Source organism: Triturus cristatus, chromosome 2_2 (genome assembly GCF_964204655.1).
Source record: "Triturus cristatus chromosome 2_2, aTriCri1.1, whole genome shotgun sequence".
Taxonomy (NCBI): domain Eukaryota; kingdom Metazoa; phylum Chordata; class Amphibia; order Caudata; family Salamandridae; genus Triturus; species Triturus cristatus.
This window is the reverse complement of record NC_140582.1, coordinates 394,211,072-394,499,429: the sequence shown is the minus strand read 5'-3', so window position 1 is coordinate 394,499,429 and position 288,358 is coordinate 394,211,072. Positions and strand designations below refer to the sequence as shown.

At 45.2% G+C, this 288,358-nt stretch overlaps 1 long non-coding RNA gene across 1 annotated transcript; it reads left to right on the top strand.

Annotated features, from left to right (window-relative positions):
* Positions 1-86,338: 86,338 nt before the first annotated feature.
* On the top strand, positions 86,339-204,013 carry LOC146862293 (uncharacterized). Its single transcript, XR_014978413.1, has 3 exons — positions 86,339-86,439; positions 104,693-104,813; positions 203,926-204,013. It is a non-coding gene; the product is annotated as an uncharacterized LOC146862293 (long non-coding RNA).
* The last annotated feature ends 84,345 nt before the right edge of the window (positions 204,014-288,358 follow it).

The window sequence follows — 288,358 nt, the reverse complement described above, 5'->3', positions numbered from 1 at the left end:
CTATCCACGATTCACTTCTTGGTTTACACAGATATAGCCTGGATGTTGGTGTTCACTTCCTTGTCAACCGCCATAATTACAGATGGTGAACTCTGAAGCTAATGCTGTAAGGGGAGTTTACGCTCCTCACTATTACTGCTACGTTCATTTTTATATTACCTCAGGTGTTTTCGTTTTTATTAGGTCTCGCCTGAGCCAGCGCAGACATTTAGAAGTGGGCTTTGAAAAGTCCTACCACATGCTTTTTGCTGGCATGGAGCAGCGGTTACACACACATGCACGAGTGGAGGCGCTGTCGTGCGCGCACCACTCGTGTCCTTTTTTTTCTTTTAGCGTGCGCGCGCACACTACTCCCGCTTCTCCCCCTCCCCTACCACATATCGCATTGCGCTGCCGCTCGCATGCACGGCCTATGCTTGATTAATCATTAGTAGGAGCTGGAATTCGAATTCAGACTTAATGCTTTCCACTGGACTTATAAACCGCGAGACCATAATTAAAACCTTGCACTGTGATAGTACGCTTCATGAAATAGTGGCAAGGTTTAAAAGCTATTTGGTAACACTGATGGACATCCCCATCATGGCTTCCTATTTAATCCATAAGAGGAGCACTGCAGCCGTGTGCTTCTATTCAGGCAGCCGCCTCTGATAGCAGACAGCTGGGAGCAAGGGGTGTGTCATTCGCTGACTTCCACACCTCCCCTCTCTCCGCACTAGCAGCAGATGCTGCCTCACAGATCCGATCCACCCGACTACCGATCTACGGCTCTTCCGATCAGTAGGCAGTCATGGTAAGCGTGTGTGTTTTTACCTGGGATATGGAGCAGGTTTTGTTTTTTGATCTGAAATCCGGGTTTGGGAGAATTTTGTAACCGATTCGCCATACCACAGCTTTCAAGTACACACTGAAAAAAGAATGGGTTGAACAGGTAGCCATTCTGGTTGTTGTAGTTAATGAATAGCTAGGCTGTTATCTTTAGAAGGGTTTGGAGGCACTCGGCTTCCAAACTGTTTTGCAGGAAAATAGTATTTTCAGTTAATTGGGAACTGAGCAAATGCATGAACCATTTCTAAATGTGAGCAAAACACCACTGGGCTTAAAGTTGATAACCGCACGGTTTTATAAGATTCACCATGGAAGGGCAGCGCTCTTCTTGCAACAGGTTGGTGTTGACGATCAGTGTCGACCTGCGTTTCTCTGGTTATTTTTATTTACCAATGTTACAAAAGTGTGCCTTTGTGTTTTTAAATTGTTCCGTAGAACTGTAAGCAGTTATTGCCCTTTTACTATAACATTATAAGTAAAAAACATACCATTTACGCATTTAGTCATACCTCAAAATTACATCCCTGTTATGCGCGACAGCTACAGTCCTTCTTGTAGGTAATCTTGTTTGCGTTCTGAAACGTGTTCTCACTCAGATAGCAACTTTTACCTCTTCCGTAAGTGAAATTATTTTGTACCCTTGTATAAAATTGACTTTACTAAAAAAACATATTTGCCTTAAAATGGCAGTTTTCCAAAGTGGGCATATTAAGTCACCCATATCCCCAAAATAGAAGCTTGCCATTTTCATCAAGTGTTGTCATGTACAATTCGCCCATATGTCCAGAATCCCGCTTAACATGCCTATGGAAGCCCTGGGTATTCTTTTTGTGATAGAGGTGACATCTTTCTGGCAAACATTATGCAAGGGGTGGCCACAGAAAAGTAAAAGTTGCTGATGATATGCCAAACTTGGATACATTTTCCAAGGAGACATATAGAGAGAACACATTGAATAGGCATCATATGCCAATGAAGGTTACTTTTTGCCAGGACCACTGTAATTCTCACATCATGTCAAGAAGTGCCCCAATAATGTATAGAATGCCTCGATATATAATGGTGGGCTACCTTATTCCAGGACCACAATGATGTTAGTTTGCACATCATGGTCCTCATTATGCCAGGGACTTCACTCCCCAAGGAAATGCATAATCCTTATGTTCGAACAGAGACTGACGGACGTGCTCACCCATGTTTACACACACACTTGCATACACAACAAGCATTGGCATAGCCAATAGGTCTTGCTTTTGGGACCCACTAAGTATTTAATGATGCAGCACAATATCCTTGGTGCAACAACATCAACTGTTGCATGGCTAAACACTTATAAGGTCCCAAAAGCGAGACCTATTGGCTATGCCGATGCTTGTTATATTTCATTCTCTATGCCTATTTGTTGGCATGCTTGCTGCCATGAATACTTTCTGAAGCTGTGGACTGTCCAGACGCTCAATCTTACATAAATCGCATTTTCTCTCATAGGGGAATTTCCATGATAAGTCAGAAACACTTGAATAGTCCCACCCACGTGCGGGGACCCGGGAGTACTTCTGTGAGCTAGATCTTCTTAAGTGGATATTTTTCACCTTTCTTCAGGAAGGCCTGCAAAGACATTTAAGAGATAGAGAGACAATAATGCATCCTAAATACATAGGCTACACTGGCTGCATCTTCATCTTGAAGTAAAAAAAGCGTGCCAGTATACTATATTTTGTGCAATTTTGTAGTGTTTAACACACAGAGAATACCCTTCACAAAACTCCTTTTTTCATGATAGAGATGAAAGGCAGAGGACAGAATAGCCTCATAGGCTGCCATTAAATGTCTTGAAAATAGAAGCTGTGCCTTTAAGAATCCAGAGACCACCAATATCCCATCATGCAGAGCTGGTGGCAGTTACTTCCATTCTTTTTTCGGGCTCCTGCTATCAGGTCCATGGAGCATTGAGTTCAACTAATATTGGGTTTTTTCTTCAAAATTCACTTCTGAATATACCTAAAAACTGCTTCACTTTGGCCTTTCCTACCTTTCTCTGCCTTTTTCTAACACAAATTTCTACAGTTTTTCACTCAAAAATACCATCTCTTTTTGATAAGTGTCCAGACTGTGGTATTAAGAAGGCCAAGACTGATCCTCACAGAGTGTGTATAATATGCTTACCAGCAAGTCATGTTCCTGACTCTTTTCTTATCTGTAAAACCTTCCCAAAGCACACTCTGCATGACAGAGACAAGAATCGTCTCCAAGGTGCAGAGGAGAGGCAAAAACAGCATGCCCAGTCTTCCGTTGGGACTTCTGAGCAAGGAGAGGGTCAGTCCTCCACCCGGGCTTGGTCTTCAGCCTCTGGGGGGGCTCCCCAGCTGAAGGGCTGAAAAATGGCTCTGGTCCCGTCTACCCGAGAACAAAGATGAGAGGAGGTAGAGCGCTGACCTGTTCGCCGTCGATCCAGGTCTCAGGGTCGAAAAGATATCGACGTTTCCCGTCGAGAGGAAATATCCCCATGCCGATTAACAGCCGACGATGAGGACATCCTGATTGGCGTCAGGAAGCCCATGGCAGATGATGGCACCGTGCAGGTAACCGTCAAGATCCTTATCAGTGTCTAAGCAACACCGCCGAGCAGCATCAACACACGGTCACAGTCGCTCAACGTCGAGACACTGCCATCGATCTCCGTCAATCTCTCACCGTCAGTCGACACCAAGGCATCGTCGTCTATCGCCATCAAGAAACCACCATTTGACGTTGAGACGAGACCCACCGTCAAGGCAACATCGACGGTCGACGGCGACAAGTAGATCAACGTCGAGGGGGACGAAGGGATCGCCTTCAAGGTGGTCAGCCTCTTCAAGGCCTCAGGAGTGGTGCAAAAAGCGAAAGCTAATATATACATTGGATTCAGAGTATTCCCAAACCAATTCTCCATCTAGGGAACTTCTTTCTCCAATGTCAGCGCTTCCTCCTCAGCAGCCTCCTCCTCAGCTACCTGATTTGGAAGCAAGATCTCGAACACCTCCTCCTCCTCTACCTCCTCCACCTCCTTCACCTCCTCAGCCACGACCTCCACCACCACCATCTTCAAGACCAAGATCTAAGTCTCACACTAGATATCGGTCCCACAGACAAAGACGCTCCTCTACTCATTCACATCGTCGACGTCATGAAGGAAGGTCTCATTCAAGACATACTAGGGGCACCTCTTCTTCAAGCACAGGGAGATACAATACAACACTTTCGGACTCTCGTCCCCACGTATTTCACAAGTAGATGACATATCAACATTTCAAGAGGTTCTGGTGCCAGGTGCTTCCAAACTAAATATTCCAGTGTCCACTCCTACTCCGACAACTTCAATAATATTTGTGACTCTACAGCAAAAACAAGCTTCACGCCACTTATTACCTCTTTCTGACACCATCAGTTAAATTAGCTCCATTCAGGCTGCAAAAGAAATACTGTCCTCCAGAGCAAGACCCTTCTTTCCTGCTGACAGATTTACCTCCGGATTCTGTAATTGTGGTGGCGGTGAAAAAGCAACATGCCACGATTCCGGCCTCTACAGTGCCACTAGACAAAGAGAGTTGAAAAATAGAAAGGTAGAAAGGTGTGCAACACAGCAGCGACTACCATGAAAGCAGCTAGTGTCACAGCCTTACTAGGTAGATATGACCAGGCATTGTGAGAATTGCTCCAACAATTTGTGGACTGCCTCCCTCGAGACAAACAAGAGGACTTTAATGAGATCTTAACAGAAGGTCTGATGGTCTCAAATCAGGTCATAAGCGCAGCAGCGGACACATCTGTTTGTGATGCACATGAACATTACCATGGCGTGGCCCTTCGAGGGCACTCATAGCTGCGCCTGACGTCTCTTAAACTGGAATCTCAGCAGCACATCCTGATTCTCCCTTTCTCTGGTACAACACTGTTCAGCATATACGCCGACTAAGAAATGGCCAGGATGAAGGCAGAAATGGAGACGCTGAAAGCTGTTGGCTTAGAAAGACCAAAGGAACAGATTAAATCTTTCAGACCTTTTCAATGCTGTTATCTTATGCAGAGGGTTCAAACCCCACGGTGGTATGAGGTCCCAGCAGTCCCAACGCTCCTATCAGCCTTATCAGAAATGCCAGGCTAGAGGAAGATCAGGACAGCAACCTGCTCAAGGAGGAAAGATGCCAGCAGGGTCAAAACCCTGAGACCTTTCTTTCCCCTCTTCCATTACCCACTCCGGTAGGGGGAAGCATCCAACATTACCTGGCAGAGTGGCAAAAAATCATGCAAGACAATTGGAGGGTGAATATTGTTTGCAATGGACATTCTCTCAGATTCATCAGTCCTCCAAATACCAGCTGCACCATTTACAATCGGAGGCCCAAATCCTCTTACAGAAACAGGCAGTCAAACCTGTACCTCATCTACAATGGGGTGTGGGCTATACTCAATATTCTTCCTTGTCTAGAACAAAGGCAAGAACAAGTTCATAACAATTCTCGACATACGGACGTTCAACAAGTGGATTTGAAGAGAAAGGTTCTGGATGTTGGCATTGCACCAAATCTACCCTCAGGTATACCAAGGGGATTGGCCGTGCGCCATCGAACTTCAAGACGCATACTTTTACATACCCATCACCAGAAAGCATCACAAGTTCTTGAGGTTTACAGTAGGGCACAACCACTATCAGTACCGTGTACTTCCATTTGACCTGAAGTCAGCTCCCAGGACTTTCTCAATGTGCATGGAGGTAGTTAAAGCCCATCAAAGGAAACAAAAAGTGTTTGTATACCCCTATCTAGATGATTGGCTAATCAAAGCATCCACATTTCAGGTGGCTCAACTTCACTTCCATTGGACCTCCGATCTTCTCCTACGGTTGGGCCTTCATGTCAACCATGCAAAGTCAACCTTGATCCCAGTACAGTGCTTGCAGTATTTGGGACCCTCCATCAATACTCTCAAGGCAAATGTGTAGCCTTTGGAAGAGAGACGCTTATCGATCCTTCGTAAGGCTCAGGCTCTCATTGCAATATCTCAGTCAACAGTGAGGAAAGTCTCCTCACTCCTGGGCTCGATGCCCTCCAGCATATTCCTCACACTGAATGCACGCCTTCACATGAGGCCTCTTCAAGAATGTCTGGAAGACCAATGGGACCAGTGAACAGAAGATTAGGAAGACAAGATTCGATTGTCCCAACATGCTCTCCAGTCCATCAAATGGTAGTGCTATCCCGAAAATCTCCTATGAGGGATACCTGGTCAGACCATAGTCAGGGATGCATCTCTCCAAGGATGGGGAGCCCACACAGCCACCTTCATATTCAAGGCAAATGGTCACGCAGAGAATCCACGTACCATTTCAATTTATGGGCAGTTCATCAGGCGCTGAAAGCTTTCCAGCCATCACTTCGCTCTGACTCCCTGCTTGTTCAGATGGGCAACCAAACAACAATGTACTACCTCAACAAGCAGGGAGGCTCGAGATCCAGACTATTATCTCGGGAAGCTCAGGCGAACTGGAAGTGGCTTCTGTCCAGAAACCTTACAATTACAGCAGCTCACCTCTTAGGTGTTCAGAATGCTCAGGTCTATTCTCTCAGCAAGCTCCTCCAGGAAAACCATGAGTGGGTCTTAAATGACAACATGGTCCATGATATCTTCGGAAGATGGGGTACTCCGGAGGTTGAATTATTTGCCATTGCAGAAAACAGCAAATGCCAAAGCTTTGTATTGAGGTATTACCAACCATGAACTCCGGGGAATGCTCTATGGATCAACTGGAATGATAAACAAGGGTCCTAAACCTCACTTGAAACAATATAAATCAAACCAACAATTATCTTTTAAGCAATTTTAGAGCATGCGCAAAGTCAGCTCACAGTAATTAAAACAATCAGTATAATGATGTGCAACAACCAAAATTTGTCAAAATTAACAAAAGTTGTATTCAATCATAATTAAACCAACAGTAGATATCTGACTGCAATGGAGAAAGGAAACAAAAAAGAGGTTGCTCCAGGGGAACGTGCAAAGGGGGAGGGTGCTCTAGTGTATATGAATACAGAGATATATCATCATGTGGCACGTTAGAGTTGGGAGCTTGTGATCCAGGCTAAGTAGATATGGGCGTCGACATTTCGACCCTTCTTGGGGCTCAGAGGGTTATTTGGGGCCTCGGCCTGCGGGTCTTCCTCAGGACAGGGTAGGGCAACCTGGGTGAGGGTGTGGTGTCCATTGATTGTTAATTTTGTCAAATTTTGGTTGTTGCACATCATTATACTGATTGTTTTGATTACTGTGAGCTGACTTTGCGCATGCTCTAAAATTGCTTAAAAGATCATTGTAGGTTTGATTGATATAATTCCAAGTGAGGTTTAGGACCATTGTTTTTAATACCAATTTGAACCGAGGTCCAAGACTATTATTGGGTCACTTCATTGTTCATAATGGCTATGGATCAACTGGCCAGGCAGATTTCTCTACACCTCTCTGCCAGTTCCCCTGAGCCAGGCAGTCCTCCTCAAGCTGTCACAATCACGGGCCAAGATAATACTCACAGCCCCAGAGTCGCCACGCCAATAGAGGTTCACGGACCTCCTTCACCGGTCTATCCATCCACATCCCAGGCTTCCATGCAAGACGGATCTGCTAACGAAGTTCAGAGAACAAATGTTGCACCCCAACCTCCCCTCTTTGAATTTGGCAGCATGGCTCCTGAGCTATTACATTGTGGACACTTGAACTTACCTCAGGACTGCATGGACATCCTCAAGGAAGCAAAGCGTACTTTCACACATTCCGTAATGCTCATAAATGGAAGAGATGCTGTATTTGGTGATCATCATAGAATGGGAATCCTACCTCTTGCCAGGAAGATGTCATCCTTCCATATTTGCTCCATTTAGCTCAATCTGGCCTTCAAGTTTCTTCCATTAGGATTTACTTGGCAGCTTTTACTGCCTACAGAAAATGCCCTTCACAAACTTCCTTTTTCATCATTCATGTCATCAGAGAATTCTTGGAGGGTCTGAAGAAGGTTTTTACTCCCATTAGACATCTTTCTCCTCCTTGGGAGCTTAATGTGGTTCTCTCTCATCTGATGCAACAACCTATTGAAACCATTCATAGGGCATCGCTTTACAATATGTCTTGGAAGACAGCTTTCTTTGTGGCTATAACATCTGCACGCAAGGTTAGTGAAATCCAGACACTTTGCTATAAAGAAACATACAGTGTTTCATGCATCCAAAGTTGTCATAAGTACTCATTTGAAATTCCTCCCTAAGGTGGTTTTGGATTTCCACGTAAACCAGACGATATCTTTACCTACTTTTTTCGAAAATCCATCTACTCCAGCGGAGAGATCCCTTCATTCCCTGGATGTTAGACGGGTTCTGAAATTCCATTTGGATAAAACTAAGAATCTATGGAGATCTGACCAGTTATTCATAAATTATAGCTCCCTCCGTACAGGTCTAGCGACTTTGAAGCAGTCCATCTCCAGATGGATCGTTTCCTGCATCTTACTTTGCTACCAAAAAACTAATAAGTCTATGGCTGCTAAGCCTACGGCTCATTCTAACAGAAGAAAGATAGCTTCCATGGCTTTGCTCCGGTACATACCTATTCCAGAGATATTCAAAGCAGAAATCTGTATATCAGTTCATACATTTATTAAACACTACTGCCTGGACTCGGATGCCACGGCGGATGTTCAAGTAGGGCAGGCTTCCCTTAGGAACCTCTTTGCTTATATTTGCCTACCTCTATTCTCTGTCTCTTCCACCGCATTTTATTGGGATGAGCTTGCTAATCTATTCAAGAGCTTATGACTATACATGGAAATCCCATACGATAGAAGGAACAGTTTCTTGGCTGTAACTCCAGTTCTCTCATAGGGGTAGTTTCATGATAAGTCATAAGCAACCCCCAACCTCCCCAGTAAAATAGACAGAGGGATTTGAACACAAAACATGCTTTCACTTCATATTGCTCTCAAAAAGAACTGAAGTAACTGCCACTAACTGTGCATGATAGGATACTTGTGGTCTCTGGATTCTTAAAGGCACAGCTTCTATTTTCAAGACAGATCATGGTAGCCTATGAGGCTATTCTGTCCTCTGCCTTTCATCTCGCTCATGAAAAAAGGAGTTTTGTGATGGGGATTCTTCTGTGTGTTAAACACTACAAAATCGCACAAAATATAGTATAGTGGCACCCTTTTTTTACTTCAAGATGAAGATGTGGCCAGTGTAGCCTATGTATTAAAGCTGGATTATGGTCTCTCTATCTCTTAAGTGTCTTTGAAGGCCTTACAGTAGTTTACATTGTAAGCTAGAAAATGCTTCAGTTAACTTTTTAGGAATGGAAATGTTCATTCAATTTTCTTGGCTGTCTGAGTCACTCCATGCTTACAATTTTAGAGTAAAACCATTCTCTTACAAAAAATAAAACAAACATTGGTAACCCCAATACATCAGGCTTTAAAAAGCATGCAATTTTTCCAATTTGTTTTACAAACATATGCATCCATCATTCCGGGCCAAATTAAGGGTTTGATGGATGGTACTCTATCATTCAAGGTGGTAGAAGACATTACCTATGTCACCCTGATTGCCTATCATGGGTCAAGATTTAGAGATACCCACCAGCCCAGCAGTTATGTCTGCTCCATGATAGGAGCCATCATCATAATCGGTGTGGGTGTCATAAATTGTAATTTGATGTCTCTCACCATCAGGTAAAACCTGGCAGTGACAGACAGGAAAAAAAATGACCTTACACTGTCCACCCTAAATAGGTGGTTGTGTAATGCCCTTTCTTCAAAAACAACCTTCACCATCAGGCATTCGGAGAACATTTTCCATCAACGGAACCACCGGGTGCTACATCAACAGAAAGCACACAGTTTACACAGCTCTACATGAGGTAGGCAGACTGAGAGGTTGGCTTACAGGGTACTTCTTCGATTTTGCCTCTGAGTACCCTCTCCACCCAAATCTAATCCATGCCCAAACTGTAAAAGTATTGCAAAGTAAGAATGCTGTTGTCTTAAGTTGTTGAGCCTATGTTGGCAAAAAAGGGGTAAACAATTACTCAATGCAAAAATAAATTAAAAAAAATGTGATGAAATCATAGATAAAAATAGAGATAGCCCTACCAGCTCTGATAGAATATTGACATTTTAGTAGGATGTGTAGATGTTTACATGAAAATTACTGTCACTAACAATGAATAGAGCCAAAGGCTGAGCAAAGAATCAATTAAAAAAGGATTATCAAAGTTAGTTTTATTATATAGGGCAGCATAGTAATTTAGAAATTTATTAACAATGTCATTCTGCGATAATTCAATTTTTCCACTGGGGCCATGAATTTAATTTAATTGTGTTTTATCTTTTTTGATACGTAAATAGTTGGCTAAAAACCATCCAGATCTGTTAGCATTAAAACAAAATTTGGATTAAGAGTTAGAGAGATGAACACCAGCTCTTTTACTTAGGATTGAATTAAACTCATATCAAAGTTTTTGTAATTTCATCCTCTATTGAGGGTCACCGGGGGTGATAAAAAGTCTCTCAAATTTTGCAATTTTTTGTCCAGGTCCTTAATTCTTTCATTGAAAGTTTTGTTCTCATGTGCCATGAGAGAAATGGAAGCTACCCTGACATAGACTTTGAAAGCGTCCCATCTATTCACCATAGATGTAGAGCCTTCTGGATTAAGTTGAAAGTATTCTTGAAGTGCATTTAAAATGTTCAGTTTATTTTGTTCATTGAGGATGATACTAGTATTCATGCGCCATCTGGATTGAGTTTTAAAATTTGAGTTAAATTGTAGAACTACAGAGATCAAGGACAATAGTAGGAGTAAAAACTGAATTAATTAGTTGTCTAGAAATGAATAAATAATCAAGTCTTGGTTGAGAGTTATGTGGGTTAGAGAAAAAGGTAAACATTTTTTCCGTAGGAAAATGCAGTTACCAGATATCCACCAATTTTGTAGTTTTAAAAAAGATTTAAAAGTAAAAAATGCTTTAGGAGGTCAAACTTTTGTGAGAGAAGATTATCTAATAAACGATCAAATATGAGATTGATATCCCCTCCAACTATAAGTGGAACGTTACACAACTTGAGCATTTCAGTAGTTAAAATAGACCAGAAATTAGAAGCATCAGCAGTTGGACCATACACATTAAGTAAATACAAAACTGTATCATGAATTTTAATTTTTGATATTACATATCTACCTTATGAATCCGATGATTTACTTAATATTTGACAATGTAGCCTTTTTGCAAAAAGAATAGCCGCACAATTTTTTTTACCCACCGCAGGAGAAGATATAATAGAATTAACCCACTTTTTTTTTATAAAATCTAAAACTTTGTCTTCAATATGTGTTTCCTGTTTGAAGCAAATATCTGCCTTAAAGCCTACTAAATAATCTAACATTTTTGTACGTTTTACAGGATGTCGTAAACCCTTGACATTTAAGGAGACTATTTTAACATTATGAACATTAGCCATAGTAAAGTAGAAAAGAAGAAACAACTAAGAAGAGGAGAAAAAGTTGAAGAAGAAAAAGAAGAAAAATAGTAGCTCTAAAAAAGGGTAGAAGGAAAAAGAAGAGAAGAAGAGGAGACACACAAACATTAAAAAAACAACAACAATTAAACTTTAATAACAAGCTTGAAACGCACACACACTTTGCAAGCATGACTGAACCATTGGAGCCCTTGTAGAAATAAACAGTAAATTAGTCAGAAACCCATATTATAATACTGTTCAAGTAGCAGAATCGTGCATATCCATAGAATGCTGTGAATGTTGATCCAGGAAATTTTTTAAGTCTTCAAAATTTATCTTTCCAAATTTGCATTGTTGAGGGATCAAAAAGACCATACTTGAAACCAAGACTTCTTAACCATGGACGAATGTCCGTGAATTCCTTGCGAGTCTTAAGGGTATCCTTAGTCCTGGTGACTATTAAGGAAGGAATTTCACGTGCTGCTTTCCTTATCAAGATCATATGGTGATGACGTAAAACCTTGAAAATCATTTGTCTCGGCTTTGTGTGGTGAAGATTACGATGAGACGGAATCCTATGTGCAATATCTATTTCAAATTTCTCTGGAAATTTGATGTTCAAAAGTCCAGGGGGCATATTAACAAGAGGGAGATATAAAATTATCGCCGCTTTAGCGTCCGTTTTCGGCCAAAAAGCGGCGATAATTTTATTGCAATATTAGCAAGGACACGCTAGCGCGTGTTTCCGTGATTTAGCACCCGCTTTGCATCGCATCGTTAATGAGATGCAAAGTAGGCATGCCTCAATAGACTACATGGGAAAATATCGCAAAGGCAGCTTCGCGATATTTACAACAATGACCCGGCCAGAGTAGTGATAAACAAAATCGCGCTAACCAGCCATTAACACTGGATTTTAACGTCTGCTAAAATCCAGTGTTAGGCATACTTTGCATGGGAGGTGGAATGTGGGGTTACAACCACAGGGTCGTAACAGCAAGATCATCGCTGTTTTGCAGGGAACATCGCTGGTTTTCCAGCGATGTTGGGACATTTCCCTGCTATCGCTGGAATTTTCATCGCCAATGGGCTAAGCGTTGTAAATACAGCACTAGCTTGGCGATGAATTCCAGTGATAGCCGGCGATAGGGAAACTCACGCTAGGCGCCGCCAGCGATAATTATCGCTGCCGCTTGTTAATATGCCCCCTGGTTTCAAATTCTCCACATATAGTCTGCAATTAGAACCTTCTACATCCTCTGGTAAATTAAAAATATGTAAGTGTATTGCCTGTTACGATTTTCCAAATCCAGAAGGAGAGCAAATATAAGAGAAATTTTTGCCACAAGCAGTGAAAAGGCATCAGTTTTAACTTTATAGTCTTGGTTTTTGATTGCATTATCTGAAACTTTCATTGACATGCTAGCCATGTCTTTGCACAGATTTTTAATCTCTGACGCTATTTTATCAGTGCTAGAACGAAGTGCCTGAATCTCCTCAAGAAATAATGTTAAGGAAGGTTCACTAGATTCCACTACTTTAGACTTTATCGGCGGAGGAGAAATATGTTGTTTCCTCTTATTATGGGGTGTGTGCGCATTTTTATTCTTCATTTTCCTATTATAAAAATTAAGGACATAAATATATTCAATATGGAGGAAGAGGAGACAATTGAAGAACAAATGCTTCAAAAACGGCTGGCGCAGCTGCTAAACCAGACTGTGGGAGTGGTTAGGCCAAAGCCAGGCCCTTTCCTGAACAATACTCCGGACAGGAAAGCTGGGCAGTACCTTGAAGGAGAGATCGAAGTTGAAGCAGGAGGGAAGAAGAAACAGCCTTCGATGCTTTGCAGACCAGGAAAACCACCACAGCAACAGGCAAGACCTTCAGAGCACTGTTGCTACCATTTTAAATATGTTTCTGCTGAAATTGGCAATTATGGGCAGTTCGGACAAGGAGCTCACCAGGGGGGCTCGCGCGTCTGTGAATATCTTAAAATTTTCATTATGAAAATAATTAACACTGTCATCTTGGAAAGAGGTTCAAGTTAACAACCTAGTTTCAGAATAGGCCTAGTGTTCTGCAGCTTGAAGTGATTTGTTAAAACACTGCTATGCAAGAGACATGTCTAGCAAGGCTTCAGATGTTTTGCATGTTTTCCTGAGGCTGTGCTAGACTACAGCTCTGAAAACCATGTTTTGTTGTGCATCTGTGGGTTTTACAAATTTGCTTGCATTTACAAATATGGACCTGGGTCATGCTACACAAAAACTAATGCATAGATCAGTTTACATGTTAACAAAAATCCCAGTAATCCAACAACATGCTATTATACCAGAAATGTAAAACAAATGAACAATCAGGGTCAATTAGTGGATAGCACTGTGTCTTTACGACAAGCTTGGGCAAATAAAGAGCACATACTTCCTAAACAAGAAAGCCATACATCTGAAATTAAGATATCATTGTGCCAGGAAAGTTAAATGCATTAAAGAGCACAGGGTCAGAGGAAGCACCACAGAGGGCGTGGGGGGACACAGAGTTCATGTTTATGGAGTTCCCGCTCTGCCAATGTATAATCAGGCTCTTAGTCCTTTAAGTCCCAATCCAGAAACGGAGTACACTTCTAAAACATCCCTGGACCTCATTGGAGGCACTTAGAGATTCATAGTGTTTCAGGGCAAGGCCAGCAGCAGGATCTAGTCCAGGTCAGTTTGTACTGGTCTGCTGGAGGCTGTAGGAAAAGTAATCTTGTAACTTGTCTTATCCCTATAGCTTGCACAGGTTAGTCTTGTAGCCCTTGGAATCCACTTCTTCTTGGAGTCCACTTCTCTGTGCTGGGTACAAGAGGGGGAAGATCCAGTTTTTAGGGCAACTCTCAGATCACAAAGAATATATCCAGTACTTCAAGTAGGTGGTAAGGCAATCGCAAATGGGAAGGGGTCCCCTTTGCAATTGCATGCAATATTATTCTTTAAGTGCAGGCAGTGGTTCCACGGACCACTTCCTGCCCTTAAAACATTAAACAAAAAGTTTCCTTTTTTTTTTTTAAATACATCCCGTTTTCCTTTAAGGAAAGCGGGCTGCATTTAAAAAAAAAGCTGCTTTGGTGGTCTGTTGAGCCCAGCAGACGACCATCCCAGGTAGGGCCTGTCATTCCCAATGGGCTCGCAAATTGCGAGAGGCTCATTAATATTCATGAGCATCGCAATTTGCGACGTCATTGGGAATCGCAAATAGTGTTAAACACAATGTTGTACATGCCAAATAGTGCCTCGCAAATTGCAAGTCGTTAATGCGCCATTTGGCAGGTAGTACATCTGTCTCATAATTCTGTATCATTTTCAGTATTAGACCTTCTGGCAGACTTTCATTTATTTGGCAAATGATGAAAACCACAAACCTCATTGAAAACATAGCAAGCTTTCTTTTTCAGACTGACCAGATAGAGAATCCAGTCATGAATCTCTTCTATTGGACATTATTAATCTATTCTTATACATATCATTAACAGACCATGTTTACTTGATTTGTTTTGTTGCCTTCCTTATGTCTTTTCAACACTAAGGATATGAAAATTGTGTGTCCTATAGTTTTAGGAAATGTGTGGTTCTTTTGTTACCTGTGTGGAATTTACAACCAGTACCAAACTAAGATTAGTTTTGGATAATGATGATGAGTTGAGGTTGATGGGTAGAAATGCAGTTCTCTAATATTCAGTGCTCCCAAATTGTTCCTCGCCCTATGAGCCACCACAGTGTTTCAAGAAGAGCTATTATAGATGCAAAGTAGGTAGTTGTGACCAGGAATGAGAGTGAGAGGACAATCTGTGACCGGTCATAGGGAGGAGCCCAAACATAACCAAGGTTATCGTCCATTTTCAGCAGGAGATTATTGGGCCTGGCTACCTGCAGTGCAGACCAAGTCATTTGGAATCAAAATTCCACCTAGAAAAACCAATAAGGAGGTTCAGCGATATGCAGTCTCCTAAAATGAATCAGATTAGGAGTAGCAAAGTAGAAGATATTAATGTAGGCTATGAGATAAACTCCCTGGAAGCAGTCAATTGGAATATATTTGGCTGTAAGACTAAAATAGAAGATCTGGGGGCAGAAGTACAACCGTTTTTTGCCATCGCAAAGGGGAATTTGGCCCCTTTGCGACTGCAAAAAACGGTCCGCCCAATGTACTAACCCTATTTTGCGAGTCACTAACCAATTAGCGACTCGCAAAATATGATCAGCAACTCGCTATTAGGAAGGGGCATGACAAAGGCGTCCCTTGCTAATAGCGAGTCCATGACCTATGTATGATTATTTTGCGACCGCAATTGCAGTCGCAAAACACTTGCAGTTTACCACCCTTCTCATAAGGGTGGTAAGCCACTCACGGACAGGAAGGGGTCCCCAGGGGACCCCTTCCCCTTTGTAAATGGGTGCGCAAATATTTTTTAGGAGCAGGCAGTGGTCCCAGGGACCACTGCCTGCCCTTAAAAAATGAAACTTCAAAGTTTCATTTTTCTTTTTTAAATGCATCCGGTTTTCCTTTAAGGAAAACGGACTGCATTGAAAAAAAAAACTGCTTTGTTTAAAAAGCAGTCACAGACATGGTGGTCTGCTGACCCCAGCAGGCCACCATCCCTGTAAGTGTGAGTCATTCCAAATGGGGTCGCAAATTACGACAGCCTCATTAATATAAATGAGGCATGGAAATTGCGACCCCGTTGGGAATCGCAAACAGTGTCTGAGACAATGTTGTATATTGAATTTTGAGACTCGCAAATTGCGACTCACAATTTGTCGCAATTTGTGACTCGCAAAATACAATGGTCGGTCATCTGGCCCCTGGAGTGGAAAAAAAAACATTAGGCAGCATGATATTTGCTGACTACAAGAGAAGTAAACAATTACTGAAGCTAACATGGAACAGTACATTATGTATCACCAGTCCCTAAACAAAAATGTCATTGCCGATTAATCACCTGGATCTGATAAACATCAAGTAATTGTAGAGCCTTTAATGGTTCAAAACATGGCCAACAACATAACCCTTGCCTGATTTATTATGGGAATCCTGACCAATTAAGAGTCAAGCTTCCACAGACTGCACTCCTGATCTAATTACATCAGACAATAGAAGAGAAGTTAAGTGTAAATTAGAAAATGATGATGCTCTTGCACCAAGCCTGATGAAGTAAAATTATGCCGAATTAATGGATCCCAAAGTGGACAAAGAGTGGTGGCTGGTACACCTGCATGAATAAATCATGAACAAGGTATCCATCTTTTTATCAACTTAAAAAATGTCACTACATCTTAGTGGAGTAAGGCAATATGACAACTGGTTTGACCAGGAGCCCTGGACTAGGAGGGAGCTGTCACATACATTTATTTTATGATGTTGGATGGTTTCTGCTGGATTTTGTGTTTTTTTGAGGATCTTGACAAAGCATGTGGGTAGGTCTTTGCTGTTTGAAAGCAGCGTGATGACTGTTACTTATGGACATTGGTGACAGTTGATCAAGGCACTTCACCTTTGTAATCTATGCAGTGTACTCTGTTATAGTGCAGTTTCCATCTTGGGAAAAAGAATTTGTTCAGCTCAATGTGTTTTCATTACATGTGGCTATCTACAGGTGATGTTAACAAGTGTCAAGCCTTATTTCGGCCCTATAAGTTGCTACCTTTTAAGTTGAGTTTGGGATTGTGGACCTGTATCTACATCGGTGGCTAGGCTCGGAATTGGTATATGCACCTGTTTTGGTGAAACTGCACCATTTGCAGCACATACTAGGAAACTACTAACTCTACTTTCTACAACCTATACACTAATTCATGAACCTTCCACGTTAATCTAGGTACTAAAAGCAGTGCAGTTTCACCAGAGGCGCATGGACCTCTTTGAGTGGCTCATGGGCCCTGAAAATGTTCACCACTTGGCCCCTACCTCTTACAGGAATGTATTTTAGACCATAACAATGTAAACCTAAGAACAGGAGTAATGGGTGTTGTGTTTAATGGGAGGATATTGATTCTCGAGTCAAACAGTAATCTTTGTTGCCACAGTCTAATATATCAGCTTTCACAAAATAAAACTCTCTCCCGCTCTAAGTGAAAAAGGATGACATCTTGGAGATTTCCCTTGTCCTGGATTGTGCTTTGCTCGAAGTTCCTATGCAAGCTTGCGGGATATTACTTAGCAACATGCTTTGATCAGTGAGTTGAAGCCATATGATGTGAGCCATGCTCCCAAAACACAAGTGTAAGTATGTCCTACGGGTTTAATGACTTTGCAGATGTTGACAAGGACATATTAAGTGGCATAGCATGGCCCAAGTCGGTCATAGCAGGAGCATCCATTACAGAAAAATGCTTAGAAATAGAAGCTGCATTTATGCTGTTTGACACCGGAGGGCCCAAAGCAGTAAAAGTGCAGCAAAATCAGTTTTTTCAATGGTTTGTACAAAAAACAAGTATTACCTTTGGTTTTTATCGGTTATAATCGGTTGACCCAAAAAAAACTGAAACCCTAGATATATAGAGTTAAGTGAACAAAGGATAAACCTTGTGATGACTGATGTGATTGTGGTTAGTTAAACTATTTTGCATTTTATGCTTTTTGCTCTAGAACAATAACTGTCCTTCTGAAATGGCTTGTACGTTTGTTCAAATTAAACAAAAAATTGGCCTGCACTGATGTCTTGAGATTGTGCTGTCTGACCAAGCTGCCAGAGATCTATCATGCAGGTGCCTCTTACATTTTAGTAACTTGGTTTATGTGTGATAAAGTCAATACCAACTAAAAGCCCCATTTATTTTAATTAATGTTTGACTGGGTCTATAAGGCATTTTTAATCTTTTTAGCTTCTTCCTCCATTGGATAGTATACTAAATACATCAGGCATGTACAGAATGTTTTGAATTTACTATGTCCAAGGTTGAGCCTAGACTGTACCAACCTGTAATTTATTAAATATCTTTTTTTTATAGGTTTAGAGTTTTTATTGGATGGTATGTACATCTCAAGCTGATGATTTATGTTCAGTTTAGCAAAATAATTTTTTGGGTTGTATCTGTTTTAATGAATTATTATTAATTATACTAATTAATATATGTAATTTGGAATTTGTTTATATGATAAGAAGGTATTTGTAATGTTTGTATTATATAAATGGTTAAAGTTTGTGCTGAGAACAAGAAAATGTGTATTTGATATAAATAATTAACTCTCCTGTGCTGGAGTAGAGCCTTCAGTTAGCATATGCTTAACCCCTTCAGTGCCCGCCCCTTTCCCCGCCCTGTGCCGGCCGTTGTATTAGCGGGCGGGGTCTATGACGAGCTGGACTCGTCATGGGCACAGCGCCACCGCGGCCCATGACGAGTCCAGCTCGTCATGGGCACTGAAGGGGTTAATAGCCCTGTTGTGAACTGAATTCTACAAAAGAATAAGGATGTGATGAACTATTAGAGATTACGGTGTCTCTGATAAGAAACTGTTCTGTTGTATCTTTTGTTTGTGTGTATGTGGCCTCTAATGGCCCTTAGCAAACTTCTTACATGTGTTACATATTCTGGTGGGTGTGACTGGGTGTGGTTAATAAAATTTGTGATGCCGTGCTATCAGTTAACAATTGAATGCTGAAGAATAATGATGTGCAAACCAGAGCTCCTTGTGTGGCCTCGTCTGTTACATGCTCCCAGGCTGGGGAAGATGCTACAACTGGCTACGAGATAGGGGATACTTGCCCCAAAGGGTTCAAGACTGCTCTCCCTGAAATGTTGCTATGGTCCAGCAAACTGCTCATGTGTGCCATGTGTGCCTCAAGAAGCGGTCTATAGTTGGCGTATGTGGAGTCAAAGCGCAAATCCTGCTTTGGAAAGGCACTCTAAGAAAGTGAAGGCCCTACGGAGGAGCACAGTCAGAGAGCCTGCCATAAAAAATCTACTGGTAAGGCAAGCAGAGTACTGCATCCCAGCACAGAGCCAGCATCGATTAAAAAGCAGAAATGCTAACAATAGTGACAACCAGGTATGAAGAAGTGTTAAAGGCAGTGACAGCCAGGTGAAAGAAAACACTGAAGGCAAAGACAACCAGGCTAAAGGCACTGACAGCCAGGTTTAATGCAGAGAGTCAAGAGCAGGGAAGAGCACATGCAAGAAGCAAAACCATTACTCACCATGAAGAAAAATGGCACCCGCTGACCTCAGCTTGGGCGCTACCATGACCAGGGTACCATTGAGAAGGCTGGAGCTTGCAGAGGTGCCACCGGGCCAAGAGACGCTGAAGATCAAAGACTGCCTAAACACCATATACTCTCTACGATAGTAGGAAACAGCACAAAATACGATGCTGCTGCCACATGGACTGCCTGGATTTAGATGTTCGATGATTTCATAGATGCTATAGAAGAAGCAGAAGACAAAAAAATCATCAAATACTTAAAGAACCTTGCAGGTGACGGAGTAAAGGAAGTGATAAAGAAGATATCACAAGCTTTTGAAGTGTCATACTGTGAAATCAAGAAAATGTTGGAGGCCAAATTCAGTCCAATCCCAGATGTCACCTATGAAAGGTACACTTTCAACCAAGCAAGACAGCAGCCTGGTGAGTTGATTGATGAGTTTATTGAGAGACTTAATAAACTTATAAAGCACTGCAAGATCAACATATTCAATAATGAAGATGCCATGAGTCTTAGAGTTATCGATGGTTGCCTCTCGGATACTTTCCAATGATGCATGCTGTGAGAAATGCTCACGCTCAGAGACACTCATGATTGCAAGAGTGGAGAAACGTGCTGATCAACAGACTGCTGATATGGAAGCTGGAATAACCCCAAATGAATCAGAATTGAGCATGAACAGTAAGCAGAAACACAAGGGGGAGGTCCACAGAATGATGTCTCAGAAGAAAAAGAATTTGAGCTTCCGTTGTCGATTCTCTTTTCCACATGAAAGTAAATGATCCACCATTGGACAAATATGCAAGGGCAGTGGAGAGAAAACCATTTCAAAATGGTTTGCAGAGGGAATAGAAACTAAGTGTTTCATGGAGGGATAAGAAGATGGAAGATGGACGTCAGAAAGTTCCACAAGGACTCGAGCCACTCCCACAAGGCCAAACGGCAACATCGACTAAAACAAGTAGAAGGAAATGAAGTCAGTAGCTATCAAATTTATCTTCAGAAGGTTTGTTAATGTCATCATCATGTGACAGTAAGGAAGATGGATGTGCGATGGTGATATCAGTCACAGACCGACATACGAATGTCAGATTGGCTGCTTGTAATGAAAAACACAAATCTAAAGAGAAGAGCCACATGAAGCAACAACGTTTTGTCCTAAAATCACTCTCAAGGTGAATAGTTGCCCTACAACTTTTATTATAAATAGTGGTGCATCGATAAACATCATGCCGGCTCCATGTACATTCCTGATTTTGCCACTGGGATTGCTCCTTTAAGAGAACTTACAAAGCAAGACGTTCCATTTGAATGGTCATCTGACTTAGACCGAAGTTCTAGAAAATAATGCACACAATTGAAAATACAACTGAAATGGCTTACTTTGATCTGAAATTACACAATGAGATTGTGGTAGATGCAAGCCCAGTGGGTTGAGCGTGATTCTTGCTCAACACAATGGACAGCCCGATGCTCAGAGATACGTTGTGGCCTAACCTAGCCGGAGTCTATCTCAGACCAAACGTACTCAGTCTCAACCTGAGAAAGAAAGCTTAGCTGTAGTGAACACTTCCGTGTGTTTCTGTGCAGAAAGCATTTCACCCTTGTCACAGGTCATCAGGCGTTGTTCACCATTTTCGGAAATCAGATAGCCAAGATGCCCCCTCACATCGAGAGGGGGGATTATGTCTGCATGAGTATGATTACATTATTGTGAACAAACCAAGGATAAAAGAAACCAGATTACTTTTTACGAGTGCCACTAAAGAGTCATAGCTCAACATCTAAAGTGAATGAGGACTACATCAATTTCATACTAAAGTCAAGTGTGCCTGTAGCTCTTTCTATTGAACAGATTTTGACAGTTACTAGTACTAACAAAGATGCTTAATCTTAAAGAAAACACTGCAATGCAATCATGGAAGAAACATTCTCGATCTCGTACAGATAAGGTTCTGTACCAGAAATTCAAGAATGTTCGGGAAGAGCTTTCTTTTACACATAAGGGTATCATACTAAAAGGGGCAAGAATAGTTATCCCTGAAAGCCTGAGTCAACAAGTCATTGAACTGGCACAAGAAGGGCATTGTGTCATTGCAGCAACTTAAAGAGCCCTCAGGGATCGAGTGTGGTCCCCGCGCCTTTATGAATGAGTCAAAGAGGAGCTGAAAGCTTGTCATTTGTGCAGCTCTCTGTCTCCTAAACTGACTCAGCACCTGCTGCACATGTCTGATCTTCCAAAGCAAGCCTGTGAGAGGTTTGTGGTTGACTCCTATGGACCCCTCAGTAATGGGCACCATCTCTAGTTGTCGATGAGTACTCACGTTTTCCTCTTGTAGAAGACTTATCAATCATCCACACATGAGAGTCATCGAGAGGCTGGATGACATTTTCGCAACACGCGGTGTTCCTTCCATTCTCAGATTTGGCAACGTTCCACCCTTCAATCGCCGAGAGTTGAAAGACTTTCTTAATCGCTTGAACATAAAGCATCAGAAAAGTGTACCTCTGTTATGACAGGCAAAGGCATTGTTGAACGATTTATGAGTACTTTGAAAAGGGTGGTTCAGCATGCTGCGCTGGAAGGAATTTATCTCAAGTCAGCTTTACTCCCAGCCCTCTGTGCCTACCATTTCACTCCTCATTCTACGACAGGAGAAAGTCCTGCCATCTTGCTGTTCGGGAGGGCTCTCTGAAAAAAGATACCACAATGGACCACCAGGTGGTCAATAGACCCTGACAAGATTTATGTCACTGACACCTCTCTCAAATGGAAAATGAAGGCTTAGCCCGATAAGCGCCAATGCGTTCGAGACACTGTTTTAGAGAAAGGAGACTGAGTTCTTGTCAAGCAAAAGTGGATATGCAAGACTGAAGCTCCATTTAATGGTGAACCGCTGAGAGTTGTGGCAAGCAAAGGACATATAGTAACTGCCCAATGACCTGGAAAATCCATAACCGGAGACTCATCACACTTTAAGCCTTTGCCTCGATGTTCATCTGCTCCAGACCTCATGAGTGAGGCAAGTCCACCTGAGTGCCCAAGTCAAGAATTTGTTTAATCTCCAGAGATGCCTAAGAAGGCACCCCTCCTCTATGTCGTAGAACTAGATCTGTAAGGCTGGTGCAACCACCTTCACAACTCATCAAGGAGCTATAATGTGTACATATTTGTTTTTACTATTTATTTAACCCCTTCAGTGCCCATGACGAGCTGGACTCGTCATGGGCCGCGGTGGCGCTGTGCCCATGATGAGTCCAGCTCGTCATAGACCCCGCCCGCTAATACAACGGCCGGCACAGGGCGGGGAAAGGGGCGGGCACTGAAGGGGTTAATAAAGGGGTAGATGTATCTTTTGTTTGCATGCATGAGTCCTCTTGTGGGCCTCGGCAGACTCCTTACACATATTATGTAATCTGGTGGGTGTCACTGGGTTTGGTTAATAATGTTTGAGATGCAGTGTGTTCAGTTAACGGTTGCATGCTGAAGAATAAAGAGGAGCAAATCAAAGGTCCTTGTGTGCATGGTTTGTTACATGCTCACGGACTGGGGATGACACTATGTGTTCAACGAAAGCTTGTTCAAAATCCTTCTACTGAAGAGGTCTTCAGCGATATTCTACCAAGCTAGTCCTACAGGGTGACTATTGCTGTTCTCATAAGGCTACTAGGAATGCTTTTTTACTTTGGTGGTACATTTCTTGGGGAAGGTTTGATTATGGGGTGGGGTTCTTTGGTCATGGAATATGCTCTTCTCATTTGTTTACATTGTTCCCAGATTTTTCTTTAGAATTTGTAATTTGACAATAGAGTTAACTGGACTTTGCACATGATTTTGTATTAAAGGGAAGGAGTATCCATGTGAGGATCATCTTGGGAGATGCTAAAAATACTCTCCAGTGGCGGAGAATGATATTCTGTTTACTGTTCACTGTTCCTGTTCAAACACTTTCCAGAAGTACGAAATTGAAGAGGAGACACAGAGTTAAATAATGCTCCTTTGTGTACAAATTTGAAACAAGGACAATAATTTTAAACCTGAATATGGCTCGACATGAAGGCCATCCAGCCTGCTTCAAGCAATGTCTACTTAAATTGACCTTTTTCTGTCAGATGTTCATGGTTGACCAAGGTGACCTGTGGGATGCATCACACCATGAGCAGCCTAATTTGGATACAACCTCCAGTTTGGTTCTACAATAGACTTTCAAGCACCATCATTTATTTTAAGTCTCAACATGTAGGAGGAACTACCACGTCATGCTGACTGCATGCACTCTTAACACACCATATTTGGATTGAGTCTCATTCGGAGCTTTATGACTTGGAAATTTGCTGTAACTTTATTTTTTAATTCAGGCCTCACATTAGATCTGTCTAACTAGAACTCAAATTGGATAAAGCGTACAGATTAATTACGATAGACATTTATATTTCCGTATTTCAGTGTGATGGAGCCCTTTACTGGGAACAGTACCCACTTTGTTTAACGCAAGAACATTTAAGAGTCATCCACTGAGGAGCACCTATTTTTTTTATAGCGGTCAAATATAATATTCTCATCATATTATTGTTGGCTGTTTATAGATTTTATAAGTATTATTAGTTCTAGCTATTGATCTTTATACAGTAGGATTTTTCCTTTTCGTATATCAATAGAGCCCTTTTGAAAGATTTGTTATTTATACTTATCTATTCCGTTAAATGTCTGTTCTTATACTTTAATTGGGTGTGCACACTGAAATTCTTGATTTCTTAGCTTCTCAGAGAAGAGTTATAGAAGAAATATGGGAGAAGGTGCACCATCCATCCAACCATACACATACATTCTCTTTGCCATTTAGTTCTAAAGAATCGCAGTCTATAGAACTCACTTGTTCTTGTTTTACTAGCAGTGTAAATGTACGTGTATATTGGTGCTTCCCAGATGTTTTGCAGATGTATGGGTGACTCTATTGAAGACAGTTTCAACACACATAAAATGTCCGCAATCATTAACATGTAGGTGGTCATGAAACTTGGTAACCATACATAATTTCAAGCATGAGCTTCTACTATAATAAACAAAAGCAATACATCAATTGGCTAACTTATTGTTGATGAGATTTTGTAGGATGTTCTCTTAAATACTTAAGTTTGCTCTGTTACCTAGCCCTCGTGATATTATTGTAAATGTATATAAGAAGCAACATATGGATGCAGTTTTGCATTTAATGCAGAAATTCTAACACCAGCTTTTGCTGCTGCTAGCAATTATGGTTTCATCCAAGCAGCCTGGTGGCATTAGCACATTTGTAATTCAGTAATGTGACTTGAGTTGTAATAGCAAAACCATGTTAAAGATGCATAAAACGTCTTACCTTGCATTTTACTAAGTTACAAATATATGTAACAGCAGTTCAGGACACACCCATCAATACAGCACTTTGAATAGATCCTATTCAGCGGAAATCTATTTGAAGAATCATAGACAGATGTTGAGACAAGCCTCATTACATTCACAGCTAAAATATCACTATGCCTTTGTTCTGTTACACCTGTTTATCAAGCTCACATAGGTCCAATAAAGCATTAGGCTATGTCTATAATAGGAGCTGCCATGGTTCAATTTAATTTTATGTCTTTAATATGGGAGGTTCACATTAAAGAGACGGAATAAGTCCTAGGAAGTTGCTACAGACATTTTTTGTGACACACGCAGAGGCTACGTACAGATAGGCAAGGGAGCAATACAAGTATATTTCTTAAGCACACATTCACCCAATTGATATTTTGCTACCGAAAACAAAGTGCCAGATGCATAAAGTGTTTGCGATTCAGTAATCAGCCACAGACTAGTTACCAATGGTAAACATTGCTGCTTGCATGTACGAAAGGCCTGCACTTCACTGCTTTTGTGAATCGACTAATTAGCGAGTCACTATTTAAACAAATTCAATACTTAATCGCAGTGTGTGATTTCATAATATTGATTCACTATTTTACTGCACAAATCATTTGCAAATAGCGACCAGTCATAGAATGGTTGCTTTGCACATTCAGTTTACCACCAATTGGAAGTAGGTGGTATCAAGGTGCAGCCTATATAAACAGCCCCAGAAAGCATCAGCATTTTCCCCAATCGCTGCATTGAACGTGATGGTGAGGAGGATGCAAATAATGGCTGGTCTGCAGAGGAGGAGGAGACAGGAAAGGATTTTCAGGCTCAGAATAATACTTTGTCAACAAACTGAGGATGCAATTTTTGAAAAGTACATGCTCAGTGGTGCAGTTATTTTAGATCTCATCGTTGAATTTATACCACAGCTAGAAAGAACACATTCAGAAGCAATTCTATTTCTGCCCATGTATAAGTATTATGCTTAATGCACCTCTTAAACTCTGGTAGTTACCAAGGTGTGATTGCTGCAGCAGGTAAAGTTTCCCAAAGTGCACTATCCAGATGTTTCAGAGCTTTTATGGATGCCATGATGATGCTAATTAATGCTCATGTTGCATTTCATAGCACTGCAGAGTAGTTACAATTGACAACAATGAAATTGCATAGAATTGCTCAATTTCCACATGTAGCTGGATGTATTGATGGAACTCGTGTTCCTATATGCCATCCATCTGACAATGAGTATGTTTTTTTAAATAAAAGAATACTCATTCCCTAAACATACAAATTGTTTGTGATGCATCAAATATAATCACAGATATTGCTGCAAGATTCCCAGACAGCATACACAACTCCTTTGTGTTTAGTTATGCTTAATGGAATTTACACACATCTTTGAGATTTTGGAGAAGGATATCTACTTGGTAAGTGTTATCATATTTACAAAATTATATGACCCATATAGTCATTCCGTTCAAATTGTAATTATTGCATTATTTTACATAGACGGTGACAGTGCATATGATCTGTGCTCATTGATTTTAACACCTTACCTACATCTTTCAACACAACATGGGCACTGTTACAATACTGCGTACCAAGTGGATTGATTGTGACGCGAATGGCAATTGGACCTCTCAAAAGTAGTTTTTGATGTCTGAATAAGAGTGGTGGTACCCTACAGTATATACCAGAGACCGGTTGCAAGATAATAACAGCATATGCTAAGTTGTATAAGATAGCAATTCATAGAAGCTTACCAGAAGTCATGTCTGAGGTAGAGTCAGATGAGGAGTATCAAAATCACTCACTATATCAAGCACAGGGTGCATCAATGGCAGCAGGGAGTGCACATTACTAATAATTTTTAAGGCAAGTGTGAAGGTAAAATGTGACATATCGGAACAGACAAAACAAATATTTGGCTTGCAAAAAAAAACGAGCCTTCATACTCATGTATGCGTATGTATGCTCAAACATTGAGCCTATAGAATGTGTAAAGTATTTCTGCTGTCCAATGTTTTTGTGTATGTTAAATCAACTTTTCATAAAAAATAAACAGATATTACTACAGACATTTATAATGTTTTAATGTTAGCGTTTACCCCGACCAGTAGAGGATCTCTAAGATGTTTTCGACCTACGCTTCTTGACATATCCCCAGCGCCACAACAACTAGTAATGCGGCGCATGCTCATAGATTCATTAACAGAAATACTGCTTACATTGGAGCGCTCTTCGCTTTCAGCAGCCCATACGTGACCCCCACAACCACATTTGTTACTTTTTAAATGACACGTGTAACGTATCTTCTATAGTAGCCCATTTCTATTTGCAGGTTGAGAGCATGCCGAGATAAGGGTGCTGTCTCATGTACAAGGCAATGTATAGAGCGACTTAATGCATCAATTTGTGCAACATAATTATGTTACCTATGCCTTTGTGCCAAATTTTCCTGCTGCAAGTGGCCACATAAAATATTCAGAGACTCTTTAACCCCTTCGCTGCCAGGTCTCCCACCTCGTGCCATGCCTTTTTTGTCTATTTGGGGTAGTTTAGGCTTAGGCCCCCATAGCATTTTCTCCCCATCAGGTATCCATGCCAAATTAGCGTCCTTTTCTTCCAACACCCTGAGGATTCTGAAGGTACCCAGAGTTAGTAGATTCCCCTGGAGCGGACTGAGAAAGGAGGCAAAATACAGCAGCATTTTGTGTTTTTTGGGAATCATGGGAAAAACGTGCTGCAGAAGACAGCGACAGCGTCTGTTTCATTCCTTGCAAATGGTATCAACAAAGGGTTTGTGGTGCTTAAATCACCATCTTCCCAGTGTTCAGGAACAGGCAGACATTTGTTACAAAATCAACATTTTCTACACAGTTTTGGCATTTTACTGGGACATAGCCTATTTTTCCTATTTTTTGTGCTTTCAACCTCCTTCCAGTTAGTGGTAGAAATGGGTGTAAAACCAAAAATGGATCCTGGAAAGCTATACATTACTGAAAAGAAGACAAAATTATGAATTCAGCAAGCATATGTGGAGAGCTTTCAAGGTTTTCCTATAGAAAGTAACAGTTGAAATAAAAAAATATTGAAATTGAGTTAAAAGAAAACCAGCCATGTGTGCCTACATTTTTATCTGTAACTTCTTCTAACTATGGTAGATTTTTTAAAGCAATATACCCTTACAACCACAGAACCCTTTTAGTTGTAGAGATATATCAGGCTTGTAGGTTCACAAAGAGCCCGCAGTACCCAGAGCCAATAACTGAGCTGCACCTTGCAATGGTTTTTCATTGTATACCGGGTATACAGAAATTCATTTGGTAAAATATAAAGAGTGAAAAATAGGTATCAAGAAAAGCTGTGTATTTTCAAAATGGGAACAAGATATGGAGTTTAGAAGTAGTGGTTATTTACACATCTCTGAATATTTAGGTAGACATACTAACAGGTGAATTTGAGGGCATTTTTCATAATGTCTTCTTTTTTACACACTGATTACATTTAGAATGCAGGAATGCATAGACAGACAACTGGTAATAACACTTGTACTACTGTCCTGTATTCCCCTAAGTGTCCTGATAAAAACAGTACCGCACTTGTAGAGGTAGGCCTAGTGCCCACAACAGGAAATTGGTCAAAACACAAAACAGACACATCACATTTTTCTACAGAACACTGACCCTGTTTTTGCAGTGTGCCTATATCTCAATTTTGGGCCCTATCTCAGCCGGCACCTAGGGAAACCTAGCAAACCTGTACATTTTTGAAAACTAGACACCCGGGGAATCCAGGATGGGGTGACTTGTGTGGCTTTCACCAGGTTCTGTTACTCAGAATCCCTTGCATACCTCAAACTTTGTGAAAAAAAAACTATTTCATCATATTTCTGTGATGGAAAATTCTGGAACCTGTGGGAAGCCACAAACTACCACACACTCAGCATTCCCTCAAGGCTCCCGATAAAAATGGTACCTCACTTGTGTGGGTAGGTGTTGTGCCCACGACAGAAAATGGCCCAAAACGCAACTTGGACACATCAGATTTTTCCACAGAAAACTGACCCTTTTTTGCAATGGTCCTAGATGTGGATTTTGGGCCCTAGGTCAGCCTGCAACTAGGGAAACCTGTACATTTTTTAAATCTAGTCACCCAGAGGAATACAGGATGGGGTGAGTTGTGTGTCTCTCACCAGAATCTGTTACCCAACTTTGTCCAAAAAACACATTTTCCTCACATTTCTGTGATGGGAAGTTCTGGAATCTGAGGGGAGCCACAAACGTCCACCCAACCTGCATTTCCCCAAATCTCCCAATAAAAATGGTACCTCACTTGTGTAGGTAGGCCTAGTGTTCGCGACAGGAAATGGGCGAAAACTTACCGTGGAGACTTGAAAATTATCGATCACAAAAAAGACTTGGTCTTGCGAGGGAGTCATCTGCTTTTTTGGTCCCGTGCTCGGTGCTAATGTAGGGAAACCTACCAAACCCAGATAGTTCTGAAAATTAGACACCTAGTGGGAGTCCAAGAATGTGTGGTTTACAGTGGATTCTGGGCTGGAAAATGTTGGGTGATCCATGCAAAGAACACATTCTTGGACTCCCTCCAGGTGTCTAGTGTAGCTCCCACCAGGTTCAGTTACTCACAATCCCTTGCACACCTCAACCTTTGTCCAAAAACAACAATTTCCCTCAAATTTTTGTGATAGAAAGTCAACTAGGGGGTCAATACTGGAATCCCTAGCAGTGTGGACTCTGAAATTATAGACATATCCACTACTACTCTCAGGCAGCAAATAAATCTTAATTCCATAACGTGCCATGTACTGCCTAAAAACCCTAGAACCGGACCAAAGACTCATCCACAGCTATTACATTCCCTGGCACACAGATCTCTGAAAAGCGATCTACAAAGTGATCAAGGACAGGCTGAGCCTTAAAAAAACTGTCACAATAAGGGGGATCTTGTGGCAAAGCTAAAGCATTATCAATAAAATTGCAACATCCGCAAAAGAAGCAAATACGGATTATGACTCACGGTTGCAGGAAATATAGCCATCAAGGGATTAGTAGACCAATATGAAAACAGCGATGGCTTCCTTATCAGGCCCATCAAAACAGTTAAACCCAAGATCTTCTTCACCTCATCCATATTTGTAGGAGTCCACTGGGTAGCTTTAGAGTTGGGCTTAAGTCTGGGACTGTTGTCCCTCAAATACTGTTAAGCATACAAATTAGTCTGCTCAACAATCTCAGCCAAAAAATACATCGTCCATAAACAACTTTATAGGCAAAAAAAATTCACAATTCAGTCTACACTCAGCAACACCACAAAAGACAGGCAACACCGGATGCAGCATGTTTGGGTCAACCCAGAGCCTAGCACATCCAATGGTAAGCATTGCAGCCCCAGGCTGCAATCCAGATGCCTCTTGCTGCACTATCGGCAGATTAGTGTCCTCCTCTAAAGTATTCTCTTCATCCGCACTGAAAGGAGCTTCACCCGCACTGAGAGCAACTTCTTCATCAGATGATTCCTCTCTGACAGAAAATTCACTGCCAGAATCCTGGCCTTACTTCTCTGCCTCAGATGGTCAGAAGAAGACTCAAAAAGCATATGAACAACCTGCTGAGCAGTCATGCTGTGGCTAGCCATAATCCTTTCTAAGAAAACTAACTTGACAAATAAGTCAACAATACCCAACACTGTGTAAAATAAGTAACAAACAAAGTGTGGATTTATAAAACAAAAAGTAAAACTGCTAGCATATAGCAATTGCACGGTAATGCCAATCAATACAAAGCACACAAACACCTATATACTACAACACAATACCAGTCACTTGCTAAAGACATCTAGACTCACAAGGAAACACAATACACATTGTGCACAAATACAAGGAAAATCTTACACACATTCAAACAGAAGCTAAACAGGCTGCTATTATTACAGCATTTCCAAAACACATTCATGCAGGTCATTGATAGTAATTTTGAGTAAACAGTATAAAAAACGTTTTCTTATCAGACACTTGTAACTACACAAACTACAGATCTACCAGTGCAGAAACCATAACCACGAGGAAAACAAAAGCTTTCCATTAGAATAAAAGGGAGAAAAAAACCATTATAATCACCAGTAATGACAAAAAATAACAGTTAACATTAGTAAACACTGTGAAGTCTGCCCATCCCCATCTAAATGCCAGCCATACAAACCGCTAACCAAGTGCCAGTCTACCCACAAACTAGTCAAACGCCAAAACAATCAGCAGCTAAACAGCATTTCACACACAAACTTTCCTTGGTTGTTTAGTTGCCTCTGCCCCACTTGGCAGCAAATGGGCCTACAAATATGGCTGATCTGCCATGTGGGGGGACGGAAAACAGCCAAAACATTCAGCCTAAAAAGAGGAGGAACCCTAGACCAAGGGGCCGCTCCCCAAAACATTATGTGTCACATATAACAAAATCCCTAGTGATCTAGTAGCTTAATGGGTCTACAAATACATGGATGATCTGCCCCAGACGGGGGCAGAAATGGCTAAAATATTCACTCCAAAAAGGGGTGCGACCCTTGGCCAAGGGGCCGCAATACATTACGCGCCCTATATAATAAAATCCCTGGTGATCTAGTGCCATCTGTCACCCTTGGGGGCAGATGGGCCTACAAATGTAAGGCCAATCTGCCCCCAAGGGGCAGAAACTACCAAGTTATCATGCCCCTAGAGGGGAGCAACCTCCCTCGACATGCTGGAAGCAAATGGGTTCCAGCGCGTCCCCGGCTGCAGTTGATGGCGGTGCGCCGTGAGCGCAACAACCTCATCGGATCACCAAGGGGGTGACCAGGGGTGGCAGCAGAAGCGATTCACTGCCATCCCCAGTGGAGTCATGTGGGTGGGTGTCCCACTGAGGGAGCGCCAGCGCTTCTCCTGTGGGCCAGTGCCAGGGCATAATAGTTACGATTTTGGCACAGCACCACTGCTGCAGAAGACGTAACCATTACGTCCTTGGCACCAAAGAGTTTAAAGTTTTGCTCTTTCTTACCCAAGGACCTTTTCCCTTGCTCTATTGTGTTTGCTAAATAATGAAAGTCATTTTTCATGCTTCTTTCTAGGCCTGCCAATGTATGTTGTAGGTGCTGGATGCTCAACATTGCCGCTTCTAATCCTCCAAAAAGCAGTGCATTATCACCACTATTTCCAGTGGAAACAGACAGTGATGACGGTGATCTCAAAACACTGTAATTTGGCACACTACTGTGTCTGTGCAGTTGCCTAGGCCTCACTGTGCATTCCTCAATTTCAATCAATCAATTCTTTATTCGAATTTAAAAAAAAATCATGAAAAAACAATTTCCAACATTTCATACATATCAATCACATACCATCCATTGCGTAATATAATATGATAATCCAGACCCGCACATAATGGTTGCAATTATTTTTTGCCCAGCATCTGTTGTTGAATTAATAAAATCAATCCAGACATGGTTATCATTGTTTGAAAGACAGTATAAGGTTGTTGTAAAACACAGTTAGTTTATAAAAAGCCCTACAACTTGAGTAAGGGAGTACCGCTAAAATGTGTTAAGTGCAAATGCGTTAATCGCTTCCTTCATTTCCTGTGAGGCATTATTTGTGGCGCTATGAGCCATGTGCCTATTCTTAGTTGAAGACACTAAACTGCAAAATGAATCATGTAGATAATAAGGTGGTAATGCATCAATTACAATATCAATTTCGAGCACATGATATACATTGTAAAGAGATTATATATAAAATATATTATGCTAAAAACGATTGCTAAAATAGTCAAGTAAATAATAAAGTGCTAATGCATCGGTCGTAATATCAGTTTCAAGGACATACTATACATAAACAGTGGATAATATACATAGTGTGCAATGCTAAATTCAGTAATTAAAATAGTCATTAATAAGTAAAAATTTCAGTCCATTTCTCTTTCGTACTAAATTGATAGCGAATAGATATCTACTAAGGCTAAAAACAATGTGCTGCGATGTATCTGATTTTAAAATACGTAATGCTCCTAAATGTAATCTGAGTACCAAGTTATTACAAATAGGTTTGATCCATTTTTTTCGAGGGATTGGGTATGCTGGGCAAAAAAAATTATGTGCGGGTCGTTTTACACAGCATTTTGTGTGCATAAAGTGCAGATGACCTTCTTATCATTAGAGTTTTTATACAACTACTTGGATGTGTTAAATGTGGTCTGTAACACATCGAAGTGAAACTTCCTATATAAGGACTTTGCTAATTGGGGTTGTAATTCCTCCATGTAGTCCTCAAACAAAGGAACCCGTTTTATAGTTAAAAACTGTGTGGTTAACCTTCCCACTTTTGAGCTAAGATGCATGGGATCCTGGGTATACATCCAATAAAAAAAATTTGAGTCGGTTGTCAAAGATTGGGGGTCATACCAATAGCTATTTAAACTTAACTTATAAAACCAGCTATGCACATGACAGAGCCACAGAAGAATTACATTGTGGTTGAGTCCCAGTATCTCAATTAGCTCTTCTTCATAATGTTTGAGCTCTTGTATAGTCCACAGACGAACCCAGAGTAACAAGGGTCTTAATACGGCTTGGGACTCAATTCGACAAAATGTTATGTCTTGGATTATGGGAATCATAGGTGTACATAGAGGAAGCTGCAATACCAACCTCATAAATGTATTTCCTTCCACAGTGAGCTTATCTTGGTTGTTGATGCCCCAGAGTTTTGCACCATAAACGGTTGCTGTTTGTGCCTGACACCTATAAACTTCTAGGTTCGGCGACACTGCCTTCGATGTACTTTTTTGATGCTTTTTCACAATTTCCATGGAATTTTGAACCAATGTTGACTTGCATTTGAGCATTTGAGGCTTCCATGACAATTTGGTGTCAAGAGTAATACCCAAATAATTGAAGCTCGGCACATATTCCAATTCTTGATTTCCGACTATAATGTGCGGATTTAGAGCAGTATATTTGGTTTTATTTGTATTAGTTTCAAAGCCTTTCTTCATAAAAAAAATCACCCAAAAAAAGATTTTGAAAACCCTTAGGCATTTGAGATAGTAATATTGTGTAATCTGCGAAGAGTAAAGCAGGTACTGGCACCCCACCTAACTTTGGTGAGTCGTGCTCACATCCATGGAGATGCTGCATAACATCATTAACATATAGTGAGAAAAGGGTGGGTGCCAATATGCATCCCTGTCTTACTCCTCTTTTTATTGGGATCGCCTCAGTAAGTTCACCACTAGTTCCCCGTCTAACTTTTGCGTAATTGTCTGTATGAAGATGTATTATTTGTGAAAGAAGGGCATCAGGGTTTTTAGTGAATTCCACAGGCAGCCCCTAGGAATGAGGTTGAACGCAGCCTTTAAATCTATGAAGGCTATATACATATGGCCTCCCTTCAGTTTAGTGTACTTCTTATATTATGCATAATCGTCTAAAGGCGTGGTCTATTGTGCTTATTCTCGCTCTAAACCCTGCTTCCTATTGAGACATGATATTGTTTTCTTCTAGCCACTATTTGTGGTTTTGCTCCACAAAATCCTCAACAGACTGTGTACAAGAGGTGACCCATGGAGTCGAACATTGAGCATGGGATGATGAATTCCTTTAGTACGTTTCATTTCCTTCATCAGTGGCCACTTCTGTGTCTTCCTGCCCCTAACCTTCTATTTCATGACGTCTCTTCGATGGGATAGCTGCGTACAAATGTGGCGACAATTACTTTTCTGATATATAGACGTATATCATGGTGTTTGATTTTGATATAACAAAAAAGTATAATTTCGAACATCACCTTTGCTATGTTGAACTACAATGGCCTTTACCACGCAATCTGAACCATGGGTAAGTATGAACAACGCATGCCTTAACCACGGATGCCTTTCCAACGCAATTGCCTGAAGCATGCATGCCTGAATCACGCATTTTGGTAAGTATATATATTTTTTATTAATGTAAATCTATTTGCTGTCATTTTTAAAAAGGTTTATTGTTATAAGGTGGAAAATGATCAGCTCTCATAACGGTTGTATCGGAAAATTATTTCTGCTCGAGCAGTGAGAACATCGCAAGGCCCCCTGCCATTTGCGGACAAACTTCGGTGTATTGCTGAAGGAAACAAAAAACATATTTAACTTCTTCTTACAGATAGGAAATGGCCTGTAAAGCCCATTGATGCCAGCCGACTGGATATGACATTTAAAAGTAAGGGCTAAAGCTGTGGAGTGTATAAGAGTGTCATATCACTTTGTCTATTCAATTAAAAGTCATCACTCTTAGAGGGCAAGCCACCTGCTGCCTCTCTTCAGACCTTCCTTTGTGAAATCAAAAGTCTCGCGCACACCAAGAGCATTTCACTGATGCATGTGGGTGTCCTGGTGGGAGAGGCTATAGAAATGTGCAAATCAGAACATTTCCTATGAAAGCCAGCGACCATGACCAATTGCAGCTTTGTATTCAGCTCTCGCTAAAGGCTTCCGAGTAGAAGGTCTCTCAGGTATGCAGTCTGTATTAATATGTGAAATTCTTCAGGCATATTTTTTACTTCATATAATGCAGAAAGCGGCATATGAGTGCTTCAAACACTTGAAGCACCACCATATTCAAGTGCTGACGTTTTCAAGGAAGCCATTGATGGATCGTCTCAATGTTGTCCTGTTGTTTTGCTACATCGTTAGTTAAGTCGTTTATTTTCTAAGATAAATCGCGAGATTTATGTAAATATGTGCATGCAGAAAGTCCAAGAAAATTATAAATACCAAGTTCTCCAGTGTTTAATGCTGTTTCGAGGAATGCCTTGGCCCTTTGTCACAGTGACGCGCTGACTGTACCCTCTCATTGTGGCTGTAGTATAAAAGCATTACTATTAATGCTACTATTTTGTGGATTTTTCAGGCCCTGTGTTTGTCTTTGGAATATTTGTTTTTTCTTTGTTTTATCTCTTCCCTTGTCTGACATCTAAGTGGCTTAATTATGAGAGTCCTGCACCAGTTTTGCACAACGTAAAGTGGTACATGCATGATGCAGGGATCTCAATTCGATGTATGAAGCCACGCAAAGCCACCCTAAATCAGTAATCATGAGTAAATCACCGCAGCACAAATTGCTGCATCGCCTTACTCTGCACCTGGGAGGTATTCCATGGGCACTGCAGTGGGTTTTCCAATGCAACACCCATGGAATTTAATACTGCCCCAGATTTACAAAGTCATGTAAAGTTGGGTAAGCACCAAATCCGTATGCCTTCCGAGGTAAGGCATAATGAGGAGAAATATGTTTATTTCTCCTTGTTTTTCCTCTTTCTATGTGATGTTGCATTCTACAGCACACATAGACACAGGAAAACGCCTCAATTGTTTGTTTTTGAGCAGGAAGGTGTCCCTTCCTGTGCAAAAACAATCCTGCATGCAACTGAGGCACCCTTGCACCGTAGTGCTAGGGTGCTGATGTTGGAGCTAGGCTGCTGAAATGGCGCAAGAGCAGTGAGAAACAACAGGAATTAACTGTTTTGCATAAATATGGTGCATTCCTGCCCTTACACTTTGCCATAGGGCAGAGTAGAAAGGTGCCTTGCTGCATTACCCTTGTGATATCCTATGTGTCTTTTGACTAAAATAGGCTTTCACCCTACTTGTGTATCGTACCACAATTTAGAATGAGGACACAGAACGTAAGGAGTTCAACGAGCGAGTCTTCCTCATTAATGCTATGGTGTTTTCAGAACTGCAGCCATATTGTCTTGGTGCTATTAACATGCATTTCAATGACACATCTCCTCACAGTGCTTGTTTTGAAAAGCTGTGAGAAAGAGAAATCTCAAAGGAAATTGACGGAACATGAAGCTGTCATCACGCATGCTAGCTCAACGTGTGTTCCAGTGACGTGCCGGCTACCACATCTTGAGTGCGACAGTGTCAGAACACTTCAGCAAAAAGGAACATTCTTGATTTATTCAGAAATAAAACAGTAAAAGGTTAGATAGGTATCATTCCTATTGAGGTGCGCTTGCTTTCCTTTTTGAATTTAAGTTTTTAACAATATTGTTTTAGAAGAGTATTGGGGGTCATAGTTATCAAAGGCTTTGCATCACCCTTGTGCTCTGCAGAGGACACATGGTGATGTTTAACCTAGAATGAGATTTACCAATCCACTTCAGACCACCTTGCATGACCTCACATGGCTTGGTAAATCTGGAGTAATGCAAGGCAAGTTGCTACCTTTCATTAATTACTCTGCCTAAGGGAGGTGTTCCATGGGTGGAGCATGGATGTTCTCATGCATCCACTCATGGATTTTGGCACACTCCCAGATTTACCATGAGTGGTAGACGTATGAATGCGTCTAAATGCTACGCCTTCCCATAAACATATTTCTCCTCATTGTTCCCTCTTTCAACATGTGCTGCATTCTACAGCATGCTTAGAAAGAGGAAAAAGCCTGCAATGTAGGCACCCTTGCACCATGTTTCAAGCGTGGCTGCATTGGCGCTGGGCAGCATGTAGTGCACAGTACAAGGACAAGGAGAGGAAAGGAATGCACCATATAATGTTAAATATGACATATTCCTGCCTTCTCCCTGTCATGCAACACAGTGCAGAAAGGTGTCTTGTTGCTCTGTGTCGCATGACATTTTGATACACTTGCCCCTAACTTAATATTGTCAGCCATGGTTGTACTTTAAGGCATACATCCAATTTAAGTACATGATCTCACATTCCAACAAACAATACTGTTTTTTTCTTCCATAAATTGTTTTAAAATACATGATTTGCAGTGTTACTGGGAAATTGACCATTTTGTTTTTGAGCATTTCGTAATGGTATCTGCCCAGCATGTTGTACATCCTAATCCTTTTCTATGGAGTCCTGGAAAACCAATAACTGAATGCAAATATTGGTTTAGATTGTTCACAAATTACATTATAGCTATTGATGCTAAAAGCTTTTACTCTGAAAGAAAAAAGCTTTGCTATTCAATTGTTTAGGAGCTGTGGGACAGCGCATTTTTGACTACTTACCTGAGTTGAAACGTACTCATGGTATCTTTGGAAAAAGGGATGCTTACACAGAAGCTGTTGCAAGGATGAATGAACAATATTCAGAGGAGTGAAATATTCTACCAGAGAGATACCACTTTGTTAAAAATAAAACAGAGCTGGGATGAAGGCATGGAGTTATAGGTAGTAGCACCATGGTTTGTGGCTGAGAACTGAATATGGAGACCAGCGTGACGTGTTTGAAACATCAATTCATATGTTAATTTGAAAAATATGCAAGAGAGCTTATTAGTTTGTCATAATCCCACTCTAACATAGGTCATAGACATTTGTAAAGAGATTGAGATGCACTCTGCTTCTGCTGAAGTTTTATCATCTGATGATAAATGAGGTGTTTTGTGTTCTAAGGATTGTGATACTGTTGGTGCTATTAATTTCAAAGAAAATATTTCAAGAACTCTGAAAATGAATTCAGTGTTTCAGGTGTGATTCGAGAAAACTTTAGCAGTAGCAGCAATTACCATGCCATTGGACAAAAATGCGAAAAGTGCAAAAAATTGGGGCATTTGTTCAAAGTGTGTAAACATTGAACTAATGGGAGAGTGGTGAGAGCATGAAGTCTTACAGATGGAGACAAGTAGGTCACAACTAGAATGAATAATTTAGTGTTAAAATTGGTTGTGTGGGATGCTTGTCAGGATCCTTCGATCCTGCCATTCAGTGTCACTACTTGAAGACCTTCTGTGAGCCTGCTCTGTCACAAACACTTGTTTGAAACCTGTGAGGCACTTCACTGTTCATTAACAGACTTTACAAATCATCTTGGAACTCATTTCCAACCCACATTCCATAACAGTGTTTACTTACATACTCCTAATGCATTATGATACTTGTATGCCTTACTCGAATCTGAGAGCTGCAGAGAAGTTATTTGGTGACTCTTATTATACTTTGAACTCTGTGTTACCACTTCTACCATGTCCATGTGCTCCTTTGCATGAGTTCCTGCCATGTTCAAACCATGTTCAAAAACCAGATTCCATCCTTGTTACACTCCAGAGTTTTGTTCTGCCCATTGTTTCTAGGGGTGGGTGGAACTTGTGGGGTTTCATTCTATGGAATTCCGCGGAGTTACCTAAAAACTCTGTGAGATTCCGCAGAGTTCTGTGAGCCACGGAGATCAGGTACGTCAGAATGTTCATGCTGATTTTTAGTGCCAGGAACCTGTCCCACACTGTAAAATCAGAGCGAACAGCACCACGCGGAACAGCAGATTGCGCTGCTTCTTTCTGCCACTTGAGTAGATTTTCTACTCGAGCGGCAGCTTTCTCAACGCGAGTAGCAGCTTTCTAAATGAGAGTGGTAGTGACCTGCTGCGACCTCGCACGTTGAGGTGGTCTAACGCTTGAATTTCTTGCTTGCCAACTTAACATTTGCGAGCTGCATGTTAGAATAAACACTACCATGCAGTGGTTGGGGGGCTTTTTCCAAAAGTCCATGCTCCAATTGGAAAGGACACAACTCTGCAAACTCTGCCAGAGGTGTGGAGTTTACCACCCACCCCAAGTTGTTTCCTGGAACTTCAGTGCACTTCGTTAGACTTAGTGATGGAAGAGAGCCTTTAACTGTTCTCACCTGCACTATGTTTCAGCTAGCTCACACATGTTCTGACTTCCAGTCACCCTATGAGCTGGAAGGAAGGATTTAAGACTGGCTTCTGAAATCAGAATTCAGCCTTCAACTGCTTGTAGTTGGAGCTCCTTCTTTCTCCTCCAGTTGTCTGCACTGCTGAATCTTTGAAATACTGTTTTCTGCTATACTTTTTACAGACAGTATCAGACCACAGGAGGTAGACCATAAACCACAGTGAGAATGGGGCGGTACATTATATCTAACAACAATGTCTCAATGTGGAATTCATTGAAAGGGCAAGTAATATCAAAACGAGCCGTGCTTATTGGAGGAATGAATCTGTGGAAATTTAGCTTGCAAACTGAACATTATCTGCGCCATCTTGCCTCTCCCCAGCGCCACGCACAGCGAATGCACGGCCGCCATTTTAGGCACCCCACTCTCTCCCCGCTCATTCTCGATCGCCAGCGCTTCCCCCTGGCGCTGCGAGCATCCCCCGCGCGCCGGCCACCCCCGCTCTCTCATACAGGCCGTAAACCCTCTCCTTCAGCGCGACCCTGCTACGGAACCACATCCGACCGACATCCCATACATGGTCATGCCTCTCCTTTGATAACCCCCTTCCTCTGCGCCCCATTGTCCGAACTGGTCCCAGGCCATCACCTAGCCCTGCGGATGCAGTTTATTACCCCTACTGTAAGGGAAACACCCCACATCAAAGGGATTACAGTAGATCAAAGCCCCTACCCCCTGAGACCCGACCGGTCACACACACCCCCGGGAATTGGCGGAATACCCTGCTGCGCGATAGCCATCTCCTACTGCGGGTAAGGTGGGAACTTCTACTGTAGCTATGTGTGGGATCGGATCTGAGCCGGGGCTTCAGGGGATGTTCTCTCATGCATCAAGGGAATCTCAAGAATGTACTATGTGTAATAAAGCAATAAACCTGTGTATAAGAGACCAGGTCTCAGAGATGCAGTTAGAGCACCTCGTGACGATACCTTGCTGTCTGATCTGATGTGTTCTGCTCCGACGGAATAAAACTTTGTTTCCTGCCTTCCAGTCTCCGGCGCCTGCCTCTTTCATTGGTAAATTATCGAGTGGTATGAGAGGCGATTACCGCCGGGCAAATACTTGAAAGGTTATCGATTGAAACTGCCTCTACCATTTAACAATTGGCGTCCCAAACGTGGGGCCCATCAGCGACACGTGGATCCAGTGGGAGAGGTCCCGACGACAGAGTGAACGACTGCAACGATCGGGAGAGCTCCTGCCCAATAGACCCTCGTCTGGCAGCCGATCATCCGAACTTCACTGGTTCCGAGCAGACCTCTCTCGAGTGATCTACGGTCCTGACTGGGAACCATCAGGAGTGCCGCGGCAAATACGGAGAGTAGAGGACGATCGGGCGCTGGAGGCGGAAGACGAGAAACTGTCCACGCGGTCCGGGTAAGGTCGTGATACACGACAAATTGCGAAATAATTGATTGATTGTTTGAAGCTTTGGAATACTAGTATTGCTCATTGATTGTGCTCATTGATTGTTCTCTTTGAGATATTCGCTGTCTACAAACGGGGAGGAGTAGAAATACTCTCTCTCTCTCCCTTTGCAGATAGTGAAGGGTAGGTAACGCAGACTTTTGTCCCCGTTGAAACCCGTCGTGCCTATTTTTATCTCCCCACTGATTGATTGTCCGAACATTGATTGTTTTGAAGAATAGTGCTCTTTGAGATATTCTCTGTTTGCAAATAACGTAGAATAGAAATATTCTGTCTAGTCTTTGCAAATAGTGAAGGGTAGGTAACGCAGACTTTTGTCCCCGTTGAAACCCGTCGTGCCTATCTTTATCTCCCCATTGATTGATTGATTGATTGATTGATTGTCCGAACACTAGTTGTTCGATATTGGTTCTTTGGAGGTATTCTCTGCTTACAAATAACGAGGAATAGAGATATTCTGTCTAGTCTTTGCAAGCAGTGAAAAGATAGGTAGTGCTGACTTTTGTCCCCGTTGAAACCCGTCATGCCTATCTTCTCCCCACTGATTGGGAGTTGGTTCTGCCCGGACCGCTTATTAGAGGTGAACCATCCGGCTCCACTGGAGGGCACCCCTAATAAGGACATGTTCACTAAATATGGACTAGTCGCCGTAGCTTATAGCAAGCTGTGGCATAAATATACCAAGAAGGACCCCGAGAGTCAGTGGCCACTGATGGGATCCTTCGACGACCATAAGATAGAAGTGCTAGAAATAGCTCTGCGTAGCAATAAGACGACGCCTACTATGCTTGACAGTATTGGCATGTGGCACAAAGAAGCAACGTAACGGAAAAAGAGGGAAGAAGTAAAAGCAGAAAAGGAATTACGAAAGGCAGCCCACCTTGCCGCTAGAAGGTTAGAAGAAGAAATAAAGGAGAGAAGGGAAACTAAACTAAGGCAGGAGCCCGAAACATCAGGCCAGTACGCTGTTAGGACCCCTTCTTTGCTCTACCCTGAGTTATCCTCTAAACAGCGAACGAATGATGAATTACTATTAGGTCCCCCGATCATTTACATGCCCCCTCCATACGCACCCTCCCAATCAATAGTGCAACACCCACAACCCCCAAACACGAACGAAAGCAGTACAGGGGCCTCGGTCCTCACGGTCTCCGCGCCGGCCGAGCCTCCTGTACTGAACACAACGTCGGCAATAACGTTGGATGACCCTGAGATGAGAACGAAAGATTCCACCAGAATCAATCGACTAACGAAGGATGAACGAACAGGAATCGACAAAATAGTACAGGCACTGGTGGGATCCTTTTTGACCTTACAAAAACTAAAGTAACGCTAGGAGTTAGCCCTTTGTGGGACATATGAAACCAAGGGAAGGAGTCAAGCTCACGGTCGAGACGGCCACGAGGTAGCCCGACTCCATTACTCTCGCTACCTAAACATGTCTGCCCTACTGCCCACCCCGCCCAATAAGCATGACAAAATCCTGCACAAACGGAAGCCTGCTGACACCCACCATCGACGTCACCAAACTAGGGCTAGATCGCGCACAATTGGGCTATGTTATTTTTCCGATTGCACAGTAACCTCCTTGTGCTCGTCATCAGATTGCAAATATGTACAAACACTCCAACGAAGTAGTATAGTTATAACATTTTAATAACTTATAAGATATAACAAACACACCAACAGGGTAAACAGGTTAAAACATGTTTTAAAACAACTATTTACATGACAGTCTGCTGCAACCTCCATCCCAAAGCCTTAACGTCCACGTGACACCGTCCTCGCCTCTTCTTCCTCGAAGTTGCAACATTGGCCTGTTTTGGGCGGTCCTTTTTAGTTGACTTTGGGCTATAAAAGCCATGCAAAAATCCATTGACATCAGTGGCGGACGACTGTGCGAATAGGCCGGAGGCTATACGAAGCGCCGAAGTTCTGGCAACACCAAGGCGGAGTCCGCCACGCTGTGCGGGCCTTCCCGTTTTCTTTCTTCTTTCTTCAATAACGGCTGATGCCCTGACGGGGGGAGGCGACGCGGACGGGCCTCCCCCGCCTCCCCAGGTGGAGGCTCACCAGCAGATGAGGACGCCCCAGCCGTCTTTTTCATCGGTCTGCTGAGTCGCACCCTGCCACGTCGTGTGGATCCTCCCATTCTCTTCTTCCTTCAATAACGGCTAGGGTGCCCTGACAGGGGGGAGGCGACGCGGACGGGCCTCCCCCGCCTCCCCAGGTGGAGGCTCGCCAGCAGATGAGGGCACCCCAACCGTCTTTGACTCGCCGGCCAGCTAAGCTGCACCCCAACCGTCTTTGACTCACCGGCCAGCTGAGCTGCACCCTGCCGCTGCACGCGACCACCGGACGACCGCCCAAGCACGGGTTCACCAGGATCGCCACTAGCGCCCGACGCGAGGAGTGGGCCCCCGCAGCCAAGTAATCGGGGACCCACCCCGGTGGCGATACCATCCAAACTGCTGTCGTCGCTGCTACTGGAATCACCCCGGTGGCAGTACCATCCGAACTGCCGTTGTTACTGCTGTTGGCTCCTCTCCGGTGGCTGTACCGAAGAGCTGCTGCTACTGCTGCCCTTGAACTCCGGCGGTCGGCTCCTCCGGATCCAGGCCTAAAGCCCACCGTGAGACAATTCTGGACTCGAAAGCTTGTCTGCTTGGGCGTGGGCCCCACCCTTGACAAAATGCTCCCCTCAGCCTTGCAGAATCGGCTGGAGTCATTTGACACTCGACTCCCGCGGACTTCCGGTAAGGACAAACCGCTGCCACTGCTCTTTGCCCCGGACGGCAGCCACCTTGCCTCCGCTTGGTGCAGTGAGAAAGACTGGTTCGAAGCGTCGGCGGAAGAACCCGCCTGCTGCCCCGCCCCAAGAACGAACCATGGCATTGCTACGAGGTCGCAGTGACGCCATGCTGACGCAAAGTTGACGCTAACGAACTACTGAAAGGAATTCTGGTCCAACAGCTAATTCATGGAAAGACTTAGACTGTACTCTGGCCCGACCTCGCCCCAAGATGGCGCCGATGTAGGAGAGGCCTACAAACCCTTGTGGCGTCCCAGTCACGTGACATTTGTGTTAAAAAGAGATATATATATATATATATGCGATGCTTCCACACATGATGGTCGGGGAGGGGCGGGAAGGGAACCGATTTTATGCCGTAGTAGCGTTGCTCATGACACTCGACGCCTCCCACCCCGTGGCCGGCCTGAACGGTTGTAGGCCCGTATCTTGTATACTGACATTGTTTTAAATAAAGGGCCTCTTGAAAGAATTACGGAATCAGTGTCATGACTAATCACATAGGTTGATAAAGATTTCTTCTTTTGAATAAATGATTGTCACTCCCAAGCAATAGAAAACAGATAATGCAGTCCCCATTTGCCTGAATCTTTTTTGATTAACGGAATTTGTACCCATCACACCTATCTTTTTTCCAGGAGTTGTTAAACAATGGTCAACCATAGCTCAGGGTATATGCCGAACGCAAGGTATGGTATCTTGCACCTTAATACACGACCGATTGAGAAATGCATGTATGACAAGGGAACCCGAATTTAGGAAATGAAATAAATTAGAGCATCTTTGTCTCGGACAAAAAGAATAATAGGTCTGTGGTATCACCCATTCCTGCGACTAGCCTGGTACGTGGTAAGTAGAACTTTTTCGTGTCTGCGCGCGCTAGGGTACTTTGAATACTGCACATCCCCTCCCCTCTTTTTCCCCTCTATAGGTCACGACGAAGCTCCGACTGAAGAATGAAGTGGACATGGACCGCACCGAGTTCAATATCAGGGAAAATTTAGACAAACGTTGTGAGATAGTGCGTGAAGTGCAGACCACCATTGAGAACATGAGAAACTGTATGGCATGATTGTGCGTGTGTGCTATGATTACACGGTATGAATGTGTGTGCATCTCATGCTTAGGTCACTTGAAGAGAGCGTCACTGTATGATTGAAGTGCTCGCCCATCGGTCAAAGGGAGGAGAATAAAGGGTCCGACACCCCCTAGGATAAACTACAAAATACTGAAAGTACGCAGCATGCATAGGAAAGGAGGACAGGAAAGGAGAGGTCCCGATACTCAACGTAGCCCTGAGTCTCCGTCTTAAGTTTCTGCGCTTGATGCATGTACTGTCACACCCTATCCGGCATTTGCGTGTACGTGATCACCGAATTTATGTCTTTTCCCCGCTTGTGTTTTCTTACATGGAACAGACCCATGCTACTCCATGTTGTGTGTGCACCAAGTGGCCTATTATCTTACCCATGTCTCTCTCGTTTTGTGTCGTATGTATGCCAAATAGCCTACTTGATGCACATCTCTCTCTCTCTCTCTCTCTCTCTCTCTCTCTCCCTCTCTCTCTCTCTCTCTTTTTCTCTCTCTCTCTCTCTCTCTCTCTCTCTCTCTCTCTCTCTCACTCCCTCCCTCACTAAAAAGCCTTCTTACCCTCTTTTCTTTTTGAATAAATTAACGACACATACCTCCTCGGTAAGTGTATAATTGGCCTGGAGCACGGTGGTGTTCGAACAAATTGACTGAAACAAAACGACCGTACTCTGCCACGTTACTACCTCTCCTTTCTACAAATATTGAGCTTAATTGGCTGAGAAAACAAAGGACAGGTAAGACGACTGATGTCTCCCAATTTGGCCCTCATCACGGGGACTATATGTCAGTGGTTTCCGTTTTTTCAGAGCTTTAACAACACCGCCCAGAATTACCCCCGCCCAATTACCCCGAAATAGAATGTCTAATGCACCCCGTTCTCCCAAGATAACCCCAGCCCTATACTAGCCGCCTCAGAGTATTTCGAACGAAACAGCTGATGACCTTATTTACTAATAATACATCGCCTAAACTGATAAAGGGTTACCTATTGTCGCCAGCAAAAATAATGCTTAGCTTATGTTCCTCCCCGAAATGGATACTCATGAACCCGTGACAGTAGCACCTCGCACTTTCTTTTCATAAACTTAGCAGTCCTCGGAAGGAAATATGTTTTAACAAAACTTGTGTTGAGACGAACGAGCCTCTGCCGGAGAAGCCGGTTCGAATTTTTAATAGACTAGAAGGTTGACAGATGTCAGGCTTCCTGCAACCAGTATCGGGCGCAGGAATCGGCACCTAGAGGGCCAGACGATGGGCAGGGACACCCACAGAAACTTGCACCACAGCAATGATTAATAGATTAGTAACGCACACACTAACATCAGAGTTAATAGACACCAATCATACAGCAACCGATAAAAGCATGTCCGCAACCACTCGGTGGTTGGGAGAGAGGATGAAGTATGTAAATGTCTTCCCTGCCAACTCTCTAAGATTTTTGTTTCTTGTACCCATTTAAAGATAACGTGCTGCCATCGGAAGGGAGGGGTCGGACGTGACGCACAGCCTGGCTGCAGACCATGGAACATCTATGACATCGACCAAGGGGGAAGCTACGAAGCAAAAAGTGCGTGAGACGAGACACCATTTTCAGAATGATAAGCGCGAAGGGCTACATCGAGGCCCCCCTGCTCACTGACCAGCGTGCCTGAAGTCTCAACCCGTCGGGCCCGATTGATGGGCCCAGTGCTGGAAGATTCTGCTCCCCTTGGTCCACATTTTTGATCCGATCCCACTCCACCCCCTCTTCCCTCGGCATCCCGAAGCACGTCACACCCTTCTCTCTCTCACCCTCTTTTATATGGATTATGAATCTGACTTACCTACAGAAGAACAAAAAGCAGGTACCCTGTCTCAAAGTACCTATGGTGAACTGTGTTAAGGAACAGGGCTGTGATCGGAGAACAGTGAATGGTCACACCCTGCAACGTGAGAAATTGGATTTGAGCTGGACCTTAGCTCCACCGCCGGTGCTCAACAGTGCCAACGAAAGAAGAACAACAATAAGAGCTTACCAGTGATGGCTCTTTATAAAAAAGGACACTGGAAAGAAGAACCCATGTCAAAGTTGAAAATCCTCTCCCAACCACCTTTTTATATTAACTATCTTCCTATCAAGTTTTCATGATGTTGCATCAATCACTTCCGACTGTACACTGAGAAGTTAAGAAAATGTAACTTTGTATAGTGACATTCATACAACACCAGCCATGTACACGACTATACTGACTATTTTCGATCCACACAAAGTCTAGGCCTTAAGTAATGTATGAAATATCCCTTGTTTTGCCAGAAACATCCTGTTTGCTTTACAGTATCCTATTTGTGCTCAAACAAACTCCCCTCCTCCTGTCCCTGGGCCTGACATGCGGCACAGCTGATGTAACTCTGTATGTACTACCTCCTCGCCTACTTTATCACCTGTATGTAACTATAAGCAAATGTGTCAGATTACTCCTGCCTGCCCTAAAAACTCTGTATCTTTAAGGAATGTACGAAAGACATTAACGATATTATAGCTGAAGGTTAACGAAGATAAATGACGGCCAGGCAAGCTGGCGAGATATGTTAAAAGGGAGGACTGTGGAAATTTAGCTTGCAAACTGAACATTATCTGCGCCATCTTGCCTCTCCCCAGCGCCACGCACAGCGAATGCACGGCCGCCATTTTAGGCACCCCACTCTCTCCCCGCTCATTCTCGATCGCCAGCGCTTCCCCCTGGCGCTGCGAGCATCCCCCGCGCGCCGGCCACCCCGCTCTCTCATACAGGCCGTAAACCCTCTCCTTCTGCGCGACCCTGCTACGGAACCACATCCGACCGACATCCCATACATGGTCATGCCTCTCCTTTGATAACCCCCTTCCTCTGCGCCCCATTGTCCGAACTGGTCCCAGGCCATCACCTAGCCCTGCGGATGCAGTTTATTGCCCCTACTGTAAGGGAAACACCCCACATCAAAGGGATTACAGTAGATCAAAGCCCCTACCCCCTGAGACCCGACCGGTCACACACACCCCCGGGAATTGGCGGAATACCCTGCTGCGCGATAGCCATCTCCTACTGCGGGTAAGGTGGGAACTTCTACTGTAGCTATGTGTGGGATCGGATCTGAGCCGGGGCTTCAGGGGATGTTCTCTCATGCATCAAGGGAATCTCAAGAATGTACTATGTGTAATAAAGCAATAAACCTGTGTATAAGAGACCAGGTCTCAGAGATGCAGTTAGAGCACCTCGTGACGATACCTTGCTGTCTGATCTGATGTGTTCTGCTCCGACGGAATAAAACTTTGTTTCCTGCCTTCCAGTCTCCGGCGCCTGCCTCTTTCATTGGTAAATTATCGAGTGGTATGAGAGGCGATTACCGCCGGGCAAATACTTGAAAGGTTATCGATTGAAACTGCCTCTACCATTTAACAAATCCACATAGGGAAGACACAGGGAGACCAAGAATGTAGACAAATGTATATTTTAAGGATGTTCAACACATGATGGACATATTACGTCATACGTACATATCATATGGAAGGGAAGCACTGCGTGACAATTAGTGGCAATGTAACCAACAAAATACTGTGCACAAGTGCTCGTGGAGTTTGTGACGGCGCAAGTGACACATAAAGTGGTATATACAGCGGTGAAGATGGCGCAACAGAAACAATAATGGTACATAAATCTGGCAAAGTTAGGGCATTTGTACAATTAATGTAAGAGTTTTTCAAGTAGCAGTACAGCAAATGCCCATGGACAAAAAGGCGCCAAAAATAACGCTGTTGAAGTCGACGGCGTTTCGGCCTGTAATACTCTAGGCCATCATCAGGACAGGTTACACATACTTGGGGCAGTGAGGCAACCGGGAGAAGGTTCACCAGGCGGGACACGGCCTTGCGGATAAGTAGAAGGTCCAAGTGCTCCCTGAGTAGGTGTGAAGAGGCCTCAGGCTAAAATAATACATCCATTCGGTGGGAGGGGATTTGCTTTCTGGAGAAGCCAGGGACAGGAAGGATAAGCTGGACTTCAAAGGCAGGAGTACAGATGTCACAGAACCCAGTCAATCCCCTACTTCCTTGATGCCCAGCTAGATGGGTGTCCCCAAAAGTAGATTAGGAGAGGGGCTGAAAAGGGAGTGTAGTGAATTGTTATCCATGCATATGGGTATGTTTAGCTGGACACACAATCCAAGGAGAGAATTTCTCAATTTTAATTTTTGGAGAACAGTGCATTCTGGGTCCAAAATATTCCACCCTTTGAAGAAGGTGAACATTGCAGAGGGTGTCAACAAGAACCCTGTTGGTTAAGGGTGTCCACCCTTTTTGCCAGCCCAGAATGGACAATAAATATGGGAGATCTGCAGGAGTCGGTGAGATCCCTGTCCTCGAACATTTGGAGAGGAAAGACTGCCCTGCTGGACCCTTGAACTGCACCACAGAAGGCATGCACTCAGAAGGACAGCACACACTGTGCTCACAAGGCTCCACAAGAAAAGGACTGAGCCTAATTCAAGGAAAAGGAGTGTACTCCCTGAGCAGCAACATGTTGGAAAGTGCTGGAAGAAGCCACCTGCAACATCCCAAGAGAGGACTACAAGAGCTGACAAGTGCAACTGGATTTTCCTGGACTGATCATGTGCATTGTGGGAGATTGTGGCGCAGAACCCAAGAGGCAATCCAGAGCGTCTAAAGCCTTTGCTGGAACTGCTGGACACTTTTCAACACAAAGGAACTCACTCAGAAGAAGTCCTGAAAGTTTGGGAACTTTTTGCAAAGTTTTGGTAAAAAGCTCCAGAAGAAGACCAGCTTGGCATCGAGAGTCAAGCTGCTGTCGTGGACTTGAGAACTGGGCTCACCATGCTAGTTTACCCTGCTGAAAGCTATGGAGCTCCTCACAATTGATGCAGAGGACAAAGATTTAAAAGGGCTCTCTGAGGCATTGGTGTGCAGCAGGCACCACCGTCAAAGCCAACTCCGTATCCAAGGAACCCGAGTGCTTGTCATCGAGAGAAAAGCTCCAAAAAAGTGACTACGTGCCAAGGTTAAATCTTGACCGGGACCTAGTGCTCAATCTATCTGACCCGTGCCCCATTACGGTCAGCCTAAAACTTTGACTTTGTCCCGGTTTAGCATGACCGGATAGCTGCAAGTGGCACTTTATGATTTTTGGCGATGGAATGCACATTTTTTTATTTAACCTTTAATCATTCATATCTCTGGTTCCCTAAGTTGGATTTTTGTAGTTGTGATGTCATTTTAAAGACAAAAATGTTCTCTATTTTTACAAATTTGGCGTGAATTTTTTTTGTGTTGTGTCTTGAACTTATTCACTGTTTTGATGATATTAATTGCTTTACAAAGCATTCTCCTAAGTTGAGCATGACTGCTTGCCTTCCAAGCTACCAAGTGTTGTGCAAAGATACATTTATTGAGACTTGACTGTACCGTATTAGTGTTTGTGGTGTTATTACTAGCTGAAGGTACCTACCTCCACCTACTGATGACTCATCTTCCCACAATCAGGTAAAATTATCTGATGATTCTCAAGCCCTCACTGCATTTATCATACCTCTTGGTCTATTCACAAACTTGCAGCTTTCTTTTTTCAAAGATTACAGGCATTTCAAAACGAAACTCTTGTTTCAACACTTACAGTTGAGAAGCAAAATTCCATCTTAGGTAGAGTGTCACAGGTACTGAAGAACAAAGGCATGATTGTTAAGAACAAGAAATCCATGTTTCTGATACCCAGTGTTGAATACTTGGGACATGCAATTTTTACAGAAGGCATGTTTACAAAATCAGAATACTTGATACCATCAGGATGGTGCCTATACCTAAGAACAATGACTCACTTAGATCTTTTTTGGCTATGAGAGAGTACTATGACAGATTTCTCTGTGGATACGTGATCATTGTTGAGCTACTCAGAATGTTACTTAAGAAAGGCAGAAAATGTGCATGAAAAAAGAGCAAGAGGAGGTGTTTAGTCACCAAGGAGTTCATTTTGTTGGCGCCTGCATTGAAGCCTTTTGCAAGTGGAGCCAGATGTGTGCAAACCCACAATGCCAGAGCAATTAGTATTGGATGGAGCAGTACTTTGTGAGAAGTTCAATGGTGAGGAAAATGCATTTGAATTTGTTTCCTGAGCTTTGTATGGTGTTGCACTACATTATAGTACTGTTGAAACAAAAGCACTAGTCTGCATTTGGGCAGTGTAAAGGTTTGAAAAGTATTTATGGGGCTCTAGATTTGACCTACCCATGGATCATAAACCCCTATTCAATCTAATGAGCAGTAGTGGTGTTGACAAGGCTTCTGTTCGATTGCTTTGTCTTATATCCAGATTTCAGGAATATGATTTTCACATTAAATATGTTTCAGGTGGCAATAATATCAGACCTGATTGCCTTTCCAGACTACCCATTGTAGATAAAGAACAGGTAGATGAGACTAAGGATTTGCATGAGTGTTTTGTGGCACCAATGGATACTGTTGCAATCTTCGGTGGGGCACTATCAAGTGAAAAATGCATTGAAGTTGATATTAATGATTTGCTTCTGCAACAGGTTAAAAGAGTTTAGTTTTGAGTTGGCCATGAGATAGAAACTTTAATAGTTTGTTACATAATATTGCACAAATTGCATCTGAACTTTCCCTTAAAGGTGAGATAGTTTTGTGTTAAGGTTTGTTTGTGCTTCCAAACTCTCTGCGTAAAAAGATAATAGCATTTGCTATTTTTGGACATTTATTTTTGCATCCACACACAAAGTTTTGTGAAGCCCAGGTATGGTTGCACAAGTTGAGCACTATGCCAAATTTTGCCAGGTGTTTGATAAACACTCTGGAAATGTTATCAGAAGCCGTTATCTAATGTAGATCTTCCAATAACATCAATGGGAGAAAGTTTCTGTGAACTTTATGGGTCTTTTTGTTAAGTTTGCCCTCTAGCATGAGGTATTGCTTGTTCTCTCCGATTATTTTTCCTGATGTATTTTTTTTAATTTGTCCCTGCTACTACCACAGATGATGTTATGATTTATTTTTATATTTTTGTTCTTGAGGGAGTTCCAAATGTTCTTGTACCTAATAATAAAAAACCCTTTGTGTCAGATAAGATACAGAATTGTTTGAAATATTATGGTATTATTTTGTTGGAAAAAGATCTTGACAGTCCCTCTGCCAATGGGTTAGTGGAAAGAGTGAGCAAGTTTCTAAAAGAGGGAGTACAGCCTGCTTTTGCTAGTAGTCTTGATGTTAAGGTTCATCTGAGGGAGAAAGGTATGGATTATGTTAATTTATCACATTCAACTTTTGATCTACCACTATTATTTTGTTGAGAGGCCGAAACGTCAGAATCAAGTTGACTCCTTTTAGCTTCACTAATCAGGATTTCCCCATCTCTCTACAGAAGGTAAAAGAGGCATGAGGCAGAGCTGTATAGAAATGTTCCAGTTCTAAAGAATATTGTTACAGGATTAAACATATTCAAAGTGTGTTTTTCGATGTAGTTGATCTTGTCATCATTAAAAATCCAAGGTTGTCAGAGGTGACACCAAGTACTCTGCACCCGTGAAAATTATCAAAGAGTTGACTTGTTGGGTGCAGAGCTAAGGGTGGTGGAGCAAACAAAATGTTGGACTGGGTACTTTCATCATCTGATTCAATGTTTGTGCATAATGAAAATGATAAAAGGAGAGGGAGAGTGTTATGCAATATGATTTGTATGTATTATACTTAATATACTTCTTTAATATACTTCTTATTACACTTCTTTTTCGTCTATGAAAATTAGATGTGTTAATTGTAAGTTAGTGTTAGACCTGTCAGACTTAGGGTGGTCTTCCCCCAAAGGTTTTGCCTTTACACTCCTATTTTTTTCTGATTTCGTTTGTGTTGGCCTTAGAACTCTGTACACTTTACCATTGTTAAACAGTGGCAAAAGCCATGTGCTCTCTCCTCTAAACATGGTACAATTGGTTTACACAATATTGAAACATTTAAGTTACTGTTAAGTCCCTAATAAAGTGGCCCCTTATGTAGCCAGGGCCTGTAAAGTAAATGCTACTAGTGGTCCTGCTGCACTGGTTGTGTCACCCATATAAGTAGCCCTGTAAAACAAGTCTCAGGCCTGCCATTGGAGTCTGTGTGTGCAGTTTTAAACTTTTTGCCAGGCACAAACCTTTTATTTAATACATATAAGTAATCGCAGGTTAGGCCCTGATCAACCCAAGGAGGAAGGGGCAATGTATTTAAAAGGTTAAAGATATACTTTTAAGTTTTACATGTCCTGGTAGTGGAAAACTCTTACATTCTTTTTCACTACTGCATGGCCTACTCCTCTCATAGAATAATATTGGGTTTCCTTATTACATTTCATAAGTGATAACTTTTAATTGGGAGCAGGTAAACTAGTTGAGTTTGGTGTCTAAAGAATTGTAATTAAAAGCCCTCTGTAATGGTAACGTCGGGTTTTCACACAACTCTAAAAATGCCACTTTTAGAAAACTGGCATTTTTATGACCTAACCATATGGTGCCTGTCCCTTGGTAACATGACTAGGTGTAGCTGACAGTTGGTCCTTGTGCATTGCTCCCAGACAGTAGGTCAAAGGGATAGGGCTTGGCAGGATGGGCCACTCTGACTAAACGAGGGGGGCGGAACTTTCATCTTCCACACGTGCCCATCACAAAGGCAGTGCCTGAATACATTCACAAAGGATTTGTCACTAGTCGTTTGTGTCCCTAGTCTAGCTTGGGCCAGAGCAGGGAGGAAGGGGATGACTTACACCTCAGGGGGTGTGGAAACCTACAGAAGCTTCTCCTACTTCAAAGTGGGCACCTGATATAAATCATGGACCCTCAGACCTAACTCTTCAGTACACATATGGAGCTGTGGAAGACTCAGAAGAAGTACTGCTGTGTTGCTTTGATGCAAGAATTACTGCCACTCTGCTTACCTGCTGTGCTGCCATGCTGCCTCGTCGTCCTCTCTGAGTGGGACGGACTGGACCGACATCTTGAACCCAGGGCCACCAGAGTGACTACAAGGGCTTGTTGGCTGGCCTCCTGATCAGAGCCTCAGGGACAGAACAGGCTCCAACAACCTTAAACCCGGCACATTGCCTCTGTCAGCTCTGAGTCCTGCCCTCCCAAGTGGTGCCACTGCATTCTGGAAACTTTGGAAATGGGCGTGAAAGTGCTCTGCCAGTTCAGCTGTGGTCCCAGCAGAACCAATACAGCATGAGACATGGTCTTAGCAAAATTCCACATGAGAACCGCTGTACGATGCATCACTGATGCAGGACTCCCCATTATAGCCCCACAGCTCTTTGGAGCTGCTGCTGAGCGATGCATCCTTAAAGCAGGCTTTCACATCACAAGTCACTTGTCAACGGATCCTCAGCAATGACACAAGACACTGCAACGTAAGCCCTGCAACTTCTTCAGACCCGTCCGGTGCACAAAGCATCTTTGACGAAGGACTTTACATCGCAAGCCCCTTGCTGATGGCATTCTCGATGACGATGAAGGACATCGCATTGCAGCCTTGCAGCTCCCTGGAATGGCACTGAGCAAGGCATCTCTACACCAGGAACTAGCATCACCTTTACTGCCTGACGCATCCTCGATGAAGGATTCCACATTGCAACCAGGATGTAAGGGTCTTTGTTCACTGGGCCTAACTGGGTCCCTGTAGCCAGTCCGTACTCTATTGAGGGTGGCCTCAACTTGTAGTTTTGTCCTGGTTTAGTGTGATAATATAACCAGAGTTAGTATTTTGTGCTTTTTAAAAAATGTTTTCACTTAAATCTTTAAAATTGCATAGCTCCAGTTCTACTGATTGGAGTATTGTCATTTTGGTCTTAAGATAGTTATTAAAAATGACCTCTATTTTTCTACATTGGTGTGGAATTTTCCTTGTGTTGTGTTCTCGCTTTACTACTGTTTGAAGTACTGCATGCATTTTTTACACACTGCCTCTAAAATAAGCCTGACTGCTCTGTGCCAAGTTACTAGAGGGTTGAGAACAGGTTAATTTGGGTTTTGCTTGTGACTTCACCCTGGCAAGGATTGTGGTTGCTACTTGAGTTGGGTTTCAACCCCTCTAAACCAGTAACCCAATTTCTCACAGTATATTTCTATCATCTGTTTTCTGGCCTTTTCAGACCCTGTGTTTGTCTTTGGAACATTTGCTTTTCTTTGTTCTGTCTCATGCTTTTGTCGGAGATCTAAATTCTAAATACCATTATGGGTAGGTGCTTGGAATCTGGGGTGGTGCACAGCTCCTTTGTGAGCTCCAATTTGTTCATTGAATGAGGAAGAATTTCACCTTACTTACTCATTTGAAGATACCACAGTGATGATCCTCTTCCTCAGTGCGCAGTCCTTAGACAGATTTTGTCTCAGGAGGTGGCTGATTCCAGATATCAAACCCACATATAACGCCATCATTTGAGTGAGGTTTTACATCATTTTGCAGCACCAGCTGAGGGAATAGTTCAAGCACACACCACTAAACCCACTGAGAAGTTTTAGTGCTGGCATGTTTGCGGATGGATGAAACAGAGAATGTGGACATGCACTTCTTCCTTATGGTTTACTTTTAGTCTTTTTTCCTATAACTATTATGATGCACAGTCGTACCAATTTGCAAAAAAAAGTTCCATATGCTAAAATCACTATACTCACCTTACACATCCATGATAGATGTCACTACCCCCTTATTACTAACCTTCCGTCAAGGCAAAGCTTGATGTGCTCATTACTAACTACTCAGGTGTGACATCTTGAAGATGGTTGGCATAGAAATCTGTATTTGTGTGGATAGTTGAAACCTGGTTGTGACAGTCTTAGATAGTTATTAATTTCCGAGGTGATGGGTAGAAGGAAGAAGTAATGTGGTTGGCATATATTGAATTATCTTGTAATCATTAGCCTCGTCTAATAAGCCCTTCTTCAGAAGCCTCGTCTATCTGGCCTTTAGACTCCTCACCCTATGATGAGGAATACTTTCCTAATGATTGGGTCCCTCAGTCACTCCTCTATTTCTCACTAAGTATCTAAAGGGAATTAAGTGTATAGACTTAACCCTAGGTTTTATAGTCCAATGCTCTTTACTCATATCCTTTGCAAGGTAATATTATAGATGTTCATATTCTAAAAATATTGGCAATTCTCTTATGACAACACGGCCAAGATTTGATAATACCACAAAACAATCATATTTTGAGTAACAGATAAGCCAACTGAAGCCTAGTTCACCCTCGAAATATCTTCCTAAATTCAAATATGCCCAAAAAAAAATAAACAAATTAGTTCATCAAGTGACTTTCTTCATGACAGTTTTCTCAAACAACCTAGTTCACATTATTTATGATCATTTCATTCTTTTGCTGTGCTTCTTATGTATCAATCTATTATGTCTTCCCTAGTTATATAGCCCCCTTCAATCATTGTATGACATTGTAACACTTTTTTTACTCAGCGTCCTTGCCATTAGTTCTGCAGTTTTCATCAGTAAGATGTGAATATTTATTTCACTGTGCGCATCTAGTAGAGTTATGTTTATTAAACTCCTTCTATGCTACTTGTTTGTGTTCCTTAATGTGAAATTATAGTGAGTTTGATCAAGATAAAGACCTTGGTTATAACTTTTTTGTGTAGATGGTGTGCTCAGCCACCTTTATCATTGAGCTTGGTCTGTGGAGGTAGATGTGTCTAGACGGCCTCACTACGCAGGTATATAGCTATGATTTGATGTCCCCACAAGGTGTGTTATGTTTAAGTTAGCTATATAAGATTATTTCTAAGAAGTATGTTTGTGTGCTGATGGAAGAGCACTGTTTGCTTGAGAGGATGTGCTTAGTATTAATTTCTGGAAGCAGTCTGTGCCCACAACATTGTTAGGGTTTTGTCTAATATCTTCTCTTTCTGAAAGGCAAATTATTGGAAGTGAGTTGAAATCTGTGATTACAGTGATGCTCCAGTTCACTTATTGAATGTTAACCGAAATCCCATGATTATCCTCTGTTAGATCTAACTTATGAAAGTAGAACAATTAGGGGCCCATTTATGAGACTGTGATGCAGTGCAATACGGCAAGTCACCTTGCTGCGCTGCACTGTGTGACAGGGAAAGAGCAGGAATGCATTGACATTATGGCAATACAGCACATTCCTGTCTTTTCCCTTGCACTGGCACCCTATTAGCAGCCTACTGCCAACACAGACATATTCCTCTTTCTATGTGTGCATAATGCAGCAAACATAGAAAGAGGAAGAAACGAAGAGAAATAGAAATATTTCTCCTCGTTACTCCTTCCAAGGAAAGGTGTAACATTTTGGTAAATTCCCAGGTTTACAAGTTCTTGTTAATCTGGGGGTGCGTCAAACTACACGGGAGTTGCGTGGGAACACCCATGCAAGGCCTTCCCAGGGCAGAGTAATACAACACAGCAATTTGCGCTGCGTTGCATTACTCAGCAGTTTTGAAGCCACTCAGAGCCAGGCAAAGTGGTTTTGCATGGCTTATAAATCTGACTTAGAGGTTTAGGTCATGCATGTACCACGTTGCATAGTGCAAATGTAACACAACCCTCTCATAAATATGCTCCGTAGTCTATTGGGAAGATGGAGATATTAATTGTAACTCCCAATATAATTGCACACTCATTATTACAAATGTGTTTTCTTCTGACAAAAAATATTAGAATTACATTGATTATGGAATCTAGGATTTACATTCAAATTGGTCACCTCACTTGCAAATGACTACAGTACAAGCCAAAATGTCAATTAATCACATAGGTTCTGATTGAGAAAGGTAAACATACACTTGTGTCTAAGTCTACTTTTTTCTTTGGTATTTACAAAGTACTAGTTAATAGCACATTTATGACTGGGGTTACTCCGCAATCCGGAGGAGAACTCCGCACATAGAAAGATAGGCCTGTCCTATCTCTTTTAATCACTGAGTTCTCCACCCTAACTGTAGAGTCTGTGAATACCTAAAAAACATTAAATTAAACAAAAGTGTTTAAGTTTACCTTTGCGAATTAGGCCCAAAAGATTCTAAAAAAAAGCATCTATTTTCCCAACTTCATTTCTATATTTCTATATATCAATACAGCCTATACAATAAAAGTGGCCCTGCTAAATCCATGGCACCTTGCTGGTCTTTATATTTTAATATTATTTATTTACATAGTCTTACACAATGCCTAGCAAGACAGTTTGGCTGGTTGTATATTGAAGTGTGGGTTTGGAATAGCACATTAGGAATATGAAGTGATCAAAATGTTGTGACCAGAATATCAATGAACAAAATATCAACATATCAACAGGGAAGTATGTTTAGTATTTCTATACCTGTATTTAACTCCACTAATACGCACCTTGATGATATATATATTTTCAAGGCAGATCACTATGGAGATAAGAATACTAAATCTATACCTCCCCATGTGCACTTACTTCCACCATAATTTGGATTTTTACATTTTAGTATCTATATTGTGGGCTCTTGATAATCCTTCTATGTATTACTGGTTTTGGGGTAACAACAAAGTGGGCTATCATTACATAAGATGGGACTACTCGAAAATGATAGGTATGCCAGTTCTGCTCCTGATGCGGACTTTGCCCATTTGGCCAGGTTGTGCCCCAGGGTCTGGCAGGGGGTATGTGCAGCCATGAGCGACATTCCACTTGCACCATCACTCCCGACCCCCTGGTATGCCTCTTGGGATGTGTAAAACATGTGTCGGACGCTAACCACAAACTCACCGCCATGCTCCTGGTGCTTGCTAAGCGCAGGGTGTCAATCCATTGGGGGCGTAAACCTGCGCCCACGGTAAAAAATTGGTTGTACGATTTAGCCCACTGTCAGACATTGCTGGGCGAATTTTGGGATTTGATGCTGTCAGCTAGCAGACCCCCCAACATATAGGCCCCTTTTATCTCTTACATGCAGCGTTTAGCTGCCTCAGACGATCCACCAACAGACTCCTCTGTCGCCGACACGCAAAACACCAGAGACAGTGCGACAGATAGCCTCCCCTCTTCGAGCCTGTCTACACGTGTATTTCTCACTGTGCCCTAAACACCAGCTATACAAGTAGGGATATGTATTGTGCCTTTCTGGTCTGTCATCTATTTTCTATTGTGGAACGTGATATGTTTATGTAGATGTGACTGCACTCATGCTGAAATTACTACCTGTAGTATGTCGTGATTTATTTTTCAATAAAGGTTTTTGAAAAATTAAGAAAAAAAACAGCAACAAAGTGGTCAAGTTGTGAGTGGGTGTACATCAGATTGGTGGTTGTGAGAGTTAAGCTGAGGTCTCACAAGTGTGGATTTTAATGCTATGCGTGGTGCCTGATAGGTTGCCAAAGCACTTAAAGGAAAAAAGTAAAGTTGGAGTATGCCTCTAAATGCTGAAAAGGGCTTGTTTTGTAAAAGTGATTACATTATTGGATGTGTTTAGTGGGTCTAAAGGCAGAACAAATAACGGACTGATTCAGTAGTATATATTTTTTATAATAACAGTGTTCAAAGGGATTTTGGCAGTGAAGACAGAAAGTTGAGCGCCAATGTTTTGACTATAAGTACTTTGTAGCTTGCAGTAGTGGCAGGAATGGAAATAAATGATTCTAGTCTTATGCTGTAATTGAAGTGCAGAGCAAAGTATTCACCAGCTAGAACGTGGAACAAAGTATATGTGGGATGTATGTATGCCAGAATAGAGTCAGGCACAGTTAATGAAGGAAAATAGATTGTCAGTTTTAGATCAGTTCAGATTGACTAACCAAACCGTCATCAAATGTAGAATTCCCAGAAGACTACTGGGGAATCGAGAAATATGGTAATGAGTAAGAGAATGGAAAGAGAAGAACATTTGAGTGTCATCATTTATGGTATGAAAAGCTAATTGAGGAAATTATCAAGAGTTCCAGTATATAAACAGAAAAGGAAGGGCAAAGGACTGAGCACTGGGTGTTGATGGGTGAGTGATGAGAACACTAAGGACAATATGATGGGATCGTAATGCAACGCACCGCAGCAAGTCACCTTGCTGCGCTGCGCTACACGGAAAAGGCAGGATTTTATTGCAATACAGCACATTCCTGTCCTTTCCCAGCGCTGGTGCCCAATGGGCTGGCTAGCGCTAACGCAGGCACCCTTGCACCATGGTGCAATGGTGCATGCATTGCATGTATAATTGTATTTGTGCAGTAAGGGACACCGTCCTTCACAAAAACAATCCTGAGATGCAGATTTCTCTTTCTTTGTGTGCTGTACAATGCAGCACATATAGAAAGAGCAAGTAACAATCAGAAATAAAGATATTTGTCCTTGTTACGCCTCCCCTTAGAAGGTGTATCTTTTTGGCACATTACCAGGTCTACCACTTTTGATAAATCTGTGAATGTGTCAACTTCCATAGAATGCCTTCCCAGGTCAGAGTAACCTAATGCAGTGATTTGCACTGCGTTGTGTTACTCTGAAATTATGAAGTCGCTCAGGACCATGCAAAGAGGCCTAGCGTGGCTTCATAAATCTCATTTTTGAGTTGCATCGCTCTTGCACCGCTTTACGTGCCAGCGACTCTCTTGGGCTCGTAAATTTGACCCTAAGTGAGAAAATAAGCTGCTTGGGACATAGGAAGATAATGGGAACAGGGCTGAACTAGTGACTTAAGCATAAAGTTGTCAACCCTTTCAGACACTGCAGAACTGTGTAGTACAATACTAGCCCAGTGTTAACTGCTGGAGGTTCTGGCATACTATGGTGACTTCTGCCACTCTGTAGAGGAGAGTCACCACCCAACTTCTGTTCAGAAGGAGGGTTCTTATTGTCTGTGGTATATTTAGCGGTTAAAGTCGCAACTTTCCTTTTCTGAAAAGGGGCTTTATATTGAGGAGGCCTGTCCTCCTTTTTTATCTTCAGGCCAGAAGTGCGTTGTGTCTCCCTCTTATTGTGTGCATTCAGATCACCCTCTTCTGTCGTATTACTGGTCAGAAGATTCCTGAAAGGAACAAGGAGAACTTGTATCAGGAACCTGATACTTGTCTAGAGTATTGATTTTAGTACAATCGCTAAAATCGTACCTTCTCTCAGAGGACTCCAGAGGTAGAGAAACTCTGAGAGGTTTACCTTTCTGTTGTTGTTTGGATTTATCCCATGGTTTTTCCACTAACTCACGGGCAGGTTTGTCTTCCTTGTCTTTACTAAGTTTGCCAAGAGGTGGTTTGGTAGGTCTGGTACCCAAATTATTTTTTCCTAAGGATGTATATACATCATCAATAATTACAGGCAGCTCACATTTATTGTTGACTTCTGCAGCCGCTGCTAGCCAGAGATGCTTCTTCACCTTAAACATTTGACATAATCATTTCGGATACAACAGGACCATTTCCCGTCAGTTTCATACCCAAATCCAGGGCAGCAGCTGCCCAGTGTTCGTTCTGTGTCTGTTTTAGTACGTCTGGTAAGACGGGCATGGAGGGAGTTCCGTGACGGATAGTATAGACTGCGACCAAATCTATCCGCCAGGAATTTCAGTCTCCAATACTGATAACCATTCCATTCAGTAAGCACATAGTCAAAATTCTGGGTTTGTCTTGTGGTCCCATAAGGGGAAACACAGCTTCAATTTGGTGATCCAAAATGGAATTTCCACACGATTAGTGGGTTGTTTGCCCATAACTGAGCGAACAATTACAGGACTAATTGTAGGCACTGCAGGCAACTGGGCTTGTCCTTGCAGGCCAAACCTTGGTGGCTGCGCCAGCAAAATAAACTGAGTTAAGCGTCTATATAAGATATCTAGACCATGGTATAAAGCTTGTGACTGTGCAAAATTCTGATTAGCCTTATCAGGGTATGGTGTATATCCAGCTATTGCTGGCCAGGTCATCCTATCATTACTAAGGGGACCCAAAGCTACAGGCAAGGCTACATGTCAGAGGGCACCAAGGAACCGATTTTGGTGTTTCCAATAAGACAGAGGAATGTCCATAAGCACTTATGGTCTATATTGATTTGGCGCTGCAGGTGTAGTTATGTATTGAATGCATTAGTATTCTCAACCACAGCTGGAAATGTGACCCAAAAATAAAAAAAATCAAAGAAGTATGCTGCATCCGCTTCTACTACAAAGATAAATTAGACCACCTGCATTAGGAAGTCCATGTTAGGCATGGATTACTGGTTTGCAGTTGACCAAAATGGCTGCAGGCTGTGCAGCCATCAGAAAAACAGAAATGGATTCAAAGTGGAACACAAATGGGGTTCTAACACTTTACTATTCAAACTAGAAAAAACAAAGTTAGTTGCTTCCTAACACTGTGGAGGATTAGTGCCTAACACCATGGACATCTCCATTAGTCGGTAATTGTGGCACACACAAGCACTACTCAGGACTGGAGACCCACAAATGAGTACCAGACCAAACGTTGATGGCGCCATGTTGTAGGGATTCTACTCAGGAACAGAACTATGCATGGGATGATAAAACATCAGAATGTAAGGACTGTGTCACCATACCACATTAGTACCCATGGGCCTGAATCTGACAAGCTTATAGTGCCTCACTTACCCTCCTAACCTTCCCAGAGAGCAGTGGTGACTCCTCCGCTAAGGTGAAAGAGTGTAGCCCCACTGCTCACTTAGTGAGCAATCAAAAACTGAAAATAAAATGATGATAACTTAACTATATTATTATTTTATTTAAACTTAATGGCTTTTTTAGGGACAGGGCTGGGCTGTTTAAAGGCGGGGAGGAGTGGTAGGCACTTCTAATTGCGCATGACATTTCGACTGGCCGTCTTGGCCGGCCAAAATGCCATGTGCGCTTTGCATAGTCTACTCCCAGGCTGCATTACAGCCTGGGTGGATAACATGCCCAGGCTCCCCTCCCCCCCCGAGCACCGAACCATGGCACTCAGACCATTCATAACGCTGCCTTGTAGCACTGTGATTGGCCTAGGGAGCCTGGGGGCTTCCTGCTTACACAGAAGCCAGGAAGAGGATGGAGGGGAGGTGGCGGCTGGCCAGCCGGCTAGCCACATCCAGGTAAGGGTTTTTTTTTAAATGCATTTTTAATTTGTTACCACCTCCGATGCACACCTCCCCGCCCACGCCTGTTTGGTAGCAGCTGCTAGTGCCAGAGAGACAAGTGATTTGCACCCCAGAACACAACACTCTGTACCCTCTCAGGGATCGTGGTAGCAGGTCATCCTCTTTTGTTCTCTCACTCATATATGTCTACAATGAATAGGAAAGATACATGAATGAAGCTTACAATATTTATTGAAATTATTGTGCTCTAATGTGCAAAAACTGTGCCACAATTATAATACATATGCAGGTTAGTAATGTCATTAGCATTAATAAAAGACCATATACAAATAAAAGCCTTGCCATATTTGCTGACGAATTTGCCTGAACCCACCCCCACTATATAAACAAAGTGATTATAGGTCTCTGGTATTAGTGGCAAACCCCTTCCCTTGGCATACATAGATGTCTGTTCGGCATCTCAGCTGGCACAGGCCTTTCATCTCAGGACTTTAGCTCTGACTGCAAGTCTCCACTCTGTGGGTTTTCAAAATGACAAGTCCTGAGTTATATGATAAAACATGTGTGATCAAAAGCAGCAGCGAGGTTTTTCTACTATGTCTAGGTGCTAGTGTCCGACCACATAGAATAACAAGGAGTAGAGGGGCATATTTACAATGCAGTGCCGGAGCAGGTCATCAGCCTCCTTGGCTTAACAACACGCTCCCCCACTTTTGAAATGCAGGGCTGCACATATTTACAAGAATATTCTGCAGCCCTGCATTTCCCCCTGCGTTGGTGCTAAATTTAGCAACCTAGCTCCAATGCATACACCCTTGCACCTTAGTGCAAGGGTGTCTGCATTGAGGGGAAGATTATTTATGTGCAGGGAAGTCTCCCTCATAAACATGTGCTGCCTATATGTGAAAATACAATGTGTTACAAAAACAAGCATGACATTTGGTAACGTGCCAAGCAAATGCAGCCTACAACGTGCAAAGTTAGGCTAACACTGGGAAAATGATAATGGCCCCATAGAGATCCCATGACACCATGAGACCCTGTGCATGTTGGGACTTTGCTTTTAAAATGGCCACTTCTTGACAAAATGATAGATAATTGACTTTAGGAGAAGGAGGCAAATTGTGTGTGACCCTCATTGGTGAACTTGCCTTTTACCACAATGGCATTTTCCCCCAGTGGTCCTCAGGCCCAGAGAGATGTGTTCAGTCCTTGATGGGCTTCTGGTACCCAACAGGGCACTATAGCCCGTGTTTTGGTCTCACCTACACCAGTGGCGGCCCGCATGGCTCGCGGGTAGTGGGTGGTCACGGGAGGTCGGATGGGGGGTCGCACAGGGTTTGGAATAAAAAAAAAAGAAAACTTACCTTGAGGCCGGGACTAAAGCCTTTCTCTGCTCTTGCTCTCCTGCCTCCGTCTCTGACAGGAACAGAAATCAGGCAGCTCACCTAAGCCAATCACAACACTGCAATGCAGTGTTGTGATTGGTCTGAGTGCCGTGACATGGCGCTCGGCCAGGGGCTGAAGGGGTGGGCATGTTCTCCATGCAGGCTTTAATGCAGCCTGCATGGAGAAGGGGAAAGTGTACATGACCGTTTTGTGTGGCTCAAGAGGGGCAACTAAACAGACATTGAGCTCTTAGGAGTGGGCAAACCACTCCTCCCCTGCCCTGCTCCAAGAGCAGAGCAGCCCCGCCCACTCACCCACCCACAAATAAGCAGGAAGCAGCCTAAATGATAATAACGCAAAGTTATTATCATTTTATGTTTCTGCTTCCGATTGCTTAAAAGCTGTGGGGCGATGCTCCTCCGCCATAGTGGAGGAGCCGCCCCTCTCCTTCACAGCACATGCAGTTTACTGCGAGACATTTGTTTACAATTCAGGTCATTGTACGCCACTCTACTCTACTCCACTCTACTCTATGCCATGCCACTCTTCGCTATGCCAGTCTACTCCACGCCACCACACTCAATGCCACACTAGGCCATTCTACTCTGACAGTCACTACACCATTCCACTCTATTCTCCGCTACTCTACTCTATGCCACTCCACACCAAGCAGTTCTATTACACTACACCCCACTCTTTGGCACTATACTCTGCATCATTCTTCTCTACACAACTCTACTCTACACTACCTAACTCCACTCCACACATTGCCACTCTACACCACTCTATTCTACACCACTCCATTATACGCCACTCCACTCTACACCACTCTACTCTATGCCTCTCTATTCTACTCTACTCTATACGACCACACTACACTTCACGCCACCCCACTCTTCTCTACACCACTACACTCTACATTACACTACTAACTTTTAGCTATGCTGAACAGCAAGCACACTTCTGTACAACATGGTTAAAAAAGATTGGCAAAGACAATAGCTCTGACATTGGTGAGAGCTGTTGGCTTTGTCAATGCTTGTTTTCAGGGCAAGGGCCAATGCAGGCCCCTCAATCACTCCCCCCATCTCTCTTGAGGTAACTACAGCAGGCACAAATGGTGGGGAGGAGCCTTGATGAGAGAGAGCAAGGCAAGAGAGGAAAAAGAGAGATGAATGAAGGAGGAAGAAGAGAGCAGGGCTGGCTGAAAATGTTTGAAATGGCTGTTTTTAGTTTCCAGTCTGGCCCCGGTTTTTAGGTTTTGCCTGCACATCACTTGCGCTGTGCTTGTGAAAACTCTTGTATCAAAGAAGAACTTCTTACAGCCAGCCTAGTACTTACCATTTGTTAGTTTGCTTGTCACGGTTTTCCTTGCTTTTTATTGATGATTGTGTGTAATTTCCTGTTGGTTTATGGCTTCTCTTTACCTGCCCTTGTGTGCTTGTCTTTTCCATGGAGTTTGGACCATGTGCTTCTTCCTTTTCAAGTCTTCATCAGTTTTGTTTTTGTTGCTAGAGATACTTTTTCTTTGTAATCTAGGTCTTTTTTGACTGCATGTATTTTTGTAGCTACTTTGTTTCGTAACATTATTTCTTATTCCCGGACTGTTTTGTCACCTTCACATTGGAAAAATCACTTCCCTTTTTTCATTTTTACATAACGCACACTCAACCCAAATATATTGGAGTATTTTATGATGGCACGGATTACATTGCACCAAGTCACACTCATTCTTTGGAGGCACGGGGAGATCAAACAATTTGCCCGGAATCACAGGATGTTGAACCAATGCAGAGACACAATTTTCCCCAGCTCCAAAGTCAGCAGCTCTGGCCGTTACGCCACATCTTCATATTCAATATTTCTTACGCTTTTGTAAACCATGGATAACAATCTAGTGTGGCTGAGTCCACTGTATACTGAAAATACATGTTTTTACAAACATGTATGTTAATCTGAACAGGGTATCCCAGCAAGTTCTTAATTCGTAAGTATTCAAAAAAGCGCTATGACGTGGTAAGTGCTGGCCACATCATAGGGCTTTACTCTGAGCCCTGTTGCACAGTAGCTCGCACTGCTGTGCAACATATAAAAAAACATTTACTAAGCTGATAGATTTCTCTTAGGCAAAACCAATTGCTATTGCTAGTGTTTGTTTATTGTACGTCTTTACCTCATTTGCTGTCTTTGTTAATTATGTCCTGTGTTTGACAGTGCAGCTGTGTCAATGTAAATTAGATATTCAGGCATTAAAGTGTTAAAATAAATCCAAAGTAGATCGAAGTAAGTAGATCTTGAAGCTTTATTCAAGTGAACACCAACACATCACTGGAGTGCGTCCTCCCCATCTGAAGTACGAATGGCAACTGTCCACTGACACCGTTCATACTTCAGAAAGGAGGTTGGACGCACGGGAATGCATCTTCGAGAGATGCCTATGTAAATAACATCAGATAGCATGCGTGCGCGTGTAAGCTCACCACGCGCATGTAAGTACAAACCACGAGCTCTATAGGTAACACGAGCTCGTTACACATGTAAACACCTATGAAGTATATTACATCACCCTTCTCCTTTCACAAATAAAACAAAATTGAATTTAATGAAAATAAAAATCTTTGTATCTTGAAGAAAACGTACAATTGCGAACAGGTCTTGATGAACCAAGTACAGGAGAATTATTATTACCAACAACTTGAGCTACAACAGACAATGATGATCTCGGAGAGCAATCTCCTGCATCACCATTGTTGACTGACCTTGAAGATTCTGGTGAAGTAGAGCCAAAGTATGAAAAATGTAAATCATCATTAAATTTTTTTTTTTTTTTTACGATTTCATTTGCTTGATGTGAAGTTAATTTAATTAACATTCTCTTACTCCACCAACCTTTCTGGCCAAGAAAAACCGAACCTTTAGACACTTTTAACACTTGTACAGGAAGAGACAGTTTCGAAAGACCCTTCTTAACTTTCTTGGGAGACTTGATCATCACCCAGTCTCCAATTGTAAACTCATTTGCATAATTGCAAATCCTACTATCATCAAAGTTTTTCTTTTGTATAGCTTGTTGAACTGCAACTTTCTTAATCGTGTCCTTCTTGTCTTTGCAAGCCAAGCATGAATCCTCATTCTTCAACAATGTTCTAATCCATGATGGACAAATGGTACCATTAGGATCTCTTTTCTTGAGTAATCTAAATGGTGAGACCCCAGTTGACGAATGAGGAGTTGTAAGATATGACCAAATCTTTTTTTTAAGAACATATCCACATGTACACTAGTGGATAAAGCTGACTGTATTCCCTCTTTTATAAATCTATTCATTCTTTCAACTAAACCATTAGCTGACGGAGAATACAATGCCACCTTTAAATGTTTAATAGCATGAGATTTCAAATAATTTTTCATCACATTTGAGGTAAAGTGAGAAACATTGTCTGTGACTAACTGTCTCGGATATCCTTCAGAAAGAAATATTCTAGAAAGGAAGTTAATCACAGAGAACGTGCAAGGTGCAGAACAAAATTCAATCTCCACCCATTTTGAATAGTAATCTATTAATACTAAGATGTATCTTTTTTCATGAGGAAGCAAATCAAATGGGCCTGCAAAATCCAATGCTAATTTAGACCATGCTTCTTCTGGAACTGGAACATTATGCAAAGGTGTCTTTACCGTTTTCCAATGTTTGTCAGATACTAGACAAGTTACACATGAGTCTACCCACTTGGCAACATCTGCATCTAAACCAGGCCACCAAAGATTTTCTTTCAACCTCCTTGAGGTTGCTCCTATGCCCAGATGCCCCTCATGCGCTATATCAAAAATTTTCTTACGCAGTGAAGTTGGGGGAACTGCGAGATCACCGCGCAAGATCAAACCTTCAACTAGGGCAAGTTCCTGATTGATTTGTGCAAATGATTTTAAGGGAGAGGAAATTGAGCGTTCTTTGGGCCATCCTGAAACAATCATGTTTTTTACTGCGACAAGAGTGGAATCTTCTTCAGACGCTCTCACCCAATCATCCTGTGTGACATGAGGCAAGTCATTGACAAGATCATCAATAGACGCCACCACACATTCCACATCATCAAATCTTGAACATGAGGAGTTATCTTTTAATGATAACCTAGAGAGGCAATCTGCTCTGGAATTTAGGCCCCCAGGTATGTGTTTTATAACAAAATTGTATTCATGTAGTCGTGACAATAAACAAACCAGCCTGGAGGAAGCTTTTCCTGTACCATTCCCATTTAACAAATGTATTAATGGCTTATGATCGGAAAAGATTTCAAATTGAGTACCCCAAATGAAAGTCTTAAACTTTTCCACAGCCCATGTACAAACAAGAGCTTCCCTCTCAATTGTACTGTAATTTGACTCTGCATTAGAGTGAGATCTTGAGGAAAAAGCTATTGTTTTCCTTTCCATTGACCCATTGGCAGAGGACGGCCCCTAATCCATTTTGACTTGCATCAACCGACAAAATGCACTTTTCACCAGGTGAAAATGGAGAAAGAGCGGGGGCTTGAATGATGAGTTTTTTTATTAATCAAAAGCTTGTTGTGCTTCAATACCCCATGTAAAGCATGCATTGTTCTTTAATAAAACACGTAGAGGTTGAACCACTTGAGCATAATTAGATATAAACTTTGAGTAATATTCTGTCATCCCCAAAAATGATCTTAACAGATCTTTATTTTTGGGCATACTGACTTCATCAATCGCTCTTGTGAGTGAAAACTTAGGCCTGATTCCTGAGGCAGAGATGGTGTGCCCTAGGTAGTCAATGGAATCCGCCATAAATTTTCATTTATCTGTACCCAAGGTTATCCCAAATTCTTTAAATTTATCCAGTACTCTCCTGAGAGTAGACAAGTGCTCAACTTTGTTTTTTGAAAATATTAAGACATCATCCTGATAAGCTTGAACAGAATTAACGCCTTTTAACATGTGATCCATAAACCTTTGAAATACGCTTGCCGCAGATGCTAGACCAAACGGAAGTCTTAGGTATTTATATGCACCAAAAGGTGTTACAAATGTAGTTAGGTCAGTGGAAGATTTGGATAATGGTATCTGATGATACGCTGACCTTAGGTCCAACATGGTAAAACATGTCGCACCTGCAATGTTACATAACAAATCTTGAATTTTTGGTAGGGGGTGACAATCCACTATAATACTTTTGTTAAGTGTGCGTAAATCAGCACACAAACTAATAGAATTGTCCTTTTTTCTTACTATTACAATGGGACTAACCCATTCTGATGACTCTGTGGACTGAATAATACCCTCTTTGACCAATTTATCAAGCAGAATTTTAAGGTCATTTCTGACGCTCAAAGGAACTGGTCTCGCTTTATGAGAAACTGGGATAGCATTTTCTTTTAGTTTGATGACATGTTCTACTTTTTTTACTTTACCAATGTTTGTTGTAAAAACTTCAGGATATTCTCTAAACATGGTATGACCAATATTTGTACAATCATAGGAATTATTATGACTGTCATCATTGATGGAAGTGATTGTATACTCCTCATTAATTTGAAGAGGATTTTCAGAACCAGGAACCAGTTTCAACCCCATTCTGGCTAAATCCTGCCATCCAATAATGTTCTTTCCTTTAGGAGCTACATAAATCTTTGTTAAAATTTTGCGATTTAAACAAGTATTAGACTCCATGAAATAACCATGCATATCAATTATGTGACCACCATATGCTTTTGGAATGATATCCAAGGGTAGTAAGGGCTTCTTAAAAGACCAACACTTCAAATAAAGTGTCTGAAACAATAGTAACTGGTGCTCCAGAGTCAGCCATCATGTCCACCTTAACATTCCCAACAATAACAACACATAATGGTTCCTTAACTTTCTGAACGACCGAGGACATATCTAAAGAGTCAATAGAAAGCATGAGTCTTTCAAGGCTATCATCAAGTGACTGAATAACTTCAACATTAGTATTTCCATGAGCATTATCAATGTCTAAATTGCTAACTCTGACCATTTTCTTGCTTCTGCACACAGTATAAAAATGACCCATTTTCCCACATTTTGTACATTTCTTACCTAGTGCCATACAGATAGGGCTATCACCTAAATGTGATTTTGAACCACACCTAAAACAAAAAGAGTTAGTTTTTGAAAGAAAGATTTTACAAATATTGGCCTGAAAGAAACATGGTTAATGTGAGGATCATTTTGAATCATGTTAACAGGTGAAGGGTTGACCTCAGTTAAACATTTTGATGTTATAATAGATCTCTCAATCCCTTTTGCGATGTCTATAACCTCAGCAAGGGAAGGATCTCTGCAGCTGAGAAGACGTTCTTGAATTTTTTTGTGAAAATAGCTGTACACGAACTGATCCCTTATGTACGAGTCAAGGTAAGCTCCAAAGTTACAATTCACCGCCAGGTTCCTTAAAGCTGAAATATAGTCTTCAATGGATTCATCAGAATCTTGTTTCCTCTTCATAAAGTTAAATCTTTCAAGCAAAACGCTTGGCTGCTCTAAAAACTTTTTATTTAACCTGTTAACGGCATCAGTGTAAACATTCCATCCATCTCCTTCATCTGGTGGTGGAATGGTGACAGGTAAGTTGTCAAAAGTCTCTCGCCCAGCACTGTCCAAACAACTGTAAAGAATTGCAAGTCTGCGTTTGGGTGAATACTCTTCTGCATCTATTGCCACCAGGTAATTCTCAAAGGATTTAAACCATAGTTTCCAGGGCTCCTTCGGCTTTCCTGGTCTTAAAAGAAACTGCTCTAGCTGACATATTTGCTGAGAGGCCATTACAACTGATTTTAATTTAACTTTTAACAAGGTAGTTCTGTAAAACGATGTAATAAAGCACCAATTGTTAATTTTGTATTTTTTTTAGTAAAACCAAAGTTGTAGGCATGTTTAAAACATCAAAATCGACTTACTTATGTTTAATTGCGAGTTCCTGCTGAGCTGTCCTTAATTTTCCCCTTTTCACAATGTGAAATACAAACACACGTGTGACCAATAGCGCTGCACGTTTGAAATCTGAGAATATTACTTTACGCTCTTCCAACCAATGAGGGTGCGCGTATGATGAATTTCTCTTTTGCCTCTTTAGCCAATGAAAAAGGACCTCTTCCGTGTTAGGGGGTTTGTACTTGAGTGAAAACGAGAGGCGTCCGTTGATTGGCTGTTCTCTCGCTAATCCGGAAACTCCTCTATTATTAGCCTGAAGTTGAACGAAGGTTTCCTTAGCGAGAGGATAAGCGTGAAGATTACACAGCCGGTAAGAAGCACAAATCGTTGTGGTGTTGGTATTTATCTTCAAATAACTCGTTGCCAAATGTAAAGTAGATATTTAGGCATTAAAGTATTAAAATAAATCCAAAGTAGATCGAAGTAAGTAGATCTTGAAGCTTTATTCAAGTGAACACCAACACATCACTGGAGTGCATCCTCCCAATCTGAAGTACGAACGGCAACTGTCCACTGACACCGTTCATACTTCAAAAAGGAGGTTGGACGCACGGGAATGCATCTTCGAGAGATGCCTATTTAAATAACATCAGATAGCATGCGTGCGCGTGTAAGCTCACCACGCGCATGCAAGTACAAACCACGAGCTCTAAAGGTAACACGAGCTCGTTACACATGTAAACACCTATGAAGTATATCACAGTCAAATATCGTGTGACTTATTTACATATCTGAAGCACAGCAGGGCATAGATTTGATGTCTTAAAATTAAATTGTTTTGGTTTGGGCATTCTGAATGACTTTGATGTATGCTCACTGCAAAGGTTCTGATATTGTTGTCTGTTGCATCTTTGTCATAATTGCAACTTTTTAATTCCATATGACTTTTCGAATCCAAAAATTTCTGAAGATGAGTACTATGGAAACAAAACTGAACGGAGAATGAAGTAAACGCTAACAAATTTGGTTATTTTCATAACATTTTGGAAAATAAAATTTTACTAAGGTTAGATACATGCCATTTCATCTTGCACAATCGCACAAAGACACAAGTTCTAATGTGATTTCCCCTGGATTCTGAACGCATAATCAGATATCTGACACCGCTTCTCTCTCAAAGATCAGATCTCCAATGGAAATAAAAGGCAAAGCTATTATCCATACCTATATCTCCCGCCATCTCCCTTTTCAGCTTGTCGGCCTTGAGGCAAATTCCTGAATCAGGGAATGCTATCTAGCTGTAATATGAATGCCAACAGTGCTAGGTGGGGAAGAGGCATCCGCATCATATCCATCTATGTGTATGTTGAATTTCTATTCTACTGGTAGGCCATTATGCACCTCACAGACTCACTCACAGACTCTCTCACTGACTGACTCATTAACTGACTGATTGACTCACTCACCCGCTAATTCACTCACTCACACAGACTGATTTCATTTTCCTATCTCTTGCTCTGTCACCATCACTTTAACCAAGAGTTTATCCCACTTTGACGCTTCTACCTTTCTGTCCAGCTATCCTGAGGCCAAAGAGTTGCCTTTTTGGCTGTCACTCCACTACAACTATCATCTAAAACTGAGACACACTGAAAAACCACCCATTCAGTACACAATAGACGCATCTCACGACACGCACCAACCATACTTCCGATATGCCACAATCGACTACCATCAGATCCTTATAGTACATTTACCCCAATGGTATTCACTGCAAACGGTATTTCCAGTTACAGCAAATCACCTGTCTGGAACAGGGAATAAGAGGCATAACACATGAAGCCCTCCTTTGCACAACATATCCTCAAAAACAAATAGTTGGCTCAGTGCTCCAACTCTACTACACTACCCACACTACACAAATATCCTAGAACAATTCAGATAAAGTTAGCAAGAGCATTCCACCTAACCACATAGCTACAAATTTACAAAATAATTGTTTGCATGGCTATCAATGTGGACAAACAACCACACACACACATACGCATCACTATTGCCCAGTTTTCGGGTCTCACGTGCTGCCAGTAAAGACAAGTCGTGACATCCGTGGTTCTGCAACAGAAAAGGTAATAATGACAGCTTTGAAAAAAGTCATTTTGTTTCTTTATTGATCCAGTGCCCTATTGCATTGTGTACATTGCTCCTAATTCGTTTTCCTACATTTGTTTTGGTTTGGGTATAGACTTTCATAGAGGTGGAATCTATATGGGAATTTGATTGGTCCTATTGCAGGCTAATTGCATGCTAAAAGTATATTGATGGAGACATGCATTGTGAGTTCATGACTTTAACTGATATGAGGTGGTGCGTATGTGTGGGCTTGTTTCAACCGACTATATTTTGGGAATTTAAACTAGAGTATTGAATCTAATAGGTTCAATATTTATTTAAGAATGAGCATTTTTGCAACAGTCTCAGTTTTAGGCATATCTTCATAATGGTGATGTGGGTTGCTTTCCCCTTCATTTCTCTCCATTTGTTCAGTCCTTTGTTTCTTTATTTCATTATAGCCTAGTTGAATATTGTTATGCTGCTTTGGCCTAGTTACCAAGGGTGATCCAATGAACCCCAAAGGAAGCTGATCTACCTCCTATTAGCACACTATTGAGGATGACAAACAGTCTAGTTTCTCAACCAACAATATATGTCTTAATTTGCCACAGACTGCATAAAATATATTCCGTGATACACTACTGCGTCATAAGCACAATGTTTCAAATTATGCCACACTCTTTTGAAAGGATAGGAAGTCAATGTGTTTGATTTGTTTAGCATTGGAATGGCATGCACTGACTCCACTGAAATGCCTAATAATTTAGGGTTGGTAGAAAAAATTGCACTTTATGTACAGCTCCAACCACTGCACCTGGAACTGAATTGGGCCATCATTGTGGCAGGTCATTTAGTTGACTTTCACTAGTAACCATTTATTCTCTTCCTGAAAACACCAGATCCTAACTTACTCTTAAGCCAATGCTCATCAGTAATTGGATGAAAGAAAAGATGTCTACACTGGCTGAAAGGTAGTCATATTGTATTGTAATTGAATTTATATAGTGCTGAAGGTGGAAAAGCAGCATGCTTCCCGCTTTTGGCACTATATACCGTTGATGGTTAACCCATTGGTTATTTATTTTTTTGTATACTGTTGGCTATTGTACCATCTTGAGTGACATTGCACAACAGTCATCTTCCATAGTAAAAGAGCACAGTAAAGTGGGTGAAAAATGACATGATGTGAAATAGACAAACCAAGAAAGCACATGTTAATCTGTCATTGCGAACTTGCAACATGGAAAGCAATAATCCATGGATTTCATTTGGCATTGGAGGGCAAATCCATCTTTAGTACATTATTTGTTAGGCAGGGCAGTAATATGGATGGCAAACTCCTCCCAATAGAGTGTGCCAGTGGTGGACACAGTACTCATTTTTGGAGTCAGGGACATGTGTTTCATCATCAACTCAGACCCAGAGAAATAGAGATAAAGGCAGGAAAAATAAGGACAGAAAGGTAGGAAAACAGTGACAAAGGGAGAAAGCATGGATGAAAAAGAGCCTTTGAGAGTTAGATGAAGAGTCAGAAAGTGCAGGATATTGGAAGAAAGCAGCATGAGGTGCAACCAGTGATTAATTTGAGCTGGTGCTTTCCGGTGCTCAGCACCAGCACTTAATTGGTTTCCGGTGCTCGGCACCGACACCTAATTGTCAACACATACAACAATCTACTGCATGGTGGTGCTGCTCATCTAATTTAGAGATGAGCAGAAAACGGGTTGTTTAGGAATACAATATACATTAAAATTGCTAACACCTACCTCCCCAACCATTCTTTTAGCTTTAGGGACTTGGAATAATCTGAACTGTTGCGTTAACATGCAAGAGAGATGGTTAGTAGTTGTCTTGACAACAATGACAAGGGCGATGGGTGCTGCAAGCTGCAGTGGCCTCTTTGTCAGAGCCCTGGCACTTAATATTTTACAAATTAAGCACTGGGTGGTACCTAGAATAGGCAGCCTTCAAATTCAGCAACCCTATTATTCCAGAGCATCAGCCTCGATGACTCACTTGGCTGTGCATCCCTTGCTTGTTTTTACACATCCTGTAGTGAGTAGGAATACATATTGGGATCAAACACTGAGAAGCTAGTGAGTTTAGTAATTCCTTCGAAGGTGGATGAGTGATAAATTGAGTTGTTTTATATAGGATAATACAATGTATTGAATAAATATAAATACACAATATTATTCGATTATAAAATATAATGATAAAATATATCCTTATACAATATAAAACACAAAATACAAAACAACAAAAGATCTCGAGTAAAAGTTGGCAGAATCCGGGTTAAGCCTTCGCACCCCTGAAATTAAAATAAAGAAAAAACTTCATACTGCGTAAAAACGAATCAAACCTAGGTTAAAAGACACAGGCAGACATTAAGAATTCATAACTTTCTTCCAGTACATGACACTTTTTCAAAACGAGGAAACAGCAAAAGACACAGTGTAGTCGGTTAGCATCTGCAAATACAGACAGGCCGGCCTGTAGTGATAAAAGTCCCTGGACTTTAAAATAGATACAAGATATCTGCGACAGAAATTCATAGTACCTGCAAAATGAAACCGAGTGCACCAGTGTCCGTGGTGAGCAACCATCGCAGAGGCACACTATTATTGACTTCAGGTCAAATTGGAGAGAAGGAAAGCAAATAAAAGGTGTAATGGTGTCCAGATGGAACTTGTTAAGGAGTGATCACTTCCAAGGGTGTCTGACAAAAGAAAGGCGAGGTTCAGGGCCAGCATTGATTTTCAGGAGCAAAAGAGATCTCTAACTTGGTTTCACTAGAGCCATATTCTCTCTGTTCTCCCTGGCACGGCCAGGAAACAGGTTCCTTATTAACCTCCTATCACCTTTATTTAACAACTGAGGACTAGAGAACAATTCTGAGCCCCCATAGTACGAGATAATAGACTTAATATAGTAAAGTCAGGGGATCTGGTGGCCAAAAGTGTACCCAGTCATTCTTCGATCACATCCATGTTAAAAGCAGTATGTCCCCTGACCACACAGCAATCCACAAAAGCAACAGAGTAAGTTTAGCATGGTCTTCCGCGTAATCAAGACTCAATTCATCATGGGCCAAAAGAGAAGAACTATTAGGACCCACACCGTGCAATTTCCTGCAAATTGGTTTTCCTCTTGCTGGATACTCTCACAAATAAGGTATCCCAAAATAGCAGATCCATATAACAATACAGGGAGACATTTAAATCTATAGAATTGTAACAATGGTAGGACAGGCTTACCGCCTACCATAAAAGCAAACCTAAAGAGGATTTCCCGTGCTTGGCTAAATTACATACAGCGATTAGCGATGCAAGGCATCCAGCTACTCTGTTGGTCAAAAATAACCCCCAAATATGGGAAGGCAGCCACCCTAGAGATCGCCTTCTCTTTGATGGCCATGGGTCTGCTTTTCAAGGGCTGCTTATCACATGTAATGGAGTGTGCTTTTGAAATGTTAGTGTTCAGTTCTAATTCATCCATGATCTTGACAAAAAGTCCTTTAAGGCCATTAGCAGTGCAAGATAGTAATACTGCATCGTCAGCATATAGCAGGGAGGGTACAAGAACGGATTTCAAATGAGGCAGGTCAGTTCCATTTGCTGTTAAGACGTAATTCAGGCCATTGATGTGTAGCAAAAATAGAATGGGCCCTAAGACACAGGCTTTCTTGACCCCCGCCCTGCCCCCGAGGGAGGCTAAAGTAATCTGTACGTTTCCCTACAGAGCCATATCTGACTGAGGCATTCCCATCCGTATAGAGGGCTCTGAGAAAATCGATCAATAACTGGGGTAACGCCAAAACCACAACATTTCCCAGAGCTTTGATTCACCCTATCAAAGTCACTGCTCAGGTCCATGAATGTCACATAAAGATAGCCCCCTCTGCTTGGCAACAAAATATTTACCAATGAGTAGATTTAGATTTAAACACTGCTCCATGGCACCCCTATCTTCCCTAAATCCGTACTGGACAGGTCAAAGGATATTATTGGTTTGGGCCCAATGTTCGATATGTTGTGAGATTATGTGCCCTACCACCTTGACAACTGAATCTAATAAGGAGATGGGTCTATAGCAGCTGGGGTCCTGTCTGTTTCCCTTCTTAAAAACCAGTACAATGGCCACTGATATCCAAGAAAAGGGAATAATAACCTGAACAGCAGCATTTAAGACATTAGTTAGGAGGAGTGCCAAAGAAAAATCTCCGCCTTATAAAGGTCGATGAGAACTATATCAGCACTAGGCACTTTGATGGAGGGGCTGGCTAAAATTGCTGATCTCACTTTGTCAATGTTAAAACTGACCCCAATGGAAATAGTGGGAAATCCGCTACTCACCCGAAGTTCCAGCACGGCCAAGTACATAGATCTTTTTCAAATGCATCACCATTGGTGATGGGTAATGGTCAAACATACGTCATTGGGCAGGGCCGTTCAAACCTGCTTCCCATTGACGATTGCCCAGAAACCCCTGGCATCCCCAACTTTGCAGGTAGATACTAGTCGTTCCCACATTGCTTCTTTTGGGGTCACTTTCCTTTACCGGATGGCTTTCTTATAGACGGCTCTAGCCACCATGATATTTTTCTGTTTACGGGTCCTAGCATTGAGTGCCTCATGAAGCTGCTTGTTAGCCACCCTAGAAGCTTTGTTGAACCAACCAGATTGGGTGGTCCTGCGTGGCCCAAACAATGCCAACATGATAGATCTAATGGAGGCATTCAGGCAATCAAAGGCATGTATAACAGAGATAGGGGACGATTCAATGTATAACAGTTGTGAGCCAACAGGGCTTTTAAGAGAGTGGGAACTGGCACATTGCACCACTTGACCTGGGCATTTATCCTTTGTGGATAAACAAATAAGACCGGAGCAACAGCATGAGTATAACAAACAAGATAATACCACCTCAAACTCAATTGAATTATGATCGCTATGGCCGGTTGCGTGCACCATCTCTGTGGTGACAATATCTGCAAGTGACCTAATAATGAACACATAATCAATGGTTGACCCCTTACCCCAGCCTACAAAGTTGGGGTTTAGGCCCGGATTGTTTCCTCCCATATCCATCATGTTGCACAAACCCACATGTCCCAGGGCATTGTATAAATTCCTGCCCCCAGCTTAGCATTAGAATCACTTCGAAGTATCAGGTTGAAGCACTTGAGATTGGAAAGTGACCTGGCCTCTAGGATAGACAGCACTTAAACAGAGCCTCAATCTGACACCCTACATCATAAACTGAGTTATAAAAGTTGACTAGTAAGATATGAAACTCACAGGAGGCAACTACCCATAGTATCTGGATCCCATAATGATCAGAGTCGACTGGGAAGAATCTAAGGTGTTTGGAGATGGGAGCAATGGTTACTAGTCCACCTCAGGCTCTATGGCCTGGGGAAGGAGTAGCTGTGATGACAAATCATTCATAGCCATCTCACATCACCATCTCTCAGGTCCAAGTTTCCTGTAACACTATTATGGCGAACTGGGGCATGAACTTAATCTATTCAAGATCGAGGAGGTTAATTTTAATACCTGCGATGTTCAAACATAGAAGCCTCCTTGTTGACTCCTGATGGGGGGGAGGCGTGGTGTCAACAGGATGAAATGGCAGTTGTGGCCTACTTGCTCTAGAACTGGGCGGTAATGAAGAAGGACCCGCAAGTCATTAAAATCCAGATCTGAAAGAGCGCGAAATCTGTTTGTTGTGGGAATTAGTGTACTCATCAGGATCTGTGGGCCTGGAGGAGGCACTGGCACACGAGTATGGAGCACATGGCCATAAAAGAAACCAAGCTTGAGAATATTTATGCCCTTATCCCATGTGTGCTGCATGTTGGTGCTGTGGATCAAGCACCTAACCAAACTTTGAGACTTGCAACTGATGACCACACAATCCCCTTTCAGGCTTTTGAGCACAGGGCCTACCCACCCCACCCTCCTCATAGAAAGGATGTCACTGTGTTCTTTAATATTAAAGTTGACATTTCGACACAACCAGCAACACACTTTATTTTTCACGTGGAGCATAGAGTCAATGACATTAGGGTTAAGTTGAGGAACCCCGGTCATAATTGCCACATAAGGGCAGCAAGCAAGACTATGTAGGCCTTTATCATACTGGAGGCCCTTTCCTGAATCCTTATCAGGCTCACCAGCATGGTAACCAAGCAAAGAGCAGTTGGAGTCTCTACAATAGGTGGAAGAGTCACAACTGCTTCCACAGGTGGTAGTGGAGGTTGTTGAATGAACATATCAGGAGGAGGGAGACTAGGGGCAGAAGAGAGGGAAGAATAAGGACCCGAGGGCCTACACATGCCACCTTGGGTACCAGGAATGCCAGTAGGAGTTGGCAGAAGCTAAAGGGAAAAGAGAATTGATGTTATCATCAATTTTAGTGCAGGACTTGGTCAAGTCAGAAAAAGCAGTCTCTAATATAAATTGTCTCTCCACCACTGGGGTGACACACAGCGCGGTAACATCTTTGAGTATACAAAATACCATCCCAGCCTGGATAAATGAATACCAAATCATCCTGATGATCCCCAGAAGGGCCTCAGTGATTTGAGATGTTGAGCTATCGCTTAGCATTCCCCACTCTTTTTGATTTTCGCTTTCTCTTAGCCGAAGGCACACTAACAGTGTTCTTTAAGATTTCGGGCAATGCATTTACGGTCAAGTTCTCCTGAACCACAGGGGACTTGCTGAGAGGAGTATTAGGTGGGTACGCAGGAGAGACATCAGGGCCTAAGTAGGAGTGGAGGTCTGGTTGGACTACTAGAGACAATGGCAAAGTACTAGGGCCCTCCCCCGCATCCATGGATAGTCGCTGCTGTGCCGTATCAATTTATTTCATAATCACGCCTACCACATGAGCCAAGAATGAGTAAAGGGTGGGACCACGAGTTGGCTTAGGGGCAATGTCCTTATCCCCCCAGCAGTTTTCACTTCCCTATAGTTGTGCCAGCTCTTGGCTGAGGCTGTGCCCATTCGCGGCCTGTGCCGCGGGATACTGATGTGTGCTTTATATCAGAGTGTGATGCAGTGCTGGACCTGGCCCCTCTGCCCCCTCCTTGATGCCACCAGGGATTGTGGTTTAGCAAGCCCCCTGACAAAGTTCAAATACGGTCAATTGCATTCAAGGCATCCCATGCACAGGAGACTGAAGAGCGCATCATAGCACAACGTGATTTAGTGCTGGATCCGGCCCCACCTTGATGCCACCAATGACTGTGGGACAGCGAGTCCCTTGACAAAGTTCAAATGTGCCTAATTGTGCCTAGGGTGTAGAATGTGTTATTTACAGTGATAAGGAATGATAAAATATAGAGAGTAAATGCTACACAAAATATGTTATTAAAAATGTGTCGGGTTTGCATCACCTTTTTGACAGAGATCTAATTCAATATCCATTTTGTTATATAGGAAGCAACTCAAATGTCGTTTTGAGTTACTTTGTAAAAAAAAAAAAGTAACACATGGTAGGTAGCTCACTGCGCGGCCTAGCATTACTTTGCAACAGGGAGGCATTCCTTGTGTGGAGCACAGACATTCACACATGCATTTTGATGCAAACGCATATTTCTAAAGAGTTGCAGACATGGGGTAGCACCAAAACAGTGCATCTGCCCGAGGCTGACGCAATGTTGAGAAATATCTTTATTTTGCCCGTTTATTTCCTCTTTGCATGTATGCTGCATTGTGCAGCACACCTACAAAGAAGAAAAAGCCTGCAAGGAATATTTTTGTGCAGGAAGATACCCCTTCATGACCAAATACTATCCTGACCATGACATGGCACCCCTGCACTCTGGCCCAGGGTACCTGAGTTGGGTGGTGCTTGGCAGCCTAAGTGCACCAGCGCTGGGAGAGAGCAGAACTGTGCTGTTTCTTTGACATGATGGTGCAGTTCTGCTCCCTCCCTTCATGCACTGCAGTGCAGCAATATCTCTTGCTGCGCTGCATTGCGTGAAGTGTTTGCAAATCCAGACCATAGTGAATTACCGTCTCAAAGGCGTAAGAAAGATTTTTGATACGGTACTAAAGTTAGCATGTGTGTGAATGAACGTATTTGAAGCGGCAGTGTGTGCCATGACCCGCAGTGCAAAAAAACACAAAGCAAAAAAAACTGAGGGGTTGCTGCAGCCTCCTATAACCTCACTATGAGATAAGGAGCAAACTGTGCGGCAGATGATTTAACAATCCCAGTGAGGAAATAAATCAGGTAGCAGACATATTTTTAAATAAAAAAAATGTAGCACCTAATATGGAAAAGCCTACAAAGAAAAAACATAATAACTGGAGAAAAGGCATCAAACAGTCAATTTGCCTAATGTCATGCCTCCGCCGTGGGACGGGGATGAGGATCAATGCAGTCGTTTTTTATGCTTCTCTTATGGCTCTCATAACGCAGAGAGGAATAAAACAAAACAGAAATGTACTTTTCGCCAATTTGTGTGAGGCTTTCTGGCTCAGGTGATTACTGTGCAATAAAAATCTCACATTACAGTACATTTGTATTCAGGTCTACCTGACAGAAGCAGCAGGGCTTTGAGATGCTGTGCTGTTCATTTGGGAGTATGTTGAAAATCAAATAAGAACCACCAACTGTTACTGAATGTACTCTTCATAACACTATTAGGAAGGGGAGAAATGCAATTTGTTTTTGTCACATTGTTCTGTTACTGGAGAAGACCACCAACTTTCCCCAAATTGCATTCATATTTTTCGAATGCCTTTCGCAGGGCATTTCCAGTTAGTCAAGGCGACATCTAATTTCCGAATAACTCTGGGAGCAGAAAGAAACAAGTGTACTGTTCAGAACAACCCCACCGTGTCACTTACAACCTGCAAATTGCTTCAACGGGTCAGAAATATGCGCGCCGGATGCCTTGCTCTGCAGGAAATAAACTAGGATGCACAGCCCGGGCTTAGGTCGTTGGGTGGAACGTGACTTTTTAGGGTGCAGGCACTGCTCTGCATGGTCAATTGTTTACAAAAATAGAATAACTCATGGGGTCTGATTCACAAAGGTAACTTACATATTTGAATAATTTACACTTTCGAGTAAGTTTACGTCTTTTGGCTATTATTTAGTCAGGGCCGGATTCACAGAGTTAAAATGACACTCTTGTGTTAGTTTACTATTGTTTTTGCTCTTTGCAAACTATGAGTCAATAGTAAGTTCAAGGGGCAGAGAACTGTGCGCGTAGAAAGATAGCACAAGCCTATGTTTTCATGTGCAGCGTTCTCCACCCTGACTGTTGAGTCTCTGCAGTTGTAAATGTACTATGAACTCGTAGTTCCTCAGTTAAAAAAAAAAAAGGAAACTTACACAAAAGTGTATGTTTACCTTTTTGGAATCAGGACCTCAGAGTATAAATATTCTCCGAAAGTGAAACTCACATGTTTCCACTATATTGGTGGGCCTGGGGGCTATACAGGTTTGAATAATTTACATTCTTTAGTAACTTTACTACTTTACTTACTTTATTATAAGTTCATTTCTGGAGTAAATTTGGTGATGCATTGGAAGTGAGGTTGATGATGAACCAGTGACTGTTTTTGTGGAGATTGGCACAGAACAGATAATCTCTGTTCAACCTGAGTCATTTAATACCACCACCACTACCTGCTGCCATCTTTTAAAGAGCCATACTGCCTGCATCAAGCAACACAATCCCTACTGCAGTCACAGCCCAACCTAGAGATAGGCAAACATAACCGACTAGCTCCACCTCAACAAGTTCTTCATGGACTGGCTTGATAAGAATGTTTTACTCCCTAGTTTGTGACTTCTTTACATTAATGCAGGACGAGCAGCAATTGGTAAAATGCTCACTTTGCCGCAAAGTAGAAAATTGTGGTCAATCTGAAAAATCAACACACAATCATGTGAGAAGAGCACCTCAAAAAGATAGCTGCTAGTAAGGAGAAGAGGTTGAACTGACAGAAGGAGGTGGTGGTGAGGAAGATGTCCTCCAAAGCAGCCCTGTGACTTGCTCATAGTGTGCAATACTCACTCACAGCAACTTTGGCATGACACAATGAAATAAGGAATTAAGCATTCAAGCACCTTACCTGCTACCCATAGGTCACTTGTGGAGGCATCCTATAGAAAACTGTCATAAAAAAGCACCATCAGGTTTATGTTTGGCAAGAAGTAGGCCGTATCACTGAACCTATGAAAATGTCAATCTATACGATGACAAGCTAGCCAAAATGTTAGCACTTGACCTCCTGTATTTTTCTTTGATGGAAGGAGAGGTGTTTCTGGAATTTGTAGAGACCCTCGGTCCAGAATAGATGGCTGCAAGCAGATCTATTTTCCCACTGTCACTATGTCAGGGCTGCATGATATAGCGCACCAACAGGTAGATGAAGCATTGAAGGAGAGCACTGTTCAGTCCAACCACATCATAAGAGACATGTGGAACATAGGTTGAGCAAAAGACTATGGAGCTTATTTAAAAGCTCCTTGCACCACCGGTATGTCACTTTTTCCCATAGTAAAAGTAATGCACCAGCAGCGCAAGGGGCTTCGAAAGAAGCCCCTAAATATGCATCACTGCACACATGGTCTCATTCAAGGTAGTAAAGCAAAAGTTTGTCTCACTATTGAGTATGTTGTTTTTCAAGGCAATCGGTGGCAGGCAACAGTTGCAATGTTCTCCATGGAGAAACACACATAGCTGGAAACATCTTGAAAGAAGTTACTACCACACAGCTGCCAACATCTTGAAATAATTTAATACCACATTTTAAGAGTGGTTTCAGCTCAGAGGTCTAAGCATTGCATTTACTGCCACAGGCAAAGGCGGTAATATTGGCAAAGCCATGGCTAATGGAGGATGCTTCAGAGACCCCTGTTTAGTGCACCAACCTAATTGTACAGGACTTCCTGAAATAGAAGTAGCATTCAACAATGTACTGGTCACCAGTAGCTGGATGTGCACCCATTTCAGGCATTCTTTCAAAGCCCAGGAGCAAATTGGAATGATTCACTGTGTTAATATAGTCTATGTAAAAGCCCTCATGTGGGAAGTGGCAGCCTGTTGGAAGGGTCCCCTTCTACATACTGCAATGCCTGTTTTAGTAGTTCATCTCTTTCAATTATTATGTTCCACATAGGAGAGGGCATAGAACTGCCAAAGCCATGATGATGGGGAATAGTTGAGTGCTGGATCCAAATCCTCGTGCCTTTTGAGATTTTGACATGGAAGTGAGTAAGGAGTAATGTACCACGAGTCAAGCAAAGCAGTTGTTGCACATGCTGCAAGAACATTTGCAAAAGGTGGAACAACATTTTTCCAATATCAATGAAGAAGCCACATCATTGTTCAACAGCTTAATCCTTTATCTGAACACAAATCAAAGGCTGCAAAATGAAATTATGTACTTTGAAGTGTACCTCTAAACCACTATTCTGGATTCATGAAACAGAAAAGGGCTAGCAATTTAATTTCTTTTTAACAGAGAGTGTGTTAGATCCCTTTCAGAATGCCATGGGACAAGCAGGGGTGATTGGGTGCAACCATGGTGGTTGAGGTCTTTTATTCCTGACCTACTATGGATTCTGAACAACTGGGCCAAGTACCCATTCTGCACTTGACTCTCAGGGTAAGCATGATCCGAGCAGTTCATGACTCCCTCAGTGGTGAGATGTGGATACACAATAGTGAACATGGGCTTACAACTCAAAAGTCATGCAGCAACAGCAATAAATCATTGTCCAGCAAAATATGCACTTTTATGAAACAAAGAGAAGTTTATATTTCTACCACTAACTAGCACACAGGAAAAATACAACATTCACAAACAATTACACAGACCCGTGCGAGATCAGGACTTTAGTGTTTTCTATGGCGATTCTCTGTCCCACTTCCTCCTCGCATTAGTGAAATGGGGTTATTCCCCATTCACTATTGGTAACATCTAAGGTATGACCTACTAGTAGTTCGAGTCTCAGGAGTCCACTTTGGCTCTGACTCAAAGTCAATAGTATTACAGCACTACCATTCTACAGAGCTACCACGTTAGCTTAAGCAACAAGTTCCTCCAAGGGCTCATAGGCCCGAAACCAGTCTTACATGTACCGGCACGCATGAAGGGTTAGGAGAGCCTGGGATCGCCCTGTATGCGGGCACTCACAGTTGCTGCAGCTGAGATTCAAGTGTGTCAACCATATGCAATCTAGGTGGGTACACTCATGCGGTGTAGAATCTCTCACGTACGTGCTCCTGAAGCAAGCAGAGGCTCTCTGCACTTCTCTTGTGAGGTAAGGGTCCGGTTCTTCTCCCTGTGGGGGGTGGTTGCAACAATCCTGTCTTGGGTACCTTGTCTGGGTAATGGTGCGCAGGCGTTCCTGCAGCATCCTCTCTTCTCTGGTGGAAGGTGACAGATCACGTCGTAGTTCTTGATGTTCGGGGGGACCCCCTCTGACAGATAGGGTCACCGTATCTCATAGCACATGGACTCCTGCCTGATAGGCATGATGGCATCCTTCACAGGGCCCCTCCTAGTATAAAGTGTTGTCGCCCACTGCCGCACCAAGCTACAGCACTTACCACACAGAAGTCTTTTCCACAAGTGACCCTCCTGGAATACCAGTTTATGTCACAGGCAGCGATCTTGCAGAGCTTCCTTTCTTCCCATAACCATCCAGCTGCTTGGCAAATTGCAATTTTTGGACTCTCAAACTACTCTTCTTGTAGTCCATTTCCAGACATTAAATGCGATTTATGGGTTGAGTTTTTGACCTTTTATGCTGGGGATGTGTTTCTTTTGAAAATACCCACTCCTCTACCATCTCTTCCTCTTTAAAGGCAGTCTTTCACAGCAGGAGTGACTCCAAAGCTGATGGTCATTCAACGCAGGGCTTGGAAGTGTCTACACTTCACATCTGGAAGTCAGCCACAGTGATATGCGCATCAAAAGGTAAGTCCAGGGCCAGAGCCCTACTGTTTATGATTCTCTTAACAGCCCCATCTCCTTCCTGAGATATGCACTGTTTAAAGTGTACAGGGGAAGCCTGGCTGTCCTCTACCCAGTGGTTTTCCCACCCAGCTTATAGGAATGCATCAATACAAAAATCTGCCTGGGGGACTTTTCTACCTTCTCTCCATGCTTCAGTAGGCAGGCCTAGATCTCCCATGATAGAACTCAGGGACCTCCATGTATTATACCATTTGTAGGCACACTCACACCCAGTGTGTGAATACAGCATACACACATTGCGCAGCACTGCATCTTCCATGTACTGTACCACTCATAGGCACACGCACACCCAAATTTTAACATGCATGCATAGTCTAGTGCTGTACCCTTGTGTATTGTACCACTCCTATGTACATATGCACACAGCACATGCATCCGTGCACACACTGCATAGCACTACATCCATTTTGTATTGTACCTTTCTCAGGCACACATACACCCAGCAGATGCATCTAGTTTGCACACACTGCACAGGACTACATACTTTGGTGCATATTTGCAAGCCCCTAACACCACCAGAGCATCACTTTTTTTAATGCTCAGGTGATTTACATGGCCTTGTAAATATGGCTATCTTTCACGCAGTACTCCGAGTCGAAGGAGCGTGTCATGGGTGTTGCTGTGGGTGTTCCCAAGCAACACCCATGACTTTTTGACACTGCCCAGATCTGCAAGGATTCATAAATCTGAGGCAGCACCAAAATCTAACACCTTTCTCGGGGAGGTATTAAAGTGGCACAGCGAGGAGAAATGCTTTTATTTTTCCTTGTTTTTTGCTCTTTCTATGTATACTGCATTCTGCAGCAACATGCAAGGAGCAAAACATCATTAATGATTGCTTTTGTGCAGGAAGGTATCCCTTTTTGCACAAACACAATCATCCCTGCAGACAACCTTACACCATGGTGCAAGAGTGCCTGCGCTGGCGCATGGCTGCTGTTTGTGCACCGGTTCAGTGGAAAGCACAGGGGTGTGCTGTAATCTTGTCAATAAGGTGCATCCCTGTGTTTTTACATGACACAGCTCGGCGCAGCAAAATTGCTTGTGGCACAGCGCTGCACCATTTCATGGTGTATTGTGTATTGTACCATTCACAGGCACCTACAAACCCAGCACACTTTTTTAACATGCACGCCCTGCATATTACTGCATTATCCCGGTATTGCACCCTTCCTAGGCACGCATATGTCCAATGCAGATACACTACTCCTGCGTTACACAGCACTTCACACCAAACCAATGTACGCCAAGGGTGAGTTAAGCACACAGCAGTAGAACTTTGAAAATGAGTGAGCCAGTAGGCCTCACCCTAGTGACACAGGTTAAAAAGGACCTGTTTACTCCTGAGCACTACACAGTATGCTGCCACCACCGTGCTAATGCTGCTTATCTCCTGGTGAAGGCAGAAGTCTTCCACCACTATGAGGGTAGCACTCTGGGCACACCTTCCGGTCCAACAAGACCGCAATCTGTGACAATGGCCTATGCCATGGTGCACACACGTGATCTCTGTTTGCCTATGACAACAAAGATCATCATAGGGATCCAGATATCAGTAAAGGTGGGCACTCTGGGCAGGGGTGCAACTCCATTACCATGCAGAGGAGTTTTGCATCCCAACAGGATGTCTCCATTCACAAGAATTTGATGGACAGGAAAATGGATGACCTAGAAGATGAACATTGTAAATTTAAGAAATAGCAGAACTGAGAAGCTGCTTTTAATCTCCAGAAAGTGTAGTGTTGGCTCAGTATCCATAAGCATTTCACAACTGCAGCACCCAGCTGTGGTAATGCCATCACCTGCTAACAAACCTACAGTACCAACAACTTGACATCTGCAGTGAGTTGGTTTATGGATATAGCAGTATGCAACTCAAGTGCATATGTGCAGTGAACAAAAATTACACTTGAGAAGATGGAACAGGATAATTTGGAAGACCCAAGAGAGGTCTGCCGGCATCAAGACCAAATAACATGTAGGCATGCGTAGAAGGAACAGAGGCTAGAACTAAGCAGACTGGCAATACAGTATCTTGCATGTCCTGTAGCCCCTGCATTTTATTAGGACATGTTCAGTGCGGCTGGGGCAGTTGTCATGGTCAGAAGGAGAGACTGGCAGTCATTTTATATCCCAAAATTATCAGTCTCAGTTTATACTTTACAGGAGGGAACTTTTTCGGACATCACACATGGTGAGTAATTATCTTCAGATGTACTCCCTAAATTTAGGAATTAACTCAACTTTTCAGATAAAAATAAAAACAGAAATGTATCCTACTTAAAAAACAAAAACAGGAAAAGCGTTGTAGTTTAATATTTGATGTACTGCTAATGTAAATACTTTTAAATGGCACAGCTAAACAATTAAGGGTGAGGCAGCCATTTGCCCTTTGGTGACTGAATGATGAGAGGTCGCAAAGAAAGAAAACAAATTCAACATTATAGTCAACTGACGATTATTCAGCGAGCAATCAACGGTATCTAAGTCAGAAATGACAGCCCCCAGACCATTGCTTGAAACAAAAAGATACCTGTCTCCCATGTCTAACCCTGCATTCCCATGCTCATTTGTAAGTAAAGATTATAGTTGTATATATCTCATAGATAGATACATGGACACAGCAGTTTTCAGGCAAAATATTGAATGTAAAATATCATCATACCAAAATATTGTGATATGGAAATATTGCCTGCAAGAATATCGTTATCAAAAAGATAAATTTTAAGGTAAGTAATATCGATTTTTTAAATAACGAAGTCATTAATATTGTTTACAAAAATATAGGGGCCTATTACGATGTTGTGCGGATCACCACTGTCAGGCTGTCAGTGGCGGGCCGTCCGACAACCAGACTCAGTGGTCTGACCTCCGGATTGCGTTGCGGTCGGTCAGACAGCTGCAGTCTGAGGGAAAGACCAACACCTCCAACAGGATCAGCGATCCCACTGGGTCGTCGGTAAGACAGATTATCCCCAAATGGCAGCAGTGCCTGCTCAGGTACCACCGTTGGGATTATGATGTCCTTTTGCGACAGCCTTTCCATATCTGCCTTTCTGACATAAGAAGGCTTTCAGAAAGTGACTAGCAGGGCTCCGGTCCCCCCCACAGCATCCGCAACGGGGCCTGAGGGGCACCTATGGTGCCCACCAAACATCAATGCATCGTAGGGCAGGCACCACATGGTGCCTGCCACACGGTGGACGGATGTTTTAAATGTGTACTTTTTCTATTGTGGCTTGTGCTGCAGCCCGCAGCAAAAGCCTCAATAGTAAAAATACACATTCTGACCTCTGTGAAGGCGTTCGCATCAAAATAATGGGAGTGGGACCTCCGACTCTTTGTCCGGTGGTACTGTTTCCGCTATGATTTGGGTTGTGCGCTGGCCGGAATGACATCGTACTATGCCCCATAGTTGTTTATATCGTTTTCCAATTGTTGTTATGTATTTTAGTATACATTTTACATTGTATATGATGTGAATTTTTGTATAATTATTGTTCATGTTTTTTAATATAGTTGTTTAGTAATTATGAAATTTAATTTAATTATTTTTGGTGATTTTTAGTACTGTAGCTGGTTGTGGATGTATAGCGGTACAGGTTGGGAAGTAATTTAATTATAATAAATTAATAATTAGTTTTTGCTTACTAATATTTATTTAATAGGCAATTAATTATACTTTTGTCATTAAAATTTTGGGTGCAGGTCGTGGGGTTTATAGGCGTACAGGGTGGGAAGTAATTTAATTTTAACTAGTTAATAGTAAGTTGTTAATTAATATTTTTTAAATAATTAATTATATTCAATGTGTAAATATATCTTTTTTTAATTTTAGGTGAGGGTTGTGGGGATTTTAGGGGCACAGAATGGTAAGTAAATTAATTCTACTGAATTAATAATTAGTTGCTAATTAGTAATAATTATTGAATTTGTAATTATTTATGTTAATTGTGTATTGATTATTTTTATTTCTTAATTTTGGGTGTAATTTGTGGGCTTTTTAGGGGTAGAGGGTGGGAAGGAAATTATAAGTAATAAATATTTCACTTTTTATTAATGATCATTATTTAATTGGTAATTAATGATGTTTATAGTCCAATTATTTTTAAATTTACCTGTTAGGTGTGGGTTTTGTAGGGGTGTAGGGTGGGAAGCTAATTAATTTTAATTAACTTACATAACATTTTTAAACTGATATTAAGTATGAAATAGATTATTAATTATAGTAACTGAGTGTGTTGTGTGTTTTGTGGGGGTATATTGTGGGAAGTAAATTAATTATAGTTAAGTAAAAATTAATTTGTAATGAATGATAATTAGTTTATTGATAAATAATCATGTTACTAGTGTGAAAAATTTGATTTTTTAAGTTAGGTTTTAGGTGGGGGTGAGTGTTTTGTAGGGTATAAGGTGGGAAGTAGCTAAAATAAAATTATTTAATAAATAGTTTTTAATTGAAATTAAGTATTTAAATGACAATTACAATAATATTTTAAGTTATTTATGATATGTATTTAACATCGAAAAATGTATTTTATTTTATTTAATGTTTATTCTATATTAAATATTTGTATTTTTTATACATATTTATGTTTTTATTTGTTTGCTATGTTTTTGCAATTATTTTATTGTGTTGAAGAGTGAATTTGCTTGTTTCTAATGTTGCACTGACTGGAGTAGGAATAGTAAATTTGACCCCTCCGTAATCCAACACTTTCCTTGCTGTTTAACTGACAGGAGTGGGAATAGAAAATTGTACACCTCCGAAATCCAACATTTTCCCTAGTGTTTCACTAACTGGAGTGGAAATAGTAAATTTGACCCCTGCACAATCCATCATTTTCTTTACTGTTTTATTGACGGGAGTGGGAATAGTAAGTTTTACCCCGGTGTGATGTAACAGTTTTCCTACTGTTGCATTGCGTGAAGTGGGAGTAGGACATTTTATACATCTTTAGTAGAAAATGTTGCATACTTTTGTGTAAATTGTAATGGGAATAGTATATGTATTAAATACAAAGTCATATCATTTATTTTTTATTTTTACAATTTATATTATTATGTTTTTGCTTGTTTAAAATGTATAATATTTATAATTATTAATGTTTTTAATGTGTAAAATATTTTTATAAAATTGTAATGAATGTATGTTGTTTGCTTTTTTATTTTATTTAAAAAGGGTTGTTTTTTAAATATTTTATGTACTTTGTGTATATATATATATATATATATATATATATCACCAACAATCCCGATAATGGAGAAGGCTGTCAGATAGGGCGGTCCGGGTTGGGGTAATCGGCAGCCCCAATTATGAAACTCCAAACTTTTCTTATACGAAAGTAAACACGGACTCCCAGGAGATTTGCAGTTCTAAAGCTTGTTTAATAGACTGCACACAACACAACGCGTTTCAGCTTTCGCCTTGTTCACGCTAAAGAAAGTATTGTTTCAATAAAGTTAAATACAATTCATAGTGCGCAAAATAAACAACAGACTCATCTCGACCACATAATGTTACAGGGAAATGGTAGCGTGGCGGCCATCTTAGCCTAGTACAAAATTCATTCAGAGAGGCTTGTAATGTGAAATAACATTACAAAAAGGTTTAAATGAAAAATAGCAATGATAGAATTCGCTTGTCACAACTTAATGATGTATTCAGTAAATGTAATTGTACAGCGTAAGTCGCACCCCACATGCTATAAATAGCAAGAAAGTATTAGGCATATGCATACATTGTACCTCAAGCAATGTACAAAATTATAGCCCTAGTGGGCATATCTCAGGTGTTAAAGCACCGCAGTCATGGATACCTCATATACAAAATTATTGGCCTAATTGGCAGATCTCTGTTGCTATGTAAGCTAGGGTCATCAGTGTACAAACTACTCCTAAACATAGAGCCCCAGTGGGCAAATTAGAGAAGTACAGTACTGTAATCAATTCAGTTAAGAGTGATTCGAATTTCAAGTTCATCAAGGGCCTCAGCATGCTACTGATACCAATCCCTGAAAAATATAATAAAAAAAACAAAAGCAAATTTTAGTATAACATGATTCTAGCCACAGTAAATACAATATAAATATTACAGTTTAGTTATGCAAATGTACAGATAGCTCTTCACTCGAGTTCAACCCTTTAGGGAACATCGTATCGAAGTCCACAATAAATCTGGACTCCACTTGTCTCAGATGGAGTAATTTGTTCCCTCCACGCACAGTATCCACATAACAGCATCTAATACCACCATTTTAAGCAGTCGTTCATTTTGAGCATGTAGCTCGAAAAAATGGCGTGCCACTGGGTATTGTTTATTGTTACGGCGCAAAGCCCTTACATGTTCTAGCACTCTTTTTTTCGCACGGTGAATGGTGCTGCCAATATATGCCTTGTTACAAGGACATATTAGTGCATAAACCCAATACATAGTGGTACAAGTAAGAGCTTTTTTGATGGTAAACTTTTTGCTCATGCTGGAAAATTGTACCTCTGTACAATCCACACTATTTCTGCATGCCTTGCAGTTTTTACAGCAGCGAAATCCTGGTCTGCCAATACTCTTTAAGGTAGTGTCACTGGTAATTACATTAGGACTTAACTCATCCCTCAAAGAATTGCTTCTCTTAAAAGTGACTTGCGGATGGTTCGTCAAATGTTTCTTGAGATTATTGTCAGTCAGCAGAACATGCCAGTGTTTATCCAGAACACGGCGCAAGTCATGCGCCTGTCCCGAGTATGTGGTGATAAAACAAAGGCTTTCCATTTCTGGAGTTCGTTGTGCTGGATGTAACAACTCATTCCGTACAACGGCATCAACTTTTATACAAGCTTCTTTAATGGTCTGTGACTGGTAACCTCTATCTCTAAAGCGTTGCACCATGTTAGCTTTTTCATTTAGATAGCTGCTCTCTGTACTGCAATTGCGCTTGGCGCATAATAATTCCCCATATGGGATGCTGCATATCAATTTGCGAGGATGGGAACTGGATGCACTTAAAATGCTGTTACCGGCGGTCTTTTTACGGTAAAGGTGTGTATGTATGGTTTGATCACTAATCTCCACCATAACATCTAGGAACTCAACAGAGGTCCTACTGGCATGCTTGGTGAAGACCAAATTATATGGGTTGTCATTTAATTTATTTACAAATGCACTGGCAGAGTCGAGGTCACCTTTCCAAATTAAAAAGATGTCGTCAATATATCGGAGCCACAAGACACAGTTGGAAAATTCTTCCAGCTGCGAGGCCACCCGCTCCTCCCACCAGCCCATGACAAGATTGGCATAGCTGGGGGCGAAGCAGGTGCCCATCGCTGTGCCCTGCGACTGCCGATAGATGACATCATCAAACAGAAAAAAATTATTGGTCAAACATAGCCATGATCATTTCTGAATGATGTAGGAGAGAAATAGAACGGGCTTTGAGGAAATGTTGCACAGCTCTTAAACCCAACTGATGTTGTATGCTTGTATACAAGCTGCCAACATCCAAGGTAACCAAAGTATAGTCAGGTTCCCAATGTATCCCATCAATAATGGTTAAGAAATGGGTGGTGTCCCGTAAGTAAGCTGGTAAGGCAACTACATATGGTCTTAAGTAGTGATCAATATAACGGGAAGTATTTTCCGACAGAGACCCAATAGAAGAGACTATGGGTCTGCCTGGCGGGTTAATGGGGTCCTTGTGCAACTTGGGGAGTAAATATAGCACAGGAATCTGAGGATGAGAACATCTCAGATAGTTAAATTCCTCCCATTCTAATAACCCCTTTTCCCTCCATTCTACTAGAAATTCTCCATACTTGTTATTGGACAGTGTTATAGCCCTCCTATCGGAAACCTCATAACATGTCTGATCATTCAGTTGCCTGAAACCTTCACGTAAATAAGCTAGTTTGTCCTGGATAACAACATTGCCACCCTTGTCCGATTGTCGAACAACGATGGAACTGTCTGCCTTCAATTTTTGCAATACCTGTATTTGACGCCAATTAAGATTTTTCTCACAAGCTGGAATTTTGCCATATCTAAGTTTCTTTAAATCATGTAAAACACCCCTCTCGAATACTTCAATGGCATCGCACTCAATAATCGGTAGAAACACAGATTTGGGTTTAAAATGGCTGCCTGGATTGATATTAGTATCAATAGAAAATTCATCCAAATTCAGACATGAATCAACATTACAATCATCTAGATTAGACATAGTTGATAATGCATGTAAAACTTCAATATCATCAAAATTGAGGTTATTCAACGGCATAATCACAGGTGTTGTATCGATCTTATTATGTTTGGTCTCAAACCATTTCTTCAATTTCAATTTGCGTGAAAAATAAAATAGATCAATTCGTGTCTGAACAAAATTAAAATTGGAAGTAGGGCAAAAGGACAACCCTAGTCCAAGGAGGTCTTTCTCATCATCGGACAGGATTCGTTCAGAAAGATTGATGACAGTCATTATTGGACTTTCTTGACCCTTGTCATCATTTGACGGGGCCGAGAGCGAGGGTAGGACGCCAGCAAGTTGCCAGTCTACCTCCAAACCGGAGCAACTATTGTGCTCTGTTCTCATCCCCGTCTGTCCGGAACTAGGTCGTGAGGGGTCTATCCTCATCCCAGTACCAGTTCCTATATTAATCACCCCCTACCGTTTCTAGCAACTAGTGCTAAACGGTAGTGCACTCACCTTACACGTTCTAATTGGTCCTGACGAAGTGCCATTGACCCCTTCTGGGGCAGCTGGGGCACGAAACATGTTGACCACACCCACACTTGACTAGCCCTTACGGAACATCACTCCTAAATAGGGCTTTTACATAATTTTAATAAGGCTGGAGCTACCTCAGTAATAAAAGACTTAAATCAAGTAGGACGGCCCTATACCTTTTTTAAATACCTCACTCCTTGTGCACTACCCTGCCCTCACACCCACACGCACCCATACGGCTTCTTCAAAAGATCCCCGATAAAGAGCCCCGGTTTCGGGAGCCCGTCAGGCATTGCAGCGCCGGCCTGACGAGGGGCATATGCCCAAATGATGAAGCATGACATCCCTTGGGGTGTGTGAGGGCATTACGAAGAAAGACCTGTTCTTCCCTACTTCCCCTTCCTTAATCAGCTACCCTTAAGAACTGCTCATTCTCTTCTTAGTATCCCCTTGTCATCATTCCCATTGGGCCCACCCACCCCCCAAACACACAACACCCCCCCTTCTCCCTTGATATTTCTTATTTTCTAAATATGGTCCATGCGCTTTCATAGCCTTCATTCTATTTTTCTTTCATTTCCAAACAGCACTTCTTAAAAACTGTAGCCATTGTCCTGATGATGACCTTTATTGAACAAGGTCGAAATGCCGTCGACATTCCAGTGTAATTTACGGCCACCGCAGGATTAAATCCTCAACACAAATTATTTATTGTATTCATGTTGATTGTTATTATTGTCTGCCTCTATTTTGTGCCGCTTCACGCTGTATATATATCACTTGTGTAACTGCACTTATCACTTGCACTGAGCACGGTCAGTACAGAATTGGTGTGTTTATTGGCTACTTTAATTCAGTTGTAATATAGTGCTGTCCTAACTATTTGCATAATAATAATGCTTTTTTTCTTATCTTGGTCTCCTGTTTCCCTTCTTTAATGATTTATGCATTCACTTTAATTGCCTTTATAATTACTGGTTGAGACATTGTTGTTTTGCTATCATAATTCACCCGATCTCAACTGGGTAAACGGGTTTACTCCTGCTTTACGTTCCTTGGGTGAAAATAAGTGGCAGTCCGTTTCTGGATTTCCAAATTACCCACCCTATGATTAAGATGCCGGAGGCATCGAAACGCGTCAGGGACATTAATCTACCAGGTTGCAAATGCTCTCTTCTGTGAAATAAAAGTTCGGATGAACTGTTCCTTGTGCAGTGCGTCTCTAAAGCTTGGGGTTTTTTAAAGGATATATATATATATATATATATATATATATATATATATATATATATATATATATATATATATATATATATATTCACTTAAAAAACCATAGATTACACACATGTTATAGTTAGGTGGATATTTCACTCGTAAAAAACCAATGAAATTCCCCCGTTATAGTTAGTTCAGATAACTATAACTCGCGCGCCCGCAATCCTCTGCTCATGACGTCACATATTAAATCACTCATGACATGGTCAGTGGCATCACTCTTGACATCACTGATGACATCATCCTTGTGATAGAGTGGCGGTCGCACGAGTTATAGTTATCTGAACTAACTATAACGGGGGAACTTCATTGGTTTTTTACGAGTGAAGTATCCACCTAACTATAACATGTGTGTAACCTATGGTTTTTTAAGTGAATTTGCAAGGTTTTTTAAATGCTAATTCCTAACTATAACGTGTGTGAAACCTATGGTTTTTTCAGTGAATTTGTACGGTTTTTTAAATGCTAAGTTATGTATGTATTATTATTTTTTTTAATGGTTTTTCACCATGCGCGCACGGTGCACGCACCCCCGTGATTTAAAAAAAAAAAAAATGTAATGTTTTTTTTTGCCTTCGGGGTCCTTCAGGGACCCCCTGACAAAGGCTAGGGGGTCAGGAACTCTCTACCCTGCCCCCTTTTCACGTTCGCCACCTTCCTTTTCCACTCTCGCACTGAAAACAAACAAAATGGCGGCCGACACTTCCTGATTTCGACCGATTCGAACGTTGACCGACATGTAACAACCAATCAGAATTACGTTCGCGCACGGTAGGGTGCGTGCACCGTGCGCGCACGGTGCGTGCACGGTGCGCGGCTATAGATATGTATGTGCTTTAACTGCAATTTTCTCAGGAACTACTGAACAGATTGACTCCATATATGCAAAAGGCACATCCCTGACCTGAGGACTACCTCTCTGCCAAATTTCAAGTAATTCTGTTCAGCCGTTCGGGCTGTACCTTCGACTAAAGGTCCTATGGGAAAATGCATGGGGAAAACACGTTTTGGGACCCCACTTTTTTCTCGGCCCCCGCTTGACGAATCCCCCCTGAGACTTTCAGGGTAGGAGCTGAGCGGAGCGCCCCATTAGTTTTGAAAATTTCGCGAAGATTCGTCAACCGGCACCAAAGTTATTCAAAATAGAATTTTGAGATTTCCTATGGAAACACGGTCCTAACTATAACTATCTACTGGCGACCGCCAGTAGATAATATATATATTTATATATATATATATATATATATATAAATATATATATATATATTCCTTACTCCAAACGGGTTTGTTGGGAACCGAGCCCGTAGTCAGGTGGTGCTTACTGCCGGTAAACCAGAAAACCGGCAAATCTATATAAATCCAATTAAACGTTGAAAGCACACTCGGAGTCACGGGTATTACATAAACGGCAGTAGTTTATTCTTCGTGACGCGTTTCGACACAAAAAGTGTCTTGTTCACACGAATACACAAACGTTTTGCATTGGTTTAAATAAAGTTCATTGAGGTGCTTTTTCCCAAAACATAGTGTAAACAGAAAAAGGACTTAATCTGTAGGTAATCACTTGGGATGTTCTAATGCAGCAGACATATTGGAAAGTGCAAATCAACGTTTTCACAGTGTAAAAAATATTTCTATTTACACTCTTAAGTACAGGAGAGACATCACAGTGTTTATCCCTCGGTGGGAATACATCTCGAATAATTAGTTTCTTTAGATTTCATTTTTAAATAATTGTGTTTAAAAAACGAAATCATACATACATCGCCAAGCATTGGGCTAAATCACTTTTAGTTGCTAAAGTTACTTATTTGTATTTAACAATCTCAATACTTAGTAGTTATAAATATCAATATTCGTTATAGCCCATGTTCTGGACAAACACACATTTAATTTGTAAACGCTCTAGTGGCTTGAGGTATGTAGAAGGGGTCTCTTCCTTATGCATATGTATCGGTCTAGTGCCTGAAGAGAGACTATGTATTCATACTATACATTGATTAGGCACAACTTAATGTTATTTGCAACATCACTCTCGATTGACACCTATATGTACGTTACAGTCCTCACCACACCTGTGATATAATTAAATGTGCAAAAATGAAAAACAAAAAAACAAATTATATATTGAGAAAAGATATAGCATATCCTTATAAAATTCTCTTATCGGTGTTATAGAGTGGTCCCGAGCCCGGGGAAGAAAAAAAGGTTAGGGAACCCGTGTAGCCGTCCTACATAAAGTGGGCCCCTTCCTTTCCTCCTGTAAAAAAACACAAATAAGAGATATACAGCCATTAGTATCTCAGAGAGAAGGAGACAAAGAATCCATATCCAACAACACATTCATTAGTTATCGCAGAAATACAGTCATTATTCCTGATAATATCTATAGCTATTTATTCAGTGTGGAGATGTGAGGCTAATTCCTCGTCAAGGTTATGCCCGCCCGGGAACCTAGTTTCCAACTCAAGTATCCATTTTGATTCCCGTTGCCGTAATCTGAGGTCTCTATTGCCACCTCTTGAGTTAGAGACTATTTGTTCAATGGCAAAGTACCGTAGCAGGGAATTATTGGATTGGTGAAAATCCAAAAAATGTCTTGCAATGGGGTATTGTGCATTTACATTGGTGATAGCTCTAAGATGTTCCATCACTCTCTTCTTAACCATGCAGATCGTACTCCCCACATATCTACGATTGCAAGGACATTCAAGTACATACACAATATAGTTACTGCTACATGTTAGGAATTGGTTGATTCTCCACTTTTTGTTTCTTCCTGGAATAGTAAATTCCTTTACAGAGTGGCTAAATTTGCAAGCTCGACAATGCCCGCAGGGGAAGAAACCTTTGAGATCATGAAAATTGTGACTTTTCAACTCAGTGATGTCTCCTCTCACCAGTATGTCCCTAAGGCTTCTGCCTTTTTTATAGGTGATCAGGGGCCTTTCTCCTATTTCCTTTCCTACAATGGCATCAGTCTGGAGAATCTTCCAGTTCTCCGTTAGCATTTTACTCACTTTTTGTGATCTATTGTTGTATGTAGTCACTAGTCTGATGTTACTATCTACATCTTCCTGGTCCTTGGCTTTTTGTTCTAGTGCTTTTGTCCTACTCACATTCTTAATTTTTTCCACTGCATTACTGAGGACCCATTCAGGGTAACCTCTTTGGCGAAACCTTTCCAGCATGTTTTGTTGTTCTTCCAAAAATTTGTCATCAGTACTACAATTTCTCCTTGCCCTCAGTAGTTCTCCGTAAGGAATGCTCCATTTCAAGGAATCTGGATGGCCACTGAGGGCATGGAGCAAACTGTTCCCAGCTGTATCTTTTCTGTACAGACTGGTTGTGAGTGTCCCATCTATGATTTCTATATAGGTATCTAGAAACTCTACCTTCCTCTTGCTGATATTAGATGTGAGTTTAATATTGTAGGGGTTGATGTTTAGTTCATTAATGAACTTAACTGCTTCATCTTTAGTGTCCCTCCATACAATAAACAGGTCGTCAATATACCTGAGCCACACCACCACTGACTCAAAGTATTTGGCAAGGGATGGATTTGAATGTATTTCCTCCTCCCATTTTCCTAGAAAAAGGTTTGCAAATCCAGGTGCGAAGCACGTTCCCATGGCCGTGCCTCGCACCTGTCTGTAGAGTACCCCATCAAACATAAAAATGTTGTTTTTAAGACACACCATCATCATATCCGCTAGCATGCGTGTATGTTCAAGATAGACAATGGCTCTCGTGCCTAGGAAATGCATGCAGGCTTCCACTCCCTGGACGTGATCTATTATAGTATACAATGAGTTCACGTCCAGGGTAATCAGATGGTAATTTTCATCCCATATGAGACCGTCTAATTTATTTAGGAAGTCCTTAGTATCTTTGACAAAAGATGGTAGATTCATAACATGCTCTTTTAGGAACTGATCCACGTATTTAGATATATTTTCATTTACACTACCCATGGAAGACACAATGGGTCTCCCTGGTGGAATGGTGGGGTGTTTGTGAAGTTTTGGAAGAAGGTATAGAATGGGTAGCTTCGGGAAATCACGTTTTAAAAAACAATATTCATTCCAAGAATTGATTCCCAATTCTTGCCACTCTGATAGTTTTCTCCATGTTGTTATTATGCTGGCATTGTATGCTGTAGTATCGCAAATACAATAGTAATTATTATTATTGAGTTGTTCTTTAGCTTCATTGATGTACATTTCTTTACCCCAAAGAACAATGTTCCCCCCTTTATCTGATGGTCGCACGACCAAACATTTATCCTTCGATAGTGACAGAATAAACTCGCACTGTTTGTATGACAAGTTTTGTATTCCTTTAGGATTATTATGTTTATCTATTTGTTTTATAAGTTCCTTAGTCACCACATCGTGGAATGTATCGATTGCATCATGGGGCAAATTGGGGTAGAAAACTGAGCGGGGTTTGAATTGTGTGCATGCTGCTTTACTCGTTATTACATCTTCTGCATCCGCAGAGTAGGGTGCTCCTAGATCAATTATCGCATCCAATGTGTCAGCATCTCCTACTGTCAATCCAGGTTGTGTGGAAATATCATAAACTTGGGCCATATTGTATTGTCCTTTACTGTTATTTAATATATGCCATTTTTTTAATTTAACCTTTCTGACAAATTTGAAAATGTCAATGCGGGTATTGGCATAGTTAAAAAGTTCAGTTGGACAAAAAGTTAACCCTAGACAAAGGGTTGTTTTTTCAAAGTGGGACAGTGTACGTGCAGAGAGATTAACTATGGTTTTATTTACCATTCGGGCATCCATTATGGCGTTGATTTTGAGCCTTTCTTCCTTGTTCCCATGGGCTCCATTCTTCTTTCTGTGTTTCCTCCTGTGGCGTCTTTGTTTGCTGCGCCCCTGCCTCTGCCTCTTCCTCTTCCTCTGCCTCTTCCTTGTCCCCTCAGTGGTGGAGTAGGTGTTCCTGTTGTTCTCCCCGATTGACGGCTCCTCTTCATCACCCTGAACTCGTCTAAAAAAGTCGCCTGGTGTGTTATGACATCCACATCGGACAGGGAACTTGCTGTGTGTACTGACGCATCGGTATCTGAGTCTGTTAGATCCAGACTAATTTCCACATTTGTTTCCGTGGTAACTTGCTCTTTTGTTGTCGTAGTTTGGTTGTACAGATGGTCGTACTTGTGACTATAAATCAAGATACGTCCTGTTTCATAGTCAACACAGTCTCTGTGTAATTTCCTCTGTTTCCTTAGTTTTATAGCATCTTCGTACTTTGTTAGTCTTCCCTTCAGTTCATCCTTAAATTTTTGAATACATGATTGGTCTGCATGTTTTTTCAGATTTTCTTCAATCTCTGCTATTTCTTTAATAATTTTTTCCCGATCTTCCCAGGCATATTTGATAAGTATTAGCATCATATTCTTTGAACTTTCAGCAGAATTTTTTGACCATTCGTCAAGCATTCGGGGATTCATGAGAGGGCGTTGTATATATTCTTAAACCTCTTGGTATCATTTGTTTCTCAACATAGTCTTGGAGCGACGTTGCCTCCCACCACTTTGAGCTTTCTTGTTTCTTTAATTTTTCATATTTGCGTAATAGCATGTTTACCTCGTTGTCTTTCTTGTTGCTGGCATCCAATAATCCCACCGATTTTCCTTTGCCTGGAGCGCGTGCAAAAAGAGTTTGTGCAGCAGCGCGCCTGTCTTTTTCTTCTTCCATGTTTTAGAAATGCTGTCTCCTGTAGGAACCAATGAATCCCTCAATTGTTGGTTGGTTGTTTGTACATCTCACGATGATATACAGGGCGGCTGGCACCTGTGCCCTTCGTGCTCTTCTCGTATTGTCTCTCTTTGCTTTGTTTGTTTGTCTTGTTAAACTACTGCCTCGTTATACCCGGACTCCCCGCCAACTGTGAGCGGTTCCTGATGCCACTGTCAGTTTTCTCGCGTTGCCGTGGAGATGTATAGGGAATGCGTATTCGTAGATTACAATATACTTGGAATCACACTTTATTTAAACCAATGCAAAACGTTTGTGTATTCGTGTGAACAAGACACTTTTTGTGTCGAAACGCGTCACGAAGAATAAACTACTGCCGTTTATGTAATACCCGTGACTCCGAGTGTGCTTTCAACGTTTAATTGGATTTATATATATATATATATATATATATATATATATATATATATATATATATATATATATATATATATATATATATATATATATATATTCACTGAAAAAACCATAGGTTTCACACACGTTATAGTTAGGAATTAGCATTTAAAAAACCTTGCAAATTCACTGAAAAAACCATAGGTTTCACACATGTTATAGTTAGGTGGATATTTCACTCGTAAAAAAACAATGAAATTCCCCCGTTATAGTTAGTGCAGGCAACTATAACTCACGTTACCGCAATCCTCTGCTGATGACATATGTGTCTTTATGAAAAAAAACATATTTGTAATATATGTATAGCTAAAATTTAATGGAAGAAGACATGGGCAAATAAGTGTCTAAATACAGTATTAGCATCAGCAGAGGATTGCGGTCACATGAGTTATAGTTGCCTGCACTAACTATAACGGGGGAATTTCATTGGTTTTTTATCAGTAAAATGTCCAGCTAACTATAACATGTGTGAAACCTATGGTTTTTTCAGTGAATTTGCAAGGTTTTTTAAATGCTAATTCCTAACTATAACGTGTGTGAAACCTATGGTTTTTTCAGTGAATTTTTACGGTTTTTTAAATGCTAAGTTACTTTACGCCATTCGTGGCGTGCGCGCCCACTTAACGCAGTTCGTTCCGTGCGCGCACGGTGCGCTTCGCGTACCGTGCGCACACAGTGTGCACGCGGTGCGCTTTGCGCACCGCGCGCCCACTTTACGCAGTTAGTGCCGTGCACAGGGTGGGCACGCGGTGCACTACGCGCACCGCGTGCCCACGTTACGCTGGATGGGCCATGTACGCACGATGCGCTTCGCGCACCGTGCCCACATGGAGGACATATTATGCGCTTCGTTGTGAAAGGTAATGTTTGATTTTTTGAAGTGCAATGGTTAGGAGAGATGCCATGCACAAATTGTGCTCTTCGGGCACCATTTGCACACGGGGTGTAGAGAATATTGTTTTTTTTTTTTTTTTCAATTTTTTTACCGTACGCGTACGGTAAGCGTAATCGGCGATTTTTCGAAAAAAATTAAAATTGAATTTTTGGCCTTGGGTTTGCTTTGAGGACACCTTCATCTAGGCTAGGTGGTTGGGAGCAGTCTAAACAGCCCCTTTATATGTTTTTTGTCTTTGTTTTTCTTCCACCCCCTGAGAGTGCGAGATAGAAAATGGCGGACGCCGCTTCCTGGTTTCGACCGATTCGAATGTTTACTAAGATCTAACAGCCAATCAGAATCACGCTCGCGCACGGCACCGTACGCGTACGGTAAGCGCACGGTAAGCGCTCCGTAAGCTGCCACAGATATATATATTGGTTTAAAGGCTATTTTCTCAGGATCTACTGAACAGATTTACACAAAACCTACAAAAGGCACTTCCTTGACCTGTAGCCTACCTCTCTGCCAAATTTGAGGTAACTCTGTTCAGCCGTTCGGTCTGTAGCTGTGTCTAAAGGTCCTATGGAAAAATGCATGGGAAAAACTTAACTCTCATCTTACTTACACAACAGATGGGCCAAGCTCATTGACTTGTTGAATGGTGTTTATGACTCTTTAAAGTTTTACCTAATTCCTGCTACCCAACCAGTCATGAAATCCATAACCTTCTTCCCTCAGGTTTCAAGACCTTTTGTGCTGTGCTATAATTTCACCATCAAAAGATCTCACAATTGGTGGGCGTGAGTTTAACACATCGCAAAACGCTCAGAGGGGGGGCTGACAAAAATAGTTAATTTGCTCACATCGCCCCCTTATCCAGGCCATAAAAAGACATTATAGTGCAGAGAATAAATTATAACAATGTTAGGCCAAGAATAGGTAGTGTGCACTTTTTCTTCTACAATCTAAGCCCCATGGAGAATAACTTATCTGAATATTCTACTGAAGCTTAACCCTTTCTGCGACTTGAGTGTTCATTAAGATTACATTAATAAAGACCCCCCGTTTTACACTGTGTTGATTTATTGTGCTCTTTGTTTTGGATTTTCCACTCACTCTGGTATTTCCTTTTATTTTTTTTGTTGTAGAATGTGAAACCTTCTTTTTGGTTTGCCTGTCCCATTAAGTCGACTAGCTGCTTCTTTGGAAGAAACCCTTACATCAACAACAAGACTTTGGAGATGTGGCAAGCAAAATATTTCTGCTCTGGTAAGAACTGGAAGGAAGGAGTGGTTGGGTTTGGGTTTTGACAGAACTTCCCAGTACCCATAATATATATGAACACATCCCTGCAATTGATTGGACCTTAGTTGGAGCATCCTGTTTTGCATATGTGATAGAAAAAACTACAACAAATAACCATAAGAAGTAACCATGATATTTATTAAAAACCCATAATTCAGAAAAAGTAAAGTAGTTATTTTAACACTATCACAAACCTATTCCAATAAAACTTAATTCAGATGCTTCTATTGCATTACGTTGTATTAATAATTCTGCATGTTTAATTAATTATTTTCTAAAATGGGTTAAAAGTATAAATTAAATCAATTCATGGCATGGCCCTTTCATCACTCTTACTGTTTATTTAAAAAGAATGACTAAACTGCAACGGTTGTTTGACTATACACCTATATAAATCATGCAACATTAACTAAGCTATCCAAGCATGATTTTTAGACAACTATTGCCACATAAATTATATAGCAACAAAATATTTCCAGTAGCCCTGCTCATTTCCTTCTCCCGAGGCCTACCCCAGTTCCCACGCCTGATCCACACATCTTTTTCTCAAATGTATTACAGTACACCAAATACAAAGCAAGTGAGTGTTAGATAAGACATAAAGACCCTGATTTTGATGTCAGTCAGAAAGTCTCCGACCTCTGGTTGTGCTTAGGCCGTTTTCCGATCACTGCACAAGCACCCATAGAGAAATGGGAGCTTGCGACTTTACCATGTGTAGTCGCATTGTAATTGCGGAGTCAGGACCGCCGACCTACGATCAGTTGATTCCACATCCGTGGTGATGTCGGTCGAAGGCAACTTCGACCAACATCATAATCAGACCCAAAATGCTAGGGCCTGGACAAGGTTTAGGCTTTGTTATGGACAAGTTGGTTCAGGGTGACACAACTCATACATCACATTTTTAATGGAAAGTAGAAAACTGACCATTAAAGGAGATGGCATATGAGAAAAAAAACTTAGAAGAATGCTGTGGGAGAAGTGTATCAAGTGCTGGGATGGGAATGGAATGGGACACAAACAGAGATGGTAGTAGCTATTGGTGGACAGTGGAAACTAGGAAGCACACCACTTCTTCTACCTGTTAATTTAAATGACAGAGGAAAGTAGACAGAAACATAGGAAGGAAGGTGAACAATTGAAAATGGTTTGCAGGCTGGGCTTAGAAGCAAAAAATCATGGAATAGTTTACCAAAGCAACAAATGTCATTGAGAAAGAATATTGACTTATCACTCGTCTCAGCAGGAGCTACTTCCTCCCCCTTATCTTCTAAATGTTGGTCTTCCTGGTCCTCCCCTTATGCCACGTTGGCATACTTAGGTTGCAGTTCTGAACAAAAACATAATACACTTATTTAGTAATATCACAACCAACCACAGTATTTGCACCACTTAAAAAGAACGCTTAAGAAATGTGAATTATTGCTAGTCAAAGTCTCACTTTGAAAGTTTTGGTTCTACCTTTCAAAGATCAAATGGTCACACTTTCCACACTATTAACAAAAGTTGTAATAACGTGAAATGGATAGGAAACTATCAGGAAAATGATGATTAAAGGAAGGAGAGTGGCAAGGCACTGGGTGATGCAACAGTCAAAAACACAAGAGAGGAAAGAAAGGAAAAACAAAGAAGACATGATGAATAAGATTGCAGAAACAGAAAGGAATTTAAAAGTACTCATAAAGAAGTGTAAGAAGTTAATGGAGAGTAAAATAGATAAGATGAAGTGAAGATAAATAAGAAAATACAGTGATGCATGTAGTCTAGGTGAGATTAATTGTTAAATCCAATAAAATTAAATAGATACAAAAATAAACCGAAGTATGGGGGACTGCGGTCTTTCTCTTCCTGGCCTTCTTCTTCTGTGATGCAGAATGGAGAAAAGAAAAATAACATACTGATTAGTATCACCATCTGCAAAAAATACTAAAGTACATTTCATACTGGCAACAAAATATACTGCTTTAGTGACCAATCATAATTACCCCATTGAACCACAATCATAAAAGTAGTTCCCTGTCCTAAAATGTATTACCTACACCTCACTGTGATGAATACTGTGCAGTGGTAGAAGAGAGTCAAAAGGAGCTGACTGTCTTTATCACTTCCACCACATCACGCTAACTTGCTTACTGTGCAACAGATGCCACTACTGAGCAGAAAGACTCCAATTTTGTTGTCCACTCCTAGACCTCCAGACTTGAGTCCTGACTGTCACTCTGCTTCACATGGCCCACTAGTCTCACTGGACCACAGGTACTCACCATTCACAAAGTGTTACAAAAATCTCTCTCTCTATATATATATATATATATTCACACAAAAAAACAAAGGTTACAGGGACTTTTTACTTATACTGATTTTTCACTCGTACAAAACCAGAGAAATTCAGCCTTTATAGTGGCCTGAGTTAACTATAACTTGTCTTGCACCCCTGCAATTTACTGCTTATGACCACACATATTACATTACTCATGACATGGCCAGTGACATCACTGATGACATCTCAAATGACATCACTGATGACATCATTCAGTGACTGAGTGTTTTTAAAATGTTCATTACGTGTTAAATATATATATCTAAGTGTATTGGTGAATCAGTGGGTGTATGAGTGACTGTTTGGATGACTGAGTGTGTGCATGACTGACTGTATAAGTGAGTGAGTAGGTGTCTCAGTGAATGTATGGATGAGTGACTGGTTGTGTAAATGTATCTGTCTGTCAGTTGACATCTGAGTGGGGGTATGAGTGTGTTAGTGGGTGTGTACATGACTGTATGGGTGATAGATTGGTTGACTATCTCTATGGTTGTTTGTGTGTGCGAGTGAGGAGGTACATGACTGCTAGGGTGGATGACTGAGTGGGTGAGTCAGTGCCTGTATGGGGTAGTGAGTACGTGTGTGAGAAGCTGAATAGATGAGTGGGTGTCTGTATTGCTGTGTTGGTGATTAAGTGCTTGTGTTTGTATGGGTCAGTAACTGTATGTGAAAGGCTGTATAGGTGAGTGACAGGGTATATGAGTGACTGTATGCGTGAGTGAGTAAATGTGAGAGTGGCTATATGGATGAGTGCATGCTTCTGTCAGTGACTGTATAGGTGACTGGGTATGTGTTACTATTTGTATGAGCAAGTAAGTGTATGTATATGTAACTAATGGGGTTAGTACGTACCTGTATGAGTGACTGTATGGGTAAGTGTGGAGGTGTGTGAGTAGTTCTATGGGTGACCCACTAAGTGTGTGAGTGCTCATATGGGTATATGAGTGGATATGTCAATGGCTGTATTGGTGACTGAGCGGTGTATGAGTGGCAGTACAGGTGAGCAAGTGGATATGTGTGTAGATCTATGAATTAGTGAGTGGCTGTGTAAGTACTGGTATGGCTCTGTCAATCAATTTGTGAATGGTTGTGTGGGAGTGCCAGTGGGTGTTTAAAAGATTTTATAGGAGTGTGAGTTGGTACGTCAGAGATGATGTTGATGATGTCATCACTGATGCCATCAGTGATGTCATTTGAGATGTCATCAGTGATGTCATCAGTGATGTCAGTGACCATGTCATGAGTGATATAATATGTGAGGTCATAAGCATTGGATTGCGGGGGCGCAAGTTATAGTTAACTCAGGTAATTACAACAGCTGAATTTCTCTGGTTTTGTACAGGTGAAATTTCATTCTAACTATAACGTCTCTGTAACCTTTGTGTTTTTTAGTGAATTTCTAGGGTTTTTCTCAATTCTATTTGATAAAATAGAACGTCCCTAAAACCTTTGTTTTTTTTTAGTGAATTTCTAGGGTTTTTTAAATGCTAATGCCTAACTATAACGTCCATGTAAGCTTTGGTTTTTAGGTGAATTTCTAAGGTTTTTTTAAAGAGCAGTCGCGTTTGCAGAGTGGTAGAGAAAGGGGGCTGGGCCTTCAATCACCTCTCAGGAATTCCACTACGTGGGGCTTACAAGACGTACCAGGAGGGCTTCTTGGCCCCCAAGGTCCCTCTGGAGCCAAGGGGACTTTATCCCCAAACAAGTGGTGCGCCAGAGGGCATGTTCGAAGAGTGGCGGAGAAAGGGGGCGTGGCCTCTGATAACTTCTTAGCATTCCTGTTGTGTGGGACTTACTGGAGGTAACAGGAGGGGTAGTTAGTTGACCCCCAAGGACGTCCTTGGGGGCCAACTACCCCTCCTATTACCTTCAGTAAGTCCCACACAGCAGGAATGCTAAGAAGTTATCACAGTCCACGTCCCCTTTCTCCACCACTCTTCCAACATGCGTCCTGGTGCACTTCTACTTGTTGCTTGAGGCCCTCAGAATGCAATGGGACCTCATGGCCCCACCAACAGTGCGCCGAGAGGAGCGTTTGCAGAGTGTGGGGATTACTGGAGGTAACAGGTGGGCTAGTTGGCCTATAAGGACCCTCAGGAGCGAAGGGGACGTCATCCCCCAACCAAAAGGACGCCAGGAGGCACGTTTGTAGAGTAGTGGAGAAAGGGAGCGTGGCCTCTGGGGAGTTGCTGGCTTCTGATTTTTTTTATTTTAGGATGGGTGGCTGTGTGACTCCCCTTCTCTTGATCCTTTTGGGCCCCAGGGACCCCATCCCCCAGGGCCTGACTCATTAAAAAAATAATGTATTAAATAAAAAGGGAGGGGGTGCACGGCCTCCCTCCCGAGGCTGTTTTCGGTCCTGGGGACCCCATCTCCCGGGGCTAGGTCTATCTCTATATTTTTTTTGTAAAGGGGAGGGGGCAGTGCGGACCCCTTCCCCAGGCAGATTTTGGCCCTGGGGACCTCATTCCCCGGAGCCCGGACAAATAAAAAAGAAAATTTTAGGGAGGGGTCCACTAAGCAGGACATTTTCAGCCCCAGGGACCCCATTCCCCGGATTCAGGCCTTAACCTTTTAAAAAAAAAAAATTGGATAGGGGGCCTTCGCGGCCCCTCTACCCATTCCCCGGAGTATGGCCACATCGTTGGGGACTATGGGGGGAGTCTCAAGGCCCACCTGGTCCCAACTAACTCCCCGCATCCTGCAGAAGCCAGCATTGCTTTTGGGCAGAGGGAGCTGCAAACATGCAGCTCCCTCTGCCCAAAAGCAATTTTGCTCCGCTTCATGGAAGTAAGAGCATTTTTCATGCTCTCACTTCCATGAAGCGAAGCAGTGTTTGCTGTGGCTTGGTGGCAGCCGGGGTCTGTGCAGGTGACAGTGTTGGGACAGCATGAGGGTGGACAGCAAGGGACGATGCAGAGGGAAAATTAAATAAATAATTAATTTTTCCTCGCATTGTCCCTCGAATCACCCCCATGTGGCCCCACCACTGTTAACTGCACAGTCTGCAGCTGCTTGGTGGGAGTAGTACTCCCTTCAAGCCATAGCAAACTGCAATGTCCTGGTTGTGGGCACCCTGGGACATTGCTGGAGCCAGCACTGGGCAGTGGCAGTCCCCAGGACCATGGGGGGCTTCTGGGGGGGGCTGCGTGGGCCCCCTCCCATCCACTTTGTAGCGCTGGGGAGGTGGTGGTACCCATGACTGTGGGTCTGCAATGGACCCCTGTCTTAACTCAATTTGTGGGGTAGTGACAATGCCCGGGGCTGCGTAGGGGGGCAGGAGCCCCCACACATGCTGTAATGTAGCCCCAGAGAGGTGGTGGTCCACGCAGCAACGGGGATTTCAATACACTAGCCCCGGGGAGGTGGTGGTCCCCAAGGCTGTGGAGGCCCATGCGCCCCCGCATTATTACTTCAGATTTCCCCCAGGACCTGACCCACCCGGGGGCTTAATTAAATGAAGCACGGGACGCCGCGCCTCGCTACGTTTTTTAAACATTTTCAACAAGATTTGTGGATCCACTGTGATTCCCGCAAATCTTTTTTTCTTTAAAATGCTTTTTTAGGCCCTGGCCCAGGGGGTCAGGGTGTTTCTACCCTGCCCCTTTTCTTGTTTTTTCACGTTTTTACTTGTCACTCAGTTTAACCGAGTCACAGATGGCTGCTAAGACTTCCTGGTTTGAAGTGTTGGCAGCCAATCAGATCTCAGGCACGAGACCGAGAGGGTTCACGGATCCACAGCGGCCACAGTTGTATATCTGAGAAATCTTTACATTTCTCAGGAACTACTAAACAGATTTACACCATTTAACAAAAAGAGTGATTTTTGAACCAAGGATACCATTTTGCCAAATTTGGTGTAATTCCGTTCAGCAGTTCGGGATGGAGCCGTGTCTAAAGTTTCCTATAGAAATTAACATAGAGAAAAAGCTTTTTCTTGGCCCTGCTTGACACCCCAAAACGTTCAACACAGCAGCTGAAGTGAGTGGCGTATTAGTTTTAAAAATTGGGGGAAAAAAGTGCTGTCTCCCGCGTTTGTTTCAAATTAAGCCCTTGGGTCGGCCAGGTCACGAGGCATACCTCCTTTATTAAATTTAAGGAGGGGGAGCATGAGCCCCCATCCATGTGCATTTTCATGCCCTGGAGACCACCACTTCTCCAGAGCTTATGTTAAATATGAGCTAGTTGGGATGTGCAGACCTCCTTCCTAGCCCCAGGGAGCAACAACTCCTGGGGTTATAAATAAAAAGAATTGGAGGAGGATGCAGACCCCCCCCCCCGAGCACCGGAGACCACCACCTCCCCAGAGCTTATGTTAAATTGAATGCAGGGGGGCACAGACGACTCCGAGCCCCAGGGATCACCACCTTCCCGGGACTACATATGAAATTAATAGGGTGACTGTGCGAACCCCACCCCACGAGCACCAGGGAGCACCATCGCCCTTGCCTACAATTAACATTAAAGAGGGGGTCTGCGTGGACCCCAGGGAACACCACCTCCCCTGGGCTAAAACTAACATTGAAGAGGTGGGCTGTGCGGCCACCTTCCTGGACCCAATATTGTCCCTCTGGACCACCACTCCCCAGAGCAGGCTCCTGCTATGTCCCAGGGTACCCACCCTGGGAACATAGCTGTTTGCCTTTACTTGGCGGGAGCTCTGATAGCTCCCACCAGGCCAAGGCAAACAATATGGCTCCAGTAGGCATGAGCAATGAAAGTGCTCTCGCCCACTGGAAGCAGAGGTTTAATTTTTTTCCCTACCCACAGACTTGCAGGCAGGGAAAGAGATGAAACACATCACTCTTACAAGCAACGAGATGTATTTCCAGGATCTCTTTTCATGAAAGAGCAATGCCGGCTCTTACAGGAGGCGGGAAGCTGGTTGGGACCGCAAGGGCCCTGAGGCTTCCCCTGTGGTCCCAGGGAAAAAGAGCACAAGGCAAAATAGAGGTCAGAAATGACCAGAGAGAGGCAGAATAAAGGTCAACAACAAGCAGAAAGATGCAAAATAAAGGTGAGAAACAAGCAGAAAGAGGCAGAATAGGGATCAGAATAGAGCAGAAAGAGACAGAATAGCAGTCAGAAACAAGCAGCAAGAAGCAGACTAGAGGTCAGAAATTATCAAAAAGAGGCAGAATATAGGTCATAAACTAGCAAAAAGAGGCAGAATAAAGGTCGGACACTAGCAGAAAGAGGCAAAATAGAGGTCAAAAACGAGCAGCAAGAGGCAGAACAAAGGTCAGAAATGAGCAGAAAGAAGTAAAATGGAGGTCACAAACAAGCAGAAAGAGAAAGAGTGAAGGTCAGACACGAATAGAAAGAGGCAAAATAAAGGTCAAAAACAGGCAGAATAAAGGTCAGAAATGAGCAGAAAGAGGCAACATAAATGTCTGAATCCAGCAGCAAGAGACAAAATAAAGATGAGAAACTAGCAGAAGGAGCAGATAGAGGTAAAATAAAGTGAGAAGCGAGCAGAAAGAGGCAAAATAAAGGAGAGAAACATGCAGAAAGAGGCAAAATAAAGGTTAGGAGAATTCTGAAAGAGGCAAAATAGAGTTCAGTAACAAGTAGCAAGAGGAAGAATAAAGGTCAAAAGTGAGCAGAAAGAGACAAAAATAACAGGCAGAACGAACAAAAGATGCAAAAACAAGCAGCAGGAGGTGACGGACTGCAGGCAAGTTGGACAGGAGGACCGTCACAGGGAGAACTGGCATGAAAACTTGCTCTTGTGTGCTCCTCTTCTTTTTTTGCCATGCATCCATTGACAAACCCACTCATACACTCATACACCCACTCACAGACCCACTCAACCACCCACTCACAGACACACTCAGACACTCATACCCCCACTCACTGATCCATTCAATCACTCATTTACCCTCTCACAGACCTACAGAGAGACTCTCACACACACACACACTTAGCCCCAATCAGAGACTCACAGACCCACTCACACACCCATGCACCCACTCATAGACCCACTCAGAGAATCACACACCTACTCACAAACTCAGTCAGACACTTACTCACCCACTCACATATTCACTCAGACATTAATTCTCCCACTCACAGACCCACTCTGAGACTCATACAACCAATTACAGACCCACTCAGACACTCTTGCACCCACAGACTCACCCACTCACAGACTCAAACACCCACTCACCTATCTGTACAGCCACTCACACACCCACTCTCAAAGGTTACAGGTTACAGTTAGGAATTAAAACATTGTAAAATGTTGAAATTCACAAAAATAAACAAAGGTTACAGGGATGTTATAGTTAGGAAATATAATTTTAAAAAATGGAGAAATTATTATGGAGGAAGATGGTGTCTGATTAGCACACCGGCCCTTATCTCGCCTTACCTTCTTGGCTGCATGTCAGATTGCAAGTTGGGAGGCATGCAGCCCTCTGACCAAATGCTGGATAAGTGGTGGAACCACGATCCTCTTCAAAGAGGCATTGACTGCCATCACTGTGGGAGTCTGCCCGAAAACCACGGCGTGGTGTTGATTGCCGTAGCGCTCCCGACACCACTAAGGGAGCTCCACCGGTTCTTTGGAGGAGCCTGCCAAACAGAGCTATCCGGTCAGATAGCGGGCAGAGGTTCAAGGGGGCCGAAATCGAAGACCTCAGCAGTGGCGGCCATGGGATCACTCCCAGCCGGTGTCTCCAGTGTGGCCACGCACCAAGAGGACGCCCAAGAGAGTTTCGCAGAGGGGATGGGCAGGAAGAGAGCAGAGGACCCGAGCGGCTCAGAAGCGAAACCTACTAAGTGTTCTGCTAGAGGGAGCAATACTATTGCACTTGCTGAGCGACAACCAGCCATTTCTGATTTATTTCCACTCTCCCATGTGAAAGTCCTGAAAAACGAGGATGTGAGTACAGCTGCTCCCGTGCCAATTATTGTAGCTGTGCCTGTGGTAGAGAAGCTGCATTCTACTAAAGACCAAACAGAAAATGGGATCATGGTACATATAACCGGTGCAAGATTGGCCTCAGAGGGGTTTGTGGATGAGCCACACCCTGAGCAACTTTTGATAAAGCTCACAACTAGCGAGAACCCTGAAAATGGGGAGGGAGGACCCCTTCCCTCTGGTACAGGAAACATGAGCCCTACTCTGCTAGTCGAAGAAAAGGATGGTGCACCAGGATAGAGTCAAATCACTTCATGTGTATTCCAAAATTTACTTCTTTAATAGTTTTTCAATTTTAAAATCTTGGACATCAGCCAACGCGGATGTATGACGTTACAACGCATGCTATTACAACGCCTACCTTTACAACACATTTTTTACAACGCAAACACTATTACAACGCAATATTTTACAACGAATACTATTACAACGCCAAACTAAGTAAAATACTTAAAAGTGGTTTTACAACGAAAACCATTACAACGCATACCATTACAACGCCAAAATCTTTTTGTTTTTAAATAAAAAGTTCAATAAAATCTGGCACGGGATGCAGGGAAATTAGGGGTTTTAGGGTGGGGAAGTGTATTAAAATGTGGAGAAAAACTGAACGTAAATCTACTGAAATGCATTACCAAATTAATGCGCGAGTATTAAAATTAATACTCTAGTATTAAAATTAATACCAGAGTATTAAAATTAATACTCCTATTTCCGAAAAAAATCAGTTTTAACACATTTAAAAGTTTTACACAAATAACGAATAATAAAACAACAGTTCATATACATTTAAATCATGATTATATCAGAAAAGAAATATACGGATTAAAACAGAAGACACATACACATAGGCGCCGATCACGATCCGGTAAAAACCGGGTACGAACCGTCGGACGGAGCATATTCTCCGTCCGACGCGTACCCGGTCGTCAATTCATACAAACAAGGAATTACGATTCGCACGGGTACACCATCACCGTACGAATCGTAAAAAAGCCCGACCGAACAAAAAAACCCTACCAATGCCATCCGGGAAAGCGCCGACCTGACGTCATGACGCTCGCAGCCAGCCATTCACGACCCAGGAATTACGATTCGCACCGACGTCATCCCGCACGGTGAATATTTTCCGGCACCCAAAAACTGCCGGGAAATCAGGACGACGCGAACAAGGACCACCAGTACGCGACGGACACACAGGACGACGCGAACAAGGAGGACCAGTACGCGACGGACACACAGGACGACGCGACCAAGGAGGACCCGTACGCGACAGGACGACGCGATCAAGGAGGACCCGTACGCGACAGGACGACGCGATCAAGGAGTACCAGTACGCGACGGACAGACATGGACCCGAACCTACGAGTCATCCCTGCCCTCATAGCAGTCCACCTCCTCTACAGGTTACGACGCAGACGCCGCAGAAGGTCAGAATAACTAAGGGAGGGGGGAAAGTGGGGTGGGGTGGGGGTGGCAGGACCAGGGCAGGCCACAAAACAACCACATAAGTCACACACCACACATGGCCTGGACATACCCGACTCCCATGCCCTGGTCACCACGAGGGGGTGGGGGCGTGTCCTGATAAGCCAGCGACCGCCACAACGGAAGTCCGTCACCACGCGAACCGGCAACACAACCAGACAGGTACGTCCCGTACCCACGCCTGAAGAGTGTGGGTACGAGTCGTACCACGCCCACACACGTCACCCCAACAATGGCGGGACGGATCGCACCCACGTGGCAAAGGCCTGGGTACGGGCCGCACAAGCATCACATAGCGTGGGGACGTATATGTACGGACCCTACCCCCACCCCGTATGCAAGGAGCGTACCCCCCACCCCAACAGTGAAAGTACGACCCGTACCCCCACCCGCGTATGCATGGAGCGTACCCCCACCCCAACAGTGTAAGTACGACCCGTACCCTCACCCGCGTATGCAAGGAGCGTACCCCCCACCCCAACAGTGTAAGTACGACCCGTACCCCCACCCGTGTATGCATGGAGCGTACCCCCCACCCCAACAGTGTAAGTACGACCCGTACCCCCACCCGCGTATGCATGGAGCGTACCCCCCATGCCAACAGTGTAAGTACGACCCGTACCCCCACCCGCGTATGCATGGAGCGTACCCCCCATGCCAACAGTGTGAGTACGACTCGAACCCTCACCCGCGGACGTACGGACCGTACCCCCACCCCCACCAGTGTAAGTACGACTCCTACCCCCACCCGCGTATGCATGGAGCGTACCCCCACCCCAACAGTGCAAGTACGACCCGTACCCTCACCCGCGTATGCAAGGAGCGTACCCCCCACCCCAACAGTGTCAGTACGACCCGTACCCCCACCCGCGTATGCATGGAGCATACCCCCCACCCCAACAGTGTAAGTACGACCCGTACCCCCACCCGCGTATGCATGGAGCGTACCCCCCATGCCAACAGTGTAAGCACGACCCGTACCCCCACCCGCGTATGCATGGAGCGTACCCCCCATGCCAACAGTGTAAGTACGACTCGAACCCTCACCCGCGGACGTACGGACCGTACCCCCACCCCCACCAGTGTAAGTACGACTCCTACCCCCACCCGCAGACTCACGGACCATACCCCCACCCCAACAGTGTAAGTACGACCTGTACCCTCACCCGCGTATGCAAGGAGTGTACCCCCCATCCCAACAGTGTAAGTAGACTCGTACCCTCAAATCGAATGCATTGAGCGTACCCCCACCGTGTATGTTCCAAGCGTACATATCCTGTAATCGGAGGTGTGTGTGCAGAGTCCACCCAGCAGTGCCCTGAGACAGGAGGGGTGGGTGTGGAGTCCTCCCAGCAGTGCCCTGAGACAGGAGGGGTGGGTGTGGAGTCCTCCCAGCAGTGCCCTGAGCCAGGAGGGGTGTGTGCAGAGTCCACCCAGCAGTGCCATGAGACAGGAGGGGTGGGTGTGGAGTCCTCCCAGCAGTGCCCTGAGACAGGAGGGGTGTGTGCAGAGTCCACCCAGCAGTGCCCTGAGACAGGAGGGGTGGGTGTGGAGTCCTCCCAGCAGTGCCCAGAGACAGGAGGGGTGGGTGTGGAGTCCTCCCAGCAGTGCCCTGAGACAGGAGGGGTGTGTGCAGGGTCCACCCAGCAGTGCCCTGAGACAGGAGGGGTGGGTGTGGAGTCCTCCCAGCAGTGCCCAGAGACAGGAGGGGTGGGTGTGGAGTCCTCCCAGCAGTGCCCTGAGACAGGAGGGGTGTGTGCAGAGTCCACCCAGCAGTGCCCTGAGACAGGAGGGGTGGGTGTGGAGTCCTCCCAGCAGTGCCCAGAGACAGGAGGGGTGTGTGCAGAGTCCACCCAGCAGTGCCCTGAGAAAGGAGGGGTGGGTGTGGAGTCCTCCCAGCAGTGCCCAGAGACAGGAGGGGTGGGTGTAGAGTCCTCCCAGCAGTGCCCTGAGACAGGAGGGGTGGGTGCCTATCACTAACAGCAGTGCCCTGAGACAGGAGGGGTGTGTGCCTATCACTCCCAGCAGTGCCCTGAGACAGGAGGGGTGTGTGCAGAGTCCTCCCAGCAGTGCCCAGAGACAGGAGGGGTGGGTGCCTATCACTCCCAGCAGTGCCCTGAGACAGGAGGGGTGTGTGCAGAGTCCTCCCAGCAGTGCCCAGAGACAGGAGGGGTGGGTGCCTATCACTCCCAGCAGTGCCCTGAGCCAGGAGGGATGGGTGTGGAGTCCTCCCAGCAGTGCCCTGAGACAGGAGGGGTGGGTGCCTATCACTCCCAGCAGTGCCCTGAGACAGGAGGTGTGTAACACATGTGAGTGAGGCCAGAATTATCCACATGCATACTGCCTACAAGGGAACATGTCCCCATGAACTCATGTCAACAGACTCCACACACAAGTACAGTGATCACCAAGGATGCCACGATTGTTGCAGGTGGAGACATGGCCCTGCATGCATGGCCAAAGTAGAAGGGCTCCGTCACACACACAGCTCATGTAGACACAGCTCTGCGCTAAACATTGGGAACACCCTGCAGGGAAGAAAGCTGGGTACACAGAGGAAGGAATACACCCTGGGACAAGTGCACCATGCAGTAACTGCTTACATGAACAAAGAAAGTTAGCCAACACCTTGTGATGGCACACAGATCCCAGGGTCCCACCAATGAGCAGCACACTACTACATATCCCACACACCCAAACCCTTAAACACCACCCAAAACCATGTAGCAGCCCCACCAACACCAATACCAGCATAGCAGTAGTGTGAGAATGAAAACAAAATTATGCTTTATTCAGCATGAGCACAATGTCCGTGGATCGCAGGCAGTTCAATATTCACAAAGCCCATAGGGCAGTCAATGATTCTCAGCTGGATGGGGGACACAGTGGGATGCGTGTCCCCTACCTTGCCTGCACAGTCAAATGGCATCGTCTTCCACACTGGTGAGGGCATCAGGGGGGGGATGCAACAGGCACCGCAGGGACATCAGGGCAAAGGGGCGGCGTTGTGGGTGCAGGGATGGAGGACTCCACCACAGGGGGTGGGTCAGTGCCAAAGGCGGAGGCCAGGATGGCACTACACACCTTTGCAAGGTCCTCCAGGGAGTCCCCTGCACCCGAAGGGACCTCAGGCCCCAAGGAGGGGGGGGTCAGAGGGATGGGTCGTAGCGCCACCGGGGGAGGGTGGAGACAGGGGGGGAGACTCAACCACCCTGACCGAGGACTTCCTTGACCGCTTGCGTGGTGGTGTAACTGTGGGGCTCAGGGACAGAGCGGCCATGAAGGAGTCCTTGGGGGAGATGTGGCCAGGAGAGCTGAGGGGAGGGGATTTGGAGGGAGTGGACTGGGTGAAATGCGGACTCCCACTATGGCTGCGTGTCACACGTTTTCCCCCCGACCCAGTGGGTGTGCCTACCTCACCCTGTGTGTGCGTGTCAGGAGGAGTGCGGTGGACCTTCCCTGCTGGTGTGGTGCCCGTGTCTGTTGATGTGGGTGCATGCCGACGTCTGGGTGTACGTGGGACAGGCATGGGAGTGGGAAGTGTGGATGGGGCAGGGGTAGGTGGGGGGAGGTCGCGCTGCAGGAGACCCACTGCTGCAGTCTGTGTGGAGTCTATGGACCTCAGCAAGTTGCGTTGGTCAGCCTGCGATGAATGAATGCCCTCCAAGAATGCCTCGATGTTGGTGAGGGTTTTGCCGTGGGCATGGAGGACATTAAGGATCGCAGCCTGACCAACCTGCAGTTGCCGCTGGATGTCCACAGACTCTGCATTGGCGGCAGCAGTGGAGACAGGGGCAGGGGGTGCGGTGCCTGGCAGGAAGGAGACATGCTGTGACCGGGCATGCTGGGAAGGGACACGAGCAAGTGGGAGGCGGCTGATGGGAACTGAGGGGGCGGTGCGAGGTGTTGTTCCGCTGTCAGCTGCTGGTGCAGCCACCGCCCACTCGGAGACATCCTCCTCGGACCTGTCAGCTTCGTATTCTGACGTGCCAGTCGACAGGTCCTCGGCCGCACTATCCTCCACCTCTGTCCCACTCGATGTGCCAGCCCCGATGTCACGGCTGGCACTGGTGCTCGGTCCCTCCGCCTTGCCTGTGTCCATGTCTCCCTCTGTGTCCCCCGACGATGCTGTGGGCAGGGTGGAGAGACAGAAATTAATCAGACAGCTGTACACATCAGTCACATGAGTCCAATCTACATAGGTAACATTGCATAGCCTGAAAAGGAAGATCCCAGACATCTACTAAACAAGGTACCGATGTAGGGCATGAAACACACAGTTGGTTGAGCCACCATGCCACTGCAACACCATGGAGAGCATGAGACAATAGCTCAAGACAGGAAACGTAGTCTGACATAGCACCCAGGCCCTGGGGACAATCCAGCACTGCATCTGCACCACACAGCGTCGGTGAAAATACCGATGACCAGGGACCATATCCACGAACTTGAGACACATGCTGCATAGGTAATGCTGGAAACATGCCCAACATGACTCGGTCACTGCACCTTGCGTGTGTGTCCAGACAAACATCACACACTGCCCAGACCCAGCAAGTAGAAATTAGGATTTTACATATAGGCATTGCCCGCCCCAACCAACCCCTACACGAGGCAAATTGTTGAGACACAGGTGGCACCAACATCTCATAGTCTGGGTGATAAACACAGGGGCAGGCAAAATGCAAGATTGGACACCAAACAGCCAAGGTGCACCTGTACAAATAATGAGGTACCAGTGCCCATCCTCAGATGAGTATAACAAGACACACAGGCACTGCCAACTGTGAGTATGAAGAAGGACAATCAGGTCAGGCTGCACAGTGGACACCTGTACAAAATAGCACGTCTATATACATGGTGCCAGGGGACAATGGCACAGAGCACAACCTACGCTGTAGACACTGAGAGTGTCCACGTTTATGATGACACACACCACTGAGGAAAAGGTGCTCCAGGGGACAGTAGTGGCCACGCAGCCACATGCTACTGAATGGTAATGACTGCAACACACGCCACCATCCCTGCACTATGCGTATCGCACACTCATGCACATCATGTCACAGGCCACTACATAGGACATGCGCGCTGTAAGGCATGACACATGAGAGACCAACTCCCATGTCTGGAGTCAGCATCAGTGCCAACTGACATGGAACCCACATGCAGTGCACTTGACAGGGCACAGCCAAGGTCCAAAAAGCTGTTACACACCACCCCCACACATGATGCTACAGGCATTGTTCTCGTGGACAAAGCACCAGCCTACATTACCTTGTGAAGGAGTGACCACACACAGACCAGGGAACACATTGCAAGGAGGGGAAGGGTGGCAGGGGCGCAGCGCTATACTGGGGCAAACAGGATCTGCACAGCACCTTTAAACCCTGCCAGTAAATTAATGCTACCGTGCCCTTACAAATGCCGGTGACACACAACAAACGCACATGTACCTACCCCCTTCCGGCTGCTGCATCGCCTGTAAGCGCCTCTCCAGGTCTGGAAAGACCACCGGCAGCACACGCCTGTGGAGGTGGCTCAGACGGCGGCGGCCGCGGTTCTTGTGGCTCTCAGGTGAGTCCCCCAGCAGGAGCCGTGCAATCCTCCATGTCCAGCACCGGATATCCTGCCAGCGTTTCCTCACCTGGGGCAGGCTCCGCCTCCGACCATCCACACCCCTCACGGCACTGACGGCGGTCAGCCAGATCTGCTCCTTGGCAGTGGCGCCTACCTGTGAGGAAGAACAAGTGACACCACATCAATACACCAGCCACATGTCACAGAGAGACATATGAGAACAAATTAGCTGTTTACAACAAGGCATGTCATGCAGCCAACGCATTGCACCTTTGTTTGTCATAGGGACATCATCCCCTGGTGAGGGAAAAAGCTGTACGTGCCATAGTGGGTACACAGGTGGAATGATGGCAATGTCACAATCAGTGATCAAGGCTCACACTGTGCATCACACCCACCCCTCCTGTCTCAGGGCACTGCTGGGAGTGATAGGCACACACCCCTCCTGTCTCAGGGCACTGCTGGGAGGACTCCACACCCACCCCTCCTGGCTCAGGGCACTGCTGGGAGTGATAGGCACCCACCCCTCCTGTCTCTGGGCACTGCTGGGAGGACTCTGCACACACCCCTCCTGTCTCAGGGCACTGCTGGGTGGACTCTGCACACACCCCTCCTGTCTCAGGGCACTGCTGGGAGGACTCCACACCCACCCCTCCTGTCTCAGGGCACTGCTGGGTGGACTCTGCACACACCCCTCCTGTCTCAGGGCACTGCTGGGAGGACTCCACACCCACCCCTCCTGTCTCAGGGCACTGCTGGGAGTGATGGGCACCCACCCCTCCTGTCTCAGGGCACTGCTGGGAGACATAGGCACACACCCCTCCTGTCTCAGGGCACTGCTGGGAGGACGCCACACCCACCCCTCCTGTCTCAGGGCACTGCTGGGAGTGATAGGCACACACCCTCCTGTCTCAGGGCACTGCTGGGAGGACTCCACACCCACCCCTCCTGTCTCAGGGCACTGCTGGGAGTGATGGGCACCCACCCCTCCTGTCTCAGGGCACTGCTGGGAGTGATAGGCACCCACCCCTCCTGTCTCAGGGCACTGCTGGGAGTGATAGGCACACACACCCTCCTGTCTCAGGGCACTGCTGGGAGGACTCCACACCCACCCCTCCTGTCTCAGGGCACTGCTGGGAGGACTCCACACCCACCCCTCCTGTCTCAGGGCACTGCTGGGAGTGATGGGCACCCACCCCTCCTGTCTCAGGGCACTGCTGGGAGGACTCCACACCCACCCCTCCTGTCTCAGGGCACTGCTGGGAGGACTCCACACCCACCCCTCCTGTCTCAGGGCACTGCTGGGAGACATCAGGCTTCCCCCCCCTGGGACCCCCCCTACAGTACATGGCATGTGTGTCACACCAGGACACAATGCCAGAAGTCACAGTCACAACATAGGGACAGTCTGTGCCAGTGGCCTATGCACTCACCTGATACCCTGGTCGCCCATACAGCATGGAGTACTGTGGGAGGATCACATCCAGCAGAGCCATGTTCTCCTCCAGGGTGAATGGCTGTGTCCTCTCCACAGCCCTTGACATGGTTCCAGGGAATCAGTAGCAGCAGCTGGGTCGACGAATGCAAAGATGTGCAGCCAAGTACTCCCTCATGGGACCTGGCTGCCTTATATCTGCCTTTCTGCCCTGTCTCATGCACAGGAGTACAGAGTGATTGGTCACTCACATTTGCATCCTATGTTTCCACCAATCCCTTCAAACCTAGAAGTCTGTGGGTTCTCTATCGGTTTCATTCTCCTGCATGATGTCAGACCCACAAACACATTGCAACAATGTAGAGGAATTCCAACTGACTTCTGCTTTGCACCTTCCAGAACAATTTCGGATTTTGAACTTGGTCTCCATGACAACCAACATGCATGTAGGCCTCAATACTTGTCCCCTATGTAATTTGGAGCATCACACACAGGTACGGTGCGTTTCGGGGCCCTAGGGCACCCCAAATGCGTTGCAACGGCCCGTACACGCATGCCTACGTTCACTATCAGTATGGGTGTCCTCGCGTATGCGTATTCGTAGTGGTACGGCCCGTACACACGCATCTACGCTCACTATCACTATGGGTCTGCACGCGTATGCGTACTCGTAGTGGTACAGACCGTACACACGCATCTACGCTCACTATCACTATGGGTCTGCACGCGTATGCGTACTCGTAGTGGTACGGCCCGTACACACGCATGTCCGCTCACTATCACTACGAGTACGCATACGCGTGCAGACCCATAGTGATAGTGAGCGTAGATGCGTGTGTACGGTCCGTACCACTACGAGTACGCATACGCGTGCAGACCCATAGTGATAGTGAACGTAGATGCGTGTGTACGGTCCGTACCACTACGAGTACGCATACGCGTGCAGACCCATAGTGACAGTAAGCGTAGATGCGTGTGTACGGCCCGTACCACTACGAGTACGCATACACGAGGACACACATTGTGACAGGGCCATACACACGCATCTACGCTCACTATCACTATGGGTCTGCACGCGTATGCGTACTCGTAGTGGTACGGACCGTACAAATGCCTGTACGCTCGCCATCACGATGGGTACACATACGGCAGCACTCCCACAGTGATTTGGGAACGTACACAGGCCCTCTTAGCAGCAGTACGGTGGTTTTTACACATCACAGTGGTGATAGGCGACACACAGGTAGGAATAGGGCGGACATACTTGTCCATGGATGGACATACTTGTCCATGGATGGACATACTTGTCCAGGAATGGACATCAAGGCATCGTCTGTGCATTACTACATGTGTGGGGCACAGGTGTGACAGGCTGTGATGTGGAACATGACTCCTGAGTGGAGAAGGCACCAGATGTATGATGAGATGTGTATAGGTGTACTGTGTGACGGTGCAATGTGTGCCAGCCATGCCCTTGACTCCTTTGACATGTGTGCATGTCGGACTGCACACTTGGGGTAAGCGTCACTGGCATGGCACGGACACCAACACACGGAAGTGTCCCATGATGCCCGGTACAGGGGTTATGACACCTGACTTGTCACTACCCACAGTGCACAATGTGACTATGTCATTTATGTGTGGGGGATTTACATCAGGTTGATGTTGTAGCACCCTCATAAGCTGCAGCCGTAGCAGCAACCAACATGTGTCTGTGTGTAGATTGTCATTGCACACTGTTCCGCACACCATGCCACATGTGGTATCGGATGTGAGGTGCACATGTATGCATGGGACACGGAGTAGCGTGACAAGGCCATGTCTGCATCCTCACAAGGAATGTGTGGTGAGTCATGACATGTGCACCTTCATGGCAAGGTGTGTGGGCTGTCCTAGTGTAATGTCATGTGACCTGTGGCTCCAGTGTTCCACGACCAGTCTCTGCAATCGGCATCCTACTTCTGCTAATGTGTGGGTGTATGTCACTCCTGTCTTGCGTCTGGCTGTTCACTTGCACTGGGACACAGCTATTCCCATGCCGTGGCATGGGGAGGTTCTCAATCTCCGTGTGTAGCTGGGTCTTGGAAGGAGTGCCACCTTGCATCCATACGTGTGCTGGCCATGTAGCACATACCTGACTCCCTATGTAGCATGTGTGTATTGCCAGATTAACATGTGCTCAGTAGACATGAGTTGTTGTCGTGGTGCACTCACTCTTCCTTGTCACTTCCAAATTACTGCAGAGCGCCGCCTCTTGCCCGAATAATTCCAGACTTGGCTGCCATGCAGGAGAATGACAGCATCCGGCTCTACCGCTTCACCCAACCGTTGATTCTGGAGTTGACGGCGAGACTGGCACCACACCTGCAACCGCTGCACAGGTATCCTACGGCACTGACACCCCAGCTGAAGGTAATGGCTGCCCTACATTTTCTTGCCACGGGTACCTTTCAAAATACCATAGCTCATGTTGGTGGCATGTCCCAGAGCATGTTCAGCGGTGTGCTGCATGATTTCTTGGAGGCCATGTTGATTCACCTGGATGACTTCATCAAGTTCCCAACCCCTGAACAGATGACTGAGGTCAAGCGTGGATTCTATGCCCTGGGAGGGATGCCCCATGTCATAGGGTCCATAGATGGGACACATGTAGCTTTGGTACCACCACACGCACGGGAGGTGGCGTACCGCAATCGGAAGCACTACCACTCCATCAATGCCCTTGTGGTGTGTCTCTCCAACATGGTGATTTCACATGTCTGTGCTCGTTTTCCAGGATCAGCACACGATGCCTACATCATGAGGCGTAGCGGGATGCCTGATATGATGATGCAGCTGCGCAACGAACGGGCATGTGTTGTAGGTGGGTACAGTCTGTCTGTCTTCTATTCTGTATCGCCTACCAGCACGACCGCTTCACCACTTCTAACGATGACCATGTGCTTCCCATGTAGGGGACGCTGGCTATCCCAACATGCCATGGCTGATCACACCTCTCCGCAACCCCATCACGCCGGCACAGCTCCGCTACAACACCGCCCATGGCCGGACAAGGCGAGTGATAGAGAGGACGTTTGGCATGCTGAAGAGCCGATTCCGGTGCCTCCACAAGACCGGCGGTGCACTCCCTTATGCCCCGGCAAAGGTCTGCAAGATCTTCATGGTCTGCTGCATGCTGCACAACATGGCAGTTGAAAGAGCTGTGCCACTCATCCTGAATCAACATGACGAGGACCATCCACCCGTGGAGGACGAAGGGCTTGGCAATGGGGCTAGTGATGTGGAGGATGTGGAGCCGCAAGAGGACATCCGGACTCGGCTCATACGCGACTTCTTTGCTTAGTGGTGAGTACCAGTGTCTGAGTGTGCACGCATTGGTCCCCGTGTGGCATGCGTTGTGATGTGTGTCTCCACCTGCATGTATGGCACGTGACTCAGAGGTGTGTGTGGGTGTGTCACTGGAGTGATGGTGCCAGTGATGGTAGTATTTCCCCAGTCATTATAATGACCTAGCATGTTGTCATCCATACATGTGTCGAGTAAATGCACATGCAAGTGGCTGTGCATTTTTGTGGCTGACTTCTTGTGTGTCTCTCTTCCCCAGGTACCTGCACATGCCATCTGCTGGTTGCATTGTTGTGGCACTGCTATTCATCATGGACATGACATCGTGGGCTGACTCAGCGTTACAGGCACGGACACGTTTGGAAGTCTCCATGGGGTAAGGGATGCATCTGGGGTGTATTGGGTGTGGCAGTTGTTCACGATGTATGCACACTGCCCCTGTCGATGTGTTGTTCCTCTGCAGCCATGTCGCATCCCCATGGGACACGACATGCAGCTGTGTACACCTGAATAGATGGTCTGCCTGGTTGACAGGCATCAGTGATGGGATAGGGGATTGTGATGATGGCATCAATGTGTGTGACACTGCCCTTGGCCACATACGGTTAGCATTGGCTGGACATGGTGTGGGACTTCGACATCAGCGGATCTATGGTGTATGGCAGGTTCTCCGTGTGCAGCTGTGGGTATTTAGCTGTTACCCGACGCTTGTGTGCCACTTCCATGGCAAACACGCATGTGTGCTGCAGAAGGGGGGTGCCAGTGTTGGACCCACATGTTACTCCACATGATGTGTTCATGTGTACTTCAAGTGGCCTCTGCAATCCCGAATACATGTCTAATAAAGGTGTCCCTATGCCTCCAAGGTGCCTCTTCTCAGTCAATGCTGGTGTGTTGCCACGGTGCATCCTGCATGTCTGGCATGGTATTCCCTGATTGTTGCTATGTGTCAATGTGTCGAGTTGCAAGATGCAAGCTGTGTGTGTGGGCTGAGACTGTGTATTGGGCATGATGTCCATGACTGTGTTGGTATTGTGACATGTGCCATCCCCATGCATCCAACGTTGGCCAAGCCCCCATTCTCGGCATCCACCGGACTCCGGCTTGCAGGACATGGTTCTGCCACCTGTGTACACATGCCTGGGTGCCCCCCAGGACACTGGACTGGATCCCTGACCACTGCGCATGACAGTTGCTGTACTCAATGTGTGTGTCAGCACGGTTGTTCGGCAACCCCCTCAGCTGGTTGGGCCCATCACGGGTGTGTATGGTGCTCCATGTCTGTCTTGCCTAATACACTGTGACCCATGTGTCCTGTGCCAGACTCAGGCCCCAGGGTGTGGATGGTTGAAGACAAAAGATGACTCAGGCATGTTTTGACTTTACAAGACACATGTTAGTTAATAATGCTACCAGCAGGCATCTACTCATCATAGTGTGATTTATTAGTGGGGGGGGGGGCTAAGTAAGGGTCTTTCCGGGATGTTTGAATCCAAAGTTCAGTAGGGGAGTTGGGGTCCTTGCCATTGGAAATCCTCAGAGTCCATGCCACAGTCTTTGTCAACATTGGTCAGCCAGTGACCAGCAGGGCCATGTGGCAGAGAATGTCTCTTGATGCTGTGATGCTGTTGCTCCAGTGGGCCAGGTGCCAGGCCAGGTGTCCTGGGAGATGGTGATGTAGCAGCCACCCTCACGGTCCTTTCCGTGGACGACCCGGCCTCCTGCGGGGAACCTCACCAGCAGGCCGTGATGACGTCTGGGATGCTCCGTCGGATGTTTCCTCCTCCTCCTCCTGATCCCTCCCTGTGGGTGGTGATGTTCTCCGCCTTCTGGCACAGGGAGGGTCGGCCATGGTGTCGGCCATCCGACGGAGTGTAGCGTGAATCCCCTGGAATGCCGTCACTTGCTCAGCCTGTCTGTCCTCCATCCTCCGTTGGTGTACCAGTAGACAGGCAATTAGCTCCGCATGTTGCTGGGCCTGCTGGGCCTTGATCCCCTCGAGGACGGACACAACCTGGGCCATGCCCGTGGTGTCCTGCCGGTATGAGTCCAGGATGTTACGGACATGGGAAAATACCGGATCCCCAGCCAACTGGTCAGGCTCGCGCCTCCGCCGTCCTCCACTCCCACCACCCCTGCCCACTTGCACCTGGACTGCACTTGTGGGCACATGGGGTCTCCGGGACCCCTGAGGGGTGGCATTGGCGTTGTCGCCTGCCTCCTCCTGGGTGCCCGGGACACCGTGTCCCTCCTGGCGAGCCTGGCTGCATTGTGGTGTTGGGGCAGGGATCCTGGGTGTCTCCTGGGATGTGGCAGGAGTGGGGGTGGTGGTTGGCACAGTTGTACCTGACGCAGGTGCTGCAGGTGTTTGGACACCAGAGGGGCCAGGTTGGTCGGGGTCGTCCGCAGAGTGGTGAGAGTGGTCGCTGCCGGTGGGATCGGGCTCCTGCAGATCCAGGTCCTGTGAGTGTTCCCCCCCAGTGTTGGGGGGTGCACCACGACGTTGACCTGTGTGTGAGAGAGACAATGTTAATTTTTGTCCATGCAACATCCATGTTTCATCATTTTCACAGTTGGCACATTTCCTCTTGGAATTAGGATTGGTCTTGCATTCCACTCACAGTGCACTTGTGCATAGGTGTGTCCCTTGGGCACCACTTTGGCCCCTTTAACTATGTGTGGCACAGTCTTACTTGCTGCGTCAAGTGTGACTGCAGTCAGCAGTGGAGTGGGCAGGTGTGGCGAGCCATGCACGGTACATGTGCACATGGAGTGGATCCACACACTTATATGATCCAGGTAGCTGTCCTTGTGCTTGTGAACAGGTTGTGACATGGCCATGTGTTTTGCCATGGTGAAGAGGGGGGCTTCTGGCACTGGCCACCCTTGTCTACATGCACGCAGTCTACCTGCTGACGAGCAGACATTCACACACGCAACACGGCTGATTGGCTCTCCCTGTGTCTCGCTCCCTCTGTGTCCCCCTCTCCCTCCCTCTCTGTCCCCCTCTCCCTCCATCTCTGTCCCCCTCTCCCTCCCTCTCTGTCCCCCTCTCCCTCCCTCTCAGTCCCCCTCTCCCTCCCTCCGTGTGTCAGCCTCCTCCCTCTGTCCGTCTCCCTCCCTCTCTGTCCCCCTCTCCCTCCATCTCTGTCCCCCTCTCCCTCCCTCTCAGTCCCCCTCTCCCTCCCTCCGTGTGTCAGCCTCCTCCCTCTGTCCGTCTCCCTCCCTCTCTGTCCCCCTCTCCCTCCATCTCTGTCCCCCTCTCCCTCCCTCTCAGTCCCCCTCTCCCTCCCTCCGTGTGTCAGCCTCCTCCCTCTGTCCGTCTCCCTCCCTCTCTGTCCCCCTCTCCCTCCATCTCTGTCCCCCTCTCCCTCCATCTCTGTCCCCCTCTCCCTCCCTCCGTGTGTCAGCCTCCTCCCTCTGTCCATCTCCCTCCATCTCTGTCCCCCTCTCCCTCCCTCTCTGTCCCCCTCTCCCTCCCTCTCAGTCCCCCTCTCCCTCCCTCCGTGTGTCAGCCTCCTCCCTCTGTCCGTCTCCCTCCCTCTCTGTCCCCCTCTCCCTCCCTCCGTGTGTCACCCTCTGTCACCTCTGCCCAGCTTCCTGGGCACACACTGTTAGCAGATCTTTGAGTGGCCCTTGGATTGTTGATGTGAGTTTGTTTCTGATCTCCAGGCACCCATTGGGTGTAGTGTCTGTGTCTGTGCGCTGCTGCTGTGGTGGTGTGTGCTGCCACTCGTTCACAATGTTGGCTGTTCATTAGCTGCTGTCATGTGCAAAACAGTGCCTTCACCCCCATGTGTTGATGCAAGGAGTCCGCCATTTGCTGGCAAGTCATTCCTGTGTTGGGACACACTGTTTGTCTGGCTGTGACCTAGGCCATATGGGTAGAGTGAATTGTTGTCTGCTTCTGAGTTGCACTATGTGCTTTTTTGGGCCCAGCCTGCCGCCATCCGGGTTACCGTGTCATGTGTTGTTGTCTTCTGTGGCCTGTGACTTGCCATTGTCCAGCTGGGTGCATGGGGCATGGTGGCAGCAGTGGCATGTGCGTGCTCATGGAGTGTGGTTGAGTCATGCGATGGCTTGTGGTGGTTGCGTGCCTGTTGGTGATGTTGGTTGTGGATGCCGTTCCCCCCTTGTGAGGTGCGTTGTTTGTGTACTCACCCGGGTCTCGGAGTCCTTCTAATCCTTCGACTGCCTCCACCGGCAGTATGGCCATCACCCTCTCCTCCCAGGGATGGTAGTGTACGGGTCTGCGGGAGGGCCCTCCTCCGGTGGCGTTGGCCTGGTCGTGTTCATCCTGCCTCTTGGCTCGGACCCTCCTCCGCAGATCGTACCACCTGTTCTGGCATTCCGGCTTGGTCCGTCTGGTGTCCGCAACAGCATTCACAGCATCGACGATGGTCTGCCACATGGCAGTTTTTGCTGCCAGGCTGGTGCTTCTGACCAATGTTCCAAAGATCTGTGGCTCGACTCTGAGGATTTGATCAACAAGGACCTCCAATTCTCGGTTACTGAACTTTGGATTCTTGGTGGTGGGCATGGTGAGGGGTGTGGGTGGGGATGGTGGGGGGGGTGTGTGGATGTTGGGGGGTGTGTGGATGGTTGTGTGTGTGTGTGTGTGTGAATGTGATGAGGGGGTGTTTGTGAAGGTGGTTGTGTGAAGGTGTGCAAGTGTAAGATGTGGTGTAGCTTGTAGTGTGGTTCTGTGGTGTCTGGCAGCAGTGAGTCTGTTGCAAAGGCTCATGGTTTGTGTGTGTGGGCCCTTTTTTTTGGTCCATTGGTGGGTGTGGCTGTGTTTGAATCTTGGGTGGGTTGGTTATAAGGAGTGGTGGTGTATTTGGCCTCTGTTTGTTTTTGGCAGTTGCAGGTCAGTGAATGTGTTGTTTTAGTGGTTGTTGGACATGTTTAGTGGCTTTGTGCCATTCGAATGGTGTATTCTTGTGTTGTTTTGTTTTGTCCTGGTTGTGTACGTGCGTTTTGAGCGTGTGTACGGTGTGTACATGGGCCATTTGGTTGTACGGTGCTGTCCTTGTGTGTGGGTTGGTACGACTCGTACATGCGGTGGTGATGTTGGGGCCTGGGGTGCGCTCCGTACTTAGGAGGTTGTGTTGGGGGTAGGACTGGAACGTACTGGGGTGGGGGTAGGACTGGAACGTACTGGGGTGTACATAGACGGTGGTACGACACGTACTGGGGTGGGGGTAGGACTGGAACGTACTGGGGTGTACATAGACGGTGGTACGACACGTACTGGGGTGGGGGTAGGACTGGAACGTACTGGGGTGTACATAGACGGTGGTACGACACGTACTGGGGTGGGGGTAGGACTGGAACGTACTGGGGTGTACATAGACGGTGGTACGACACGTACTGGGGTGGGGGTAGGACTGGAACGTACTGGGGTGTAGGTACACGGGGGTATGACACGTACTGGGGTGGGGGTGGGGCTCGAACGTACTGGGGTGTACATAGACGGTGGTACGACACGTACTGGGGTGGGGGTAGGACTGGAACGTACTGGGGTGTAGGTACACGGGGGGTATGACACGCACTGGGGTGGGGGTGGGGCTCGAACGTACTGGGGTGTACATAGACGGTGGTACGACACGTACTGGGGTGGGGGTACGACTGGAACGTACTGGGGTGTAGGTACACGGGGGGTATGACACGTACTGGGGTGGGGGTGGGGCTCGAACGTACTGGGGTGTAGGTACACGGGGGTATGACACGTACTGGGGTGGGGGTGGGGCTCAGACGTACTGGGGTGTAGGTACACGGGGGTATGACACGTACTGGGGTGGGGGTACGACTAGAACGTACTAGGGTGTAGGTACACGGTGGGACGACACGTACTGGGGTGGGGGTACGACTGGAACGTACTGGGGTGTACATAGACGGTGGGACAACACGTACTGGGGTGGGGGTAGGACTGGAACGTACTGGGGTGTACATAGACGGTGGTACGACACGTACTGGGGTGGGGGTATGACTGGAACGTACTGGGGTGTAGGTACACGGGGGGTATGACACGTACTGGGGTGGGGGTGGGGCTCGAACGTACTGGGGTGTACATAGACGGTGGTACGACACGTACTGGGGTGGGGGTACGACTGGAACGTACTGGGGTGTAGGTACACGGTGGGACGACACGTACTGGGGTGGGGGTACGACTGGAACGTACTGGGGTGTACATAGACGGTGGGACGACACGTACTGGGGTGGGGGTAGGACTGGAACGTACTGGGGTGTACATAGACGGTGGTACGACACGTACTGGGGTGGGGGTACACGGGGGTACGACACGTACTGGGGTGGGGGTACGACTGGAACGTACTGGGGTGTACATAGACGGTGGTACGACACGTACTGGGGTGGGGGTACGACTGGAACGTACTAGGGTGTAGGTACACGGTGGGACGACACGTACTGGGGTGGGGGTACGACTGGAACATACTGGGGTGTACATAGACGGTGGGACGACACGTACTGGGGTGGGGGTAGGACTGGAACGTACTGGGGTGTACATAGACGGTGGTACGACACGTACTGGGGTGGGGGTACACGGGGGTATGACACGTACTGGGGTGGGGGTACGACTGGAACGTACTGGGGTGTACATAGATGGTGGGACGACACGTACTGGGGTATGGGTACACGGGGGTATGACACGTACAGGTGTGGGGGTAGGACTCGGACGTACTGGGGTGTACCTAGATGGGTGGGGGTGTACATACACGGGGGGTACGTGTCGGACGTACGGGGGCTGGGGGGAGTGTTGGGCGCGTATGCGGGCACATGTCTCCATGGTTGCTGTAGGAGTTCGGTGCGGACGGTGTTTTTTCCATACGGTTGTGAGTTCGGACGCACGGGATGGATCGTGATTCCTCGGTCGGACTTGACTTTTCACGTTTGTACGGTAAATCGTCCGAGGACGTATCGGACACATTTTCCGACCCGAGGACGTGTGGGGAAATATTCCCAATGCGGTTCGTATGGACTTTTTACCATGCGAATCGTGATTGCCAGTTCGTACGGCACTTGTACAATTCGTAGGGTAAAAAGACCGGATACGAGTTGCACGGGGGAATTTTTTACCGGATCGTGATCGGCACTATAGTCGCCATTTTATCCATCTCACTTCTAAAACTTGTCCTACAACACTTTCTATGAAAACAATAGCAAAAGACATGTTCCAAAATGGATGCCAAAACGGAGCAAATAAATTAAAACCATACATTTTTTAATGATTTTTTAAATTATCATTTTCCACAGTAAAATAAAATATACTAAAAAACACAACGAACGCTGTTTTTAAAAAAATTAATAGTGACAGTGACTAAAACATATAAATACCAGCAAGACACCATTTTGCAATCAGTTGATTATCAACTACCAGAGAGACCTGACCCTCTGACACCTAGACTGTGACCTCGACTGAGAGAACACTGCAATCCTTTGGAGAAGCATTCTTTCTTTCCAACTACTAGTAAGTCACTATTATATATTGACACCTTGTTTTGTCCTAAATCATGTTTTATTTCCATACAAACAGTGCTTTAAAAATAATTTTAATACTTTATAAAATGTACTCTAATCAATTTTTTTTCTCTGAAGTAACTTTAATATATAACAAATTAAAACATCTTATTTTTCTACCTAAAACAGAAATTTGCTTTCCTATCAAAAGCAACATATCGTTTGCCTAATTTATCTTCACCTCAACCTACTCGACTCACCTTTGCTATTGTGAAGGTAAATGATTTAATATTTCATTTTTTTCATTTTTTAATTTATAAATATATTTTTAGCATTAGCAAAAGTGTTGTATGATGTAGGAGTAAAAATTTTTTTTTTTTAAACATTGAAGGTGCATCATGAAAGAAATTGTGCGATGGTGCAGGGGTAACAATTACTAATATTACTGCACTTAGGTGTAGCAGTAGAGAAAGCGTTTGATGGTGCAGGGGTAACAATTACTATTCTAAGTCCAGGAAGGTGCAGCAGTAGGGAAAGTGAGGGATGGTGTAGTGGTATCCATTAGTACTCTAAGTTCATAATGGTGCAGCATTATTGAAAGTGTAGTATGTTTAGGAGTACCAATTATTTTTCAAACTCAAGTGTGGTGCAGCACCATGGTAAATATGATATATTATGTAGTTACACTGGAATAAAATGTCAGAATTACAAACAATTTTTCACATTTTGCTTTTTTCACCAACGTTGTCAAAGTTGTTTAAATTTGTTTTTTTATTTTCATTTTCACAGACAGTTGGTTGCAACTTTGTGGGAAAAATCTGTTAAACAAATAACTCAAACCTCCAGCCATCAGGCCAAAACCACAACAGCAGCCAAACCAAGATAAGAAACACCAAAAACAAAAGGTATTTTAAATTAACACTGTTATAAATCCAACAATGTAATAGTCAAACCTATTACTTTTCTAACTCCAGGAAGGTGCAGCAGTAGGGAAAGTGTTGGATGGTGTAGGGGTAAAATTTACTATTCTAACTCCAGGAAGGTGCAGCAGTAGGGAAAGTGTTGGATGGTGTAGGGGTACAATTTACTATCCTAACTCCAGGAAGGTGCAGCAGTAGGGAAGTGTTGGATGGTGTAGGGGTATAATTTACTATTCTAACTCCAGGTTGGTGCAGCAGTAGGGAAAGTGTTGGATGGTGTAGGGGTACAATTTACTATTCTAACTCCAGGAAGGTGCAGCAGTAGGGAAAGTGTTGGATGGTGTAGGGGTATAATTTACTATTCTAACTCCAGGTTGGTGCAGCAGTAGGGAAAGTGTTGGATGGTGTAGGGGTATAATTTACTATTCTAACTCCAGGTTGGTGCAGCAGTAGGGAAAGTGTTGGATGGTGTAGGGGTAAAATTTACTATTCTAACTCCAGGAAGGTGCAGCAGTAGGGAAAATGTTGGATGGTGTAGGGGTACAATTTACTATTGTAACTCCAGGTTGGTGCAGCAGTAGGGAAATTGTTATGTAGTAATAATTAAATACAAAGTCATGATTTCAAACATTTTTTCAAAATTTGCATTTGTCACCAACGTTGTCAAAGTGTTTAATTTTTATTTTTTTTTATGTTTTCATTTTCCCAGACAATTGTTTGCATCTTTGTGGAAAAAATCTGTTAAACACATAACTCAAAACTCCAGCCAGCAGGCCAATACCACAGCAGAAGCCTCACCAAGGAAAAAAAACCAAAAACAAAAGGTATTTTAAATCAACACTGTTATAAATACATCAATATATTAGTCAAACCTTGTTTTTATTAATTTAAATAAGATCCCAAAATGCATAAAATATGGATTGTAGTTGGAATAACTATTACTATTTTAACTCCAGGAAGGTGCAGCAGTAGGGAAAGTCTTGGATGGTGTAGGGGTATAATTTACTATTCTAACTCCAGGAAGGTGTAGCAGTAGGGAAAGTGTAGGATGTTGTATTGGTATAATTTACTATTCTCTCCAAGAATGTGCAGCAGTAGGGAAAGTGTTGGATGGTGTAGGGGTACAATTTACTATTCTAACTCCAGGTTGGTGCAGCAGTAGGGAAAGTGATGGATGGTGTAGGGGTATAATTTATTACTCTAACTCCAGGAAGGTGCAGCAGTAGGGAAAGTGTAGGATGTTGTAGGGGTAACATTTACTATTCTAACTCCAGGAAGGTGCAGCAGTAGGGAAAGTGTTGGATGGTGTAGGGGTATAATTTACTATTCTAACTCCAGGAAGGTGCAGCAGTAGGGAAAGTGTAGGATGGTGTAGGGGTATAATTTACTATTCTAACTCCAGAAAGGTGCAGCAGTAGGGAAAGTGTTGGATGGTGTATGGGTATAATTTACTTTTCTAACTCCAGGAAGGTGCAGCAGTGGTGAAAGTGTTGGATGGTGTATGGGTATAATTTACTATTCTAACTCCAAGAAGGTGCAGCAGTAGGGAAAGTGTTGGATGGTGTAGGGGTATAATTTACTATTCTAACTCCAGGAAGGTGCAGCAGTAGGGAAAGTGTTGGATGGTGTAGGGGTAACATTAGAGCTAGTGTATTTACTTTTACATCCTAATTTGTTTTTCTTCTCTTCACAGATAATGTCTACTCTTGAAGCAGCTAAATACATAAAATCGAGGAAAGGGAAAAATTTATTAAACCATGCAGGATACATATATAGTAAGGAAAGAATAAGTTTAACTAGAAATCATTGGAGGTGTGTGCAATACTACACTACCCATTGCAGTGGCAGAGCGGTTACACTTGATAATTTAGTTTTAAAAACAACAGAACATAACCACTCTGCCTCTGCAATGGAGGTAGAAATAAGAGAAACTGTTAATGAAATGAAAGCTATTGCAAGCACCTCCAATGATTCTACAGGATCCATTTTACGAGAGGTTGCACAGCATGTCCCCAGTCATGTTACTATTAACATGCCTATAATTCCTAATTTGAGACGAATTATTCAAAGACAAAAGCAGGCAAGTAACATCCAATTATCTACACCACATACTTTTTCTGATATTAGAATTCCACATGATCTTTCCATTTCTTTTTCTGATGAACCTTTCCTTCTGCATGATAACCAAAACCCTCAGAAACGAATTCTTATTTTTAGTACCCCACGTAACCTTGCAAAGTTAGAAAATAGTGAAATTTGGATGATGGATGGGACGTTTAAAAGTACACCCCATCCTTTCACTCAAATTTACACTATACATGCAAAAATTAACAATAATGTAATCCCCTTAGTATATAGTTTGCTACCTGATAAGACTTCTGCAACATACTCTGAACTTTTATCAGTTATTAAAAGTAAAACTTCTCAAAGTCCTAGGAAAATAATAATAGATTTTGAATTGAGCATGATCAATGTGATCAAAAAAACGTACACGGATACCCAAATTCAGGGATGTTTTTTCCATTTTTCCCAGGCTTTTTGGTGTAAATTACAAAAAACATCCCTAGTTGCAGAATATTCTCGTGATAGCAAACTACAGTTTGAACTAAAAAAATTAACAGCACTTTGTTTTGTTCCTCCCGATAGTGTGGACGAGTACTACACTGCTATTATAGAATCTGTTTTTTATACAAGTAATGAAGAGAAATTGGCACCCATCCTAAATTATTTCGAGGACACATGGATTGGGCACCTAAGCAGATCGGGTCGCAGGAGGAAGCCACGATTCCATGTGGAGTGGTGGAACTGCTACACGAGCTGTTTAGAGGGAGAAGCAAAAACAAATAATGCCATATAGGGATGGCATAACTCCTTCAACCATACAATTGGCAAACCTCATCCACATTTCTACTCTTTCTTGGAAACTTTGAAGAAGGAGCAAAGTTTTCAAGAAATGAGACTTGCCCAAACACTTGCAGGTAGTCTAAACCCACGAGTAACTGTCAAAACTAAGGAAATGTCTGAGAGACTATTGGCTATATTACAACAATTTACGTTGTGTGTGGCTCTAGACTACCTGGAAAATCTTGCTAACATTCTTTCTTTCTAAAAATAGCTATGTACTTACTTTCCTGCTTTGCTTCAAATTTAAATATCCTTTTATTACAATTGGCATACAATTATTTATCAAATTTTTTTTCAAAATTACAAGTCGGGTCTCCTAATTTTTGTATTTTATTTCCCAATCTTCATTTTTTTCCAAACAACCAATGTATCCAAAGCAACTTTTCCATAATATTCGACCAACTTTCCAAAAACCAATCGCAAGTAAATAATTATATGAAAACTTCCTAATTAACTACCACCCATCAAATCCAAAAAAACTCTACCTATTGAATTTTTCAAAAGTCAATCCATTTTCCGAAATGCACATTGTTTCATAAACACCAAATTAATAACAATCTTTTTTTTCACAAATTATGAATACGCAAACTTTTTTTTTTGAAAAATGAAGATATAAATCATTTTTAATGGTTCCGAAGTTTTGAATTAAACATTTTTATTAGTAACTTTAATTACTGTTACAGTTACTTACATTTTTTTATGAACAAATACATTTTCGCGACCCGACATAGGCATACACTAATAACATGAACGTGGACATGCTTTTTTACATTTTAAACATCAATTAGTTATTCCGCAACCTCTCCTTATTCCTTTTTTACTATATATGTATCTTGTTTTAACGTTATATCTATAAATAAATGTGAAAAAGTTTCCTACCTGGTCGCAGATCAGCTTCCTGCTGCTTCCTCCTCCGATGATCTTCAAAATGGCGCCTTACGTTTACGTTCACGTCATGACGTCATCGCGTACTTCAATGTTATTAAAGGACTATTTTATTTAGCAATTCAATAAATAAATGTTTAAAAATAGTAATAATTTATGTATATGTTTTGTAAAATATGAACATTATGTAATAAAAATCAATAAGTTAAAAATGTATTTTCTATGTTTTTTCAAATAAAGAAATATTTATTAAACATTATTTGTTTACTGTTATTTTTTTTTTTTTTATTTAAACATGTAAAATGTTAATTATAATTTATAAATTAACAAAATGTGTTCCTTACCTCGACTCTATTTTCTTTTTCCTTTCAAACTTGCTTTTTCTTCTCTTTTCGCTCCTTCTTTTATTGTTCCGCGGGTTGTATCTTCTTAAGCTGCCAAAATAAATGAAGGAGAATTTAGCACATACACTTCAATGCAAAAGCGTGGGAATCTTTTAAAAGTAAGTTCTATTTCCTTAGTTCTATTTTCTTTTGGTATAATTTTATGTTAAATTCATTTTTAATAACTCTATTAATATTTTAAATATATATATTTTTTTTTACATTTTTGTTTAACATTAATCATATTTAATTTTTTTATACTCCAAAAGTACTTTTTTTTTTAAAAATATTTTTTTTCATTAATTAGATTTTAAATTTGAAGGTTAAAAATACTCAAGTATTAATCAGTCATAACACTACTCATTTATATATATATATATATTTTTTTAATTTAGAAATACTCTTTCATATTTAAAAAATACTCAAGTATTAATCTTTTATAATACTACTCATATATTTTTAAATTTCAAAAATAAATAAATTAATTTATACAAAATAAATACTCTTTCAAATTTATAAAATAGAGTAATTTTTATAATTAATAAAATATTAATCATACTCCCAATGTATTCTTTCTTTTTTTAAATATTTTTTTATTAATTTCATTTTTAATAAGAAAGATAAAAATACTCAAGTATTAATCTCTCCGAATACTACTCATTTATTATACATTTTTATGTATTTAATTATACGTAAAACATACTCTTTCATATTTTATAAATACTCAAGTATTAATCTTTTATTATACTACTCATATTTATCAATTTTTAAAATATAGTATTTTATGTATATAATAAAATATTAATTAATTATTTTTTTAATACTCCAAAAGTACTCTTTCTTTTTTTATATATTTTATATTATTAATTACATTAATACTCAAGTATTAATCTCTCATATTACTAATCATGTATTATACTTTTTTAATATTTTTAATTAAAATTAAAAAAAAACTCTTTCATATTTTAAAAATACTCTAGTATTAATCTTTTATTATACTACTCATATTTTTTTAATTTTCTTAAATATTAAATAATTTATACTCTATAATTACTCTTTCATATTTTTCAAATATAGTATTTAATATAAATAATAAAATATTAATTAATTATTTTACAAACATCATTTTTCTAACAAATAAAAAAAAATAAAAAATGCGTTGTAATGGTATATGCGTTGTAAAAGTACTTACCATATAAATGCATGCGTTGTAAATGCATGCGTTGTAAAAGCTTTTGCGTTGTAAAAAATGCGTTGTAATAGCATTGCGTTGTAACAGTTGCGTTGTAAAGGTTGTTTCCCGCCAACGCGTTTCGTTCCTGAAGGAACTTCATCAGGGCTGAAAAAAATACATAAATACAAACTGAATACAACTACCACATATAAAATCAAACATATAGGATACAAAATTTAAAAACAAATAACAAGTATATACATATAATCGTTACATACTTAAATGAAATAATTGACAACAAAGAAAGAAACACAAAGTCATGACCCAACAAGCAATTAAGTAAAAATATATAAATATACAACAGACAATATATATATCTCATAAAAAAGGGAAATGGGGGTCATAATGTCTAATGACATTTGAAAAAGAAAGAGAACAGAGCTATATTATTTATTCTCAAAGTGTCTAGTTCTTATTAACCATAGTAAAAGAGAAAAGAAAAGAAAAAAGGCCAAGATATAAGGAGAGGGAAAAGAAACGTGAAACTTCTTGTGAGCAAGTATAAGTTTATACCAAAGAGTATAACACAATAAGGACATCAGTATAATATAAAGTAAACATATATATAAAGGAATTAGAGAGAAAAAAGACAAGACTTAAATATATTAGAGACGCAATATTTTAAAGGTAAAATTTTAGTGAAAAAATAGAAAAGCATACTAATTGGTTGTATCACAAAAATTATCAATGCACATCAGTACACAATCTCACCGCATGTGTCCTCACGTGTCCGAGAGGTCACTTAAGAAGATCGAAATGCCTATTTGGGAAGGGGCAAAGCTCCCAAACTTGGTGATCAATGCTAAGTATTTCGTCAAAAATCCATGGTAGGTACACTTGTATTATGTAAAGTCCTAGTCCTAATCAAAGGGAGAAAAAGGCATAAAGTGCCATTGGTATTGCGTAGAACAACGCGTTGTTAAAGTGTATAGATAATACCGTAGATCACCTTACCTTAATGAGGGCCTAATTAGTGGCTTATGTTCCTATCAAGAGGAAAGAAGAAACAAGAGAGAAAGAAGAGTGTAAACAATTATGAAAAAAGAAAAACAATATAAATATAGCACAGTATGTATTTAACTTTGTTGTGTTCCTATATTTACAAATACCATGTATAGGTAAAAAAGGATAGTATGTATAGGTAAAAAAGATAATATCACTCAAACAGTGCAAGAAGAATAATTTTAAACTGATATGTTAAGAAATATAGCACCTGACGCAATAATATAAATGCCACAAGATTGCTAGTATGGCACTCGATGACGGGGGTACAGCCAAAAATATGCTTAGGTAATATATGGACTTAAGTCATGTTATTAAGAGCCTACGTAAAAAACAGGCTTAACCATAGTGGAGGAAGAAACTGTGCTGAGCCTATATCAATAAATCCGCACTAGAATGTACAAGCGTGGAAGCGTGATGTTCGTGTGAATATAACATTGACATCCTAAGCCATACTATAATTTTATGCATGCGGTATGGACAGAGTTTCAGAATATATACTAATGGCTACCAAATTGAATACATTTGCATAGCAGAAGTAGGTAAATGTATCAACGCTTCAGTATAGAAAGGAACTTATCGTATAGATACCGAGTGTCCTATCTGAGCCTCGCTATTATATGTTGCATTTATTAAAGATGAAAGACCTATACTGATGTAAGCAGAATCAACTCGAACTAAAAAGCAACCCTAAATGATGGCATTAGCGGTCGAGTGGTCAGAAAAAATTACTCGCTATAACAATTAGAGCGGAGAATAATAAATGTGCTACTAAACATACGTGAAAGCACTCGTCCGATTTTACCTGTGAAGTATCGTAGATCGCGGTCAAAGTACCGGAGCTCTGTTCCAATCGGTTGAACAGAAGCGCCATTTTTCCTTGCTTAAGTATGCGCATGCCTGCTCATAGTCCTTCTATGCTTGTCATTGCCAAAAGCGTGGTAAAGACCAAACACTCTGCGCCATATTTAAAAGGTATTTCTTCATATACAAACTATGTCTAAAACGGAATTTTACCCCAATAAAGAACAGACCGAAAATAAGAAACCCAAAATAATAAGAATAAAAAAATAATCCTAAAGGGGAAAATATAATAACAATAATTTAGACGCAAAATTTATAAAAAACAAAAGATGCTACCAAAGACCGGTAACAACACAAGAATAACAAACTCAATCCCGCTGTACTCTTCCGCGGCAGATTAGCATGGCGTACCGTAATTTCAAGAAAACCTGTTGAATGCAAATTGGAAATGATATAAATACAAGCTAGTTTTTAAAAGAACTACTCGAGCAGAGGTATAACGAAAAAAATGGAGCCGCTTTTAGATGGCATATCGTAACGACCACATATTGTATTAAACCGTATCGAATAAGCACCCAGAAGGATGGTCAGAATTGAGCTACAGGCATATATAAAAGGGTTTAGAGCAGGAGTAATGGCATAGTGCATACTAATTAATAGCCACCATGTTATTATGGAAAAATATTTATAAGGTATTAACGATTCACTAAAATTTTACCTTTAAAATATTACGTCTCTAATATATTTAAGTCTTGTCTTTTTTCTCTCTAATTCCTTTATATATATGTTTACTTTATATTATACTGATGTTCTTATTGTGTTATACTCTTTGGTATAAACGTATATTTTCTCACAAGAAGTTTCACGTTTCTTTTCCCTCTCCTTATATCTTGGCCTTTTTTCTTTTCTTTTCTCTTTTACTATGGTTAATAAGAACTAGACACTTTGAGAATAAATAATATAGCTCTGTTCTCTTTCTTTTTCAAATGTCATTAGACATTATGACCCACATTTCCCTTTTTTTATGAGATATATATATTGTCTGTTGTATATTTATATTTTTTTACTTAATTGCTTGTTGGGTCATGACTTTGTGTTTCTTTCTTTGTTGTCAATTATTTCATATAAGTATGTAACGATTATATGTATATACTTGTTATTTGTTTTTAAATGTTGTATCCTATATGTTTGATTTTATATGTGGTAGTTGTATTCAGTTTGTATTTATGTATTTTTTTCAGCCCTGATGAAGTTCCTTCAGGAACGAAACGCGTTGGCTGATGTCCAAGATTTTAAAATTGAAAAACTATTAAAGAAGTACATTTTGGAATACACATGAAGTGATTTGACTCTATCCTGGTGCACCATCCTTTTTTTCAATTTTGAATCTATCTGGTTTCCAGTGGGGTATAAGTGCGACATACACAGATTGTATATGAACTTTTATACTTAAGACTTTGTTGTGCTTAGCCTGTGGTCAGTCATACGATTGTTTTTTTGTGCCTACTCTGCTAGTCCTGCAGGCCCAATGGTAGCATTTAGCTTACAGGCCCTGGTAATATAGTATTACACTGTAAAAGGTACTTGTAAGTAAATTAAATATGTCAATTAGGTATATGTCAAACAAGCCATGATTTAGGGGGTGAGCAAAGCACTTTAGCACTGGTTAGCAGTGGTAAAGTGTATAGAGTCCTAAGGCCAACAAAAGCAGAACTCCAGCAAAAATTGGAGGAAAGTAGCAAAATGTTTGGGAGACGACCACCCTAAGGTTGACAGGTTTAACAGTAAGCCTATATTATAATGAAATATAGAGACCATCATACATTTGATTCCTTTAAGAAATCAATGATATTTGCCAGTTTCAGGAACTGTTACATTTGAAAGTGGTTGTTCGAAAATGCCTGCTGCAAGTTCAACGTAGTGAGCAAAGCAAGCAAATGATTCAGGAGAAGGGAGGCCTACAGCTCTAAATGTTTTGCAAATATTGTTGCAAATGGCATAGTTTACAGCACAATTTCAACACACATTGGTTTAAAATCCAGAGATTCTGAAGAGACACTAATGAAATATGAAATCCTTTCATGGTGTGACAAGAAAGCCTTATTGGTGTTAGGACTGTGGTTAACAATGTTAGAAATGGGGTTCTCTAGTTGGCAGCGGTATGCACCCTGTCCAAGTAAGGACCCTTCCTTTTAGTCAGGATAAGGGGATTACATTCAGATAACTCCTGCTCACTCCCTTGGTAGCTTGGGACGAGCAGACTGGCTTATCTCAGAGGCAATCTGTAAAGCATTTGTACTTAACACACACAGTAACACAGTGAAAACACTGCAAATGGACACTACATCAGTTTAGAAAAATGAAGTATCTTTATCTAAACCAAATAAGATGAAAATGACAAAAATCCAACACACACAACTCAAAATATGACTTTTAAAAGGTTTTTAAGCAATGCTGGCCATAGAAATCTATGGATGCATGATTTTTACGCAAAGTACCTTAACTGAGTCAAAATCCACAAGGCAAAACAGCTGCAGAAAGGGAAGCACTTGAAAACACAGCGAGACGTCAGTTCCTGAGTCCTTTGGAAGGTGAGGTGACAGTTCTGCTACATGCAGGGGAAATGGAGCTTCAAATTTGGACTATAGGGCGAAGTGAGGCATCAGTATCCAATGCGATTCTGGTCTGCGGTGTTGCATTGGAAAAATTTGGGTCAGCGATTCAGGCGCTGCATCAATTTTCAGAGCTGCACATGGGTGATGCGTTGTTTCTTTTAGCAACACAGCAGGGCCTGTGTCGGATTCAGTGTGCGTTTCTCGGACTTCGGAAACTGGTGCATTGAATTCAGCATGCAGCGGTTCTTTGAGTCGCATGCAGTCAGTGCATCAATTCTTTTGGCCACACGGGGCTATGCATTGGGATTTTCTCCAGTACGGCAGTGCTGCATCAGAAATTTCTGCCACAAGAACAGTGAAGCATCAATTTTGCAGAATTCTTCAGATCTGTGTAGATCTTTGCAGCAGGAACAACCTCCCAGAACCCAGAACTGGATTTGGCACCACAAGGCAGGTCAAAACTCCCAGCAGTGGAGTTCAAGGATGCTGCAGGTGAAGTTTTTATATTCCCTGAGACTTCAGTACAGGAGGCAAGCACACACAAGCCCTTGGAGAAACTTCACAAGCAGAAAAACAGCAAAGTCCAGTCCTTTTCCTCTCCTTGGCAGAAGTATAAAATGCAGGCCAACCAAGCAAAGCAACACACAGCAAAGAGGCAGTACTCCTCTTTACAGCTCTTTATCTCTTCTCCTTGGCTATTCTTGATTCTAGTAGTAGTCTAAAGTTTCATGTGTTTAGGTATTATACTTTTACCAGTTTTTCCCTTAGAAGTCATTGTTCAGACAACATTGTGCAGAGCAGCCACAGCCTATTCAGGTGTCAGTGACAACTCCTCCCACCCCTCTAGCTCAAGATGGCCAATCAGCATCTGCAGGGCACACCTCAGCTTTTCTTTGTGCCAGTGTCTAAAGGGAATGCACAAGCAGTCCCTGTCAGTCTAAAACCAGACAGTGAGGCTAAAAGCAGGGAGAAGCACACAGGATGGTTGAACAATAAAATGCCCACTTTCCAAGAGTGCCTTTTTCAAACACACGATTTAAAAACCACCTTTATTAAAAGGTGTGTTATTAAATTCTGAGTTCAGCGAGTCTAAACTCCAAATCTCTAGCTATTCCAAATTGAAAGTTACACTTGTAAAATGTTACAGTCAACTCCAATGAACCTATGGAAGAGCTAGACCTTGCAATAGTGAACAAGCATTGGCATAGCCAATAGGTCTCGTCTTCGGACCTTTATAAGTGTGCAGCCTTGCAGCATATTATCCAGTGTAAGCTGCATATAGATGGAGTCCTCACAAGGGCCATAGAATGAAGAGAACGAGATAACATTCAGTCCCCACTGAAACGGGAAAAGAAATCCAGGTAATTAGTCCAGAAAACAAATAAAAAATGGGACGAGGATCACATACATCCCACATCAGGGTAAAAAGAAGCCTAGATACAGATAAAAGGATCACTATATCAGGGAAACGAGAATTACATATGTTGCATGTCAAGGCATATAAAGTGAAGCAATGAAGGCTCCACAACTGTTTACCTGGTTAAGGGCAATCCAAGTTGCAGCCACTTTTCAATAGAAGACCCTAGCAGCTTGGCAAATGCTTGCGGTTTAGTACTTGCTTTCATTCATTTTTGTCCAGATTTGTTTTTATGAGTAATGTTTACATAGGCTTAATAAACTAACAAACCTTATGTATTAAAAAAAGAAACCTATGGAGTTGTTAGTTTGCTATTTATGGTTTTTAAATTTAAAAAAAATACAAATGAAAAAAATGGTTTATTACTAGTGCAATAAAATTACAAAAGAAGACCAAAAATAAAAATAAAATATATGAATTCATGCATTCACGTTGTATCTAGTCATATCTATAACAAAGGGATAGCTCGCATGAGCTATATTTAGCCACTGAGAAAATAATTGTTGGTCGAGTGGAAGGTTCTTCATATGTATTGACAAAGCCAGTAGTGAAACAAAAGTCATGTCATTTGTCATGCACACCCTAAATGTGGCCTAAGTTGCTATTATACATGGAGCATCACTGTTTTTGTTTTAATAAGAAAAGTTTCTGTACTGCACACACCCTGAACTCATATATTTGAAGATGCTCTCATACGGGATGATGAATAAATGGATTTATACGTTTTCTGGTTTCACACTCTGCAGTTCAGTCACTGTATTGTTTTTCTCTTTCTTGCTCCCAATTTAAGTCTAAGGTTAATGCTTGATACAGTATAAGTGTGGTAACAAATTATTTTATTTGCTTACTTTACTTCTCAAACCATACTGGGGCCTTTATGATTTGATAACTAAGTCAAATTAATTCACCACTGTGGCAATGATCCTCTGATAAACCTTTCTCTGCCATTAGGAGGGGTGGAAATTAAGATGTTCAAACTCCACATTTTCTGACCAATGAGGACCATTAATTGACAGCCCACTCACGGGTTTGAAATCCGATTTAAATACATCATTCTCAAGACCACACTGTAGAAATAAGGAATAGCAACAGGAAGTCCCAAACTTTTTCAGAAGTTAAGAGGAATAAATGTTATACAAACCAATAGCTCTGTGATTGCTACACAGAAAAGAATAAGAAACACCTGGGTGCCGATCACGATCCTGCAAAAACCGGGTACGAACCGTCGGACGGAGCACAATCTCCGCCTGACGCGTACCCGGTCGTCAATTTTCACAAACAAGGAATTACGATTCGCACGGGTACACCATCACCGTACGAATCGTAAAAAAGCCCGACCGAACCAAAAAACACCTACCAATGCGATCCGGGAAAGCGCCGACCTGACGTCGGGACGCTCGCAGCCAGCCATTCACGACCCAGGAATCACGATTCGCACCGACGTCACCCCGCACGGTGAATATTTTGCGGCAGCCAAAAACTGCCGGGAAATCCGGACGACGCGAACAAGGACCACCAGTACGCGACGGACAGACAGGACGACGCGAACAAGGAGGACCAGTACGTGACGGACACACAGGACGACGCCACCAAGGAGGACCCGTACGCGACAGGACGACGCGATCAAGGAGGACCCGTACGCGACAGGACGACGCGAGTAAGGAGTACCAGTACGCGACGGACAGACATGGACCCGAACCTACGAGTCATCCCTGCCCTCATAGCAGTACACCTCCTCTACAGGTTACGACGCAGACGCCGCAGAAGGTCAGAATAACTAAGGGAGGGGGGAAAGTGGGGTGGGGTGGGGGTGGCACGACCAGGGCAGGCCACACAACAACCACATAAGTCACACACCACACATGGCCTGGACATACCTGACTCCCATGCCCTGGTCACCACGAGGGGGTGGGGGCGTGTCCTGATAAGCCAGCGACCGCCACAACGGAAGTCCGTCACCACGCGAACCGGCAACACAACCAGACAGGTACGTCCCGTACCCACGCCTGAAGAGCGTGGGTACGAGTCGGACCACGCCCACACACGTCACCCCAACAATGGCGGGACGGATCGCACCCACGTGGCAAAGGCCTGGGTACGGGCCGCACAAACATCACATAGCGTGGGGACGGATATGTACGGACCCTACCCCCAACCCGTATGCAAGGAGCGTACCCCCCACCCCAACAGTGTAAGTACGACCCGTACCCCCACCCGCGTATGCATGGAGCGTACCCCCCAGCCCAACAGTGTAAGTACGACTCGAACCCTCACCCGCGTATGCAAGGAGCGTACCCCCCAGCCCAACAGTGTAAGTACGACCCGTACCCCCACCCGCGTATGCATGGAGCGTACCCCCCAGCCCAACAGTGTAAGTACGACCCGTACCCCCACCCGCATATGCATGGAGCGTACCCCCCATGCCAACAGTGTAAGTACGACCCGTACCCCCACCCGCGTATGCAAGGAGCGTACCCCCCAGCCCAACAGTGGAAGTACGACCCGTACCCCCACCCGCGTATGCAAGGAGCGTACCCCCCATGCCAACAGTGTAAGTACAACCCGTACCCCCACCCGCGTATGCAAGGAGCATACCCCCCAGCCCAACAGTGTAAGTACGACCCGTACCCCCACCCGCGTATGCATGGAGCGTACCCCCCAGCCCAACAGTGTAAGTACGACCCGTACCCCCACCCGCGTATGCATGGAGCGTACCCCCACCACACCAGTGTAAGTAGACTCGTACCCTCACCTCGAATGCATTGAGCGTACCCCCACCGTGTATGTTCCAAGCGTACATATCCTGAAATCGGAGGTGTGTGTGCAGAGTCCACCCAGCAGTGCCCTGAGACAGGAGGGGTGTGTGCAGAGTCCTCCCAGCAGTGCCCTGAGACAGGAGGGGTGGGTGTGGAGTCCTCCCAGCAGTGCCCTGAGACAGGAGGGGTGTGTGCAGAGTCCTCCCAGCAGTGCCCTGAGACAGGAGGGGTGGGTGCCTATCACTCCCAGCAGTGCCCTGAGACAGGAGGGGTGTGTGCAGAGTCCTCCCAGCAGTGCCCTGAGACAGGAGGGGTGGGTGCCTATCACTCCCAGCAGTGCCCTGAGACAGGAGGGGTGTGTGCAGAGTCCTCCCAGCAGTGCCCTGAGACAGGAGGGGTGTGTGCAGAGTCCTCCCAGCAGTGCCCTGAGACAGGAGGGGTGGGTGCCTATCACTCCCAGCAGTGCCCTGAGACAGGAGGGGTGGGTGTGGAGTCCTCCCAGCAGTGCCCTGAGACAGGAGGGGTGTGTGCAGAGTCCTCCCAGCAGTGCCCTGAGACAGGAGGGGTGGGTGCCTATCACTCCCAGCAGTGCCCTGAGACAGGAGGGGTGTGTGCAGAGTCCTCCCAGCAGTGCCCTGAGACAGGAGGGGTGTGTGCAGAGTCCTCCCAGCAGTGCCCTGAGACAGGAGGGGTGGGTGCCTATCACTCCCAGCAGTGCCCTGAGACAGGAGGGGTGGGTGTGGAGTCCTCCCAGCAGTGCCCTGAGACAGGAGGGGTGGGTGTGGAGTCCTCCCAGCAGTGCCCTGAGACAGGAGGGGTGTAACACATGTGTGTGAGGCCAGAATTATCCACATGCATACTGGCTACAAGGGAACATGTCCCCATGAACTCATGTCAACAGACTCCACACACAAGTACAGTGATCACCAAGGATGCCACGATTGTTGCAGGTGGACACATGGCCCTGCATGCATGGCCAAAGTAGAAGGGCTCCGTCACACACACAGCTCATGTAGACACAGCTCTGCGCTAAACATTGGGAATACCCTGCAGGGAAGAAAGCTGGGTACACAGAGGAAGGAATACACCCTGGGACAAGTGCACCATGCAGTAACTGCTTACATGAACAAAGAAAGTTAGCCAACACCTTGTGATGGCACACAGATCCCAGGGTCCCACCAATGCGCAGTACACTACTACACATCCCACACACCAAAACCCTTACACACCACCCAAAACCATGTAGCAGCCCCACCAACACCAATACCAGCATAGCAGTAGTGTGATAATGAAAATAAAAGTAAGCTTTATTCAGCATGAGCACAATGTCCGTGGATCGCAGGCAGTTCAATCTTCACAAAGCCCATAGGGCAGTCAATGATTCTCAGCTGGATGGGGGACACAGTGGGATGCGTGTCCCCTACCTTGCCTGCACAGTCAAATGGCATCGTCTTCCACACTGGTGAGGGCATCAGGGGGGGGGGAAGCAACAGGCACCGCAGGGACATCAGGGCAAAGGGGCGGCGTTGTGGGTGCAGGGATGGAGGACTCCACCACAGGGGGTGGGGCAGGGCCAAAGGCGGAGGCCAGGATGGCACTACACACCTTTGCAAGGTCCTCCAGGGAGTCCCCTGCACCCGAAGGGACCTCAGGCCCCAAGGAGGGGGGGGGTCAGAGGGATGGGTCGCAGCGCCACTGGGGGAGGGTGGAGACAGGGGGGGAGACTCAACCACCCTGACCGGGGACCTCCTTGACCGCTTGCGTGGTGGTGTAACCGTGGGGCTCAGGGACAGAGCGGCCATGAAGGAGTCCTTGGGGGAGATGTGGCCAGGAGAGCTGAGGGGAGGGGATTTGGAGGGAGTGGACTGGGTGGAATGCGGACTCCCACTATGGCTGCGTGTCACACGTTTGCCCCCCGACCCAGTGGGTGTGCCTACCTCACCCTGTGTGTGCGTGTCAGGAGGAGTGCGGTGGACCTTCCCTGCTGGTGTGGTGCCCGTGTCCGTTGATGTGGGTGCATGCCGACGTCTGGGTGTACGTGGGACAGGCATGGGAGTGGGAAGTGTGGATGGGGCAGGGGTAGGTGGGGGGAGGTCGCGCTGCAGGAGACCCACTGCTGCAGTCAGTGTGGAGTCGATGGACCTCAGCAAGTTGCGTTGGTCAGCCTGCGATGAATGAATGCCCTCCAAGAAAGCCTCGATGTTGGTGAGGGTTTTGCCGTGGGCATGGAGGACATTAAGGATCGCAGCCTGACCAACCTGCAGTTGCCGCTGGATGTCTACAGACTCTGCATTGGCGGCAGCAGTGGAGACAGGGGCAGGGGGTGCGGTGCCTGGCAGGAAGGAGACATGCTGTGACCGGGCACGCTGGGAAGGGACACGAGCAAGTGGGAGGCGGCTGGTGGAAACTGAGGGGGCGGTGCGAGGTGTTGTTCCGCTGTCAGCTGCTGGTGCAGCCTCCGCCCACTCGGAGACATCCTCCTCGGACCTGTCAGCTTCGTAGTCTAATGTGCCAGTCGACAGGTCCTCGGCCACACTCTCCTCCGCCTCTGTCCCACTCGATGTGCCAGACCCGATGTCACGGCTGGCACTGGTGCTCGGTCCCTCCGCCTGGTCTGTGTCCATGTCTCCCTCTGTGTCCCCCGACGATGCTGTGGGCAGGGTGGAGAGACAGAAATTAATCAGACACCTGTACACATCTGTCACATGAGTCCAATCTACATAGGTAACATTGCATAGCCTGAAAAGGAAGATCCCTAACATCTACTGAACAGGGTACCGATGTAGGGCATGAAACACACAGTTGGTTGAGCCACCATGCCACTGAAATACCATGGAGAGCATGAGACAATAGCTAAAGACAGGAAACGGAGTCTGACATAGCACCCAGGCCCTGGGGACAATCCAGCACTGCATCTGCACCACACAGCGTTGGCGAAAATACCGATGACCAGAGACCATATCCATGAACTTGAGACACATGCTGCATAGGTAATGCTGAAAACATGCCCAACATGACTCGGTCACTGCACATTGCGTGTGTGTCCAGACACATCACACACTGCCCAGACCCGGCAAGTGGAAATCAGGATTTGACACATAGGCATTGCCCGCCCCAACAAGACCCTACACGAGGCAAATTGTTGAGACACAGGTGGCACCAACATCTCATAGTCTGGGTGATACACACAGGGGCAGGCAAAAAGCAAGATTGGACGCCAAACAGCCAAGGTGCGCCTGTACAAATAATGAGGTACCAGTGCCCATCCTCAGATGAGTATAACAAGACACACAGGCACTGGCAACTGTGAGTATGAAGAAGGACAATCAGGTCAGGCTGCACAGTGGACACCTGTACAAAATAGCACGTCTATATACATGGTGACAGGGGACAATGGCACAGAGCACAACCTACGCTGTAGACACTGAGATTGGCCACGTTTATGATGACACATACACCACTGAGGAAAAGGTGCCCCAGGGGACAGTAGTGGGCACGCAACTACATGCTACTGAATGGTAATGACTGCAACACACGTCACCATCCCTGCACTATGTGTATCGCACACTCATGCACATCATGTCACAGGCCACTACATAGGACATGCGCGCTGTAAGGCATGACACATGAGAGACCAACTCCCATGTCTGGAGTCAGCATCAGTGCCAACTGACATGGAACCCACATGCAGTGAACTTGACAGTGCACAGGCAAGGTCCCACAACCTGTTACACACCACCCCCACACATGATGCTACAGTCATTGTTCTCGTGGACAAAGCGCCACCCTACATTACCTTGTGAAGGAGTGACTACACACAGACCAGGGAGCACATTGCAAGGAGGGGAAGGGTGGCAGGGGCACAGCGCTATACTGGGGCAAACAGGATCTGCACAGCACCCTTAAACCCTGCCAGTGAATTCATGCTACTGTGCCCTTACAAATGCCGGTGACACACAACACACACACATGTACCTACCCCCTTCCGGCTGCTGCATCGCCTGTAAGCGCCTCTCCAGGTCTGGAAAGACTACCGGCAGCACACGCCTGTGGAGGTGGCTCAGACGGCGGCGGCCGCGGTTCTTGTGGCTCTCAGGTGAGTCCCCCAGCAGGAGCCGTGCAATCCTCCGCGTCCAGCACCGGATATCCTGCCAGCGTTTCCTCACCTGGGGCAGGCTCCGCCTCCGACCATCCACAACCCTCACGGCACTGACGGCGGTCAGCCAGATCTGCTCCTTGGCAGTGGCGCCTACCTGTGAGGAGGAACAAGTGACACCACATCAATACACCAGCCACATGTCACAGAGAGACATATGGGTACAAATTAGCTGGTTACAACAAGGCATGTCATGCAGCCAACGCATTGCACCTTTGTCATAGGGACATCATCCCCTGGTGAGGGAAAAAGCAGTACGTGCCACAGTGGGTACACAGGTGGAATGATGGCAATGTCACAATCAATGATCAAGGCTCACACTGTGCATCACACCCACCCCTCCTGTCTCAGGGCACTGCTGGGAGTGATAGGCCCCCACCCCTCCTGTCTCAGGGCACTGCTGGGAGTGATAGGCCCCCACCTCTCCTGTCTCAGGGCACTGCTGGGAGTGATAGGCCCCCACCCCTCCTGTCTCAGGGCACTGCTGGGAGACATCAGGCACCCCCCCCCTGGGACCCCCCCGACAGTACATGGCATGTGTGTTACACCTGGACGCAATGGCAGAAGTCACAGTCACAACATAGGGACAGTATGTGGCAGTGGCCTATGCACTCACCTGATACCCTGGTCGGCCATACAGCATGGAGTACTGTGGGAGGATCACATCCAGCAGAGCCATGTTCTCCTCCAGGGTGAATGGCTGTGTCCTCTCCACAGCCCTTGACATGGTTCCAGGGAATCAGTCGCAGCAGCTGGGTCGACGAATGCAAAGATGTGCAGGCAAGTGCTCCCTCATGGGACCTGGCTGCCTTATATGTGCCCTTCTGCCCAGTCTCATGCACAGGAGTACAGAGTGATTGGTCCCTCACATTTGCATCCTATGTTTCCACCAATCACTTCAAACCTAGCAGTCTGTGGGTTCTCTATCGGTTTCATTCTCCTGCATGATGTCAGCCCCACAAACACATTGCAACAAAGTAGAAGAATTCCAACTGACTTCTGCTGTGCACCTTCCAGAACAATTTCGAATTTTGAACTTGGTCTCCATGACAACCAGCATGCATGTAGGCCTTAATACTTGTCCCCTATGTAATTTGGAGCATCACACACAGGTACGATGCGTTTCGGGGCCCTAGGGCACCCCAAATGCATGGCAACGGCCCGTACATGCATGCCTACGCTCTCCATCACTATGGGTCTGCACGCGTATGCGTACCCGTAGTGGTACGGACCGTACACACGCATGTACGCTCTCTATCACTATGGGTCTGCACGCGTATGCGTACCCGTAGTGATACGGACCGTACACTCGCATCTACGCTCACTATCACTATGGGTCTGCACGCGTATGCGTACCCGTAGTGGTACGGACCGTACACTCGCATCTACGCTCACTATCACTATGGGTCTGCACGCGTATGCGTACCCGTAGTGGTACGGACCGTACACACGCATGTACGCTCACTATCACTATGGGTCTGCACGCGTATGCGTACTCCTAGTGATAGTGAGCGTACATGCGAGTGTACGGTCCGTACCACTACGGGTACGCATACGCGTGCAGACCCATAGTGATAGTGAGCGTACATGCGTGTGTACGGTCCGTACCACTACGGGTACGCATACGCGTGCAGACCCATAGTGATAGTGAGCGTAGATGCGAGTGTACGGTCCGTACCACTACGGGTACGCATACGCGTGCAGACCCATAGTGATAGAGAGCGTACATGCGTGTGTACGGTCCGTACCACTACGGGTACGCATACGCGTGCAGACCCATAGTGATAGTGAGCGTAGATGCGAGTGTACGGTCCGTACCACTACGGGTACGCATACGCGTGCAGACCCATAGTGATAGTGAGCGTAGATGCGAGTGTACGGTCCGTAACACTACGGGTACGCATACGCGTGCAGACCCATAGTGATAGTGAGCGTAGATGCGAGTGTACGGTCCGTAACACTACGGGTACGCATACGCGTGCAGACCCATAGTGATAGTGAGCGTAGATGCGAGTGTACGGTCCGTACCACTACGGGTACGCATACGCGTGCAGACCCATAGTGATAGGGCCGTACACACGCATCTACGCTCACTATCACTATGGGTCTGCACGCGTATGCGTACCCGTAGTGCTACGGACCGTACAAATGCCTGTACGCTCGCCATCACGATGGGTACACATACGGCAGCACTCCCACAGTGATTTGGGAACATGCACAGGCCCTCTCAGCAGCAGTACGGCGGTTTTTACACATCACTGTGGTGATAGGCGACACACATGTAGGAATAGGGCGGACATACTTGTCCATGGATGGACATACTTGTCCAGGAATGGACATCAAGGCATCGTCTGTGCATTACTACATGTGTGGGGCACAGGTGTCACAGGCTGTGATGTGGAACATGCCTCCTGAGTGGAGAAGGCACCAGATGTATGATGAGATGTGTACATGTGTACTGTGTGAGGGTGCAATGTGTGCCAGGCATGCCCTTGACTCCTTTGACATGTGTGCATGTGGGACTGCGCACTTGGGGTGAGCGTCACTGGCATGGCACGGACACCAACACACGGAAGTGTCCCATGATGCCCGGTACAGGGGTCATGACACATGACTTGTCACTACCCACAGTGCACAATGTGACTATGTCATATATGTGTCCGGGATTTACATCAGGTTGATGTTGTAGCACCCTCAAAAGCTGCAGCCGTTGCAGCAACCAACATGTGGCTGTGTGTAGATTGTCATTGCACACTGTTCCGCACACCATGCCACATGTGTTATCGGATGTGAGGTGCACATGTATGCATGGGACATGGAGTAGCGTGACAAGGCCATGTCAGCAAACTCACAAGGAATGTGTGGTGAGTCATGACATGTGCACCTTCATGGCAAGGTGTGTGGGCTGGACTAGTGTAATGTCATGTGACCTGTGGCTCCAGTGTCCCGCTACCAGTCTCTGCAATCGGCATCACACTTCTGCTGATGTGTGGGTGTATGTCACTCCTGTCTTGCGTCGGGCAGTGCACTTGCACTGGGACACAGCTATTTCCATGGCGTGGCATGGGGAGGTTCTCAATCACGGTGTGTAGCTGGGTCTTGGAAGGAGTGTCACCTTGCATCCATACGTGTCCTGGGCATGTAGCACATGCCTGACTCCCTATGTGGAATGTGTGTATTGCCAGATTTACATGTGCTCAGTAGACATGAGTTGTTCTCGTAGTGCACTCACTCTTCCTTGTCACTTCCAAATTACTGCAGAGCGCCTCCTGTTGCCCGAAGAATTCCAGACTTGGCTACCATGCAGGAGAATGACAGGATCCGGCTCTACCGCTTCACCCAACCGTTGATTCTGGAGCTGACGGCGAGACTGGCACCACACCTGCAACCGCAGCACAGGTATCCTACGGCACTGACACCCCAGCTGAAGGTAATGGCTGCCCTACATTTTCTGGCCACGGGTACCTTCCAAAATACCATAGCTCATGTTGGTGGCATGTCCCAGAGCATGTTCAGCGGTGTGCTGCATGATTTCTTGGAGGCCATGTTGATTCACCTGGATGACTTCATCAAGTTCCCAACCCCTGAACAGATGACTGAGGTCAAGCGTGGATTCTATGCCCTGGGAGGGATGCCCCATGTCATTGGGTCCATAGATGGGACACATGTAGGTTTGTTACCACCACACGCACGGGAGGTGGCGTACCGCAATCGGAAGCACTACCACTCCATCAATGCCCTTGTGGTGTGTCTGTCCAATATGGTGATTTCACATGTCTGTGCTCATTTCCCAGGATCAGCACACGATGCCTACATCATGAGGCGTAGCGGGATGCCTGATATGATGATGCAGCTGCGCAACGAACGGGCATGTGTTGTTGGTGGGTACAGTCTGTCTGTCCTGTATTCTGTATAGCCGACCAGCACGACCGCTACACCAGTTCTAACGATGTCCATGTGCTTCCCATGTAGGGGACGCTGGCTATCCCAACATGCCTTGGCTGCTGACACCTCTCCGCAACCCCATCACGCCGGCCCAGCTCCGCTATAACACCGCCCATGGCCGGACAAGGCGAGTGATAGAGAGGACGTTTGGCATGCTGAAGAGCCGATTCCAGTGCCTCCACAAGACCGGCGGTGCACTCCCTTATGCCCCGGCGAAGGTCTGCAAGATCTTCATGGTCTGCTGCATGCTGCACAACATGGCAGTTGAAAGAGCTGTGCCACTCATCCTGAATCAACATGACGAGGACCATCCACCCGTGGAGGACGAAGGGCTTGGCAATGGGGCTAGTGATGTGGAGGATGTGGAGCCGCAAGAGGACATCCGGACTCGGCTCATACGCGACTTCTTTGCTTAGTGGTGAGTACCAGGGTCTGAGTGTGCACGCATTGGTCCCCGTGTGGCATGCGTTGTGATGTGTGTCTCCACCTGCATGTATGGCACGTGGGTCAGAGGTGTGTGTGGGTGTGTCACTGGAGTGATGGTGGCAGTGATGGTAGTATTTCCCCAGTCATAATTGTGACCTAGCATGTTGTCATCCATACATGTGTCGAGTAACTGCACATGCAAGTGGCTGTGCTTTTTGTGGCTGACTTCTTGTGTGTCTCTCTTCCCCAGGTACCTGCGCATGCCGTTTGCTGGTTGCATTGTTGTGGCACTGCTATTCCTCATGGATATGACATCGTGGGCTGACTCAGCGTTACAGGCACGGACACGTTTGGAAGTCTCCATGGGGTAAGGGATGCATCTGGGGTGTATTGGGTGTGGCAGTTGTTCACGATGTGTGCACACTGGCCCGGTCGGGGTTTGGTTCCTCTGCAGACATGTGGCATCCCCATGGGACACGACATGCAGCTGGGTACACCTGAATAGATGGGCTGCCTGGTTGTCAGTCATCAGTGATGGGATAGTGGATTGTGATGATGGCATCAATGTGTGTGACACTGCCCTCGGACATATACGGTTGACATTGTCTTGACATGGCGTGGGACTTCCACATCAGCGGATGTATGGTGTATGGCAGGCTCTCCGTGAGCAGCTGTGGGTGTTTAGCTGTTAGCCGACGCTTGTGTGCCAGTTCCCTGGCTATCACGCATTTGTGCTGCAGAAGGGGGGTGCCAGTGTTGGAGCCACATGTTACTCCACATGATGTGTTCATGTGTACTTCGAGTTGCCTCTGCAATCCCAAAAACATGACTAATAAAGGTGTCCCTATGCCTCCAAGGTGCCTCTTCTCAGTCAATGCTGGTGTGTTGGCACGGTGCATCCTGCATGTCTGGCATGGTATTCCCTGATTGTGGCTATGTGTCAATGTTTCGAGTGGCAAGATGCAAGCTGTGTGTGTGTGCTGAGACTGTGTATTGGGCATGATGTCCATGACTGTGTGGGTATTGTGACATGTGCCATCCCCATGCATCCAACGTTGTCCATGACCCCATTCTCTGCATCCACCGGACTCAAGCTTGCAGGACATGGTTCTGCCACCTGTCTACAAATACCTGGGTGCCCCCCAGGACACGGGCCAGGATCCCTGACCTCTGCGCATGACTGTTGCTGTACTCAATGTGTCTGTCAGCACGGTTGTTCGGCCACCCCCTCAGCTGGTTCTGACCATCACGGGTGTGTATGGTGCTCCATGTCTGTCTTGCCTAATAAACTGTGACCCATGTGTCCTGTGCCAGACTCAGGCCCCAGGGTGTGGGTGGTTGAAGTGAACAGATGACTCAGGCATGTTTAGACTGTACAAGACACATGTTAGGTAATAATGCTACCAGCAGGCATCTACTCTTAATAGTGTGATTTATTATTGGGGGGGGGGGGACAAAGTGAGGGGCTTTCCGGGATTAGGGAATCCAAAGTTCAGTAGGGGAGTTGGTGTCCTTGCCATTGGAAATCCTCAGAGTCCATGCCACAGTCTTTGTCAACATTGGTCAGCCAGTGACCAGCAGGGCCATGTGGCAGAGAATGTCTCTTGATGCTGTGATGCTGTTGCTCCAGTGGGCCAGGTGCCAGGCCAGGTGTCCTGGGAGATGGTGATGTAGCAGCCACCCTCACGGTCCTTTCCGTGGACGACCCGGCTTCCTGCGGGGAACCTCAGCCGCACGCCGTGACGACGTCTGGGATGCTCCGTCGGATGTTTCCTCCTCCTCCTCATGATCCCTCCCTGTGGGTGGTGATGTTCTCCGCCTTCTGGCACAGGGAGGGTCGGCCATGGTGTCGGCCATCCGACGGAGTTCAGCGTGAATCCCCTGGGACGCCGTCACTTGCTCAGCCTGTCTGTCCTCCATCCTCCGTTGGTGTAGCTGTAGACAGGCTATTAGCTCCGCATGTTGCTGGGCCTGCTGGACCTTGATCCCCTCGAGGACGGACACAACCTGGGCCATGCCCGTGGTGTCCTGCCGGTATGAGTCCAGGATGTTACGGACATGGGAAAATACCGGATCCCCAGCCAACTGGTCAGGCTCGCGCCTCCGCCGTCCTCCACTCCCACCACCCCTGCCCACTTGCGTCTGGCCTGCACTTGTGGGAACATCGGGTCTCCGGGACCCCTGAGGGGTGGCATTGGCGTTGTCGCCTGCCTCCTCCTGGGTGCCCGGGACACCGTGTCCCTCCTGGCGAGCCTGGCTGCATTGTGGTGTTGGGGCAGGGATCCTGGGTGTCTCCTGGGATGTGGCAGGAGTGGGGGTGGTGGTTGGCACGGTTGTACCTGACGCAGGTGCTGCAGGTGGTTGGACACCAGAGGGGCCAGGTCGGTCGGGGTCGTCCGCAGAGTGGTGAGAGTGGTCGCTGCCGGTGGGATCGGTCTCCTGCAGATCCGGGTCCTGTGAGTGTTCCCCCCCAGTGTTGGGGGGTGCAGCACGACGTTGACCTGTGTGTGAGAGAGAAAATGTTAATTTTGATCCATGCAACATCCATGTTTCATCCGTTACAAAGTTGGCACATTTCCTCTTGGAATTAGGATCTGTCTTGCATTCCACTCACAGTGCACTTGTGCATGGGTGTGTCCCTTGGGCACCAATTTGGCCCCTTTAACTATGTGTGGCACAGTCTTACTTGCTGCGTCAAGTGTGACTGCAGTCAGCAGTGGAGTGTGCATGTGTGGTGAGCCATGCATTTGCGCCTTCCTTGTAGCACTGTACATGTGCACATGGAGTGGATCCACACACTTATATGATGCAGGTGGCTGTCCTTGTGCTCGTGTACAGGTTGTGACATGGCCCTGCGTTTTGCCATGATGAAGAGGGGGGGTTCTGGCACTGGCCACCCTTGTCTACATGCACGCAGTCCACCTGCTGACGAGCAGACATTCCCACACACCAAAGGACTGATTTGCTCTCCCTGTGTCTCCCTCCTTCTCTGTCCCCCTCTCCCTCCCTCTCTGTCCCCCTCTCCCTCCCTCTGTGTGTCAGCCTCCTCCCTCTGTCCATCTTCCTGTGTCTCCCTCCCTCTCTGTCCCCCTCTCCCTCCCTCTCTGTCCCCCTCTCCCTCCCTCTGTGTGTCAGCCTCCTCCCTCTGTCCGTCTCCCTCCCTCTCAGTCCCCCTCTCCCTCCCTCTGTGTCCCCCTCTCCCTCCCTCCGTGTGTCACCCTCTGTCACCTTGGCCCAGCTTCCTGGGCACACACTGTTAGCAGATCTTTGAGTGGCCCTTGGCCTGTTGATGTGAGTTTGTTTCTGATCTCCAGGCACCCATTTTGTCTGCTGTGTGTCTGTGCGCTGCTGCTGTGGTGGTGTGTGCTGCCACTCTTTCACAATGTTGGCTGTTCATTAGCTGCTGTCATGTGCAAAACAGTGCCTTCACCCCCATGTGTTGATGCAAGGCGTCCGCCATTTGCTGGCAAGTCATTCCTGTGTTGGGACACAGTGTTTGTCTCGCTGTGACCTAGGCCATATGGGCAGAGGGCATTGTTGTCTGCTTTGGAGTCGCACTATGTGATTCTTGGTGCCCAGCCTCCCGCCATCCGGGTTACCGTGTCATGTGTTGTTGTCTTCTGTGGCCTGTGACTTGACATTGTCCAGCTGGGTGCATGGGGCATGGTGGCAGCAGTGGCATGTGCCTGCTCATGGAGTGTGGTTGAGTCATGCGATGGCTTGTGGTGGTTGCGTGCCTGTTATTAATTTTGGTTGTGGTTGCAGTTCCCCCCATGTGAGGTGCGTTGTTTGTGTACTCACCCGGGTCTCGGAGTCCTTCTACTCCTTCAACTGCCTCCACCGGCAGTATGGCCATCACCCTCTCCTCCCAGGGATGGTACTGTACGGCTCTGCGGGAGGGCCCTCCTCCGGTGGCGTTGGCCTGGTCGTGTTCCTCCTGCCTCTTGGCTCTGACCCTCCTCCGCAGATCGTACCACCTGTTCTGGCAATCCTGCTTGGTCCTCCTGGTGTCCGCAACAGCATTCACAGCATCGACGATGGTCTGCCACATGGCTGTTTTGGCTGCCTGGCTGGTGCTTCTGACCAATGTTCCAAAGATCTGTGGCTCGACTCTGAGGATTTGATCAACAAGGACCTCCAACTCTCGGTGACTGAACTTTGGATTCTTGGTAGTGGGCATGGTGAGGGATGTGGGTGGGGATGGTGTGGGTGTGGGGGGTGTGTGGATGTTGGGGGGGGGTGTGGATGGTTGTGTGTGTGTGTGAATGTGATGAGAGGGTGTTTGTGAGGGTGGTCGTGTGAAGGTGTGCAAGTGTAAGATGTGGTGTTGCTTGTAGTCTGGTTCTGTGGTGTCTGGCAGCAGTGAGTCTGTTGCAAAGGCTCATGGTTTGTGTGTGTGGGCCCTTTTCATTGGTCGATGGGTGGGTGTGGCAGTGTTTGAATTTTGGGTGGGTGTGTTATAAGGAGTGGTGGTGTATTGGGCCTCTGTTTGTTTTTGACAGTTGCAGGTCAGTGATTGTGTTATTTTAGTGGTTGTTGGCCATGTTTAGTGGCTGTGTGCCTTTCGAATGGTGTATTCTTGTGTTGTTTTGTTTTGTCCTTGTTGTGTACGTGCGTTTTGAGCGTGTGTACGGTGTGTACATGGGCCATTTGGTTGTACGATTATGTCCTTGTGTGTGGCTTTGTACGACTCGTACATGCGGTTGTGATGTTGGGGCATGGGGTGCGCTCCGTACTTAGGAGGTTGTGTTGGGGGTGCGCCAGGAACGTACTGGGGTGTAGGTACACGGGGGTATGACACGTACTGGGGTGGGGGTGGGGCTCGAACGTACTGGGGTGTACATAGACGGTGGTACGACACGTACAGGGGTGGGGGGGTGTACATTGACGGTGGTACGACACGTACTGGGGTGGGGGTGTGGCTCGAACGTACTGGGGTGTAGGTACACGGGGGGTACGACACGTACTGGGGTGGGGTGCGACTGGAACGTACTGGGGTGTACATAGACGGTGGTACGACACGTACAGGGGTGGGGGGGTGTACATTGACGGTGGTACGACACGTACAGGGGTGGGGGGGTGTACATTGACGGTGGTACGACACGTACTGGGGTGGGGGTGTGGCTCGAACGTACTGGGGTGTAGGTACACGGGGGGTACGACACGTACTGGGGTGGGGGTGCGACTGGAACGTACTGGGGTGTACATAGACGGTGGTACGACACGTACAGGGGTGGGGGGGTGTACATTGACGGTGGTACGACACGTACTGGGGTGGGGGTGCGACTGGAACGTACTGGGGTGTACATAGACGGTGGTACGACACGTACAGGGGTGGGGGGGTGTACATTGACGGTGGTACGACACGTACTGGGGTGGGGGGGTGTACATTGACGGTGGTACGACACGTACAGGGGTGGGGGGGTGTACATTGACGGTGGTACGACACGTACTGGGGTGGGGGTGCGACTGGAACGTACTGGGGTGTACATAGACGGTGGTACGACACGTACAGGGTTGGGGGGGTGTACATTGACGGTGGTACGACACGTACTGGGGTGGGGGTGTGGCTCGAACGTACTGGGGTGTAGGTACACGGGGGGTACGACACGTACTGGGGTGGGGGTGCGACTGGAACGTACTGGGGTGTACATAGACGGTGGTACGACACGTACAGGGGTGGGGGGGTGTACATTGACGGTGGTACGACACGTACAGGGGTGGGGGGGTGTACATTGACGGTGGTACGACACGTACTGGGGTGGGGGTGTGGCTCGAACGTACTGGGGTGTAGGTACACGGGGGGTACGACACGTACTGGGGTGGGGGTGCGACTGGAACGTACTGGGGTGTACATAGACGGTGGTACGACACGTACAGGGGTGGGGGGGTGTACATTGACGGTGGTACGACACGTACTGGGGTGGGGGTGCGACTGGAACGTACTGGGGTGTACATAGACGGTGGTACAACACGTACAGGGGTGGGGGGGTGTACATTGACGGTGGTACGACACGTACTGGGGTGGGGGGGTGTACATTGACGGTGGTACGACACGTACAGGGGTGGGGGGGTGTACATTGACGGTGGTACGACACGTACTGGGGTGGGGGTGCGACTGGAACGTACTGGGGTGTACATAGACGGTGGTACGACACGTACAGGGGTGGGGGGGTGTACATTGACGGTGGTACGACACGTACTGGGGTGGGGGTGTGGCTCGAACGTACTGGGGTGTAGGTACACGGGGGGTACGACACGTACTGGGGTGGGGGTGCGACTGGAACGTACTGGGGTGTACATAGACGGTGGTACGACACGTACAGGGGTGGGGGGGTGTACATTGACGGTGGTACGACACGTACTGGGGTGGGGGTGCGACTGGAACGTACTGGGGTGTAGGTACACGGGGGGTACGACACGTACTGGGGTGGGGGTGCGACTGGAACGTACTGGGGTGTACATAGACGGTGGTACGACACGTACAGGGGTGGGGGGGTGTACATTGACGGTGGTACGACACGTACTGGGGTGGGGGTGTGGCTCGAACGTACTGGGGTGTAGGTACACGGGGGGTACGACACGTACTGGGGTGGGGGTGCGACTGGAACGTACTGGGGTGTACATAGACGGTGGTATGACACGTACACGGGTGGGGGGGTGTACATTAACGGTGGTACGACACGTACAGGGGTGGGGGGGTGTACATTGACGGTGGTACGACACGTACTGGGGTGGGGGTGCGACTGGAACGTACTGGGGTGTACATAGACGGTGGTACGACACGTACAGGGGTGGGGGGGTGTACATTGACGGTGGTACGACACGTACAGGGGTGGGGGGGTGTACATTGACGGTGGTACGACACGTACTGGGGTGGGGGTGCGACTGGAACGTACTGGGGTGTACATAGACGGTGGTACGACACGTACAGGGGTGGGGGGGTGTACATTGACGGTGGTACGACACGTACTGGGGTGGGGGTGTGGCTCGAACGTACTGGGGTGTAGGTACACGGGGGGTGCGACACGTACTGGGGTGGGGGTGCGACTGGAACGTACTGGGGTGTACATAGACGGTGGTACGACACGTACAGGGGTGGGGGGGTGTACATTGACGGTGGGGTGGGGGTGCGACTGGAACGTACTGGGGTGTACATAGACGGTGGTACGACACGTACAGGGGTGGGGGGGTGTACATTGACGGTGGTACGACACGTACTGGGGTGGGGGTACGACTGGAACGTACTGGGGTGTACCTAGACGGGTGGGGGTATACATATACGGGGGGTACGTGTCGGACGTACGGGGGCTGGGGGGAGTGTTGGGCGCGTATGCGGGCACATGTCTCCATGGTTGCTATGGGTGTTCGGTGCGGACGGTGTTTTTTCCATACGGTTGTACGCTCGGACGCACGGGATGGATCGTGATTCCTCGGTCGGACTTGGATTTTTACGTTTGTAAGGTAAATCGTCCGAGGACGTGTCGGACACATTTTCCGACCCGAGGACGTGTGGGGAATGATTCCCAGTGCGGTTCGTATGGACTTTTTACCATGCGAATCGTGATTGCCAGTTCGTACGGCACTTGTACGATTCGTACGGTAATAAGACCCGATACGAGTCGCACGGGGGAATTTTTTACCGGATCGTGATCGGCACCCTGGTGTTCTGTCAGAGCTCGCTGATTCTCCCTACAACACATTTTAATTATTAATCACAGTCAAATGGAAGAATCAACAGGACTCAATAATAGACTCAGACAGAAGTTGAATAATGTGGTTATTGTATTAGAGATTCAAAATTCATCATAACCAGCATTTGCTTAAGAAGTTCAGTCAAAAATATAGGAGCTTTTATGACAGTAGTAAGCATTTAATCAAGCTTACAGAGTCCTACCACCAAATTGGCGGGATGATGTTCATTGTCTAACAGCTCAGATTCTAAGAGGATGTGAAGGGTTCAGTTAGAGTCCATTATGGGTGAGTCCATTAGCAGAAGCAGAAATGGGAAAGGGTCCGGCAAAGAAGGCTTAGTCTGTCTGCTACCGATTGTAGTCCAAAGTTAGAAAAGAGTTAAAAAATCGAACTGCATAGTATACTGGTGTCAAATAGGGAATTCTACAATAGCGGTCATCAAATGGCAAAAATCAATGGCGTTGCTCCTCCTTTGGGGTTCTTTCTTTTATATGTTCTTTGGTAACCTAGCCAAGGACATACGGGTGGTTCACCAATTGGGTGGAAACCAACCTCTGTTAGCCGAAAAGAAAAAAATATTTTCTTGAGTCCCCTCATTCACCCAGGGTTGCCCCTAGGTGACATGCTTCATCATTGGAGCCATCCCAAGCATCTACTGCTTGGGGCGTGCTGCGACTTGCCGAGTTACGTAGGAGCACTTATTTTGTGAGGATATGTGTAGTGCAGTGTAGGGGGAGTGGTGTAAGTGATATTTAAAATTTTACCTAACTAGTGAGCCAAAGTTTTGTTCCTGTTCCCAGTTGTCAAGGATAAAAAGGCGTTAATAAAAGGGAAAAATAACTGTTATGTAATTATAATCCCTAGTACCATACAAAATAAGTGCACCTACGTAACTCCTTTTTGCTACACTTTGAACACATAGGAGGGTGAACCTAGCCCAATCCTCCTTCTCCCCCTGTTTTTGATTGTTATGGTCACATCATGTCACCTGAGATGGTTGAAACAATGAGCTAGTTGACCATGCTTGTCATGGGAAACAAGACTTTGTGAGTCCACACTGGCCTAACATTGGTAGAGAGGAAATACAAAGTTGGAAATTATAGTTACAGCTCATAGCTTAAATTCCAGAAACAAATATTTTGCTGTGAACGTTGGGAAAAGTATAGAAAATATTTCAGGTGATGGAAGTGTACAGGGCAAACAAGTTAGATATCACTTGCAGGTCCACGCCAGAGAAAAGGCATCTCGAGAAAAGGCCTTTAAATTAGCCTCCCCATTTAAATAAAATAAGCTTTAACTTTACTTCAAATACGATGAAATTGAATCACTTCAAATAAAGAATGTATAAACTGAAATAAAATATTATTTTTACATGGAAATAACTAACGCTAGAAACAACCTACCACCACAAATGTTCACGTTATTCATATAATGCATGTTTTTCAAAAAACATATTTCTAATATTGTTTGAAGGTTTTCTTAAATTACAATGTCTCTAATATCACACTATAAAATTATCAAGGTTGGAATTCTTTGCTCATACATTTTTGCACTGACTTTTCTAACTGGTGCACATTAGCAAAAAGCATCAAAACACTAGGCCACTCCATTTAGCATCAAAACTTCATCAATAAAGGTTAATAAGCAACGTGTGCATAAGTAAATCATTGGTGCAACTTTGTTTATGTGTATTAATATTACCTTATGTGTGTGTTTTCTTAATCTCAAATTTTAAAGCACACCTTTTACTGTGCTTCTACTACACTTGTCTCTGTTTCATATATCACTGTAACTATTATGTGCAACATGTACTTTCAACCTTTTGTCTTCTCTATGTATAAATGTGTCATTTATTATCATTTTTTAAATCTCAGTGGATCATGCTCTGTCTTTATTTTTAAGAAATGGGGTGAGAGCATGGGGTGAGAGCATAGGCTAGAAGCAAAAGCCATATACTGTTTTTAGAGGTTTCCAAATTGTCTTTACTCTCACTGTTACAAGGGAGCTGTAGTTGGATAACTTGGGTGGAAAGTTTTATTGCAAACTGAGTCAACTTAAAAATGAATCAAAAATTGTTTTTCTCAGAAAGGCTTGGGTACCTTTGCCAAGAGTAAAACGATTTCTTGTGAGAAAAAGGTTAACAGTAAACTTAATTTGAAACAACTTCCATAACAGGCATCAGGAAGATTTTTTTTTTTTCAGCTTATGGAAGTGAAACACCTGATGTCTTTCATATGATACTGAGATGTTATGCCAAGTGCTCATGGAGCTTCTATTCTCCTGGGCTGCTTCTTGGGCTGGACGGGGAACTCAAAAGCAAATTTTGTCAGACCAGCCTTCTTATGGCACATAGCAGCCAAGCACAGTTAGTGAGCCTAGCAACTACAAGGGGGGCTTGGGCAACAAGAACATTTGGTGAAAATGGCAAAAATGATGCATTCTACAGCAAATTGTTCATTATTGTTTCAATTGTATTAGCTTTTTTAACATAGTAAATGATGATCTCACAGTGCACCAGGCTACAACAATCTTAGTTGTGGCTCTTCAATGATTCCCTCACTATCATCCTCCAACAGTACCTCTCATCTCCCCATAGCCCCTCTCTCACATGTATTTTATTTGTTTGTAGTGCCTTTCATAGCAGCGTAGGGTATTGGAGCACTGTACATCACGCACACATACCGAAACAATGAATCACACATGTGTCAATCAGCGTATAGAAAATGTTACATGACAAAGAGAACTACAATGTGTTGAATACACGTTTCATCCATACTGATAGGCGTTTTTTAAGAGTATTTTGTCTGGAGAAGCAAAACTGTAGTATTCAGAATGTAAAGCAGTGGTTAGGGTTAGCTTTACTAATAAGAATATATTTCTACCCAAATAAACCCCTTTACACAACATTAGGGTAATGATATACTGGGAAAAACCCTAACTGTCTAACATGTGCCAAGCAGTTTGCATGTAGCTCTTTGATGGCAGTTCATAACTCACTGTGCTAGAATACAATTATAAATTGTGAACCGCACAGTAAAAAAAGGATCGCTGTTGCAAAAGCAGTAACCCACTGAGCTATGCACATAAAATACTGTTCTGTTGTCTACATGGTAAACGTTCTTTGCAGCAGGCATATAAACCCTCTGTGCTACCTTACACGAGCCAAAACTGCCACTAGAAAAAAGATCTCTCTCCAGCAGGTACAATAATCACCAGAGTTATCTTGACGCATTTACTGTTGCCTGAAAACTGCTAAAAATACAAGGAACTCTACAGTGGGTGCTTTTAAAACTGCTGCACTGTTACAAACCGCCCCCCGTAACAAAATCAGCCCCCCGCCCTCCTTTCCAGCCTCCCGGTAAAATGCCTGATGCCCAGTCCAGCCTTATCTGCGTCCCTTCCCTATTTTCACATTGAGGTGCCGATCACGATCCGGCAAAAACCGGGTACGAACCGTCGGATGGAGCACAATCTCCGCCCGACGCGTACCCGGTCGTCAATTTTTACAAACAAGGAATTACGATTCGCACGGGTACACCATTACCGTACGAATCGTAAAAAAGCCCGACCGAACAAAAAAACACCTACCAATGCGATCCGGGAAAGCGCCGACCTGACGTCGGGACGCTCGCAGCCAGCCATTCACGACCCAGGAATCACGATTCGCACCGACGTCACCCCGCACGGTGAATATTTTGCGGCAGCCAAAAACTGCCGGGAAATCAGGACGACGCGAACAAGGACCACCAGTACGCGACGGACAGATGACGACGCGAACAAGGAGGACCAGTACGTGACGGACACACAGGACGACGCCACCAAGGAGGACCCGTACGCGACAGGACGACGCGATCAAGGAGGACCCGTACGCGACAGGACGACGCGATCAAGGAGTACCAGTACGCGACGGACAGACATGGACCCGAACCTACGAGTCATCCCTGCCCTCATAGCAGTACACCTCCTCTACAGGTTACGACGCAGACGCCGCAGAAGGTCAGAATAACTAAGGGAGGGGGGAAAGTGGGGTGGGGTGGGGTGGGGGTGGCACGACCAGGGCAGGCCACAAAACAACCACATAAGTCACACACCACACATGGCCTGGACATACCTGACTCCCATGCCCTGGTCACCACGAGGGGGTGGGGGCGTGTCCTGATAAGCCAGCGCCCGCCACAACGGAAGTCCGTCACCACGCGAACCGGCAACACAACCAGACAGGTACGTCCCGTACCCACGCCTGAAGAGCGTGGGTACGATTCGTACCACGCCCACACACACGTCACCCCAACAATGGCGGGACGGATCGTACCCACGTGGCAAAGGCCTGGGTACGGGCCGCACAAGCATCACATAGCGTGGGGACGGATATGTACGGACCCTACCCCCACCCCGTATGCAAGGAGCGTACCCCCCACCCCAACAGTGAAAGTACGACCCGTACCCCCACCCGCGTATGCATGGAGCGTACCCCCACCCCAACAGTGTAAGTACGACCCGTACCCCCACCCGCGTATGCATGGAGCGTACCCCCCATGCCAACAGTGTAAGTACGACTCGAACCCTCACCCGCGTATGCAAGGAGCGTACCCCCCACCCCAACAGTGTAAGTACGACCCGTACCCTCACCCGCGTATGCAAGGAGCGTACCCCCCACCCCAACAGTGTAAGTACGACCCGTACCCTCACCCGCGTATGCAAGGAGCATACCCCCCACCCCAACAGTGTAAGTACGACCCGTACCCTCACCCGCGTATGCAAGGAGCGTACCCCCCACCCCAACAGTGTAAGTACGACCCGTACCCCCACCCGCGTATGCAAGGAGCGTACCCCCCACCCCAACAGTGTAAGTACGACCCGTACCCCCACCCGCGTATGCAAGGAGCGTACCCCCCACCCCAACAGTGTAAGTACGACCCGTACCCCCAACCGCGGACTCACGCACCGTACCCCCACCACACCAGTGTAACTAGACCCGTACCCTCACCTCGAATGCATGGAGCGCACCCACACCGTGTATGTTCCAAGCGTACATATCCAGAAATAGGAGGTGTGTGTGCAGAGTCCACCCAGCAGTGCCCAGAGACAGGAGGGGTGTGTGCAGAGTCCTCCCAGCAGTGCCCTGAGACAGGAGGGGTGGGTGTGGAGTCCTCCCAGCAGTGCCCTGAGACAGGAGGGGTGGGGGCCCATCACTAACAGCAGTGCCCAGAGACAGGAGGGGTGGGTGCGGAGTCCTCCCAGCAGTGCCCTGAGACAGGAGGGGTGGGGGCCTATCACTAACAGCAGTGCCCAGAGACAGGAGGGGTGGGTGTGGAGTCCTCCCAGCAGTGCCCTGAGACAGGAGGGGTGGGTGTGGAGTCCTCCCAGCAGTGCCCTGAGACAGGAGGGGTGGGTGTGGAGTCCTCCCAGCAGTGCCCTGAGACAGGAGGGGTGGGGCCCTATCACTCACAGCAGTGCCCTGAGACAGGAGGGGTGGGGGCCCATCACCAACAGCAGTGCCCAGAGACAGGAGGGGTGTAACACATGTGTGTGAGGCCGGAATTACCCACATCCATACTGCCTACAAGGGAACATGTCCCCATGAACTCATGTCAACAGACTCCACACACAAGTACAGTGATCACCAAGGATGCCACGATTGTTGCAGGTGGAGACATGGCCATGCATGCATGGCCAAAGTAGAAGGGCTCCGTCACACACACAGCTCATGTAGACACAGCTCTGCGCTAAACATTGTGAACACCCTGCAGGGAAGAAATCTGGGTACACAGAGGAAGGAATACACCCTGGGACAATTGAACCATGCAGTAACTGCTGACATGACCTAAGGAAGTTAGCCAACACCTTGTGATGGCACACAGATCCCAGGGTCGCCCCAATGGGCAGAACACTACTACAAATCCCACACACCCAAAGCCTTAAACACCACCCAAAACAATGTAGCAGCCCCACCAACACCAATACCACCATAGCAGGAGTGTGAAAATGAAAACAAAATTAAGCTTTATTCAGCATGAGCACAATGTCCGTGGATCGCAGGCAGTTCAATTTTAACAAAGGCCATAGGGCAGTCAATGATTCCCAGCTGGATGGGGGACACAGTGGGATGTGTGTCCCCTACCTTGCCTGCACAGTCAAATGGCATCGTCTTCCATACTGGTGAGGGCATCAGGGGGGGGGAAGCAACAGGCACCGCAGGGACATCAGGGCAAAGGGGCGGCGTTGTGGGTGCAGGGATGGAGGACTCAACCACAGGGGGTGTGTCATGGCCAAAGGCGGAGGCCAGGATGGCACTACACACCTTAGCAAGGTCCTCCAGGGAGTCCCCTGCACCCGAAGTGACCTCAGGCCCCAAGGAGGGGGGGGGTCAGAGGGATGGGTTGCAGCGCCACCGGGGGAGGGTGGAGACAGGGGAGGAGACTCAACCACCCTGACCGAGGACTTCCTTGACCGCTTGCGTGGTGGTGGAACTGTGGGGCTCAGGGACAGAGCGGCCATGAAGGAGTCCTTGGGGGAGATGTGGCCAGGAGAGCTGAGGGGAGGGGATTTGGAGGGAGTGGATTGTGTGGAATGCGGACTCCCACTCTGGCTGCGTGTCACACGTTTGCCCCCCGACCCAGTGGGTGTGCCTATCTCACCCTGTGTGTGCGTGTCAGGAGGAGTGCGGTGGACCTTCCCTGCTGGTGTGGTGCCTGTGTCTGTTGTGGTGGGTGCATGCCGACGTCTGGGTGTACGTGGGACAGGCATGGAAGTGGGAAGTGTGGATGGGGCAGGGGTAGGTGGGGGGAGGTCGCGCTGCAGGAGACCCACTGCTGCAGTCAGTGTGGAGTCTATGGACCTCAGCAAGTTGTGTTGGTCAGCCTGCGAAGAATGAATGCCCTCCAAGAATGCCTCGATGTTGGTGAGGGTTTTCCCGTGGGCACTGAGGACATTAAGGATCGCAGCCTGACCAACCTGCAGTTGCCGCTGGATGTCCACAGACTCAGCATTGGCGGCAGCAGTGGAGACAGGGGCAGGGGGTGCGGTGCCTGGCCGGAAGGAGACATGCGGTGACCGGGCACGCTGGGAAGGGACACGAGCAAGTGGGAGGCGGCTGATGGGAACTGAGGGGGCGGTGCAAGGTGTTGTTCCGCTGTCAGCTGCTGGTGCAGCCACCGCCCACTCGGAGAACTCCTCCTCGGACCTGTCAGCTTCGTATTCTGACGTGCCAGTCGACAGGTCCTCGGCAGCACTATCCTCCACCTCTGTCCCACTCGATGTACCAGCCCCGATGTCACGGCTGGCACTGGTGCTCGGTCCCTCCGCCTTGCCTGTGTCCATGTCTCCCTCTGTGTCCCCCGACGATGCTGTGGGCAGGGTGGAGAGACAGAAATTAATCAGACAGCTGTACACATCAGTCACATGAGTCCAATCGACATAGGTAACATTGCATAGCCTGAAAAGGAAGATCCCTAACATCTTCAAAACAAGGTACCGATGTAGGGCATGAAACACACAGTTGGTTGAGCCACCATGCCACTGAAATACCATGGAGAGCATGAGACAATAGCTAAAGACAGGAAACGGAGTCTGACATAGCACCCAGGCCCTGGGGACAATCCAGCACTGCATCTGCACCACACAGCATTGGCGAAAATACCGATGACCAGGGACCATATCCATGAACTTGAGACACATGCTGCATAGGTAATGCTGCAAACATGCCCAACATGACTCGGTCACTGCACCTTGCGTGTGTGTCCAGTAACATCACACACTGGCCAGACCCAGCAAGTAGAAATCCGGATTTGACACATAGGCATTGCCCGCCCCAACAAACCCCCACACGAGGCAAATTGTTGAGACACAGGTGGCACCAACATCTCATAGTCTGGGTGATAAACACAGGGGCAGGCAAAAAGCAAGATTGGACGCCAAACAGCCAAGGTGCGCCTGTACAAATAATGAGGTACCAGTGCCCATCCTCAGATGAGTATAACAAGACACACAGGCACTGGCAACTGTGAGTATGAAGAAGGACAATCAGGTCAGGCTGCACAGTGGACACCTGTACATAATAGCACGTCTATATACATGGTGACAGGGGACAATGGCACAGAGCACAACCTACGCTGTAGACAGTGAGAGTGTCCACGTTGATGATGACACATACAACACTGAGGATAAGGTGCCCCAGGGGACAGTAGTGGGCACGCAACTACATGCTACTGAATGGTAATGACTGCTACACACGTCACCATCCCTGCACTATGCGTATCGCACACTCATGCACATCATGTCACAGGCCACTACATAGGACATGCGCGCTGTGAGGCATGACACATGAGAGACCAACTCCCATGTCTGGAGTCAGCATCAGTGCCAACTGACATGGAACCCACATGCAGTGAACTTGACAGTGCACAGCCAAGGTCCCACAACCTGTTACACACCACCCCCAGACATGATGCTACAGTCATTGTTCTCGTGGACAAAGCGCCAGCCTACATTACCTTGTGAAGGAGTGACTACACACAGACCAGGGAACACATTGCAAGGAGGGGAAGGGTGGCAGGGGCGCAGCGCTGTACTGGGGCAAACTGGATCTGCACAGCACCTTTAAACCCTGCCAGTGAATTCATGCCACTGTGCCCTTACAAATGCCGGTGACACACAACAAACGCACATGTACCTACCCCCTTCCGGCTGCTGCATCGCCTGTAAGCGCCTCTCCAGGTCTGGAAAGACCACCGGCAGCACACGCCTGTGGAGGTGGCTCAGACGGCGGCGGCCGCGGTTCTTGTGGCTCTCAGGTGAGTCCCCCAGCAGGAGCCGTGCAATCCTCCGCGTCCAGCACCGGATATCCTGCCAGCGTTTCCTCACCTGGGACAGGCTCCGCCTCCGACCATCCACACCCCTCACGGCACTGACGGCGGTCAGCCAGATCTGCTCCTTGGCAGTGGCGCCTACCTGTGAGGAAGAACAAGTGACACCACATCAATACACCAGCCACATGTCACAGAGAGACATATGAGAACAAATTAGCTGGTTACAACAAGGCATGTCATGCAGCCAACGCATTGCACCTTTGTCATAGGGACATCATCCTCTGGTGAGGGAAAAGGCAGTACGTGCCATAGTGGGTACAAAGGTGGAATGATGGCAATGTCACAATCAATGATCAAGGCTCACACTGTGCATCACACCCACCCCTCCTGTCTCAGGGCACTGCTGGTAGTGATAGGCACACACCCCTCCTGTCTCAGGGCACTGCTGTGAGGACTCCACACCCACCCCTCCTGTCTCAGGGCACTGCTGGGAGGACTCCACACCCACCCCTCCTGTCTCAGGGCACTGCTGGGAGGACTCCACACCCACCCCTCCTGTCTCAGGGCACTGCTGTGAGGACTCCACACCCACCCCTCCTGTCTCAGGGCACTGCTGTGAGGACTCCACACCCACCCCTCCTGTCTCAGGGCACTGCTGGGAGGACTCCACACCCACCCCTCCTGTCTCAGGGCACTGCTGGTAGTGATAGGCACACACCCCTCCTGTCTCAGGGCACTGCTGGTAGTGATAGGCACACACCCCTCCTGTATCAGGGCACTGCTGGGAGACATCAGGCATCCCCCCCTGGGACCCCCCCTACAGTACATGGCATGTGTGTCACACCAGGACACAATGCCTGAAGTCACAGTCACAACATAGGGACAGTCTGTGGCAGTGGCCTATGCACTCACCTGATACCCTGGTCGCCCATACAGCATGGAGTACTGTGGGAGGATCACATCCAGCAGAGCCATGTTCTCCTCCAGGGTGAATGGCTGTGTCCTCTCCACAGCCCTTGACTTGGTTCCAGGGAATCAGTAGCAGCAGCTTGGTCGACAAATGCAAAGATGTGCAGGCAAGTACTCCCTCATGGGACCTGGCTGCCTTATATGTGCCCTTCTGCCCAGTCTCATGCACAGGAGTACAGAGTGATTGGTCACTCACATTTGCATCCTATGTTTCCACCAATCCCTTCAAACCTAGCAGTCTGTGGGTTCTCTATCGGTTTCATTCTCCTGCATGATGTCAGCCCCACAAACACATTGCAACAAAGTAGAAGAATTCCAACTGACTTCTGCTGTGCACCTTCCAGAACAATTTCGAAATTTGAACTTGGTCTCCATGACAACCAGCATGCATGTAGGCCTTAATACTTGTCCCCTATGTAATTTGGAGAATCACACACAGGTACGGTGCGTTTCGGGGCCCTAGGGCACCCCAAATGCATGGCAACGGCCCGTACATGCATGCCTACATTCACTATCACTATGGGTCTGCACGCGTATGCGTACCCGTAGTGGTACGGACCGTACACACGCATGTACGCTCACTATCACTATGGGTCTGCACGCGTATGCGTACCCGTAGTGGTACGGACCGTACACACGCATGTACGCTCACTATCACTATGGGTCTGCACGCTTATGCGTACACGTAGTGGTACGGACCGTACACTCGCATGTACGCTCACTATCACTACGAGTACGCATACGCGTGCAGACCCATAGTGATAGTGAGCGTACATGCGTGTGTACGGTCCGTACCACTACGGGTACGCATACGCGTGCAGACCCATAGTGATAGTGAGCGTACATGCGTGTGTACGGTCCGTACCACTACGGGTACGCATACGCGTGCAGACCCATAGTGATAGTGAGCATACATGCGTGTGTACGGTCCGTACCACTACGGGTACGCATACGTGTGCAGACCCATAGTGATAGTGAGCGTACATGCGTGTGTACGGTCCGTACCACTACGGGTACACATACGCGTGCAGACCCATAGTGATAGTGAGCGTACATGCGTGTGTACGGCCCTATCACTATGGGTCTGCACGCGTATGCGTACTCGTAGTGGTACGGACCGTACAAATGCCTGTACGCTCGCCATCACGATGGGTACACATACGGCAGCACTCCCACAGTGATTTGGGAACATACACAGCCCCTCTTAGCAGCAGTACGGCGGTTTTTACACATCACTGTGGTGATAGGCGACACACAGGTAGGAATAGGGCGGACATACTTGTCCATGGATGGACATACTTGTCCAGGAATGGACATCAAGGCATCGTCTGTGCATTACTACATGTGTGGGGCACAGGTGTGACAGGCTGTGATGTGGAACATGCCTCCTGAGTGGAGAAGGCACCAGATGTATGATGAGATGTGTACAGGTGTACTGTGTGAGGGTGCAATGTGTGCCAGGCATGCCCTTGACTCCTTTGACATGTGTGCATGTCGGACTGCGCACTTGGGGTGAGCGTCACTGGCATGGCATGGACACCAACACACGGAAGTGTCCCATGATGCCCGGTACAGGGGTCATGACACATGACTTGTCACTACCCACAGTGCACAATGTGACTATGTCATTTATGTGTCCGGGATTTACATCAGGTTGATGTTGTAGCACCCTCAAAAGCTGCAGCCGTTGCAGCAACCAACATGTGTCTGTGTGTAGATTGTCATTGCACACTGTTCCGCACACCATGCCACATGTGTTATCGGATGTGAGGTGCACATGTATGCATGGGACACGGAGTACCGTGACAAGGCCATGTCAGCATCCTCACAAGGAATGTGTGGTGAGTCATGACATGTGCACCTTCATGGCAAGGTGTGTGGGCTGGACTAGTGTAATGTCATGTGACCTGTGGCTCCAGTGTTCCGCTACCAGTCTCTGCAATCGGCATCCCACTTCTGCTGATGTGTGGGTGTATGTCACTCCTGTCTTGCGTCGGGCTGTTCACTTGCACTGGGACACAGCTATTCCCATGGCGTGGCATGGGGAGGTTCTCAATCACCGTGTGTAGCTGGGTCTTGGAAGGAGTGTCACCTTGCATCCATACGTGTCCTGGGCATGTAGCACATACCTGACTCCATATGTAGCATATGTGTATTGACAGATTAACATGTGCTCAGTACATATGAATTGTTGTCGTAGTGCACTCACTCTTCCTTGTCACTTTCTCATTACTGCAGAGCACCGCCTCTTGCCCGGATAATTCCAGACTTGGCTGCCATGCAGGAGAATGACAGCATCCGGCTCTACCGCTTCACCCAACCGTTGATTCTGGAGTTGACGGCGAGACTGACACCACACCTGCAACCGCTGCACAGGTATCCCACGGCACTGACACCCCAGCTGAAGGTAATGGCTGCCCTACATTTCCTTGCCACGGGTACCTTTCAATATACCATAGCTCATGTTGGTGGCATGTCCCAGAGCATGTTCAGCGGTGTGCTGCATGATTTCTTAGAGGCCATGTTGATTCACCTGGATGACTTCATCAAGTTCCCAACCCCTGAACAGATGACAGAGGTCAAGCGTGGATTCTATGCCCTGGGAGGGATGCCCCATGTCATTGGGTCCATAGATGGGACACATGTAGCTTTGGTACCACCACACGCACGGGAGGTGGCGTACCGAAATCGGAAGCACTACCACTCCATCAATGCCCTTGTGGTGTGTCTGTCCAACATGGTGATTTCACATGTCTGTGCTCGTTTCCCAGGATCAGCACACGATGCCTACATCATGAGGCGTAGCGGGATGCCTGATATGATGATGCAGCTGCGCAACGAACGGGCATGTGTTGTTGGTGGGTACAGTCTGTCTGTCCTGTATTCTGTTTGGCCGAGCAGCACGACCGCTTCGCCAGTTCTAACGATATCCATGTGCTTTCCATGTAGGGGACGCTGGCTATCCCAACATGCCTTGGCTGCTGACACCTCTCCGCAACCCCATCACGCCGGCCCAGCTCCGCTACAACACCGCCCATGGCCGGACAAGGCGAGTGATAGAGAGGACGTTTGGCATGCTGAAGAGCCGATTCCGGTGCCTCCACAAGACCGGCGGCGCACTCCCATATGCCCCGGCGAAGGTTTGCAAGATCTTCATGGTCTGCTGCATGCTGCACAACATGGCAGTTGAAAGAGCTGTGCCACTCATCCTGAATCAACATGACGAGGACCATCCACCCGTGGAGGACGAAGGGCTTGGCAATGGGGCTAGTGATGTGGAGGATGTGGAGCCGCAAGAGGACATCCGGACTCGGCTCATACGCGACTTCTTTGCTTAGTGGTGAGTACCAGTGTCTGAGTGTGCACGCCTTGGTCCCCGTGTGGCATGTGTTGTGATGTGTGTCTCCACCTGCATGTATGGCACGTGAGTCAGAGGTGTGTGTGGGTGTGTCACTGGAGTGATGGTGGCAGTGATGGTAGTATTTCCCCACTCATAATTGTGACCTAGCATGTTGTCATCCATACATGTGTCGAGTCAATGCACATGCAAGTGGCTGTGCTTTTTGTGGCTGACTTCTTGTGTGTCTCTCTTCCCCAGGTACCTGCGCATGCCATCTTCTGGTTGCATTGTTGTGGCACTGCTATTCCTCATGGACATGGCATCGTGGGCTGACTCAGCGTTACAGGCACGGACACGTTTGGAAGTCTCCATGGGGTAAGGGATGCATCTGGGGTGTATTGGGTGTGGCAGTTGTTCACGATGTGTGCACACTGCCCCGGTCAGGGTTTGGTTCCTCTGCAGACATGTGGCATCCCCATGGGACACGACATGCAGCTGGGTACACCTGAAAGATGGGCTGCCTGGTTGTCAGTCATCAGTGATGGGATAGTGGATTGTGATGATGGCATCAATGTGTGTGACACTGCCCTCGGACACATACGGTTAACATTGGCTTGACATGGCGTGGGACTTCCACATCAGCGGATCTATGGTGTATGGCAGGCTCTCCGTGTGCAGCTGTGGGTATTTAGCTGTTAGCCGACGCTTGTGTGCCAGTACCATGGCTATCACGCATTTGTGCTGCAGAAGGGGGGTGCCAGTGTTGGACCCACATGTTACTCCACATGATGTGTTCATGTGTACTTCAAGTTGCCTCTGCAATCCCAAAAACATGACTAATAAAGGTGTCCCTATGCCTCCAAGGTGCCTCTTCTCAGTCAATGCTGGTGTGTTGGCACGGTGCATCCTGCATGTCTGGCATGGTATTCCCTGATTGTGGCTATGTGTCAATGTGTCGAGTGGCAAGATGCAAGCTGTGTGTGTGTGCTGAGACTGTGTATTGGGCATGATGTCCATGACTGTGTGGGTATTGTGACATGTGCCATCCCCATGCATCCAACGTTGTCCATGACCCCATTCTCTGCATCCACCGGACTCAAGCTTGCAGGACATGGTTCTGCCACCTGTCTACACATACCTGGGTGCCCCCCCAGGACACTGGCCAGGATCCCTGACCTCTGCGCATGACTGTTGCTGTACTCAATGTGTCTGTCAGCACGGTTGTTCGGCCACCCCCTCAGCTGGTTGTGCCCATCACGGGTGTGTATGGTGCTCCATGTCTGTCTTGCCTAATAAACTGTGACCCATGTGTCCTGTGCCAGACTCAGGCCCCAGGGTGTGGATGGTTGAAGAGAACAGATGACTCAGGCATGTTTAGACTGTACAAGACACATGTTAGGTAATAATGCTACCAGCAGGCATCTACTCTTAATAGTGTGATTTATTATTGGGGTGGGGGGGGGACAAAGTGAGGGGCTTTCCGGGATTAGGGAATCCAAAGTTCAGTAGGGGAGTTGGTGTCCTTGCCATTGGAAATCCTCAGAGTCCATGCCACAGTCTTTGTCAACATTGGTCAGCCAGTGACCAGCAGGGCCATGTGGCAGAGAATGTCTCTTGATGCTGTGATGCTGTTGCTCCAGTGGGCCAGGTGCCAGGCCAGGTGTCCTGGGAGATGGTGATGTAGCAGCCACCCTCACGGTCCTTTCCGTGGACGACCCGGCCTCCTGCGGGGAACATCACCAGCAGGCCGTGACGACGTCTGGGATGCTCCGTCGGATGTTTCCTCCTCCTCCTCCTGATCCCTCCCTGTGGGTGGTGATGTTCTCCGCCTTCTGGCACAGGGAGGGTCGGCCATGGTGTCGGCCATCCGACGGAGTGTAGCGTGAATCCCCTGGAACGCCGTCACTTGCTCAGCCTGTCTGTCCTCCATCCTCCGTTGGTGTACCAGTAGACAGGCTATTAGCTCCGCATGTTGCTGGGCCTGCTGGACCTTGATCCCCTCGAGGACGGACACAACCTGGGCCATGCCCGTGGTGTCCTGCCGGTATGAGTCCAGGATGTTACGGACATGGGAAAATACCGGATCCCCAGCCAACTGGTCAGGCTCGCGCCTCCGCCGTCCTCCACTCCCACCACCCCTGCCCACTTGCGCCTGGCCTGCACTTGTGGGCACATCGGGTCTCCGGGACCCCTGAGGGGTGGCATTGGCGTTGTCGCCTGCCTCCTCCTGGGTGCCCGGGACACCGTGTCCCTCCTGGCGAGCCTGGCTGCATTGTGGTGTTGGGGCAGGGATCCTGGGTGTCTCCTGGGATGTGGCAGGAGTGGGGGTGGTGGTTGGCATGGTTGTACCTGACGCAGGTGCTGCAGGTGGTTGGACACCAGAGGGGCCAGGTCGGTCGGGGTCATCCGCAGAGTGGTGAGAGTGGTCGCTGCCGGTGGGATCGGTCTCCTGCAGATCCGGGTCCTGTGAGTGTTCCCCCCCAGTGTTGGGGGGTGCAGCACGACGTTGACCTGTGTGTGAGAGAGACAATGTTAATTTTGGTCCATGCAACATCCATGTTTCATCCGTTTCAAAGTTGGCACATTTCCTCTTGGAATTAGGATCTGTCTTGCATTCCACTCACAGTGCACTTGTGCATGGGTGTGTCCCTTGGGCACCAATTTGGCCCCTTTAACTATGTGTGGCACAGTCTTACTTGCTGCGTCAAGTGTGACTGCAGTCAGCAGTGGAGTGTGCAGGTGTGGCGAGCCATGCATTTGCGCCTTCCTTGTAGCACTGTACATGTGCACATGGAGTGGATCCACACACTTATATGATGCAGGTAGCTGTCCTTGTGCTCGTGTACAGGTTGTGACATGGCCCTGCGTTTTGCCATGATGAAGAGGGGGGGTTCTGGCACTGGCCACCCTTGTCTACATGCACGCAGTCCACCTGCTGACGAGCAGACATTCCCACACACCAAAGGACTGATTTGCTCTCCCTGTGTCTTCCTCCTTCTCTGTCCCCCTCTCCCTCCCTCTCTGTCCCCCTCTCCCTCCCTCTCTGTCCCCCTCTCCCTCCCTCTGTGTGTCAGCCTCCTCCCTCTGTCCGTCTTCCTGTGTCTCCCTCCCTCTCTGTCCCCCTCTCCCTCCCTCTCTGTCCCCCTCTCCCTCCCTCTGTGTGTCAGCCTCCTCCCTCTGTCCCTCTTCTGGTGTCTCCCTCCCTCTCTGTCCCCCTCTCCCTCCCTCTCTGTCCCCCTCTCCCTCCCTCCGTGTCCCCCTCTCCCTCCCTCCGTGTGTCAGCCTCCTCCCTCTGTCCGTCTCCCTCCCTCTCAGTCCCCCTCTCCCTCCCTCTGTGTCCCCCTCTCCCTCCCTCCGTGTGTCAGCCTCCTCCCTCTGCCCGTCTCCCTCCCTCTCAGTCCCCCTCTCCCTCCCTCTGTGTCCCCCTCTTCCTCCCTCCGTGTGTCACCCTCTGTCACCTTGGCCCAGCTTCCTGGGCACACACTGTTAGCAGATCTTTGAGTGGCCCTTGGCCTGTTGATGTGAGTTTGTTTCTGATCTCCAGGCACCCATTTGGTGTGATGTGTGTCTGTGCGCTGCTGCTGTGGTGGTGTGTGCTGCCACTCTTTCACAATGTTGGCTGTTCATTAGCTGCTGTCATGTGCAAAACAGTGTCTTCACCCCCATGTGTTGATGCAAGGCGTCCGCCATTTGCTGGCAAGTCATTCCTGTGTTGGGACACACTGTTTGTCTGGCTGTGACCTAGGCCATATGGGCAGAGGGCATTGTTGTCTGCTTTGGAGTCGCACTATGTGATTTTTGGTGCCCAGCCTCCCGCCATCCGGGTTACCGTGTCATGTGTTGTTGTCTTCTGTGGCCTGTGACTTGACATTGTCCAGCTGGGTGCATGGGGCATGGTGGCAGCAGTGGCATGTGCCTGCTCATGGAGTGTGGTTGAGTCATGCGATGGCTTGTGGTGGTTGCGTGCCTGTTAGTAATTTTGGTTGTGGTTGCAGTTCCCCCCATGTGAGGTGCGTTGTTTGTGTACTCACCCGGGTCTCGGAGTCCTTCTAATCCTTCAACTGCCTCCACCGGCAGTATGGCCATCACCCTCTCCTCCCAGGGATGGTACTGTACGGCTCTGCGGGAGGGCCCTCCTCCGGTGGCGTTGGCCTGGTCGTGTTCCTCCTGCCTCTTGGCTCTGACCCTCCTCCGCAGATCGTACCACCTGTTCTGGCAATCCTGCTTGGTCCTCCTGGTGTCCGCAACGGCATTCACAGCATCGACGATGGTCTGCCACATGGCTGTTTTGGCTGCCAGGCTGGTGCTTCTGACCAATGTTCCAAAGATCTGTGGCTCGACTCTGAGGATTTGATCAACAAGGACCTCCAACTCTCGGTGACTGAACTTTGGATTCTTGGTAGTGGGCATGGTGAGGGGTGTGGGTGGGGATGGTGTGGGTGTGGGGGGTGTGTGGATGTTGGGGGGGGTGTGGATGGTTGTGTGTGTGTGTGAATGTGATGAGAGGGTGTTTGTGAGGGTGGTCGTGTGAAGGTGTGCAAGTGTAAGGTGTGGTGTAGCTTGTAGTCTGGTTCTGTGGTGTCTGGCAGCAGTGAGTCTGTTGCAAAGGCTCATGGTTTGTGTGTGTGGGCCCTTTTTATTGGTCCATGGGTGGGTGTGGCAGTGTTTGAAGTTTGGGTGGGTGTGTTATAAGGAGTGGTGGTGTATTGGGCCTCTGTTTGTTTTTGGCAGTTGCAGGTCAGTGATTGTGTTATTTTAGTGGTTGTTGGCCATGTTTAGTGGCTTTGTGCCTTTCGAATGGTGTATTCTTGTGTTGTTTTGTTTTGTCCTGGTTGTGTACGTGCGTTTTGAGCGTGTGTACGGTGTGTACATGGGCCATTTGGTTGTACGATGATGTCCTTGTGTGTGGCTTTGTACGACTCGTACATGCGGTTGTGATGTTGGGGCATGGGGTGCACTCCGTACTTAGGAGGTTGTGTTGGGGGTGCGCCAGGAACTACTGGGGTGTACATAGACGGTGGTACGACACGTACAGGGGTGGGGGGGTGTACATTGACGGTGTTACGACACGTACTGGGGTGGGGGTACGACTGGAACGTACTGGGGTGTAGGTACACGGGGGGTATGACACGTACTGGGGTGGGGGTACGACTGGAACGTACTGGGGTGTAGGTACACGGGGCTATGACACGTACTGGGGTGGGGGTGGGGCTCGAACGTACTGGGGTGTACATAGACGGTGGTACGACACGTACAGGGGTGGGGGGGTGTACATTGACGGTGGTACGACACGTACTGGGGTGGGGGTATGACTGGAACGTACTGGGGTGTAGGTACATGGGGGGTACGACACGTACTGGGGTGGGGGTACGACTGGAACGTACTGGGGTGTAGGTACACGGGGGGTATGACACGTACTGGGGTGGGGGTACGACTGGAACGTTCTGGGGTGTAGGTACACGGGGGGTACGACACGTACTGGGGTGGGGGTACGACTGGAACGTACTGGGGTGTAGGTAGACGGGGCTATGACACGTACTGGGGTGGGGGTACGACTGGAACGTACTGGGGTGTAGGTACACGGGGGGTACGACACGTACTGGGGTGGGGGTACGACTGGAACGTACTGGGGTGTAGGTAGACGGGGCTATGACACGTACTGGGGTGGGGGTACGACTGGAACGTACTGGGGTGTAGGTACACGGGGGGTATGACACGTACTGGGGTGGGGGTGGGGCTCGAACGTACTGGGGTGTACATTGACGGTGGTACGACACGTACAGGGGTGGGGGGGTGTACATTGACGGTGGTACGACACGTACTGGGGTGGGGGTACGACTGGAACGTACTGGGGTGTAGGTACACGGGGGTACGACACGTACTGAGGTGGGGGTACGACTGGAACGTACTGGGGTGTAGGTACACGGGGGGTATGACACGTACTGGGGTGGGGGTGGGGCTCGAACGTACTGGGGTGTACATTGACGGTGGTACGACACGTACAGGGGTGGGGGGGTGTACATTGACGGTGGTACGACACGTACTGGGGTGGGGGTACGACTGGAACGTACTGGGGTGTAGGTACACGGGGGGTACGACACGTACTGGGGTGGGGGTACGACTGGAACGTACTGGGGTGTAGGTACACGGGGGGTATGACACGTACTGGGGTGGGGGTACGACTGGAACGTACTGGGGTGTAGGTACACGGGGGTACGACACGTACTGGGGTGGGGGTACGACTGGAACGTACTGGGGTGTAGGTAGACGGGGCTATGACACGTACTGGGGTGGGGGTACGACTGGAACGTACTGGGGTGTAGGTACACGGGGGGTACGACACGTACTGGGGTGGGGGTACGACTGGAACGTACTGGGGTGTAGGTAGACGGGGCTATGACACGTATTGGGGTGGGGGTACGACTGGAACGTACTGGGGTGTAGGTACACGGGGGGTATGACACGTACTGGGGTGGGGGTGGGGCTCGAACGTACTGGGGTGTACATTGACGGTGGTACGACACGTACAGGGGTGGGGGGGTGTACATTGACGGTGGTACGACACGTACTGGGGTGGGGGTACGACTGGAACGTACTGGGGTGTAGGTACACGGGGGTACGACACGTACTGGGGTGGGGGTTCGACTGGAACGTACTGGGGTGTAGGTACACGGGGGGTATGACACGTACTGGGGTGGGGGTGGGGCTCGAACGTACTGGGGTGTACATTGACGGTGGTACGACATGTACAGGGGTGGGGGGGTGTACATTGACGGTGGTACGACACGTACTGGGGTGGGGGTACGACTGGAACGTACTGGGGTGTAGGTACACGGGGGTACGACACGTACTGGGGTGGGGGTACGACTGGAACATACTGGGGTGTAGGTAGACTGGCTATGACACGTACTGGGGTGGGGGTACGACTGGAACGTACTGGGGTGTAGGTAGACGGGGCTATGACACGTACTGGGGTGGGGATACGACTGGAACGTACTGGGGTGTAGGTACACGGGGGTATGACACGTACTGGGGTGGGGGTATGACTGGAACGTACTGGGGTGTAGGTACACGGGGCTATGACACGTACTGGGGTGGGGGTGGGGCTCGAACGTACTGGGGTGTACATAGACGGTGGTACGACACGTACAGGGGTGGGGGGGTGTACATTGACGGTGGTACGACACGTACTGGGGTGGGGGTACGACTGGAACGTACTGGGGTGTACCTAGACGGGTGGGGGTATACATACACGGGGGTACGTGTCAGACGTACGGGGGCTGGGGGGAGTGTTGGGCGCGTATGCGGGCACATGTCTCCATGGTTGCTATGGGTGTTCGGTGCGGACGGTGTTTTTTCCATACGGTTGTACGCTCGGACGCACGGGATGGATCGTGATTCCTCGGTCGGACTTGGCTTTTCACGTTTGTAAGGTAAATCGTCCGAGGACGTGTCGGACACATTTTCCGACCCGAGGACGTGTGGGGAATGATTCCCAGTGCAGTTCGTATGGACTTTTTACCATGCGAATCGTGATTGCCAGTTCGTACGGCACTTGTACGATTCGTACGGTAATAAGACCCGATACGAGTCGCACGGGGGAATTTTTTACCGGATCGTGATCGCCACCTGAGTGTAACACATCTCCCGGAGGGATTTGGGGATATTCAAGAAATTGTCCTGAAATGCAAAGACAAAACAGTTTGCTGGTGGAATTACACTCAATCAAAGAGCTTAACACACTTAAGAAAAGACAGTAACATTATTTTCTTTGATTAAGTAACATCGGGATGATTTTTTTATGTGCTTACTCTCCACTGCTCCGCTCATTGATAGGTAGTTGCAGCCCATCTATTCTGAGTAAGAAGCACATTTCATTGCTTATATGCAAGGGTTGTGAAGGTACTAAAAGCTTGCAGTGAGAGCTTTGTGAACTAAAAGCACTGTGGTACATCTAAGTGGTCAAATTCATTTTTTATGTCTTGATGTTAGCAGGAAAAAAACTGCAACGTTTTGCTAATTCAAGACAACTATATTTTTCAAGGTTGCCCCAGACATGGGGATGAGCTTAGAAGACCATCCACTACATTTGTTACTGTCAGTAGCAATAATGTATCTGTCTAGATAATTATCTTCACGCAAGGAATTTGCTGTAATCTACAGCTGGCACTTTCATACAATGTTGTCTTGCATGCATCATATGGAACTCTGCATATAATTTTGTATGTGCTAAGCAACCACTGAGTCAGTTGGATTGAGCTGACTTTGTGGCCGGTTGTGTAACTCTTGGTGGATGCAATAAAGAGAACTGCCCTTCATTTGGTGTTGTACACAATTTTTAACACTGGCAATGATTTGAGTATGCATCCACCAAACAACCCAGCATGCAACTTTTGGGATTTTCGTCATTCCCTTTTTACCAGGAAATGAAGTTGGGGAAATGACACAACAATTACTGCTGGCTATCCTAGGAGCAGTGGTGAGATTTTTTTCCCTCCATCTCATCGGTGCGTTATTGGATAAAGGTGTGAGCTGGGCACCAACTGTAGTGTTAACCCACCTTTTGGGCTGTTTGATGTGAACCTTTTGCCTGTTTTGAATGATGCGGTCAGGCACAAGAGCTGGTGCATGCCTGAGATTCCAGGAGTGACGAGCCTGTGCTGGAGATTCCATGGTGACAGTTTGGTGTGCATCCCAAACTCTGCTAATTGCAAAGAGGAAGTGCACAGGTGCAGCCAGACCATTAAGGGAAACCCTCAGTGTGACAGTAACCAGGTGGGGCTATCAGCAGTACACAGTAAACAGTAAATGGAGGATTTGATACTTGCCAACCGGAAGCCTGAGAGAGATAAATTGCGATGGTGATGTACTAAATTATTATTTTTGGAAGAAGTTTTTTTCCTTTCTTCCATTTGTTCGCTAATTCTTATCATGGCATTTTCAGCATCGTTTTGTTTTTTCTTGAGAACTTGGTTACACAGCCGTGAACATCCTAGAAGTCAAATCTTCGTTAAGGAGATCCTTTAATTATTTTAGTCAATTATATTGGCTCATTATTTTAGTTGGTTATGTTAGCTTATTATTTTGACTTTAGCTGCAAGGATGGCTGCTGGGGTGAGCCAACCTCAACAGTTTCTTTCAGAGAGGGGTAAACCAGTATTACTTTTGAAAAAGCGAAAACTTTTATTTGACTCATATATTGTGGCTACTGGAGGTGAGAAGTTCTCTCCTGCAAAGAAACAAGGGGTTTTACTCCATCATCTAGGTGTTGAGGGTTGCAATGTTTATGAACTTGTGGACCCCATACCTGTGGGGAATGGTGAAGGTGAACCTAGAGACCTTTATGAGATGTTTGTGTTTATGTCACAGAGACATTTTGGACCACGCATCGTTGTGGTCATAGAGCGACACAAATGTTTCATGAGGGTTCGGGCCACAGGCGAGAGAGATGTCAATTATGTGGCAGCATTAAAGACCTTGGCCCAAATGTGCGAATTTTCTGAATTCACTGATTCCCTTATTCATGATCAACTAGTGTGTTGCACGAATAGTTCTAAAGTAAAGGAGAAGCTGTTGGCAAAAAATCCTTCCCTCAGGGAAGCGATTGACATTGTGGAAAGCATGGAGCACACATCTTGCTGGGTGAGTGAAATGCGCAACACAACTAGTACATATAAAGCGGCAGAGGTAATTGAGGCTGAGTGGGAACGTAGTGACTCTGAAACATACTTCGGGATTGCACAAAAAGTAGCTACCAAGGCGGACAAACTGTTGATTAGCCATGGAGGAACGAAAGATACCAAATTCAAATGTTTCAAGTGTGGAAGTCCATAACACACATCTAATTATCCTAATTGCTATGCCAGAAACGTCACATGTAGGAGCTGTGGGAAAAAGGGACATTATGTACTGGTGTGTAAATATTCAAAAACAAATTGTATTACTGTGAACCCGGATTTGCTTCAACATGCCATTTTACAGGTATCTGAGAATATCACTGTTACTCATAATAAGAAGCTTGTAGATAATGATGTAGTGGTAATGCCGAAATGTAATGGCACCATTGGGGGCAAGAGTGTCCTAGTCTTAGCAGATTTGGGTCACCATTTACCCTGATTGGTGACAAGAATTGGGAGAGAACATTTGGTTAGAAGACCATTGAGTTGAACCAATCTGACATAATCCCCATAGGCTAAGGTGATCAAACGATTGACCTTTTGGGCTATAAATCAAATCAAATCAAATCAAATCAAATCAGATCAGGTGTTTGTGAAGTGCGACTACTGACCTGTAAGGGTCTCAAGACGCTGGGGGTATGGGGGAGGGTTCGCAGGTTCCAGTCCATCAAGGAGGGGGTCTGTCGAAGAGCCAGGTTTTGAGGCTTCTTGCAAAGATGGGGAGCGATGTTATCTGTCCGAGGTGGAGCGAAGGAGAAGGAGAGGCCTCCCAATCTGGTCTTTCTGGTGCGGGGGACCACGGTGTAGGAGAGCTGGGCTGATCGTAGGGTCCTTTGGGGTGCGTGGAATTTGAGTCGGCTATTCAGGTATGCTGGTCCGGTGTCGTGGAGGGACTTGTGAGCGTGGGTTAGCATCTTGAAGGTAACTCTAGCTTTGATGGGGAGCCAGTGGAGTGTGCGCAGGTGCTGGGAGATGTGGCAGTGTCTTGGCAGGTTTAGGACCAGTCTTGCGGCGGCATTTTGGATGTTCTGTAGCTTGCAGGTGAGGTTTTTGTTTATTCCGGTGATGACCATTAAATTTAAAGACAGGGAAACTATTAGCAAAGTGTAGGTGGCTAAACGGGGTGACAATTTACTAGGCTGGCGACATCAAAGAGACCTGGGCATCACACTCAATTCAAATGCAAGAGAACAAGTCATGTCAGTGAGGATGCAGACATTGTACAAGAATTTCCTGAATTGTTTAGAGAGGGGTTGGGCTTATTGACTGGTTTCAAACACAGAATTATTATCAAGTCAAGATCTAAGCCTGTGGTTTACAAAGTGAGAAGAGTTCCCATCCTCATGCTTAAACCACTTCGGGAAGAGCTAGATAGGAGTAATAGAGGAGATCAAATTGTCTGAATGGCTTGCCCAAGTTGTTTTAGCCCCAAAGGATGGTGGTTGTAAAATCAGAATGTGTGTTGACTTGAGGATTCTAAACCAATGTATTTGTGTCACTCGTCAACCCCTACCTAACATTGGTGGGTCTTTAGCAACATTTGTAGGTGCGAAAATGTTCAGTGTGATGGACCTTTTGGCTGCCTACCACCAGACAATGTTGATTGAAGATTTAAGGGCTTTAACCTCTTTCGTCACCCCTCTGGGGGCATTCAGGTTCCTAAGAATGCCTTTTGATTTAGCCTTAGCAGCGGCATGTCGGACTCCATTTTGCTGATCTAGATGCTTTGGGCACTTTGCAATTGTTGTTCAGTGTCAAAGTGCAAGTGCTCCCTTTGTAAATTACTGTTATGGATTGGTGATTCCATCATTGGCTATTTGATTTACTAGTCAGTCCCTAGTACAGTGCACCGTGTGTGTCCGGGGCCTGTAAATCAAATGCTGCTGGTGGGCTTGCAGCATTGCTTGTGCCACCCACAGAAGCAGCCTGTCAATGTAACTCTGGCCTGCCATTGCAGAGCCTGTGTGTAGTCTGGTACTGCCATATCGACTTGGAAAGTACACCCACTTGCCAGGCCCTAACCATCACTTTTCTTACATGTCAGACACCCCTAAGGTAGGCCCTAGGTACACCTGTGGGCAGGGAGCAGTTTATGTCAAAGATAGGACATGCCCTGATGTGTGTGGCATGTCCTGATAGTGAATTACTGCCAATTTTGTTTTCCACTATTGCAAGGTTACCTTTTCCCATAGGACAGAATGGGGAGTTTATTTATAGCATCTTATAAACATAACTGGCCCTGGAAACAAGGTAGGAAAATCAAGTTTAGTATGCCTGAACTCAAGAATGTCAAAGTGCATCTTTTAGTGAGGGTGATTTTTACATTCTGTCTTTGAAAATACCTCTTTTAGAAAGTAGGTGTTTTCTTGCCTAACCATCCAGTATACCTCTGCTAGGTGTGTGTACTGCAAGTCTGGCTTTGGAGTGTCAGGGGCTGGGGAGGAGCAGTGGCTTCAGAGAGCTTGATGAGTCAGGGCTGGGCTGAATAGGTCTGGTCTGCATTTGGAGTGGTGGGAGGAGTTGCACCTATACCTGAATAGGGCTGTGCCTGCCTTCCACAATGATGGCTCCACCCCCCTGTGGTGTGTCTGGAGCTAGGGCTCACACAGACAATGGAGGTTGTTGTGTACTTGCAAAGTTCCTCACAGACCAGGTTTTGGTTGGGTACAGATACTCTCTGCCTTCAGAGAACAAAGGATTTTTGTGTATAAAAAGAGGGGCCCAGACCCCAAACTTTTGGGATCACTTCTGGGGAATCAAGAGGAACCTTTGCCAAGGAGATGAGCCGGAAAAGCTGAGGAGGAATACTGCCCCTGTGCTGTTTGCTGTCTGGGGTTGGCCTGCGGTGGCTACTTGCTGCCAAGGAAAGGAGAAAAGTACATTGCTTTTTGCTGTGTCCCCTGCTTAGGTAAGGTCTCCAAGGGCTTGAAACTGAGCTTGCGTCCTGTTCTGAAGTCTCAGGGACACAAAGACTTCACCACCAGCTCCCCTGAACTTCCTTGCTCGGAGTTCTGACTTGAAAAGATGTGCCTGCTGTTGTTTTGGGACCCTAGAGGCTGTTTCCCGCTGGGAGCTGGAAGAATACACGCATCGTCCCGGATCGTCACATCGCATCGAGGCGACAAGTTTGTCGCATCGTTGGGGGAAGCAGTAAAATACCGACGCATCACCTCCCCATGCAGTATGAAACCGACGCATCACCTTCTCTCTGTCAAGGAACCAACGCATCACCTCCTCTGTGCAGCATAAGGAACCAACACATCACCTCCCCCGGAGCAAGGAACTGATGCATCACCTTCCCTGAGTGTAAGGAACCGATGCATCACCTTCGCTGTGACCCGTTTTGTTTGTTTGTGTGATGCATCCCAGGTACTTTGTGTGAAAGGTGTCGTATCTGCAATTTGCTTTGAACTGAATTATTTCTACCATTCGAAAGTCATATTTGTATTACTGTATTAGGGATTTTTGTTGTTTAGTCTTGTTTTGGTTTAGATAAAGATTGCTTATTTTTCTAAACTGGTGTGGTGTCCATTTGTAGTATTTTCACTGTATTACTGTATGTATTCACAAATGCTTTACACACTGCCTCTTAGATAAGCCTGTCTGCTCGTGCCAAGCTACCAAGGGGGTGAGCAGGGGTTATTTTAGAAGTGTATCCCCTTACCCTGACTAGAAGCAAGGGTCCCTATTTGGACAAAGGTAGCTATCTCTGCCAACTAGAGACCCCCATTTCTAACACATTCTAAATTTATTTGTAACTTTACAAGTTTTGGATAGCCATTAAGAGTTTTACTCAAAAGGGGTACTGAATTTTGTTGGTCTGTGGAATGCGATGAGGATGTCAACAGATTATAAGAGGAAATAGCCTGCATGCTGATGTCAGGACATTTTGATGTTACAAAAAAAACTATACTTACCACAGATGTCAATCTCAAAGGCCTAGGAGCAGTTCTTTCCCAGTCGCTTGATGGTGAAGAGAAAGTGGTAGCCTTTCCCTTACCTTCTCTCACGGGGGCGGAGGAGCGGTGATCTGTACTTGAACGCAAAGCATTAGCTTGCATGTGGGCCATTAATCATTTAAAAATTATCTTGTTGGGTTTGCATTTTACTGTGAAATCAGATCACCGTCCGTTGGTCCACATGTTTGCTTGTAGGCACTGAGCGAAAACTACTCCCAGGATCAAGAGGTGGGTGGAAGGGTTGTGGGAGTATAAATTTGTCATAGAATATCTACCTGGGAAACGTAATGTTCCGGCTGATTACCTGTCCAGGTTGCCGCTAGATAAAGAATTGGTGATTCCTCCTGTGGTAGATGAACCAGAACTGTTTAGAGGTTAGAGACTTATACCTCTGGAGGATGTGAGAGGCAAAATTATCAATTTGGCCAATGAAGGGCATTTGGGTCACACTCTGACAAAAGTCTTGGTGAGAGAGAAGTACTGCTGACCTGATGTTGACAAGCAGTTGGAAAAGTTTGTTAGAGATTGCTTGTTATGTGCTGGCATTGACGAATCAAAATCAACCAAAAGTGTGCCTTTGTGTCTTGTGGAGATCCCTGAGGAACCATGGAGCAAGTTAGCCCTGGACATTGTTGGGCCATTTGAGGTTTTGTCTACCAATGAGAGAATTATACTAGTTTTGGTGGATTATACCTCCAAGTGGGTTTCAGCGTGTTATGTAAGTTCTATTATGACAAAGAATGTGTTGAAATTTTTGAGGGAAGTGTTTTTGTGCGAAGGAATTCCTAGAACAATTGTGACTGACAGTGGTGTTAAGTTCACCTTCCAAGAGATGAAGGATTTCTTGGATGATCTGTCCATTAAGCACCATTGCACTGCCCTCTATGCTCCTCATCCCAATGGTCTGGTGGAAATTATGAATTCTCTAGTGAGAGCTTGTGAGCTGACTGCTGTGGAGAGAGGATTGCCATTAAAAGGAATCTTGTGTGAAAAGCTATGGGCACATCGTAACTCACCCAACAGTGTTACAGGGGTTTCTCCTTTTCAAAGACTGAAAGGGAGAATTGCAGGTTCTAAACTAAATCCTGTCTGGTTGTGTAGTGGCACTAACAATAGGGTGTGTCCACTTTCACGCAATGTTAGGGTTTATCAGGAGAAGTCAAAGGTACATTTTGACAAAAAACATGGTGCCAAGCACAGTAGATGGAGTGTTGATGAGATGGTGTATGTGAAGAAACCTGTGTGGTCACCGAAAGGTGCGACAAAATGTATTGGGCCTAAGAAGATCATTGAAGTCAAGAGAAATGTGGTAGTCTTGGAAGGAGGGAAGGTTTGGAGCATGTCAAGGCTGTCCAAGTGTAACTTCAAGAATAACCATGGCGAGATTTGTAGGAAGACGATCTCGGCACGTGAGAAGATAAAGATTTGGGAATCAATAGTGATGGGTGACGTAACTCACTTACACCCAGGAGGCCACCAGTTTATCTAGATGATTATATTATGGACTAAGGCTTATGTTGGGGTATTCTTATTTGTTAAGTTCTTTTATGTACTCCTGTAATTGCGAGTATCATTAAAGTTGTAGTTAAAGTAGTTGTTTTATTGGGTTGTTGAGGAATCTCACCTCATATCCTTATCTATCCTTTCTTTCACTGCTTTTACCTTGCCATTGTCTTTCTTTTTTCCTTTTTTCTCTTCTTTCATTTTCCTTTTTGTTGCATTGTTTTGTTGGGGTAAAAGATGTGTTGTGATCTACAACTGGCTCTTTAATACAATGGAGTCTTGTATGCATCATATGGAACTCTGTATAGACCTTTGCATGTGCTAGGCAACCACTGAGTCAGTTAGATTGAGCAGGCTTGGTATAAGGCTGTGTATCTTTTGGTAAATGCAATAAAGAGAATTGCCCTGCATTTGGTGTGGCAAACACTCTTTTCAACAGAATTCAAAGAATTAGAAATAAACATTTTGTAGAACAGTGGCAACGCTTACCTGATCAAATGAATAATGTTTGAGCTTTGAATAGTAATAGAATGGTTCTACAAATAGTCAATCGAAAGAGGCACATCAATTAATCAAAGAAATATGCACATGTAAATAGAAATCTATATCCAAAAAGTGAATGTAATTAGTGATATTGAAAAAGAACTGTTGAGAGCGTAATAGGACCTACAGGGCAAAGCTATGTCAGAAAGCTTTTACTTAACAATTGAGTTTCCCTAAACACTTCAAGCCTTTCATCTCAAAAGGTACCCAAACAAGTTGGAAAAAATAAATATGTGATGGGTGGGAAGATTGAATTAAGCTTATCTGCTGCTAATTTCTCAGGCCGGATCCCAGTCTATCTTTATTTTGCCCAGCACACCATCTCAGACTAAAAACCAGTTTTATAGAAATCAATCTTTATCCTCTTCCAATGAAAATAATCCAGCCCAAACTGCCATGCCAGATCCTCTTTGAATGGGAACACAAGCCAATCTATTCCAGTTTCAGCCATCTTGGGCCTCACCAGTAGTGTGTATCTTCAGTCCTAGGGCATAGTAAGCAAGGGATTGTTATGTTATGTTATGTTAAAAGCAATTTATAAAGCGCACGTTCACCAGCGGTTTCTTGGCGCTAAGCGGAGTCAATCAGTTGCTGAGACAGACCCGAACAAATAACCAAGTTTGAGAGATTTCCTGAACTGAGTATAAGAAGTGGACAGTCGCAAATCGGGGGGAAGAGAGTTCCAAAATTGTGGTGCCAGGAACGAGACTCTTAAGCCTCCATGTTTTTTGCGTTTGAATGGGAAAGGGGTCAGCAGATTCATATTAGCAGAACATAGATCGCGAGAGGGGACATAGCGCCGTACTTTGGACACGATGAAGGCCGGGCCACGGGCAGAGAGGGCTTTATAACTTGTTCAGCCTCATTTTAAAAGGCAGCGTTGGATAACTGGAAGCCAATGTAGCTTTTTCAACAGAGGTTTCACATGGTAAGATTTAGGTTGGCCATAAACAAACCTAGCGGCTTGGTTCTGCACTAGTTGAAGCCGACGTAATTGGTAGGCTGGTATGCCGTATACAGAGAGTTAGCGTAATCAATATGCGACATAATCAAAACAAGTATAACTTGAGTCCGGGCCTCGGTGGTTAAATATCTGCTTATTTTGCGGATTCTCCGGAGGTGAAAGAAACAAGCAGAAGCCACAGCACTTATCTGTGCCTTCATCATAGGTCGTTGCTAATCACAATTCCCAAACATTTAACCGAGCTGACAGGAGATGGAGGGCACCCCAGTGACTGTGGCCAAAAGTTGGAATTGCGGGGAATCCCTGAGCCACCAGTAAGAATCAGCTCGGTTTTATCGAGATTTAGCTTAAGGTGATTAGTGTTCATCCAGTTGCTAATGAATAACATGGTAGACTGGAAGCTTTCCGTAGATGAAGGGGAGGAATCAATGTTAAACACTAGCTGGAGATCATCAGCGTAATTGAATATAACCATCTCTCTTTTTTGAAGGGCCAACATTATATGAAAAATATACAAGTTAAAAAGGAGGGGAGAGAGCGATGAGTCCTGAGGGACCCCACATGTCAGCCTCCTTTTCTCAGCAAGAAAGCCAGCAAGATGGACTGCTTGAAAGCGATCACCGAGAAAGGAAGATATCCATTTCAGTGGAAGGCCCCGGATCCACGCACTCTCAACCCAGTCGACCAACAGACAGTGGTCGACTGTATCGAAAGCAGCAGAGAGATCCAGGAGTACCAGAGCTTGCGTGGAGCTATGGTCGGCTCCCCTGCGTAATTCATCAAGGACTGCTAAAATGACAGACTCAGTAGAGTGTTCGAGTCTAAAACCAGCTTTGTGAGGGTCCAGATAGTGTGACTGCTCGACAAAAGTACTAAGGCAGTTGGCCACATGGGCTTCCAAGATTTTTCCCAAGAAGGGCAACAGTGAAATAGGGCGAACGTTGCTAGGTATCAAAGGATCAGTGCCTGGATTTTTTAAGATAGGTACAACTTCTGCACTCTTGAACAGGTTGGGGATAATGCCCTTAATGAGGGAATTATTGAGAAGTGACATAGGGGGCTCAGGACATTGGAGGAAGACTTTCCGAAGGATCTGAGAAGGGCAGCTGTCTGTGGGGGAGCCAGAGCAAACCTTCTTAAGTAAGGAAGCAAAAACCTCTTGGGTAATAAGAGGAAATTGATCCAATTGGTAAGAATTAGTACTTGAACCACAAGGATCTGAAGGTGTCAACGACTGAGGAATGCTGGATTTGATGTTGGTGATTTTTTCAAGAAAATAAGTATTAAGGGAGTCACATAAGAATTGAGACGGAGTGGGCTTTGCTATAACACGATCAGGCTTTACAAGTTCATCTACTATCGTAAAGATGTCCTTGGCCTTATTAGTGGACTCCAGGATTTTAGAAGAAAAATATTCTGATTTAGTCCTAAGAATGGCGTTTTTGTAATCTTTAAGTGCTGTCATAAAGATGGTCTTTTTATGAGAGCAATAATCCTGTCTCCACTTCCGTTCTGTTTGCCGCAAGGCCAATTTCATTGCCTTCAGATTGTCAGAGAACCAACGCTGTGCATCATGGGGCCTCTTGTTTTTGACAGTCTTCAGAGGGGCAACAATGTCACGAGCAGATTCCAACCAAGCATTAATATTTTCCGCCTGGATGTGAGGGGATACAGTCAAACCAGAAGGTTTAGACACAGTTAGTAAGGTGACAAATTCTTTGGTATCAACCCGACTCCTGTTCCTGGCCATGAAAGTGCTTGAGGAGGAGACTTTGGGGATAAAAATACTCGGGATGGTAAAGGTAATAAAATGATGGTCGACCATGAACAAGGGGAAATTCGCAGGTCGGCTATCTCTAGATTGGCGGACCAGACCTGATCTAGGGTATGTCCCTTGATATGAATGGGTCCTTTGATGTGCTGGATAGAGTTCATGCCTGTCAGTAAATCAGTAAATTCGGCTGAGTGATGTCTTTCCCGTGCGTTGTTGGCCCAGTAATTGAAATCTCCAACAATCAATACTTTGGCATGATTTATGACCAATTCAGCGATGACCTCACTCAGCAACTGCAAAAATGTAGGCATAGGGACAGGGGGCCTGTAGAATACGGCACAAACAACAGAAAAGTGATCAGAATTAAGTTTAAACAGGAGGTATTCAACTAGCGGTATTGGGACTGTGACAAGGGAGGTCAATTTGTATTTCTGTGATATTACCGCTGCCACCTCCCCTCCAGCTCTATTATCTGACCTATTGGACTTGAGGATATGATAGTTGTCTGGGATTGCTGCTAGAATGTCAGGGGTAGACTCAGCCGTCAACCAGGTTTCGGATAAAAGAAATATATCTGGCTTATCAGTGTCAATGAGATAAAAAATCTCAAGTTGATGTTTCACCATTGATTGGGTATTTAAATAACAAATGGACAAAATCTCCTGTCCCAGACGAACAGGACTGGATGGAGATTTTAAGGCTTCACTATGCTTACAAAAGGACTTTGGTTTAGTAAGGTGTGTATTGACTGCCTCCTTCAAACCCAGGATCCACAGGCTTTCTAACATTTCCTGGATGTAGGGGTCAAGGCAGACGATTAGTATAAAAAATGGGCATAGTCTGTGGCCCCTGGCCACAGCCGGCCGTGGACGGGCGCAGATGGGCATGCCTTTGGCACGCCTTAGGCGCGCCCGCTGCGTGCATCCGCTGCGTGCTCGGACTTCCATGTGGGTTTTATGCACCCCCCCACCCGGAAGTGAGTCAATCAATTTCCCCAGCTGGGCTTCCAAAAACTGCCAACCAAGATGGCAGCAGTCCCAGCGAAAGACCACAGGCAAACTAAAGTTTGAAGTTTGAAACACCCTCTCCGCTCAAACGGTGAGACACGGCGGACTGGAAGGTGCAACAAAGCAAGTACAACTAATTATTTAAAATAAATCACAGGCTAAAAAGCAGGGCTTGGTAAGACATTAAAATAAATCAAAACATAGGCGACAATATTTTTAAAATCAGGACAGCAACTGAAAGTAATACAGTCAGCAGCATTCACCAAAACAAGCGTCCGCTGCGCGCTCGCACTTCCATGTGGGTTTTAAGCTCCCCCCACCCGAAAGTGAGTCAATAAATTTCCCCAGCTGTGCTGCCAACCACTGCCAAACTAGATGGCGTCCATCCCAGTGAAAGACCCTAGGCAAACTAAAGTTTGAAGTTTGAAACACCCTCTCCGCTCAAACGGCGAGCCGCGGCGGACCGGAGGGTGCAACAAAGCAAGTACAACTAATTATTTAAAATAAATCACAGGCTAAAAAGCAGGGCTTGGTAAGACATTAAAATAAATCAAAACATAGGCGACAATATTTTTAAAATCAGGACAGCAAATGAAAGTAATACAGTCAGCATCATTCACCAATACAAGCGTCCGCTTGAGTCTGGGCATACCGCCGCACATAGGGTAAAAAAACAAACGGAAGGCATCTGTAGTATTCTTCCTAGATCTTCAGAGCATTCTTCTCAGGATTCTAATCTGTGTTTACGGTTACCTCCAGAAATTGGAGAATTTTCACTTCCTTTCAAAGTCATCTCGTACCACTTTTCCTTCTTAAAGTCTGACTTCCATGTTCATAAGCCTCCACTGAAATTATATGTCAAACTTCCTGCTAATGCCTTTAACTGTCTCTCTGTGTCCCAGAATAAGCGCACTTTAATATTCTAATGCAGTACATTCATGTATATAGTGTCTTGTGTAACACAACGAAGTTTGTATCAATCTTTCTGAATCCAAGTAAAGCGTTCAGACGTTTTGTCTTCTGCGAATATGTTTGCATTATGGACAAACAAAAAACAAAAATAAAAAACAATGGGGGATATTCACAAGAACGTGTCATAATTATCACAAAATTAGCTTAATGCACCTTTGCACATCGCAGTCTATCGCGTGAAAATAACACCGTGTTAAAGTTGTATTCTCAACCCGGCCGCACAATGCGATAGTCTCAAGATAACATGCCAAATGACCATGTTAAAATTAACGCAATGGCAAAAAAATGCAGAACACGAACGCGAAAAAAGTTGCGATGCCCCAAATCGAGATACAAAAATCAGCGATAACCAGCATCATGCCTGCAATTCCCACGCGTCATGCGGGAAAATGCACTATAAAAGCAGAACAAAAAAATAAAATAAACTGCGTATTATCATGGATGCACCTGGACCGAGTGTAGAGGACAACTTGAACCCCACAAGCCCCACGGAGGACCAGCCAGGAACCTCATGGTCGGGGAAGGGAAAGGAGAAGAGGAAGACGGGGTTCAGTCCACAAGAAAACCGTATCATCGTCACAGAGGTGATAGAACACTACCAACAACTGTTCGTCATCTCCACTGTGTCATTGGCAACACAAACAGAAATATGGCAGTCAATCGTGAACAACGTGAATGCAGTCGGAGTGTTAAGGGGGTCAATTGAGGAGGTCAAGAGGCGTTGGCATGATGTGAATAGCCAAACCAAGCAGAAACTTGCTGCCAACTGGAAGGCAGCAACGGCAACTGGAGGTCGGAGTCCTGCACCACAGGAGGAGCTGGATGAGCTGGAGGAAATAGTGGCCACAGTCATCATTGTGGAGACGGTGCAAGGAGTTGGGAGGCAGGACACAGCTCGACATGACCTGACCCAACAGCAACAGGGTGAGTAACGACCAGGGGCTAGGGGGATGGGGGGAGATGGGCACAATGGCACACATGCACAATTAGGTATAGCACACTGCACACCCACAATGATTGTGGAACATGTCCCTGATACCCTTGGCACACTGCAGCACTAATAGAAACACCAAGTAGGCACCCCGTCCATTATGTGCACAAAGGGGCCCCCTCCCTATCACCAATCTCACAACCTACCCAAGCACATGTGCTGAATCCAACAAAGCAGCGGCTTTGTGAGCCACACTGACCATGCAGGTGACACTGCATGTCCAATAGCATGGCTGCTGTCAAAATACATGATATGGTGCATGACACCACACTGAGATGGCCCAGTGTGGATCACATCCTCAAAGGAGCAGGTCACACTCTGACATATCCACATGCACATACAACCCCTGACGTCAACAACACATCTGCAGACAAACAATGCACCAGAGTATAAAAACTGTCCAAGAGCACAAATGACCCAGGTCGCCAACATCTCAGCACCATAAAAGCACACAAGTCAAAGGCACACCGCCTCAAAGGGATAAGGGGCCACTAAATCAGAGTTGCAGGGGCAACTCTCCCACAATGCAGCCCACACACATAGCAATCACAGCACATCAAAATTGACAACAATGTGGTACAAAATGCAACACTTTTACTACAGAACAGAGGACACAACTGGTGCCGCTTGTGCATAGAAACTGGCCAATCACATCTGACATAGCAGGAAACTGTGAGATGATAATGTACGAGTATAACCTCACACCGTCATGTAGTCTAAATGTCCACTCTCTCCCATCAAATAACCAGCTCCTCCAAAACAGTCACAATGTACATTGTCATGCAGTCTGTATGTAAACATGTACAATGCGTCAACATACATGGAACACACTGTTAACCTGCATCTCCCTTTTACATTGCAGAGGGACAATCAACACCTCCTGCAGAGCAGACCAGACATCTCTTCAGTGATGATGATGAGGACCCCCTGGCCATCTGCTCCGACACCCTCCAACGGCTTGTGGACAGCCTCAGCACCCCACCTCCAGGAGCAGGGCAGCCCATCTGCATCAAGGTGACCCCACCCCCTACACAGCCCACACAGCAGGAAGCACCCACCACCACAGCTGCCTCCCAGCACCTCACGGAAAAACACATGGCATTCCAATGGCGTGTGTTAGACTGCCAGAGGGTCTGGCTGAACAGGTGCAGGTGGGTTTCAACCACATGGCAGCCAAACTTGATGCCATATGTGGCTGTATGAGTCCCATCAAGGACCACTTACAGTCCCTTACAGACACCCACAGTCCGTTCCATGCTCTACAACAATCCTTGGCTGACCTCATTGGAGCCATTACTCGCATACAAGAACGGTCTAGTCAGACAGGCTCCAGTGATGACAGCACAGAGTTGGCACAGATGCGGAGGACAATGTAGAACATTGAGCGGATGCAGGCTGGAAGGATGGCTGCCACGGCTGTACACCAGCGAGAAGTAGCTGCGATCTTCCGTTCCCTATTGAACCTCATCTTGCCATTGCTTCCACAGAGCCTGTCCCAGATGACTGCTGCAGGAACTTCGACACACACATCTCCGCCCCCTGATGTGCCAGTGGCACACAGTGATGCAACCATACCACCTCCGCCCCCTGATGTGTCAGTGGCACACAGTGATGCAGCCATACCACCTCCGCCCCCTGATGTGTCAGTGGCACACAGTGATGCAGCCATAACACTACCACACACCTGACACAGAAGACATATCAGAGGACTAAGATGTGGATGGTAATGACTGTGTGAGAAAGGAGGTTGTAGCATTCATCCCCACCATATGGCCTGATCCTTCTTGGTTCAGTCCTCTGGAGCATGCCCTGGAGCAACACCTTTCACTGTCCTCCGAAACACTCTGCGACATTCACCTGGACCCCGACATGGACTGCCATATCTGCTCTTGTTACCAATGACACAGCAATCAGGCTGCGGACTGAACTCTTCCTCTTCCGATTAACTTGTCATTCCCCAAAGGACTCTGGTTGACCCTCCACTGGGCAACCATGTAATGTGGGGTTTGCATGGTCATGTACTGCTCCAGCTCCAACACTCCACAGAATGTGAATAAAACATTCCAAATCACACAGATGTGTTATGTCTATGTTCAATCAAGTATAAAATTATGGATGAATGTAGGGACATTGATTGCACAAAAAGGTACAACCTGGGATATGACATCAATGCGCATGTTTGACCCTGACGCACATGGCCAATTAGATGACTGTGAAGGTGTGAATTAGCTGTAGCCTCATTGCTTATGAACAACAATCTCACAACCCCCCAAATTAGCCCCACGTCCATGTATTAAATGGGCTGTGTGTAAAAATGTCTAATTCGGCAGCAGGCCTAAAGTAGTGTCCTCCCATCACATGTGACAACAGAACATCTCTTCACATACCTACTCACACTCAACTGTGTGGACACAGCCTGTTTGGATGGATCACATTGATCCACATGGCAAGAAGTTGGACACCATACTGACATTGCTGAAGACACGTAAGAGCACAGGTCTACCAGCAACTATCCGAACCACAATGACTGACTCACAGAGGTGGGGCTGGCAATAGGGACTCACCCCTAAGTGAAATGCGTCAGTCAGTCCCACCCTGTGTATGGACAGTGCTCATTGAAGCACACGATTTGTCATTCTAATCAAGACTCATCGCAGTTCAACACTAGTGAAGTTGCGTAGACTTTATTAGCATGTGCGTGTCAGTACGGGCAAGACAAGGGCCACAACATGCAGACCAATGCTTCAGACACTAACAGGCAGCATAGCAAAATGTAGAGGTGCAAGAATTGGGGAGGCAAAAATGAACATCAATCATTACGGATGGCAACGGTCTCAGCCCACCTTGCCTTGCTGGACGAGTCATGTGATGTTTGGTGTATGCTCATTGCCCCGTGTCAGGGGACGCGACTCACAGCCCATGGGATCTGCTTAGTGCTGTACCACCGGACTGCGCTGACTGTCTTCTCTGCTGACAGTGAGCAGGTAAAAGGGTCCAACAAGGTCACATGTAGTACTCCATTGCCATGTGTGTACTCGCTCTCTAGCAGTATGTCAGATTTAGAAACGTTGCCAAGCGATGCTGTGCAGCTCCGCCCATGGGACTGCCTCACCTTGCACAGGTGTGCGTCGACACGCGTAGGTGTACGCACAGGCATTCTGAGTCCAGGCGAATGCAGCCATGTCCACTGTTGTGGTGGGATATGTTACCATTTCTCCAAGGTGCAACATGGTGTTGGGACCTGTGCTCTGGGTTACAATAAGTTGTGGCTGCAGGAACGTAGTTACTCGTCCATGAATGCGAGCGCATCTTCCTGGGCAATCAGTTCCAAGAGTACATCGTTGTCGACTTCAACGAACACGATGGTGAGCCAATCCATTAACTGGTCCAGATAGATGTGCTCCGTCAACGCCGTTTCACCAATCCACAACACAGCCCAATAGGGGAGCGCTTCGATATGGTCACTGCACACGAGGACTTGTGCAATCTCCCATGCCCAACTGTCAGCACATATGCCAAATATCATGGCATCCCATGAATGGGCATCACGGTTACACTCCTGGTCGTGGACCAACAGGGGATGCACTCCCAAGTCGTAATCCAGTTATTCTACCATTGTGTTGAATAGGCAGACATCCATGGGCCACTCGAATATGCATGATCGACAGTGGAACCAGGTCTGGACGCAGGTGACGTACGCAAGACGAAAGCTCAGATAGTAACTGATGTGCAACACTGCCAGTGGCAGTGCCCCCAACAAATGCAGCATAAGTGCCGGTACAGTTCCATGTGACAGGGGTTGTGCATGTGCTCTGGATGTTCTGCCATTGCGTTGGTGGCTCTCGTAGAACCGTAACTCTTCTGACCTGCGGCAGTTATGTGGATGATATGACACAGCTCGGAGCAATAAGTCGTATGTGTGTGCAGCGTTTGGTCATATGGGTTGTTGTGTATGTAAGCGTCAAGGGCATTCCATACAAGAGTACCTCGAGCAAGGACTTCTGTGTGTGGGGTGAGGATACATTGGTCTTTCATTTGCGCTGTACGTAGTGTGGGAGTCGTCAGCATCTGCTATGGTATCTCTCTCAGGGGGTGCCAGCCACATGCAAGACCAAGGTCGGAGGTGCAGATGTCCTTCTGCCTTATGTATTGAGACAAAGGAGCTTTCATTCCTAATGTTAGTCTGACTGCTGCTTGCATTATGGAAATGTGATGTGGCTTTCGCACTGCAATTGAGGCTAAGCCTTAGGCTTATGGTGCACCAATAGAGATACACACACAACAGTTGGCATGTATGAGCCAAGAGCCCGAGCGGCCTAACGCTCCTTGTACAATCTCTCTCTCACTCTCTTTCTCTCTCCCTCTTTTCCTCTCTCTCTCTCTTTCTCTCTCCCTCTTTTCCTCTCTCTCTCTCTCTCTCTCTCTCTCTCTTTCTCTCTCTTTCTCTCTCTCTCTTTCTCTCTCCCTCTATTCCTCTCTCTCTCTCTCTCTCTTTCTCTCTCTCTCTCTTTCTCTCTTCCTCTCTCTCCCTCTCTTCCTCTCTCGCTTTCTCTCTCCCTCTCTTTCTCTCTCTCTTTCTATCTCCCTTGCTTCCTCTCTCTCTCTCTCCCTTCCTTTCTCTCTCTCTCGCTCTCTCTTTCTCTCTATTTTTCTCTCCCTCTCTTCCTCTCTCTCCTTCTCTTTCTCTCTCTTTCTCTCTCTTTTTCTCTCTCTCGCCCTCTCTCTCCCTTTCTTTCTCTCTTTTTATCTCTCTCTCTACCTCTCTTCCTTTCACTCACCCTTTCTTTCTCTCTCTCTCTTTCTCTCTCTCTCTTGATGAGCACATGACACACATTCTTATCTTGAATTTTGTCTTGCAGACTGTGACTTACAGATTGTCCAGAGGGTGGTAGCGGTAGATGTTGTGGCCCTCTTGGGTGTCTGAGCTGCATGATCAGTAGCTCCATGGCATCTGTTGTTCTTCAGGTGTGGCTCTGGGCTGGGCTCCCTTCTACCGTGCAGGTTGTTGTCCAACTTAACACCAGGTAAGAGCAGGTGTTAAATCCCTGCTGCTAACGCGCCTTATCGCATGTTTTTGGATCTTATCGCCGATCTGACTGGTCATTGAGAATGTTGCGAAGTGGTGTTGTTGCGCTTTTTGCACGGTAACGCCTACCCTGCATATCATTAGCGTTAGTTGCCGGTGTCATCTGTGGCGATGTTTTTTGCGGCTGCTAGCGCAGGAAAACTGGTGATATCAGCTGTTAGCACCAGCTTGTGAATAGGGCGTTCAATTTATTGCCTCTTTGGCAGCGATAAAATGCCGCTAACTCGGCGATGAGTCCTTGAGAATATGCCCCATTGAGTATGTCAATTACACAGCAGTATGGCCAAACCACCCAATGTGCATAATATTTCGGCAATGCAATGCTACCTTGCTTCTGTAAATAGTCTGCCGAGAGATGACCTTTTGTTGACCGATAAACCAACAGTTTTCGGCATACACACGTGTAACTTCATTCTCTACAGAAATTATGTAAACAAAAGGGCTGTAAGCCCTATATAAATGCAATTACAATACTATACAATACAAATGTCATTTGAGTGTGAATATGTTAACAAACGACGCATATTCTATTGTGGGATCTAAGAAAGAGTAGCTCTGCTCCGAAGAACAACAACTTATTCTGTCTAGGTATGATGTTGGAATATTGCATAAATAAATCAAACAGTGTGAATGTTCCCAAATGTCAGCTCCCACAAAGCCAAAGGTTGAGCACAAATAATAAAGTGACAAAAGACCCACAGGACAGATTCTTCAAGGCAGTGCTAGCCTGGGGCCACTGTTTAGAGGGATGAAAAAGAATGTGTTGGAAAGACAGACATAGCTCCTGTTTCATTGCTCATGTGTGGTTAATGCTTTGCGCATCTATGGAGAAGCGAATATACCACATAGAATGGCGACCAGAACTTTTAGGCGCTCGCTATCACCTAGTGTTTACTTATTTACATAACACTCAAGCTTGGTTTGAGTCACATTATTTAAGAAATGAACACTTAGAGAAAGATTCTTGTTGGCAACAGGAGAACAGCTTGCAGACTCCACGTGCCCGCCATGATTCATACCATCTGCCAACCAACTTGGCACCCACCATTGCGAATCAACACTACAAGACACAGTTGCGACACCAGACAATGTGATTCGTGAGTTGGAACGTGTATTAGTTTTGAATTATTTTAATTTGTGGCTGGAAAAGTGCATTTCATTTAACAAATGTTTTACTGAAGAATAATATCAGGCCTCTTTGTTGCCATGAGGCTTGAAGTGAACCCAACTACTTTCTTTTTCAGTGCACCTGCAAGAGACATTTTAGCATATGTGTTCCTCAGTTGATACAGACAGCAGCTGCCAGAAGGCGTGTGTGCAGGGCCCCAAACAAGCAGACATTTGATACTTGGACCTTTCTATAGTGCATGACAATGTGAAGGGTGTAGTATGTGCCACGAAAATCAAAGATGGAGCTCCTAGTTCCCATAGATTCGGTTCACTTTTCTTTAAAAAACAATATTTTATGTTATCTGATGCTACGATATGTGTCGTTACTGTACGGTATATACTGTGTTATGTTTTGTCATGTTATTTTAGACTACCCAATGATGTGCTGTGTTATGTTATGCTGTTATATGCTGTTGTTATTTTATGTTATGCTGTTTTATTTTATGCGTTACTGTTTTATGGGTATGTGATTGCACGTTATGTGATGTTTTGTAATTTCATGTTGGGCGTATAAAGTGTACTCTAAGAGAAAAGGCACATCATAGTGTACAAACTTTCTGAGACTAAACTATCTTGGTGTGTGGCCCTAAATCGAAGGGTGGAAGACTAAGTTGTCTGAAGAAAAATGACTTAGGGCCCAATTCTTATGTAGTTTGGAAAGCTTCCAGACCGAATGGGAATTTTATTCCAACCGAATCGGATCTGGAGAGTCCAACCGACTGAGTACGATGCATCCGGATGCTTCCAGATACGATTTGGTTGGACTCCGATTGACTTCAATGGGAGCCTTTATTCCTAACTGCATCGTAATCGTGCCCTGGGTGGGAATGCTTTCCTAACCGCATCGTAATCAGGCCCTCGGTTGTAAAGACACAATCCCGATCCGATTTGGACGGAGCAAATGTCGTTAGGAGGCCTTCCTAACCGCATCAGAATCAGGCCCTTAATGTTAGAGTCATATTCTACATGTCACATAATAAGAACGAATACCATGTATATCTGATGAAGCAAGGCTGGCTCCACTTGTACTCTGGGTTAATATGTGGTCCAATACCGAGGCAAGCTTTAATAGGGAGGTTATTTCTGCCTTAGTTTAGATAGAGGCCTCTCTATCCCATAGTTGAAATATGTTTGTAGGTCTTTTCATGAACTTGGCATGGCTGATTTTGTTACTGCACCTGTCACTTTAACCAAGTCGGATAAGAAATCTCGTTTCTTAGATCACTATCTTTCCCAGAGATTCGACTTGGTATATAGTAAAGGCTCCCTCAGGGATTATTTTGTTTCCCTAGCATCTGTGGGACTTGCACTTTACCAATCCCTGGAGCTAAGGAGTGGGAGAGAGCGCTTCTTTTCCAATTTAGGGCAGCACTGTATGAAGGTTTTTATGTTTTTTAGATATCTCCAGTCACTGGGAAGATAGTTTCCTTGCCTGCCCTTGCGATGGCCGTCCGTCCAATCTCTACAGCATTTCAGGTTTTTTTGTAAGTTTTACAGGCCCTGCTTTCTACTTTTTCTTAACTCTATCCTAAAAACGTAGCATTCCATAAGTATAAGGATGCTTTACTTTATCTGCAGCTTTTAAGCAGCCTTAAAGTTTGTTTCTCTTTTTTTTATATTTTCAGTAAGAAGTAGGAAAACAATGGAAGGATGTCGGATTGGAAAAGTTAGTTTAATGTGTACTATATAAAGGAGGGCTTATGAATCAGAAGGTTCAATCCATTTTGGTTCAGTCGTTCTTTTACCTGATTTTATACTTGATGGATGTATTATTACATGATACGCAAATAATATTTTGAACGATAAACAAACCTAGAATGCCTTGGTCGACGTTTTCTCATGTATATTGGCTGTGGAAATGTTTTGTATTTCTTTTATGGTTTTAACAAACCGGATAAAGATTGTTTGGCTTTGATCAGGCCGAGTGTGGCGGTGAAAGGCAGAGCCACGGTTCCAAACTACGGTACTGTCATTTACTTGTGCGCTCTTCCTAGTGCAGGCGCAAACAGTTTGTGTCTAGGCTGGAAAGAGTAGATATGTTTGATTCATCAGGCACACTGTCCTGTTCTCTGCCAGGTGCATGCATTTCAGAGTGCACCACGAAGCAGGGACACAGAGCCCAAGTTGTAATTCAGTGCCCAGTTAGAAGAATGAAATGCAGGAGCATCAGCAAAATGTAAAGAGGCGTCCAAAAGACTTGTGGACCACGTGCCTCGAACAAATGCACTCCAGGCCCTGTGCAGGGAAGATGGAGATGGCCAGGAGCCTCCATGTTTGTGCCAAAGTCCCCACACTGGAAACAAGTATAGTGCCTAGAGATCCCGCTATGCCACCATACTTTAACTTTCAGCAACCCCGCTGCCTGGTAACCTCTCTCATTTTACAATGGAGTAAACAACCTTGAGTTAAGCATTTATACATGCATTTTGCCAAAACACAGTTCATAATTACAAACAATTCAGAGAATTGTAGGGCAACCTGTGCTGTGTGTTCTCTACACTGTCAGCCCATTTTCTGTGTTAAATTATATGAAGGAATATACATTGCGAATCTGGTATGCAGTAGGGTCCAGATTTACCAAAAACTTGGTTCAACTCCACGTACAGCACACGCTATGAAAATAAACCTCACAAGACTCAAAGCTATGCCACCCGAATCCAACTCCACAAATGCTCACAACCATCCCAGGTCACAGTGCAGTGTGATCGTGCAGCACCCCCTCCTGATTCCCAATGAACTGCCCTCACTGGATGGTGGCACACAAAATGCAGCATAATCAGCACAGTTCCGAACTCCCTCATCGTACATCACCGGCATCGCCAAGAAATGAGTCAGTTTGTCTCACTCCTCTCCATCAAGCTCGGGTGAGTGGAAAGTCGAGGCCACCACTGCACTGCCAACCCCGTTTTTTCTCTTGATTTCAAAGATATGGATAATAACATAATAACAGGCATAAGTCCTATATGGCCAGACAGACAGACAGACAGACAGACAAGTAAAACACTGCCTGAAGGCCCAGGCAAGCAACATGTAGAAGCAACACGTAGCCCCGGTCTCTCTAGCAGGCGGCAGAGGCCCAATGCTTAGGCCTTACCTATTGCGAGAAGGCCCGCTGCAGCTCCCCGCAGGTACCAGGCATGAGCGTGCGTTAGCTGCAGAAGACTATCTTTTGATTCTTCTCTCTGCTGCTGCTGAATGCCCAGCCACACTGTCATTTCACTTCAAGCCCCGTTTGTTCATCTCACACAAGAGACTGGAAGGATGAAAGTGCTCAGTCATGCCAGCCATGCAGTGCCCACTTAAACACACACACAGGACATGAGACTGACTGACTGACTCACCGTCTGGACAGTCGGCAACGAAGAGGAACACCCGTAACTGTGCCTCAATCAGGTGAGGGGTGCATGGAGGTACATCAGCCCAGCCTACAGTCCTGCCCTCGCAACTCCTAAGCCAATGTAGACGCTGCTCCCTTGCTATTGAACAGCATGAGAGAGCAGTGTGAGGATTGGCTTAGTCAAGCGCTGCCACCGATCCATGGGATACTTGGAGGCTCTGCCTGTAATCCCCCAGGCTTGTACATTACACAGGTAGGCGGGGATTTAAGTGCGCATGTCAGGCTGGTCGGAGCAAGGCACCCATCCAACCTCAAATGCACACTTCAATGAAGCAGGTCGTCAGCTGAACCTCTCATAAGCCCCTCCCCCACCCACGTCCTCAGACTGTAATGTAAACAAACTTTGCTAGGCCATGCTGCGCACATCTCGACTAATCAAACCTGCTGATTGTAAGAATTTAGTATGTGCCTGGGGGCAACAAAATAAATAGGATTGTAAGGCCCCGACGCCTCAATAAAGGAACCACCACTGAAGTCCTGGGGTTTTAGTTGTCATCGTTCTTTTTGGGGCAAGGGTCTCTGAACCCAGTCAAACCAGTCCTGTCCTCCCTGGTGCAGCATGACCACAGGTGACGGAGACAGCATTGTGCAAAAAGACACACAGCCTATTCAGGTGCAAGCAAAACTCCTCCCGCCACTCTAAATGCAGCTCTATTCAGCTCTGCGATGAGTCACCCAGGCAGGGCACACCTCAACCACTATGACTCTCTAGAGTGAATGCACATTCCGGCTCCTGTCACTCAAACACCAGACGTTGAATACAAACCAACCAGAGGTACAAAGAATGGTAAAGTAAGAAAAAGTCCACTTTCTAAAAGTGGCATTTTCAAGCACAGAATTTAAAGACCACCTTTACCAAAATGTGTGTTAACAATGTCTGAGTTCAGAGAGCATGCAATCCAGTTTTCCAACTTGTCCCTACTGCGACTTACACCTGTAATATTGTTACAGTGCAGCCCCAATGATAAGCCTATGGTACAGATAGTCTTTCAATAGTGAAAAACAAAATACCCAGTAATTTAGTAGCAGGACATGTTACACCTACCATTCACATACACTGCACCCTACACATGGGGGTTCCTTGGGCCTACCTTAGGGGTGGCTTACATGTAAGGAAAGGGAACATTTGAGTTTGGCAAGTGGGTGCACTTGCCCAGGCATCATGGCATTTCCCAAGTGCGCACATGCAGACAATGCACTGGTAGGTCTGAGACACATTTACAGGGCTATTCATGTGGGTGGCACAATCAGTGTTGCAAGCCCACTAGTTGCATTTGATTTACAGGTCCTGGCACACACCGTGCACTTTACTAGAGACTTACCAGTAAATCAAATGGGCCAATCATAGATAACCAATCATATCAAAATGTAAACAGAGAGTAAATGCACGTTAGCACTGATCAGCAGTAGTAAAGTGCCCAGAATCCTATAGCCAACAAAAACAGGGTCAGAAAAATAGGAGGCAAAAGGCAAAATGTTTGGGGATAAACCTTTCAAAAGGACCATGTCTAACAAGAACATAGGCTGATTTGCACATGTACGGGTTTAATCTGACGTGACATGGTGGGCAAAAACAACAATGGACTGGGATGCGGCTTGGGTAATTACCAATGGCTGAGATTATTTCAAGCAGTCCATCCATTACTTTGTTGCTTACTTCAATGCAATTCATAAGCATCCCTTCCCTGTGTTTCCGATATTGAAGTTTCCCACGGTACAGAATCGTTTGTCAGTATTTGCTCTCACTCTTAGTGGGGTGAAAAAAAGGCTGATAAAGCATGTTAGAACAGCAAGAAGTGAATAGTTAACAATGTTTATCGCCTACTTTCCGCTCTGAGCAATGTCAATACAACAGCCTAATTAACAAGTTATATTCCACAGCTAACAAGCTAGCGAAAACTATATAAACAGTCACAACAGTAATAGAGCAAGAGCTGAAGGCCGACAATGTCATGAATAAACTGTCAGCAAGTGTGAGTAAGACCACGATGCTGACCTTTGGAACAGTTGGAAAATTAGAGGTGATTTGAAAATACTAGGAAATCTTGCCAAAGAAGCCATCAGTTCTTTCTAGTTGGAGAACCGAAGTTGCTTTTGGTGTGACCAAAGTCGTTTGGCAGACTGGATCTCCAACACCTCCCGCAACCTAAGCTGCTGGGAACTTTGGAATCCTTGTTCCAAAGTTGAGGGAGCCGATCACCATCCCAACTGATCAACAATGCGTTGTGTGCCGGGAAGGGAGTTTCATATTACTCTGATCTTGGAGACCAATGCTGAAGAATGTGACAAACACATTTACCTAGATGAATCCTTGCCTGAGGACTAATGAAAAGCGTAACTGTCTAAAGAACCAAGAAAAGAAGAAAATTAATATTATTAGAATATCCAGTTCCTCTTTAAGGACAATACAGAGAAGCAAACCCTGTCTCCATAATTATCATTCTCTCTGGACATGCAAAGCTATTATCTTACTGATGTAAGCGATTTGTCAATTTCTCTCTTCAGGCTAATGGAACGAAAAACGTACCTAGATTTGTTCTGAATCATGCCCCGTTCTAACCCAAGCTCTGATTCGGGGACAGATGGGACTTCTCCCAATTTCTTAGGAAATCCAAACTCTGGAGAGTCTGAATCATCACCTCTGTATGTCTCAAAGTATGTTCATAAGAAGGGGAATTAGTCCAAAAATCATCCCAATAAGGATGCATTCTGCTTTTCCGATTGCAAAATAAGGATATCACTGGAGCAAGAATCTTTGTAAAGACTCTTGGATGGTCTTTAAGCTAAATAGGATGACCCACAATTGTCAATGTTGTCCCCCAACTCAAACCTGGCGAACTTCTGATGGGACCCTGCAATCGGGACATACAGATATGCATCTTGTAGGTTGAGTTTTGTAGAGATAACCTCCAGCACCCAGTTGTTGGTTACTGAAAACGCCCATTGATCCAAGAACAATGGTAGATGATTCCATCTCCTGCTATTGGGTCCAATTCTACTCCAAACTTGGAATAGTCAGGGGCGCTACCTCAAATTTCTTTGAGCCCTGAAGTCTGACGGAAGGAATTTTTGCTCTGAGCATTCTTAGGATAAAAGTCATATCTGCTGAAATAAAAGTCATACTTTCTACATCTGCTCCTTTCGAAAATGTTTTATTTTTTCCAAAATATTTGTGCTTGTGAATGAAAGTCTGAGCAGGCTTTTGGTTTTTGAATGATTTATGTTGAAACTCTTCCTGCTAATTCCCATAAAATGTATTCCCACCAAAAGTTGTTCTTACCAAATAATTATTCTGAGCTACCTCTACCTTTCTTCATCTCAGACGTAGCTGACACTGGCAGCTACCACTCCACCTGGAGCCATGGCTGATGCTGTTGGGTTATGAACCCAATCTCTGAAAAAAAACAAGCTTGAACTTTCATGTCATAGATCTCAGACCTCATTGATGAGCTCAACCCAGCATAGGGTATTTTCAATGCTCTATTCACTGGGTCAAAAGTGGCAGAGTCCTCTGTCAAATGGTTAGGTTGACCCACCAGGTTGGCTAAGTTAGGATCTATGACAAGGGATTAGTGGAGCTCCAGCTCACTCTGTGCCAGAGTGTATAGCCTGTCCATAAATTATGAGATGGGAAACATTATCCAGATCCTTGCATTCCTTCTTTAAAAGTCTCAATATGGCTGAAATGATAGGAACCTTCTGAAAGGTAAGTCTCAAAAGTTGCTGAAACTTTTCCCCAACAGTACTAGGCTATTGTTCTTCGACAAGTATCTGGAGGTTGAAAGAAAGACAGGAAATTACTGGTTAAAGCTCTTAGTTCTGCATGTACTTTGCTCTAGGAGAAGCAGGATCACCTGGAATACTCACTTCCGCCTCATCGTAGTCAGGAAACGCCCAGGAGGAGACTGATTACTATCAGGAATGTCTAGAAACTACAAAGAAGATGAATACAAACCCGCTCTGTTTGTCATAGGCATCCGAAACTCATTTAACCACCTCCTGAATATTGTTTTTAAACATGGTAGACACATGCGATCTCCCTTTAGCAAAAGTCTTTACCCTATCGTGCTTAGGAGATGGAGACAAAGGGTTCTGATGGGAATCCTTGTTCATTTTAGTCTAAAGCAGGAGCTCCCCAGTCTGGGTGCATAAAGGAGCAGCTTACCTTAAATATGAACACCGGAAGCACAAAAACAGTAGACATAAGAAATGGCTGGCCTTCTTCCATTTTCTTCTTATAGATAAGATGTTTCTGAAAAAAAACTAACCTTCTTCATTAATAATAAGCAGCCATCTTACTTTTTCTTTTATCCTTAAGAAAAAGGAAGAAATTAAAATGTATACAAAAGGCTTGATACACCTCAGAAAGGAAAGCCTCAAACAGCCAGGCGCCACTAACATCTGAATGAAACCACGATTCTTGTTTCATTAAAAAACTTGTTCTAACAGAGAACAATTGCAAATAGTAGAACAGACATCCTGCAACGTCCATAGCACGACAACTGGGATGCTCGAGTGAGTCCCCACCTAGAAGGAGAGTGTAAGATCCTGCAAGCTGTGCTCCTACGCTGCCACCTGTAAACAACAAAATGCGCTCTTGCCAACCCAGTGGCAGAGCAAGAAATAAGGCAAGGGCATGTCCCCTGCACCACTGCCTCAATTAAAAAAATAAAACATGCTCTTCCTGACCCAGCAGAAGAAGGCAAAATGAGGCAAGACTGACCCCTATACCATTGCTTACATGTAAACATCAAAACACGTGGCTCCCCAACTCAGCAGAAGGAGCAAAGGATACAGCAAGTGCAGGCACAGCCCCTTTCGACACAACAAACAAATATAAACAAAACAAGCATTGGCATAGCCATTAGGTCTCGCCATTGGGACCTTATAAGTATTTAGTAATGCAGCACAATATCCTTGGTGCAACAACATCAACTGTTGCATGGCTAAACACTTACAAGGTCCCAAAGGCGAGACCTATTGGCTATGCCAATGCTTGTTTACAAAGGCTAGCCTTGTCTACCTGGATGTGGCGGGACGCCAGACATGCTCGGCGGAGGCCACGCTGCTCACAGAGTACATGTAATGTCAAGATCTCATGGGCGGGCACTATTTCGGCCAACTCTATATTAGGAGCAAGCCCTGACCCTGCTCAGGGGTCAAGATCTTTATTTTGGAAGTTAGTGCCAGCAAACACGGTGACGAACCCTCGGTTGTGCTTTCAGTGTGCTGCTCAGAATCATGTCGGAATTTGTCCTCTCAGATTTTGCATTTGGAACTGTGGTTACGAAAATTAGAATGCCTAATGAGGTCATATTTGAAAACGAGGCTCAAAAACATACTGAACTCTTCCTCCGCGCCTTGGAAAGAACAGACTGGTTATGCAACCTTTTTTTGGGACAGAAATTTTCCATGTGCAATTACATATGGAAATATTTGTAAATCAAATAAATAAAAATCATGCACGGTAGCTTGAAAAAAAACATTTTAGCAGAACTGTCTAGCTTATATATCAAACACCTACAGTACACACTGTGGTAAACCAATGCCAACATGCAATGCCTCCTCTCACCACGCACTGCGTGATTAAAACTGTGAGCGATAAAAGGGCCTTCTCACCTACCACTGTCCTGCCCTCTGCGCCACGTTACCTCAAAGCAGTGCCATTGTGAGGAACACCATTGGAATAGGTGAAGAACCTGGCAAGAGCCACACATTGGATATGGGACTTGTTGCAAGCTCAGTGGGTTAAGTGCCTGTTTCGGAGATCTGTGTATAATCCGTAGGTCACAGGTTCCAGTCCCAGTTACATACTGGAGTGGATTAACATGCGAGACAAACAAACAAACCGCCTGTCACACAATTCTGTTCCTTTGAGGTAGCTCAGCGTCTTAATGAATCTGCTGCAGCTCGTAGGGTGCAAATTACGGGTGCCAGGTTCCGATGCTGATAAAATAGCTCACTGGGTTTAGGCATCTGTTATATGGGTCTTGGAGCATTATTTTCGTAAAATGCAGAAAGAATGTGATAGTCGCAGTTCGTATTCATAGTAAAGTCATCTGTCTTTCTAAAAACTCAGTAACACTCCCTTATGGTGAAACTCAGAAAATAGTTCCCCCGAAGTCAGAATGTCTTTCTTTCTTTATGCAAAACATATTGCCGCCAACACTGTTAAGTTCAAGTTAGGGACACAGGGAGGTACAACGGTGCCTCAGAACGGAACATTGAAATATTCTGCTTATCAAGTGTTTTGTCCAGCAACAATTTACCAAAATTGGCCGTTTTGTAGCACTATCACGTAAAGGATCATTAAAAGAGCGCCAGACATATACACTTGTCATAAAAATATTAGGTTAGTGTGTGTGAAATCCCTGACACCAGCACTTACCGCAGGTCAAACACCCTTACTGACTTCAGACAGATCTTTCAAGATCAAGACTGCTTGATAGCCACCTTGGATTGTTTGACAAACATTTACACATAAATAGGTGTGAAAGTTAAGACGTGCATGGTTCTGTTGGTTGTTTAATTTCCAACCTTCAAGAGCGACTAAAAATAAACCTGCTTTTTAACAAAACAAACAAGCAGTCTTCAACATGGACACGGACAGGGCGGAGAGAGTGGCCGCGTGGCTGCAAAAGTGAAAGCAGCTGCAGCGTCCACACGCTTTCTCTGTGCCCGCGAGTGATGCGCTGAGTGCATGAGGAGAGAGGAGGTCTAGACACGGACAGGGCGGAGAGAGTGGGCACGCGGCTGCAAAAGTGAAAGCAGCTGCAGCGTCCACATGCTTAATGACCCTTGAAAGACAGATGGCGGCTGCGCGCATGCACGCTCGTGTGAACGCAAGCGGTAGGCCAGCCAATGCGTGGGATAGCACTTTCAAAACCCACCTACCAAATGTCTCGCAGAGCAGCGCATGCGCTGGCTCAGCGAGACCTAAAAACTTAAATAGAGAGCCCCCTGCAGTCTCGAAAGAACAACAGTGTAATAGCAACTTCCGAGGCTATGAGGAAGTAGCAAATATGAAAGCAAAACAGGCCATGCTGGTGGGGACCATAGAGTTTACAGGGAGTTGCAGAATTAATATAAAGAGAAAGCAGGTTGGGCAGAGTTGTGACTAATGGCGAAGAAAACGACACACCTCTGTTAAGTAAGGAAAGGCGCGAGGAAGGAGGTGAAGAGGTAATTTGTTTCTGGAGAAAATTAAACACTTTCTCACACCATATTTCAGAAGTCAGGGCATTGCATTGCATTGGGCCAGAAACCGTAGATATCACTCTGTTAATATGATCTGATTTTCATATCTAGCAGATCTGAGCGAGGCGTTGCACTTCCCGCCCTCTACCAGATAAAATGAATGCACAGTGGTGACAATTATTCTTCCCCTACTTCGATAGAAATGCCTTTACACTAAAGCTCCATGAGCAAAAATAACTCCAAATGAAATTGTTCGCCAGTTACTTTGAAAACTTTTCAATTGCTTTGTTTCGAACAGGGCAGGTATGATTGCAACGCCTTATTTACAGCCTTATTTATTTCAAGGTTTTGCTTAAAGTGATTCAACCCTGCAGAGAGCTGTACTGTGTGGAGAGAGTCTCCTTTCGGCTAAAACAGAAAGAGTGTTCATTCGGATATGGTAACCTGAAAGGCATGCCTATGGCATCACCTTGATTGCAATATTGTGAAATACCTTTCAGTAGTATGAAATAACACGTGGTAGCATGAAATAACCTGATGAGTAAAATGTATGAATTTGGTATGGTTGGGTACTTTAGTGGTACATTAAATATCCTCTTGGGTGTGACAGAATTCTGAACACAGTACCCTCTCGTTTGGAAGTCTGTTTTCTTACACTCTTGTGAAATCGTGAGGATACATTGTCTGGTAAAAAAAATGCATATATTTAATAAATATATAAAATGGCATTAGAGGTTAGAAGTGTCTGGACCATACATATATACTTCATACCCAATAGTATGACAGTCAGATATAAGGCACCTTCTAGGCTTCTGTTATATGATATATAATGATGATAGGATTCTATATAGCCAACATATACGGAACATATAATATTGTTCCTGAGACTAGGATGTGACAATAGCGTGGAACCTGAATCAAAGTACAATCAGAGACATACTAGTGTATCAAGGATGGGACATAAGTCTGTTTTATTTAAGTAGAGACCACAAGCTGTATTTAGTGATGGGTGGCAATGAAAAGTGTTTGCAAGAAATGATAACTATGGAAGAGAATTCATTGGCTGAATTTCCTGCACGAAAAGACCTCTGTGGTGGAGGACTTCCACAAGTGGGCCATATTCTGGAATTTTAATTTCCTTTAACCATTGCATGAATCTCCACAAACATATGTCATAGTCAAGCCCCTTAGAAGGGATTATATATTGCACCTGTCCTTATTTTATATTGATATATTTTACAGTGAAACATAGGAATTTTCCTTATGTTCATGAGCATGTATTGTGTATGACTATTTTGGGACATATGTGAATGAGAAAGCAATGTAGGGAGGCATGAAACTCAAAGATACCATGACTGAACATGCACTATATACATTTCTGTGATGTAGGCTATAAATATGTCCCTCCCATCCCCTGTGAAGTAGTTCCACAATCCTGCTCTCCAATATGTCCCAGGGACCCATTCATGTGGAGAGCTGCCTCATATCCCCAAATCAGCTCTGGATATCATCCGCCTTGGTATACTCTGTCCCTAGATTCTCTCAGACTGCACTGAAGAAATACTTCCACCATCTGTGCTGGACCCAATGATTTTGGGTTTCAGATCTCCTTCAGATTGAGTTCATGAGCCAAAAGAACCTTCTTCTCCTCAGGAGCCAGTCTCCTCTCTTCCAAATCCTTCTCTCTTTCATTCTCCAGCTTGAGCTTGTGAAACTGCAACCTGTGCTCCCTGACCTTCCGCTTGTCCTCCAGCTCCTCTGGGGACAGACCCTTTGAAGAAAGTCTGCTGCTGGCCCGGGAGGGTGCCTTCCACCAGGCAGATCCTGTTGCACCACAAAATCCCCTTGAAGGCTCTGTTCCATCACCTCCACCATATCCACTTCTAGGTGCTCACCAGCTGCTCTTGCTGCCAGCCAGGTTCTCAGCACCCTTTGCAGCTCCTCCCTTTTAGTGGTGCTTTTAAATGAACACTTGAAATCCCTGCAGAATTTTTGATTTGAAACATCATGTAGGTTTCCAGCTTCTCCTCCTCAAACACCAAGTCTGCAGGTACAACTGTTGGCTCATCAGACTGAGATATGATTTTGACCAATACTTGAGTTGCAGAAAAAAAGAGAAAAGTAAAAACCGTATGTGGTTGAGTAATGGTCTGCAATGGAAGTAGTGTACACCAATCACTGTATGCAAAGTACAAACACAAGTCCTAGCCCACCGCTGTCGCCAATGTTAGAAATGGGGTCTCTAGTTGGCAGTAGTTTGCACCCTGTCTAAGTAGGGACCCTCTCTCTAGCCAGGGTAAGGGAGTCACACTTCTAAGATAGCCCTTCATCACCCCCTTGGTAGATTGGCACAAGCATTCAGGCTTATCCTGGAGGTAAAAATATTTGTGCACACACACACACAGTTACAGAGTGAAAACACTACAATACGACTCCACAACAGTTTTGAAAATAACCAATATTTGTCTGAATCAAACAAGACCAAAACGACAAGTAAAAATATAACTTTTAAAAGGTTAAGCAAGCTTAGTCCATAGAAATCATTAGATGCATTTGTTTAGCAGAAAGTACCTTGAATGCATCAAAAATCAAAGTTGGTGCGAGGCGCAGGGAAGGTGAGGTTCCGGAAAAGCAAAATGATTCATTGGTTCCTTACTCCGCAGGGGAGGTGGTGTGTTAGTTCCATACTGGCAGGGAAGGTGAAGCATTGGTTCCTTACTGGCAAGGGAGGTGATGCATTGGTTTCTTACTGGCAGGGGAGGTAATGCATTGGTTTCCTGACACACGGCATTGGTTCCTTACTGCTGTGCGGTGTTGATTGAAATGGAAGGTTTGGGTCTGGCAAACTTGCCAGGTTGAAATGGCAGTTTAGAACTGCACACATAAACAAAGCAGTGACAGGACTGATACGTGTTTGCAGAGCTATTCATGTGTGTGGCACAATCAGTGCTACAGTCCCACTAGCAGCTTTTGATTTAGAGGCCCTACCCACAACTGGTGCTCTTTATTAGGGTCTTATTAGTAAATCAAATATGCCAGTCATGGATAAACCAATCACCAATACAATTTAGACAGTGGTAAAGTGCCCAGAGTCCTAAAAACAAAATGCAGCACACAGTCAAAAACAGGAGGTCAAAAGCAAAAAGACTGGGGACATCACACAAAAAGATGCCAGGTGTCTGAAAGTGGGGAGGACTACCCAGCCTCATGGGAGTTCTCTTCACTAAGGCAAAAGAACCTGGACAGACCATCAGCACAAGGAGATCCCAAGTGGCCCAAGTGGGCACAACCACCCACCGGTGGGCAGTCACAGGGAATGGCCAGTGTATCACTTGGGGAGGAGTTGGTTCCAGATGGGTATGGGGAACAAGCCGAGATGACACTTGTCTCACTAGGGGACAGCGAGATGGTCCAGAGAATCCTTATGCCTGATAACACTGAGTAATATAGGCAGTGGTTGACCATTAATGGACATAGGAGCCAGTGTAGCTACTGTCATGTGTCACCTGGTGTCCGAAGAGCAAGTGGTCTCTGGAATGCTTCATCACGTTGTTGCAGAAGACAACAGTGAGCACCATTGTAAGGTGGCTCAGGCTCCCTATGATTGGTAGGATTCTTATGTTCCTTGATGGTAGCTGTGAGCTCATCCATGCCTGTGGATTGTCTGCTGGGAAATGACCTGGAACACACCACCTGGAGGGGGATGAAATAAAGGTCCCACTTGGAGATGTTGAGAATGCTTGAGTGGGCTTGCCTGTCCACACAGTCCATGGCAGCCCAGGGTGATCAGAAGGACCTGGAGCTTGAAAGAGTGGTCCAGATGCTTGTCAGGAAGAGAAGGGGCAAGTGGCATGGGAAACCCACTCCATAGATTCCCGCGATCTGGGAGGAGGCTGCCCCTGAAGTGGCCAAACTGGAGAAGCTGCTTGAGCTGACCCATTGGCAACAGGAAGGGCGTCCCATTAGGGAGGAATTCTGCACAGCGCAGAAAGAGTGCCCTAATCTTGTTGGTCTTTGGTGGCTGGCCGAGGACCAGGCAGCTGTCAAAGAGTCTAGATCTCACATGATCTATTGGGAGAATTGCCTATACAGTGCGCCTATGGTTACTGAGTCTGGGGCAGCGCATGTACTGGTGGTACTCTAGTCCTTCAAAGCCTTCCTACTAGGTTTGACTCATGATGTGCATCTGGCAGGTCATTCTAGGCAGGGCAAAACCTTTAACAGGCTTGTCACCCACTTTTACTGATCCCAAATGAGAAAAATTCTGATGTGTTCTGTAGGTCCTGTCACACTTGCCAAGCAAGGTAGATGTAAGGCTCCCCTGCAACCATTCCCTGTCATGAACACCCCTTTTGAGAGGGTAGGCATTGCCATTGTGCGGCCTCTGGATCCCAAGTTAGCCATGGGCAACAGGTTCATCCTGGTTTTGGTGGACCATCCCACCCGGTACCTGGAAGCTATCTCGCTGAGTGCGGTGACGGTGCCTGTCATGGCCCAGGCACTGATGGAATTCTTTACCCAGATGGGTTTCCCAAAGGAGTTGGCATCAGTCACTGTACATGAAGCAATGTGGAAGGAGTGTGGAGTAAACTACAAATTCACCACCCCTTACCACCCCCAGAGCAATGGGTTTATTTAAAAGTTTCAACCGAACCCTGAAGGGCATGATTATGGGTCTGTCAGACCCCATGACGTGTAAGTGGGATGTCCTCTTACCATGCCTTATAGTCGCCTACATGGAGGTACCTCCGAAGGAGGGTGGCTTCAGCCCATTTGAGCTTCAATATTGGCACCCTGTGAGAGGAGGACCTCTCAGTTTGATAAAGGAGTCCTGGGAGCACGCTCCTAGGAAGCCACCCTAAAATGTATTCAGTTACATGCTGGCCTTCCCGAACCAGGCAGCCTGCTTCAGGAAGCTCACCCAAGGGAACCTAGAAGCAAGCCTGGAGGACATGAAACATTGGTACAACTAGAATACCAATCTGGTTGAATTTAAGCCCAGTCAAAAGTAAGCCTGGGCGGAGATCGCAGAGTTTCACTCCACGGAATTCCACGGAGTTACCGAAAAACTCCATGAAATTCTGTGGGGTTCCACGAGCGGACGGAGGGCAGCAGTTTCTATCACCAAATAATCTCACAGCACAATTAAACCACAGCGCTGGTCCAACATAATAACTCCTGAGAGATTAACAGAGCCAGACATGATCAGGCCTACCTCTGTGAAATAAAAGAGGTTTCATGATTATGAAAGACAGTCCCAAAAGCAAGGAATTTATGCTCTGCATTCATTTCATAAATGCACAATGAACTGCAACAAAAACACATTTCCTTTCCAAAATGCCTTTGAGTAAATAAGTCAGAATTGAACTTCTTGACAGGGCTCTGTCCGCATCGTATGCCCTCTTGTGCTAACAGGTGCTATTTTTAATCACTGTATCTCATTGTCACTTCCTTATGTATGCAGCCGTAGTGTCAGTAGAAGAAACACATCGTTGCACATGGTGAGTCACTGTCTAGCAAGATCTCCGCCTGACTAAGCCTGCTACAAGGACTTTTTTTCAATGTTAACGTTCAAAATCTCTGGAAAGCTCTTCCTGGAACAAAAATGGAGCATCTGCCGAGACTGAGGGCCACTTACAAAAGGCAACTCTCAGTGCAAAGACAGACGTCACAGCACAAGTAGTCTTGAGACAGTACCGCTTGCATGTAATAAAAAGAATAGTTCAATAGAAGTTCTTTAGCCAGCCCTACACTACTATATAGTGCTTAAAACTGTGTGTTTCTCAGCACTAAGGAAGGTGCTGATGATAGAGCCAGCAAGCTCAGAGAGCAGCTTAAGGAGGAAGTTGGTGTAGGAAAGTGCCCCTTTTTTTGCATGGTTAGCCCCACACTTTTTTCCTGACACATGATGCACTTTGATTTGGTGTGCCCTGGGTCCCTGCCAATCAGATTCCCAGGGCCTGTGTTTTTTCCTAAAGCTGTACCTTTGTACCCACATTTGGCACATCTCTGGCCAAAGGTAAGCCTCTTGTAAAAGGTACCATGGATATTAAGGGCACTGTGACCATGGAAGGCCTCTAAGGGCTGCCGTGACTATTGGACCACCCTTATGGGCCCTGTACCTTAACACCCACACACTGCCATTACAGGCTGCATGTTTTGGTGCAGAGAAAAGTGAAGAGTTGACAGGACACACATCCCTGTGTTCCATGCCTGCAATCCACTGCCTGTGGCCTAGATAAGCCACCTCTCTAGCAGGGTGCACTAGACTGCAGATGAGGGTACAGTTGCATGAGCATTGTACCCCTACAGTGTATAAGTCCATTCTTAGACTTTGTAAATGCAGGAAAGCCATAAAGAGTATATGGTCTTGGAGTTGGTCATTACGAACTCCACAGCTCCATAATGGCTTTACTGAAACCTGATAAGTTTGGTAGCAACCTTCTCAACACATTAAACCCACACTGAGGCCAGTGTGCGATTTCATTTAAAATCCACACAGAGGGCATATTAGAGATGCCCCCTAAAAACAACCAGCCCTGGTGTGGTTCCTCAATGGCTGCCCATCATTTACCACCACCAGACCGGTTTCTGGACCCTTGGGTTGAGAGCCCCCGCACTCTGGGTCCAGAAACAAAGCCCATCCTGGGCAGAGGTGCCATGCCTACTCCCCCAGGTGGGCTGGGTTCACGAAAGGGGAAGCTTCAAAGGCCTGCTACCTTTGTAAGCTATCCCTGCCTTTTGCTGCCCCCAGCAACTGGGTCCCACCGGTTCTGACCCCCACTTTGGGGGGAGAATTGGTGGGAAAACCAAGCTAGGAGGAGAGGTGTGCCCACCTTTCCAACCCCACACCTCAGATGGGGCAGGCGAGGTGAAGCACACATCTCAGTCCCCTTCATCTTGGAGATTAGGGGACCCAACAAATTAGGAAGAGGCTGATGCCCCACTCCCACTCCCACTGGAGGGTGTTTTCTTTGCTGTGTTGGCCAGCTGCTTTGCTGCTTCTGTCCTGAAAGTGAAAGGACAGGACTTTGCTTTCTGTATCCTGCATCCACGGTTCTCCAAGGGCTTGGATGAGCTTGCCTCCTGTCTTAGTGCCATCAAAAACTTCTCCTGTCAGTGCCTGGGCTCTTCTGCTCAGAGTACTGACTTGCTAAGCGGTGCGTCATCCAGTTCCTGGGCCCTTGGAATGCAACCTGGTGCTCTCAAGGAGAAAGTCCACACATCGACTTCCAGCATCTATTTATTGATGCATCGCTGTAAAATTTGGCACATCACTTCTGCCAGCCCCAAGCATGGTCCCCACTTGACGCAACAACCCTGGATTACAACACAGGCAGCAACTTTCCATCACAGTGCCTCAAAAGAACAGCCGCAACGTGAGCACCATATCACCAAAGCTCCAACTCCAACGCAGTGCCTGCTTCTTTACAATGGAATCGAAGCAGAAACTGTTTGGTCATATTGCATCGATGTAGCACATCTGGATTTTGGACTCATGGCCCCTGGGCACCCATTCTTCATCGACACCATACTGTAGTAAGGAACTGAGGTCGAGTGTCTAGAAACCAATGCATCACCTACCATGCCAGTAAGGAACCAACGCATTGTTTGGCTTTTCCGGCACCTCACCTCCCCTTCGCACCATCTTTGATTTATGATGCATCTAAGGTACTTTGTGCTAAATAAATACATCAATTTTTTTAATGTACTAAACTTGCCTAATCTTTTTAAAGTTACATTTTGCCTTGTGTGTCAGAATTTTTGTCGTTTTCATCTTGTTTGATTCAGAAAAATATTGGCTATTTTTCTAAACTGACCTGGACTGCTTTTAATGTATTTTCACTGTGTTACTGTGCCTGTCTCTGTACAAATCTCTACACATTGAATCTGAGATAAGCCTGACTGCTCGTGCTATGCTACACAGTGGGTAAGCAGGGGTCATCTTAGCTGTGTGACTCCCTTGCCCTAACTAAGGTGAGGGTCCCCTACTTGGAAAGGGTCCAAACCACTGCCAACTAGAGACCCCATTTTTAGGTTAAGCCTGGGCTGCACCATGCCGTATTGGAGTATGGAATAGAAGCCCCGCCCACTCTCTGCCCATATTTGTCATTGGCTTGTGTCACTGCTCTTCATAAATGCTGTCTTCTGATTTGTTAATAGGCCTGTTAGTCCCTCCTTAGTGCCGCCTTGTCTTCATTTGTAAACTCCCATGAGGACAGGCAATTTTACTTCCGTTGTTACACGGTATGTCTTATTTACTCTGTAAGCACTATTTTCTTTAAAGCGTTTCTCCTACTGCAGGCATGACATGCTTTCCTGCAACATTCAGCGGGCCATGCACGCGTTCACTTTCCAAGCCGCCTGGACAATGTCAGACGCTTCTTTGAATAGGTCTAGCATTTACAAGAGTTTGAGCTATTGGCATTGTAAATGACAATGCCTTTTATTTATGTGTTAATTAGAAAAACAGATAAATAAAAGGTATTGTCATTTACAATTCCAATAGCTTATACTCTCACAAATGCGAGACCTATTACATTGCAAATGCTTGTTAACAATTACATAGAGGTATGGTTTGCGTATTCCTAATGGGATTTTTGTAATTAACAGTGCACATAAATCATTGATTGCCCTGGGAGCTGAAAGTGCTGTGGATTTGGCATAATGCATCACATAAAAGTTAACAAAGAAGTTTCTCAGTTCTTTCTGGACTGGTATAAGATCACTTTATAATTTTATGGGTAACATATATTGTTTCTGGACAGGCAAGCAGATTTTGGTTGGAAGGTTGATTCCCTGCATGGTGTGTTGTTTCTTGAAACCATGAGCCTCCCTGCTTGCCAATAGCTCCTCCATCCCTCTTAAGAAAAAGGCTTTAAATACCTTGGTAACGTTTGTAGGCAAGGCATCCCTCTTTCATGGGTAGGAAGCCTAGGGAATTCTGCTCTGTGATAGATATGATCATGACAGCAGATGCCTGAGATCTCCTGGCATGCTGCCTGATGTGTTTTGTATTAGGGCAAGCTGACTTTTATGGAATGACTGTCTGGCTGGGCAATAAGGATGCAAGCTTGACTGTTCATTGTCTGACCTGTTCAGGGATGTACTTTCTTTATCTGCAGAAGGGTTATTTGAAATTGTGTTCCTTGTAACATTGATGTTTTCATGTGTAGGTTGAGAAACACGTGAATGCATCGATTAGACAAATCTGACTCAGGCACAAATTGAAATGCTATTACTTCTTTAAATACTTATAGTCTAATCAGGAGCAATACCAGTCTTGCAGATTTATTTGCAACCATAAAACAATCTTCTCTCAACACAACGATCACCGATTTCTCTTTCTCATTGTTTATGAGATACCATAAGGTAAAACATATATAAATAATTAGACAAGACTTGGGTGGCTCAAAATTGTGTACAACTTCCAGTTAATAGGAAAGAGAGTAAATTTTGGACCATAACTGTATAGTGAATATGCCTCGATTACCCCTCATAATTAACACAGAGAATTTTTTTTAAAAAACGCATTTAGAAAACAATGACAAACAGCTTCAGTAATAAACGAATGCAGTCATAAAGGCATTCTTCAATGATTTTTTTTATTTTTGTCTGTTGCCTTACTCCTCATTTCTTTTTACAAACGAGCAGGAAGCAGAGTGTATGCTAATGACTTATACGTCTAAATCATTAACAGGCAATTGGAAGTGTTACTTTTTAAATACAAAATCACTTTAGAACGCATGTGATGCTGTGTTCCCAAGGCAACATGAACTCCTGGTGAAACCTCATCCACCTTACGCATTCTGTAGATTAAAGTGTCTGAGTGCAAAATCAAAAGGTGCAAAGGTATCCAACTAGGTGTAAAGAGAAACAAGCTGTCTAGCTTGAGCAGGCTGTGCCAGAAATCGGAAAAGACCACAGTGAAGAGATAAAATGGCAAGGCATTCTTTATCGGCTCACTCGAGAGAACTCTTCCAAGTGACAGGACACAGAAAAGCATTTTTTTTCCGGGGCTTTCACTTTTTCAGCTGACATAAAGTCAGGAAAAGGTGAATCAAAGTGCCAATATCTATTGGGCTCTAATCTATGTCCTGGCTCAGGAGCAAAGATGGAAAGTATTTCTTTCCCAGCGCTGACGTCTTATTCTTATGAACTCGTTTAGGTTTTCTTTAAAAAGTCCACGTCCCATTATTCAATACGTTTTAGCAAAGTCAGTTTTATGGAGTCAGCAACGGAAAATGTCAGTTCGTTTCATAAAAAAATATGGTGAACTATAACACAGGACAATGATAAGTGGGCTATCCATAGTGGAAGAGGGAGACAAGTCACAGTAATGAAGAGTCACGTATGAACATCCTAAATAGGGATACACTTTTTTTCACTCAGAAATAGTTGAGCATCTTCAAGGAGGTGTTGGTATTTCATCACTTTTGAGTAATTTCAGATAAATATTTATGGCACAGGTGCCAGCATTTTTCAAAGCTCTGAAAATTATCTGGTGAATCTATACAATTATTTTGCATGAATGTATATTACATAACGTATTCTACGATTTCACCTAGGATAATATCACCGTTTTTCAAATGTTATTTGATAGTAGCAGCACCATCTGCCAATTGTTAAAGTTTTGGTCCTGCTCACTTAGCAGTTGTGCCCTGTAAGAGCCTGGTGCCAGATACACGTCTGCGGTGCAAATGCCTTCAAACAGCCTGATTAAAACTGCTCAGTGATGGGGCACAAATCAAAGAGCTTTCTTTAAGTTTCTAGCAAGGACTCTTAAGGCTGATTCTAATATCTCCATACTGGGAGTACCTGAGAATAGCACCAACCATGATTTCCTCTGCTACTTTGTCGTTGTTGATGCACCCATTGCTACGTGCAAACTCAACAGACAGACTCATCCTCCTTTACATGCCCATAGAATCCTGCCCCTAGCCATGTGCTGGGCTCAAGGGATGCTGACAGCTCCCCTAGCTCTCATCATAGGTTCTAATTTTCGTACCAGATTGATGTGCTCCTAGAATTAAGAAAGGTCGCAACGGTGTGACCATTGCTTTTCTGAGAGGTGGTGTTACATAACAACCAGTTCTTCTAAGCTTCTAGTTCAGATGCCTATTAACTAGTATTTTGCAGATCAACATCTGGTGCTTGTCAGACTTTAAGCTATTCACATGGCGAAGGATCTCAGATCTGAAAAAATCAAGACTATTGGATATTTATATGATTTTACAATGCAGTAATTGTCGTGTGACATTGACTAGGTTTTTTTTAAGTTCCCTTCCCGAAAATTGGTTTTCTTAAAGTTATAGTTACTCTTCTGAAGGTTTTAATTGCCGAACATTCTGGAAGTGTCATGTATTTCCCTGATAGAGGATGAAGTCTGTTTCCAAGTTCTCTAAAGAGCAAAGATTAACATTTCCAGATTTACCACAATATATTTCCTGTGCTACATACCCTACTGTCTTATCCTGATATTGGGACCTCCATCTGATCTAATGATGCTGCAACTTTACAAATACCCGCCTCCTGGTTTCTGTAGATCTCCTGTTTCTCTGAACTAGTGTAAGCTTTTGGGAGATGATGTTTTATAATTTGTTGTGCCTTCCATATACAGTGCTGGTGTTAGCTCACTGTGGCTAGGTGGATGAGAGGGGTTAGGGTTTGAAGAAGCCAGATGGGGCCTGTGCCTTCATTTTGTGGATGTGGTATGAGAAGCTAGCAAATTCTCCTTTATTTCTAACGCATATCGGCCGGGTAACATTTTGTAAGGTGTGAACTAGGACAATATTCTGTTCTGTGCTTTGAGCAATAATACCAAGAAATATGTAAGAATCTAAATAATTACTTTCAAGAACGTTAGTTTCATCCCATTTGCTTATTTTGCTACTGTTGCTGTGTTTCTAGTGTGAAGTCATGATCAGAAATTTGATGAGAGCATGCACGTTTATTCACTATACTTGCAGTCCAACTCAAATTTCGCTATTGGAAGTTTAGAGTGCACTTTGGACAACATTTTCACTGGTAGGATCTAAGGATGGTCATGCAAAAGTAGGAGTTTGCCTGTTGCCTCACAAGATCAAATGAGGGTAATCATCAGAAATGTAGCTCACTTACAGAAATGTTTAAGCTGGATGCAATTTGATGCTTCTAGATGGCAGGGAAATACTCAGCACCTCTCACTCAATAGCATTACAGCTTTCCTTTAAGTACTTCTCCTTTACTTGTCTCTAAATTGTAGGAAAAATGGATCTTGTGATACTGAAGAGATGGCCATCTTTTGTCTGAGGATCTTAAACATAATTAAATAGGTTCTTGTTTTTTATTTCAGTTATCTTCTATCTTAGATACATACTATTAATAATAGTTTTCAATCATATAGATATCAGACACTATATCGTCTTTTTGACAGCAAGCCTTTCATTACCCATTCCCTCAAAGTATCCTTCCTACCTTTTCATCCAGCATCAGTCTCTACCATTCAGAGTGTATCTATTTACCTACTAGAAGCCAGCGTCAAGTCATTTCCTTATGCCAGGTGCCACATGTTCACTCCTCTCGAAACCACCTCTGAAGTGGCTAACCACATTCCATTTATTCACTTTTCTCAAAGTCTCCTTTATCGTTACTGTTTTCCAACCAATTGCTTCTCATTCCATGTCAGCACCCTTCACCCTTCGTCAGCAATCTTGACCTCTTGTCAGCCCTCATGAGCCAGTCAGGTTTTGTGCTGTTTGTTAAAGGTGTGAGGGAGGGTAGTGGCTAGCAAAAGCTGGGTTTCCCTATACATTATAATGGTATGACACATGGTTCTGGCTCTCCCGTGCACCTTCATATGCCCCATCTTGAAAACAAGCCTTACCATCTCCAGGAAGAAGTGTATCAACATCTGTGACACCCAGATAACCGGGGGAGGAGACTAAGCAGAGGAGAAAATCTGTTCCAAGGCTGGGTATAGCCATTGTATTTCCTTTAAAATGACTCCTGAGGCAATTGTCTGCAATTCAATTTTCTGCAATCATTGCTTATACACTTTTAAGTCACAATTCATACTTATCATGTTCGCTACTTTGACTTTTAATCTCCTTAACACAACATGATACATTCAAAGTTCAGACGGTGTATGACTGAAAACTTTCTTCTTATCATGGGACAAGGTGTTGAAGAAACGAATTATGAGAAAGTGTATTATTAGGTGAGCTGGATGGTAGTCCATCACAAGTAATAATGTCACGATTCTTGTTTGGGCAGGTAAAGGTATCAGCAATTTAAACCTGACCTCAACCGCTTGTCACTATAGCACAGAGCAGATAGACTTAACTTTAGAAAATGAGTAAAACATTTAGAATTTCCAAAAAAAGTTAAAACTTTTAAAACGGATGTATGATGTTACAACTCATGCTTTTACAACGCATGCTGTTACAACGAAATTTTTACAACCCAAATGCAGTGACAACGCAAGTCTTTACAACGCAAGTCTTTACATCGACTTGCACTAGATGGCGTGCTAACATTAAAAAAGTGTAATTTACTATTCTAACTCCAGTCCACGTAACAGTAGGGAAGGTGTTTGGATAGTAAACTACACTATTTTTAATGTTAGCACGCCATCTAGTGCAAGTCGATGTAAAGACTTGCGTTGTAATGGCATGCGTTGTCAATGCATTTGCGTTGTAACAGTTTCGTTGTAATGGCAGTGCGTTGTAAAATTTGCGTTGTAAAGGTTGTTCCCCATTTAAAACACAACAGAATACATTTTGCACTCCAATTTATAACAATATAGAATATTTTAATGATCAAAATAACATGAAAACTACAAAAAAATCAATAAGGGGAACTAGAGATATGAAAAGCTCTGCGTGGGAAAAGTCCAGAGTTTGCGTAAGGAAGCTGTTGATGTTGAAGGGATGCTGCTTGACATCTGGCCCAGAGATGATTTTTACTTTTGAACTTAGACTCTTTTCTGGAGTTGGATTTGCTCATTGGGGTAAGGCAGCAAGCTGTAACTGGTGAGTTTTCCACGTCGGATGCCGGTCAGCATCAAGCTCGCTGAATCAGATTAGCTGCTATGGAGAATAATGTAGTGCGACCTACGGCCATGTCAGGCCCACCTGCGATTCACCCTTGGTGGATCACCTTGGTAGGTTGGACCCAGTCTTCTCTCAGTTCTCCAGGCAAAAATTCTTGAAAACATTTCTAGGTCACATCTTTTAGGTGTTGGCAAGAGGACTACACTCTGTAACCAACCAAGGACGCCAGAAGATTTGGAACAGCACTTTGGGGCTATGGCTTGCTCCAACAGAAGCCACTAGCTGGGTCCAGGGCTAGGCCAGTTGAAACTGGGCAGCTAGGCTCATCCAGAAAAGTGGGCTTCTTGCAGCTTTTATGTCCTTGTAGCTCAGGCTTCTCCAACGAGTAGCTCATAAGCTACTGGTAGCTCTCAGGCTACCTAAAAGTTGCTCTCCTGTGTGCAGCCCAGTGTACCAAATTAGAAGCTTTTGTTTGGTTGAATTAATATATGTGTCCCAACATTGAAAAGCACATTCATATGAAAATGTGTGCATTTGAAGAATTCATAAGTTGATGTCTGGAGTAAAGAGGATTTCCAAAATACATTTGAAACCGATATCTGAGTGATAAATTATGCAACATTACTATTATTATTACATTGGTGGCATGGGCATTGTAACTATAACTGTTGTATATTATTAATCTAGAGGCAATCCAAATTGTAAAAGCTTTTTTACATTACATTTAGAAACCCTACCAGATGCACTGATTTTATTACTGCTGGAAATCTTGCATGGGGTGTCGTTTGACAATGACAGTGACAAACATTTAGACGTGTAATTTGTCGACAATCTACATCGTTCAGTTTCTACTTGCCTCAACTGGTGTGGTTGCTGAGCCTTGTGGGCAAGCGTAGAGTGTCATGTCTAAAAGTTTCTGACATCCATTTAGTTTTTTCAATGTGACACACTTTTTTTTTACAGAGTTTTATATAGCGCGAACTTGACCCAAATCGGGTATCAGAGCGCTTTACATAGCACCAGTTGCATTACATGATGACACATTAATTTTTGTTAGGCACGGTGAGATTAAGTGATTGCCCAGAATCACAGAGTGTTCAGCGTCAATGCCGAGACTCGAACCCAGTTCCCCAGATTCGAGGTCGACCGCCCTAGCCATTAGGCCAACTTCTCTCCTGCACTTGATCTTTCCTTCATTTGTTTTTTCTCAACGTGATGTACTTGATCTTTCCCTCGCTTTGCAATCCATTACAAAATGTTTTTCTTTCTCGCAGTCCAATGGTGGGACATTTACCTTCATTTGAAAAGTAAAATCTACATCAAAATCGCAACTCCTATTTCTTTGTGTTTTGATTTACTTTTCACACTCAGTGCTGATTTCCTTTGGGCTGTGTCAGCCTTCATGTCAGCTGCTTGTCTGTCAGCTCTATCCTCTCCTCTGGCAGCCATGAGTACTCACTCCAAGCTGAGTGTCTCTTTCGCCATTCCTCGTCTGAAGGAATCAGAGAGACAACCATCTATTACTCTGAAAAGCATGATCTGTTCATCATTGAACTTATTGAACTTTCAATGCTTGATGAGCAAATCAAGTCTTTAAAACACACTCATCCATCATTTTACCAGCCCTCTCCCTTTCCTGATTGAATATCTACCTTTCATACTCAACATTCGACAATATATTAAACTTGGTGCTTAATGCCTCTGATTTGACGGTACGTCACTTCATCACCCCATGGTATTTTCTTTATCACTTCTTTTACTCCTTAACCCAACAAATTCTTCGATATTTAATTATATTTGGCCATTTACTTCTTCCAGCGTATCAAAAAAAAATTGAAGGTTTCTATCCAGGGAGTTCATCTGTCACCAATATTTAGCTTTTTAGCAGTATCTAAGTGAGGCGGGGGTTTTAGGACTACGGCAGCATCATAACCTGTGAAACTTTCTGCTGTCAATAGTGGATCTTGCTCTGGCAGCATCTGCTGCCCGCTTGTACTGGCACATTCATCAAGTACTAGCCGCATGCTACCACCTGGGTCGTCCCGTCTGCTCTCTAGCTGTGAGGCACTGTCTTCTTCCTTGGCAGTGTGTAGCGGCTTTGTTTCTTGAACTGGTTCTTCACACCTTCTGGCCTCTTTGAATTGTATTAGTTTTCTCCTGCCTTTAGTATTTCTTTGCCTTGGAAATCTTTTCTGCTTTTAGCACTTCCTTGCACTCAGCAATCACTGCCTTTGGTGCTGCTCTGTTCCTGGTTGTCGCTGTCTTTTGCGTTACCGTACTGGTTGAATGACAGCGCTGTGGTACAATATCTCTTGTCTTGACTTTACAAGCAAATTGCAAGCCGATGACAAACAAACTTTCTGTAAGGTCTTCACTTTCTTCACAGATCTTGCACTGACTGGAGTTGAGCGCTTTTACTCCACGTATGCCAACCACCGATTTTCACTCCGACTGAAGCACACATGGACAAACGGTTTGCTGGACCATATCAAACTCTGCGATAGAGCACTCTCGGTTCTTCGTGCCATTGCCAGTTGCAGTGTTCTGCCCAGCCTGGGTACATGCAAATGATCACACCGCACACAGAACTTGTTATTACACTCCTTTATTCATCAGCATGTAACCATTAACTTTCTACATCATGAATTCTATTACCCACACCCAAGCACTTACGCCACCGTTCTACAGACCCTTTCGGGAACCAAAAGGGTCCCATCATCACTAACAAGACACTACATCTATCTTTTTATGTGCCCCGACTGTGGAACCTCCGCAGTCATAAACATACTATTAAATCATAGTTTGAGAATTCCAAAACAAACTTAAACTTACACAAAAGTATAAGATTACCTTTGCAAATCAGGCCTCACCTTTTAAACCCTGCTCCTAGTCCTTCAAGAGATACCTCTTTGCTGCTGAAAGTAAACAGGCCACACGAACTGTGTTTATTTCTGTGTCAGACACAGCCTCCAGGATTCTGAGATAAAGTGTAGCAAACGCAGTGCCAAAGGCAGACGAAAATCAAGTCCAGGGGTAGCAGAAGCTACCTTCTGGGGGCACTTCATTGATGTCTACTCATGAGGCATCTGTTCCTGCTCCTTTCACCTCTCTGTCTTGTACCGTGAACATAGTACACATATCGTAATAAAGATTATTAAGTAAAACATAATGCAAATCAAAATCACCCTTAGATGCTGCACATATTCAATATAGCTTGAATTAAATATTTACTCAAGGATTTTTAGGTGGGATTCCATTCAAGCTGTAGGGTGCAGGCAATGGACTTTCTCAGCTTTTAACATGAATTCCAATCTTTCCTGTGTGCTTATCATTTTTGTTACTTTTTTGTGTTCACAGTGCACTTTAGAAAATGTTAGAAAAGACATATAATGCTTTCATTTATGTTAATTGCGTTAGCCCCTTTTGAAATTACTACTTTGCATAAGTGAGGGAAGTTCATTGTTCCCTGACACACTCTATATTAAACGTCGATCTGATTATTTTATTTAAATGCATGGTAAGAATAATTTACCTGTCAATGCTGCACTAACCTTGCATGCTAATGGAGACCTCTTATGAAAATATGTAAATATGTTAATAGCAGGGGCAAGCATACAATCCTGGCAACACCGTGGCTCTACTTAACATATTGTAGCACTATGTTAAATATACGCTCACAAGTTTAGAATCTTTCCTTTGATAAGCATCTGAATGTTTCCACCATTCTTTTTAGGCTAAAATATGTCGGAAACTCTCGAAAATGAGAAGCTTTTTAACTGACACGTGTTTCATTTGCTTTGTTTTTGAAAAACTAGGGCAGGACGTAGCAGACATAACGTTTCTAGGGGTGGGGGACAGGGACAGCCTTAGGGACTTCCAACTAACCTTACACAAATTATCTGTGGTCTGTGAGCAGGTTAGAAGAAAATGAATAAAATCGCATGATTTTGAAGTGAAATCAAAAGGCAAGTATTGAGTCATGGTGTGCAATTATGTTTTATTATTATTTACAAGTTATTTACATTCCACAAGGTAATTAGATCAGAAGTCAAAAAACATGTTTATGTTTATAAGAGTTCTGGGTGTTAAGGGTTTTAAATGAGTTGTAAAGTTCAGGTGTGGTCTCTGCAAGAGAGTAGTGAGGGCAGTAAAGGTGTGTTTAGTGTTATGGGGTGGTAGTAAGGGTCTTATAGGGGTTCTTAGGGTTCAGAGGTGTGCAGTGGTAAATGGCGGTAAAGCATTTTCAGCCTTCAATTGGCATGTAGAGGAAAAAAGAGGTACGGGTTCTGGAAATGTGTCCTTTCTGTAGGACCACCCTAATTGTTTGGACCTTTTTGCTGTACCTTATTTTTTGCTAGCTATATAACTGTTAGCACTTTACCCCTGATAACCAGTCATAAAATGCTTGTGCTCCTTCTTTCAACATGGTAAAAGTGGTATACTGTTAATTGGCTCTTTTAACTTACCTATAAGTCCTTATAATATGGTATAAAGAGTACCTAAGGCCTGCAAGTTAAATGTCACCAGTGGGATGCAGCATTCATTATTCCAACCACTACATTGACAGAGTAAAACATGTGTCCAGACCTACCTCGGGTTTGCCAGACTGTGCAATTTTAAACTGTTAATTAGACCTGTCAAAATAAACCCCTTTTGTCAGGCCTAAACCTTCCTTTTAAATATGAATAAGTCACCCCTAAGGAAAGCCCCTATTGCCCATCGGGTAGGGTGCATGATATTTAAAAGTAGGATGTAGAAGTTTAACATACCACAGTTTTTACAGTGAAAAAGCATAAACATTATCTTCATGTAGCAAGTCTGGCTGCTTCCATAGGGAAACCCTGGATTGCATTATACCACCTTAAAATGCCAATTTCAGATTCGTAGCAGCTAGAGAAATAGTTTAAGGACTCTACTAAATAGTTAACCAAAATCCAATGCAAAGGTAAAGTTGATTTTTTTCTAACAATTACCGAAAATATACTTTAGAAAAGGTACCTTTGGTGTGCCTAAAGCTTCTAAAGGCCTTTCTATAATTATTCAACTATCACATGGGAGCTTGATGACTTCCCTGACCCTTGGTGCACTTCAAAGTGGCATCCCCTGTCACAGGCAGATGCAGCTCCCACATACACCTTCCTCCTCTTTTGTCCTTGTCAGCCAGGCACCAACCCCAGTGGGAGTAATAGTATCCCCAGAGCTGTTTTAGAGTGACATCTGGCGTGGGCATGTGAGCATGTTCTTTAACGTTAGAGTGTCTAATCCAATTTGAATGGCACAACCTCCTTGACAGGTTTGAGGGGATTTACATATGGCATTTGGGGTGCACTTGAAAGGAGGGAAACAGAATACAGGGCACTTTATGTGTATTCTCTAACTGATTTCTGAAAGCACAACTTTGATGTTAACAGACTTCTTTCTCAGAGTTTGTTTGGGTTAGAGGAATTGCATAAAATTGGATTTTGTTGTTAGATGTGGGAGGGCACTGGGAATGCTATAGTACACTCCCTGCACACAGCCATAGCCCATTGAGCCTAGGATTAGTGTGATCGAAGATTTCAGGCATCTTGGAAATGCCCAAAGTGTGTAGGGTTAGCCCTAGTAGTATTACCTTTTTTTGGTCAGGCACATAACCATAAAAGTACAATAAAATCACATGTAAAATCAGTAGTCATCAATAAATCATCAAACAATTATAAAATGAGAAACAATAACTAAACCAAAAGCGCACAGTTCACCATACAACATCTGGCTCATAATTCTATGGGTGAAACAGAGTAAAATGGCAACTGAACCTGCACTGAACTCTTTCTTCCACACTATGAGCCTATAAGTGCCTACCTGGAGATTCCAGGGGGCTTTAGAAGTGTACTCCTGTGGTGGATTGGGAGTTCATGGACTAAAGTCAGTATCTAAAATGTTTTGAACATGATGAATGTGTTTTGTGTATCCAACCCACCCTCCATCACTGTCATCAACAAATTGTACCTAGGTCCTGTGCCACTGCGTCCATTGACTATCAGGCACTTTGTGTTTCTTGGCTCTGTTTCTACTTAAAACATTTTAAAAATCACATCTCTGGTTCCCCTATTGGCTTTTTGTATTTTGGTGTGATTTTGTTTGTTATATTTTAATCTATTGTTTTCGATTCATTTGGGAAGTTTTATTAATTTGCACTTTGACTTTATTATTGTTTTAGTACAGCATAAATACCTAACACATTGTTTCTACATTAGATCCATATGCTCTGTACAATAGATACCAGAGTTTATTTATTGACTTTCTGCTCACCCTTACTTGGATTGGTACTTGAGGTGGGTACTAACACCCCTCAACTAATAACCACATTTCTTACAAGATGGTTTAAGTGTTGGGGGATGGATAGTGGTTAAGGGAGGTAAGGTTTTTTTTCAGAATTCAGTGGCAAATAGAATAATAGAGAACTAAGGATAGAGGTAAATGGAGTGAAGTGGTTTAGAGGCTTCAGGGCGAGAAGAGGTAAGGGTGTTTTTAGGGTTCAATGGTGGGTAGAGGTAAAGGGTACCAAGGAAGTTTTAGGGTTTAGTGGTGAGTAGAGGAAAAGGGCTGTAAGGGATTTTAAATGTTTAAAGGAGAGTAGTGGTAGAGGGAGGTAAGGGTTTTTTAAGGTTCAGGGGCAGATAGAGGTAAAGGGAGGTAAGGAGTTTTTAAGGTTCATCGAAGGGAATAGGTAAAGGGTGCCAAGGGGTGTTATGGTTCAAGGGTGGTTAGATGTAAAGGGAGGTAAGGGATTGCTATGGTTCTATGACTGTAGAGTTCAAGGGGTTAACCTCTTCAGTGCCCATGACGAGCTGGACTCGTCATGGGCCGCGGTTGCGCTGTGCCCATGACGAGTCCAGCTCGTCATAAACCCCGCCCGCTAATGTAACGGCCGGCACAGGGCGGGAAAAAGGGCGTGGCACTGAACGGGTTAAGGGGTTTCTAAGGTTCAGGGGCGATGAGGGGAAAAGGGAGGCAAACGCTTTTTAGAGTTCAGGATCAGTAAGAGGTAAAGGGAGGTGAGGGGTTTTTAGGATTCAAGGGCAGGTAAAGGTAAAGCGAGGTAAGGGGGCTTTAGGCTTTAGTGGTGGTTAGAGATAAAGTGAGTTAAGGGTTTTTAGGGTATAGGGTGGGTAGAGGTAAAGGGGGTAAAGGTTTTTTGGGCTCAGGTGTGGGCAGATGTGTAAGGAGATAAGGGTTTTTTAGGGTTTAGTGGAGGGAAGAGGTAAAGTGGTAAAGCGGGGTTAAAGGGTTATGATGGTGTAAGAAATTGGGTTGTTGGTTGACTGGGATGTGAGCCCTGGTCAGGAAGCAACCACTATTGTAGTCACGGTGAGGCACTAGCCAACCCTAAATTAACCTGTGCTTAACCCTCTGGTAGTTTGGCACAGAGCAGTTAGGCTTAACTTAGAGGCAATGTGTAAAGTATATGTACAAAACTTCAAACAGTAATAAAGTGAAAACACCACACAAAAAAGATCCCACACGACCTTGTGGAATATTGAACACAGTTAATCTCTAATTATTCAGGCTTGTACCCCTACTGTCCTGATGATGATCCTACTATTTTTTAAATAGGATCAAAACGTCGTCGACTAACATAAACAGTTTGCACATTAATCGAATCTGATAAAAAAAGTGTATTTACTGTTTCCTCAAGCTTGTTAGAAATTGTGTTCAATATTCCACAAGCTACCCTTTCTTGCCTGATATGTTCCTGTCCTAAAGTGTACTTGTCATGTGTTTATGTAGGATGCAGGACTGTGTCCCACTGTATTGATGTGTTAATACTTTTGGTTTTGAAATTTTTGAATGATTAAATTGACTGTCCAGCTGGACACTCTTAATATAGCACTGATTGGAGTCTATATTTATATTTATGATTATGCTGCTCTTTTTAAGGACCATTGTAGTTATGCAGATGTCTCACTCTCTTTAACTGTTTTTGCCCTTTAAAAATCCATTATGCCTCAAATTGTAAAAATCCTCTACCACGGTGCACATTTTAAACCCTTTGGTGTCATACCTGCATTAACATCTCATTGAAATGCACAATTACTTCAGCCTCATGCTAAGAAAAGTATCCTCTGTAGAAAATGCCTTTCATTTTTTACACATTTGATTCCATGAAAATGGCTATCAGGAGTGACATACTTTTGCCACAAATACAGAATGTTAGTACTATTTGCTCATTAGACATTAGACATTTTTGGTGCAGTTGATCACTAGGGAGTTGATTGACAGACTGCTGCTGGTGTTGAAAGTCCATGTTTCAGAGTGCATGTCAGAATGCCTTACTGGCATGGATGTGAAAGATATTTGAGAACTCGCAGAACATGTTTCTATAGCAAAATGTACCTTCTCATTCTGGTCATTTTTAAAGGAAATGCTTTAGGTTTTACATCTTTGACTTTTTCTAGATGGCATACAGGTGTGGCAGTATTGTGTCATAACTATATAATGTTAGCACTTTGATTATTTATTTAAACACTGTGGTGAAGCTGCAGTGGAGTACTGGGGAACAGGCTGCTGCTGGTGAAAGTACATATTTTACTCAGAATATCAGACTTTATACTTACATAGCTGAGGGAGATTGGGTGAAATTAAAGAACATCTGTTCACATTTTAGCTGCGGTAGCACCTTCTATAACCTCTATGAGAAGACCATGAGTGAAAATAGTTTTCTCTCAAACATGGTTTATCAACTCCCAGCAGATAGGGATAATTTTTAACTTGGCAAAATGGCCTGAGACCTCACCAGAATTCCTAAAACGAGTATAACTCCATCAACAAATGATTTATATTGCAACTAAACTCTGTTATCATCCTTCATATGTGTTCTATTTTGTGAGCCTCAAAAAATAAGATTTCACTGCAATGCATTTCAATGGCAACCATGTCTCCAGATCCTGTAATGGCTACCACAACATGTCGTCCATGTTATTGCTAGCACCTTGAAACCCCCCACATGTCCTTGGGAGTCAAGGTGTGTTCACCTTCATCATTTATGTTTTCTTAATTTATTTTCAGGATGCAGGGAGCATGTCCCTAAGGTCTGTAATGGCTGCCACAGCATATTGTTCATACTGTGGTAGGCAAGTAAGGTCTGACTAATCTACTTTAAATTGGCCAGTAAGAATATATCTGGACCCCAATAGTCCGGATATACCAAACATTTTCACTGCTTCATGCCCAACCCCGAGCCCCTCTTTAAAAGATAAGTTCCTGAAAAAGCGGAATGGATTTACACCAAATCACAAAAAAACACATTTCATTTTCTGGGTAAGTTCTAACTTTTTGTCAAATTTGGTGTAATTCTGTTCAGCTATTGTTTCTACATCATAGAGTGAAGTTTACTATGTAAATTAACATGGGAAATCAAACTTTTGGGAACCCTCCCCCACTTGTTGGCCCATCTTGATGAATCAGCGCAAAACTTTCCATAAACCTTTTTTTGGGGGGAATGTTCATGTATATTTGCCAAACTAAGCCAAATTTATTAGCTAAACAAAAACCTCTCCTCCTATGGAAATGCTGACCTAACTATAACTTAACAGTAGCAAACACCATTGTGTAGTTATATACAGGAGGTCAGGCCCTGCATCCAGCACCCTGATGTGTACAGCAAAAAGCTGTGCTCAGCCAGGGAGTTGGCTGACTATCGCCAAAAAAACAAGAAATTCATTGTAATAAGATCTCATCTTATGTCAAAAAACCTCAGGAATTCACTTAGCAAAACAAAAGTTAAAGTGTTGTTATAGTGAGGTACTGAAATAACACAAAAACTAAGGTTTAAAGACAAAAAAACACTGAAATTACTGGCTATGGTTTACTGTTCTAACTTGACCTGTTATAGTTTTTTGAGCTAACAATAAAATGTACCCCCACAATGCACTGCTTATGACCTCGTATACTAAATCACTCATGACATGCTAAATGACATAATTGATGACATGAATCATTCATTTAAAATTCTTTATTCGGCCAAATAAAAGTAGACCATAAAAGCACATAGTATCAAATACAAATCCACAATATAACAGTAGTATAAATCTGAGTTTACATTAAAAATGAATAAAAATATGATTACAACAGTTCACTTTAGGTCTCCGAGTTCACCATATGACCAGTATAAAAAAAGACATGAACTCTGGATTTAAACACAGAACACTTGCACAAAAACACAATTATCAAGCAAAATAGGAGGACAAGAACCTCTAATAGGGTCTGTCATGTGCTCCTAGCTGATATTAAGCCATTACTAATAACATGTCAAATGACATCATTGAGGATGTTATTGATGACATCACTGATGCAGAAGAACAGAAATAACGGTTCTTATTATTGTCGGACAAGACAATCCTCACATTTGATTTAAAATGTTGCAAAACGTTTAATTCCTGTCCGTGGATTTTTTTATAAACCAATTATGTCAGAGTAATTGGAGCAATTTTGGTAATTTCACGTTACTGTTTGACAGAATCCCTGATAATTACGTAATCACTACTCCTTGCATAATGAAGAGTAACTTTTGCGCTAAGAAATATTGCTAAATGCAGAATTACTCTTTTCATGAAATTCAAGCATAATCGCGCAGAATTTGTAGGTAATTCCGTGTGATTGCACCACACTGAATTACACAAGTTATGCCCACCCCTATAGCTGTTCATTTTTTTCACGATTAAAAGCCACTTGCTGATTCGAACTTCATTTTTAGGTCTTACCTACGCAGTGCACATGCCCTGCTTAGGAGGACCTTTAGCTGACGTCTGCTCTTTTTTGAAGCACATACTTGTGCTTGTGACGGCATCCACCTTGCGGGAGCGCGCAGGGCTCACCTCCTGCTCCTTTACAGCTGCAGTCCTCTCCACGGATCAGTAGTGTTTCACCTTTGGTATGCCATACACCTCCCTTTCTTCATTAAACTTCTCAACCAGGAGATCTAATTATATTTAATTTGTTTCTGGGTTAAAACAGCTGAAGTCTAATGGGTCACCATTTTACAGTTTTATACATGCAGCTTTATTTTGTGAAACATTTTGATGTTATTGATTTACCTTTATTTTGAAGAAGGTGGCCGCCTCAGTGTTTAGAAGGTGCCTCCGAGTCCTGGTGATTATTACAGCAAAAAAATAAATAATCAAGACCTGCCTGCAACATTTCCGTTTAAAAAAAATATTATTCTGCTGTTATCGGGTGTTCCGTTTCCTTCGTAACTATTGTCTCTCTTACGCTCTATGATTTAAAATGAAAACCAGTTTTTCTTGTGCAGAGTTGAGCCCTTGGTACACGTCCCAGCCCCGGGTTCCTCCAACGCCTGTGATTTCATTGATTCCCTGCAGCCGGGCGCAGCAACAACACCACACGGCGATTAATGAAAGTGCCTCTTTGCCGAAAGAATGCCTCCCTGTCCCGATGGAAGGTTATGAAAACATGGCGGCAACGTGTCGGCATCCTGCCGAATTTTGTTTACACTGGGTTTTCAAAAATGTTAATCTCTGTGTTGTAAAAATATGTTTTGCGATGGAAAGGTTTTGCCTCGCCTGTTGCTGGGTTTAAAAAAAAATATTGGTGAATATTTTAATCGATGCCAGCTGGTATTTCTAGAATAGTCTCCCCCTCCCCTTTTCATTTGAATTTTAACTCAAATAACTTGTAAAACTGGAGGTCGTTGTAAAGGGTAGAGATTTATTCCCGATCTTGTTTGTTTTTTATTTTAAACCATGTATTTTAGAGTCGCAGTTCTGGTAGCCATTTGGGATTCTCTCCACCCGACTTCACACCCACACACATTTGATGGGGGAAAAACTGCTGAAAGGGCACCCTGAAAGCAAATTTCTGGCTTCCTTTATGCGATTTAGTGGTGTGGGCACTCGAGGGGGGTGACAATCTACTTTTAATGCTTTTTTAGGTCTCGCCTTGCTATCGCGTAAGAGACTATTGTCAGGGGGTTTTAAAAGTGCTCCCAAAAAGCGGATTGCATAGCTAGCACGCGCACAATCACGCGCATCGTGCCGCCATGCAATCCGTTTGGCAGCGCACTTCAAAGGGTCCGCTCCCCCGCCTGGAATGCGCTCCGCCGCCCCCGCTAAGCGCGCGCGACACGCTCCGCCGGGCTTGTCTTGTTTTTCTGGGTAAACAACACAGAATTCCAGATGGGGAACTTGGCAGCGTTGCTTACATTGCGGAAAAGATTTTTAGTTACTAAGAACACAACACATCTTGTAAGTATAGATTTAATAGAGATTGAGAGACATTTAAATTCGTGTTACAATTGTGCTCCTTCACTTGGAGATCGACTTTTACTTTCAGGAACTGGATTTCATTAGGGTAACGCTCTCACAACATGAACCCTCCTCCACAACTTCTCGTTTTTTAAAGTAGAATGACACGCTTAGAAATGCACCCCTCCCACAGCTCGCGCAGCTCCGGACAGCAGTAATACGCTTTATTTAAATACAACTTTGCTGCGAAGGCCCTCGTAAAAACATGAGTTCACTTACCTTCAATCCAGAGAACCACGTTTATGCGCCTACGCTCTCTTACCTCAAGCAGGAACAAACATTTTCAACTGCTACTCCGATTGTTCCCTTCACAACATCTTCAGGCACTCGAGACATTATTCACCCAGTAAGAAAAAATCCACTCCCACCGATCGGGAACGCAGTAAGGCGCGTTGTTTTAAAGTTGCTTTTAAATAATCCCCTCAGGATACTGCTCCTTAATTTAATGATAAAACGTCTCACCAGTTTAACGCGTAAAAGACGGCCGTGCCCACAAGCAAAAATATTGAAACAGGGTGCTCCCCTACTCTGAATCTTTCACAGCAATTGCCTCATTCAATCCTCTCCTTCTCAACACCTTCAGCCGCCAGCAAGTCCTTCAAAACGAAGGCAGATTCGACAGTCCGCTCCTAGAAGCCATTGACAACAATTACTAGAAAAAAAAAACACAATCCCTAAAGCTCCTTTGGCGCGCTTCCTTAAAGTGAACTACTGCGTCCTGTAGCTGGTGGTAAAATCTTATACATATTTAGGTGAAAAAGCCACATGTGCACTCCAGGGATTTCATGCTGCTTAGGTCGATAACATGGTAGGGGGACCAGGGCTCATAGTTTTGCATGAGATATGCCTGTTTTGCACTTGGTGTCTAGCCTATTTCAGTAAACTCTTCAATCCAGTCCTCGGTTTCACAGAGGGGCGATTAAATTTTTTTGCGACAGTTTCTGTTATGAATTGCTCACCATGGATACTTAGCAGTGTCCAATAAAGTAAGCTAATTAAAAGTCATATTGCGGGGGTTCACAATTGCATTACATTTAATTATAGCTGCCTGTTTGGTTATTAGTTGCAGAGGAGTGCGGTATTTGTGTGCGCTGCCTTCAAATAGAAGTGCTGTTCTTTAGAAGGTTTTTGCATTACACGTTCAGTTTTGGGTATTGTCCCCTTGACAGAAACTTGATTACACACATAAGTCACCCTGTGCAAACAAGTCCACTACAACCGCTCTGGGACGCAGTAAGGCGCTTGATTTTAACGGGGCATTTTAATTAGTAATCCCCTCGGGACACTCATCCTTTCTTTCAATGCAAAACATGTCACCTATTTAACGCAGGAAATGCACCTGTGCCTACAAGGTTAATATTGGAACATGCTGCTCCTCCACTAGGACCCTCCTGTACACCTTCAATTCTTCTAAGGCAATAACTACATGGTCAAAACCACTCCGTTCATGCAGCTTCTAAGGGAATTGCAGCGTAATTTTTAATATACTGCTCTAATGCAAAGCGCATCGGAACAATGCTCAGTCAATGACTCAAAATACACCAACCACATCTTCATGCCCCTCCGCTCACGTACCTTCAGCATAAACAAGCATTTGCAATGCAATAGGTCTCGCATTTATACGAGTTTGAGCTATTGGCATTGTAAATGACAATGCTTTTTATTTAAGTTTTTTTTTTTTAAAACATAAATAAAAGGCACTGTCATTTACAATGCTAATAGCTCAAACTCTCGCAAATGCGAGACCTATTGCATTGCAAATGCTTGTTGTATATTCAGCCTATGGTTGTGCTAGTCACAGCTCACTCACTGCACCTATCTCAATTCGAGTATGGCTATCAATTTGAGGACCTAGGTAATTTCGTACTTGTTTCTATTTTGCCCACTTATTCAATTTATGTGAAAATATTGCACTCCTATGTGTGGTGGGTGATATTTTGCAGCAGAAAGGGGGCACATTCAGCCTCCCCTCCCCCTTTAATCTCCTGTCCTCCAGCTCCCGGGTAATTTCAGTTGCAATGGTTAGTATTTTAGTATGGAGGAATTAACAGTTCAAACGCACGTTTTGGTGTGTGGTGGGAATCTTGCAAATGCAAATGCGTCCCACCTTTTAATGAGATAAGCACCATTCAGAGGGGGCAACATTGCCAATAATTCCTTTATTTATGTTAATTGCTATATTATCGGTGCAACCTCATGTCATGGAATACATGAACCACTGGCATGATGTAATCTAAAGATACACAATTGTCCATCCCTGTACAGTTCACTAGAACCCATCACACTGCATTTCTTGACTGAGTTGCTAAAATTTCGACTTCAATATTTCTCATTTGAATTTTAGAAGCTACATTTAATTTGTGTGCTAGTCCTTAGAGGTGGTTCATCCTACGATTAAAAAGGTCTGATAAAAGACCAGCCTACCTCGGTATTTACATAAATCCATTATGATTTGCATACATGCTTGTTGTGTCTGAAGCAAAAATCCATTGAGGCTAGAGGGAAATTGGGGATTTTTCTATCTGCCCATTGTTCTCTCTCCTCTTAATTGCATTACCACCCCCACCCCCACTTTTGAAGTATTGTGTCCCTTGGACATGTAGATATTTTATAAAATTCCACGCCACTGAAGCTGGACCACACCGGCACAGCAGGATGCCCAGTTGTCATCGCTCCTAAATAAAGAAACATGACTCTTGCCACGTTCCTTCGGTCATCCCGCCCCCTTTGAAACAAGGGCACATCCGATACGTTGAAAACCCAGCTACAACCTGCTAATACCACTATAAAGAACCAGAGGACAACTGTTTCGTCTGGGGCTCTCTCACCTGCATCTATCTGGCAAAGGAAATTAAAATAAGGAAAATCACTTCAGGCATGTGTTTTACTATTAATTTCTTCTCAGTCCTGGCTTTTACCGCCCCCAAAAAAGAAAATTACCCGCTCTCTGCGATTGTCGGTTGCAATAAAAGTAATGGTTACTCTGAGATATTCAAATATGGGTCGACATCTAACTTTCCATCCGAAGTCGCAATAAGAGTTTGCTTGGCAACTTCCCATGCATTGAAACACTTTTATCTACCTAAAAATTCAAACATATGACGCAGAATGTGCACGGCACAAAAAGGTCTCCTCAACTAATTGCCAAATAAGTTATAAGGGTCTATACAATTTTTACATTACTATAATAGTGCATGCACGTTTAAGGATATGTGTTTGCTTTGCTAACAACTTCATCACACGAGCCGACATGTGGAGTGCCAATACAGAATCTCGCAGTGCGTCTACCCGAGCCTGCAAACCGCGGTCACCGCAAACAACAGCAAAACACGAGCCCTAGTGTTCTCTCTCTCTAAGGGCCTCATGTAGGTAGCCAAATACCGGTCGGTAACGGCCGATTTTCGGTAAATATGCCGTTACCGACCGGTATTCAGTCAAGTGAGATGTAGGAGTCCAAAAACGACTTTTCGGTAAATATGAGGCGGTAAATACCGAATCATATTTACCGAATTCTAAAATACCGAATCAGATTTACCGAATACATACTTAACGAATCGGTAAATATGAAGTGGTAAATATGAAGTGGTAAAAATTAAAATGACATGTAGGAGCACTCGGTAATTAAGAAATCCAAGAAAATCGGTAAATAAGAGTCGGTAATTAACACGGATTGAAAGCAGGTGGTAACCATCAACAGTGCATATAAGCAATCCCAAAATGCAACAGCGTGGACAACATGGCCGCTATGTATGTCATTGCAAGGCGCCTACGTCTACAGGCAGCAGGACTGAGGGTTTGGCGACGGGAGGAACGCATCTACAGACAGCGCATCACACTATTCCACCTGACTGATGCAGAGATACATGAGAGGTACAGGCTACACCCCGAAACCATCATGGACTTAATCAGGGACCTTCACCCACTCCTGGACCAGCCAATAAGAAGGGCGCACGCCATACCCCCACATGTGCAGGTGCTCTGCAGCCTACATCTGCTGGCATCTGGCAGTTATCAGGTGGTGATAGCTGCGGTGGGTGGTGTATCCCAGAGTTGCCTGTCACGTTTCTTCAGGAAGTTCCTGGATGCCATGATGCAGAGAATGCACCACTACATCAGCTTCCCCAACACACAGGCTGCACTGCAGAAAACAAAAACAGACTTTTATCACATGGCACAGTTCCCCCATGTCATCGGCTGTATTGATGGTACACACATCCCAATCTGTCCACCAGCTGACACAGAGCACATCTACAGGAACAGGAAGTCCACCCACTCCATCAATGTGCAGGTGATCTGTGATGCAGGGAACATCATCACAGATATTGTTGCAAAGTTTCCTGGGAGCACCCACGACTCGTACATCTTCCAGAATAGTGGGATCTACACACGACTGAGTGCCGGAGAATTTGGAGAGGGATACCTGCTAGGTGAGTAACAGTGACGCCCCTTGCAACCTGCAAATCATAGTGTAAAGAAGCATGTGACTGATGTTTCCCTTTAACTCATCTAGGCGACAGTGCATATGCATGCCGGTCATTCATCCTCACTCCCTACCTACACCCAGCAACCCAGAGTGAGAGACGATACAACGTGGCACACAAAACAACACGCAATGTGGTGGAGCGCACGTTTGGACTACTGAAGAGCAGGTTCCGCTGCCTCCACAAGAGCGGAGGCGCACGCCAGTACACACCCATCACCTGCTGCAAGATTATTGCCACTTGTGCAATGCTGCACAACCTTGCCACGAAAAAAGGTACAGATGTGGAACTAACATATTTTGAGGACAACGAGGATGAGTCAGGCCAGCCACAGGGCAACGCAGCTAGAGTGCCAACTGCAATCGATGGGAGAGAGAGACGGACAGAGATCACATGCAACTATTTCTGAGTAAGTAAGGGGACACAGCCAGTTGTGATTAGTCATGACGTAGTTTTAATGTGGCACCACGCCATGAACACATGAACAAGCCAATCTGGCAATATACCATCTATACAAGGAGTATGTCCAGGGCTACGTCACCCATTGGGAAGTGGCTAAGCAGGGCCACATCAATGTTTGCGCATACGCGCTGCAGTGGTGGATGGCACGGCCTGTGCATCCTCACTAGAGCCAACCCCAAGCCGCCTGCTGCTCCTGCGTCCTTCTGGGACGGGGGTGTGATGCTGCTCCTGCTGCTGGTGTCGATGCTCTCCGCAGCATCCCCTGCAGCAGTTGTCGACGCCTGACTAGTAAATAGCACCCCTAGTGCACTTGTCACCTGCACCATCCCCCGAGACAGGTCGCTGCAGCAGTGTGTTAGGCCCTCCTGCATCGTCACAGAGCGCCGGCACAGTAGAGAAGTCGCTGTTGCCAGACGGTTGAGTGCCCTGTTGGTAGTGTCCCTTCTCTGCCGTTCCCGGCGCCGTGCCTCGATGTCAGCATCTAATTTGCTGCACAACTGCTGGATTGACTGGGACATGTCCCGAATGCCCGCAGCCATGCCGCTGATGTTATTGTCCATGTTGACTAATGTAGTTTTCATCACCCGCATGTGCCTCTGGACTGTCATGACTGCCTTTGTTTGCAGGCGCTGTTGTTTCAACATTTGGCCCTCGAGACCCAAGAAGACACCATGGCCGTCAATGGGTGCTGGTGGACTCTGGACACGCGACCTGCGGCGCCCTCTTGCTCCCGTCTGTGCTGCCTGTGAGGTGTGGGGCACAGTGGCATGGCTCCCTTCCTGGGGCCTGGTGAGTTCTTCAGGGCCCATGCTGTCGTCTAACGAGGTGTCTAAGGCTCGTAGCCTGGCTGCTGGACGCCTCCTCATTCCTACACCTGCAAGCGGAGATGTGGCCGGTGATTCAAACATGAGTGGCGATGCTGGCTCTGGGCGAGGTGATGCTGGCTCTGGGTGAGGTGATGCTGGCTCTGGGTGAGGTGATGCTGGCTCTGGCTGCGGCGAGGCTGCCTGTGTTGGTGGTGCGGCTGCCAGTGGGCCTGCTCCCTGGTCTGAACTTGTGCTGGCTGGAGGTGATATTTGTGGCCGGTGTGCCGTCTCTCCTGCAGCATGCCCTGTCCTGCATGATGTCACATCTGTGGACAGAAATACAACATTGGCTCAGTGTCCCCGAAGGGCTGCATTGAAAGCGTCACAATAAATAATTTCACATTCCAAAATGTCCTCTGTCTCCTTGTGCCTCGAGTGCGTGACATGCCTTGTTGCCCTGTAACATTTACGTCATGGTTGGTGTTTCCCTGACTACATCTCCCGGAATGCATTGCCTGTCTGCACTGACACGTGTGGACTGCAGTGTGATTCTCGTTTCACAATGGGGGATGTGGGATAGGGATAGGGGGTGCTACATTGCTGTGCTTTCGTCTTACCTTGTTGTGTGGCGGCTCTGGCAGAGCTGTCGGCGTCCCCAAGACCCACGTTGCTCTCTTGCTCGATTGTGGCCCCCACCAGCTCCTCCAGTTCGGTGAGGGCAGGTGCCCTGTTGGTTCCACCTCCAGTCTGGCTGGCCTCCTTCTGGATGTCGCCCATCTTCCTCTTGGTTACAATCCTCAGGTCATACCAGCGCTTCTTTAGGACCTCTATGTCCCTGTGGGTCACTCCCACAGCATTCACATGGGCCTGGATGGCCAGCCATATGTTGCGCTTTTCAGCCTCAGGCACTTGCAGGGATTGCCTTCCAAACAGCTTCTGGTGCTGCTTCACCACCTCCTCCACCAGCACCTGGAGTTCCTTGGGGCTAAATTTCAGCTTCCTCCTCCTTTCCCCTCCGTCTCTCTGTGTTCTCTGGCTGGACATGATGTTCGTTTTCCCGCTCGCACAGGCACCGGCTCCCTGCCTCTCCTCTGCACTCCAAGCCTCTCCAGGGTCGGCTAATTATGTACACCTGCCTGGGTGTGGCCACTTCCTGGTTGGGTGGGCTGTGGTTGCACAGGATTACCTGTTTCGTCAAGTCATGTGATTTTATTTACCGATTCCGTACATACCGATTCGGTATTTTCCGATTCGGTAAATACCACCTCGGTATTTTCCGATTCGGTAAATACCACCTCGGTATTTTCCGATTCGGTAAATACCACCTCGGTATTTACCGATTCGGTAAATACCACCTCGGTATTTACCGATTCGGTGAATTCCGATTCGTGATTACCGAATGTTACCGAATCGGTAACTGTTACCGAATTTTTACCTACATATAACTTACCGATTCTAATTTACCGATTCGGTACGGCTCGGTATTTAAGAAACGGTAAAATTTATTTACCTACATGAGGCCCTAAATCTTTCTCTCTCTCTCTAAATCACTCTCTCTCTCTAAATCTCTCTCTCTCTAAATCTCTCTCTAAATCTCTCTCTCTCTAAATCTCTCTCTCTCTATACTCTCCCTCTCTCTCTCTCTTTCTAAATCTCTCTCTCTAAATCTCACTCTCTCTCTCTAAATCTCTCTCTCTCTCTCTAAATCTCTCTCTTTAAATCTCAATCTCTAAATCTCTCCAAATATCTCTCTCTCTCTCTCTCTAAATCTATCTCTCTAAATCTCTCTCTCTCTCTAAATCTCTCTCTAAATCTCTCTCTAAATCTCTCTCTCTAAATCTCTCTCCCTCTCTCTCTAAATCTCTCTCTAAATCTCTCTCGCTCTCTCTCTCGCTAAATCTCTCAATCTCTCTCTAAATCTCTAAATCTCTCTCTCTAAATCTCTCTCTCTCTAAATCTCTCTCTCTCTCTAAATCTCTCTTTCTCCCTTTCGCTCTAAATATCTCTCTCTCTCTAAATCTCTCCTAAATCTCTCTCTCTCTAAATCTCTCTCTAAATATCTCTCTCTCTAAATCTCTCTCTCTCTCTCTCTCTCTCTAAATCTCTCTCTCTCTCTAAATCTCTTTCTAAATCTCTCTCTCTCTCCAGACTCTCCAGATGATCCAGACTCTCCTTGGGTTACAGAAGTTTATGTTCCGTTTCGGCATAGAATGAATAGCCATATGTGTAATGAGTGTACAGTGGGGGTTTAGCTTCCCTTGGCATAGCCATTAGGTCTGCCTTTGGGACCTTATAAGTGTTTTTAGTTAGCCAGCACAATATCCTTGGTGCAACAACATCAACTGTTGCATGACTAAACACTTATACGGTCCCAAAGGCGAGACCTATTGGCTATGCCAATGCTTGTTTAATTACGAATTTCTCGATAGTGTTTGCCCCCACGGACTAAATACAGAGACATTTTGGAACAAGAGACTGTTATGTCTCAGCCACGATGCCAAAGGGTGAAGTCTTTTTCCTGATTGTTTATTTAGGACACCATGCAAAAAAAATGCAAACTCGGGAGTAGAAAAAGCGCGGTGAGAGTCAACAGCCTTTCACAAGAAATGCACTTGGTATCAACTCTGTGTAAATCTCGCTCAGAACTGTCGACAGTAATAGCAGTTATTTATAGAAATAATGCATCTGGGCTTTAGGACTGCCATTCCCAGTGAACTGAGCTGTGCATCTTTAAATAACTTCAAACACACATTGCAGGATAGGATAGCCATGGGATAGATACACGCGGAAAAAAAAACATTCGTTACATCGCGGGAGAGGTAGGGTTTGTGTTTTATTCATGGCAGCCTGCGAAAATGGCTCCGTGATTGACTTAAACCGAATCCCAGATCTGTATTTAAATCTCACCAGAGAATATGAATAAAGAGCAGGAAAAAACAACTTTATTTGTGAGTTATTGATGATCTGAACGGATATCGGTTATTACAAGTGGCTTTTGTTTCTTTTCACTTCCGTTCTTAGGGCATTGTACAACAGTAGGTGTAACAAAGGGAAACTGCAAGGATGCCACATTTCCCAGGAGCAATGGGAGCACCACAGACAAAATGTGCTTTTGCCTCTGGCGCCAATAATCATCATACCGCTGTTAAATACACCAGAAAAAGCCTATCACTTAACAACAGGTATGCGTCGGTTCACATGTAAATCTGAAATCTGCAATCATGTCATTGCCTCAGGTTTACTTTGAAGTTGTTACTTAAAAGTACCCATAAGAGATTCCTTCAGGGGTTTCAGTATTTTCTCCAATCCCTATCCACCGAGGTTAGGGATAAAATGGACCCCGAGGGTCTCAATTACAGCCACTGAACTTGAGTCCAGCAGCACACAATGACAAGCAAAGATCACAGCTCAAGGTTGATTTAGCCCAATAGGTTCTTGTCAGTACTGCGCTGACTTATCAGTGTTGCTGTCCGAACCGTCAAAAGGGGATATTTGCCCCAGGTCCCACACTTTTAAGTGACCCCCTCTTCCACGCCTAAATCTATTTATAGAGCACTTTTACACCAAAAAAATATCCTTAGCCTCCAAGAGGTGTCGCCATAAAACCAGAGCGAGAACACGCATATTACTGGTGACTTGAGCCTCACTAAAGTATCTGACAAGCTCAGTTGCTGTCAGTGGCACAAATAAACAGTGAAAATCACATAACACAGTGAAGCAATAGGGATGTGTAGTAAGGGTTTTATTAAAGATTTGTAAAGAGCGACTTACCAACCCTAAGGTTATCGAGGCGCATTGGGCTGTCGGGTAGATTAAGTGAGCTATTGCCCAGAGTCACATGATGCTGAGCTGACCTGTGGACCCGTGCTCCCGCGTAAACCGCTATGGCCCCTGCACCACACCTCTCTCTTTGGCTGTGATTAGTGGTAAAGGGGGTAAGGTTTTTTAGGGATATTGGAATGTTAAGGGCAAAGGGTTTTTAGGGATCAGGGACAGGAAGAGGTAGAGAAAGGTAAGAGGTTTTTAGGTTTCTGGGGCAGGTACGACAAAAGGGAGGTAAAGGTTTTTGGGGTTCAGGGGCAGCAAGAGGTAAAAGGAGATAAGGAGTTTTTAGAGGCAGAAAGAAGTAAAGGGAGGCTAGGGGTTTCAAAAGGGGGGTTTAGGAGGTTAACTCACACAAAAAAGAAGAAAGATATAGAAATGTTAAGCTCCCCAAAGGAGGCAGGGCTTTACACCGAGAACAATGGACATGTTCTGCTAGAGCTGTGGAGTGGTACCCACCTCTGCGGCATGACTGGTACTGCACAGGTGTCCCCCAAGGGGCTTTCAAGTGAACCTACTGAGACCTACAATGCTAAGAAACCCTATTCATGTGAGGGAAATCCCTTCTCAGTAATCCCCTTACTGCCCTTATCTTAGGTTCTGTTGAGGCACTATTCTGTAGAAGCGCCAACTGCATTGCGGCCTTTCGACACCATTTTTGCGCATATAGCTTAGAGTGAGCCGGTGCAGTCAGGATACAATTTATAACTAATCCCCAGCATCACTCAGATAAGTGGCTTTTACTGGTGGACAGTGTTAACGAGTGGAATCAAGTTGAGGCCCAGTGGCTCCACTGCTAAGTCTGCACAACTGCTGAAGACAGGAGGTACAAGCAGTGGATGTCAGGGAAGAAGGCAGGAAGCAAGCAGGGAATTATGGCTTTTGGGCACCAGCGAGACTCCATCTCAAACAAAGGAGGATCCCGCACCAGGGTAAACACTGAAGTTCTATATCAGCCATAGAAAGAGGACTCTTATGGGACCAAGATGGTGACCATTTTGAATTTATTTTCGTCGACTTCAAAATGTGGACCTTGTGGCCTTCAACAACAGCCTAGAAATGCTGGAATCACAATGGGGAAGAAGATAGTTACCACATGGACTTAAATCACCAAATATACCTGACTACAGAATTCTACCAGGAGGCCAACCACAAATGGAAACAGTTCCTGGCGCTCATACCCCCAACTTCTAATATAGGAGATTAGGTATAGACTCCTAGAGCCAAACAAAATGTTTATTACCATGGATGTGTGGACTACCATGTATGAAGAGACAGAGGACTAAGAGAGATTTCTGGACTCCCTTGGACCCATTGAGATTGATACAAAGAGAAGTGCATGGAGCAGTACCCCAGTGAGAAAACATCTTGCGATTCCAAAGGACTAAGTGTATCCGGAAGAACGAGAAAGAATTGAATGCATATCCCAAAATTGAATGGACGGAGAAATGAAACAGGGCCAGGAGACACTCGACACAGATGAACACATTTTGATCTCTGCTAAAAGATTAAATAACCCGCCAAACTGGTGAATAGATAATAGGACTGCACATCACTTAAGATCTGATAATGCCTTGACAAAAGGTGAAGTTCAATAATGTCTTACGAATATGAATAGCTGCTACAGAAGGCACATTTGGGGGAATGCATATGTAGAAACAGCAAACTTGAGTGTGGAAATAACATATCCAAAATAGGTATACTTTATATAGATTCAACCACTTGCCTGCTTGAACATACAGAGGGCATATGTATAAGGGGACTGAGTCACCGGAACATCACTTTTGCCGAAGCTCCGGTGGTGCAATCCAGTGCTCCATATTTACAAAGTGGCTTCAAGCCACTTTTTGTGGCTTGATGGCACTTTGTAAATATGGTACCCTGTCACGCAGTTTTCTGCATGAAAGGGGCGTGTAATGGGTGTTGCTGTGGGCATTTCACCACAACACTCCTTGCTATTTGATACTTCCCCAGATTTACAAGGACGTGTAAATCTGAGACAATGCCAAAAATTAACACTATGAAAAAGCAGGCATTAGATTGGCGCAACGGGGAGAAATACTTTCATTTCTCCTCACATTTGCTTTTTCTAAGCACACATAGAAAGAACAAAATGCCATTAATGATTGTTTATGTGCAGGAAGGTGTCCCTTCCTGCACATACATTAAATAAAGGCGATTTGCTTGAGCACATAAACAATCATCCCCGCAACACTATGGCGCAAATTTGTCTGTGTTGATGCCAGGCAGCTATTTTTAGCGCCAGCACTAGGGTAAACAGAGGGGTGCACCGTATCCTTGCTGTACCATTTCCAGGTAAATATGCCCCATGCAGTGGGCATGGGGAGGTGTAGAAGAGGAGGTGTAGAGGTCAGGAACTGCCCACTGGCACATTTCAATTATTTACATGATACAAGATCTGGTGGAAAATTCAGTAGCTCATAGACTTTACTATATACTTTTCACAACAGGAGGCACCCTGGTACCTAGGCTAAACAATTTAGTTAAATACAGAGAGTGGTGCACATGACATCTGGTTAGCCACCATAACCATCTGACGACAGGTTAGTGAAGCACTAAAACTCAGTCTACTATAGTTTAAATTGTTGTTCTATTATTTTGCTAAAATACCAAGTGACAGCCTATCTCAGCCTTCGCCTTGGAGCTCCTTTTCCGGTCATACACATTATGCAGCTCATTCTCAATGTCTATGGCTTATCACATTTTATTAAGAAGAAAGAAAGTACTGACATTTATGCGATCTCTGCACCGGAATCCGGCTGAGATATGAAGAACCAGAACCTTTTGGACCTGGCGGCGCAGGGTACGCCTTAATCTCCTGGGTTCTCCTGCTTAGCTACACAGAGACACGTGGACACTGTCGGCGTAAAAGATTAGATTTATTAGCTGCAGCTAGTACAGTTGTCCTAGAAGTACACAGGGAATGTTCTCAGGAGACTGCCACTTCACTCCGTGGCGCACAATCTTATATAGTATATATGTGACATATACATTAACTAAGAACACACCTAAAACATATAAAAGGAGCCAATAAGGAAAGTTGGAAAACAGAACGAAACCAATAGGAAAGGTTTGAAAATAGAGTATCGAGTAACTCGAAGAAGCCTCTCCTCTAACTGTGTTTGTCACCCCTCCCCACAAACTAATTCATTAACTGACTTGTAGCTGTCTTGCAGGTGACGAGATACGTTTGTGTGTTTTTGGAGGATAGTTGTGAAACAAGAGAATACGAGCAGAGGACAGCGAAGGCCAGACAATAAGATAAAATCAGAAGAGAATAGTGTGAACCAACAGATAGTTGAGACAGGGATTAGGAAAACCAGACAGGGATTAGTGTACTTGGCCAGTCTCAAACACCAGCTTTTGTAAACAGAGGCACAAGGTTATTTTAATACACTATTGCAGGAAAAGCAGAAAAAGACTTCGACCGTCGTGCTGCCTGAGTGAGGGCAACACAAAATGGGGGCGGAGCACTAAATGGTGGGTCGATACGATCATGATCGAAAATCGAAGATCCTCAGATACTGGAAATACACTTAAGAAAGAAAGAAATAGAAATATCAGCATTTGTAAATCGCACAGCTACCTCCGTAGAGGTGTCCCAGCGCTGGGGGCCATCGGGAAGATTAAGAGAGCTATTGGCCAGAGTCACAAGGTGCTGGGCTAACCTGCCGCTGGGGATTGAACCGTGAGCCCCGTGTTCCGGAGTCAGATGCCCTGGCCGCTTCCCTTTAGAGAGCGAAACACAGAAACGTGATTGGGTGGGTAAAGTGATACATTCTTGCAAAACTATTCAGCCATCATAAACATAAACAACCCCTTTAGACCACTGAAAAAGGAGGAGAGGCTCTTATCGCCAAATACTTACCTACATATATCTTACGCATATGGATAGGTGATCTAGGTAGACATGTGTTCGCCAACTTGAAAGTCCAATATACCTCTATTATTGTGGGATCAGTATATCCACCTGTCGGGTTTGAAATAGATTTTCCTACTTGATATTTCAAGACTTCACAAATTGTTTGGCAAAATACAATCTGTCATAGGGAGAGACTGGATTACTGTGCTAGACCCACAACCTGACCGTTTGGACAACAAAAATAGTGAGCAGACATAGGAAGGAAAGATATTTCCGAACACCATAAAGGACCATTCCCTTTTAGACTCCTGGGTGGTGTTGCATCCTGAGTAACAGGACTGAACTTTTACATTGAGGATGAGCGGCACACGGTCAAAGCTTGATTTTTTCTTTTTTCACACTCAAGTCCACTCACTAGATGACTCGTGGCCCCATATGTCACACTAAACTGTGCTTCAGAACACAACATAATAGGGATTATTTATTGCTTCGGGGCCCTGGCTCCCCCATGGAGTACTTGGCGAATAAATGTTGCCAAATACACAGAACCGACAGCAACGAGAACTTGCATTCCTTTATAAAGACACATCTCGATCCTAATGAAGTCTCAGTCCAGTGGCGTAACGATAATCGAGGGGGCCCCCCTGCACGGTACATGGAGGGGCCCCCTCCAGACTCTATTAGGAGCTCCCCAGCCGAAGTGCAGTGCTGAAGGGGCCCCCTGGAGCTTGGGGCCCCCCGCACTGCGGGGGATGCGGGGGCCTTTGTAATGCCCCTGTCTCAGTCACCTTAACCGAGGCTCTATGGGCCCACAGTGGCGTATGTTTGCAGAGAGATGATGAGGGAATCTGCAATTACTGAACGGAAATAACATGGCAGAAAGGCAACAATTAGAAAAGGAAATACAACACTTGACTATACATAATAATAAACATTCATAAGCAGAATTATTGAGGAAACGTATCCAATCCAAACATAAACTTAATAGGGCAGGTACCACACAGACAGAGCCATGCTTTTCGAAATAAGACAACAGTACTACGAAAAAGTCAAGAAAGTATGGCACTGACTAGCCGGACAATCAAGACAACTGGAAGCTACTAAAACAATGCCAACACTCACAAATGACAAGGGCCAATCACTCACCAATCCCTTAGACAGCACAGGGAAATTCACGATTTTCTACAATGATCTTTATAATTCTATCTTACAGGACTCGGAAACCGCTATGGAAGTCTTCCTGAAACCTCTCTCCTTACTGTGTATGAAAGATGAGCACAGAGTGTAGTTAGGTGAGGATATCACGGAAGAAGAAATTATCCAGGCGATTGACAGCATGGTCCCTCTCAAAGAACCTTGGGAAAATGGGCTACCTATACAAATACTACAAAATCAACAAAGACTTACTAAACTCATTATTAATTAAAATATACAAACCACTTGAAGGGAGAGGAGCCCTCTGAGATGGCCATGCGGCCCGCTCTCCTTTTAATATATATGTATGACCCTTTAATTTACATAGTGGTACGAGGATGGTGTTTCCAGGGCATTTTAAAGGGGGGAGTGCCCCTCTGCCCCCATCCACTTTCAACAAATATGTACGGCCCTGGGGACTGAGGTCCCCAGGACCATAATATGTTTGAGGCCCCCCTCCACTTTAAAATAAACAAATGGCCCTGGGGACGGGGTCCCTAGGGCCTAATAAGGCTCAGGGAGGGGGAGTCTCAACTGTATGCTACTCCACTCTACATCACTCCACTCTACGATGTTCCACTTCACTATACGTCACTCTACACCACTCCACTCTGTTATTCAACTCAATGCCACTCCACTCTATACCACTCCACTCTAAGCCTCTCCATTCTTCGCCACGCCACACTACGCTACTCCACTCTATGCCACTAAACTCTACTCTACTCCACTCTATACTATTCACTCAATGCCACTTGACTCTATGCCACTCTATGCTACCGTGTTCCAATTGATGTCACTCCACTCTTCATCTCTCCACTCTTTCCAATTCTGCTCTCTGCCACTCCACTCCACACCACTACTCTACTGAGCTGCACTATGCGCCACCCCGTTTGACACCACTACACTGTTTGCCACTTCACTCTAAGCTATTCTACTCTAAGTTATTCCAATCTATGCTATTCAACTTTACGCTACTTCGCTTTTTGCTATTCCACTCTCTGCCAATCTTGGCCACATCCCTGTGCGCTATTCCACTCTATGGCAGTCCGCTCTGCACCACTCATCTCTATGCCACTCATCTCTATGCTATTTGACTGTATGCCACTCCTCTCTGCACCACTGTAGTGTATGCCACTCTGCTTTACACGACTCCACTATATGCCACTCACCTGTACACCATTATGTGCCACTGCACTCTACGGCATTCCACTCTACACCACTCCACCGTATGCTATTCTACCCTATGCCACTCCTCTCTATGCTATTCCACTGTACTCCACTCAACACCACTTCACTCTACACTATTCCACTGTACGCCACTCCACTCTGCACATCTCCACGCTATGCTATTCAACTTAACACCACTCCACTCTATGCTAATAGTCTGTACGCCACTCCACTCTATGCAAATACACTGTTTGCCACTCTACTCTACACCTCTCCGCTATTCCTCTCTTACCACTCCAATCTGTGCTATTTGACTCTATGCTGCTCTACTCTACACCACTATAGTGAACGCCACTCTTCTCTACACAACTCCACTTTGTGCAACTCCACTCTACGCTAGTCCACTCTACACCACTTGACTCTTCGCCACTCCACTCTGCGATATTCCATTCTTTGCTACTCTACTCTACGCTATTCCACTCTATGGCACTCCGCTCCATTCTACGCCACTCCACTATATGCCACTTCACTTTACACTACTACCCTGGAGAGAACTCCACTCTATGCTATTCTATTCTATGCCACTCCTCTCTACACCACTCTAATGTACACCACTCCACTCTGGTCCCATTCCACTGTACAATATATGACTCTGTGCAACTCAACTATATGCCACTGTACGCTCTCCAGTCTATGGCATTGCTGTTTATGCCACTCCACTCTACACCACTCCACTCTATACTATACCACTCTATGCAACTCCACTCTATGCCACTCCTTCCATGCTATTCAACTCGATGCCATTACACTCTACACCACTTTACTGTATGCCACTTTACTGTACACCACTCCACTCTATGCCACTCCACTGTATGGTATTTCATTCTATGCCTCTCCACTCAACACCATTCCACTGTATGCTATTCCGCTGTAATCCACTCCACTCTGTGCCACTCTATTCTTGTTGGGATTTAGGGGTAAATAGGGGTTGGTTGCCTTCCCCTTTTCTCATCTCTCCTCATTCCCTTTCTTGTTTCTTGTTCCTGCCAGTCTGCATGCTTGATTGGGTGCACACGAGAATAGCTAGCAGGTTGTCTTTTATGCCGCTAGTATTTAAAGACCCTACCTTCGGTATGCAAGCTTGGTTTCTTTTACGGTCCCTTGCCTTGGGACTTCCGGTTCCGGCTTTGTTTTTCCTGAGCCTTGCTGGTGGATCTTCGGCTGTGGACTCTGTGTGCCTCCCAATGTTGAAGGTTGGGTACTCTCGTCTCTCCGAATGGAGATTGCTTTTTTTTTGCCTCCCTGTTGTTGAGCCATAGAGGAGCTACTGTGTTTAAAAAACGGAGGATTAGGGAATGAGATGAGAGACGCGGCTGCGTTTCTCGTTCTCCCCGGACTGGACTTTCTGGATTTGTTTAAACTATCTGACTCATTATGTGTGATTGGGCGGAATCATGAAGGAGCTGAAGGTCGGTCGATTTTTGAGCTCTCCGCCTCTTTTTGAACCAGGGGATTTTTTGTTTCACGTTGTGATTCTTCCCCCCCCCCCCCCTTATCCCCTTCTTTAGTTAATTGGGTTCTTTAGTCCTAACGAGAAGGTGTGTTATTACTTATGGGGACTAGGCTACATTTGGATTCACTGCTTTCTCTGCAATAAAGAGGAGTAACCCCTGTCTTCCCTTCGTTGTTTTTTTTTGTTTGTTTTTTCCTCCTAACCTCCATTGGACTGGTGGAGTCAAGTATTGTGATGTTGCTCCTCTTCATATAAAGAACGTCTCCATCCACTAAATTGGGTAAGACAAAGATTTGTGGGTTCTTGTTTGCACCTAGATTTGTATTATATTGTGAGGTCTAAAGTAATACTCTGTTGTCCCTTCTTATCTTTAAGGACACGGCTGTGGTCTTCCAATTGCTGGTTGGGTGGTAGCCAAGAAGTTAAAAAGGAGCACCTGTGCAATGACTGTGCTGTGTTGGTTCCTTCTTTATTCCCCCACCTTCTCCCTGCATCGGGGTCACCCGTCACTCTGATTTTATAGTCGGGTGTAGGGTGTCTGCGGTGAGGGTAGCGGATTGGGACATTCTTCAATCCTGCAGTGCTGGGCAGGTTGGCAACGAAACAATTCTACACCACTCCACTTTATGATACAAATTGCTACCACCCAGAAGGAACAGCTATTTATGTTGCTTCCTCTAAGAAGGAGCAATCACTTGATCTGTTTCCCTGCCCCATCAGTGTGGGCAAGGAAACAGACCTCAAGTCTGCCCCCAGCCAGTATAAGCATCTTCAAAGCTTCCACCCGTTGGGAGCAAACTCAGTATTTGCTCCCGTTTGGCAGGAGTTTTGAAAATGCTCCTACCAGGCGGAAGCAAACACAATTTTCCCTGCCTGCGCCTGTGCGAGCAGGGATAAAACTGTGAATTTGTAATGTTAGAGGCCTGGGGTCTCAAGGGCCCTTTCAAGGCTTGGGGAGTGGTCTCCCTCCCCCTTTTTGGTAAATCTCAACCCCTGGGGTGGACTCCCTGGGGCAATATAATTGATCAGTGAGCGGGCAACATGGTCCCCTCCCCGTTTATAAAGTATTTCAGCCCTAAGTGTGGGCTCCCTGGGGCCCATAATTGGGTCGGGAGGGGGGCTCATGTGCCCCGCTCCCATTAATTAATGAAACCTGCCCCAGGCCGACATTATTTTTCCAATCCTGTGGGATCTTGCAGAATCACGGCAAAAACTGGTGATTTCTTTTTATTTTGCCTGGGGAAGGGGGCACTCTGGATCCCCTTCGTGAGGCTCAGGGGAGCAGGATATACCTACCCTGCACCCTAATATATTTTTTATTTACTACTACAGGACAGGGGACTAAGTGCCCAAGCCCTGTAATGGTTGGCAGCAACATATTACTCTGGTAAAATGGAAGCTTCACTGAGGAAAACTTTGTACTCTACCTTAGTACTTTGTGGGTGATTCTTGTGCAGCAGGTGCAGTGGGGTTACCAAGGTACGAGCGAATTATTTGAAAATATATCGCAAAACAAACAATGTGGGTTGAGTGTCTGATGGGGGGTTTGACTGCATGCGGGGGGTTGAGCACAGGGCCTCACCTGAGGTTTAAACCCCCCAGCAATTCATGAAAAAAGAAAGATTAAAGTGACGTTATAGTTAGGTATAGTTCGAAAGGACCTCTTTTTTGTATCATCACCCCCCCGCCCCCAATGTTTTGGGCGGATGCTACTGTTTTTTTTTACTTTAGTGCACTGGACCCTGCTGTCCAGGCCCTAGTGCATGTGCTCTGACCCCCAAAGAATGTGTACTATTGACTAATACCTGATTGGCTTATTTAACTTACCTTTAAGTTCCTAATTTATAGTACAATAGGCACCTTGGGCTGAAAAGATAAATGTCACTAGTGGACTGCAGCATTTAATTGTGCCACTACTGCAGTGACATAGTGAGAACGTGATTCTAAGCCCGCCATTGCAGCCTAGTCGGGCAGCTCTAAAAACTGCTAACCAGACATGGCAAAATAAACCCTTTCACCAGGTTGAATCCTTCCTTTTAATATTAATAAGCCACCGACAGAGAAGGTCTTGGTAGACCCACCAGGCAGTGTGCTTAATATTAATGAAAAGGGAATGTTCCTTTTGTGTTTAACATGTCCTGACAGTGAAAACATGAAATTTCCGATTTCACTGTAGCAAAGCCTGTAGTCTCATTGGCTAACATAGAGTTTCACTAGCCACAGCGCTAAGTGCTAACCTCCATTTGGGATGGTTGCATTTAAATTTAAATTTTACTCATTGTTGAGATCAGCTTTAAGGTAACTTTTAATAGACAGGTGACTTTAGAAGGTATCATTTAGTTTCCTCAGGGATCCAGTCCGTCTATATGTAGCAGTTGTCAATCAAAACATGCTCCGTCCCTGCTAGGAAGGATGAAATACACCCTAGGAACAGGAAGAAAGAGGATTCCTGAAGGGAGGAGGTGTAACCTCCTCCAGTAGGATGACTAAAGGGTGGTGGTCACAGCTGGCCCTGCTTCAAAGAGGTCTGTGAAGCAGATAGTGATCACACATTCAACTGCCCACACCTTGGAGTAGGCAGAAAGTCTGACATTTTTTCCAGTGGAGAAAATCTTGCTGCAGAACCAGTTTTCCAGGACGAATTGCTCATTACGCTTGATACATCCCATGCGAGTACCAAAGGCTCATCACAGGGAAGAAGGCTTGTGCCATCATGGATTTGGGTAGAGTGGGGCTTCCCTGGAAATGTGGTGGCCATTTCCCCAGGAAGTGATGTAAATTGGTAAGGGCTGCCTTGTTGACATTATTTCCCCATTGGCTAGTGAGTCCATCCCTCCCATAAAGAAGAAGATGGCATAACAGTTGTACCCAAGACACACAGTCCTCATATCACCACTGGACTGGGAAGAAGACTGAAAAAGGACTACCCTGCTACTCTTAAAACAGACTGGATGTGCTCTACCCACTTGTAGAAAAGAGCTCAACTCATGCCAGGACGAGGGCTAGGTAGCTATCCCTCTGTTAAGCTTCAGGACCACCAAGACCTAATGAACACTGTACTCCTTGAGATCCCAGCTGCCCAGGAATGCCTGTCCATCATTGAATGACGAGGTGCCTGCTGGTTGAACAAGTCCTGACCTTCTGGAGGTGCCCCAAGTCAGATGGACCCATAGCTGAAGTCAAGGTGGACCGCTGGACCTGCTGTAACTGGGAGTCTCCAATGTATACAATAAAAAGAAAAAAGAAACAAAGAGTTATGTAAATGTTTTTAGTAGGGATTGAACTCCCTGGGATTAGATATGGTGCAGACTCAAAGTATTGTGTACCCACTAGGAGTATGTAATGGGTCCAGGGCCAAGTCCATTCTCAGTGCTTTTGTTCATAAATATCATAGATATGTAATGAACTGTGACTCATTTAACAGCAGTGTCCAGTTGCCACAGCTATGAATATTCCTATCATATATGTTTACAAGTGTCATATATTGCATAATCAAATGCACCTAAGGAATCTCATCTTTCATGCCTTGTTATTGGGATCGCCTACAAATCCACTGTTATTCTTTTTCAAATAGCATTTCACTGATTCTAATGGCAGGCCCCATGTCTTCTAGATGCTCAGTCACAACCTACTTAAGATTATTGATTGTATGGCTGAGTATTGTGCAATGGTTAGGCATCTTGGTTGCGTTGTGTTTGCTTTGTGAATTGCTTTAGTGCTTGCAAATGTGTTTTTTTTATTTTTCTACTCATCATGCCTATTTATCTTAGTCAGTAAGGGTATGTAATCATGTATGTCTGGTGTGTTGTGTTACAACTGATGTGTTTCTGTAAAATTCTGCGGTTTTGTAGGCCGAGGTCTAAATTTTTGGTTGGTTCAGTTAAGTGGCAGACACTGCATTTGGCACATGGGTAGTGGCCTGGTATTTTAGGTATACCCCACGAGGTGGCAATTGGTGCAAGAACGTGGGTATTTCTTTCCCATGTGCGTACTAGTGTGTCCTTAAAGCTTCTCCCGCTTCTAAGTGAGAGAACCTGGGTTTCTTTAGGAACAGTTTGCCAGTATTCCGTAGGTGCCAGTTTCTGTTGATCATTTTCTTGACTTGTTTTGTTGCAATGTTGTTGGTGGTCATACAAATGAGCCTATCCCTCTTTGATTCCAGTTGTCTAGTCTCAAGCAAAGTCTCCCTATTGCTGTTCTTTGCTCTCGTCCTTGTTTTCTGTATTATTGTCTCTGGGCAATCACAGGCTTATGTTTTTTTAGACAGTAAATCTACTTGTTTCTTAAAGTCCTCCATGTCTCTACAGTTTTTCAAAGTTTGAGGAATTGTCCATAAGGGAGATTGTCTTTGAAAAATTAAATACAGGTCTGTCAAATTCTGTTTTCCAATGAACTACAGGTCTTAACAGCAGATACATAGCACTACCACATCGAAAATTCTTTCCCTGTGCCATGTCACCACCACAAGGCCAATGGTCACATCTTGCACAAAGCAGGCAGCAGCAAGGAAACACTGGGTGCAGAGCATGTCCAAGGCCAGAACTTCCCCCTCAGTGTGCACTGGAGGCGAAAGGATTGGGCAGAGTTTGTGACCTTAATTTCCAGTGTCTTTTTGTAATTGTAATTGTCCATGTGTATTTGCACATATTTGCTCAAATACTTATTTACTATCAACTATTCACCAGTGGTTAATTTGAGCCAGTGGTTTTCAGGGCTCGGCACCGGCCCTTAATTGTTTTCTGGTGCTCAGCACCAGCACTTTATTGTCAACATCGCACTTATGACAGTCTGCCACATGGTGGTGCTGCTCATCTAATTTAGAGATCAGCAGGACAATGGTTATTTATAAATACAATACACATTAACAATTACTAATACCTGCCTCCACAGTCATTCCTTTAGCTTTGGGGACCAGGAATAATCTGAACTGTCGCACTTGCAGGCGAGAGAGATGGATAGTAGTTGTTTTGGCAATGATGATAGGGGTGATGGGTGGTGCAAACTGCAGTGGCCTCCTGGTAAGGGCCCTGGCACCTATTATTTTATAAATTAAGCACTGCTATTCACGTGATGATACATGTTGCTTAAGTGTCATTCTCCACATGTATTTGGCTTTAGTTGTAGATCACCAACGAAGTATAGTAGTTGCAGTTCAAAAACTATAATATTTTCCCTCCAGTATAATGAAGAAAAGCCACAATTTAAATACAAAATAGATATCATGAGTACACTATATCGCAGCAGCATCAATAACTAATAACCATATTTATTTGCTTACTTACTTCTGCCTCCATAGCACTTCGGGCAGTACAGTTATCCCATTTGCTGTGTCGTAATTGTCTATGATCTGCCGCTATTTCATTGGTTATGACGTTTCATATATTTTGCTTCAACGTAGCCTTTGCTTTAATTTTAATTATTCCATTTATTGTGTATCTTCTTTAATTTTGGTCTAGTGCAATTCCTGGTACGCATTTCACTCCAGTAGAGCTCAGCAGTTGAGTGTACCAGTGGCATCTTGAAAGCATTTCCTTTTCCCAACAAGAACCCCTAGGGTCTGCTCAATGACATACTTTTCTGCAAGGAAGCTAATCCATGATGTGTTACCACCAGTTCACAGGAAGACACAATTTAAGCAAGAAAGACTTGGTCTGCAACCCTGCCCAGTAGACGTTGAACACAATACTCTAGCACATAGTACTCTCCAGGCACAAGGCATGGCTTTTCGTCCCAACCTATTGCTATATGCCCAGAATCAATGTGCACCATGCCCACAGGGCGTGCCCTGGGCTAAGCCCTGTGAATGATAACCTCTCTAGCACAGGTAATGGCCAATAGCCAGTAATTGTTTAGAACCCTTTCAAAAAGTCCTTTATGTGTATTTAAATGAGAATTGTTAATTGTGTGACCCTGACAATAAACATACTATTCATCCCCGGTTAATCATTCTTCATTAAGGTTTTCAAGTTCAAAATGAGTGTGTACTATTACCCACTGGTATTAGGAGAAAGTAGAAATAGAAGTAGGCCATAGCCTTTGACCATCACTTGTAGATAGTAAATGCTGGTACCAGTGCATATTCAGACTGCATAGAAAGTTAGGAATGAACTTGCCCAGTGGTTGTAGTGCATTAAAAAACTATGGGAACTGTGACGCTACATGCAATGGGAGCAAGATGAGTGAGCATGGGGGCGTAGTCAAAGGCATGGCTAAAAATATAAAATATTCTGAAACTTTAATCGGTCTTTCGCCTTCCAAGTAACTACATATAAAATGCCACACAGTTTTATGTGAAAATTAAATGCAAATGTTAACAAGTGAGAAATGCAGTATTCTACATTAGGAAACATCTGTTAGTAAATTCACTGCACCAGAGAGCCACAGAATTCAATCTAGGTTGGTGCAATGGTGAATTGTGACTTGTGTATGTTTAGTGCTACATGGTTCCAGTCTGTGACAGAAAGCACTGTGAACATGCAAATCGTAACTTTAAACTTGCATTACACACAGTGTAAGATAGGCTGCTACAAATATGTGTACAAACGTTTAAGATAAAATAATTTGCTTCCAAAATATAGACTTTATTAATACCCAGACTGTACATGGTGCAAAAAAAATGTATAACTGTTTTAAAAGCACACACTTCATAGCTTAGCTGGGAGCTCCCTTACAGTACTTCTAAAAAAGAATACATATGCGTCATCAGGAATCTTCAAGTGGTTCCATTAATTAAAGTCAACATCGGCTTCTGAGCATCCTTTACATTGGTAGCTTGACCAGTTGCGCACATTAACATTTCTTTCAGGGAGGTAAGCACCCTGGCAAGAACGCTGGTCCTCCGTCGTTTTCACAGCACAGGAGACTTCCTGCATTACACTTCAGCTGAAGCATTTCAACTGTCAGAATTAGATGGGTGCCTGTTCACTATAAGTAGGAGAACTGTTTTCCAAAATTTGAAAAAGTATGGGCAGGCCGTGCTCCTCAGGTTCGCCCCACTTCGACCACTGGATTTACCTGATATCTGACTGAGAGGCGAAAGTCACATTTTAGAGAAGTTTACAAGATGGATAAATGGCATTTTCTGCCCGTCTAAAGGGGATCTGCTCTATTCTTTGAGGAGGGGTAGGAAAAATGTGCCCCCACGTTTTCCCTTTCCTCGCTATGTTACTGCAGTTATGACTCACAAGTGCGTATTATTATAGTTTACTGGATTCATATTTGAAATTCCAAACCACAAGCAAAACAATCAAACTGTAAATTTGATGTCTTTCATTTTATGTAGTTATTTCAAAATCTGATTGGTTTATACCAAACTTAAAATAATAGATTTTCAGTCTGGTCAAATAGTACCGTCTGGTCGCAGTTAGGGGTTAGTTTGGCTCTTAGTTTTGTGTGAGACAATTTTGCCTGTCAGTGGTTATTGTACAAAATCAAGGGGTTCAAACTCATGATCCACTAACAATTGAGCTGTGATGCCTTGTAATTTACCTGTGATGCCCTGCAACTTGCCGAGATGCTATTTATGCTCGAAAAGATACTTGTGATGGAATGGATATTAAATGGCTCTTCTCAAAGCAACAGCACATCCAAACTTTCTAATATGGCGCCCAACATTTTTGATACTCAGAACACGCTCAATTTCACATACGTCTTAGAAGCGAGATGCTAGTAAGTATGCAGGGTAGATTTACAATAATCTTGGTGAGCGCTCATGGCACTTTGAATATAATTATGATTTACAGCATGATGCAGCATCACATATTTACATCGCCATGGCCCAATTAACATGTGGGGCCTGTCCTCCCGCCGCTCCAAAGAAGCCTTACAACCCAGACAACTGCTGTGACATCAAGCAGGATCCACAACGGGTGCAATACATATACATCAAGCTACCTTCAACAACCACAACAGCTGACACAATTTCATTAAGCTGCATTTGTCTTTCTCACCCTCATGGCACGTGCACAGGTTGTTTTCCTCCAGAAGTGATGAGGGAAAGGCCTCTCTGGTATAGGTACCATTAAGGTCTCAGGAGCTTATTTATAACCCCATTGCGCCGGCAGTGCGTCACTTTCTTTGACAAACCGGCTGCGCAGTGTAACTGCCCTTATTTACAAGGCCATGTAAGGCTACACTGCGTGGCTTTTCATGGCCTTGTTAACATGGCACTCTTTCACGCATTACTCTGCGTGAAAGGAGCATTCCATGGGTGTTGCTGTGGGGGGTTGCCACGCAACATCCATGCAACCTGACACATTACCAGATTTACAAGGTTTTGTAAACCTGGGAATGCACAGGATTCCTACGCCTCCCTTGGGGAGGCATAAGGGAGGCACAACAAGGAGAATTGCCTTTATTTCCCCTCATTTTTCCTTTGTGTGCCGCATTCTGCAGCACATATAGAGAGAGGAAAACACATCTTGTGATTGTTTTTGTGCAGGAAGTTGTCCCTTCCTGCACAAAAACAGTCACCCCTAAAATGGAGACACCCTTGCACTATGGTGCAAGGGTGCTTGCATTGGCACATGGCAGCCCATTGTGCTTCAGTGCAGGGGAAAAGCACAGGAATGCACTGTATCTTGTAGATATGGGGCATTCCTGCACTTTTCTTTTGATACCCGTCAGCGCAGCAGGAAGGCTTGCTGCACTGCCATGCATCAAAATATTGTGAGGCCCTGAGTGTGATCCCTCTGTCTATTCCCAGAAGTGGAGCCCACCAATGAGACACTTGGGACCCAATTAGGCATATAATATGTATCTCACTAGTGCTCCTGTGAAGTCGTTTCTCAAAATACAACTGCAACCCACATTCAAGGGTAGTAATGAGGAGTCAAAAAGTCCTACACTATGAGCGTGTCCCTCAAAATGACAGAATAATTGGGTGCACTATCTCCCTCGGTGAGACAGTAGTGGGCTTGTTTATGAGAGGCTTGCGCCATTGGAGCATCACTTTTTTTGATGCGCTGGTGGCACAAGCCTCTCAATCATATCTCTGAGGCCACGCAAAGCCACTCTGCGTGACTTTGCATGGCCTCATAGGTATAGAGTAAGACAAAGCAGCGCAAGTCGCTGTGTTGCCTTACTCTGTGCCAAGGAGACATTCCATAGGCATTTCGGGTTTTCAACACCCATGGATTTGGACGCCGCACTAGATCTACTCAATCACGTAAACCTGGAGCAACACCGAAACCTTACACTTCCCCAGAGCAGGAGTGACAAGGAGAAATATTTTTATTTATTCTAGTTTTTCCCCTTTCCATGTGTGCTGCATTCTGCAGCGCACATAGCACCATGCTACAAGGGTGGCTGCGCTGGCACTGGGCTGCAAATTGTGCTCCAGCGCAGGGGTAAAGGACAGGAATGCACCATATTTCATTAATACAGTACATTCCTGCCCTTTCACATTGGTGTAGGGCAATGTAGCAAGCAGACTTGCGGTGCTGCCCTTCGGGAATTCCCATAAATGAGGCTCTAGTTGTTGAAACTACTAGTCTGCCATTGCCTTTTTTTGGTCCTCAATTATACGTGCCGTGTTAAATTCCGACACCCATGAAACCCCAGTTTGCCCGGATGTCGGTATTCTCATAAACTATGGCAGTTCATGTGACCCAATAGATTTCGGTAGTTTACATTTGCCAAACTTTTTTGAGTAAAAAGACAAAGTAATGCCAGTGAGTGAAAAGACAAAGTAAATGCCAGGATATGCAGATTTTGGGGCTGCAATCACCAAAATCCCTCAGTAATACTCTGCTTAAAATTCACAGAGGGCGTTATTTATCACAGCCAATAAATAATGATTATCAAGGTATTATTATTTATTTGATAAACTAGATAGCACACCAATAATGGAGGACTCATAATCGAGGCCATCATGATAAGTGCATTTGGGAGCAAAATCATAGCTGAGTAATCATCATATGTGAAATAAGTTGGAAGTATTCAAAGTGATCTGTCTAATGCATAATGTTGAAAAATTAGTATGATTTCATGGTGCTAAGTGTTTGAATTTCTAGCTTTCTTAATAGCTTCTGGGAAGAGGGAAGAGGTGTGGTGCCGCGGCCAGGGCGACTGACTCCGGAATCTGGGGATCACGGTTCGATCGTCGGCAGCAGATTAGCTCAGCACCATGTGACTCTAGGCAATAGCTTGCTTAATCTTCCTGATGGCCCCCAGCGCCTAGAGACCCTTACAGGTGATTGTTCGTGCTTTACACATGCGGATCATTATTATAGCATCTACAAAACACACACCTAGACACAAGGGGAAAGTAGTGCTTTTCTTGGTGATGCCAAAAGAGTGCGGGCATAGTAGATCCAATAAAGCAGACGATCATAAGGTACATTTTTGTTAAAGATGTGATCAATGTTCACCATTGACAACTCACCTCAATCAGCCTCTGAATTTCTGTCTACCATGCAGCACATCCACCATTGGATGGACTGTAACCATTTAAAGCTTAACCCAGGCAAGACCGAATTGGTCCTGATGGGGGGGCAGCTACAACTTTTGGGGCCCACATTTTTGGCCAATGGAACTAGGACTCTTCCCACCCCGTCTTCCTCTGCAAAAAGTCTTGGCATCACAATAAATAGCGACCTGTCACTATAAACCCAAGTTGGCTCTATGATCTCTACCTGCTTATTCCAATTACGGAAGATTAGAAAGATCAGCATACTACTCACACAGGCAGCATTAAAAAAGGTTGTGATAGCCCCGATTATGTCCCACTTAGACTACGCAAACTTAGTCTACCATGGTATGCCACTGTTCTTAACCAAACCTTTACAGATGGAGCAGAATCAAGCGGTTAGATTGATTAACCAGCAACCTAGGTGGCAACATGTCACCCCACTTCTGAGGAAGCTGCACTGGCTTCCCAGCATTGTGCTTTTAAAGTAGGATGTCTGTTTTTTAAATCTCTACATGGACGGAGCCCCAAAATCATCGATAGCCTTATTCAAATGTACACTACCTCATGTAACCTACGCTCGGCTCACCTCCATCTCCTGGCAACTCCTACCTTTAAGCTGAAGCGTCAAGGGGGCTGCAGGATTGCAGCCTAGCACCCAGACTGTGGAATTTCTTTCCACTGGAAATTAGATCATGCACTGACCTGAGCTTCAGAAAGTCCCTTAAGACATGTTTGTTTACACAAGTTTATGAAAAATTCCAACTGGGTTCGGTAAGTTCTAGAAACGGTGCCATGAAACCAATTGGTGTACGTGCGCTCTATAAGAATTTTATAACATAACATATAACATAACATACAGCTATACAGCTATGCCAAGCAAATGACCTAAGAAATGGAACATCAATCATATTAGAGGGAATATGCAGAAATGCTTTGATCTTTTCATGCTGCAGATTTCAGGTAGGGAAAAAAGGGGGTGGTGATGGACAGAGTTTCTGAATGATGCAGAATACTCTTACCAAGTCAAGAGATCATGGTTTTAATCCATCACCGTTTTTTAGCTCACTGCACCATCCCAGCTCAGAACCCGGCTACATGCAAATTAGTCTGTACCTGTCCCAGTGCATGATGGGAACAGGGCAAACCAAACTACCAAGCCAATTCTTATACTGGGAAGGAAACAAGCTTCCGGGGACCGGTTTCTGGCATCACAGCCTTCGTCGGCCCGGCTTGCCTGAATCCTGATGGTGCAATGAGCAAGGGACTCACGTCTGAGCATACCCTCCCACACTGAGTGTGGATAAAATCAATTTGGGAAAAAAGGGGGTGGTGATGGACAGAGTTTCTGAATGATGCAGAATACTCTTACCAAGTCAAGAGATCATGGTTTTAATCCATCACCGTTTTTTAGCTCACTGCACCATCCCAGCTCAGAACCCGGCTACATGCAAATTAGTCTGTACCTGTCCCAGTGCATGATGGGAACAGGGCAAACCAAACTACCAAGCCAATTCTTATACTGGGAAGGAAACAAGCTTCCGGGGACCGGTTTCTGGCATCACAGCCTTCGTCGACCCGGCTTGCCTGAATCCTGATGGTGCAATGAGCAAGGGACTCACGTCTGAGCATACCCTCCCACACTGAGTGTGGATAAAATCAATTTGGGAAAAAAGGGGGTGGTGATGGACAGAGTTTCTGAATGATGCAGAATACTCTTACCAAGTCAAGAGATCATGGTTTTAATCCATCACCGTTTTTTAGCTCACTGCACCATCCCAGCTCAGAACCCGGCTACATGCAAATTAGTCTGTACCTGTCCCAGTGCATGATGGGAACAGGGCAAACCAAACTACCAAGCCAATTCTTATACTGGGAAGGAAACAAGCTTCCGGGGACCGGTTTCTGGCATCACAGCCTTCGTCGGCCCGGCTTGCCTGAATCCTGATGGTGCAATGAGCAAGGGACTCACGTCTGAGCATACCATCCCTCACTGAGTGTGGATAAAATCAATTTGGGAAAAAAGGGGGTGGTGATGGACAGAGTTTCTGAATGATGCAGAATACTCTTACCAAGTCAAGAGATCATGGTTTTAATCCATCACCATCCCAGCTCAGAACCCGGCTACATGCAAATTAGTCTGTACCTGTCCCAGTGCATGATGGGAACAGGGCAAACCAAACTACCAAGCCAATTCTTATACTGGGAAGGAAACAAGCTTCCGGGGACCGGTTTCTGGCATCACAGCCTTCGTTGGCCCGGCTTGCCTGAATCCTGATGGTGCAATGAGCAAGGGACTCACATCTGAGCATACCCTCCCACACTGAGTGTGGATAAAATCAATTTGGGAAAAAAGGGGGTGGTGATGGACAGAGTTTCTGAATGATGCAGAATACTCTTACCAAGTCAAGAGATCATGGTTTTAATCCATCACCGTTTTTTAGCTCACTGCACCATCCCAGCTCAGAACCCGGCTACATGCAAATTAGTCTGTACCTGTCCCAGTGCATGATGGGAACAGGGCAAACCAAACTACCAAGCCAATTCTTATACTGGGAAGGAAACAAGCTTCCGGGGACCGGTTTCTGGCATCACAGCCTTCGTCGGCCCGGCTTGCCTGAATCCTGATGGTGCAATGAGCAAGGGACTCACGTCTGAGCATACCCTCCCACACTGAGTGTGGATAAAATCAATTTGGGAAAAAAGGGGGTGGTGATGGACAGAGTTTCTGAATGATGCAGAATACTCTTACCAAGTCAAGAGATCATGGTTTTAATCCATCACCGTTTTTTAGCTCACTGCACCATCCCAGCTCAGAACCCGGCTACATGCAAATTAGTCTGTACCTGTCCCAGTGCATGATGGGAACAGGGCAAACCAAACTACCAAGCCAATTCTTATACTGGGAAGGAAACAAGCTTCCGGGGACCGGTTTCTGGCATCACAGCCTTCGTCGGCCCGGCTTGCCTGAATCCTGATGGTGCAATGAGCAAGGGACTCACGTCTGAGCATACCCTCCCACACTGAGTGTGGATAAAATCAATTTGGGAAAAAAGGGGGTGGTGAAGGACAGAGTTTCTGAATGATGCAGAATACTCTTACCAAGTCAAGAGATCATGGTTTTAATCCATCACCGTTTTTTAGCTCACTGCACCATCCCAGCTCAGAACCCGGCTACATGCAAATTAGTCTGTACCTGTCCCAGTGCATGATGGGAACAGGGCAAACCAAACTACCAAGCCAATTCTTATACTGGGAAGGAAACAAGCTTCCGGGGACCGGTTTCTGGCATCACAGCCTTCGTCGACCCGGCTTGCCTGAATCCTGATGGTGCAATGAGCAAGGGACTCACGTCTGAGCATACCCTCCCACACTGAGTGTGGATAAAATCAATTTGGGAAAAAAGGGGGTGGTGATGGACAGAGTTTCTGAATGATGCAGAATACTCTTACCAAGTCAAGAGATCATGGTTTTAATCCATCACCGTTTTTTAGCTCACTGCACCATCCCAGCTCAGAACCCGGCTACATGCAAATTAGTCTGTACCTGTCCCAGTGCATGATGGGAACAGGGCAAACCAAACTACCAAGCCAATTCTTATACTGGGAAGGAAACAAGCTTCCAGGGACCGGTTTCTGGCATCACAGCCTTCGTCGGCCCGGCTTGCCTGAATCCTGATGGTGCAATGAGCAAGGGACTCACGTCTGAGCATACCCTCCCACACTGAGTGTGGATAAAATCAATTTGGGAAAAAAGGGGGTGGTGATGGACAGAGTTTCTGAATGATGCAGAATACTCTTACCAAGTCAAGAGATCATGGTTTTAATCCATCACCGTTTTTTAGCTCACTGCACCATCCCAGCTCAGAACCCGGCTACATGCAAATTAGTCTGTACCTGTCCCAGTGCATGATGGGAACAGGGCAAACCAAACTACCAAGCCAATTCTTATACTGGGAAGGAAACAAGCTTCCGGGGACCGGTTTCTGGCATCACAGCCTTCGTCGGCCCGGCTTGCCTGAATCCTGATGGTGCAATGAGCAAGGGACTCACGTCTGAGCATACCCTCCCACACTGAGTGTGGATAAAATCAATTTGGGAAAAAAGGGGGTGGTGATGGACAGAGTTTCTGAATGATGCAGAATACTCTTACCAAGTCAAGAGATCATGGTTTTAATCCATCACCGTTTTTTAGCTCACTGCACCATCCAAGCTCAGAACCCGGCTACATGCAAATTAGTCTGTACCTGTCCCAGTGCATGATGGGAACAGGGCAAACCAAACTACCAAGCCAATTCTTATACTGGGAAGGAAACAAGCTTCCGGGGACCGGTTTCTGGCATCACAGCCTTCGTCGGCCCGGCTTGCCTGAATCCTGATGGTGCAATGAGCAAGGGACTCACGTCTGAGCATACCCTCCCACACTGAGTGTGGATAAAATCAATTTGGGAAAAAAGGGGGTGGTGATGGACAGAGTTTCTGAATGATGCAGAATACTCTTACCAAGTCAAGAGATCATGGTTTTAATCCATCACCGTTTTTTAGCTCACTGCACCATCCCAGCTCAGAACCCGGCTACATGCAAATTAGTCTGTACCTGTCCCAGTGCATGATGGGAACAGGCAAACCAAACTACCAAGCCAATTCTTATACTGGGAAGGAAACAAGCTTCCGGGGACCGGTTTCTGGCATCACAGCCTTCGTCGGCCCGGCTTGCCTGAATCCTGATGGTGCAATGAGCAAGGGACTCACGTCTGAGCATACCCTCCCACACTGAGTGTGGATAAAATCAATTTGGGAAAAAAGGGGTGGTGATGGACAGAGTTTCTGAATGATGCAGAATACTCTTACCAAGTCAAGAGATCATGGTTTTAATCCATCACCGTTTTTTAGCTCACTGCACCATCCCAGCTCAGAACCCGGCTACATGCAAACTAGTCTGTACCTGTCCCAGTGCATGATGGGAACAGGGCAAACCAAACTACCAAGCCAATTCTTATACTGGGAAGGAAACAAGCTTCCGGGGACCGGTTTCTGGCATCACAGCCTTCGTCGGCCCGGCTTGCCTGAATCCTGATGGTGCAATGAGCAAGGGACTCACGTCTGAGCATACCCTCCCACACTGAGTGTGGATAAAATCAATTTGGGAAAAAAGGGGGTGGTGATGGACAGAGTTTCTGAATGATGCAGAATACTCTTACCAAGTCAAGAGATCATGGTTTTAATCCATCACCGTTTTTTAGCTCACTGCACCATCCCAGCTCAGAACCCGGCTACATGCAAATTAGTCTGTACCTGTCCCAGTGCATGATGGGAACAGGGTAAACCAAACTACCAAGCCAATTCTTATACTGGGAAGGAAACAAGCTTCCGGGGACCGGTTTCTGGCATCACAGCCTTCGTCGGCCCGGCTTGCCTGAATCCTGATGGTGCAATGAGCAAGGGACTCACGTCTGAGCATACCCTCCCACACAGAGTGTGGATAAAATCAATTTGGGAAAAAAGGGGGTGGTGATGGACAGAGTTTCTGAATGATGCAGAATACTCTTACCAAGTCAAGAGATCATGGTTTTAATCCATCACCGTTTTTTAGCTCACTGCACCATCCCAGCTCAGAACCCGGCTACATGCAAACTAGTCTGTACCTGTCCCAGTGCATGATGGGAACAGGGCAAACCAAACTACCAAGCCAATTCTTATACTGGGAAGGAAACAAGCTTCCGGGGACCGGTTTCTGGCATCACAGCCTTCGTCGGCCTGGCTTGCCTGAATCCTGATGGTGCAATGAGCAAGGGACTCACGTCTGAGCATACCCTCCCACACTGAGTGTGGATAAAATCAATTTGGGAAAAAGGGGGTGGTGATGGACAGAGTTTCTGAATGATGCAGAATACTCTTACCAAGTCAAGAGATCATGTTTTTAATCCATCACCGTTTTTTAGCTCACTGCACCATCCCAGCTCAGAACCCGGCTACATGCAAATTAGTCTGTACCTGTCCCAGTGCATGATGGGAACAGGGCAAACCAAACTACCAAGCCAATTCTTATACTGGGAAGGAAACAAGCTTTCGGGGACCGGTTTCTGGCATCACAGCCTTCGTCGGCCCGGCTTGCCTGAATCCTGATGGTGCAATGAGCAAGGGACTCACGTCTGAGCATACCCTCCCACACTGAGTGTGGATAAAATCAATTTGGGAAAAAAGGGGGTGGTGATGGACAGAGTTTCTGAATGATGCAGAATACTCTTACCAAGTCAAGAGATCATGGTTTTAATCCATCACCGTTTTTTAGCTCACTGCACCATCCCAGCTCAGAACCCGGCTACATGCAAATTAGTCTGTACCTGTCCCAGTGCATGATGGGAACAGGGCAAACCAAACTACCAAGCCAATTCTTATACTGGGAAGGAAACAAGCTTCCGGGGACCAGTTTCTGGCATCACAGCCTTCGTCGGCCCGGCTTGCCTGAATCCTGATGGTGCAATGAGCAAGGGACTCACGTCTGAGCATACCCTCCCACACTGAGTGTGGATAAAATCAATTTGGGAAAAAAGGGGGTGGTGATGGACAGAGTTTCTGAATGATGCAGAATACTCTTACCAAGTCAAGAGATCATGGTTTTAATCCATCACCGTTTTTTAGCTCACTGCACCATCCCAGCTCAGAACCCGGCTACATGCAAATTAGTCTGTACCTGTCCCAGTGCATGATGGGAACAGGGCAAACCAAACTACCAAGCCAATTCTTATACTGGGAAGGAAACAAGCTTCCGGGGACCGGTTTCTGGCATCACAGCCTTCGTCGGCCCGGCTTGCCTGAATCCTGATGGTGCAATGAGCAAGGGACTCACGTCTGAGCATACCCTCCCACACTGAGTGTGGATAAAATCAGTTTGGGAAAAAAGGGGGTGGTGATGGACAGAGTTTCTGAATGATGCAGAATACTCTTACCAAGTCAAGAGATCATGGTTTTAATCCATCACCGTTTTTTAGCTCACTGCACCATCCCAGCTCAGAACCCGGCTACATGCAAATTAGTCTGTACCTGTCCCAGTGCATGATGGGAACAGGGCAAACCAAACTACCAAGCCAATTCTTATACTGGGAAGGAAACAAGCTTCCGGGGACCGGTTTCTGGCATCACAGCCTTCGTCGGCCCGGCTTGCCTGAATCCTGATGGTGCAATGAGCAAGGGACTCACGTCTGAGCATACCCTCCCACACTGAGTGTGGATAAAATCAGTTTGGGAAAAAAGGGGGTGGTGATGGACAGAGTTTCTGAATGATGCAGAATACTCTTACCAAGTCAAGAGATCATGGTTTTAATCCATCACCGTTTTTTAGCTCACTGCACCATCCCAGCTCAGAACCCGGCTACATGCAAATTAGTCTGTACCTGTCCCAGTGCATGATGGGAACAGGGCAAACCAAACTACCAAGCCAATTCTTATACTGGGAAGGAAACAAGCTTCCGGGGACCGGTTTCTGGCATCACAGCCTTCGTCGGCCCGGCTTGCCTGAATCCTGATGGTGCAATGAGCAAGGGACTCACGTCTGAGCATACCCTCCCACACTGAGTGTGGATAAAATCAATTTGGGAAAAAAGGGGGTGGTGATGGACAGAGTTTCTGAATGATGCAGAATACTCTTACCAAGTCAAGAGATCATGGTTTTAATCCATCACCGTTTTTTAGCTCACTGCACCATCCCAGCTCAGAACCCGGCTACATGCAAATTAGTCTGTACCTGTCCCAGTGCATGATGGGAACAGGGCAAACCAAACTACCAAGCCAATTCTTATACTGGGAAGGAAACAAGCTTCCGGGTACCGGTTTCTGGCATCACAGCCTTCGTCGGCCCGGCTTGCCTGAATCCTGATGGTGCAATGAGCAAGGGACTCACGTCTGAGCATACCCTCCCACACTGAGTGTGGATAAAATAAATTTGGGAAAAAAGGGGGTGGTGATGGACAGAGTTTCTGAATGATGCAGAATACTCTTACCAAGTCAAGAGATCATGGTTTTAATCCATCACCGTTTTTTAGCTCACTGCACCATCCCAGCTCAGAACCCGGCTACATGCAAATTAGTCTGTACCTGTCCCAGTGCATGATGGGAACAGGGCAAACCAAACTACCAAGCCAATTCTTATACTGGGAAGGAAACAAGCTTCCGGGGACCGGTTTCTGGCATCACAGCCTTCGTCGGCCCGGCTTGCCTGAAGCCTGATGGTGCAATGAGCAAGGGACTCACGTCTGAGCATACCCTCCCACACTGAGTGTGGATAAAATGAATTTGGGAAAAAAGGGGGTGGTGATGGACAGAGTTTCTGAATGATGCAGAATACTCTTACCAAGTCAAGAGATCATGGTTTTAATCCATCACCGTTTTTTAGCTCACTGCACCATCCCAGCTCAGAACCCGGCTACATGCAAATTAGTCTGTACCTGTCCCAGTGCATGATGGGAACAGGGCAAACCAAACTACCAAGCCAATTCTTATACTGGGAAGGAAACAAGCTTCCGGGGACCGGTTTCTGGCATCACAGCCTTCGTCGGCCCGGCTTGCCTGAATCCTGATGGTGCAATGAGCAAGGGACTCACGTCTGAGCATACCCTCCCACACTGAGTGTGGATAAAATCAATTTGGGAAAAAAGGGGGTGGTGATGGACAGAGTTTCTGAATGATGCAGAATACTCTTACCAAGTCAAGAGATCATGGTTTTAATCCATCATCGTTTTTTAGCTCACTGCACCATCCCAGCTCAGAACCCGGCTACATGCAAATTAGTCTGTACCTGTCCCAGTGCATGATGGGAACAGGGCAAACCAAACTACCAAGCCAATTCTTATACTGGGAAGGAAACAAGCTTCCGGGGACCGGTTTCTGGCATCACAGCCTTCGTCGGCCCGGCTTGCCTGAATCCTGATGGTGCAATGAGCAAGGGACTCACGTCTGAGCATACCCTCCCACACTGAGTGTGGATAAAATCAATTTGGGAAAAAAGGGGGTGGTGATGGACAGAGTTTCTGAATGATGCAGAATACTCTTACCAAGTCAAGAGATCATGGTTTTAATCCATCACCGTTTTTTAGCTCACTGCACCATCCCAGCTCAGAACCCGGCTACATGCAAATTAGTCTGTACCTGTCCCAGTGCATGATGGGAACAGGGCAAACCAAACTACCAAGCCAATTCTTATACTGGGAAGGAAACAAGCTTCCGGGGACCGGTTTCTGGCATCACAGCCTTCGTCGGCCCGGCTTGCCTGAATCCTGATGGTGCAATGAGCAAGGGACTCACGTCTGAGCATACCCTCCCACACAGAGTGTGGATAAAATCAATTTGGGAAAAAAGGGGGTGGTGATGGACAGAGTTTCTGAATGATGCAGAATACTCTTACCAAGTCAAGAGATCATGGTTTTAATCCATCACCGTTTTTTAGCTCACTGCACCATCCCAGCTCAGAACCCGGCTACATGCAAATTAGTCTGTACCTGTCCCAGTGCATGATGGGAACAGGGCAAACCAAACTACCAAGCCAATTCTTATACTGGGAAGGAAACAAGCTTCCGGGGACCGGTTTCTGGCATCACAGCCTTCGTCGGCCCGGCTTGCCTGAATCCTGATGGTGCAATGAGCAAGGGACTCACGTCTGAGCATACCCTCCCACACTGAGTGTGGATAAAATCAATTTGGGAAAAAGGGGGTGGTGATGGACAGAGTTTCTGAATGATGCAGAATACTCTTACCAAGTCAAGAGATCATGTTTTTAATCCATCACCGTTTTTTAGCTCACTGCACCATCCCAGCTCAGAACCCGGCTACATGCAAATTAGTCTGTACTTGTCCCAGTGCATGATGGGAACAGGGCAAACCAAACTACCAAGCCAATTCTTATACTGGGAAGGAAACAAGCTTCCGGGGACCGGTTTCTGGCATCACAGCCTTCGTCGGCCCGGCTTGCCTGAATCCTGATGGTGCAATGAGCAAGGGACTCACGTCTGAGCATACCCTCCCACACTGAGTGTGGATAAAATCAATTTGGGAAAAAAGGGGGTGGTGATGGACAGAGTTTCTGAATGATGCAGAATACTCTTACCAAGTCAAGAGATCATGGTTTTAATCCATCACCGTTTTTTAGCTCACTGCACCATCCCAGCTCAGAACCCGGCTACATGCAAATTAGTCTGTACCTGTCCCAGTGCATGATGGGAACAGGGCAAACCAAACTACCAAGCCAATTCTTATACTGGGAAGGAAACAAGCTTCCGGGGACCGGTTTCTGGCATCACAGCCTTCGTCGGCCCGGCTTGCCTGAATCCTGATGGTGCAATGAGCAAGGGACTCACGTCTGAGCATACCCTCCCACACTGAGTGTGGATAAAATCAATTTGGGAAAAAAGGGGGTGGTGATGGACAGAGTTTCTGAATGATGCAGAATACTCTTACCAAGTCAAGAGATCATGGTTTTAATCCATCACCGTTTTTTAGCTCACTGCACCATCCCAGCTCAGAACCCGCCTACATGCAAATTAGTCTGTACCTGTCCCAGTGCATGATGGGAACAGGGCAAACCAAACTACCAAGCCAATTCTTATACTGGGAAGGAAACAAGCTTCCGGGGACCGGTTTCTGGCATCACAGCCTTCGTCGGCCCGGCTTGCCTGAATCCTGATGGTGCAATGAGCAAGGGACTCACGTCTGAGCATACCCTCCCACACAGAGTGTGGATAAAATCAATTTGGGAAAAAAGGGGGTGGTGATGGACAGAGTTTCTGAATGATGCAGAATACTCTTACCAAGTCAAGAGATCATGGTTTTAATCCATCACCGTTTTTTAGCTCACTGCACCATCCCAGCTCAGAACCCGGCTACATGCAAATTAGTCTGTACCTGTCCCAGTGCATGATGGGAACAGGACAAACCAAACTACCAAGCCAATTCTTATACTGGGAAGGAAACAAGCTTCCGGGGACCGGTTTCTGGCATCACAGCCTTCGTCGGCCCGGCTTGCCTGAATCCTGATGGTGCAATGAGCAAGGGACTCACGTCTGAGCATACCCTCCCACACTGAGTGTGGATAAAATCAATTTGGGAAAAAGGGGGTGGTGATGGACAGAGTTTCTGAATGATGCAGAATACTCTTACCAAGTCAAGAGATCATGTTTTTAATCCATCACCGTTTTTTAGCTCACTGCACCATCCCAGCTCAGAACCCGGCTACATGCAAATTAGTCTGTACCTGTCCCAGTGCATGATGGGAACAGGGCAAACCAAACTACCAAGCCAATTCTTATACTGGGAAGGAAACAAGCTTCCGGGGACCGGTTTCTGGCATCACAGCCTTCGTCGGCCCGGCTTGCCTGAATCCTGATGGTGCAATGAGCAAGGGACTCACGTCTGAGCATACCCTCCCACACTGAGTGTGGATAAAATCAATTTGGGAAAAAAGGGGGTGGTGATGGACAGAGTTTCTGAATGATGCAGAATACTCTTACCAAGTCAAGAGATCATGGTTTTAATCCATCACCGTTTTTTAGCTCACTGCACCATCCCAGCTCAGAACCCGGCTACATGCAAATTAGTCTGTACCTGTCCCAGTGCATGATGGGAACAGGGCAAACCAAACTACCAAGCCAATTCTTATACTGGGAAGGAAACAAGCTTCCGGGGACCGGTTTCTGGCATCACAGCCTTCGTCGGCCCGGCTTGCCTGAATCCTGATGGTGCAATGAGCAAGGGACTCACGTCTGAGCATACCCTCCCACACTGAGTGTGGATAAAATCAATTTGGGAAAAAAGGGGGTGGTGATGGACAGAGTTTCTGAATGATGCAGAATACTCTTACCAAGTCAAGAGATCATGGTTTTAATCCATCACCGTTTTTTAGCTCACTGCACCATCCCAGCTCAGAACCCGGCTACATGCAAATTAGTCTGTACCTGTCCCAGTGCATGATGGGAACAGGGCAAACCAAACTACCAAGCCAATTCTTATACTGGGAAGAAAACAAGCTTCCGGGGACCGGTTTCTGGCATCACAGCCTTCGTCGGCCCGGCTTGCCTGAATCCTGATGGTGCAATGAGCAAGGGACTCACGTCTGAGCATACCCTCCCACAGATTTCAGGTAGTTCCTCTAGGCTAAGAAAATCCTGATTGGAGCAGCCCCAACCACTTGCGTGCTCTCAGATGCTCATGACCTCGAGTCGGTAGAGATCTAGTTGTGCCATGCTTAATATTCTAGCTAAAACGGCACCTAGTGCAAAATAGTGTCCTGTAGGAAACGGAGAAGAGGGTTTCGATTAATGTGGTATGCGATGGCTCCTGCTCGTGTGTACGTAAGCGTGCGGAGGTTCTAAGTGAAATACGGTGCTACAAGCGAGGGGATAACCCAGAAACCCTGAACAGACGCAAGGTCAACAAACGTATACAATGGCCTGTGCACACGTTAAGTGATATGCAGGGCAAATTCGGCGTCGCTAAGTTATGAATTAGTGGAAAAACACAACAAATACATTAAAACAGGTAATATATAACAAGAACACTCCAGGTGTCACGTGTTCTTTTTGTTTAATGAAGATCGAATGACCAGCCCAGTCTAGTATTGGCCTGCTTAAAATTCTAGCTAAAATGACACCCTACACGTAATAGGATGAGACACAAAATGGTTGGAAGAATCCTGCCTTATATCACCTGACTACCCTCATTCCTCCATAATTGTATTTTATATTCTCGAGGCACATGCTGTCTTGTGTCTAAAATTTAAATCATGGCTTAGACTCCTGCCCACCCTAAAGTGCTTCAAAGATATATCTTTTTTAAATTTAGAAGGAAATATCATTTTAGGGAGGGAACTCAAGGAGAGTCACAAAGGGAGTGTAGCGTGGTGTACTATAAAGTGTTTGCTAATCTGCCCGCCCATTTCACATTTTTATGACGTCAGTTTGGTTTTTTCTTTGGAACAATTATCTGAATTCTGTATTGTAATGTTTTTGTAAAGCAAGTATGATGTTGTTCTGTAGTTACCTCTCACACACCTCCACCAACATCTCCCACACAGAACACTCAACATCCAACACCCTCACAATCACAGAATTTTGAGAGGGCACCTAGGAACTGATGAGAATTAGAGCGCTTTGCAGCCTTGTAATAGACATGAAACACTACTCCAATCAATCAATCAATCAATCAATCAATCAATCAATCAATCGTCATTTGTAAAGCGCACAGCTACCTGATAAAGAGGTGTCCTGGAGCTACTAGAGAAACTAAAGAAAAGACTGGCCAGGGGACTATGCCTGATTAAAGAGCCAAGGGGCATATTAGCAAGAACGGCGATAAAATTATCGCCGTTTTAGCGGCAGGAAACCTCCGCTAAAACGGCCATAATGGGCTTGCGAATATGCGTTATAGAATTCCAGGACATCTAACCTGGGCTTCTATTGGAATTCTATAATGCATATTAGCAAGCCCATTATCGCCGATTTAGCGGCAAACCGGCGATAATTTTATCGCCGGTCTCGCTAATATGCCCCCATGTTTCTAAGAACTTCCCAAACTCCTGTTCTGTCTCGATCAGGCGCAGATGGACAGGCAGTGCATTCCAGAGTTTAGCTGTCCTTACTGAGAAAGACCTGCAAACACTGAAATAGAATAGAGTTCAATACCATGCTTCTACTCCATTACTCGACCGCATGGCGACATGAGATACAATTCCAAACAGAGCAAAGAATGATGACTGATTTACGGTTTGGTGGACTGCACTTCACGCTTCAGATTCGACAAAAGCTAATACCTCCCACACCTGCAGTGGACCTTCTCCCCCTGCATTGGTGTTTGTGTTGTTTAGTTTCCCCACATAGTTGGACCCTTCACAGATGAGCAACTCTGTGTTAACTCATCGTTCAGCGTATGCCTCATCCGGACTCCACTCCTATGAGATTGCTCTGCTCCCCTCACCAACTCCACTGAACCTGTGCTGCCTACTCGCCTCTGACTCCACCCTCTAGGCCCCCTCCTTGGTTTTTGGACCAACTGTGTGCCCTGAAAATATCATCCAAATTAGGATTGCATTTAAGTGTCATGGAAAGAGCTGAAATATTCCGCCCACAATGTATGGCTCTGTGATAGATTTCCATAGTTTATCCTTTGGGCTGACACGGTGGAGGCACCAATGAAAATGGAGGCATTTCGTAAACCTAAATTGGCGGGATCATCCGTCTTCAGTGAATCCTCAACCACAGACCAGCAGTTTGAATTATGTCCAAACCCCATTGTGAAAACAGCCTTCACATGACGGGTAAATCATGACAGGGTGCAAAGGTGGGTGCAGAGGACAACTGTCATTTCCTGACAGATGTCCCTCCCCGAGCCCCTCTAAATGGGGATCTTTGCTGTTATTTATTGTTTCGGTAGTCCTGTTTAAAGCGATACAGCAACTAGTATCATTGCTAAGGCAGCTCTTAACGAATGTGAAAACAAAACGATGTCATTTTTAGCTAAACAAAATGGAATATTTTCAGTCACAGAAAGAAAGGCCTCCTTCCAGTGTTAACAAAGAGATGTCCGCCTGCCCACACAGCTCCAAAAACATAAGAATGCGATTTTATTTAATTTGGAAGGCTTCCAAGGAACAGGAAGCCGGAGAGCGGCTTCTGAATCAGCAGTAACACAAACAGAGTCCCATTAACGTGACAAAGGCTAAAGCAATTAGATTTAAACTCGATGAAATAGTTGCGGCATCCATTTACTAAATCATACCGAAGTAATCTAACATCCTTTATGCGTTTGCAACTGCGGGTGCCCTCTGCACCAGCCCGGCGCTCTGTGCCGCCACGAGACGTGTAACTGTGCGCACACGCGACGCATTAGGGTCTCAAGAGACTGCTCATCTCCTCTGTCAAATCTCTCTGGCATAATTATTCAGCGGCAGGTAAATAGAGGGGAAATGAGACCCAGAGAGCGGGACACGTTTGTCCTACAGCTACCCGGCTGCCTGTCATGTTACATAGCATAGAATAGGTCCCTTCAGAGACGTCGGGATTGCGTCGCATCCTGTAAATACTGCGCCGAGCGCGAGCTGTCTGTCATCAGACAGCCATCAGCGCAGGCTCATGTGCAGGAGAGAGTTTCTAGAAGCGTGCAAGTCAGTCCGGTCTGACGAGCACCCGAAAGTGGGGAGTCTAGTTTAATATTAGATTTCAGTCTGAGAATCGAAAACATGAACATAAAAATCATATACGTCTGGAGATATGGAAATATATATATTATGACGCCAAGACAAGACAGCTGAGGGCTTAGTAGCAACGAGATAAGGTGTAGGCCACACTACATTCCTTCCGCGAATATCATTTCAAACCGTGGCCAAGCCCCCCCCCCCCACCTCGCCTTGTGAGTTTAACTTATTAGCTATTAACTATGTTACAGCGATAACAATTTCTGTACAGTTTAAAACAGACTGATTTTATGAAGTGAAAGAGAACTCGTTTATTAATGTTTTAGGGCCCGATTTTGGATTAGGCAGTGTGGGGGACTCCCGCCCTCTATCAAACTAATAATTCCCCACATCAGATTCGAGGTGAGGGAAGCACCAAGCTGACAGCAGCAGAACCGCCCCAGGCTCTGACAGAGTCAAATATCTGTAAAATATATGACCACGTGTCCAGCTTGCCAAAGGGACACTAGCTCACAGGGTGGGTTAGCCTTCCTTATGCAGTGAGTCTGGACTGTCACTCATTTACCATGCAACGGATGGCGCACACAGGCGTGGAAAATGCAGAATCACCCCCTTGCCCAGGGAGCAAATTTTAATTTTTAATTCGATATTATTGTTCTCCCTGTATGGAAGATTATTTTCTCATTTCAAAAGGTTTTCAGAGCGGCTGCTCTGGACATAGCGCCCACTCAGCAAACCTCCAGGGCTGTGAAACAAGCAGCCACAGGGATGGCTCCCTTCACAGGGTGAAGATACGTAGAAGACCTGGGGAGACCTAATATTAAGGCAGAGGGTTCTTGGTCAGAGTAATGGTGCCCATGGCCTCTGCCACCCTTGCAGGCCGGGTGGCCATCCATCAACATCCAAGTGGTCCTATTCGTATCCATGCACTTCAAATAGTGAAATCCCCTCTTTGTGGCGCCCCACCATGAGCTATAGTGAAGAATAAATTTTCTGAGCTGCAGAGATGTCTTTCTTACTTTGAGGGACTAAAGGGATGACTGTAAAAATGAGTGAATATAAAATAAATGAATGGATGAATACTGGAGGAATACATAAAGGAAAGAAAATATGAACTAATGAATACTATAGTTCTGTGACCTGGATAACCTCATGCTACTCCAATCATTAGCCGATTTGTCATGATCTACCTTAGACTCGTCGAATGGAATGACTAGAATTCCTGATCCCCCTCACAGTATCAGTTCCCCGACTCACTGGTCTGCTCAGGAATCGTTCTTTCCTTTGATTTATTGATTTATTTTCTCAATATTGTGTAGGCATTCCAAGACATCAGTGTGTCAGCCTGCTGTGGGAATGTTTTAAGTTTATTTGACATGACTGCAGATGTCTCTCGAGTGCTCCTGAAATCTTCCAATAAGGAAATCTATAAAGTATATGATGAGCAGGGGAGTTAGAATTACTGGAGTTGGTCGATAAAAGTACAGTTTAAATAATCTCTTCTCCAGTCATAATAGTTAAGGAAACAGAAGTGGTTTATTCGTCAACTGGTCAATTGAACCCAGACAACCCTCAAGGTTGGGAAAATGGCAGAAGGTACCAGGCAGTCACAATATATGCCTTATAAAACTGGCAAAAAAGGCTTGTGGACCTTGTTGCTGGCTGGCAGTGGGACTCTGTATCCCAGGATTCACTGAGTGTAAATGGAGGAGGAGCCTAGCCTTACCCATGTTACGCTTTGAAAAGCGCTGCTGCTCCACTGCGATGTGGGAAGGCTTGCAGACCTTCAATGTGTGTAAGCAGAGGAGGAGCCAAGTTTAACCCAGACTCCGTCGCTCTTTGAAAATCACTGCTGCTCCACCACGACGTGGGAAGGTTTGTAGACCTTGTTGCTGGCTGGCGGTGGGACTCTGTGTCCCAGGATTCACTGAGTGTAAGCAGAGGATGAGCCCAGTTTTACCCGCGCTGCATCGTACTTTGAAAAGTGCTGCTGTTTGACAGTGTGCGGGATGCACCTGGGCAAAGCCTGGGCCAAGCTTGCTGGCCCCTTCTAGGACAGAATAGGGGGGAAGGAATGGGGGCTCACTGCAAGCTATAAATGGGGTAGAGGCTTAAATGGGCTCAGATTATCCCTGAATCCCTCCATGAGGCCCTCCTAGATAAATGTCATACCGAGATACAGACCTGTTGGACCCCGCAGTGGATGCCAGGAGAGATTGTTGTTAATGCCTTCACAGCTATCTCCTGCTCTATAGCAGTCTTACTGAAGGTCCAAGTCTCCATAGGGCAACCACATAGGGTCGCAAGATGGTTTGATTCTACCTGCTCAGGTATAGAGAAGCTTAAAGAAGCATTACGTATTACCCCTAGAGACACCCTTAGAGTTAGAACCTGCAGAAAGCAGTATAAAGAAGCCCTGGGAAGGCGTAAGGAGGCTCTGAAGTAGGATGCCTGAGCAAGCTCATGGAGGCTAGCACCATCAAGAGCAGCACCAAGTTCTGAAATATTGTTAATAGCCCCTTCCTGGTATCGGAAGCCGCAAATGCTCTTGATGCACATATTATGGAGAATGAATGGGTTAATCACTTTGAGGAAAAGTTCCAGAGCCCTCAGCCTCAGAGTGTCCCTTGTGGAGTGGGAGGGGTTAAATCTGCCCTAACAGTTTCTGAGGTGGAATTCAGGTTGGGTATAGTTGGGTTGACCCAAAATTAGGACACTTGGACTAAATGGAAGCTTGAGCTGTGGGCACCCGTCTTAACCCAAGTCATTAATGCGGCCATCAGAGTTGGTCCCCCGGCTTCCTGGGGCACCTCTATAATTGTTCCAGTTTTCAAAAAAGGAAACAGAGACACCACACACTGATACAGGCCCATCTCCCTGTTGGACTCTTTGGTCAAAGTTGTCGGATGTATTTTATTAGATAGATTATCGAATTGGGCCCAGGAAAACAACATCCTTTCAGAAGTCCAATACTGCTTTCAGCCTGGTTGTCCTACCATAGATCAATTCCTCAACTTAATTGTGATTTTAAATAAGTGCACAGTAGCTTGTCCTGGTACCATCTACCTGGCCTTCATGGACCTGTCCTCTGAGTTGGATTGCGTGAATAGATGCAAGTTGTAGCAGACCATGTCATCTTTAGGGGTGGACAGGGATATTGTTCTTTTTGTACAAGATCTCCATCGAGATACGAAGGC